A 272,270-nucleotide genomic window follows, 5' to 3' on the forward strand; every position below is an offset into this window, starting at 1 on the left:
GATTCATGATGCTGGACAGGTGGATGGAGGAGGATGCCCTCCTCCATCCTCCCCACCAAATCTGTAAAGCAAGGAGGTAGATTTGATAGCTCCCCAAGTCCACCGTAGCCCAAACACTCTCTAATTCAGCTGTCAGTTATGGGGGTGTTTAGAGCAGGAGAATCTTGAATCAGGTCTTCTGGACTTTGCCTCTCCTACCCCAATAACAAGGTGAAGCAAAGTCTGGATGTGGACGTGGATGGAGGGAGGGCCGGCACCACCAGTCCGTCCACTCTGCAGACACTATTTTATCTCCCAGTAACCCCCCAGGAGGTATTGTTTTGCAGATGAGAAAACACACTCAGAAACAGGAAGTCAGTGGTGCAGCCGGGATCTGAACCAAGTCTGACCCCCGACCTGGGAGAAAGAAAGGAAGGTGACTCAAGCCACAGGTCTGGGGCCACAGGGAGGTTTGTTCTGGCTGGGAAGATGGGTCTGGGCCACAGCTTTTCCTGTCACCTCTCTCTCCTGCCTGCCCAAGCCCCGCCCCTTAGGGGCCCTGCCCCTGAAACAGGCCAGAGGAGAGGGTCACAGTCCCCAAGTGAGGAACAGAGGTCACAGAGGCCCCGGAGATGAGCGCGCTCTGAATGGCATGTCTTTAGATGGTGAAAACACCCGAGTGGGTGTGGGTGGATTTGAGTTTAGAGGGTGTGGGGTCGTCTAGGGAAAGCATCTTGGAAGAAGTTAATTTTGACTTGATTCGGAAACAAGATGAGTCAATTTCACCTTCAAAGACACTGGGATGATGAGTGTGGATGGGGGTCTTATCCTCTGCTGCCTGCCCTGCAGACTGCCTGGGACCCAGATTCCACTCTCAACACTCAGGGCTCTCTGAGAGGGGGAATATGGACTCGTTCATTCAATGAGTACTTCGTGAGGACCTCCCACGAGGCAGGGCCCGTGCTAGGACATGAGGCCGAAAGAGACAAAGTTCCCGTCTTTATCCAGCTCACCTCCTAGAGGGGAGGGAGGCACCGCTGGGCCAGGTAGGAACGCTGGCTCAGGTGGAGGCTGAGACGATGCCTCTGGGGCTCCTGCTGCTTCTAAGGGTTGAAGCTACTCCTTGCTGTTTCCAGGCCCTCAGGTGAGGGGGCCACCTCCACCTGAACCCCAAACGGAGCTGGAAGCGGTAGCTTCCTGGGTGGACCCCTTGCGAAGCCCAGTCCTTCCTCACCTGCCCCCTCCCTGTCCCGGGTAGCTTTGGGCTTTCCGGCTGCCTGGTCTCTTCCAGCTGAGTCCCCGGTCAGCTAGTGGGATCCCCGGTGGCAGCCCAAGTCAGGAGCTGTAGCGCCTTCCCTGGGGGACCCCGCTGCCCCTCCCCCCCCACTAGCCTCCCTTCTCATTTTGTTTCCTGCCAGCCCTGCCTGGCTCGCCCGGCGCCGATGCCTCCCCGGCGCCTTTGCACATACGTTCCTCTGCGTGCGGCTCACTCAGGCTGTCTCGTAAGTCTGTCCCGAGTGCCAAACGGCTACGCGGCAGGCCAGTCCCCACGGACAAAACTGTGATGGATGGCCGGGTCCGCTCTCATTCACCCTCTGAGCGGTGGTCAGGGAGGGGTCAGAGAGGGGCGCGCAGGCCACCCATCTCAGCAGTGGGGGAAGGTGCCACAGGCAGAGGGAACCATGGTGTAAAGGCCATGAGCCTGGCACGTCCTCGGGGCCCACAGACCAGCGCGGCCTCGGTGTGGGGAGGAGAAGGTGCGCACAGGTGGACACAGGCGGGCAGGGTGCGCTGTCCTGCGCAGCTCTGGGTGAGGATGGCAATGTTCTGTGTCTGTGCTGATCGAACCAGTTACAGCTAAATGAGGTAAGAGGGGTGGGCAGGATAAACTAGGAGTGTGGGATTAGCAGATACAAACCACTATACATAAAAGAGATAAACAATGAGGACCTGCTGTCTAGCACAGGGAACTCTACTCAGTATCTTGTGATAACCTATAAGGAAAAAGAATCTGAAAAGAATATATATATGTAACTGAATCACTTTGCTGAACACCTGAAACACATTATAAATTAACTGTACTTCAATTTAAAATTTTTTTTAAATAAATTTTAAAATGTCAGCTCCTCAGACACACCAGCCACATTTCAGATACTTCCACGTGTGAATACAGTGGCCACCAGCACAGCGTCGTGCCAGACCCTCTAGACCTCTGTCCGGGGTTTGAATCTTATTCTAAGAGGATTGAGAGGCCTGAAATGAGGGGGACAAGACCCCCCAGCCCTGCCTCCTGCCACCCGTCAGCTCATCAACCCGGTTTATCCCTGCTGAGGAATTCCCCGACAGTGAATGAATTCAGTGCCCTCTCCTGGGACACTTTGTAGCAGGTGCTGTACCTGTGTTACAGTCCCCGTCACCTTCTTAGCCTGAGGCAGGGGCTGTGTGCTGCTCGTTTCTCCTTCCCCACCGTCCACACCGCTGGTACACACTGGGCGCTCAATAAATGCTTACTGGGTCCAACCGAGTCCACCCCCTTGCTCCAGAGCCAGGTCTCTGGGATAATGGACGCTGAGTGCAGCCTGGTCAAGCCTTTGCCTTTCTAAACACTGATTTCTCTCACGACCTTTGTCTCACCACCTGCTGTCAGGGATACCCCGGGGCTGCACCCGCGGCCCCAGCCCACCCTCCCACGCCTCCTCGCACTTCCTGAGGGAGACCCGCATCAGGAAGTCAGAATTCCCTCCCCGCCTGCCCTGGCCTGGTCATCCTGGGAGAAACCAATCTGGGAAGTCATCTTCCCAAGTATCTGAACGAATGGACTTTGTGCTGACCTCTCGCAGAATCCTGGACCCTCGCTGCCCTCAGGGGAACAGGGTAGGAATGGACAGACCCTGGATCTGACTCCTGGTGTTAACTCACGCCACCCTAGGTGTGGGTGCCCGCAGCCCTGTCGCCCAGGGTCATTTTCTCCGGAGGGTCCAGAGGGGCCGCAGAGAGGCTCCCGGCCCCCCCTGGGGATACGGAGAACGGAGGGGTGGGAACCGCAGGGGCCACGCCCCAAGCCCGTCGCAAGGACCTTGATTGGACGATGAGAGCACGTGACCGGGCCCCCCGTGCCCGAGGCTGGGACAAGAGGGGCGCCTGTGCCCGTTCATCCGCCCCTGCTGCGCTCAGCCCAGATGAGGGGGCAGGGCCGGCAGTGGAGGGAGAACAAGCAGAAGACTGGGTGCCGAGGCCTGGAGAGCAGGGGGAGCCTGGGTGAGTCCTAGGCGGCTGGGCCGGGGGGCCAAGGGGCAAGGCCAGGGTGTGCGCTCCATCTCCCAAAGCTCAGAACCTTTCAGAGCTGCAGTTCTGGTCTCCCTGGGTGCGGTGGGTGGGGCGGCGGCCCGGGAGGCTGGGAAGGTGATGAATAACCCAGCTGTGGTCCAGCCCGGCCCAACTGGCTGCTGTCAGCACTAGATCTGCTTGGGCCCCGCGCCTCTGCCAACCCAAAATTCCAGTTCTGTGCTCCCCACGCTGGCAAACGCAGCACCTGCCTTTCCAGCTGCCCTGCCCCCTGGCCAGCAGTGATGTTTTGCAAACCTGCGATAGGACTTGGGCTCGGGCGGAGCCCCAGCCTCAGGATTGGGGGGCGGGGGCGGGGAGGCACATGGCTATGCAGGACCGGAAGCCACTGGAGCGCAGACTCCAGGGCCTTCCCAGGAGGCAGCTGGGAAACAAGAGCAGGGGCTTTGGGGGCCACCGCTAGCTGTGTGACCTTGAACAAGCCACTTGACTTCTCTGTGCCTCAGTTTCCTCCTTTGTAACATGAGCTTAGTCACACCTACCTCACAGGCTTCTTGTGACCATAAATATGTATAATATATTTATCAAACGTCTAGCCTGGTGCCTGGTATACTGCAGGAACTTAATGATAATCAGAGCGTCCTTCCCTCCCCCGGCAGCACCTCCTGTCTACCTGCGCTCCCCTCCAGACCCTCCCTCCCCTGGTTCTGCTCCCCCCTCCACCCGCCCCGCCCCGCCCCGCCTCTCCTCTAGCAGTCGTGACTCCGACCTTGGGGACCTCAGAACATCAGAGGTCGAGGGGGTCTCAGAGACCATCTGGTCAACCCCTTGCTTCGTCGGAAGAGGCCCCTGAGAGCAGAGGGGCCTGGTGATCCCGCCTCACAAAGGCCTCCCACACCCCGGGGGCCAAGTCACTGCTCCCTTTGGCGGACAGTGGGGCTGGGTGACAAGCCTGGGGGGAGTCTGAGAGCGGGTTCCTGTGCTGGGAGAATCGTGGCATTTGTGAGGTGGAGCCGCAGCCCCAGACCTGCTGTGGGAGGTGCAGGGCTAGCAGGCCTGGCATGTGAGCAGCCCCCCGCGCCCCGTGGGCCCTGCACTGCGCTGGGTCTCACAGTCACCAACCCCAGCCGCAGCCCTCGCCGCCTCCTGATAATTGGATGCGTCATCCGCTGGCGCCCGCAGATAGGCAGCCACACCCAGGGCAGCTGGCACCCCGGCAGTGTTTCCCTTCTCACCTGCTGGGCTGCAGCCGGCCAGGCCACGGATGGGCGCTGTGGGAGCCGGGATGCTCGGGCCTGGGGCTGGACCGAGGTCCTGCCGGGAGGCAGAGCCCGGTCTGCGTCGCCCCTCGCCTCGGCCCAGACTGCCCGTCTGGGTGCCTTCTTATCAGGAGCCCCAGTAACAAGCAGGCCGGCGCCTTGGCGTCTGTGCTCAGCGGGGCCCTGGGCTACGGGCTGCTCCCAAAGGGTCTGTCATCTCCCACCGACCCGGCCTGAGCTAGGAGCCGCGGGGGTCATTGTGGCCCGTCTGCCTGGCGGGGCTGCTGCCCACCCTCCGCACGCAGCCCCATCATGGCCACGCCTCCCCCGGCCCAGCTCACACGCTGCCCCCTCCCCACAGGTGTCCTGAGCTGGACGTACCGCTGCCCCCGCACCTCGTGCCACTCAGCTCATCTTGCGTGCCCCAGCTCACTGGAAGGTCCCCGCGTCACCGGTAGGCCTGAGTATCACAATGGCTCGGCGAGCGTTCGCCCATCCAGCGGCATTCCATGTGTTCTCTTACGACGTCCTGCTGCCAGAGGCCTCTTTGGGCACTGTGTTGCCCCCCCACCCTCCTTCCAGGAGGTACGAAAGGCGCCTCTCCGCACACTTCGCATCTGCTGGTGTTGGCCCCCTCCTGCCCCAAGGAGACCCTGGGCGGCCTGGCTTCTGTCACGGAGGACTCTGTCCCCCAGCCCAGTGTCTCGGAACCTGGTGACGTCTGAACTCTGCTTAAGCCAGATAAAACCATTCCAATTGCCCTCAGCTCAGAGCTTGGGCTGGGGAGGGTGGGCAAAGTGACATAGAGACAAAACCTGAGGGCTTTTAGGACACAGGGAACGCTGGGGACCGCAGAACTGTGGAAGGCAAATGTGTGGTCCCGGATGAAGAGTTTTGCTGCTAGGTCTGCAGGGGGAAATCACAGGTGGCCCTCAGGAGTGAGTACTTTTTTTTTTTTTTTTTTTGGCGGTACGAGGGCCTCTCACTGTTGTGGCCTCTCCCGTTGAGGAGCACAGGCTCCGGACGCGCAGGCTCAGCGGCCATGGCTCACGGGCCCAGCCGCTCCGCGGCATGTGGGATCTTCCCGGACCGGGGCACGAACCCGTGTCCCCTGCATTGGCAGGTGGACTCTCAACCACTGCGCCACCAGGGAAGCCCAGGAGTGAGTACTTTTTGGATCACTGGCTGGCTTGGACAGTTTTTGCCTCTGCTCTTGTCTTTTTGCACATGGATTCATGACCCTGTTTCATATTTACCTAGTTCTTTAGTCTACAAAATGGTTTCCTGTCCTGATCTCTTGGGATCTGCCCATCAGTTTCCCGAGTGAAGTGTCCGCCCCCGTGAAGGCCCCCATTGTGAGGATGGGGCCCAGAGGGACTGCAGGACTCAGTGGCCGAGCTGAGTCTCAGAGGTCCTTCCTGCAAGGCTGAGCCGAGGGCTTTCCCTCCACGTCCACCCGCCACACAGCACGGGACAGTCTGGGGTGGACGGAGCTGCCGAAGCACACAGTCGTGGGGGGACACTGTGGCATCCCCCAAAAGAGATGTGCCCATGACCTGACCACAGAACCCACGAAGGGGACCTTATATGAGCAAAGAGTCCTTGCAGATGGAATTAAGGTAAGGATCTTGAGATGAGGTCACGCTGCGTTTTGGGTGGGCCCTGGAGCCCATGACGAGTGTCTTTCCAGGAACAGGCAGAGGGAGATGGAACCAGAGGAGATGGCAGAGGGTGGGGGGGGGGTGCAGCCCCAGCTCATGACGCCAGGACCCCCAGAGGCTGGAGCACGGATCAGATTCCTCCGCAGAGCCTCCAGGAGGAACCAACCCTGCCCAGACCTTGATCGTGGAGTTTTGACCTCCAGACTGTGAGAGAAGGCATTGCTGGTGTTAAGACACCAAGTTTGTGGTGATGTGCGCGTCCACCCTGGGAAACAGAGACACTAACTCCGAAACGCTCTCGGTCACCTGGCCTGAGCTGTCGGCCTCCCAGCAAGCCCACGGGGCACCTGGCTGGGGCGGGTGTGAGACCCAGGGCTGGCCCCTGGGGCCGGGGAGGGGCTCCGGGATGACACAGCCCCTCGCCAATGGCAGCACGCAGGGGCCAGCAGCTCCCGCCCAGCCCTGGATGGCCAACCTCTCACCCCTTGCCCTTTGCCACCGACTTCCTGTTTGGTTTCACTCGTACCCAGAAAAGAATGTGCTCCAAGGGCTCGGGGGTGGGGGTGGGGGGGGCGGGGGAGAAGTAGGCACGGTGACGTCACCTCCCTGGGAGGGATTTACAAAGCCAGTCCCACACCTCGGCCGGGAAGTCAGCCTCGTGTCGTGGCCCCCCCACCCCGCGGGGCGCCATGGCTTCGTACATCCCGCTTAGGCGGCTAACGCGGTGCAGCCACAATTAAACCTGACAAGCAAACGTAATGGGGCCCTGTCTGTCGACGGGCCTTTCACTCGGGCAGTTTTATGCATCCTGGGAGGCCCTGATGCCTCCTTTCAGGTGGGTAAACTGGGGAGCTTCTCTGGGAGGAAAGCCAGAGCAGGGCTCCAGTCCGGTTACTGATCTGTGATACTGGCCAAGAACTTGGTTCCCAAGGTCCATCCTCATGGTAAGATGGTCCAGCAGCCTTCAACAGGAAGCTTAGTTTAGTGTAGTTCTGTTTTTTTCAGAAATTTCCTCAGGATTTGCCGGACCTTCTTACCGACGGTCACACTGGGGCTCAGCTGGCTTCGCTTAATGAGCAGTGGGAGGTGGATAGGAGAGGGGAGGATGGGTGTCGAGGGGCAAAGAGCATTGCCCTGGGGGCTTTGTCCCCCACACTGCCTGGTACGAAGCAGAGGTCTGGGCCTGGCTTGGCCTCCAGCTCGCTGTGTGACTTTGGACAAGTCGTTGCCTCTCTGGGTTACAGTTTCCTCACTTGTGAAACGAGGGGTTTGGGGTAGATGCTCTACGTCGGTGCTTCTCAAATCTGCACGTGTGTTGGATCACCTGGGAATCTCCTTACGATACAGGCTCTGTTTCAGCAGGTCCGGGGCTCTGCACCTCTGACAGGCAGCTTGGCGACGCCTGTGCTCAGACCACGCTTAGAGTGACGGGGCTCAGGCCAGGTCGCCCGTGATGCCTCCAACGTGCTATGGTCTCTCAGCCACCACCTTCCCCAGGGCACTGTTTGAAGAACAGACAGGCTACTGGTGTGAGAGCACTTTGTAGGCTGCAAAGTCCTGAACAAATGTATGTGTTTAAGACCCACAACAGTGTGATTACGACTCGATGTTTGGAGACAAAGGCACCTCTCATCCGCTAACGACCTCTTGGGCAAACGCGTCATTTCTCGGAGCCTGTGAAACGGGGGTGACAGCACCCACCTGGCAGGCTTGTTATGAGAATTAAATAAAGCAAGATGGTTGAGAGCAGCACCCCACAGAAGGCGCCGGGCCACCAGCGCCCCTTGACTACTGTCCTCTTTATGGATGGGGACGGCCAGGGAGCTGCTGCGGCCACCCTCGCCCATGCTTTCCCCTCTCATCCTAGAGTCCAACCTGCCAGGTGATGGCATAACTGCCACCTGGTCCCCAGGGTCCCCCGAGTCCCACCCAGCTCCTCCCCTTTCCCTGCTGTCCTGGAGGCGGGGCCCCAGCTCCTCTCCAGGTCCCCTGGGTGTGTTGACTCCACGGGGAGCAGCTGGGGAGCCTGTGAGCTGGGCCTCAGCTGCCGAGGGGGTCGGGGCAGGAGGGAGGCGCAGGTCAGGGGGAGCCGAGGTTCATCTCCCTTGGGAAATGAACGCCCCGAGGTGCTTGGGCGGGCGTGGCCGTCAGTCTCCATGGCGATGCCGTTTGTGGGTGGAAGTGGGCAGGCAAGGCGGCGCCAGTGGACGCTGGGGGCAGGCTCAGAGCCCCCCACTGGCCAGCAGGGGCTTTTCCTTTCCCCACCCCGACCTCGCGTCCGCCCCGCTCTCCCTCCACGAGCCCTGGCGGGGTGGCCGCTGTGGCAGCCGGGACGCTGCCAGACGAAGACTCTCTCAACGCCTGCAGTGAAGTCCGGTTACGTCTAAACAGAACCATTGCCCTCATGGCTGTTGGTGCTGATTCTCCGGTCAGCGTGGGTCTGACGATGACAGACGCCTTACTCAGCCCACTGGCCACGGAGAGTCCCCTGCAGGCCAGAGCTGGGCCCCTGGGGAGGGGGCTCAGGGGACCTGGTGCCCAGCCCAGTCCTGTCTGAACTGAGCTCCACGCTCCAGGCCAGGGGTCTCTGACCAAGACTGGGGTAGCTCTCAGTTTCTAGGTATAAAGCTTTAGGTTTGTAGATGTGTAATGTTTACATAATATACTTAAATATACAGAAAAAAAAGTAAACTATCTTATTGTCTATACCAGATTCCGGGGACGCACTGGCCCACTTTCTCGTTCTGACCACGCTGCAGAACCAATAGTCGGAAACAAACCAACTTGCCCATTTAAGGTAACTGAGGTGCTGGTTTGTAACAATCTGTCGTGTGTTCTTTCACAGTCACTTGGGTGAGTGATGAATTCAACATTGAAACTGCACATGGGGCTGTTACTGCTTATCTCAAGGGTGCCCGAGGGCACCCTCCTGGTGTAGGAGAGTGGGGGTCTGCCCTCCGCCCTCTGTTTGCAGGTCCCCCTGCCCCGTCCCAGGTGAGGCCCTGGGGCTGCTCCTAGGGGGGCGGCACCATCTCCCCGGCTGGCCAGGCGGCCCCCACCTCAGCTCTCCTGGCCCCAAAGATGCCTGAGTCCTCGTCGTGACCAAAGCTCCTTCCCAGCCTGGCTGTGTGGCACCCTGCAGCCTTGTGGCTGCTTTGCCCACTCCAGCTCCTTGGCAAATCTGCCAGGCAGCACTGTCAGCCCCTTCTGAAGCTTCATGGGGGTGGGGCAGGACCTTGGAGAAGCCCCACATGCCTCAGCAAGGCCGTAGGGAGCCGGGGGACAAGAGCACAGGACCACCTCTCCAGACACCGAACCTGCTGCTCTGTCCCTTTTTGGATGTGGCCCCATGGGGACCACTGGGCTTTTCTAAGGGGCCTGCTGTTCGTGGGTCCATATACTAAGAAGCTAGGAGGGTGACTCCCGCATGGGGACCGCCACCAAACTCTCTGGGTGTTTCTACCCCTAACTTACACTTCTTCCCTCCCCTGAATGGAACCCGGTGGTGGGCAGGACCCTCACGCCTCTGCTGCCCGCCTGTGCCACCCCGGGTCTCAGGAGTGTCTTCCTTCTCCTTCTGTTGGGTGGGAGGCTCTCTACATCATCCCCTTTCTACGTGGACAAGAAGTCTCCCAGATTAGTCTAATCACAGAGGAACTACAGGGAAAAGAAGAAAGAAAGCCTGGACCACATTAGGGGAGATTTGAAAGCCAGCCACCGCTTTACACAGAAATCTCACAGCAGCCTGCGGGACAGAACTGGGCTATAGGACTTGGAGCCGGAAGGACTGGTTTGTGTTCTGGCCCTGCTCCTGCCCGGCTCTGCTTTTCTGGACAGAAGAGCTTCTGCAGAGACAGGGATGTGGGAGCCGTTTGGGAAGACGGGGTGGGTGGGGGAGAGCCTGGGAGCTCCTAGGTGTCAGCACAGGATCGCGTGCAGATCAGGACCCTTGGAGCGCCGCTCGTCTGGGAGTCACCCCCCTCCTCACATCAGTTCCTGGGATGTGGCGGCAGCGGGGGTCCCAGAGCCTGTTCACAGGTTTGGCCGTGGTGGACCGATCCAGGCAGAGTAACCCTGAAAGTGGGGCTGGGGTGCTCTGGGTGCTGGGGGCCCACTCGTCAACCACGCTGCCCAGCAGGCAGAGAACCCCGGTGCACAGACAGAAAGAGAGTGAGGCAGGGGCCCGGGGAGGAGGGGGAGGCGGGGAGGGGCCCCCAGCCCCTGGTTCCTGAGGCCTCCTGGCTGGGATCCCTGATAACTGAGAAGGGGCTGTTCTGGGCGGGGGATGGGCCTGGTCCACGGGGAGTAGAAGCAGTGGTGACAGCGCTCCCCTGCAGCCAGGTGAGTCCACTTGCTCTGGCTCACGTGAGCGCGGCCCTCAGGCTGCCACAGCCAGTGTCCGCCCGCTCCCAGATGCTTCCCGCGGACACTTCCCTGGGGATGGAACTCTGTGAACAGTGAATCACGCTGGGACCCAGACAGGGGAGGGTCACGGGTACGAGGGAATCTGGCAGTGATGGGAAGAGGAACCAGGTGACCTGCTGGACCCTCCCCGTCCCCAGACCCTCTCTTTCCAAGGGAACGGCCCTGCCGGTGGTGTCAGCGAGGCAGACGTGGGTTAGACCCCCGCCCCTGGGGCTCCCTGGAGCTGCTGCCCCCAGGCTTCTCCCAGAGATGGCCGGCTGCCCAGGAGGGGGTCCAGGACCAGCAGGAAGAGTGAATGTCCCGGGCACAGCCTCCCGGACTCGGGAAGACTTGTCACCTCCACTCGCTCCTCCAGCCCGGTTGTCTGTCACCAGTCAGGTCTCCATCCTGGGCAGTGGTCCTTAAACAAGAGAGCATGAGAACCATTTGAGTGCTTCTCTTAAAAGGCACACTTTAGGGGCTTCCCTGGTGGCGCAGTGGTTGAGGGTCCGCCTGCCGATGCAGGGGACACAGGTTCGTGCCCCGGTCCGGGAAGATCCCACATGCCGCGGAGCGGCTGGGCCCGTGAGCCATGGCCGCTGAGCCTGCGTGTCCGGAGCCTGTGCTCCGCAACGGGAGAGGCCACAGCAGTGAGAGGCCCGCGTACTGCAAAAAAATAAAAATAAAAAAAATTTAAAAAGGCATACTTTAGGAACCACCCAAGTCCAGGGTGAGGCCGAGGAACCTGAATTTTTAAAGAACATGACAGGTCCAGCTAATTTGTGGGGTTGCATTTTAAAAATCGAGATAAAATATACGTAACATAAAATTTACCATTTCAGCAATTTTTAAGTGCACAGTTCAATGGCATTAAGTGCATCACGTGTTCTACGACCATCACCACCGTCCATCCCCAGAACCATTTCATCTTCTCAAACAGAAATGCTGTACCTACTAAAAAAAAAAAAAGTCCCTACCCCCCACCCCCCAGCCCCTGGCACCCACTCTTCTACCTTCTGTCTCTGTGAGTTTGACTATTCTAGGTCACGTAAGTGGAATCACACAATATTTGTCCTTTTGCGACTGGTCTATTTCACTGAGCATAATGTCTTCCAGGTTCATCCATGTGTAGCAGGTGTCGGAATTTCCTTCCTTTTGAAGCTGAATGATATTCTGCTGTACGTGTAGATCCCATCGTGCTTATCCATTCGTCTGTCAATGGACACTTGGGTGGCTTCCGCCCCTTGGTTGATGTGAATAGTGATGCTGTGAACATGGGTGTGCAAGTATCTGCTCAAGTCCCTGCTTTCAGTTCTTTTGGGGACAGACCCAGACCCTCTCTCACTTCTGCCTCTGCCATTTCATCCTTTTTGCTTCCATCACCCAGAACTTCTTGATCTCTGTCTTCCAAGCCCCATTCTATCTCCCTTGCCCCTTCTAAAACTGCCCACACTTCTTGAAGGCCAACTTGGGAGGCGGCAGCGGGAGAAGCCAGGCTTTGGGGGGACCGGGTGGTCTGTGTACCTGTCTGGGAAGTTCACCTGTCTATGTCCTTGGACTAGTTACCTAACTTCTCTGTACTTCAGTATTCGCATCTGTGAAAAGAAACAGATGAAAACCAACTTGTAGGATAGCTTTGAGAGGATTAAGAGGGAAGATAAACACCAAGTGCCCAGCACGGAGTAGGTGTTTATTAAACGCTGGTGTTCAAGAAAACGTTCCCTAACAGGTTGGGTGCGAGGTGTGGAAGCTTCTCAAACTCTGCACCCAGAGGAGATGGGAAAAACAAACCCCCTCCCCAACTGAAATAAGCTGAAGCATTTTTGCTCCTGTAAATTTAGTGTCAGGTGAATTCTTGGAATTTAGCAAGTTATGTTTTCTGAGTAACCTCAATTTCTCTAACACATTTTCTCTTGCTTTGCCCTTCATAAGCTCCCAGAACAGCTGTGGAGAGTCCTCTGTAATTATAAAAATGTCTTTCAGGGCTTGAGAACTTGGTTCAGCCCCGACCTGTGGTCACTGGAGTTAGAACTCAGACAGCCCCTGCATGTGGCATGCCCAACGGGGAGCAGAGGAGGGTGAAGAGTGGCTCTTGTCCTCCGGACGCCGAAGGCATGAGGGCAAGACTTACATGCATGAGGCAATCCGGGGAACAATACAAGACAGATGTGACTCATTGGCTTTATATCACAGCTAATGGAGGGTGTGGATGGGGCCGTCGTGTCAGCATAAGCAGTATGGAAAAGGAATAGCACAGCAACTCTACAAATATGCTGTGGGTGCAGGGAGACGGGGTGTGTGGGGGTGTGTGCAGGGGGAGGAGCAAAGCGTGAAAGAGATGGGGGAAGAGTCCAGTCTGGAAGAAAACCTGAGCGGAAAACAGAAGCAGATTCCTCCCTAGCGTATCCTGTTTTAGAGAAGGTGTTACTACAATCTTCAAAGACTGGATGATAAAACTGAATGGGATAAAAAGAGATTGCAGGGTCAGGAAGACAAACTGAGAACTAGCGACCATTACTAACCCAATAAATGATTTAGAAGCAGCAACAAACAAGGCTAAAAATAGAATGGCACAAAGGAGAGGCTTGAAACTGTCCCAATCAATGCAGAGAAAAGCCATTACAGAGACAAAAATAAATAAAGATCAGCTAATGTAAGAATAATTAATATCCTCAAAGTAGAGAACCATACAAATGAAATAGAAAAGATATTTGGGGATATTGTACCAAAAAGGCTGCCCTTAAATGAAGGACGGACTGAATTTACCAATGGAAAGGACGCCAGGAATAATCCCAGAAAAAAATAGAGAGTTGGTCAACACAGAGACGTAACCTGTTTAAGTTACCGAACTTCAAAGCATGAAGAATTTTTCAGGCGTCCAGGCAGAGAAAAAACAAGTCATTACAAGAGGGAAACTCAGGATAGCCTCAGATTTCCCCACATCCAACACCAGGAGACCATGAAGAAATGTTCACAACACACGGAGGGAAGGAAAGCGTGGCCGAAGTCGAAAGTCAGCAGAGGGACCCGCAGACGTGAGAGCCTGTCTTGGAAATACCATCCAACAATAAAAGGCAGAAAACCGGAGTGACTCAAGCTGAGGAACCCAGAGAAGAAGGGCTGGTGGTGAGCGGTGCATCCGTTTACATGCAGAGCAGAAGAGGAGCACTTAAAACTCCCAACATGATGAAAATTCAATAAGAACAAAAATCAGGATGTGGAAGAAGGGGAGGGATGGAGTGCGGGGGTCAGCGCTCTGTCTACAATAAAAGCGTAACTCAAAACACCAACAACTACAGGCTTTTACTTCGATTTCAAAAATAATTTATTTCCTTGTCTATAGAGGGATCTTATAGGTACAGATGTCGCTTGTGGTTATGAATCATTTGTCCAAGGTCAAATAATGCCTTCAGCTTTCCTTTTCTTTTTCTATCATATGTAAGCACAGATAAACTTATCCTTTTCACATTTTCAAAGCATGTAATGTGATCCCATTCTTATACCATTATTTCTGTTTATCTATCATCTGTCTACCATTCTATCTGCCTTTATGTTTGGACATGTGCCAAGCCTGATGTACAGCAAATATTTATGTTGGTTATTTCTGGGTGGTGGGATCTGGGGTGTTTTATTACTTTCTCCTTTGTGGATTTCTGTGTTATTTGGATTTTTATGATAAGCATGTACCATGTTGACAAAACCCATCAAAATCACTACTTAGAAACATTAAAGGAAAAGTTAAAGTCAGAGGCCAGACAGCAGAAGCAAGAAGAACTACAATCCTGAGCCTGTGGAATGAAAACCACATTCACAGAAAGATAGACAAAATGAAAAGGCAGAGGACCATGTACCAGATGAAGGAACAATATAAAACCCCAGAAAAAGACGTAAATGAAGTGGAGATAGGCAACCTTCCAGAGAAAGAATTCAGAATAATGGCAGTGAAGATGATCCAGGACCTCGGAAAAAGAATGGAGGCAAAGATCGAGAAGATGCAAGAAATGCTTAACAAAGACCTGGAAGAATTAAAGAACAAACAAACAGAGATGAACAACACAATAACGAAAATGAAAAATACACTAGAAGGAATCAATAGCAGAATAACTGAGACAGAAGAACGGATAAGTGACCTGGAAGACAGAACAGTGGAATTCACTGCTGAGGAACAGAATAAAGAAAAAAGAATGAAAAGAAAAGAAGACAGCCTAAGAGACCTCTGGGACAACATTAAATGCAACAACATTCGCATTACAGGGGTCCCAGAAGGAGAAGAGAGAGAGAAGGGACCCGAGAAAATATCTGAAGAGATTATAGTCGAAAACTTCCCTAACATGGGAAAGGAAATGACCACCCAAGTCCAGGAAGCGCAGAGAGTCCCAGGCAGGATAAACCCAAGGAGAAACACGCCAAGACACATAATAATCAAACTGACAAAAATCAAAGACAAAGAAAAAGTATTAAAAGCAACAAGGGAAAAATGACAAATAACATACAAGGGAACTCCCATGAGGTTAAAAACTGATTTCTCAGCAGAAACTCTACAAGCCAGAAGGGAGTGGCACAATATATTTAAAGTGATGAAAGGGAAGAACCTACAACCAAGATGACTCTACCCAGCAAGGATCTCATTCAGATTCAATGGAGAAATCAAAAGCTTTACAGACAAGCGAAAGCTAAGAGAATTCAGCACCACCAAACCAGCTCTACGACAAATGCTGAAGGAATTTCTCTCAGTGGGAAACACAAGGGAAGAAAAGGACCTACAAAAGCAAACCCCAAACAATTGAGATAATGGTAATAGGAACATACATATTGATAATTACCTTAAATGTGAATGGATTAAATGCTCCAACCAAAAGACACAGGATCGCTGAACGCACACAAAAACTAGATCCATATATATGCTGTGCACAAGGGACCCACTTCAGACCGAGGGACACATAGAGGCCGAAAGTGAGGGGATGGAGAAAGATATTCCATGCAAATGGAAATCAAAAGAAAGCTGGGGTAGCAATACTCATATCAGATAAAATAGACTTTAAAATAAAGAATGTTACAAGAGAAAAGAAAGGTCACTACATAATGATCAAGGGATCAATCCAAGAAGGAGATATAACAATTATAAATATATATGCACCCAACACAGGAGCACCTCAATACATAAGGCAAATGCTAACAGCTATAAAAGGGGAAATCGACAGTAACACAATAATAGTGGGAGACTTTAACACCTCATTTACACCAATGGACAGATCATCAAGACAGAAAATTAATAAAAAATACACAAGCTTTAAATGACACAACAGACCAGATAGACTTAATTGATATTTATAGGACATTCCATCCAAAAAACGGCAGATTACACTTTCTTCTCAAGTGCGCATGGAACATTCTCCAGTATAGATCACATCTTGGGTCACAAATCAAGCCTCAGTAAATTTAAGAAAATTGAAATCATATCAAGCATCTTTTCCAGCCACAACGCTATGAGATTAGAAATAAATTACAGGGGAAACAAAACGTAAAAAACACAAACACATGGAGGCTAAACTACATGTTACTAAATAACCAAGAGATCCCTGAAAGAGGAAATCAAAAAATACCTAGAGACAAATGACAACAAAAACACAATTATCCAAAACCTATGTGATGCAGCAAAAGCAGTTCTAAGAGGGAAGTTTACAGCAGTACAATCCTACCTCAAGAAACAAGAAAAATCTCAAATAAACAATCTAACCTTACACCTAAAGAACTAGAGAAAGAAGAACAAACAAAACCCAAAGTTAGTAGAAGGAAAGAAATCATAAAGATCAGAACAGAAATAAATGAAATAGAAACAAAGAAAACAGTAGCGCAGATCAATAAAACTAAAAGCTGGTTCTTTGAGAAGATAAACAAAATTGATAAACCCTTAGTCAGATTCATCCAGAAAAAGAGGGAGAGGACTCAAATCAATAAAATTAGAAATGAAAAAGGAGCAGTTAAAACAGACACTGCAGAAATACAAAGCATCCTAAGAGACTACTACAAGCAACTCTATGCCAATAAAATGGACAACCTGGAAGAAATGGACAAATTCTTAGGAAGTCATAACCTTCCAAGACTGAACCAGGAAGAAATAAAATATGAACAGACCAATCACAAGTATGAAATTGAAACTGTGATTAAAAATCTTCCAACAAACAAAAGTCCAGGACCAGATGGCTTCACAGGTGAATTCTATCAAACATTTAGAGAAGAGCTAACACACTTGCTTCTCAAACTCTTCCAAAAAATTGCAGAGGAAGGAACACTCCCAAACTCATTCTACGAGGCCACCATCACCCCGATACCAAAACCAGACAAAGATACTACAAAAAAAGAAAATTACAGTCCAATATCACTGACGATTATAGATGCAAAAATCCTCCACAAAATACTAGCAAACAGAATCCAACAACACATTAAAAGGATCATACACCATGATCAAGTGGGATTTATCCCAGGGATGCAAGGATTCTTCAATATATGCAAATTAATCAATGTGATACACCATATTAACAAGCTGAAGAATAAAAACCATATGATCATTTCAATAGATGCAGGAAAAGCTTTTGACAAAATTCAACACCCATTTATGATAAAAACTCTCCAGAAAGTGGGCATAGAGGGAACCTACCTCAACATAATAAAGGCCATATACAACAAACCCACAGCAAACATCATTCTCAATGGTGAACAACTGAAAGCATTTCCTCTAAGATCAGGAACAAGACAAGGATGTCCACTCTCGCCACTATTATTCAACATAGTTTTGGAAGTCCTAGCCATGGCAATCAGAGAAGAAAAAGAAATAAAAGGAATCCAAATTGGAAAAGAGGAAGTAAAACTGTCACTGTTTGCAAATCACATGATACCATATGTAGAGAATCCTAAAGATGTCACCAGAAAACTACTAGAACTCATCAATGAATTTGGTAAAGTTGCAGGATACAAAATTAATGCACAGAAATCTCTTGCATTCCTATACAGTAACAATGAAAGATCAGAAAGAGAAATTAAGGAAACAAACCCATTCCCCATTGCAACAAAAAGAATAAAATACCTAGGAATAAACCTAAATAAGGAGATAAAAGACCCGCACTCAGAAAACTATAAGAGTGATGAAAGAAATCAAAGATGACACAAACAAATGGAGAGATATATCATGTACTCGGATTGGAATAATCAATATTGTGAAAATGACTATACTACCCAAAGCAATCTACAGATTCAATGCAATCCCTATCAAATTACCAATGGCATTTTTTACAGAACTGGAACAAAAGCTCTTAAGATTTGTATGGAAACACAAAAGACCCCGAATAGCCAAAGAAAGCTTGAGGGGAAAAAACGGAGCTGGAGGAATCAGACTCCCTGACTTCAAACTACACCACAAAGCTACAGTAATCAAGACAATATGGTACTGGCACAAAAACAGAAATAGATCAATGGAACAGCATAGAAAGCCCAGAGATAAACCCACGCACCCATGGTCAACTAATCGATGACAAAGAAGGAAAGGATATACAATGGAGAAAAGACAGTCTGTTCAACAGTTGTGCTGGGAAATTAGAACACTCCCTAACACCATACACAAAAATAAACTCAAAATGGATTAAAGACCTAAATGTAAGACCAGACACTATAAAACTCTTAGAGGAAAACATAGAAGAACACTCTTTGACATAAATCACAGCAAGATCCCTTTTGACCCACCTCCCAGAGTAATGGAAATAAAAACAAAAATAAACAAATGGGACCTAATGAAACTTAAAAGCTTTTGCACAGCAGAGGAAACCATAAACAAGATGAAAAGACAACCCTCAGAATGGGAGAAAATATTTGCAAACGAATCAACTGACAGAGGATTAATTTCCAAAAATATAAACAGCTCATGCAGCTCAATATTAAGAAAACAAACAACCCAATACAAAAATGGGCAGAAGACCTAAATAGACATTTCTCCAAAGAAGACATACAGATGGCCAAGAAGCACATGAAAAGCTGCTCAACATCACTAATTATTAGAGAAATGCACATCAAAACTACAATGAGGTATCACCTCACACCAGTTAGAATGGGCATCATCAGAAAATCTACAAACAACAAATGCTGGAGAGGGTGTGGAGAAAAGGGAACCCTCTTGCCCTGTTGGTGGGAATGTAAACTGATACAGCCACTATGGAGAACAGTATGGAGGTTCCTTAAAAAACTAAAAATAGAATTACCATATGACCCAGCAGTCCCACTACTGGGCATATACCCAGAGAAAACCATAATTCAAAAAGACACATGCACCCCAATGCTCATTGCCACTCTATTTACAATAGCCAGGACATGGAAGCAACCTAAATGCCCATGGACAGACGAATGCATAAAGAAGATGTGGTACATATATACGATGGAATATTACTCAGCCATAAAAAGGAACGAAATTGGGTCATTTGTAGAGACGTGGATGGACCTAGAGACTGTCATACAGAGTGAAGTAAGTCGGAAAGAGAAAAACAAATATCGTATATTAACGCATATACGTGACATCTAGAGAAATGGTACAGATGAAACCGGTTTGCAAGGGAGAAATAGAGACAGATGTGGAGAACAAACGTATGGACACCAAGGGGGGAAAGCGGGGGGCGGGGTGGTGGTGGTGGGATGAATTGGGAGATTGGGATTGACATGTATACACTAATATGTATAAAATAGATAACTAATAAGAACCTGCTGTATAATTAATTAATTAATTTAATTTAATTAAAAAAGAATAAGTGAGTGTAGCTGAAATCAGTCCTGGAGCAGAGGGGGCTCTGTGGTGGGCGTGGCCCCCTTCCTGGGCTCAGCCTGCCTCTGATGACAGGATGATCGGACACAGGAGAGGCTTCTTGGGGGAGACGGGTTGACTTGGACCTTGAAGACAGGCAGGTTTGGAGAGCATCTGTTTTGCCAGGCGTTCAACCTGGCAAAATGGATTTAATCCTCCCAGGTTAAGACAGATTTAACCTTCCCAGGTCCGTGGGGTGGGTGGTGTCACCCCATTTTATGGGTGAGGAAACTGAGGCCAGAGAGACACAGCAAGGGCAGAGCACGGCACAGCCCACCACGGGAGCCGGTGCGTCTAGGAAGCCGCCCGCCGTGCTCCGAGCGGGAGTCCCGCGCAGGAGTTGCGCAGGACTCTGAGGGCGTTTGTTCCAGGCTGAGGCAGGAAGTTCCCTCACGAAGGCTCTGAGGACGGACCTGTGAGCACAGCAGGGACGCCCTGGGCCTGGAGCGGGCGAGCGAGGCCTCACAGGGAGGGGGTGATGGACTGGGCCACCCCACGCCACGCAGAGCCTGGCTCCCACAGCAGACGGCAGTGGTGGGTCAGGCCCTGTGGAGACCCCCAGGCCCCGAGAGCAGGAATGCTGAAGCCACAGAGCAGCTTGGTCCCGGTGGTGCCCACGGCCGCCTGCCCTGCTGGGCGGGGACACGCAGCTCTCGGCCGGGCCACGCTCGCAGAGGTCAGAAACGGCTCCTTTGCCCCCACAAACTCATTAATTACACAGCGAGTGGCAGTAACATGGTCTCCGGCTTCCTTATCCTCCTCAGAGCCTGGGGCCTTGGGACCCGCAGCCCCAGGGCTCTGTTTTGGACCAGGTGCCTGGCTGTATCTGGGCTTCACCAGCCCAGTGGAAAGTGGTCACCGACTGGATAGCAGAACGGCCGCCGCACAAGAGTCTGGCCCCGAGTCCAGCCCTGAGACGTGCCGCTGGGCGGCCTTGGTGAAGCCGGTCAGCCTTCCCGCCGTCAAGGCCCAGACCCGCAGAGGGACCCAGGACACCTTCCGAGAACATCAGCCCTACCTACACCCTCACGTGGGCCTCAGAAGCTCCGCCCTCCCCTCCTCACGGATGGAGTTCCCGATCTGCACTCCACCCTCCAGGACTCAGACACCAGCCCATGGGACAAGCTGGGGGTTAAGAGTACAGGCTTTGAAGTCCCATAAATTTTATCTGAATCATGGCTCTGCCACTCAGCAGCCTTGTGACCCAGGCTGAGCTCACTAACCTCTCCGAGCCCCTCAGACATAAGACGGAGATAGTATTATCCACCTGTATGTCTGTCACGAGGATTAAATGGTGCAAACAGCACCTGCACACAGCCGAGGCCCTTCCTGCTGGTCCTGACCTCCGGGTCATGTCTGCTGGCTTCCTGATTGGGGCTCAGCTGGTGCCTTGGGCAGGCAGGTGCCTTCCCTGGGCCATCTCTTGAGCAGTGCCGACAGCCTAGTACAACGGTCGACCCCACCACAGGCCGCGGAAGAGGGCAGGGCAGGCTGCGGGCTGGATAGCCCTGGGCCTCCAGAGTGCGCCGGGCACCGAGAGACGCCTTGCGATCGCGGCTGTCCAACAAGCGTAATGAGATCCACACGCGCAATTTAAATCTTCCAGCAATTGCATTTAAAGAAGCAAAAAGAGGGACTTCCCTGGTGGCGCAGTCGTTAAGAATCCGCCTGCCAATGCGGGGAACACGGGTTCGAGCCCTGGTCCGGGAAGATCCCACATGCCGCGGAGCGACTAAGCCCGTGTGCCACAACTACTGAGCCTGCGCTCTAGAGCCCAAGAGCCACAACTACTGAGCCCGTGTGCCACAACTACTGAAGCCCGCGCACCTAGAGCCCGTGCTCCGCAACAAGAGAAGCCACCGCAGTGAGAAGCCCACGCACCGCAATGAAGAGTAGCCCCCGCTCGCTGCAACTAGAGAAAGCCCGCGTGCAGCAACGAAGGCCCAGCGCAGCCAAAAATAAATAAATTAATTTTAAAAAAAGAAGTAAAAAGAAACAGGTGAAATTAAATTTAATAACACATTTTATTTAACACAATATATCCAAAATATTATCATTCAACATGTAACCAGTATAAAAATTATCGTGATATTTTGACATTCCTTTTCTCCTACGCCTGTTTGACACCTGTGCTCTACAGGCAGGTGTGGTATTAACAGATTTTCAAGATACAGACACTGAGAGTATTTGGTGAGAAGAGTGAGGTGTGGGCCCAGGAAACAGTAAAATGTGCCTCCCCTCCCTCCTCCCCCCTCCCCTTCCTCCTCCCCCCTCCCCTTCCTCCTCCCTCCTCCCCCCTCCCCTCCCTCCTCCCTCCTCCCCTCCCCTCCCTCCTCCCTCCTCCCCCTCCCTCCTCCCCTCCCTCCTCTGCCCTCCTCCCCTCCTCCCTCCTCCCATTCCTCTTCCCTCCTCCCCTCCCTCTTCCCTCCTCCCCTCCCTCCTCCCTCTCTGCCCTCCTCCCACCCCTCCTCCCATCCCTCCTCCATCCTCCCCTCCCTCCTCTGCCCTCCTCCCCTCCCTCTCCTCCCTCCTCCCATCCCACTTCCCTCCTCCCTCCCTCCTCCCCTCCCTCCTCTCTCCCCCCTCCTCCCCTCCTCCCCTCCCTCCTCCCTCCTCCCTCCTCCCCGCCCTCCTCCACCCTCACCAGGCTCTGTGCAGGCATTCCTCTCCCCACCCCCAGCTCCCCACTCCCAGGGCAGCTCTAGGCTGAAAGGTGAGGAGTCCGGCCCAGCTGGACTATCTTGATTTGTGGACATTTATCAAAGCTCTTCATGACTGAGGTCTGTGCATTTGACTTCCTGCCAGCTCTGCTCCCAGCAGGGCCCCTACCTGGGGCAAGGGAGGGACAGAAATGGACAGAGAAAAGGCCCCCTGGACCTCAGGCCCCGGGGAACTCTGGGGACACAGGCGGCCCCAAATCCTCCCTCCACCACTTCACCCCACACGCATTAGTGACGGGCCCAGGAAGGGTGTGGCCCGGACTGGCCCCTGCCCTCCCAGCTCCCACCCCAAAGGGGAGCAGCCTTCCCCGGGGAGGCCTGAGAGCCCCTCGCCTCTGCCTCGTGCTGCCCGGTGGGCGGCTGGGCTCAGGAACCCGGCCCTGCGCTTCCCGCCTGCCCTCACGATGTCCGCGGCCACCCTCGGGCCAGCCTGGCACAGGAGGTCCCACAGAGGCTAATCGCCCGCCCCTGCTATCCTGAGGATGGGAGGGCACAGTCGTGCCTCGTGGTGACAGGACATGCTCCCCACCTCATGCCTGGCGCGTCTGCAGGTGGCTGTCGGGTGACCGGAACTCCCAGCTCAGGAGAGGCGCCCATTGAGGGGCACTCTCCCACCCTGCCCGCTCCTTACTTTGACCCGGGCCCCGGAGGGCAGCTGTGTGTCCTGACAGAGCCCCTCTTCCTCTGTAAAACGGGCAGGGACACCCCTCGTGAGACGGTCCTGAGATATACGTGAGGTTGCGGGATCAGGACCCAGGACACACAGAAGTGCTGACTCGGTGGCCAGTCACTTCCTCCTGTCTCTCTGGCTAGAGGACGGCCCTGCGCCCCTCACAGTAAGGGGGTGTCTCAGGATGACTTGAGCCATGCTCCTCTCTCTGGAGCAGGCCCAGCACCAGGTCCTCGAAGTGTGAGTCACGGAGCCCAGGGATCTCCCTGGGGCCCCTGGAGCTGGGGAAGGAGGGGGGCTGTTCCTGGAGGGTGGGGTCTGGCCCACCATGCCCACTCTGTCTGAGCGGCTCCACTTTTATCTGCTTCAGGTATTAGGGCTTCAAATGCTGTTATTTGAAAAGAAATTTTTGGTGCCCCAAAACGTTGAAGTCTTTTCTCTATAACCTCTCATGTGTTAGACTGGAAAACACAGGCCCCATCACACAGGACGAGATGCAGACAGGTGGGCCAGGTCAAGGCCTGGGGCAGGTGGCTACTAACACCAGGGGCTGAGCCCAACTGCCCCTCCCGAGGCAGGGGGTAGGGGTACTGGCCTCCCGGGCAGCGTTCAAACTCAGGGCTCGGCTGTCAACACCCGAGGGGCAGAGAATCAGTCCCCAGCTCCCACCTTCCTGGGTCCCGGGGGCCCTGGGTGGGCACCACGCCAGGACAAGGGGAGAGCTCAGAGCCCCAGCAAGTGGACTCAGCCTGGACCCTGTGAGCTCAGTGACGTCACCAAGCCCAGGGGCGTCCGGGCACAACCAGGGCACCCAGGGGCCCTTCCACTAGGGAGAGAGGGAGAGGCCCTGCGTCCAGGAGGTCAAGTCAGTCGAGCAAAGGCTTGGAACACACAAACTGGCACCTGGCACCAGGTGTGCCGAGGGACACGGGCCCTGCCGGCACGTTACTACCCAGGGAGCTGGGACGCGCTGTATCTTGATTTGTGGACATTTATCAAAGCTCGTCACGACTGAGGTCTGTGCATTTGACTGTATGTAAAACACACGTCAACGGCTCAAAGTCCTCGAGGGGGACAGACCCAGATGGAGGGAAAGGATGGACTGGGGCCCGCAGACAGCTCTGTGCCTTCTGACAAAGACAACCCAGGGAGACAGGACAGCACGGGGAGGTGGGTGGGGCCCCTTGTCGGAGCAGGGGCCCGGGAGCCACGATTCTCTGCCCAGAAGCCAGGGCCAGACGTGCCGATCTGCGCGCACACGATGACCAGAATCTGTCCCGCCCAGGCCACGCTCCAGCTCGGAGGCCTCCCCAGGACCTGCACGCCGGGCAGTCCAGGCGAGCACACTCCTGGCCCCTTTTGGTCTTCAGCCCCAGCTGCGGGGAGGGCCTGGCGGCAAGGCGGGCAGAATCGTCCCGTGTTACAGGAGCGTTTGTCCGCCTGCAGAGACATCTCCCTGCAGCCCACTGCCTGGCCTCCCTCCTCCGGTGCCCGGGCCCACCACCTGCCGGGCCCTCACGGAGGAGGGCTGGGGAGCACCCAGACGACAGGGTGTGAGCTGCCCGGCGGCGTGGGAAGGCTGGCTGGGAGCCACGACTCCTTGCTTGGGAAGCTGGGAGCAAGCACCGGCAGCTCCCCTGACGCAGGCGGGGGCTGAGTGCTGCCTCCGCCGGGCTCTAGCTGCGGCTGCCACGCCAGCCCCACCCCATGAGCCTCCTCAGGCCTGGGGGCGGGGAAAGGCCTTGCGCGTGCGCAGTGCAGTCTTCCCGGGAGTCCGGAGCCCGCACCCTGGGCCTGGCCTCCAGGTGAGGCCGGGCAGCCTCGCCTGGCTCTGGAAGAGGAGGCTCCCGGGGCGGGGCGGGGCGGGGCTGCAGCTCCCCGGGCGAGGCCAGGCCTGGGGGACAGGTGGGTCCGCTAGCTGCAGCATTCAGCAAACGACAAAGGCACACCTCTCTTACCTGGAACAGGTGAGACCTCCTCAGCCCACCTCCCTGGGCCAAGCCCACTTCCCGCCCTCCCTCGCCTCTCCGTAATATGGCCCGACTGGCCCCTGCCCTCTGGTAACAGGAACCAGCCGGCTTCTCCCACTGCAGGGGGCAGGCCAGCACCGTCCCACCGGCGAAGGAACAGAGGGGCCCAGGCAGGGCCCCGCCCCAGGGGCTGATGCGAGCTTGACAGTGCCTGTGATGCTGCAAGGACGTGCCAACACGGACCAACTCCCTAATCATTAAAAACAAAACCAAACCAACTTCTCAGGAAGGAGTTTGAAAACGGTAAGCTCAGCAGAACGGGGTCTCCCTCCCCAGCAAGCTCAGGAGCGGAGGGAGGGACCCGCCTGTCCTCCCGGCCCGCTGCTCCCCCCGCGGCAGCCCTGCCGCCGCCAGTTCTGCCAGCTCCCGCTCTGCCCAGCGCAGGCACACACGTTTATCCCAGCTCTGGGATGGACTGGGCTGTCCTGGCTGGGACTGCTGCAGAGCTGCGGCAGGACAGCGGGTGATGGTGGCACTCAGCTCCCCGAGTCCACTGCCCTGTGGACTGCAGAACTACTCCCAGCCGCCGTCTGAGCAGGGACACAGCTCCAGGGGGAGGGGCAGGGTGGGCTCCCGTCCAGCAGACACTCACGCATCCCTTCCACGGCCGGCCCTGAGCTGGCCGGTTGTCCACGGGCCCACAAGCCTGGAGGAGGGGGTGAGGGGCGGAGGGACAGGCTGGGGGGTCCACACAGAAAGGAGAGCCCCCCGGGGGTTGGCCAGAGGTGGGGTGCAGGCTGGCAGGGCTCCACACTGGCTGTAGGTCTGGGGCTGTGCGGGGCAGGGGAGGACACCCCCCAGGGGAGGCTGGAGTTGGCAGGCTGAAGCCCAAGGTGGACGAGAAGGTCGCTCTGTTGGAAGGCACCCTCCCCATGGCTTCCGGCCAGCGATTTGCAGAGAAGCACCTGTCCCTGCCAGGGCCACCCTCCCAGGGCCTGTGCCCGCACGCTGGCCACATCACAGGCACCTCACCCAAGACCCCCAAGAACCTGCCTCCCGACCTCCCCTCTGAAGCCCCTCTAAGTGATATCCAGGACCCGAGCCCTGACACCAGAGACCCCAGGCTGAGGACCATGGGGGGGGAGGGGGAGGGGGAGGGGGAGGAGGGCGCGGGGAGGGGAGGTGGCTGGGGAAGGAGACACCCCCTCCGCCAGGCCAGGGACAGGGCTCCTGGTCCAGCACGGAGTTCTCCCAGAAGGGCCCAGGGGAGATCCGAAGGGGAGGGAGAACCTGCTGGTGGTGGCTGGTGCCGCCCTCCATCCCCCTCCCCTGCCCCAACGCAGCCCCCTTTCCTGAAGGACGAGTTCTCACAGCCACGTGTCCGGCCCGGCTGCAAAGCCTGGGGCACCACCTGGTGGTCAGGTCTGGGATGGCAGGCCGCTGGGCCCCAGGACTCAGGAGGGGGCCAGGGCTTCCCCAGTGCCCCACCCACCCCACCCATGCACTCTGGGTTGGGCGGGGCTCCTGGCCCCCACACTGCTGGACTCCACTGCCTGCCTCTCCCACCTGCTCCAGCCATTCCTCACTGGTTTTGGCAAGCTGGCCTCCCTCTGGGTGCGAGCACGGATGGGGGGTCTGGGGGAGGGTCTGTGATCACCTCCATGGCACCAACGAAGGACTGGGCTGAGGGATACTGAGTGACTTTCTCAAGGACACACAACTGGTAAACGATGGTGCTGGGACAGGACGGCACCTGCGGGACACCCAGAGCTTCTCGGGGTGCGGAGCCCCAGGAGTCTGCAGCCTCAGTCCCAGGACAGGCCCTCCCTGGGAGGAGCGTGGAAAGATCATTAAACTGGGAGTTAGAATTTAAGCCCAGCTCTACCCTAACTCGCTGTGAGGCTCTGGGCAACGTGCTTTCCCTCTCTGGGCCTTGTCTGACCCCAGAGGACGTCACACCCGGACAATCTCCATGGGCTGGAGGCCGGGCCTCAGGTTCCTGGCTCCCACAGACAGGGGCTGGGCCTCAGGCTGCAGGTGAGTGACCATGACACCCTCCCTCCCTGCCTGCCTCCACAGGGGAGTAGGTGAGCCAGACGCCTGTCCTCTGTCCTGTGAGCCCCGCTGCTTCCGGGGCCTGCTGCCCTCAGCTGCCACCAGCAGGAGTGAAGGGGACCCATGGCAGCTGGTAATGACCTGACCCCGGATTAGCAGCGTTCAAACTGCATTCACACTCGTGACCCCGGAGGTAGGCAGGACCGCAGTATTGGCCATTTGAGGAAAGTCCAAGACCCAGGATGGTTAGGTGAGGTGCCTGAGGTCCCCCAGCGGGCAGGGGCAGCCTTCAAGTCAGTGCAGTTTGTTTTCACCAGGTATCTGCCACACTTTCGTCCCCCACCCCAGCTCCCTGGCTCCTGTCACTGCAGCTGCAGGGCCTGGGAGAGCCGCCCCTGTGGCCAGGGCCCCTCTGCCTCTGAGGTTCGCTGGAGCATGACGCCCAGTCCTCCCTCCAGCCGGCCTTCTGGGCCTCCCACTGTCCCCAGGGGCTGGAGCATCTCCCAGAGGCTGGTGGCCAGGGACCCGACAGGACACTCTAGGTGGGAGCCTGATGCCTGGGCCCGGTCCAGCCGTGGGCAGAGCAGCCTCAGGGGCCCCTCTCCAGGCCACCTGACCTCTCCCGCAGCACCACCCGCTGGCCCTACGGCCCCTCCCTGGCCCAGAGCAGCTGCGCCAGACTCTCTGCAGACACCACGGCCAGTACCCACTTGGTCAGCCCCATGGCTTCTCCGGCCAGTGCCACCCAAAGCTGGGTCAGCTCCTGCTCGAGGATGCCCAGGCCACGGCCCTCTAACCCAACAAGTAAGAGGGTCACTTTCCTATTTGAGAAAGTCCCCATCGCTGCTGCCCTCCTGGCTATATATCATTACAACAGCCATCCATCACATTATTATCAGTGGTGATATTACTGCTAAGCCCCCAGAGTAATTCTGACATGCACTGAAATTTGGGAACTAACCCTACCCTCACCCAGGACCGGTGACATACTTGCGGGTCCCGTGCAAAATGCAAACGGGAAGCCCCTTGTTTAAAAATTAAGAATTTCAGGGTGGCAAGGGCAGAGCCTTAAGCCAAGTGAGAACCCTTCCAAGCGGGGTCTCTGGCGGCCACAGCTCACGCTGCCCCCCACTCATTCTGAGCCCCTATGGGTCCCATCTTCCAGCCCTCCCCTCACCCCCACCATTCTCAGCAGGGGGTTCCGAAGACTCACGAAAGGTGGGGTGTCTCCAGTCACATGACGACAGCCTTGGTCGTTGCCATTGGTTGGCTGCGGCCGTGTTTTCACAGCCAATGAGGGGAAAGAGAGGGAGGCATGGGCGTGGCCTGGCGCGGAGGGGCGCTGGAGGGCAGGGCGGAGACCAGCGCACCTGGGCTGCTAGGACCTGTGCCCGCCCGGTATAAGTTACCGTTGTCTTGTCCTCTCTTTCATTTCCTCTCTCACCACAGTAGACTGTCCCCAACGATCCTATCTTATCTTTTATGACTCAGTGCAGACGTGAGAAGGCCTTTCCTGTGCTTTGGAAATTATGTACAAAAGGCAATATAATGTGGCTTAAGAGGTAGACACGGGAGACAGCTCACCCACCTTAAAATTGAGAACAGAAAACATACAACTCAGTTGAATAAATCTGCAATGTTTGTGACCTAAATTAACGCATTCAACAGCACTCTTTCGAGTACAATGTTTTACATATAAAGATCAGTAAAGGTGAGTCGGGGGAGGGGAGGGGAGAAATGAGAGGGGTGTGTGTGTGTGTCCGAGAGAGAGGAATTCTATTCAAATGCTTTGTGCAACAGTTTATTACTTTTACTTATTTTGTTAAATGTACATACCAGAGTGTACAAAAAAGTATTTCTTTTTCTGGTTTAAAGAATGATAAAACATAAACTCCATGTTACCTACCCAAGTTAAGAAATAGATCGCCGTGGTTTCCCTGAGGCCTCGCCTTAGCTGAGCTGCAATTTTTTCTTTCTCCTCTCGCCAGCTCTGCCTCCAGGACAGAGCTGTGTTGTGCCGCTGTGTGTGTCCATCCTTACAGGGCAGCATGCTGACTGCCTGGTGTTGACCCGGAGGTAAATGGATGGACACACACTGTGTGTAGCTTATGTCATTTGCTTCTTTCCATCAAACTCTTTTTGAGATACCTCCACGTTAATGACTAAAGCAGTTGTTACTCAGTTTTGAAACTTTATTTCTTTTTCTATCCATTCTACTGCTGGTGCATATTGCATTGTTTCCAGTTTGTGGCTATTGTAACAGTCACGATGCTGCTATGAAATCTTTCCCCCAAGGCACACGTACAAAAGTTTCTTGTCTAGACTATAGCCTAGGCGTGGAATTGCTGGGTCAAAGCGTATCATTCCTGGGATGGTCAGTTTTCTGTGTCAACTTGGCTGGGATAAGGGAGGCCCAGATGGCTGGTGAAACATGGCTTCTGGGTGTGTCTGTGAGGTTGTTTCCAGAAGAGGTTAGCACTGGAATCTGTAAAGGTGGTCCTCATCAGGGAGGGTGGGCGTCACCTAACCCCCTGAGGGTCTGAATGGAACGGAGAGGCGGAGGCAGGGCGAGTTTGCTTGAGTTGGGACCTCCATCTTCTGCCCTTAGAGAGGGATGACCCTGCTTCTTGGGCCTTCGGATCACACCAGGATGGACACTGTTGACTCCCCGGGTCCCAGTTCCTGGGCCTCAGGTCTGTACTGGAAGTACCTCTGGCTTCCCTGGGCCTCCAGCCTGCAGACTGCAGACTGTGGGATTGACCGGTCTCCACAGCCCCTCAGAGTAAATCTCTTTCTATTCATCCACATGTAACCTATTGGTTCTGTTTCTCCAGAGAACCCTCACTGATGTAATTCCCACACTCCACCTGCTCAGGTAATGGCTTTCTCCCATTCACACCCCTATTAGCCGTTGGCGAGAGTCCACAGTCTCACCAGAATTTGGGCGGACTGTTAATTTTCACTAGTCTGATAAAGTGACCCATTATACAATTATGGTTTAAATATTACAAATTGGGGTTTAGAGGTTAGGGTTACAAATGAGGCTGAACATTTGTCCATATATTTCTGAGCCAATATTTGTATTACCTGTTCTTGGAAAGGTCTGTTTGCGTCTTTTCCTCATTTTTCTCTTGAGATGTTTATTTTCTCATTGATTTGAAGGGGTCTCTAGAGACACGAATCACGGACAGTAACTGACCTGATCAGGCAGCAGATCCCTCGCCCATTCTGTGGCTTATACTGTCACGTTCTTTATTGACTTTTGGTAAAACATGTTGAATTTTAATACAGTCAAATTAATCTGTTTTCTTTTATGGCTTTGCTTTTGACATCTTAGGAAATCCTTCCCTACCTCAAAGTAATACAGATGTTTTCCTATTCTAGCATGTTCTAAGATTTATAGCTTTGCCACTTCTATATAAATTTTTAATACACCTGGAATTCATTTTCATGTATAGAATAAGGTAAGTATTCAATTTCACTTGCATAACCAATTGTCCCAGAACAACTTATGAAATAGTTCATCCCCTCCTGTTGGTTTATGGTGCCCACTGTGTCATAAGTCAAGTTTCCAAATAGGCCTAGGTTTATTCTTCCTGGTCCCGCGTGTGTTTCCTGATGCATCCAAAGTACGCTGTTTTAGTTATCAATACTGTAGTGATACTGAGCCTTGATATCTGATAGGGCAAATTTCCTCCTCTCTTTTTTATTCTTCTTCAGGAATTCCCTGACTTTTTTTTGGACTCTTTGTTCACCCACATACATTTTAGAGTCACTTTGTCAATTTATGTGAAAAGCCCTGTTGGAATTTTTTTTGAAAATGTATTGAATCTATAGATGAATTTGGAGCAAACTGATATCTTTGTAGTATTATCTTCCTATCCAGGGATGCAGTCTGTCCATTTACTTATGCCATTTAAAATTTCTTTCAAGGGACTTCCCTGGTGGTCCAGCGGTTAAGAATCCACGTGCCAGTGCAGGCGACATGGGTTCGAGCCCTGGTCCGGGAAGACCCCACATGCAGCAGAGCAACTAAGCCTGTGCACCATAACAACTGAGGCTGTGCCCTAGAGCCCGCGAGCCACAACTACTGAGCCCACGTGCTGCAACTACTGAAGCCCGGGCGCCTAGAGCCCCTGCTCCGCAACAAGAGAAGCCACCACAATGAGAAGCCCGCGCACCGCAACGAACAGCGGCCCCCGCTCACCGCAACCAGAGAAAGCCCGCGCGCAGCAACAAAGACCCAACGCAGCCAAAAATAAATAAATAAAAAATAAATTTATTAAAAAAAAATCCTATGGTTTAAAATTTTTTTTTCTTTAATAAGGTTTTATAATTTCTCCATTATCCATCTTTTATTAGCTCTATTCCTAGGTATTTTACTTGTTGCTATTCTAAATGATATCTTTTTAAAGTTACATTTTCCAGTTGAGTCGAGCTGTTTACGGAAATACAAATGTATTCGGTTATTTTATCCAGAACGCTTGTTGAATTCTTTTATTAATTTGTACATTTTGTAGATTATTCTGCATTTTGTATAGACAATCCTATCATCTGCAAGTAATGCTAGCTTTGTTTCTTTCTTTCCAATTCCTACATAGTTACTTGTTTTTCTTGCACTGGCGAGGAGCCCCAGTACACTATTAGCTATACATGATGACTGTAGGCATTTTGTCTTGCTTCTGATTTTAAAGAGAATGATTTCAACATTTCAACATCAATTACGATGTTTGCTGCAGGTCTTCGTAAATGGCCTTTATGGATGTCTACTTCTTTTCCTAGTTTGTAAGAGTTTTGTTTTTGTTTTTTTTAAATCACTAATGTAATAAAAAATGTATTAACACGTGCAAGGATTGTTCTAAATGCTTTACATAGAGACATTATTTTAATCCTCACAACACACCTATGAGGAAAGTGCTATTATTATTATTATTATCTTCATCTCTATAAATAAGGAAACTGAAACCCAGCGAGATTAAAGAAGCTCCTGGAGGCTACAGAGCTCCTTAAGCATTCAAGACCAGGCAGCCTGGCTCCAGAGTCTGTTTGTAACACTCTCAAACTTCTCATTGGATGTTGAATTTTATTAAATCCTTCACGTACATCTATTGAAATGATTGTGTGGTTTTCTCCTTTATTTTATCTATGTGGCGAATTACATGAATCATTTTCCTAATATGACCCCAATATTGCAGCTCTGGCACAAACCTACCTTGGTTGTGACGTACGAACATTACCCTCCTGCTGGATTCAGCTCTCCAACATTTGTTAACGATTCTGCGTCTACGTTAATAAGTTAGACTGGTCTATAATTTTCCACCTTTGTACTGTCCCTGTGGTTCTATCATCAGGTTAGACTAATCTTATTTAATAAGGTGGAGAGTCCCCCTTCTTTTTCGAGTCTCTGGGGAAGTTGGTTAAGATTATAAATGTTGGGCTTCCCTGCTGGCGCAGTGGTTGAGAGTCCGCCTGCCGATGCAGGGGACACGGGTTCGTGCCCCGGTCCGGGAAGATCCCACGTGCCGCGGAGCGGCTGGGCCCGTGAGGCATGGCCGCTGAGTCTGCGCGTCCGGAGCCTGTACTCCACAGCAGGAGAGGCCACGGTGGTGAGAGGCCCGCGTACCGCAAAAAAAAAAAAAAAAAAAAAAAAGAAAAGAAAATATTATAAATGTTCCTGATGCATTTGCAAGAACTTTTCACCTACCAGACTTTGGGCTGTTTTCTTTGTGGGAAAATGCTTAGCGACCAACTGAATGTCTTCAATGATATAGGACTATTCGGGTTTTCTGTCTCTTCTTGAGTCTGTTTCAGTAAATGATTTTTTTTTTTCTAGGAATTCACACATTCCGTTGAAATGTTCAAATGTCTTAACATCAAGTATTTAATAGTACCTTTTGTCTCTGCCGAATCTGTAATGTGTCCTGTTTTTCATTCTTAATGTTTATTTTTGCCATTTCTTTTTTTCCCTTGATTAATCATAACAGAAGTTTTTCAGTATTATTAGCCGTTTCAAAAAGACAACCTTTGAATTATATGACCCTTTCTACAAATGTGTAATAATTTACACACTACTATAATTTCTGCCTTTCATTGTTGTCTTCTAAGTTCTTTAAAGTTATTCTACTTTGTTTCATTTTAAAGAAGTTATTTGCTTTATTCTTTAAAAGTTATTTCATTTATTAAAAAGTTATTTGCTAAATGCCATGACAACCTCTAGATCTCAGTAGCTTAATATGGTTCAGGTTAATTTTCATATCACAGCCCAAGGCGGGCTGGTCTGGAGGACTTGTTCTCCCTGGAAGCATTCAGGAGTGAGGGGTCCTTTGGTCAGTGGCTCCACCGACCTCTAGAGCTACAGGGTCCTACAAGAATGCGTGGCATCAAGCTGGGCATTGAAGGAAGGGAGAGAAGGGATGCCTGCACAGCCAGTCCTAAGGGGGCAGCCCGTGAAGTAGTTCCCACCACTTGGCCCTTGTTCCCTGGGCCATAACTCAGTCTCATGACCTACCTAGTTGGGAGGCTGGGAAACTGTCTCTCACAGATCCTTCTCTTATTGGTTTAGAGCTTTTTTTTTCTTTTTCAGAGTGAGTGTATAAGCTATAAATTTTCTTCTGCATTTGCTTTTCACTGGATCCTACGGGTTTTGTGTGTAGTTTTCATTTTTTCATTTTATTTATCATTCAGTTCTAAATGTTTTCCTCTTTTCCATTTTTTTATTTGTTTGAATCATTAATTGTTTAAAGATACATTTTGTTAATTATTCTTGTATATCTGTCCATTTCTGCTTTAGATGTTTCGTGGCTATATTTTTATCTATATTTGGGGGCTCTATTTTTAGGTCCACGCCAGTTCAGAATTGTTATACTTTCCTGGTGATGTAAACATTTTAACCTTTTGCAGTGACTCCGTTTATGTCTAGTAATGGCATTCGCTTTAATGTTATTTATGTGCTACATATAATGTAGTTGTATCGGGGGTTTGTTTGTTTTTGTTTTACTTTTTGGCTAGTATTTACTTGAAATATCCTTTTCATTCTTCCTTTCCACCTTTCTGGGTCCTGTGTTTAAGTGTGTCTTAGCAAACAGGATACAGCTAGTTCTTTAAAATCTAGTCTGGTGATTTTTTTAACTGGAGAATCTAACTCGCATTTATTGTGATTACTGATATATTTTCTATTTATTTGTATTTGTCCCTGGAGTTCTGTTTCTCTTCCCCCCTCCTCTCCCCTCCCCCTCCTCTCCCCTCCCCCTCCTCTCCCCTCCCCCTCCCCTCCCCTCCCCTCCCCTCCCTCCTCTCCCCTCCCCTCCTCTCCCCTCCCTCCTCTCCCCTCCCCTCCTCTCCCCTCCCCTCCTCTCCCCTCCCCTCCTCTCCCCTCCCCCCTCCTTTGCCCCCCTCCTCCCCCTCCTCTTTTTCCCCTCCTCCTTACTTGCCCTCTTTTTGATTGATTGCAGTTATTTTTCTCATTCCATATTTTGTTTGGAAGCTATACACTCAGAACCTATTCGTTTAGGCTTAACTCCAGTTATTGTTAATGGGTGCAAAAGTTTAAGAATAATAATATTCTAGCATATTTCACCTCTGATCACTCTTCTCCTAAACTGCACCTAATGTTTGTCCAATGTTTTAGTCTATCCTAGTAGATATTATTACTATTATTTGCAGCCAGCATTTTTTTGTTTACCCAAATATTTTCAAATATCTTTGCTGACCATTTTTTCTTGCATCTCAGAACTTATCTCTAGAAATCATTTTTCTTCTGTCTGAGGTATAAAGTGGAAATTATGCAGAGTTTATTGGTGGTAAACTCCGTTTCTGTTTTGTGGAAAAAGTCCCTATTTTGCCCTCATAACAATACGTGCAGTGACATGAAATGACTGCGTCATCAAGAGAGTTATACATGTTAAAGCTTTTGATACATATCCCTTCCCGGGAGCCCAGGAGGCTCAGGGGCCAGGCCTGGAAGGTGAAGGAGGACCAGAGCTTCTGGTGGAGGTGGTGGGTCGCACAGCATCCCGTCCCGTCTGTGACACGGGGCCCATCGGTGACACGGGGCAGTGGGACTGTGGAGGGGCAAGCTGGGGCCCACAGAGCCTGCGCAGCAGTGTTATTTCCCAGCCCAGACTCCACCCAAGGAAGCCTCTGGCTTTGAGCAGGATTTGGCCAGACAGAGGCATGCAGGAGACACGAGCTCGGGCCGGGGCGGGGCGGGGCGGGGGTGGGGGAAGGGGGGCTGTCTCTCCACCACGCAGACCCTCTGAATGTTCCCAGCTTTCCCACCCTTGGAACTGACTGCACAGCCCCGGGATGCAGAATAGCCCGGTTCTGACCCAGCTCTTCCCTCCAGCCAGAAGCCCACCCCTGGCTGGAGCCTGGCACAGAGGCTCTGCACTGGGAATCTTCCCCCCAGCATGCAGACCCCAAATTCACTTGCAAATGGTTTGCCAGTGTTAGCCAATGCTTTAATAAAGAAACAACATACAGAGAGCAGCTGTCCCAGCACACACACACACACCTGGCTCCCGCCCAGGTCCTCAGGCCCCCGTGCTCTCCCCTCACTGTGGTCACTCAGGCACAGCCCGTCCTGACCTCCCCCCAAGGGATCTGGCCTCCATCCTGCAGACACATCCAGTTCCCTCTGCTCCCCCAGGCAGGAGGCTCGCTGCCATCCTGTTCAGTGACTCAGCTTGGGGCTGGGAGGCTGAATGCTCGCTTCTTCTTTGTCTTCCCCAAAGCCTCCGTGCCCTCCGGGAGGAGCTTCCCCAGGAGCCCACTCACTCCCCTCTCCCCGGGGCTCTGGGCACGGCCAGCATCCTGCATCCTCTGGGACTGCCTTCCCAGGCCAGTGCGGTGTGAGGAGTGAACCTTCGAGGATCTGCCTTCATTCCAAGGCTGTGGGGACGGGCTGGGGCACTCCAGGGTGTGTTGGGGCTCAGAGCTAGATTCTGCAAGACACAGAGGACCAGGATCCCGGCTTGTCGTCCTGAAGGTCAACGTGACACCGCAGGGGGTCAGGCCTCGGGGCTCTGCCACGGGCGTGTGGGTTCAGATCCCCAGCCACCACGTGCTCCCCCGCTTCGGGCAAAGTTCTTCCCTGGCCCCGTGGGGAACCGTAACCTCCCCCAAACGATAGGTGTGCACACGAGCTGGGCACTTCGCAACATTCCTTTCCCGGGTTGAAAGGGCCATTGCTGAACAAAGGTCAATCCCGATTAATTAAAAATGTTTAGGAGTTACTTTTTTTTTTTAACTATTCAAAATATAAGATACTATTGGGGACTAACACAATATTGTAAATCAACTATATTCCAATATAAAATAAAAATTAAAAACATAAAAGAAATGTAGGCTAACAATAAAAAAAAAAAGGCTAGTTTTCTTATTAACACCCATTATTTACTTTACTGGGGAATACCCATGAGAGAACCAGGGTGGCCTTGGGGCACTAGGTGTCCCTCTCTGGGCGTATTTATGAAGGTGCAACTGAGAAGAAGCCTCTTTCTCTCTCATTCAAAATGGGTCGCGAGGTCATTGTGGGAAGCTTAGGTGGGTGGCACGGAGCCCCTCAGGCCAAGAGCTGCTCACCAGTGATCTCATCCACTGCGATGGGCAAACCAAGGCCCCAGGAGGGCCGAAGGTGGAGGTTAAATAACAGAGCTCATGGAGAGCCAGGCGGAGAACCGCGCTGTCCTGACTCCAGCCCACCCCTCTAGAAGGGGACGGGCCCCTTGAGGACTCCCTGAAGGCAGACGGGAGCTGCGTCTCTCGTTCTCCCCCACTCCCCGACCCCGCACCCGGCCAGCTCGCCCCCCTGTCGGGTAGCGTCTCACCCATGACGATGAGGGTGGCGGTGCTGATGGCCTGGCCCAGTGTGTTCTCGGCCACCGCCTTGTACTTGCCACCGTCCTCGGCCGAGACGCTGGGGATGACCAGGGAGCACACGCCCAGCAGGTCGGTGCTGTACACGGCGGGGTCGCCTGCCAGGCTCTGGTCGTTCTTGAACCAGGTGACGCGGGGCCGCGGCCAGCCCCGCACGGCGCAGGTCATGCAGCACTCAGAACCCAGGGGCAGCAGGTGGGTCCGCAGGCCCACCAGGAAGCGGGGCTTCTGTCTCAGGTCGGGCTCCTGGTAGCTGGGAGCCTTCACCGTGACCCTGTCTGCGGTGGAAACTGGCAGGCGAGGAGGGTCAGAAAGAGAGAAGGGCTGCAGTGAGTCCCAAGCCCCTGGTGAACTCGGGCACTGCCTGGACCTTCCTGCCTTGTCTCACCTGCAAACTTGGCCCCAAGGCTGCTCTACTCATTTTTTATCCTTTTCTTAAGATAATTTTTGGACTTCTTTTTTCTGTACTACAAGCTAACACACGCTCCGTGTGGACAAATTGGAACATACAAGAAATCCAAAGGAGAAGGAATAAAAACCAAGCACAACCAATTACCTACCGATGACCGCAGCTAGCATTTTGGTGTGGAACCTTTCAGACATTTTTCTACTTTAGAAACTCGTGAAAGTGAGAGAACGAGCATCTGATTTCACGGTCTGCTTTTTCTGGCAACTGCTTTGAAGGTTCGCATCTATTTGACTGTAAAAGACTCTGTTTTCGGAGAACCACTGGCCTCTGTCTACCTTTTCGCCTGCCACTGACTCGAGAGGCCACCCAAGACCTGCAGACAGCTCCGCTCCTCGCGTTCTCCCCGCGGAAGAAGCGGGACCCACCCTGAATCGCAGACGCGGAGGACCCGGGTGCCGGTGGGCGGGGCGGGAGGTGGGAAGAGCGATGGACCGGCGGCTGTCCCCGCCCTCCCAGCCTCCGGTCCCCGCCGCTGTCCGCGCGGAGCTCACCTGGCGGCTGCCGCGGGACGACCCAGGGCTGGCGCGTGTCCGAGGGCTCGCTGGCGCCCAGCTCGTTCTTGGCCACCACGCGGAAGTGGTACTCGTGGCCCGGGAGGACGCCCACCAGGGTGAAGCGGCAGGTGTGCAGGCGCTCGGCCGCGGGGCGCCAGGGCGCGTGCGGGGAGGAGCGCGTCAGCACCGTGTAGTGCAGCGGGGCGGCCCTCCCGTCGGCCTCGTCCGGGGACGGCACCCACTCGACGATCACTGAGCCTAGCGTGCCCTCCCGCAGGAGGATGGGCCCCGGGGCCCGTGGGCGCGCTGCGGGGACAGAGGGGTCAGGTTGGAGCCGGAAGTGCCCACCTGGCCCTGCCCAGGGCCCTGAGTCTTTCCAGGTCCCCAGGACCTGCCCGTGGTCCCCACTTCTTCCAGGGCCCTGGAGACACGGTCTCGCCAGGCAGGGGGCTGGAGCCAGAGAGAACTGGGCCAGTTCTGCAGTTACTGCTAGAGGGTGGGAAACCTCCAAAAAGACTCATTTTAATTCACTTTGTCTTGTAAGTAAAATGACACAGGAACAGAATGGGGGCTTCCATAAGACCAAGTTACAGAGCTCTCGCTGTTAGTTGCCCATCATTTCTGTGTTTCAGAAACCCCTCCGGGGCTGGGGCTGGGGGAGACCATCTTTATCCCAGGGGAGGACCATAGACAATTCTTGCCACCGCTCTTTGGAGTGATGTGATGGTGGTGACTGTCTCCGCTCACTGACCCGAAATGAGGGACAACAGAGGTCCGGGGAGGGCTGTGCTCAACTGTCCCCAACCACCCCTCCCCCGCCCGGAGAGAAGGACAGTGATACCCCCCTCCCCGGCCCCTCCTCCTTTCTCCCTTGGGGCGCATAACAAGGGTCAGGGTGTGGTCACGGGCACACCCAGGCGGGTGGAATCCCGCAGACCTGTGACCAGGCCCTGGGGAGCGGCCCAGCCGTGTCCAGCCGCAGCCCCGGCCTGCCTCACCTGCCACCCTGAGGCGGAAGCTATAGGTGGCCTCCTCCCCCCGCGGACCCCTCAGCACCACAGTGTAGAGGCCGCTGTCAGCGAGGCTGGCCGCGGGGACCAGGAGCTGGGTGAGGCCATCCTTGACGGAGGTCACACTTCTTTTAGGCAAGGGCAAGCCATCCTTTAGCCAGGTCACGTCCGGCATGGAGGCGGCCTGGGACGCAGAGGAAGGAGAGGTGAGAGGGGAGTTTCGTGGAAGCGATGGCTTTGAGCTGGGCTGAAGTGTAAGTGTGAGAAGAGCATCCTGAGGGGAGCATCTGGCTAGAGCCATGGGGGGAGCAGGGGTGGGGGGAAAGGAGAGGAGGCTGCAAAGGGGGGTTTGCAAACACGTTAAGGGCCCCGCACATCACCCATACAGACACCTGCGTCTCATTCTGTGAGCCACGAACCGCTGCTGTAAGGTTTAACCGGGAATTAGATCTGGCTTCACGGGGCTGGGGGAGCGAGGGCGGGCGGAAGTGGGGAGGACTCGTGGGAGGGGAGTGCTGACCACCCTGGTGCCCAGGCTGGGGTGCCAAGGGGGGGTATGACTTGGGGGTCCCTGCAATAGTCCAGGAGGGAGAGTATGGTGGCCTGACCCTGACCAGGGTGGGGGGACCCGTCCAGCTGCCTGATGGCTGCACCACCAACTCCCATGAGACCCTCAGCTCTGGGCGTCAGAGGCACCTGGGGATGCTAACGGTGACCTACCTCACAGGCTTGTCTGGGGACCCAAGAAGATAATGATACGAACGGGGCCCAACATAGAGCAAACACTTGGTGTGTCTTAAATACTTTTGTCATCATTACCATCGTCATGATTATGGTCTAATAGTTAAGAACATGTAATTTAGAGTTAGGTCTGGGTTTGGGTCTGACTCCACCACCTATGAGTTTCCCAGGCAGATGATGATGATTTTAACAACAACAACAACAATAATAATACTGGGCACTTGCCATGTGCCCAGCACTATTTATGTCCTTTCAAGTATTAATTCCTTGAATCCTCAGAACAACCCTTTGAGATAAGTTACTATGAATACCCTCTCTTGACATGAGGACGTCGGAACACAGAGAGGTTAAGTTATGCGTCCAAAGTCAAACAGCTAGTGAGCCATGAGGTCAGAATTTGAATCCAGCCACCTGTGCTTCTAACCACACTGGCTGCTGTACTACACGTACAAACGCAGGCTACGTACTCTCACAACAGACATTCTGAAGTCAAGGGGCATCACCCCGCTGCAGGGAACCCTTCCCAGACTAAGGAGGTGGCGAAGTGGGTGGGGGGAGGGGACGGGGCGAGGGTTTAGAGGTGCAGTACCGAAAGTCACCACCAGAGAGCGTCGTGGACAGGAGCAGAGTGGCCACCCAGCTTCCAGGGGAGGGCTGTCCCTGCCAGGAGGACCCTCCCCTCCCCTCCCCTCCCCTCCCCTCCCCTCCCCTTCTCTTTGCGTCCTGATTTCCAGCACAAGCGCAGGTCCCTGACGAGGGGCCAGAAAGGAGCCGGGAAGAAAGGAGGCCCACAGGGCTGAGACTGCCTGCTGCAGCCCACTAGATGTGCTCACCTCAAAGTGGACAGGCACACGAACTGTGTCCCCAGCTCTGACCGTCAGCGAGTCCTTCGTGCTGGCGTCCATGAGGAACTTGGGACAGACTGGAACACACGGGATGGCCTGTCACCTCCCTCTGCATTTGGGCCTCAGCCCTGGTCACCAACCAGGCAGGGCTGCAGGGGGACTAGACGCTAGGCCAGCCCAGTGATGCTGAAACCCCCACTGGACATTGGACAGGGGGCCCTGCAGGAACTGGAGAGGGGGCCGGGGGGGAATCCTGGGGGGAGCCGCAGGGCTGGGGAAGGGGGGAGAGGGATGGGGGCTGAGAAAGGGAAGCCGTCAGGGGCAGCCTTAGGGTCAGGCTGGAACGGAGGGGGATGGTGAGAAACTAGCCCAGCTCTTGTGTTTTGCAGATGAAACAACTACCCATCTGAGGCAGGAAGTGGCCCCAGAGCCCGGGATTTGGGGCAGAGCCAGGACGGGCTCTGGGTTGTGGCCAGACCCAGGGTGATTTTCTTTGTGTGTCTCCCTTATCGTCACAAGGACAGCTGGGGTCTGTTGGGATGGCCCAGTGTCAGCTTGGGCCAAAGACAGGTCAGCTGCTCCAGCAGTTAACGCCCCCGGGGAAGACAGTCCACCTTCGGGTAACAGGGACGGGGGCATCTTCTGCCCTGACGTGAACTCGGGAGCTGAGAGGCAGCCGGCCTTCTCAGGCCACACTGGGGAGGCAGCAAAGAGTTCTGCAGCGAGCCTGGGCTTTGGGGTCAGTCACCTGGCTGGCACCCGGGCTCTGCCGCATACCAGTGGTACGGCCCAGGGCAGTGGACTGCTGACCTCGGTTTCCTTATCTGTAAATTGGGGATAGTATTGACCTTGTAGGATTTTCACGAGTTACAATGAAAATGCGTTTCTGAAAGGGCCTGCCTAGCCCAGTGCCCTGCTCTTACTAGGCGCCCAAGACGTGACACTTCACTAAGCGGGGGCGGGGGTGGGGGTCCCGGCTCAGCTAGCGCATGGGTGCAACTCAGAGGCCCTCCCCAGGAAGGGCTGGAGGAGGGAGATGGACTCACCACTGACGGGCATGGCTTGCACCACCGTGTCCAGGGCAGTGGGCGGGCCTCGGCCCCCGTCATTCACGGCTGTCACCCGCACGAAGTAGCCCTCCCGAGGCCGCAGCCCCTTGATCGTGTAGGTAGTGCCCGGCACGGTGCCTGCGTGGCACGGACTCCACTGCGGGCTGGCTGAGTCGCCCAGCTCTACCACGTAGCCCAGCGCTTCGTCCCCATCCTGGGGGTCCGGTTGGGCCCAGCTCAGGGTGATGCTGGCGTGCAACGTGTCCGTGACCTGGAGATCCCTCACGGGCCCGGGGGGTCCTGGCCAGGCACCACGGGGTGTCAGGAGCGGCAACACCTCTCCTGAGGGAGGCCCCTCGGTGGCCACTCACTGGTTTCCCACGGGCGGCTGGGGATTGCTTTCACTTAGGGGTCCGCCTCCAGGCTTTGCTAAAGCACCCGCCTGAACCCGAACCCTTACTCTACCCTGGACTCTTCCTCAGTCTGCACCACCCATCCCAGCTCGCCTCCTCCGGGAAGCCTCCCCCGACTCCTTCCACGCACGTGCCAACCTGCCAACCCCCTTCCCCTAACTGTCCTTCCATACTTCCCCCAATCTGCTGTTTTCAACGATGAGTCCTTAGGTTCCAACATCCCTGAAGACTAGAATTCTCTTTCTGTTGTGAGCATTAAGCTCCTAGTCAAGACTGCCTTGGGTACTTAGTCCATACTTTGTGCTCTTTACCTGTAAAATGGGAATGATAACAGCACAGGCCCACCCACCCACGAGGGTTTCAGAACAAAGGTGTGAGGTGTGTAAAGGGCTCTGTAGGCTGCACGGCGGTCCAGGGCTCTGGCCTTCAAACCTGGGGAGCCACCTGGGGGCAATCCCTGGGCACCCAGCCCCCCAGACTCCCTGTGTCTCTCCAGGCCCCACGGCCACTTCCCCAGGCCCCGGCTGACACGGAAGGACACCCCTGGCACATCCACAGGGCCAGGAACGCGCTGCTCCCCCAGGGCTTGTCACCAGCGGGCTCATGAGGGTAAGAGCTCAGGAGAGGCGCAAAGAGCAGCTGTAGGCCGCAGAGGGGTGCTTTGACAGGTGTTTCGTGGAACAGGTATTCTCTGCTTGAATTTGGGAAATTTGGATCAAACAAAGCAGGGCAGGTTTCTCTTCTGTAGGGCTTGGAAATGTCCTAGGCTGCCTGTCGTGGACACGTGGACCACAGGTCATGCTGCTCTAGACCAGAAGTGTCCCAAGGATGCAGCTGGTTCCTGACCCAATGGCAGCCCCCAGCCGGTGGCGATGAGCAGATGCTCGCTGGATGGAGAATTGATGGCGAGGCTCCCCATGACCACCCCCTCCCTGTAGGGACGCTGTCCCCTCACTGGGGGATGCTTACAGGATGGGACCAAGTGAGCGGGCTGACCCGGGGAAGCGCTCTTCCAGTCCCCATTTCTGGCTCCTGGGCCTGTCTGGTCTCAGTGTAGGGCCGTAAGACTCCAGGGGCCCCTAAGGTTTGCCTCGCCCGCAGGGCCTTTCGACCTTTATCCCCCAGCCATCCTGACGTCTCCTTCGGGACTGCCCCGGCCTGCTCATGCCACGGCCACCACCCTCTCCCGGGTTGGCACTCCGCTTACTCATGGGGTCCTGAGCAAAGACGGCATCCGATGGGGGCCCAGGCTCCCCGGGGCCAGAGGGGGCCACGGCTGTGACCCGGAACTCGTACTGACAGCCCTGCCTCAGGTCCAGTACGGTCCACTTCTTCTCTGTGGGAAGCCCACCCACATTAGTCCCGCCTGATGGGGCCGGGCGGTGCCTGGACGAGACCAGCCTGGCCCTACACCTCCCTGCCCCCCAGCCCCCAGCCGGCTCTGACTCGTCCTCTCCAAGGGGAGAAGCGTGCGCTCGGGGTCTCAGGGTCCGAATCCCTGTCTGGTTCTGCCGCTAACGTGCTGGGAAGTCTCGGGCAAATGCCTTCATGGCTCTGGTTCCCTCTGCCTTAGAGCTGCTGTCCTATTTCAGTAAAACGGAACCACTCAGCAGTGTAGGTACAGAAGGTGTCCTCAGTCCATGGCCCTCTTTCCAGAGACGGGAGGCCGAGGCTCCGGGGGGCACAGCCTGGCACCCAGCACACTGCCTGGAGCTCTGAACCCCTCTTTCTCCTACTAGCCTGGGCTTTTCTGAGTTTGTTCTGGGCTCAGAAAGCAGTTTCTTGGAAGCTACTCAGGGGGCCGGGACACTTCTCCCCGTCATCATACGGATGAGAAAGCTCACGTTAGAGAGAAACGCGGCGTGAGACTTCTGCTAAACCAGGCTTTGGGCCAGACCGTTCTTTGTTTGGGGAAGGGGCGGGGTGGCAGGGGGAGGGCACTGCCCTGTGTGTCGAAGGACATGCCGCAGCATCTCAGTCCCTTCACACGAGAGGCCACCCCCATCTTCCCCCTTCAGTGTGACGACCCCAAATTGCTGGATGTTGCCAAACGCCCCGGGAGGTAAACCACCGCCAGCGAGACCGTCATACTAAAGTGATCTGGCTAGATGCTGCTACAGCACCTCGGGCCGGGGGTCCAGGGAGGCTCTGGAGGCCAGGACGATGCAGACCACCGCCAGGCTGCTCACCAGGTACCGGCTGCTGGTTCACTGCCACCCAGGTGTTCCTTCCCTTCTTGCGCTTCTCGATCAGGTAGCCCAGGATGTGGGCACTGCCCGGGCCCCGAGGTGCCGTCCATGACAGAGTGATGCTTTGGCTGGAGGCCGACAGGATGGCTGGCGGGGGAGGGGGCCCGGGCAGAACTGGGGGCAGAGAGGGTGCTGGTCAGTCCGGGGCTGGGAGACGCGCCGGCTCCCGGGGGGTCCTTGTGGAGGAGCGGGCATCTGGGGCCAGCCACATGCTATCCCTTCTTTGGGGTGTCAGGGGTCTGAGCCAGCCCGAAGTTTGGGGGAAGAGTGGTGGAAACAGAGAAGCACTGTGGCCTGGGGGCTAGAGCCAGCCCTGAGGCCCTCAGCCCTGAGGCCCTGGGAGATGCTGCAGATGGAGGACGACGTCGGTCCATCCCAGGGGCCTGGGACAGCGGCTCTGCCGGTCCGCCCCCGTCCCGCAGAGCCACAGCTGGAGAAGACCCCGCACATCCTGCTTTGCTGATCTGGCCGCCAGGCCCCACAGGAGCTGGGGTGAGGCTCTCACAGAGCTCTCGAAGGGCCTCGAGACCCCCAGGATGTTGGCTGGTGGCCCCCGGTCTCTGGGCACAGTGGGGAGCCCGGCACGTCCCCTCCCTGGCCCCGGGCTGTCCTCTCACCCTCGGGAGCCACCAGCACCTCGTCGGACTCCAGGGCCTCCCCAGGCCCCTCCGCGGTCACGGCCCGCACGCGGAAGCTGTACTTCTTGCCCTGCTCCGCCTCGGCGTCTGTGAAGGTGGTGCTGTCCGCAGGGGGCTCGCCCACCTTCAGCCAAGTGCCGAGGCCAGCCTGCCGCCTCTCCACCACATAGTGCTGCAGGGCCTGGCCCCCGTCGTCCGTCGGGGGCCGCCAGCAGAGGCAGACGCCAGCCCCGTGGCCGTCCTGCACCTCCAGGGGGCCCTGTGGGGGCTGAGGCTTGTCTGGGGAGCCCCGAGAGGAGAAGGGGGGTCAGAGGGGCCGCAGGGGAGGGGCGCTGGGCTCCTCTATCAGCAGACGAGGCTGCCCGGGGCTGGAGGTCCTGGGTGGGCATCACCTCGAGGCGTCCCTGGTCTCCACCCCCGACATGCACGCCCCCGGAAGGTGACACAGAATGCACCAGCCCCGAGCCCAGATGGGCGCGGCCTTCTGCCCACAGGCAGTCCCACCTCACTGGCACGACTCAGCGACACCCCTAGGGCCTGGTGTGTCAGCTGCAGAGACACATGGCCCGGCTCCCCCCAGTCCGAGGAGGGGCGAGGACAGCTAGGGGTAGCTTTGGGTCTTAAATAGCATGCACGTGAGGGTTAATACCAGGGACACCCCCCCAGGGCCCGCCCCGCTGCCAGGGAGGGCTCTGCGGGGCCGGGGACAGGGCTGGGGCCAGGCTGGCACCTAGGACTTGCAGGGTGAGCTCGGCCCGCAGGGAGCCGCCCTTGCTGCTCAGAGCCACGCTGTACTGGCCGCAGTCCTTCCTGCTGGTGCTGGGGAGGTACAGCCGCGTGGAGCTGTCCCCCACTGCCACCTGGGCCCCTCCGCCGTCGCCGCCGGCCACCTTGACCCCGTCCTTGCTCCAGGTGGCCTGGACCGGGAGGCAGCTCTGGAAGGCGACCTTCATGGTCACTGGCTCCCCCGCCTTGACCACCAGCGGCTCCCTCAGCTTCGCCATCATGTCGGGAGCGATGACCGGGGGCTCTGGGGAGAGGACAGGGCACAAGGAGTCAAAGACGGTGGGCACCGGGCACCTGGGGGCGGGGAGGGAAGGGCCCAGACACACAGCCCCCTCCCCGCCTCGTGAGAACGGGCAGGAGGGACCCAGGGGCTTCATCTGCAGCAGGATGGACGGGGCCGGACCTCTCGGAGGACGTGCTGACAGGAATGGGGAGCGTGTGGTTGCTTTTTAAAACTATCCCCTCGACCGAGGGTGAGATCGCCGCGGGCTGCAGGCTGCCGACACGTCCAGACGTTCAGCAGTGGCGTGTGTCGCCGGCCAAGAGCCCGCCTGGCAGGAAAGGGCAGGGCCGGGCCTCACCGAGGACGGTCAGCGTGGCCTCGCTCTGCTGGTCGCCGGCTCCAAAGCTGTACCTCCCAGCCTGGGTCCCCTCTGCGCGGGCAATGAGGAGCCTGTGCTCCAGCCCGTCTTGCTCGAAGGTGACTCCGTCCTGGGCGCTGAGCTGGGAACGAGGCCACAGAGGACCGTCACCCACCCCGTCCAGCGCCTCCCACCGCGGGCCAGGGCCTTTTCTAAGGCAACTGCGGGAATGAACTGAACGCTCATCGTGTGCTCGGCTGGAGCCAGTCACCCCCTTCAGTGTCTCATCAACTGTCCACGACCTGTGAAGTGGGCACCGCTGTTAGCCCATTTTACAGGCGCGGAAGCCAGAGGCCACGGCCGCGGTGAGTGGCCACACTGGGGTCAGCCCGGTCCAGTGGACGCCAAGGCCCTGCTCCAGAGCCCTTGACTACCCCCTGCTGAGATGACAGCTAAAGGGTCGAGGGCTGTTCAGGGAGCCGAGAGCCCGTCCGGCTGGGCCAAGGAGGCGGCCTCCGTACCGGCCTTGAAGGACAGGCAGACTTCCAGAGGTGCCGGGGCAGGACAGCAGTTTGGATGTGGAGGGAGGGCCAGGGGCGTGTACAGGGAGTGGTGAGTGGGAGACACGCCCACTTAAAAAATCCGGTTTATTCCAAGCCGGCACGTTGGTATAAGGAAGAGTGAAAAATCTCTCTACGCCTCTCTGCTTCACTCATCCCTCCCCGCAAACCGGCCGGTAAGGAGGTGGTGGGGGGGGGGTACCTTGACTCCATCCTTAAACCAGGCTCCGGGTCCCAGGTCGCTGGTGAGGGTGCAGGAGAGCACAGCAGCCTCCCCGCGCTGCACCTCCAAGTCAGCCAGGCCCTGGGAGAAGTGGCCTGTAGGGCCTGGAGAGACACAGGGGAGTGTGGAGGACGGGCGCCCAGGGATCCCCCTGCTGCCCAGCCTCCCACCATACCCCGGGAGGCCACACGTCTTGCCAGCGAGGCCAGACCATCCGGTTTTCTCTGCAGAGCCCAGGCTGGTGCAGGGGATCTGGGGGGCCAGGGAGATGAGCAGCCCTTAAGTCACACAGGGCGACGTCTGGGGGACCCACAGCGAGTTAGTTCAACAAGTCCAGTGCTTTGGACACGGGGCGTCAAGACAGATACCAGGAGGGCTCCGAGCCCCGTGCAGCCCGCATCCCCCCACACAAGGAGGAAGAGGTGGCCTCCTGAATGGGGAAGAGATCCCTGGAAATGGGGGTCGCTGATAGCAACAAACGCCTGGGTCTGGGAACGGCCCAGGCACCCCAGTGTCCAGGGAGCCCCCCTTGGCTACCGCCTGGAGCCAGGGCGGCTGAGAGGCACTTACCCCGCGCCTCCTGGGAGAAACCGCCGGCGCCAGGCTTGTGTCTGGATCTGGGACTCCGGGTGGCGTCCGTCCTCTGGCCGCGGACATCTGACCCGCCCTCTTTGCCGGCTTTCCTGCTGCCGGGACGGCTGGGGGCCTTCCCTGGGCATCCCCCGTCCTCTCCCCCAGGCGGTTCCCCCGGGTCTCTGGCCTTATGTGCTCCCCACCTCTTTGCTGCTCCAACCTCAACCCTGGACCACGTCTGAGTCCTGCTCCTGAATGGACCGAGCCTCCTTTCTGACCTGCCTGACTCCTTGGCTGCCCGGCCCTCGTACTCCTTTAGGTCCCCTGGACGTCGGGCCTCCAGGGACCCCTGCTCCCTCAGGAAGCCCCTTCCTCCCCTCTGTCCTGTGCCCAGCTGAGAGCTGGGCCCCTGGGTCCCCTGTGACCCGTCTCCAGAGCCTTTTCTGCCGGAGCGACCATCTGGGCCCTCCCAGGCTCCCTGGCATCCCGAATCCCCAGGCCTCTGGGCGGAGCCATTCTCCCTCCCAGCAGAAGTCCCCTTACCCGGGACACCTGAGTCCCCTGGGCCGCTAGCCCTGCTTCTTCCAAGACCTGAAGTTTTGCCATCTGGGAACCGTGGGCTTTGCCCCCCACCAGCCTCCTCTCTGCCTGGAGCCCCCTCCCAGCCCCAGGAGGCTTGTGGCCCTTCACGGGTCCCCCCGAAAGTGGCATCTTCCTCCTGCAGGGAGCTTGAAGCCCTGGAGCCTGGGGGCCGGTCCCTGGCACCTGTGCTATCTTGGCCAGACCCCTGGTCTTCCCAGCCTGGGCCCCAAGCGTGGCTTTCTCCACGCCCACCGGCGGACACTGACACGGATCTGCCCCTTTCCCCGGGCATCTGGCTGCTGTCCAGACCCTGGCCTGTACCTGCTGAGCCCCCCAACCCTGCCCCCATCCTCCCGCCACCCAGCTGCGCAGCCCCGGAGCCCTGAGGTGCCAACGCCCCCTGCCCAGCCGCTGGACCCCTGTCTGCTGCCCCTGGACCTGCTTCCCAGAAGGCCTGGTCACGTCCGGATTCCCAATCAGCTGTCCCTGCTCGGGTCTCATCCTGCGCTGTCCCCCGACCGTCAGGAATCCCAGAAGCGCCCACACCCACTGCGTGGCCTGCAGACCCTCTCTCCCCACTGGGAGCCCCTCTGTGCCCAGGGGACGCTGGGAGCCCAGAGCTACCTTGCCACCCTCTGATGCCTGACTCTCCCTCCAAGCCAACAGCCCCCCATGCCTCAGGGGTGCCTGGGGGTCCAGAGACCCCCAAACCACTCTTGGAGCCCTGCCCATCTGAAAGCATCTGAGGGCCTCCATGCAGCCCCAGCAGCCCTGGGCCCCTGGGCCCGCTCCCGTGTGCTGTACCGTCTGCGGTGCCAGGCCTCGTGGCCATCCCGGAGCCCAGCCCAGCACCTGCCCCTCCCACGAGCCCCGTCCCTCTGCCCGTCTCCGGACCATCCTTGGGACCTGTGCCACCGTAAGACCCCTGTGGGGCTGCCCAGTATACTGCCCCGTGTGCCATGGCTTCCTGGCCTCTGGGTCCACCCTCACCTCCCGTTCCAGGTGGTGAGCCTGTTCCTCCAAACCTCCCTGAAGCATCTCTGCAGCGCGTCTCAGCCCCTGGCCCCATCTCCCCAGACCTTCCTGAGGCTCCCCTACACCCTACCTCACTCCCTGGCTCCATTCCCTTAGTACCCCTCAAACCGTCCCTGTAACCTGCCTCACCCCCTGAACCAGTTCCTCCAGAACCCCCTGAGTCACCCCTATAACCAGCCTTAGCGCCTGACCCCGCCTCCCCAGAACCCCCTGAGTCGCCCCTATAACCAGCCTCACCCCCTGACCCTGTCGCTCCAAGGCCTCCTGAACCGCCTCTAAAGCCTGCCGCACCCCTTGGCTCCATGGCCCCAGGCTCGAGACCCCGCGACGCCCCTCCGTTGGCTGACGTGCTTCCGGCGGGCAGAGGCCCTGCAGCTCGTGATCCCTGCCCAGGGCCCAGCGCCTCACCAGACTCATCAGCGCCCCGGCTCTCAGAGGCCGGCCCCGCGCGAGGAGCTCGTGCCGGGGGGCCCCGGGTAGCACCCCCAGAGCTGGCTCCGTCTCCAGAGTCCCCGGCACCAAGGCCCCTGGCTCCGTCCGCATCTCGCACTTTGCCCGCTGCCCTCAGAGGCCCTGAAGCCCCAGAGCCATCTTCATGGCCTCCTTCTCCAGAAGCCCCCAGAGCCCCCGGGGCTCTGAAGCCCCCGTAATCCCCAGTCTGACCCCAAGGCCCTATTCTCCCCGAGCCCCGTGGTCCTGCCCCTGTGGCAGAGGCCCCGAGGCCACCTCGCTCCACGCCATCCCCACGGCCCATCTCACCTCCGGGTCCTTTCTCCCTGGAGCCCCGTGGCCCATCCCAGAAATCCGACTCAGACCCCATGGCCCCTGCACCTCTGAACCCATCCTTGTCTCCCAGTGTCCCACCAGGGCCCGAAGGACCTCTAAGCCTGTGGCTTCTGGCCTCCACTCCCCAACCAGAACCCATCAGCCCAGCCACCTGGGTGCCCCCCTCACCCCCTTGCCCCCCACCAGACCCCAGCACTCCAGGCCCACAGTGGGCCCCGGATTTGCTGGGGCTGGACCGTGTGTCATCCCAAGGGCCTGGGCCCTCAGACCCTCTTCTGCCCGCCTCTCCTGTTCCCCTCTGCCCGGCTGTCCAGGCTCGGGAATCCTGGGGGCTGCTGGAGCCGTCCTCTGCCTCGCCGAAGGTCCCCGCCGTCTCCGGGCCCTCCCTTCCCCTGAGCCCCTGTGGGCCCCTTTCCCAGCCCCCGGGACCCCCTGGGCCTGCAGGGCTGGTTGTGTAGCCCCTTCCCCCATCCCCAGACCCCCGTGGGCCTCCATCACCTGCCTCCTGCAGTGAAGACCCAGCTTTGGCTTCAGGACCCCTGGGCCCCACGGGGATGCTCCCGCCACCAGATATCGGAGGCCCCTGGAAGTCCTTGCATTCAGAGGTCTGTCCTGGAGACTCCCCTGACCCCAAGGGGCACCCCCGGTCCCCACGGTCAGCTTCACTACCTTTCCGAGAGCCCCAGGACTCAGGGCCCCTGCCTGCCATGGAGCTAGAACCTCTTCCTCTGGAAGGCTCCAGGGCCCCAGGAGCTCCCACCCTGCGGCGGCCCCTGGTGTCCCCCAGGTCAGTCCCGCTGCCCTGCGCTGCCCCGGCCGCTCCTCTCCCCCTTTCCCCACTCAGGCCATCCTCTCCCCCCACCTCATCCGGGCTCTGCCCCTGCAAAATCTCCATCCCCTCCCCTTCTGACCGAGACCCCACATGACCAGCCTGGGATCCCTGCGGGGCCCGCTCTCTGGTCCCAGGTCCCAGCTGAGCGTCCCAGGGCTGTTCCTGACTGAGCCTGGGCAGCCAACTCCTGGGATCCTCGCCATGCCCCTTCCCTCCCCCACTGCACCCCAGCCCTCCAGCCTGAGGACGCCGGGACCCAGCCTTCCTGCCTCCTGCCGTCCCAGAGCATCTGTCCCCCTCGCTGTCGCTGCTACGACCTCGCGGTTGGTCCCCTGCGAGGCCCAGCCCTGATTCTAGGCCCTCCCCTGAGCCCCCTGGAAGGCTCCTGTCCCTGCGTCCCTCTCCATGGAGCTGATTTTCACCAAGAGGACTGGCTCTGCCCCCTTCTTCCAGAAAGCCCTTTCTTGCCAGTCCAGGGCCCCAGGCTGAGTCGGCTGCCTCCTTGTCCCCCATCAAAGTGTAGCTGCGCCCACCCAGGCCACCTCTGTCTGGGCCAGCTGTGAGCCCAGAAGCCAGCCCGGCCCCCTGGAGGGAGCTCCCTGTGGGGTCCTGCTCTCTGGGTCTCCCCCGCTCGCCACGGATGCTTCTGGAATCTTCTGGGCTCTGGGCTCCTTGTACCTGCTGCTGGTGGTCGGTGCTCGCGGTCAGAAGGCTTTTATCCTTCCCAGCTTTGGTGAGAGGTCACGCCCCCAGAGAAAGACAGGAGAAAAGACCTGTGAACTCAGGCCGAGCCACGTCTCGGACCCCAGCGGCTTTGCCTGACCCTCAGTTTCCCCAGCAGGGAAACAAGCCGACCGTCTCCAGAGGAAGCCAGAATGTGGCAGCTCGTTGGTGGATAAATCCCATCATCACTTCCCCCAGTCCTGTATCCGAGGCCACCCCAGTTTGCTAGGTGGTTCAGGAGGAGTTTTAGAGAAAATACAGAAGCCAAAAGCCATTTGCCGTGAGCGGGTGGCTGGTTTATAAAAACATCTACTTGCCCTACTGCCTGCCTCACAAATGTCCGATTTACAGTTTCCTAGGATGACCTTGAACCCAGAACCCTAGGGGAGTTTAAGGGTGTCCTTTGGCCCAACCCAGGGGCTCCTCATCCTTAGTGGACCTGGGCCACTGTCCCAAGCCCTGTCCAGGACCTTAGGGCCATCCTGGATCTGTGCCCAGTGGAGCAGATGCCACTGCAGAGCGCTGGGCTGGCCGTGAAGGGCCTGCACTTGCAGGTGTCAGGAATAGATCTAGGGGGCCTTCCTCATTCTCTGCGGGGAGGAGGAATCTCCAAAGCAGGGGACTGGCAACAGAAGCCCCGCCCCACCTTCCTCCCGCCCTCCTGGGCCCTGAGGTCTCGCCACCCTGGCAGAGGCGGGGAAAGACCAGGCGTGGCCCACTCACCTTCAGCCACCAGCCAGGCGCCGCAGGCGTGGAGCTTGGTGCCGAGGGAGTAGCGGCCCACGTCTGAGAAACAGGCCCTTCTTGCCAGAAGCCAGTGGGTCAGCCCATCACTGGACACGAACACCTCGTATCTGTCACTCAGCTGGAGCGGCCGGTGCCGGCGATGCCAGGTGGTGCCGGGGCAGGGGTCAGAGAGAGTGGCCTCGAGGACCGCATCGCCCTGCTCCCCGCAGTGGGCACAGGCCAGCGGGACCACCACCTGGGGCAGGACGGCTGCCGGGGAGCAGGACACAGTGTGACCCGACGCAGGGCGCTGGGAGCTCAGCTTAGCCGCAGCTCCCTGTCACCTTGGACAGGCCACTCCTTGCCCCAGGTATCAGTTTCCCCACATAAAGTGAGGAGTTATAATTAGGTTGTGAACAGTCAGACTCGGGCTCTGGAATTCTAAATCGGACCGTTCTATCTGGGGGCAGGTAGGTACAGAAAGGAAGCCAACAGGCTGAGCACAGTGCTTTACGCCTGCCGTCTGATTAATCCTTACAACCACCTCCAGGGCAGGTGTTATTATTTCCCTCTTACAGGTGAGAACATTGAGGCTCTACGAGTTATATGGCTTGCCCAGCTAAGACATGGTCCAGATGGAACTCACAGCCTGGTCTGGCTGCCCCCAGAGCCCTGCCCGCTTCCGCGTCCACCACGCCAGGCCAGCTGGAGGTCTACCCGCTCCTTCTTCAACCTTGACTTAGCCCGACTCTATGATCTACCTGCCGCCCCAAGCCTCTCCTCCCTCCAGCGTCCCTTGAGCTGTCAGGTGCTGGGCAGGGGTTGGGGGAGTGGCAGTGGGAAGGGACAGAGCTTGATGAGGGGGGAAGGGACAGTGCCGGTGGGGTGTGGGCATGGGAGGCAGGGAGGGGAGGGGTCTGCACAGGGCAGGAGCGGGCCGATCTGGTGGAGATTCTCGCTGGGGGGTCGTGGGAGGGGAGGACCCACATCCGAGAAGAGGCCGTAGAATTAGGCAGATCTGATCTGAGAGTGAGTGGAGGCTATGGACAGCCTGTGAGCCAGGCGAGAGCCAGGTACCCCATGTCTGAGACCCTCAGCGGAGCCCAGCCCAGCACCAGAAGAACACAGACCTCGGACCAAGAGTTTGAAAAGGCATCATCATAATTTAACCATTTGGGTACCCGTTCCTCTCCCCCGCTGCGAGGGGGGCCATGTCACGTTCACCTACCCCCCGCAAGGGAACTGAAATGGGCGCCCCCCACTCAGACTTCGGCAGGGCCGACCGCTCACCGCTGGCCTCCAGCTCCGTGCGGGAGACGCCGGCATCCGGCACCCTGACCCGGTAAAGGGCAGCGTCCCCCGGCCGCAGGTCTCGGGTCTGGAGCTGGTAGTGCTTCCCCAGATGCTGCAGGCAGTGCTTGGTCTGGTTGTCAAAGCCATAGGGGGCCATCTCGCCATCCTGAGGCCAGGAGAGGAAGAGGGGGCTCCAGGGCCTCAGTGGGTCCACAGCACCTCCTGCCCCCATCCTGCTTGCTGACGACCAGCCCGGGGAACCAAACAACACCAACACCGCTGGATGATAAAGGGGTGGGGCGGAGAGGGGCGGGGTGGAGCCCCAGAGCACGTGGTGGAGGGAAAGAAATGCTCTAGGAATATCCATGGCTCTTACCACGCTGTAAATGATCTGCTGAGTTTATGCAAGAGACGCCCGAGATTGCTGAGCCGGCACTGCGGCAGGTGGAGCAGAGCTCCTACCCGAGCAGGGGCGAGCAGCGGCCGGGAGAGAGCGGGTGTGGCCGGGCCCCCAGGCGTTCATTCCCGAGGAAGCAGAGTACTACCGGCGACTGATGCACACACCCACCTTAGCCACGCCCTGGAACGACTGGCTACTTGCTGAACAGCAGACGGTCCCTGCTCTACAAGGGCTCGGCTCGTGATTTTTTTTTGTCTCTACAATGGCGCGAAGGCGACGCACATTGAGTAGAAACCGTACCTGGAATTTTGCCTTTCGATCTTTCCAGGCTACTGCTGGGCAGCGCAGCCCCAGCTCCCGGGCAGCCCGCCATCACGAGGGTGAACCCCCGACACACCGAGAACCATTCCGCACCAGGCAGCCATCTGCTTTTCGCTCTCGGTACAGTATTCAGTCAATTACAGGAGCTACTCAACACTTAATGACAAAGTGGGCTTTCTGTTGGATAATTTTGCCCAACTCTAGGCTGATACGAGTCTTCTGAGCATGTTTAAGGAGGGCTGGGTTGACCTATGTATGGTGTTCAGTAGGTTAGGTGTATTCAATGTCTTCTTTTTTTAATTTTATTTATTTATTTATTTATTTTATTTATTTTATTTTTGGCTGCATTGGGTCTTCGTTGCTGCGCGCGGGCTTTCTCTAGTTGCGGCGAGCGGGGGCTACTCTTCATTGCGGTGCGCGGGCTTCTCATGGCGGTGGCTTCTCTTGTGGATCACAGGCTCTAGGTGCACAGGCTCAGTAGTTGTGGTGCACGGGCTTAGTTGCTCCACGGCACGTGGGATCTTCCCGGACCGGGGCACGAACCCATGTCCCCTGCATCGGCAGGTGGACTCTCAACCACTGCGCCACCAGGGAAGCCCAGCTTTTGCCTTCTTGATAAAAGGGCCAGATATACCCAGGGCCACTTCTTCCCCCTCTTCCTGCCTGAATGGGGGTTGAGTTTGGGTCTGCAGCAGACAGCCTACGAGGGTGGGTGGTAACCCTACCCCTAAGGGTGGCAGAGCCGTGGGACGGGAAGAGTCTGGCTCTCCAGCGACAGCCCCGAGCTGTGGTTGGAGCCCTGGACGCCACCCAGGACTTGTCATCGTGGACATAAGGAAGTGGCTTTGTTTCTTGGGCCGCTTGGAGGAGGGTTTTCTGTTATTTGTGGGCAAAAGCATAACCAATTCAGAGACGAGATCTGCTTTCCAACAGATTAATTAAAGTTTAAAGTTAATTAATTTAAAGTTTCAGAAACACTGAGCAAACCGAAACAGAGCATGTCTGAGGAAGGATTTGGCCTTTGTGTTACCTGTTTGTCCCCCCCATGCAGATTTCTACAAAACAGCCTGAGGCCAAGAGAAGAAAACAAAGCCCCCTGAGTGAGTTAGCAGAAGACCAGGACTCGAAACCCACTTTCAGGGCCTGACCTCGGTCCCCAGGGCCAAGAGAATATCACCCAGCCCAGCTGCAGGGGGCACCCGCGCGCGTGAGCCTCCCCAGCACCCGCAGAGGCAGCGCACGTGCAGCGGAAGAAGCCCAGGGCTCTGCACCCGGCGGGGCTGCGGCCTCCGTGGTCTCCCCACCCAGCATCGGGGCCTGATTCCCCTCAGGGCTCTCCCACGCCCTGAGCGTCAAGGGCTGGGCTGGGGGGTGGGGGGGAAGCCCGCCTTCCATGACCGTGAGCCTGCCGAGCACGCGGCCTCCCCGTTCGTGTTCACTACTGTGCAGCGGTGCAGGTCTGTGCCTGGCTGGTCAGCTTGTGATCTGCAGAGAGGCCGAGGGCAGGGGAACAGGGGAGGGGAGCTAGCCTTCCCCTCCCTGCGTTCACTGGACGTGATGACGCTATAAAGACGCACAAGACACACTCCAGGTTCTCACGAGCTCCAAGGGTTCATCAGGGAAGCGGACCCCAAGACAAAAACCTGGGTCAGGACAGCGGCGGATGGACCAACTCTGCCATCAGAGGCACGTGGTGTGGCAGAGAGAGCTGGCTTTCCTGAGTCCGACGGATCCAGGACTAAATGCCGTCTCTGGCGTGTGCTATGGGCAGGTTACCTAACCTCTCTGGACCTTAGTTTCTTTACTTATGAAATGAGGTTAATAATACCCCCAAAGCAGTGAATGGTCAGGATTAAAATATATAATCTAAGTCAAACGATGAGCCCAGGGCCAGCACATCGTAGGTGTTCTGTGATGGGGAGCTATAAATATTACCGATACTGCCCAATAGCGACTGAGGGCCCGCTGCAGGTCGGGCACTGGCTGGGCACTTTACGTAAACCTTTAATGCTCATAAAAACCCCATGAAGGGGGCTTCCCTGGTGGCGCAGTGGTTGGGAGTCCACCTGCCGATGCAGGGGACGCGGGTTCGTGCCCCGGTCCAGGAGGATCCCACGTGCCGTGGAGCGGCTGGGCCCGTGAGCCATGACCGCTGAGCCTGCGCGTCCGGAGCCTGTGCTCCGCAACGGGAGAGGCCACAGCAGTGAGAGGCCCGCGTACCGCAAAAAAAAAAAAAAAAAAAAAAAAAAACCATGAAGGAGGTACTATTATCACCCCAATTTACAGAGGAAGAAACAGAGATTTAGAGAAGTAACGGACTTCCTAAGGCCGAGATGCTGGGCCTGGGATTGTAACCCAGGCATCCTCCCTCCAGAGCTTGAGGTAAGCTCCAGGTAACCTATCAGCAGACATCCCTGTGAGCCTGCTGGGTCCACACCTGGTTCTGGGAATATCTCCTACTCGTCTGGGGACTGGAGACCTTCTAGGGGATGGGAAGAGAAGGGCAGACCCCTGTCAGGGGAAGAGCCGCGGTTCTTAACTGCAGCACGTACTCCTTGCTGCCTTGGCTGTCCGAGATCTGGTACTTGCCGGAATTACTGAGGTCACCTTTGGAGCAATGCCAGTGCACCTGGGGTCCAGGCTCCCCACAGACCACAGCCCGAAAGATGGCATGTTTCCCTGTGGCAGGAAGAGGCAGGCGGGTAGTTTGATGAGGTGGGAACGATGGACAGGATCCTTTACTGAGATTTTAACTTACGTTCTGTCCACCTCTCTGGGCACTTGAACTGCCCGTTCCAAGAAGCGTGTCTGGCCTTGGTCCCCGTGACCCGAGGACCCCCGCGGTGCTAGGCAGGAGCACAGCCTCAGGCACCAGAGGTACGGCCCTCGCCCCGCCGGAGGAGCAGCGAGTGGCCACGGGGAGGGAGGCCAGCAAGGCTGGGGCCGCGGGTGGGAGGCGGGGTGGGGACAGGTAGGGAGCCGGAAGGACTCTCCCTGGACTGGGAAGGGGATGAGTCTCTTGTGGGTCCCGGGTCCACTCTCTAGGGGAGATGGCGACCTCGGAAAGGCCTTGCTGTGATGCCCAGAGGGCCCGGTCCTGAGACACAGGGCTCCAGCCTCGGGAGGGAGCCACAGCTCCATCCTAACCTCGAAGCCTGGGGCCTCCCACCCCCAAGGACCCCCAGGCCCTTGCCAGGAGCATCTCAGTGGAGAACAGCTTGGAGTAAAGAGCGAAGGGCAACCGCCCCGCCATGATGAGAGACACAGCTGCCCGTGACCGTGCTGAGCGGACACATAGGGTTAGATTTCGAAAAATAAAGGGCCATTATTTTTCTGAGGCCAGAGTGCGGTAAACTGGAATCCGTTGCAGGGACCTGTGTTGAAGAAAGAGCACCAATTCGCAGCCCCCCCCACGTCCTGTTCCCACCGCTTCCCGGGCACCTCTCTTGGTGGCCTGTGAGCGCCAGGGCGGCCAGCGTTGGGAGCCCCATTTCACTCAGTTTTGAGGGTGTCTCCGCAGCAGTTGCTTGTGGGCAGGGAGAGGGAGGGGCCCAGAGCCACCCTACAGCCCCAGCTGCTCCCCAGTTCAGCACGCAGGAGGTTCGCGTGCAGGAACTGCAGGTTCCGGTTCGCAGACAGGAAGCACCTCACCAGCCACACACGACCTCGGGAGCGTTGGCTTGGGGTTTTCTTCCAAGCGCATCAGTCCAGCAGCACATGAGGGTGTCAGCCAACGATAAGGCTGGGGGCCTCCTCCCTTAGGGCAAAGGCTGTCTGCCCGGGTCATGAGGACTCATTCCAGCGGTCAGCGCCTTGGGGCCCCATTCCGGGATGCTTCCATGACAGCAGCCCCGACCCTGGTCAGTGCTCCCCAAGGGCCTCTGTCCACTCAGGATCTCTGCGGGGTGGGTGAGGCCAGTGCCCCAGCTGTGCAGGGTGTGCCCCAGCCAGAGTGCCCCACCGAGGCCACTCCCCTAAACTGCTGTCTATCACAGGGTTGGCAACTCTGGCCCCCAGGGCAAACCTGGGGCAGTCTGGTTTTTTAGTTTTTTAAAAATATTTTATTAACTCATTTGGCTGCGCCGGGTCTTAGTTGCCGCGTGCGGGATCTTTTAGTTGCAGCATGTGGGCTCTTAGTTGCGGCGTGCCGGATCTAGTTCCCTGACCAGGGATCGAACCTGGGTCCCCTGCACTGGGAGCGCGGAGTCTTACCCACTGGACCACCAGGGAAGTCCCTGATTTTGTAAATAAGGTTTTATCGGAAACAGTCTCGCCCTGTCACTTACATATCTTCTAAGGCTGTTTTTGTGTTACAACGGCAGAATCGCATGGTGGCAAGGGAACTTGTGTGGCCTGATATAACAGTCACTCTCTGGCCCTCTGCAGACCCCTGCGCTACATGAACGGGATACTTTAAATCTCTGTATGTATCCCCAGCAAATTCCTGGAAACCTCCCCCCTGAGGGAACGGGGCGGGGGAACAGAGAACCCCCTCGGATGGGTATTTTTAAGAAGAGCTTTCGGTGGGCAGGGAGGAGGGGGTGTCCTCCAGAGGAGAGGTGGGGGGCTTCTTAGCCCTCTGGCCCTCAGTGCGGGGTGACACTGGAGGACCGAGGGATAGCTCAGAGGCTCTGACCAGAAAGTGTGAAAACGGCAGCTGTGAGGGGAGGGTCGGATGGATGGAAACAAGATGGGCTGGGTCGCAGGAAGGCCAGGGCGGCTGCAGGAGCTGGGAGAGGGCTCCAGGCTCGGCCCTCGTGACAGTGAAATAGAGATGTCTGTCAAGTGATCCTGTGCCCTGGCGGCTGCAAGGCCTGTCGTCACCCCTAATCTCACAGGGGCTTGCATACTCTTTGCTGGGCCCACAGCTGATGGCCATCAGGAGGCTGGGACTAGCCTGGACGGTGCAGAAAGAAAAGCAGGTGAGGTCGGAGAGCCAGGAATCCTCCAGGGAGAGTGTGAGGACGGTCTATCCGAAGGGTCCCCCCCGAGAGGTCGCCCGCACCTCCCCTCTCCAGGGAGGGCTACCCATGCCCGGCTGGAGGGGGGAACCTCTGGGAGAGGTCAGAGTCTGACAACCACCTGCTGGAAGCTTCTCTCCAGGCCCATCCTCTCTGGGTGGTTGAAACATGGCCCCTGGAGCCGGACAGCCCAGGCGTGAATGCGAGCTCTGCCGCTTCCTGCTCTGGGACTTTGATCAGATAATTTAGCCCCTCTCCAGCTTCGTTTCTGCACTTGCAAAATGAGGATTAAATAACACCTGCTTTGCAGGGTTGTTGGGAATTGTGAGATGGTATTTGAATAATATGTAGCAGAGTGGCTGGCCTGGGCTAAGTCCATACACGTGGGGGCTGGGGAGTCAGTCCAGTTAGTCAATCCTTTCCCCTAATTTATGTTCATTTGCTCTTATTCTAGGCTTGAGCGTTAAAATAAATAGTTGGCCAAAAAATAGCAGATACTTCCCCTGATTTAGAACTTAAGGGGCCCTGATGGCTCAGTGTTTGGTGTAGGGCACAATGTAACTGGAGTAGAACATTCTGGAACAGGATGGCTGGCCTTCCTAGTCCCTCTGCACTGAACTATCCAGGACTCTGTCGGGAGGCCTGGAAGGCTGCTCCACCTGAGCCCTGGTCTTGACCCTTATATATCCAAGAGGCGTTACAGATGTCCAGGACCCAGAGCCACGCAGGCCCCCGGCGCCGTGGAAAGAGAAGCAGGCTCTGAACCGTGAAGCTCACATCTTGAGCCCACTGACCCGGCCGGGGCCCCCACCCCACTGTCCCCTTGCAGGGAAGGATCTGCCTTGCGCTAAGTGGACGCCTCTCCTGCCACGGGGAATCTGCCGTCTAGTCGGTGGCTGAAACCCCCAGAAGCTCTCCCTCCCTCTCCCATGACGTTTGGGGTCAAAGCCGCCCAAATACCAGACTCCTTTCTGAAGTATTCAGTAAGCGCCTAATGTGTGCCAGCCGCCGTGTCAGGCATTCTACTCAGGTCGGGGCATTTGGGGGAGCCCACCGCCAAGAGGGAGACCCCAGCTGTGTGTGCGTGTGTCATCACGTCGGGAGCACATGTTCCAGCTTCCTTCCTGGGATGGGTTTTCGGGCCCTGGGGTGACCGAAGGAGAAGGTGGCCTCTGTTCTAGGGCCCAGCCGGCAGGCCAGCTGCACTTGGCCGTGATTGATGGCCTCTATTAACAGCAGGCTGTAAACGGATCGGGTGCGCCGTGCCACGCGGCTCTCCCCCTGCCGAATCCCACACCAGGGAACGCTTTTCAGCTGCCCAACCTGCTGCCCCCGGCGTGAGGACAGTGTCAGAGAACGGCTCTGCCAGGCTCGAAACCTCTTTGGAAGCAGGAAGCCACTCCATTAGCCCTTGGGGAGAAAAGCCCAAATCCTGGAAGCCGACTTCTCCTGGGTTGTGGGGGGGAGGAAAGCCAGTTAGGGAGGACATTCCACAGCAACTCTGCGGTCAGGTGTGTCCCCTGGGCAGGTCCCACACCCTGCCTGGGCCTCAGTTTCCTGCCAGGAGCCTCCTCCTCCAGTTGGACTCGCCCAGGGCTCTGATCACAGGGACCTTTATGAAGTCACCCTCCTCCCCTTACTTCATTCCTGAGAGAATCCCTGCAAATAAGAAGCCTTTTCCCACCAAGTCGCGCCCCCAACACACACACACCTCCTACCCTCCTCTGACCAAGCAGGTAGGTTGGTCTCCTTCAAGTCAATTACAGGCTTTTTGAAAAACAAAATTAGCAAGCATGCCAGAGAGGGGCGTGAGATTCACAAGCAGCGGAACCTCTCCACTCCTGAGGGGCTCTAACTTTCCAACACTCGGTGGGGTCTCTCCTTTATCCCTAAAAGGCAGTGAGATGCCTCAGGTTTGGTTCCACCCATTGGACGGGTGAGAAAACTGAGTCCAGAGAGAGGCTGTGATCTGGAGCGGGGGCAGCTCCGAGGTTGGGGTCGGGGCCTCTGACCCCTCCCGGAGTCTCTGTCCCACGGGCCCCTGAGGACGTGAGCCGAAATCCTCTGAAGCCGCCGGTCCCTCCAGCTATGACAGCAATTGGAGGTGCTTAAGGAAGAGTAAGTACTACCCCGTGTAAAAACCGCTAATTAGTGTCTCCGTGCTGCCGTGTCCCCTGGCATCAGCGGGGCCTGCAGGAGCGGTGACCTCCGCGCTCAGTAAATCAGGCGGCACCAGAGCCCGCGGCCAGCGCCCCCCACTGCGCCCGGCTCGCTTCGCAACCCGAGTGTCTGCTTCCAGCCGCCGTCTGGATGGGCAGGGGCCAGGGCTGGAGCCCAGGACGCCCACGGGACCGTGCAAGCGTCCCCATGGCTCCAGGAAAAGGAGGAGACTCGCGCCCCGCAGCGTTCTCCCCCAGCCTGTGGGGCCCTGTCGGGAAGGCCTAGGGATGAGAGGCCACCGCAGCCCAGGCCCGGGGATTTGTCACATTTTTCCCCGGGTTAATGACCACCGCAGGGAATCCCAGCTGCGCCCGTCTGGGCACAACGAGCCTCTTTGCTGTTGCCGGGTGGGGAATCTCAGTCTTTCTCAGGTGACAGCTGCTGGCCCGGGACAGAACTGTCCTTATTCTGGGGGCGCAGCCTCCCCAGAGGACCCCAGCTGTCCAGTCATGGGCGGAGCCTCACTGGTGGGGGACGGGGATTGGACAGTCAGGGTGTGAGGAGACCCATGGGTAGGGCGGGGGCCACGCTGGGGGCGCAGGCGTCCTCCTGGGCCAACCCACCCCACTCACCCCCACGCTGCACTTGCCCTTGCATCTACAAGGGGCAAATAGGTAACCTTTCCATTTTGCACCGGCTTAAATAGTCCCGGTGTCGATCACAGCCCTGGACGCTCAGCGGGCGCCTGACACCCGCTGTGGATGGCGAGTCCACCGGCGCATCTGTCTCCTGGGGGAGTCGTGTTCCCAGCTCACTGGCACCTCCCGCTCGGTGAGGACACATCACATGTGCTGTCGGTGAAAACTCAGGCATCCAGATGGACGCCTTCTTCACTTCTGAAGAGAAGCTAGAACAGAATGAAGATTATTCCTGATGAAATCCATCACATATTTGCTCCCTTGAGCTCTGAGGTGCTACCCTGAGCCGGAGAGAAGAGGGAGGTATACGTGGGGGACCCTTGACTGTCCCTTCCTTGGTACAGGCCTCCGGTTTCAGTCTGGGGGCTGACCTTTCTTGTCAAGGGGCAGATGTGAGACCTGGCTAGTCCAGGGGACTGAGTCCCTCCCTGGACTTTGAGTACCGAGTTGTGGTCCAAGGGTGAGGGGAAACCCGTCTGCTGCCGGTTTGCCCCTGCGGCGTGCCACAGGGGTGCTGTGGCTTTGTCCTCTCCACACCTCGCCTTTCAGCCATTTCTTAGGTTATATGGATTTCCCACTTCTCTCCAACAAACTCCCTTTTCCCTTTGGTTAGCAATCGGTTTCTGTTGCTTACAGCCAAACACCCTGACCGCCCGAGTCGCAGCCGGTGATTGGGAGCACGCGTCACTCATCATCGGGGCTCCCTTGGGAAGCAGCTCGGTGAATTTGTCTGGTGTTGAAGAATTCTTAATCCAGCCTCAGTTTTGTAGACGCAGAGCTGAGGTTCCAAGAAGTCCAAGGTTACACAGTCAGACTCACAGACTCTCAGAGTTAAAAGGGAGCTTAGCGTCATTCTTCCAACTTTTCAACAGACTCCTAAATTCCCCCGAATTAGCTTCAGCAAGTGACTGTAGAAAGATGTGCGAACACCTCAGTGACAGCAACACCGTCTCTCCAGGCGGCTCCTTCCATCTCCAGATGCCCTCGTTAGACACTCCTGTGATGCTCCCCTGAGAGTTTTCTCTGTTGTGTCCACCATTGGGGTCCTGCACTACAAATTCCATTCCTCTCCCCCCGATAGCCCTCAGAGGGCCGCAGACAGCCACCCGCCCCAAGATGTCTCTGTTCCAGGACGGTGTCCCACGTCCTACAGCTCTTACTCGTGTGGCAGGCCTTCCCCACCTGGCCACTGTGCCCTCCGTGTATCCTGTCCTCACGGCAAGTCCATGAAGTGGAACAGAACCCCCAGCCGTGGGTCTGTGAGGCAGCATGGAGCCCGTCACCACCTCCCTTGGTCTGGACCAAATGACCTCTTGGGTCCTAACTCCTGCCGAATCAGCCTGTCTGTCCCGTTTCGTTGTGTTATTCACCAGCGTATCCTCAGTTCCTTACTCAGGTCTCTGAGCCTGTATTTGTATAAGTGCGAAGCTTAGATTCAGCCTTCATTTCAGTGGCACAAGGTCACGTGGATGCTGGCTCCATCCTCCAAAATAGCCCTTGTCCTGCACCCACCTCTCCCGCCCACCTCTGCCCTTGCACACAGCTTTGCGGTCTGCTGGGCATATGTTCTCCCTCCAAGTTCTTTAGCCAAATGTGTTCCCCCCCTAAAACTCTCCCTTAGAATTGTGTTTACCGGGACACTGAAAAGCGCCCTGTTAGTCAGAAAGTCCCTACAAGAATCTGAAAAAGGTTTTGATCGTCTCTCTTCCTCCCCTGGCAGATGCACGTCCATATTTTCATGCAAGGTTATGTGACAGCAGGGGGCAGGGGTGCGGGTCACCTGGAAGTCTCAGGTCCTGATGGAGCGGAAATCGGCACATCTGGTTTGGCAATCTGGTAGTCGTTACGGAAGATAAATGTGTGAGGACTCCGCGGCCCAGCAATTCCCCTCCCAGGGGTGTGCCCAGGACAGATGAGAGCACAGGTCCTCCAAAGACACCGCAGTCACCGTAGCTCTGGTCCCAGCAGCCTCAAACTGGAAACAACCCCGATGTCCACCTGCAGCAGAATGGACAACTGCGGTATAGTCATACGACGGAACGCTATTTGGCAATGCAGATGCGTGAACTACTGCTCTGTGCAACAACACAGGTAATTCTCCCAAACAGACGATGGGCGCAAACAGCCAGACGCAGATGAAGAGTAGATGCGCTATGGTTTCATTACAGGGTGTTCAAAGGCGGGCAGGAACAGGTGGTGTTGACAGAACTCAGAACACTGGGTTCCTTGGGAGGGAGGGGATGCCTGCTGACCGGGACGGGGACGGAGCTTTCTAGGGACCTGGAGATGGCTTATACCTGTAGTTACACAAGTATACACCTGCATCAACTAAGATGTGTACACTTTAGGGACTTCCCCGGCAGTCCAGTGGTTAAGACTCCACGCTTCCACTGCGGGGGGGCGAGGGTTTGATCCCTGGTGGGGGAACTAAGATCCCGCGTGCCACACAGCACAGCCTAAATAAATAAACCATTAAAAAAAAAAAAAAAGGTGTGTACACTTTATTGTATGTGAATTACAACTCATGCGAAAGTTTAAAAAATAAAAAACTACATATTTATCCAAGTAAAAAATGTTCTCCCATCCACATGCACGCAGAATCATCTCACTTCACACACACGCGCCACACTTGGTGACATAACAATCTAGTTTGGTGCTCTTGCCTTATGGTTGGGGAAAGTGAAATTCAGACGGGACACACGCCCTGCTCAAGGTCGTACAGAGACCTGAGTTTTACAAACGTAAAAATGCGTCGAGCTAGACACTTGGGGTTTATACACTTTAGTATAGATTCGTTATACCTCCATAAAAAAAAGTTAAATAAAAAACAGTGTGTGGCAGGACTGGGTTTCTTCTCTCCCTTTTGGCTGCTGGTGGAAAGAGGGTCCTTACTCAGACAGTAAGTCCGAGTCATTATGCAGACAATAACCTAAAAGTTATCATTCTTCCGACAACACAAATTGTACTTTTACAAGTCATGTTATTATCCTCCAGATGTCTAAACAGCCAAGTAAGCCCCTGGTATGCTGGTCGTAAGTAAGAAATCAATCACGCCTCGGGAGCAGACCTCTGTCGGACTATTTCACAGGACTTCCTTTACAGCAGCTCCGTTAGGGGTCACGGCAACGAACACCCCAAGGCGAAGCTCAGAAACGTAAAGTTAGCTGACTTGAATCCAGTCAGGAAAAATGCCGAGTATTAGGTGGACACAGGGAAACTCGTGAAGCTCAGACATGTGATTTGGGGGAGACTGGCCGAGAGCAACCCGCTACGACCACTGAACCCACCCTGGGCTGCCGTCCTAGCTGATCGAGCCCCCCCCCGCCCCCCCCAACACGAAGTGAAAAGAATTCCCTTTGGCAGAAATTGCAGACATAAAACGTTGTCTGAAGGCTTGCTCTCTTTCTGTGTCCACCCTGAGCATTACACACTTGGCCCCAGGCAGCAGGCCTACCCCTTCCTCCATCTCTAAGGTGCAAATTTAACTTTATGAAAGAGGCCTGCTGAATATTCTGAGAATTGCTGGGAGAGCTCAGCTCAACTAGGACTTTCTTGACTATCACCCTGGTAGTAATGAACATATATATATTTTCTCTCAAAAAAGTGATAAAACGTGACCCACGCTCATTAAAGAAAAATTTCTAAACAAGAAAATTTACTTTTCAAGTACAATCAGTTGTTCACTGTTCTTGCCTTACCCACCCCTATGAAAAACAAGCAATGAACAGAAACATTTGTACGAATGTGATTTCTTTTTCTATCTTAGATCTACCTACCCACCTATCATCTGTCTATCATCTACCATCCATCCATCCAACCCTCATTTAGATAGGAGAGCAGACATCTGTCATTTTGCCTGCTCTGTGTCCTATTGGTCCTGATAGGAGTTAATCACAGGGTCTCACCCTCCCCAGGGAGGTTGGCACACAAACCAGGCTGGCCAATCAGAGTTATTCACCATGCTGGCCACAGTGATTGGCTGATGGATCAACTTGTGACTCAAGCAAAGCCAGTTAGGGTCTTCCCTGAGATTTGCCACATCTGTGCTCTGATAGATCACTTTTTCTTTGGTGTCCACAAACCATGATGCTGTAGGCCTGAGGTTATTAGCAACATCTTTCCAACTGTGTGACATGATCCAGGTCACAGAGGAAAGCATGACCAGAGATAGACATAGGGACAGAGCCCTGAGGATACCAGTTGATCTACTGGACCCAACCATGCCTGAATCCTGATCTACATGTAAACGTCCCAGCTATGTGAGCTAATACAGTCCTCTTGTTTTAGGTTGAACCATATGAAACTGTCATTCATCAAATATATATAAACATTACTGCTAATATTCTTTCTATTTAATTTGCAGGAAAATGCAACATATCTAGAGGCCCAAATTTTAGGAATCCGAGGTTCTCTGAGTCCTAGAAATGACTACCAAAAAGTCTCTACATTTAAAGAACCAAAAAGTGTGCATGTAGAATTTAATTTACAGAAAAATGGATTCCAAATGGTAGGATCCGACCTGCTAATACTCAGGAAAAGTATTCGGGAGTTACTGGAGCAGCATTTCCCAAAGTATATCCCTCGGTACGTGAGTCTTTCAAGATGCTTCTCAAAAAAAGAGTTTATTGTCAAAATGATGGAGAAATATTACACGCAATTGTATTGTTTTCAGGGATTCACAATGTGTATTACCACACTGAAGCATCTAAAAAGTCCCGCAGTAAAATACATCAATGTAATTTGCTTTAAGCTAAGGCTTCCCAAACTAATTTATTCACAGAAACCACATTTCTCCCCAACACAGTAGCATCCCATGAATTATTCCCAGAAGCGTATTTTGAAAAACACTATCATAGAGTATTGTCAGCAAGTCCACAGAATGTTAGGAGACAGGGTTTTGTAAACCAGCAGTGCTCAAAGTGTGGCCTGAGGACCCAGTGGATTTGTACGGCTCTTTCGGGGAGATCAAGAGATGAAACTATTTTCCTAGCAATTCTAAGATGTGATTTGGCTTTTTCACTCTCATTCCACTGCAAGCATACAGTGGCGTTTCCCAGAGGGTAGGTGACATGTGATATCACAAGGGGCTGAGTGGAGAAGCAGATGTGAGAACCCAGCTGTCTCTTATTAAACTAGACGTTAAGGAGATTTACCAAAAAATGTAAAACGATGCCACTCTTCTCATTCAATGTTTTCTTTTTTTAAAAAAATGGTTCTAATGTAATAGAGGCTTGAAGGAAGACAGAATATTTATTTATTTTTATTTATTTATGGCTGTGTTGGGTCTTCGTTTCTGCGCGAGGGCTTTCTCTAGTTGCGGCAAGCGGGGGCCACTCTTCATCGTGGTGCGCGGGCCTCTCACTGTCGCGGCCTCTGTTGTTGCGGAGCACAGGCTCCAGACGCGCAGGCTCAGTAATTGTGGCTCACGGGCCCAGTTGCTCCACGGCATGTGGGATCTTCCCAAACCAGGGCTCGAGCCCGTGTCCCCTGCACTGGCAGGCGGACTCTCAACCACTGCGCCACCAGGGAAGCCCAGGAAAACACTCTTGTTTCCCTTACTGTACTCAGAAGTGTGCAGCAACACTTCTGACACCAGATGTCAGGGTTTCCACAAACCAAGCAATTCTTCGATGCCTGCTGACTGTCTGACACTAACTGCAATTAGCGCAGACTCATGGGTTCAGGACTTATTCCCATAAGGCTGACCCCTCTCCCCCCACTTCAGGTCCAGTGACAAGTCCTGTTTGTCACCTGTGCTTCTGACTGATGGGTGTAGATCAGGGTTCCTGCACCCTGTCCTTGGGCTCAATGATTTGCTAGTATTGATCACAGAGCTCAGGGAACTGCTTTCCTTACTAGATCACCAGCTCATTATGCAGGGATACAACTCGGGAACAGCCGTGGAAGAGACAGTAGGACAGTCCCCGGGGGAGGCGCCGGGGACTCCAAGCCCCTCCAGGCGCGTCATGCTCACAGCACCTCCACGTGTCAGGAACTCAGGAGCTCTCTGGACCCTGTGCTTCGGGGGTTTATACGGAGGCTTCATCACGTAGGCACGATCGATTATTAACTCTCCGGAGAACAGACGGTGGGGCTGAAAGTTCCAAGCTTCTAATCATGGCTTGGTGTTCTTAGGGAGCAGCCCGCACCCAGGAGGCCACCAGGAGTTGGCTCGTTAGAACAAAAGATGCTCCCATCACCCTGGAAATTCCACGGGTTTGGGAGCTCGATGTCAGACCATCCGATCATTCGGGAAATTAAAGATTTTAGGAGACCTGTGTCAGGAACTGGGGCAGAGACCTATATATATATAAATTTTTTTCTTATTATTTCATAGGACATGAGACCCCAAAGTTTTAAAACTGCTATTCTAAATAAATCCCTTCAGGGGAAAATGAAGCCCCAAGGGGCTGGGGCTTGGACAGGAGAGCATCATTCAAACTGAACCCAGATCTTATGATTTCTGGTCCCGAGTCTTACTATAACCCCACGCTGCCTAACACACCACTGAGCGTGGAACACCACCGAGCCAGACCCAAGATATTTGACGTGGAGAAGAAAATGGAAACCCAAGAGAGAACTGTTATCCTATGCTCCACAGCACCTCCTGCTTGAGCCCAGAAAGCATCGCAGGGGTGCGGGCTGAGCCCAGACAGGGCAACAGAGGGAGGGGGGTGCAGGGCAAGGTCACGCACATGACGAGCCTGGAGAGTAATCGCGGGTAGAACGTCCGGCAGCAAGTGGGTCCACAGTTTACATTTACGTATGTGTGAGCGTGTGTGTGTTATTACACACGTACATGTGTGTATGTATATATATTGGACTGGACAGAATCGATGTCCCGTATTAAACTTTAGATAGAATAACACTTTGATTCAAAGTTTTGCTCAATTGTCAATAAATATAGTTATTCTTTGAGCAGGCATTGCCTTAGTTAGTGTTGGGAGAGCCGCCCATCTGTGAGGAGGTGAGCTTGGAGGGCCGGGTCCAGGCCAGCGCCCAGCTGGGGACGTGTGTTTGTCAGCAGGGCCCCCTCTGCCCCTCTCGCCCTGATGCTGGGGAGTCCGGCCGTGGGCAGAGGGGAGACCTCTTCAGGGAATCTCACGCTGTCGCAGGACCTCTAGGGACCCTGACCTGCCATCTGCGAGGGGTGTGTCAGGGCTCCACACAGTGCCTGGGCTTTGTTCTCTGTTCCGGTCGGATGACCCCTTGGGGCGGCTGTCCCCTGGGAAGGCCGAGTCGTGGCTGCTAATGGAACAATCAGGAACTTAGTCATCTCATAGGAGCCTGAGGCCACGAGACACGGGACAGACAGGCCTTGCGGGGTTCTAGAGGGAGACAAGGGCCGTGCCATGGATGCCAGGAGGGTGGGCACAGTCTGGGGACGATGACTCCCAGTCCAGGAGTGCCCAGAACGGGTACAGAGAGTGGGGAGGAAACTAGACCCTCAGCTCTGGCTCAGATGCCTTTAAGGCCAAACTGACCCAGAGCTGTTCGGGTAAAAGCAGGTGCAGGAGAGGGAAACCAGGGCCTGCGTTCTGCCCCGAACCCTAGGGCTCCAAACGTGGGCAGGATGAAGAGTGACAGTCCCGCAAGGAAGCAGCAGGACTGGCCTCCTCTGCTGGACAGAGCCTGCACCTGAGGTTGCCTGGCCTCAATCCAGTCCCAGAACCCGAGCCGCAGCCCCGCTCACTCCCCAGCTCCCCCAGGCCCTGCTGGCATGAAGGTCTGGCCCCAGCTCATCTCTCTGCCCTCCCTTCCCATCACATGCCCTGGGCTTGAGCCAAATGGAACCCCATGCTCCTCCGCTACGTGCCTCCTCCCAGCCCATCTCTGCTCCGCTACCCCCGCTCCACTCGGGACACCATCCCCTCACCACCCTGCTCCTGTGTTCTGGGCCAAACCTGGCCCACCCTTCCTGGTTGGATTAACTTTCTAAATTTGTTAATTACCATGAATTTAGTGGCTTAAAACAGCACGTACTTGGGACTTCCCTGGTGGTCCAGTGGTTAAGACTCTGCGCTTCCACTGCAGGAGGCATGGGTTCGATCCCTCGTCGGGGAACTAAGATCCTGCATGCCATGCGGCACGGCCAAAAAAACCCGGAAAACACGCTTATGACGTCCCATTTCTGTAGGTCAGAAGTCCTACCCAGGTGTCACCGAACTCAAGTCAGGGTGTCAGCAGTGCCTCCAGAGGAGAGTCTGCTTCCCGGCCTTTTCCACCTTCTAGAGGACACCACATTCCTTGGCTCGTGGCCCCTTCCTCCACCTTCAGTGTCTTTGACCCCGCTGTTGTCCTCACACCTCACATCTTTCTCTGACCACAACCAGAAAAGCTTCTCCTCTTTTAAAGACTCACCTGATTAGACTGGGCGCACCTTGATAATCCAGGGTCCTCTCGCCATCCCAAGGGCTTTCACCTAATCACATCTACAAAGTCCTTTTTGCCACGTAAGGTGACATATTCACAGGATCCAGAATTAGGATATGAACATCTGGGGCGGGCATTATTCTGCCCCGCACTGGCCCAGCTCCGGTAGCCCCCGTGACCTTCAAAGCATCCTCTCCACCTTCCGGGCTGACTTGGCCCATGGGCCTCTGTAGATCTTCCTCTCCACAGCTTCCAGCACCCTGGATTGTAACGGCTTGTTGATTTGTCATTTTCCTGCAATAAATGTCAAGTACCATGACAGCAGGGACAGGGTCTCTCTTGTCCACTGATATATCCTAGCAACTAGCACAGAGCTGGGTGCGTAGTGTTCCAAAAACACTTTAGTGCAGAAACTCTTCTACAGAATTTAACTATATTAAATTACCTTCTGGTTCCATGCCTTCTCTACAAGACACATCTTGAAAGCAGGGTTCACATGTGGCTTGTCTGTTGTGTCCCCTGGGGCGTCTGGACAGTATTCGGCACACGCTTGTGGAATTGGATTGAAGAAAGAGGTTCAGCCTCCTCTCAATGGCCTAGCTCTTAAACGCAGGGCCCACGGAGGACGTGTGGGAACGAGGCGCACTGGGTCAGGTAGGGCTACCTGGGAAAAGGTTCTGGAAGAGAAGCGCTTGGGGCAGAGGTCTGAAAGAGATGCAGGCTGAGGGGGTGATGACATCCTGCCAAGAGGACTCATACGAGCAAAGCCAAGTGTGGGAGACAGCTGGTGCGGGTAACCAGAGCTGAGATGGGAGGGCCAGGGCTCGGACACCAGGTGGAGGGGTCTCGAGTTGATGCGATAGGGTGCTCGCAGGGATTACAGAGCAGTGAGCGAGGTGCTGAAAACAGGATTGGATGGAAGACAGGATGGAAGCAGGAGGACAGAGTGCAGTATGCCAGCAGGGCAATGATGGCTGTCCCTTAGGGTCACTGGCATAGACTCGAGGTGGAGCCAGGAGAGAACAGAGTCAAAGATCATTTGATGCACACATCCTTGCATTCCTGAGAAGTGCAGGATGATGGCGCACGGAGGAAGCTGGGAGGCCTCGCTTCCATTTTGTGGTGAAGGCGGTGAGACCAGGGCTTCCCTGGTGGCGTAGTGGTTGAGAGTCCGCCTGCCAATGCAGGGGACACGGGTCCGTGCCCCGGTCTGGGAGGATCCCACATGCCGCGGAGTGGCTGGGCCCGTGAGCCATGGCCGCTGAGCCTGCGCGTCCGGAGCCTGTGCTCCGCAACGGGAGAGGCCACAACAGTGAGAGACCCGCGTACCGCAAAAAAAAAAAAGATGGTGATACCAGCACTGGGTACCTTTAGTGTCAGGTGTCAGAGGACCATGAGCTGAAGGTGACCGACTCGGCCCTCTGCTTTTGTCCCCAAGAAGGTCTCCACTGCCACATAGGAGGTGTATGGGGGGGAGGGAGGGTGCCTTTCCAGTGCCTGACCTGTCCCTTCTGCCCCCACGGGACGGGCATCCTCTCTCTGTCCCAGCCTGTTCCCCAAAGCAGCTACTCTGACCTCCAGAATGAGCTACGGTCTCCATTGACAGAGCCCTCACTGTTCCAGGTGCTTTGCACATATAGATTCGTTATATCCTGAAAGTAGGTCATATTATCCTCATTTTATGGATGTGGAAACCGAGGCTCTCTAAAGGATAAGCCAACCACCCCAATTCTCACAACTAGTACGAGAGGAACCAGGATTGGTGCCCTGGTTGGCCTAGGGCCAAAGCCCACAAGCTCTGTGTGCCACTGTGGTACCTCCTGTGGGTCCTCCAGCTGGCGGATTTTAAATCTACCCAATTCAGCAAGCAGGGACTCTGCAGGCGGAGGGGGTACAGGGAGGGACACATATCAGTAGGAGGGACCCAACGATCCCCATAGGAAGTGCCCACCACAATCCACGGTACCCCCCCCCCCACAACGGAATCCCAAAATATCGACTGAAGGGTCTTTGCATCCAACCAACTCCCTTCACACAAGGAAGCAGAGGCGGGAGAGGGGAGATGTCTTCCAGGTAACACCACTGCTTAGTGGCAGAGCGGGACCAAAGCCCAGGTGTCTTCACCAGGGTCGGTGCCCTAGACTCGGACGACTCCTCTCTCTTTCCTTTGCAGCTGGACCGAGCTCACCCCTGCCCCTCAGCGGCCCGGACCTCCCCCGCCCCCCGCACATCCCGCCCCCATCTGCCGGGTCCAGAACCAGCACCAGGGGACCAGGCTGGGAGCTGCGGGGCGCACCCTTCACGGGCCCAGCCCGCCCCTCGCCGCCCCGGTTCCTCCTCCTGCCGGGGAGGGGGAGGAGAGGTGGGGCCGCCCTCTGCAGCAAAGATGCGACTCAGATAACATCTCCAAATTGTGGATCTGCTTTTAGCGTTATTGTTGTTACTAGCTTATTGTTTATCAAGTGCTTTCTCTATAAAACGGCAAGACTGAACAGCTTAGGCCCGCTCCGAAACCCTGGATTTTGAATACAGGGAGGAGGGAGCTCGGCGGTGGAATTCTGCGGCCGCAAGGAGGCCACATCTTCCCAGCTTCTCGTTCGCTTGCAGACGCTCCCTTTTCCTGTATGGTAGGGTTGAGAAATGCCTCCCTCTCCCTTGCGCGGAGCCTCGGCGCCCATGCGGAGGCGGGCCTTGTTGCCTTGGCGACATCCCCAGCAGCCAATAGAAGCTGGAGGGGCGGGTCCGGCCAGGTCCTGTGCTGCCAAGGCGGGGTTCGCAGGTTAGCAGGCGTGCGTTGGGGGGGGGCTGCGGGGGTCGCGGGGGTCGCGAGGGCCTTGGGGTACGGGGCCCGCGGCCTGGCTGTGGGGTTGGGGCTCCCAGACTTCGCGCCCCAGATTCTCCCTCGGCCGGAGCGGGAGGAGCTGCGGGCGGTGATGAGGGAGGGCGGAGGAACGCGAGATGGGGGTCGCTGGCCGGCCTTGTCCGGCGGACCCGAGGCCCGTGGCCCCGCCCAGGAGGCCCCGCGGCCCGGCGCGCCAGGTGGGCTGTGGAAGTCGAGGCCAGGGGGAGAGGGACGCCCCTTCGCGGACCAGGCTTGGAAGGCCCAGGACCCCGGGCCCAGCTCCCACCCGCTCACCATGCCCGAGCAGGGCGGTTTGCTCCGGGGCCGAGGGTGCTGCGTGGCCGCCCGCCCCTTCTCCGCCTCAGTATTTCTCTTCCAGGTGGGCGGTCTTGCCGGCCCCGGAAGTCTGAGAAGCATGAAGCTCCTGTGTTTGGTGGCCGTGGTCGCAAGTCTGCTGGTGCTCCCAGCCCAAGCCAACAAGGTGCAGCTCCCATGCGCGACCACCCTGCCTGCGCCCCGGCATCCCGGGGGGGCTGCTGCTCCAGCCCGGCCCCTCACTCCCCTTCGGGCCGTGCCGGTGCATGTTCTCTCGGCCCTAGGCTGCAGGCCTCCAGGAGAGGGGGCGTCTGCGGGGCACGCGTCTCGATCTGGCACGCCGGAGGTGGAATTCCGGTCAGGGTTCTGTGTTTGGGGAAGTTGTCTAAGTTCTCAGTACCTTCTTGCTTTGCTCTTGGGTGCCTACTGCCCTAGTCGGAGCTTCCAGTAGCCCAAGGAGTGGGCGTAATGTGAGGAGTGTGAAGTCTGCACAGATGGCAGGTTTCTGGGTGGAGGGGACCCACCCCCGAGCTGGGACTCGAGGTAACTTCCATTCCTTAGGGGTAATGGCCGGGAGCTGGGTTTGGGTAGGTCTCTGGAATTCGAGATTATGAAGGTCACTGAGGCTTTGAATCGGACTGAGTCTCGCTTTGTTTCCACTTCCTCCTGGGAATGCTAATTCGAATGCAAATTTTGTGTTGTTGTCTCTGACCCATTCCAGGGAGGGAGAACTTCCAGAGGGGTTGCTTGAGTGTTTCCATGGAAGCGTCCACTTTTTCTGGTTCACCCCAGCCTTCTCCTTCCCTGATCCTAACCTAGGAAGTTGGAGGTGGGGTTGGGGGAAGAGGCCAGCCGCCAAGACTTCTGGACCCGGGTACACACACAGGTGTGAGGCCCAGAGCAGAGGACTGCCACCTTGCTTGCTCCTCCCCCAAGCCCCCTACCTGGGAGCGGCAGCCCTGGGTGTGGCAGCCCTGGGTAGCCTGTGAGTATCATTCGCGCCCCCAGACAGTTTCTCGAGGACCCTGTGATGTAGCATCCTTCCTGCAGAAGTCGTTCCTGCTGAACTTGGGCATGGGGGCAGGTCAGGAGCGTTCATATGGTCACCTTGTGGAACAGGGAACTGAAAGTGCAGAGTCTTGCTAGAACTTGAACCCAGGGGCCCTGCCCACCTGATATGTGCTTTCTCTCGCAGAGTTCTGAAGATATCCGGTGCAAATGCATCTGTCCACCATATAGAAACATCAGTGGACACATTTACAACCAGAATGTGTCACAGAAGGACTGGTAAGGCATTGCCCAGGCTGGCCCTTGAGGTTGTGGGTGTTGAGTGGGGTTCACGGACCCCTGGAGGATAAGCTTGCTCTCCCATTTCTATGGAGAACCTTACAAAGGAATGTTTTGTCCCTGGTCACACAACCGATTAGAAATAGGGTCCGCGTGTCTTTAATTCCAGCTGAGGGGTTCCTGGTCAGAGGAGTGGATTTTGATTTGCCTTTTTTTTGGTACGCGGGACTCACTGTTGTGGCCTCTCCCGTTGCGGAGCACAGGCTCCGGACGCGCAGGCTCAGCGGCCATGGCTCACGGGCCCAGCCGCTCCGCGGCATGTGGGATCTTCCCACACCGGGGCACGAACCCGTGTCCCCTGCATCGGCAGGCAGACTCTCAACCACTGCGCCACCAGGGAAGCTCTTTGATTTGCTTTGATGTGGGTGTTTGTTCATATCTGCAAAATGGTAACAGAGAAGGCGGGAGAGGTAGACATTAGAGCCACATACCGGGGGATCTTTCGCCTACTTGCGTGCGCTTGGCGAAGCTCTGTTACATGCGTCATTTGATGCCAGTGTCTAACCACCTTGTAAGGCAGTGGGATGGGTTGTGTCCCCATTTTATAGCTGCAGAGATTGAGGCCCAAAGAGAATTTACATTATACTCCTGGAGTCTTGAATTCTGGATGCCTCACTTCAAGAAAGAGAGAAGTAATCAAAAAATCATTCAGAGAAAGGACATCAGCTTGTTGAAGGCACGTTTCAACATGCTCTCCTGGAAAGAACGGTTTAAGGAATAATAGTCTGAGAAGGAGAGGACTTGGGGACACACGCAGCTGAGAGGGCAGGAGAGGGGCTGGCGTGCTCTGAGGCGCACCGTGTGGTTTGGGTGTAGGACTGGGGCCAGCGAGGAGAGCTCCAGGGAACCAGATTGAAGTGAGTTGAGGGGGCATTTCCTGTGCAGGCCGTTTGAGGAGCAGGGGCGCCTCATCCCGGAGGGCTCTGAGCGCAGGTGCGGTGATACCTGCATCTGATCCCCGTGGAGCGGTTACGCCACACGGGGGAGCCCAGGTCAGCGTTGCCTCTACTTGGTCAGGTGTCAGGATCACCAGGTGGGCTTTGAGAAAATACAGAGTCCCAGCACCCCGTCCGCCATGATTTTTGGGTTCTTTTTTGTTGTTGTTTTTCCCAGCTTTATTGCGATGAATCAGACATGTGGCGTTGTATAAGGTTACGTGATTTGATACATGTATCTATTGTGGAACAAGGTTAGACAACACCTCCATCGCCTCACAGGGTAACCATGCAGGTGTGGGTGTGGTAGAACATTTAAGATCTACTCTCTTAGCAGCTTCAAGTGTACATAATTGTTAACATGTATTGTTAACGATAGTCACCATGCTGTATGTTAGATACCACCCCCCACCCCCTGCCCAAGATTTTGATTCAGTGAATATGGGGGTTGGGGCATGGCAGAAGCTTTTTCTTAAATAAGTGATTGTTAAATAAGTGATTGTGAAGCAGTTGGTCCAGAGCAGCATTTGGGGGTTTTGAACCTGTCCAGCTCCGAGTGTGTGATTTTTCTGAGAACCCGTCTGGTTAGATGCGGACTCTGGATCGACCCTGCCTGCCTTTCAATCTAGCTTTGCTCCTTGTTCATTGTGAAACAAGTTACTTAATCCCCAGTGTATTCAGCTTCTTCATCTGTAAAGCGGTGGCAGTATTTTGAGTATTAAATAAGAGTGTGTGAGTGTGTGTGTGTGTGTGTGTGTGTGTGTGTGTGTGGGCTCACGCACACTTGTGCAATGCATGTACAAGTAAGTATAGCACTTAGAACAGTTCCCAGCACATGGTGAGGCCGTATGAATGTCGGCTGATAGTATTAGTAATGTATATTGTTATGCCTTCCTAGAGGCCACGAAGAGGCCAACTTACGCCACAGCCCAAGAGGGAAGCCCCAGTTTCCTTCTGTCTTTGCCCGTCCTGATGGAGTTACAAAGCCCCAGGACCTGGAGCCCTGGGGAAGCCCCTGTGACCTCCTTGTATCTTGTGGTTACAGTTCAAATAGCGTCAGGAATAAACGACGAGATTGTCTCAGCCCGACACCAGCTACATCCCTCAGGCACCCCCACATTGTACCAGCACTGTCTCTGCACTGGGGCCAGAGTAAGGCCCCAAGCCAAGCGTGGATGCCACGGAGGATGGAGTCCTACCTGGACCTCTCAGGCTGTGGCTTATCTCCTTCCCCTGGGAAGGCAGCATTGGGGGGCTGCCTGAGGAACAGTTCCACGAAGGCTGGTGGGTGGAACCTGAGGCTGGGATATACACCCCAGGGTTCTGGGACCCAGTGACCCTGGCCTGTCAGGGAGGGGAGGCATCGCAGGCTGCCTGGAGCCCTGCAGGGGAGGGGTGGGGCCTGACCCTGTGATCCTAGACCTCAGGCCAGGGCCAGAGGAGACCAGGTGTGTCCTCAGGCCGCTTCCGCATGGTCCCTCCACTGCGAGGAGGACACCTGGGCCCTCCCCTGGTGGAGGGGTGTGAAGCCAGGGTGTCTGAGCGGCACATGCCACGTTCCCGTGTTGCAGGCGCTCTGCCGTCTCATGCTGGGGGTCCTCGTGCCTGTGAGGGGCAGAAACCCCGACACCTTCTCCCTGATGGTGGAGCTCCCGAGGAGTGCACTAGAGAGACAGTCCCAGAGCTGGCTGGTACAGTGTCTCTCACACTTTTAAAAATACAGGCTTCAAACAAATCTGTTTTGGAAACACATTGTGTAGAAGTCAGGACGGCCCCCGCTGAGCAGAGCGACTGGGGCCCCTCCCTCCCACCCTCCGCACAGAGGGCCCTGGGGTGCCCCAGGGAGCACATTTTGAAGGACGCTGATAAACACACACATGTCCTCACGTGTCCATGACGACACCGAGGCCCAGAGAAGTTACACGCATCACCTGCAGAAGGCGGAGACTTAACCAGCTTGCCCTCCAGTAACCCTCTCCGCTACGGCGCTATCACTGATCCCCAAAAAGGGACACGTCACGGTTTCACTGATTCTCTGGGGAGAGAACACATCCCTGTGGGGAACCCACACGTCCCACTGGTGCACCAGAGTGACCTTCCAGACCCAGGGAGAAATCTGGCCCTCAGAGGCTGGTAGAGGCCCCCGGAGAGGGGAGGCCCCAGGAGTGATGCCCCAGTGCTGGGTGTGGACCTGGCCCTGTCCGGCGGCCCCTCCCCGGGCAGGGCCTGAGTTCCAGCAGGGAGCCACGTGCCCAGCGCTGGAAGTGGGGTCATCAGAGGTTCAGGTCAAATCACACCCTCCACATACGGACTTTTAGGGGGAGCAGAGGCTTGTGGAGGACATGCCAGCCCACGCTGTTGGCGCCTCTGCCAGAAACCCCGCCTGAGCCTCAGGGCCCCTGGGACAGCCCGGGCCAGAGCTGGAAGGGCCTGGAGGGTCATCCGGCGCCACCCCTGCAGCTCCCAGAGGTGCAGCTCCCAGAGGTGCAGCTCCCAGAGGTGCAGCTCCCAGAGGTGCAGCTCCCAGAGGAGCTCGGGCCCAGGGCACCAGGCTCCTGGTGGGAGGGCCCGGCTGAGAGACAGCAGTGGGAGGGGATAGGGAAGTGGGTTTCAGAGATGTTGAAGACGGCAGTCACTGGCTTGTGGTGGATCCGTGGGTCAGAGGAGGCCTGGCGGAGACGCTGCCTGCCACGGGGACAGACCCTGGACCCGAGGGACTGGGGTGGGGTGGGGGTGGAGTCTGTGCCGCTGGGACACTCACCCGGTGAGTCGCGGAGGGCCAGGGCCTCGAGAGGCTGTGGGTTGGGAAAGGGGTTCCGCCAGCCTGACCCCTCAGAGACCCTCCCCTCCCTGGGGAGCCCCCCGGCTGCCCCCACAGCCCTCTGTCTGTTGCAGCAACTGCCTGCACGTGGTGGAGCCCATGCCGGTGCCCGGCCACGACGTGGAGGCCTACTGCCTGCTGTGCGAGTGCAAGTACGAGGAGCGCAGCACCACCACCATCAAGGTGCCCGGCGGCCGCCCCGCCCCTGCGCGGCCCCGCCCCTGCGCGGCCCCGCCCCACCCCCTCTTCCTGGGGGGCCTGCGGGGCCCCGCCCCGCCCTCCGTCCTGTCCTGTTTGCTTCTGCAGCGTTGCTCGGGGCTGGGGGGCTGGCTCGAGGCTGGCCTGGTCGCAACCCAGGGACCTCCTTCCCACCCCGCTTGGGGCCGCTCTCCCCTCTGACGCCATCACACTCGCGGGGGTACCTGGGAGGGGGGCTGAGACCCCTTCCCCCACGCTTCCCGTCTTCCTCTCCCTTCTCGCCTTTCGTTTGTTCAGTAGACATTTCCGGGGCTCCTGCTGTGTCCCGGGCACCGTAAGGGATGATGGAGCGGAGGTAGCCCGCCCTCCGGAGCCTGCAGTCTAGTTAAGCTTCCAGAGCTGCGGGCCTGGCAGGATGGCCATCAGACGCCCCCCTTGCTTCCCCTGAACCCCATTCTCATGGGCATCAGTGAATTCAGGGGAGGTGGTGGAGTGGCCACCAACACACAGTGAGGACATGGAGAGGCCTGATCCCTGGTCCCCTCCAGGCAGACGAGCCCCCAGCACCACCACACCCCAACCAGGGCGAGCCTGGCCGTGCTTGCGGATTTCCAACAGAAGCCTCTCCTGGTCCAGCTCTTAAGCTTATTTCTGCGTGTCTGGTGAAGGGTCTGGAAATAGCATCAGGAAAGAACCCGCAGGAATTTGGCAGCAGCCCTGAGCCTGCCCTCGGGCTTCCCTTTCGAGGTTCTTTTGAAGGGGAAGTGGTCCTCACCGCTGCCCTCCCTGCCTGGCCCATGGTGCCCATCCTGTCCCCTCTGACGTGGAGACGGTTGCCTGTCCACCCTCCCTATCATCACCCCTTCCCCTCTGAGCTTATCCACTGGCCCCACGCTTGGGGGACCAGGTCCCCAAGACCTTAGATTGGAAGGGACTTCCTGACGTGGGGACCTCATCAGATACATCTTAATCCCCCAGTTTCCCTGTAGTCCTTGCTAAGAGACCAGAGAGAACCCCCTCCAGCTTCAGCCCCCCCCCTTCCTGGGGTACAGGCAAGAGTTCTGATCCTTCACCCTGGCTGAAGATGCCCCAGTCAGGGAGGCGTGTGGTCCAGCTGGACTTGGCTGTGGACTAAGCTCGGCTCCCGTCACAGCGTAGACACGGGGCTAGGGTCGCCAGCGACAGATGGCAGTTGGGGAGCAGAAGAGGCTTAGGAGTTGCAGTCACGGCAAATCTGGGTTCCAGGCACATCCACCACTTGGTATTCTTGGGACTGAGGGTGATGGCGTGGCCTGGGGGGCTCTGCATCAGGTGAGTGTCAGCCCCTGGGGGACATTTGGAGATGGACTGTGGCCCCAGTAACTGTGGTGTGTTACTGACCGTGGAGGGCAGTGTCCTGGGGAGTCCTGCCTAAGGTGCCCGGAGTACCCACACTGGGAAACATCTCATTAGCTTCCTTGACTCTGTTTTTCCTGTAAAACAAAAATGACTGCAGCTTGGGAGGCTCTCCAGGCCTGTAATTCTGCCCCAGCCTCACCTCCTGCTGTGACTGACGGTGGGGGGTGTGTGTCTGTGGCCGCGGCCTGTCCCCTCTGCTCCCTGAAGGTGACTCGCCCTCTTGGGACTGAAGCTCCCACCCCGTCACCCTGTGCTGCCCTCAGCAGGGCTCGGTTCTCCCCGCTCTGACGGGCGCTCCCCCTGCCCCCGTCTGGCCAGGCAGATTCCCCTCCCCGCTCTCCACTCCTGGGGGCGCCTCATCTGTCATCTTTGTGCTGCCAGAGAACTGGTGGCTCTTGTGGGGTCCCGACCACCGAGGGCACAGTCAGCAAAGGTGGGGTGGGTCGTTCTCCGCGCCCGCGGTCTCCTGGCCTGTCTGCAGGCAGCACTCGGGGCCACACTGCCCGGTGAAGACAGACTGCAAGGGAGGGGAGCGGCATCCCGCAGGGCAAGCTGGGTCCCTTCCGCTCGCAGGTCATCATCGTCATCTACCTGTCGGTGGTGGGCGCCCTCCTGCTCTACATGGCCTTCCTGATGCTGGTGGACCCTCTGATTCGAAAGCCGGACGCCTACACTGAGCGGCTGCACAACGAGGAGGAGAACGAGGTAGCGGCCCTTCCGCCCAACGCGGCGTCCCTGGGGCCTCGGCGGGCGGTCTTCCCCTCCCCCAGCGCTCCAGTGGCTCCTCTCCCGTGTGGTGTCCTGTGCGTCACCCGGACCGCAGTGTCTCCTCAGCGGGGGCAGCCTTGAGTTTTCCCTGATTGGCATCAGCAGCTTCAGTGCACGGGTCGGGGAGCCTCCTTGTCGCCCTGCATTCCTAGCAGAGGGCCAGTGAGCCCGCCAGGCAGCCCCATGTGGGTGCTCAGAGCTTGGTGTCAGGTTGACGGTGGACTTGGAGAGTGTACCCGGAGAGTCAGGGGAGCCCGGGGTGGGACACAGGAGGCGCAGGCAGCTCTGTGGGAGTGAAAGGTGGTGTGTGTCGTGCAGAGCTGTGACGGTGTCAGGGGCTCCTGGCCTGTGCCCCTCGAGCTCGCCCCCTCGGGCCTACACAGCCGCCACGTGTGCCCGAGACAGCAGTGAGGGAGGAGGGGTGCCCCAGAGGGTGGCATCTGCGGGCAGGTGGGGCTCAGGACGCTTCCTGCCCTGGGGACCAGCTGCGCGCAGGTGCGGAGAGCTCGGCCTCACCCTGGTTTACGTAAAGCCGGGGTGGAAGGACCACAGCCGGGAGGTTAACACGTGTAAGAGGGACTCTTCCTGCAGGGACACAGGTGAGCGAGGTGAAGGGGTGAGTGGTCACTAGAGCACCAGGCTTAGGCGGCAGCGCCGGCCGGCTGTCGCCCTTGAGAGCATCTCACGTAGCGGGTGGAGCTGGGAAGGGCAGGTTCCCGCCAAGAAGAGGGGCTGGGGCTCAGACCTCAGCGTGAAGCTGCCCGGCCGGCCGCATGGGGCAGGCGTGCACACGGCCAGGGAGGGAGGGGGCCTGGCCCGTCCCTGGACCCCATGGCCCCTCGGGGGTGGGTGCCCCCAGCCTCCTGCTGACACGCGCCCAGCCAGTGGCGCTGGGGCTGGGAGGCGGGCATGGGGGGGCCGGCAGTTGGGTGGTCTCTCTGCCCAGGAGGAAATCTCGCACGCCTACCTGGTTATTAACGCGCGGTAACAGCGGCTCTGCTGGGGGCAGAGCGGCGCGGGTGAGTACCCCGTGATTAGGGGATGCGTGCGGTAATTGCAGCCCTGGCTGGGGAGCGGCTGAGAGATGGGCCATGATTACACGGCTCCGCGGCCTCCCCGGAATGCGTGCCACCTGGCTGCAGAGCCCGAAGGGAGGGCAAGCCGCACGGCTCTTTATGGGCCCCGCCCTGGGCACCCCGGCTCGCCCCGTCCCTGTTTCTCTTCCTCCTGACATACTCAGGTCCTGCAGGTGCCCGTGTAGACAGATGCACAGACCTCGGGCCCGCCCTCAGGGGCAGAGCCCCCGGTCAGGCATGCGGGATAGAAGGCTGTCAGGGGAGGGGCGGGGGAAGCTGGGGCTGACTTTTCCTGGGTGTTAGTGTGGGAAGGCTTCCTGGCAGCGGGGCTCTTCGTGGTGGGGCGGGGCCGCTTAAGTGCTGGGGCCCCTGGAGCTGAGTGGAGCGGAGACCGCGGTGGCGCCCGGGCCTGGGGCCGGCAAGGGGAGGAGGCCCTGCCTGGCTGAGCTGAATCTCTGGAAATGCTCTGAAGAGCATTTCCCTTCAGAGGGATGGGGCCCCCCCGGGGCGGGGGACTTAGCTTTCACCCCAAGCGGAAGAAAGTCAGGCTCTAGGCCTGTGCAACCCAGTGACCTTGAGAAGGCTCCCCTCCACACCCCAGGAGTCGGGGGGTCGATCGCATCCCAGCATGGGGGCCCTTTGGGTCGTCCCCCCATTCCTGTAGCCGGGAGCTCCTGCCCTGGGGCTCGAGGACAGAGAGGAAGGGGGCCTGGCCCACCGCGCTGAGGAGATGAAAGCCCCGCTCCCTCTGAAGGTGCCAGCCGGCCCGGTGGGCCCCCGGTGCGGGGCGCTGCCTTTCCTGATTCCAGCAGCATCAGGACTAATCCCCCGGCTCAGACGCCCTTTGAAAGGAGGAAGCCAGCCTTTTTGCTGGGGCAGAAACGGCAAACAGAGCTGTGCTAGATGTGTAGGTTTGGCCCCTTTTGAAGAGAGAGAAGGGAGGGTTCCTACAAGGCTGTGGGTGTCTGTGGGCCTCAGCTCTGCAGGGTCCCCTGAGACCACAGCCCACTGGGCAGGAGTGGGGGAGAGAGGGGTGTGCAGGAGTGATGGCAGCCGGGGACCCTCCCTTCCCAGGGCGGTGAGGAGCCCAAGAGGGACAGGGCCCTCGTCCCCCTGAGCCCAGAGCAGGAAGGGGGACGAGGAAGGGCAGGGCTGGCGGACGTCTCTAGAACGGCCGTCAGGACCTCGTGGCCCAGCCGTTAGCAGCGTGGTATTGGGATTGTGATCCTGGGCCGGAGTCCCAGCTCTGCACTCGCTGTCCTGGTGTTTAACCCTTTGGTTAGTTTTCCAAGTCTGAGCTCCTGTCTCAGCGTGGTTGCTGTGATGCCGTGGGGCCCTGACCTGAAGGGCCGCCCTCACTGCAGGCAGGAAGGCTGAGGGATGGTGGGGCCGGGGGCAGGGAGGCCAGCCCAGAGGGCTTGAATGTGGGGCTCGGGAGACACGGGTCCCAATCCTCTGTGACCTTGGGCGGCAGAGCCGCAGGTGAGAGTCACGTGGCCCATGAGCCAGTCTCGTGAGCCCGGGAATAATCCAGGTGCAGCACAGAGAGCGCCCGGCGCCCAGGGCCGCTCATCCTCAGGCCCGTCCAGCCCCCGTGGCAGGCACCTCCCTCCTGGTCGGCAGGGCTCCCCCTCCTGCCCTTGCTGCCCAGAGGCCAGCTCGGGGGGTAAGAGGGTTGGAAGTGGTAGCATCTCCCCTGTGGCAGAGCGGGTGAGGACCAGGCCCCGCTCTGAGCGTTTCTGGGACAGACGTGGCGTCTCTAACACCCGTTAATCAGACTATTAGCGGTGGAAGCGCAGAGCCTCTCAGCCGCAGCTTTCCCGGCTTAGGACCTGTTTGCCAAGACTTTACACGAAGGAAAAACAAGTGGTCCTGTGGAAATGCGGTGAATTCCAGCTGTTCCTTAACGCGCTGCTCTAGGCTCCCTCTGCTTTCCCTCCAGACACTCTCCCGATGGGACAGGAGAGCAGCCGGGGCCAGGAAGGGCGCTTTTCCGCCCCGCCAGGCCTGCCCCCAGGCTCCCAGGAGGACGAGAGTGTGGGCAGGCCGGCGGGGAGAGAAGCCTCTGTAGCCCCGGAGCCGGGATAGCTCGGTCCTGGGGGGCCGACAGCCTCCCACGGGGGTCTCCAGTGCCCCCTCACCTAGACGGCCACGCAGAGGCTGGTCCTGAACCGGGAAGGGACGATCTGAAAAGTAGCGACACCGGTGACCTTTCAAGGGCAGGTCCCCCCTCCTGCGCGGGGGCTCCGGGAGTGGGTCTCACACTGACAGTTGCTGTGAATTGAGCGCCTGTGATCTGCCAGGCACCGCTGAACGCTGTGCGCCCACCATCCCCGAGAAGACGCTCCTGCAGGCTCCATCCGTGGGTGGGAAGCAGGTTCAGAGGACAGGGCGTCAGCCAGGGTCGTGCTCCAGGTCAGAGCCCAGGTGCAGAGCCGGGTGAGATGCCACAGTCATCTTCCCACCGTGAACTGCTGGGGAGGAAGGAAACTGAGCACCCCGCGGGCTCCAGCTTGACAGCAGTGTGCTGAGGACGTTACACGTGTTACTGTATGTAACCTTGCCGTACCCCGCTCCTGGGCATAAACCGTGTGTCAGGGTGTGGGGCGCCACCCACGAGGTCCTGAGTCATGACCAGCACTGGAAACTGAGATGGAGCAGGGTAGAGGGCGTCAGGGGGCGTCATGCTGAGTGTTGTGTGTGTGCGTGTGTGTGTGTGTGTGTGTGTCTGTGTGTTTAGAAAAGCCTGAGAAGACCGGGTTTACTAAGTTGAAGCTTGGGGAAATCAAGTGGCTTGTCGGGGACACGCAGCCGCTAAGTGGCCGAGGCCGGGAGAAGGGGGCAGCTGTAGAGCCCAGGGTCCTGGCTTCGACTCTGCTGCTCCGGCACCTGCCCCTGAGGTGCTGCCGTGGTCCTCGTCCAGCCTGGCAGAGCGGGCTCCTCGGGGTCCCGGGCCGAGGGCTCCCTGGGGGCAGCGTCCGTCTCTAACTCACCCTGGGCAGAGCTCTGGGCGGCAGTGACGACCTGCCAGCCTCACCGCCCGCCGCCCCCATCCCCAGCCTGGCAGCTGCATGGCAACAGAAGCTGTGCCAGCTCGGGGCATTGGAAGCAGAGTTGCAGTTGCTGGGAGGCCCTGGGCTTAGAGAGGTGTGCTAATCCCTTAAGAGGTGTGTGGCACGAGATGAGAGGCAAGGGAGAGCTGGGGAGGAAATCCCCCGGGCTGTGGGCCTGGCCCTTGGCTCCAGTTCCCCCCAGAGATCAGGTTCAGGTCCTGCAGGAAATGCATGGGCTCTGGAGCTTCAGAGGCAGAGAAGTGGTAATTAGGGAGAGATGCTGCCTTTGACGACAGCGGCAGTTCTGAGGGTGGGGGGGGGGGGATGGGGCAGAGCGGGGAGGGCGGCCGGAGCGGCTCTGGATCTGGAATGGGCACGAAGGGCGAGCTCCCAGCTTCACCCTGCACACACTGTCCTTTGGGGAGTGAGCTGGGGTCCCAGGCCCGGCCCAGCAGGTCCTGGGGGTCTCCCCGCTGTCCTGGCCGTGGCCGGCAGGGCCGAGGGGTTCTGCAGTCCGCTACCAGCTGTGGGGGCACGTGGTGCCTCTCCTCGAACGACAGGGTCATCGCGTCCTCTCTGCTGACCCTCTGCGCTCCTCTCGAGGGTCAGGAGTGAGTCTGGGGCGCGGCCGGGCCTGACCAGATCTCCTGCTTCCCAGCCCCCGCCCATCCCGCAGCCGCGGGCGCCCTGTGCTGGATGGGCCCTCGGGGAGGCCTTTGGGGTTGCTCTCCTGGCACTGTTTTCCATGTCAGGCGTTTGAGACCCCCCGGCTCGCGGTGCCAAGCCTCTTCTTCTTCCCGCAACAGGACGCGCGCTCTGTGGCGGCTGCCACCTTCTCCGGGCCCCGGGCGAACACAGTCCTGGAGCGCGTGGAGGGAGCGCAGCAGCGGTGGAAGCTGCAGGTGCAGGAACAGCGGAAGACAGTCTTCGATCGGCACAAGATGCTCAGCTAGGCAGCAGTGCCGCCGGGCCACGGTCAGGGCAGGGCCGGAGGCCACACGGAGCTGGCCACTCAGTGCTGCCCTCCGGGTCTCCCCCTTAAAGCCCGGGGCGTTTTTCCTTCTCTCTCTGTTTTGACATGTGCTCAACTGCATAATCTAGGAAGAGCCCATGGTCTCAGTTTGCCTGCGCAGGTGGTCTTCGGTGGGGAGGGCTGGGGGCCTCGGGACTGGAGCGACCCCGTCACCTTGCTCCCTCCTCGCCACCCTCCCAGCTCCAGACCTTGGGAGCTCGGTCATCAGGAGCTGAGTGTGGGACGGGAAGGCACGGCCGGCTTCCTCCCGGCCCGACTCCTCGGCCCTGGCCCAGCCTCACTCCAGCCCTCGGGACGGCTCTGCGGGGAAGGCTGATGCCACAGCGCGGCTGTCGTCCTCAGGGCACACCTGGACGCTGTTCCGGCTTCTCTCCCCCTTCCTCTTCTCCCCTCAATGCAAGCAGAACCAAGGACCCTGCTCGCTCTGCCTCCTGGCCCCCGCTCCCACTTCGGAAGCCAGGCAGTGCCCCCCCCACCTCCCGCCCCGGTCTGCAATTGCTGAGCCGTTGGTGGGACCACAGGACCCCGAGGCCGAGCGGTGGCTCTGCGCACCTGGGCTCCTATCCGCAGATTGACACTTGCCCCTGAATTTCATTGTACCAGTGCATGGAGAGGAATGTCATCCTTCTGTTACCTGTAAATCAAGGAAGCCTCCTGAAATTGTCTTGTCTCACTTTGTGGATCTCAAGAGACTTCAAGGACTACGAGTGTTTCACAAGTGGACCCAGAGAGGGGACAGGAGCGTTGTCCTTGAGGGGTCCAGGCAGAGAGGCAGGGCCCGCACAGTCCAGGTGGCTGTGGCGGACGGAGCCCACGGGGGGCCTGGGCGGGGTCGCTGCTCCTTTCAGGCTCCATTCCCTGCAGGGGCAGTGGGTGAACTGGCCCTTAGGAACTACCCTGAGTTTGTGTTTCACCTTTGTGGGAGAGCCCCCTGAAACTCTGAACAGTGTCTGTTGGCAGTATCTTACAGGTACAGTACGTGGCGCTCACTGAAAAGCCCATATGTTTCCCCAAATGAAAACCAGCAGGTACTCAGGGGTGGGGGCAGCCAGGGAAAGGGTGCTGCCAGGAGAAGCTTCCAGGGGCCGCCAGGGCTGAGTCACATCCATCCGTCCGTCCCGGAAGTGTGGCAGGGGTGCATCTGGGACCCAGGCAGGAACGGGCTTGGCGGCCCAGCTGGATCTGATGGAATTTCTTCCCGCGGGGTTTGTCCAAGTCAACGTGTCGAGAAGGCTCCGTGTGGAGCCCTGAGCCAGGGTCTTGGTGGGGTGGGCATTTCAGTTTGCAAAGATGTGCCCAAGTTCAGAGCCATGTACAGGTACTGAAGGGCACGGGCGGGGCTCCGGAGGAGCAGAGACTTGGGGTTGGCATTGGAAGTGAGCGAGGGACGCAGTGGAGGGGCGGGGTTGACGGGTCCTGGGCCAGCGTGAGGCTTGCGGCGGGTTAGCGGGAGGTACGTGGGCCGCAGGTGGCCGCGCAGAGGACACGGTGCCGGCTGCGCCTCCGCCCTCGTTTGCCCGGCGTACGCTTGGTGCCGGGCAGGCCACCCGCTGCTTCAGAGGCCTCGGTGGGCCGCGAGTTCTTCCACGATAGGGATGCTTTCCAGCAGTGGGTAGATGGGTGTGTCGGCTTATCAATCGCCAGTCCAGGACTTGGTGTCTCAGATTGCCAGGTACTCCTCTAAGCCACACTGCCCAGGGGAGACCTCGAGTGCTGTTGTTTCTCTGCGTCTTGGTCGAGTCCTGCGGTGATCTGACCCGTCGGGTAGTCTTAAGGATCTGGTCTGTAGCAGGCCGCTGTTGTTATCTGTAAATAAGCCCAGTATGTGAAAATAAATTAATGTAAAAGGTCAGGAATGATTCTTCAGTGTCTTAAGGACTCAGCCAGGAACCCAGCCTCTCAATGTGCTTTGACTTCGCACACACGCTGGTTTCGGACAACTACTCCCAGGGGTGCCTCGGTGCCTTCCTGTGCGTGACCTTGGAGCAGGGTCCCTGCAGCCAGCGCAGCAGAGGCCAGAGGAGCTGTTCCCCGCCTCACCTGAGAAAGAAGTGCTTGTGTTGTGTTCAGAAGTCCTGTTTGTCTCCCATCCAACAGCCACACTGTTCTTCAAGGGTTTGTTCCCACCTGGGAAGAACTTGTTCGGTTTGGCCCTGGGGACCGAGCCTTGGAATTGGTCAAGCGACACGTGCGGGGAACGGGGAGCGAGGGGCTGTCCCGCTCCTGGGCTCCCCCCTCCACCCCTAACCCGGACCAGCTCCTTCATTCTCTGGCTTCCTTGCGTCATTCTTAACCCTGCGAATCCCCAACCACGGGTCTCCAGCCCAGCCTGTCCTGTTCCCAGCGCCCTCCCACTGCCCCCGCCCCTGCATTTGGCATTAACCCTAGGCAAGCTTCCTTCTCCCTAACGTGGGAAATCTTGCCTCACTGCTTGGGGAAAAGCAAGGCCGTCAGGGGTGATCTCACAATTTCCTCATCCCACCTGCAATTTTCCTTCCTATTAATCCGACTGCTTTGACCTTGGAGATTGCTTCCTGTTCCAGGCCAACCCACCCGTCCCTTCTCCCTGGGACCGCCATCACCTCCAAGCTCGTCCTGTTGCCCGGTGCCGTCCAGCCTATCAACACACTCAAGTCTCCCGTCCTGAAAGGCCCATCTGTGGGCTCCACGCTCAGCTCTGGCTATGGGGGTCCCTTCCCTGTCCCCACTCAGTCCCTCCCCCGAGCCCTCCACAGGTGGAGGTGCTGGTGAGTGTAACTGCTGGACCCAGAGCGCGTCCTCGGCTCGCGCCCTCCCAGCCCTTACGCTGCGCTGACACTGGATCCTGCTCCCCAGATATGCGGCTTCCCGGGCCTCCCTGCTCAGACCGCTCAGCTCAATGTACAATTTAACGTGGAGGTTTTCTCCGAGGCTTTTCTCTCGGGTGGTTTCCTGACGTTAATTCTAGAATCTCCGACTCTAGCCCAGACCTGACCCCCAGCTCCAGATCTACCTGGCTCTCAGCCGGACCCTCCCCGCTGGGGCCCACAGAGCCTGTCAAAATCAGCACGTCCAAAAATAAACGCATCCTTGCCTGGAAATCGGCTGCTTTTAGTTCCTTTATCTGCGTCGGTGGTGCCACCAGTCGCCAAGGTGCTCAAGCCGGAAACCAGGAGCTCGTTGGAGACTTGAGTCTCCCTGGGCTGCAGGTCCCGCTTCCGGTCACTCACGAAGTCCTGGCAGCTGGGGCACCCGTTTCCTCCCCTCTGCCCGACAACCACCGCCCAGTTCATTATCTCTCCTGGGGTTCTCGTGGGGAGCACCGGGGAGCTCGCATTACTCCGATCACGTCACTTCACTCCTTCAAGACTCTCCAGGGCTCCCCGTGGCCTATGGCCGGAGGGGTTATTTTGTTTTTGGCCACGCCTCGCGGCTTGCGGGATGTCAGTTCACCAACCAGGGATTGAACCCGGGCCACGGCAGCGAAAGCCCAGAATCCTAACCACTGGGCCACCAGGGAGCTCCCCTAGGGCCTGAGTGCTTTACTGAGGCCATCGTCCACCAGCCCCTCTGATCATCAACCCCAGACAAATTGGCGGGAGTTACTGGTGGGGACTCTGAGACCCTTGGAGGGGCGTTGACGGCCCCCCAGACACACACTCACCGGGGGTGGAGGGGGTGCCAGCCATAGGTGCCCAGGAGGCTCTGCGTCCCTCCGCTCCCAAGCTCTGCCCTGGGCATGCTGAAGCGGGGGCCGAGCTTGAAGAGGTGGCTGAGGGCCGGAAGAGGGATGCCCGGGCCCGGCTTCTCTGTCCATCCCTGGGCACCTGCATTCCGTGCCACGCAACTCCCACGGGCCAGGAGTGCCCGGGGGATGCCCGGGCCTGGAAGCGGGATGGACCTGGCTTCCTGAGCCCGCTCAGCCCTTCCAATCCCTCCTGTCCGAGGCAGTCTCCTTTTCCGTAATGATACTGCGGCCCGGGGCCTGGCCTGTAGTAAGTGCTCGTGAGACGAGGGGCAGGGACCAAAGCCCCAGAAGGCTGGTCCTCCATCCAGTAAAGCGGGTGGGGCGTTAAGAGCGTGAGCTCTGGGCCAGCAGCCGGGCGCAGACCCCAGCTCTGCCTCTCACTCCAGGGCCGCAGGCACCTCACGGGGGGTGTAAGGAAGACGTCGTTACTGTGTCTAAGGCGCTTAGAACAGCCCTGCGGGGTGCTGGGTCTTCTGACTCACGTCATCACTGTGACAGCATAACCCCCAGCCGCCAGCCAGGGTCTGTAGATGCCGGGGGGACTTCCTGCGCTGTGACATCAGAAACCCGGAGCCCTCAGGCAGATCCCACCTTGTAGAAGTTCTGCCCCGAACTTCCCAGGGGGCGATGAGTCCCGTGGCCCCCTGGCCCCGGGTGTGGGTCAAGCAGCCGGAGGCCGGCTGACCCGAGGCCCCTGGCCTCTTCGGCCTCCTGCATCAGGGCGGACACGCAGGGTAAGGCTCCACCGGGCGTCCGGAGCCTGGCCCTGCCCCAGCCCTGCTGTCCGTCGCCGTGCGACCGGGCGCAGACAATCTGTCCGAGCGTCAGCTTCTCCAGATGGAGAGGGAAGACCTGAAGCCAGCCCGTGGGCCCAAGGGCGGCCCACATGTGCAAGGCGACTTCGGGTGGTGCCCAGAAGAGCGCTTTTTCTTCTAGTAGTTATGTGATTATCTTACTGTGCATTGGATCAAAATGTAACCAGCACGTGAACTGCATGATTTTGTGAATGTTCATGTGAAGGGCAAGTGATTATCTTACTGTGCATTGGATCAAAATGTAACCAGCACGTGAACTGCATGATTTTGTGAATGTTCATGTGAAGGGCAAGTGAAAGGAGGGAAGTGGGTACACGTAAGGAAAACTATCAGGAAGACACCGAGTACAAGGGGTCCTCAGACATGGCAGAAACGGCAGAACTGGGGGAGAAATTTTGGAAGGAGCCGCGTGCCAATGGTGCTGGTTTGGTGAGGCCAGTTGGCTTCTGGGCCACCATCAGCTCTGACACCTGTGGACAACTTGAGATTCCAGTGCCCCCGTTGGCCTAACAGGGTGACAGAGTACTGAGAGGGGGTCTTGACAAGGTTCTGCTGGCCCGATGGTGCAGGGCGGCTCAGACCAGCCTCCAAACAGACCCCGGGCTGGAGACCCTGGACTTTACCAGAAAGGATTCATCGTGTAGCAGCCAAGCATGGCGACACTGGCCAGGCTGCCTGAGTCCAGGCCCAGCGCTGACCCTTCCAGCTGTGTGGCCTTGGGCAAGTTAATCTGTCTTTGTTTCCTCAGCTGAAAAGCGGGAATAGTAACTCACCTCACGGGGTGATGTGTAAGTGTCTGCTGGGTGTGGTTTGTGTCTGCGTGGCAGGGGCGTCTCCCCACTGCTGCTCAAGGGGTGCTGGGGGCCCCTCAGCCCACTCCCCACTCTCCTGCCCGCGAGGAAGCCGCACGGGACTCAACATGCGACAGGGTGACGAGGCAGCGGCCAGGACACAGCTGCCCCCTTCCTGCTGACTCCCCTAGGTCAGCAGGCTTTGCCAGACAGAGCTGGGCTGTCGCTCCACAGGCCACACCAGCCGGCTGTGTGTCCTGGGCCAGCCCTGCCCGCTCGGGGTGCCAGCTTCGTCCGCTGACCACCGAGGAGGGTGGCCTGGGTGAGCTCCAAGGGCCCCTCTGGCTCAGCTGCCAGGTGGTCCTGGAGCCGCGTCCCCGCAGAGGCTGGCGTCCTAGCTCCCGGTTCAGCCCCAGGGGTGTGCAGTGATCACCCAGCACCCAAAATGGTATCATCAAAGCCAGTCTGGAGACGGGGCAGTCTTCCCCCAACCGTTGGGATTTCTCACTGCGGACCCCGTGCACTGCCCGAGCGCCCTCCTGCTGCACAGACGCCTGTCTTAGAGGCTCTGGAGCTTCCCGCCCCCGGGCCGGGTGTGCCAGCCCTCCCTTGGCCCTGGGCCGGGCAGCCCTGGAGGACAGCATCTCCACCGGCCCTGGGCTCCGGCCCCGAGCTTTGTGAGTCTTGCTGGGGGACTCAGGAGCCAATCAGCGGAGCCTAGGGTGGCCCTCTCTCCTCCTCGGAGCTGATCCCAGATCACAGGTGCCCCCACCCCGCCCTTCCCCCTCCCCTTCTGGGTGTGTCACCGTTTGAAGCTTAATCAGGTAACGTGTACCTGGTTCCTGTGCCGGGGCGGGAAGCCGGCCAGAGGCGGCCGAGGACGCCGCGGGCGACGGCGGGACCCTGGCTGGTCCTCCGGGAGGCCCCGGTCACCGGCCCGGAGCGGAGCCACGCTGTGCGAGGAGCGGCCTCAGAGGTAACGGGCATCGTGATGGCTCCGCCGGCCTGGAGCACAGCTAGGCAGGGCTCGGTCACCTGCCTGGGAGAGAAAGCAGCCGGCCTGCTGGTGGGGGCCCGCACCCCCCTCCGCGGGGAGCAGGGGAGGTTAGCCGAGCTGCCCAGGGCATCGCCACCCGCGGGGCGTCTTTCTGGGTCGGGCTGGATGCCTGCCGCCTGCCAGTATCCAGAGACTAAAGTGTGGATTTTCTGGTCGGGGATCAGCTCGGGGGGGCGTCCTGGAGAGGAACTGAATGTGAGGGGTGAGGGCAGGGGAGAGCCTGTCCCGTGTCTGGCGTGGAAGCGGGCCTGGGTGTGCAGGGCAGCGGTTCGGGGCACTGCCTCTGGAGCGGGCCGCCAGGGTCAGATCCCAGCCCCGTCCCTTAGCAGCTGTGTGACCACAGGCCGCCGGCTTGGCTGGTCTCCCCCCCCCCACCTGTTACATGGTACCTGCCTCGTCACACCATTGTGAGGGTTGCATAGGCCAAGAGGTCACGCTAGTGCCCAGCACAGGGCGAGGGCTGGGGAAATATTTTTGTTGTTTTTTCTGTCCTGCCATTTATGGAAACATGAGCTCACTTAAACTCTCCAAGCCTTGGTTTCCCCATCTGCAAAATGGGGGATGAAAAGTCATCTCGAGGGGATTAAATAGCTGCGAGCACCTGGCAGGTGCCCAGGGAAGGGTGCCCTGCCTCCTTGTCAGGTCAGCCGAGGTCTGTTCCTGTTAAGACTCCATGTTGCCCCCATTTAGGGCCTGTGCTTTTTACCCCACTCCCAAAGGAAGCATCTAGATAGAAAAGTTACACATTTTCAGGCCCACAACCTCTGCAGAGAGGCTCCACGCAGACCTTAGATACCAGATGTCGCCCGTGAGAGCACCGGCTTCACGGTGACGCTCTCCGATCAGCTCGGGATACGCGCAGGTGACCACACGCGTGGGCACCCCCTGGGTGCCGGGAGCAGGGCCCACCCTGCCTCAGGCTGGGATGCAGGAGGCACGGGCCTGCCCTTCTTCTGAGGGAGCACGAGGCACACAGGTGGTGGTGGGGGAACAGCAGGCCGGGGGCCCCCGGTAGAGCATCCCCAAATGCACAGGCCTGAGCGTTTGGGGGAGAAAGAGGAAGAAAGAACAGGAGAGGCCGGGGAGTACTGTGGACAAGAAGAGACCCAGACTGTTCTGGAAGGAGGTGCAGGATGTGGATGGGCATTGGGAAGCGGGGCTGGCGCCCCAGGCGGGGAGCAGCCCCAGGCGGGGAGGGGAGGCGCCAGAGGAAAGGCGGGTGGTTCTGAGGACTGGGCTGGGGGCGCAGAGAGCTGAGGCCCCTCAGCGCCCAGCGAGGGCGTGCAGGTCCAGGGAGCGATGGACTGTCCCTGGGAGCCACGCGGTCAGAGCCATGCTTCGGGAGATGAGCGTGGCGATGTGCACGTCCAGAGCGGCTGTGAGGTCGGGGCCGCCGCCGGGAGCCAGGCAGGTGCTGGCGAGGATGCTTTCCGGTGGGCTCTCCCCCAGGACCGTGCTGATCGTCCCCCGCCCCGCCGAGGACGGATGGGATTGCTCAAGGTCCCGGCTGGGAAGTGGCCCCAGAGCCCCTGTCGTAAGCCACGTTTTCCACAAGATGCAGAGAGCTCCGATTCTCTCTAAAACGTGGGAACTGCACGAATGAGACAGCTGGGAGGGTCCTGGGCATCCCGCACGCACAGGAGAGGGACCTGGGGGCCCACCTGGCGCCTGCCCCGGCCCTGCCAGCCACTTCCTCCCTGTGACACGGGGCTGAAGACCCCTTCCTTGTAGGACGCGCTGACGACCCAATGAGACCTGTGTGTGAGCAGTGAGAGTTAGCTTCCCCCCTCCTGCAGACCGAGGTATCACTGCGTTCCGGGAGCTCCGGAGCCAGGGTCACTTCCCACCTATAAACGCCCCAAATCGATGGTCGGGAGGGGCCTCGGGAAACCTCAGACATTTATTCTGTGGACCCAGGGTTTTCCCCCCCCGCGAGTCACCTAGAAGGGAGGCTCCCTTTTGTGGCGAAGGGAGCCCCTTTCCTCCATCCCTGAGTCAGCGATGACCTGGGCCCCAAGCACGGTTCTCTGTCTGATGTCGGTGCTACAGCTGGCAGCAGGCCCGGGGGTGGTGGGGAGATGGCCACGCTGATGGCCCAGCGGGGTCGCGGCAGGGGGCGGAGGCTTCCGCACTGCCCCCTCCGCCCGTGAACCCCGCCCCAGGGGACCGGTCATCACCAAGGGAGCCTCAGGCACAGCCCCATTTCCCGTCAGAGCCGCTGTCCTCCGCAGAATCACCTGGTCTAGGCTGCTGGTGCCTTCTCGGCGCCCATGGGATGATTTCCCTTCCTCTTTTTCCCTTGAAGTTAGCACTGACTAATCCCAAGGGCTCAGAACTGCCCTGGAGGGCGTGCGTGTGCAGGCAGTGACCGGAAGGGCCTCACCGGAGGTGCACTTGACAGCAGTGTGCATCCTTCTGGCCAGGAGGCGGGCGGGATGCTGGGCTCCCGTGGACACTTTGGTCAGGGTCCCGCCTTTGCCTTCCCTTCCCCAGCCCCCGTCCTGCGCCCCCAGCGCCACTCCCATGAGGCTTTGGACCCCTTTGAGCTCTTCCTACACACACCCTCTCTGAAGTCCGGTGAGAGGCCGTTTTTCTGGGTAAGGCTTGTCCACCGAGTCGCATTAGCACTTATTGGTGGCTTTGGGCCAAGAGTTCAGATGTCCTGGCACCTAAGCTGTAGCCCCTTCCTCCCCCTTGAGGTGTAACTGACAGCAGGGGGCAGGGGTGGGGGGGTGAGGCTGTAGGAACGCCGTCTGGAGCAGACTTTCTTCCGAGTCTCAGGTTTACTCATTCTCTTGGGTTGTTAAGAAAGACTCGTTCCTGGACAGGATGAGGATGCCTGGCCAGTCCCAAGGTGTACACCAATTTGCCTCGAATGCCAAGTTCAAAATTCATCAGCTGTGTGACCCTGGGAAAGTTCCCTTACTTCTCTGTGCCTCAGCTTTCCTATCTGTAAAACAAGGGTGATGGTGGTCCCTACCTTGTAGTGAGGACTCAATGACTGTGCATGCGTGTGTGAGCGTGTGCACGCACAGGTGTCACTGAGACGAGCGCCTGACACGGAGAATATCACGCTGCTGTCTTCACTTTCTCCTCACCTCCTTTGGCTCCTACCTCTCACTTACTCAGGAGCCCCAGTGCCTGGGTATGAATCCCAGCTCTGCCCTGTACCAGCTGTGTGACCTTGGGCACGTTGCTTAACCTCTCTGTGCCCCCATCTCCTCGTCTGGAACATGGGGACGATGACCTCCCAGGGCTGTAGTGAGTGCACTCAGAGCGGAAGTGTGAGGTGCAGTCCTGCCTTGCCCACCCACCTGGGCACAGCAGTCTGGGTGGTCCTCTGCTGAACCCCGCCCTCCATGGGGTTCCGGAAGGGGTTCAGGAGAGGTTTGGCGGGTGAATCCGCAGGTAGGCGGTAGGACGCACAGTGAATACATTCACCTTATTTAGAGAATTGTGTTACCCTAGTCCTTCAAAGACTTGAGAAAAGGGTCAGGCCCTCATGTACAGAATTTTCCCTCCGGACGTCTACTAGGACAGACGTGGCTCTGGGGAGCCGCTGGACGCGGGCGTTGGTGCTGTGTCCAGTTGCAGTGTCGGGGGTGGCATCTGCGGACTCAGGCCTGTCAGAGCCACATCCCAGGATCTTAGAGCTTCAGGGGCTCTTTCCAGGGCCGCCCCAGCCGTGCTGGCAATGCCAGCTGCCAGTGATTCAGTTCCTATTAGGTGCCAGGTGACCCACGTAGGTTCCTCTTAACTTTACAATAACCTCTGAAGTGTCACTGCCCCCATTCTGCAGGTGAGGAAACTGAGGTCTGTAGAATTAGCGCCTCTGCCAGTGAAAGCAGAGCCGGGATCCGGTCTAGGAGAGTCTGGCCTAAAGCGTGCTTTCTGCTTGTGGGGCTGCCTCTCGGGGGGGCTCCTGGGCCCGTGAGGTGCTCCGGGGAGCCCGATATTCTTCCTGGGGACTGGGGGCAGCTACCTCCCCAAACACCTTCCTGTGACTCCCCAGCATCATAAATGCCGGGTACATTCAAGGGAATTAGGAAGAGGACGAGCCCCTCCCCCGACTCTGGCCCCCAAGAAATCCTATAAAGATCAGGACTCCTGCCAAAAAGTTGGGCACACCTGCCTGGCTAAGAAGGTCCTCGTGGATCACCTTAAACAGACCCTGGTGAGCTGCACCCCGGCTGTGTGACCCTGAGCAGCTGTCCCAGCCTCTCTGAGCCAGTTCCTCTTCTGTAAACAGGCTGAGGGTCACAGGAGACAGGAGAGCAGGGCACCCAGCAAGGCCAGGCATCGAAAGCCACCTAATCCATGGCAGCCTTCCTTCCCCATGCCTCTCCCCTCCTTCCAGAGTCCCAGCCGAGCGTCCCCGTGTTTGGGCACCTGGTTCCATCACCGCCTCAGAGCTCTGCACGGCTCCTCTCGGGAAGTGGCTGCAGGCAGTGGCCTGGGGCAAACCCCGTGGCAGGCAACACAGCGTGGAGGGCATGAGGGGGGCTAGGCGGGCTCTGGGCTGAGGTCCGTGCGTGAATAGCGCTGCCTCGTTCATCACGGGACCAGAGGGGCACAGAGGCCAAGAGCAGCCGGCCAGGCCCTTCAGCTGCCCAGAAGAGGAGGCGTTGGTTTCTAGCCCTCAAGGGCCCTCTGTGGGGTCCTGGTTGCCGGGCCTGGCTGCCCTTCTCCTTGGTCAGATCCAGCGTGGTACCGAGGAGATTCTGATTGTTTGGTTGGGTGTGTTGGATATATAAGGAGGGAGTGGTGAGGTTATCCTCCTAGAAGTAATTACAGGCTATAAGATAGACTCCTAAGGGAGATGGTGACATTTCTTATTTTAAAAAGAAAAAAACATTTGCTTATCCTGGAGATTTTAAGGTAGAATTCCCTGAAATGTATTCTACTGGAGGTTAGGAGGCGTGAGGAAAAGTAAACAACAAACCGTTCTGAGGCCCACTGGGGATTTCTGGGTTAAACGCAAGCAGCTTTCGTTCCTGCAGGGCTTTCTCTGGGATGCGCCCTGGGGATCTCCAGGGACTGAATAAAGGGGCTGCATTTCTCAACGTATTCGTGGAGCCCTTTGGGGAAAGGTTTCAGCGGCTATCTTGCCTGGAGGCAGGGGATGGGTGAAGCCCATGCGTGCTGTCATTCCGAGTCCTTGGTTTCCTTACAAATTCTCCCAGTTTGGGATGGCAGGGGTAGGAGAGGCTCTGGAAGATGTCTTCATGAAGGTGCCGATAAGCTCCACCACACACAAGCCGCTGTAGGAACCCCTGAGTGGAAGGAGAGGCAGAGGACAGTGAACTCATCTCTCCCAAAGCCACTTCCCGAGCCCTGTTCCGAGTTTGAAGGGACATTTTCAGCCAATTTCTGGCCTCAGTCCCCCACCTCTGGCTCCGGTCCCGGTGAAGACAGTAAGAAAACCTGGAAAGGGAGAATTATGTTACCTGCTCTGTAGATGGTCCAGCCCACTCAGAGGTCACAGCCCCCTTTGCTCCATCAAGATGGTTCAGCCCTACCCAGGGATACCCAGTGTCAATCAACAAACATTTATGCAACGGGGACTGTGTGTTTCAAAGATGAAGCCCGAGACAGGAGTTCTTGCACTTGGAATTTACAACTTGGGGCGGGAGATGGGGTCAGGAAGGGCTCCGGGGAGAGTGTCCTCTGTCTGCCCGCTGGCCACGAAGAGTGTAGGGCTGGGGAAAGGGGGAGGTGGGGTCGGGTGACGCCGGACTCCTAGGACAGGGATGGCCTGGGGTGGGCAGGCCGTGCTCATGAAGCCGTCAACAGGAAGTTGTAATGATGTACCATGGGGGGTGGTAGGGAGAGCCTCTGGCAGGATGTGACCACAAGTAGCTAATAGCTGTTGGGGGGCAAATGCCACCTGATGCAGAATTAGGAGCAGCAAGGACTGGGGAAGGAGGCCCAGGAGACCCCACTTGGGGCTTCCTGACTCTCTCTGCTGCAAGTTGGACTGGGTGTCACCACGTTCCTTGTACAATATATGACCGTGCCGGGCATGACTGTGAACACGTCCTGGTCATAAAAGGGCAGCCAGGACAGCTCCATCGGGCAGTGAGCTTCGTGGACGATCAGGCTCCTCCCACCGAGCACATCTGCCCCCAGGCCCGGGAAAGTACACCTGAGGCGCGGAGGGCGAGAGCCCCCGCCCGGGAGGAACCAGGGTCCTAGAAAGGTGGAGAGTCTTGCTTCAAGCCCTCCCTCCAGGACAGTAGTCTCCTCCGGCTCACGTGGGCGGGGCCAGCCCCCCACGCGCTATTTCAGAAGCAGGCTTTTAGCTAGTAAGTTGCTTCATACTGTTACAAATAAATTGCAGAAAACAAAATATGTTTAACGATGCGTCTTTTATGTATTTGTATATAGTGAACGTTTAAGTGACGTGAACTGATCCATCCACTCAGGGAGGAAAGTAGTCGATGTTAACGGGAGACCCCATGGCTCTTCTTGGGAGTCCTCCAGTACCACGAATTTTCCAAAAGACCTGGGGACTCAGTCCCCGGGGCGGGTAGTTATGACGGAGTCGGGACCTGGAATTGCAGCAACCTGCTATTGTCATTTCTCCTCACGGCCACACGGTGCCGCTGTCGACAACTGGTTCGGCCCAGTCTGGGCGCTGAGCCCACGGGCTGGTTCTCCGTTGCTGGTCAGATCCTGTCCAGGTACTGCAGGTTAAGGAAGATCCCAGTATTCGTGTTTTTAAGCTCAGGCGAGGGGGTTCCTCACCACGTTCCCAGGGGTACGGCTCCCGGTACTTGACTCTGGTTAAACTCGGTCCTCCCCTCCCAACGACAGAAGTCAGTGGCCATCCTCCTAAGAGCATCTGCAAGGGGCCATTACCTTCCCAAGGACCACCCGGGTGAGCTGTGGTACCACTCTTACCAGGGCAGGAGCTCAAACAGCGTGATCATCAGAATCTGCAGTGGAACATCCCCTTCAACAGGAGTCATGGTTTAGTAAGGTACTCGTGTTAGGTCAGCACAAGCCCCTCTGAACTTCTGGTTCAAACGTGAAGCTCTAGGAGAAATAGTGAGAGAATCGGGGGCAGGGGGAGAAGGGTAGGGCTGACTAGCATTTACTAGTTCATGAGATCACTAACTGTGGAACCTTGGGCAAGTAACTTAACCTTTACAATCCTCCGTTTTCTCACCTGTACAACCGGATGAAATTAGCACCTACCTCACAAGAATTACGTAGGAATTAAGTGCAATGTTTCACGTAAAGCACTTGGCACGAAGTCTTGCACAGCAAGAGTAATAAACGATCGCTATTATTATTATTATTTTATTATTATTATCTCACCATGGATTTTGTGCACCGCTCCATCCCAGAGCCGAGGGCAGTCCCACGCACAGATGCTCTCGGGAAGTACGTGCTCTCAGGCCGCTTGAGGATAGCCTGCTATACCCGGTGTCCTTCCGCTCCTCGCCAGGGTAGAGCATTCCGCGGAGGAAGATGCAGATCACACTTCGCCTGCAGCTGTGCCCTCACCTGAGCTCGCTGCCAGGTTATCGGTCCTTTTCTAACAGTAAAAAGAGAACTAGTTCAAGAAATACATGGTCAAGCTGCGAGGTTTCTTGCTTGAGTGACTTTTCTGAAGAGTCATAAAAAATGTAAACAGCATGTGAGGGAAATGAACAGGTATTGAATTGACACAAATAGCTATTAAGTCGTATTTATTAAAATTGTCATTAGATGTAAATGAGCTTCTGACCTCAATCAAATTATATTTAAATAATTAAGTCAAATATGAATAGACAGGGATCATGCAGGAGAGGAGAGTCTGGATCCCATATATATATATATATATATATTTTTTTTTTTTCGGTGCACGGGTCTCTCACTGTTGTGGCCTCTCCCGTTGCGGAGCACAGGCTCCGGATGCGCAGGCTCAGCGGCCATGGCTCACGGGCCCAGCCGCTCCGCGGCACGTGGGATCTTCCTGGACCGGGGCACGAACCCCTATCCCCTGCATCGGCAGGCGGACTCTCAACCACTGCGCCACCAGGGAAGCCCTGGACCCCGTAGTTTTATAAAACAAAAGCACTGATAGCAAATAATTTTGGTTACGTGCCCAGCACTGGGCGAGGGACTGAGGGGCACCACCTAAGAATGGGAGAAAGCCCTGCCTTCCGGCGGTTTACTATCTGGTTGCAGACTCAGAACGCACAGCCTGGAGAGTCTGTGTCGGGGGCTGGAGAACTCAGGCAATCAGCCTGGGGCAGGGCCGGGGGCAGCAGAGAGGCCCCCGTGACCCGCCTGGTCCGTGTCAGCCGAGGGTGAGGCCAGGAATGCGCAGAGCGTCCGGAGCCGAGGGGTGTTTGGAAGAGATTTTCTAGAACCGTCCCTTGAAGGACACTTCCCTTCCAAGGGGAGCCCTGGGAGGCTGCGGGGCGGGGGAGGGGCATGTGACTTTGCACTGCCTCACACAGTCTCTCGAGGGCAGTGCTTTGAACGCTGTTGAATCTTCCCGGTTTCCGTTCAGGAGGGCAGAGCTAGCTGGGAACAGACTGGGACCCGGATAAAGGACAAAGGCGAGAAGGTGCAGGGGACTCTCGGGAGCCCGAGTGTGGCAGCGACCTTCCCCTGTCAGGGACAGAGCTGGGCCTTCTGTCAGGTCGAAGCCTTGGCCCGCATCTGAGGCCCTGCTGCCCCATCACTGCTACGTGGGCTGCAGCACCCGCTCACTTGCTCATTCAGGGAACCCTGAGATCTCCCGTGGAGGGCAGTGTGACAAGTGCAGGATGGCATCGACTGGACACACGGGGAGGGGGCGGGTCAGAGAGAATGCCTAGAGGACATGACGAGGAAGTGGAATCTGATAACCGCGGGTGAGAGGAGTTGGTGACTTAAATGCAAACCGGGCCAATTATTTCTGAAGTAACAGCATCCTGGAGTCTGGGAAAGGGGCTGCGTGTGACTTAGGCCCACCCCCTACCAGCCCAGCTTCCTGTCTCACCCTCCCTCTCATTTATGCAACAAGCATTGCCCACACGGAGCTGAAATCACAGGCACTTGTGTTGAGTGGCAGAAAGGACAAACCCAGGAGGGCTGAGGGGGCACATCCCAGCCCCCCTCCCTGGGGACTGGGGCACAGAGCGCTCTGGTGGTGCCACTCCACACGGGAGGGCTTTGAAAGTCCCGACCACATGCGGGCTCCTCTGAACCAAAGATGCGTTGCCTTCAATAGAGTCCCACCCTTACTTGCCTTACGGCTGCCGCTGGGGTTTCCATTGCCAACTCCGTAAGCAGGCTCGGAGCCTCCAGATGTGAGGCCCTGGCAGGAGCGAGTGACCAGACGTGTTCCTCCAAGGAAATGACGTCGCTGGGCACCTTTTATAAGGCAGGCCCTGGAGGAGGCGTTTTTGGGTATATTTTTTTTCTCATTTGATCCTCATTCAGTATTCATCTCCTGGGAGGGATGTTTTAATTATCTCCATACTGGAAACTGGCTCAGAGAGGGCACCCAAGCATCAAGGGGTGAACCGGGATTTGAACCCGGCTCTGCGCGTATGTCTTCTGCAGCCCACTGCCTCCCCTCGTGATGCTTACCATCGCGTTGGAGGGCGGGGTGACACAAAGCGGCCCACGATGCAACAAGGCCTCTCCTAATTGATATGTTCACCCTCTTCTTTAGAGACGGCACCCGGGACCCTCTCCTGCCCGGCGCACAGCCCGGGGACCCCGAGGGCCGCGAGGACCAAGACCCTGGCGCGGGGCCCGCTGGAGCTGCAGGGCTGCGCCCTGGGAAGGCCCGCGCCCACCCCACATCCCTGCCGGCTGCTCTGAGACGTGCCCGCGGAGCCTCTGCAGAGGCCTCATGGTCCGCCGCGATGGCTCGCCTTAGGGGGACCTCGGAGCCTGCTCCCAGAGCGAAAAGAAGCCCTGACCAGTCCGGCCGCCCGGAGCCGCGGCTGGCGATGTGACTCGCTCCGAGGGCAGGGCGCGCAGACCCCGAGTCGGGGCGATTCGGGGCACGCTCCGGGTCCGGCTCCGCGCGGCACCATGAACGACGACTTCTGCCGGGCGCTGGCGGCCCGCCGGCCCGCGACGCCCCCCGGTTGCCTGCCTTTGGGCATCGGGCCCCCTCCCCGACCGGCGACCCCGGCCCGCGCCGAGCCTCTGGGCGCCGTGCCCTTCCTGCTGTACCCGGGCGCCGCCCGACCGCCCTACTGCGACGCCTACGCGGCCGCGTTCCCCGGCGCGCCCTTCCCGGGCGCCTGCCACTACCCCTTCGAGCCCGCCTTCCTCCAGAAGCGCAACGAGCGCGAGCGCCAGCGCGTCCGCTGCGTCAACGAGGGCTACGCGCGCCTCCGCGGCCACCTGCCTGGCTCCCTGGCCGAGAAGCGGCTCAGTAAGGTGGAGACCCTGCGCGCCGCCATCCGCTACATCAAGCACCTGCAGGAACTGCTGCGCGTCGCCCCCGACGGCCCTGGGCACCGCGAGCCCCGCGGCCGCGCCCCACTGGCGCCCGACTCGTCCGAGCCGTCGTGCTGCTCTTCCTCGCCCTTCTTCGAGTCAGAGGACTGCAGCCACTGACCGGGCTGGGGCCGCCCGGGCTCGGGGTGCTCAAGCGTCCGCGGCACCCTCCCTCCGCCAGCGCCACCACGGCCCCGTCCCTTCCAGTGGGGGCACGAGAGAGGCCAGAGCGGCTGTCGGGGGGCGGCGAGGGCGCGCGCCCCGTCCATGCCGGCCACCCCCGGGTCGGGCTCCGACTGGGCCTCAGCCCCGCGCAGGGAAGGTCGGAGGTGCCCCGGTCGTGGAGGTCCTGCTCCGCCCTCCGTGGCCACGGGCGCAGCCCAGGAGGCGAGTCTGCTCTGGTCCGCACGCCACGCCCCTGCTCTCCACGAGATGGCCTCAGACGCCAGCGTCCGCTTCGAGGACTTGCTTGTCACCTCCCCCACCCCCCGCCCCCCAGAGGAGCCCAGAGGGAGAGGCGCAGGCCAGATTCAGCGTGCACTCAGCCCAGGAGGCGGCGGAGTGTGTGCGTTGGTGGTGCCCTCCGGCTTCCTTAATGGAGGGCCTTACCCACCCCACGCCCCAGTGTGGGCCTTTCCTTCCCCCCTCCCCCCGCCCCTGGGGTGGGTGAGGACTGCGTGTTCCCCCCTCAGACTGTACTCTGTGGGCATGGGGACCGCATGGGTGTACCGGCGCTGTGTTTGCACGACGGGGCTAAATAAAGACGTTGGGTTTTGTGATTCCCGGGTGGTTGTCCGCCTTCCCTTCCCTGGCACCCCTGTCTCCTTCCCACTCAAGCACTTGTGTGGGGTGTTCTGTTAGCTCATGCATTCAACTAACATTTACAGAGAGCTTAGTACATGCCAGGGGCAGTGTGGAGAGGGCACAGAGTCCCAGAGATAGACACCGCCCCTTGCACAGCTAGGGGCAGGCTTGGGGGGGGGGCGGGGAGAAAGGTGGGCACAGCCAGGAGCCCCCCTCACGGGGCGTAGGCATGGGGTGAAGGTGGAGGATCTTGGCCTGACGGCTGCAGGTAGAGATGTGAGGGAGGGCTTGGACTCCTACTGAGCTGGACCACCCGGCACCCTTTCTGGACAGTGTCCTGGGCCTGCGGGGAGGGGTGGGTTGAACGTTGACACCAAGGGGCTAGTCTGAAGCCTGTGGCTTCATAGCACTTCGTGAGCTCTCGGTCGCCCCAGCCTCAAACCTTCCATCCTGTCTCCCTCTGCCCCAGCCCAGACCCATGTGTGAGCCCCCAGCCCCACCCCCAGCCTCCCTGGGGACATACTGGGCTGTCACTGGCTGGACTGGGGAGGAATGACAGCTGCCTGGCCGCGGGAGCTCAGCTGGGCAGCAGAGAGCCCGTGGAGGCTAATTTTACTCGCTGGGAGCAGGGAGAGTGATCCCCGGCCCGCCCCGGCTGGCTCAGCAGGGCAGGCTCGCCCAGGGGCTCAGCCGCCCAGTCCCCAAGGCAGGGGCACTGGGGACTCGGGGAAGAGAGGGCAGCGGGTGGAGAGCAGGAGAGAGGCTGAGGCTCCGGGAGCCATGGAGCCGTCCTCGCCCCAGGATGAGGGCCTGAGGAAGAAGCAGCCCAAGAAGCCGGTTCCCGAGGTCCTGCCCAGGCCGCCGCGGGCCTTGTTCTGCTTGACTCTCCAGAACCCCGTGAGGAGGGCCTGCATCAGCATCGTGGAATGGAAGTATCCTTCAGGGCCAAGGGGCTGCACGGGGTGTGTGTGTGTGTCAGGGGAGGCGAGGAGCGGGGCTCACAGATCACAGGCTTGGGGGGCCGGAGACCGGGGCCTGGCGATGGAGCAGGGAGCCTTTGCGAAGGAAGCCCTCAACCGAGGAGCAGGGGCCCCCGGGGCTGAGGCCCAGGTCCTGGAGGCAGCCTGAGTGCCTCTGTAGTGTCTCTGGAAGGTGCTGGAAGGTGTGCCCAAATCCCCAGTCCCCAGCGTCGAGGGCTCCTCTCAGTCTCCCTGGGTTATGGGACAGGACTGGGGTGGGGGGAGGCGACAGCGGGCAGGGCGGGGAGGAGAGATGGGCCTGCACCGAGCTCTGCTGTGACAGCAGGCCTGGGTGGGAGGCACCACGTGGGCACAGGGACATGAGCCCCCTTCTACGTTGGCATTAGCTCTGCGAGGAAGAATGATGAAAATTTCCAGCTTATTTGGGGCAGAGAGGAAGGAGATGCAGAGGGGGGAGGCCATCGTCAAGTGGGGGCTGAGTGAGCTGCTCGGGCATATTTGAAATACTTCTGAAGGGTTTTGGAAGACCAGGCTCCCACCAGCTGTTCCCTAGAAGAAAGGAGAGTAAGGGAGCCGCAGGGACAAGGAAAACCCAGGCGGAGCTGGAAGGTCTGGGTAGGAGTCAGCCCTGCCCCTACGTGGCACCCAGGAGCCTCGTGCCCTCCTGTCTGGGGGTCGGGGGCAGACTTCCCCACCCGTGTCTCTCGCCTGCATCCTGTCCCCTGTCCAGTCCTCTGCCCCGAGGCCGCCTCTCTTCAAACCGCAGAGGAAGGTGGCTGGGAAAGGCGTGGGGTCTCCCTCTAGCCATCTGTACAGGGCATCCCCCAACCACGCATGAAGAGCTCGGGCCTCCCCGCTTCTCCCCCTCAGTGCCCTCCACAGCCACCCTGTAACGGTCAGCCTCCCCGGAGGCTGTGCTACTCACCAGCAAATCCAGGGAGCCTGGTGGGAGTGCCCTCCGGAAAATGGCTGGCAGGGCCTGTGTGGGTGGGTGCATGGCCCTGGGGCCACGGATGCCGTCGGTTACCGTCGGTTACCGTCCCCTCCTCAGGCTGCAGAGTCGAGGTTTCATCCCTCCCGGCCCGCTTCCCGGGGGTGCTTAGCCCAGGCCGCAGCAGCCCCAGCCTCCCTTGCTGATTCTGCGAGGACGCCACGGCGTGTCTGGCCGTGGCTCTGCAGAGCGGGGAGAGCAGTGGTCGGTGGAGCTGGGGGGTTGGGGGGATGGGTACTGAGACGGGGGCTTAAGACTCCCCGGGCCTTGAGGCTGAGTAGCCCCCAGCCAGGAGCCAGAGCCTCGTGGTCCCAAAGCGTCTCAGTGGACGCTCCCTGTTGGAGGAGAGGGAGGCGGGTGCCCCACAGGAGCCTGGCCCCGTCTGTGCCCTGCAGGAGGGCAACGTGGGCCCATCAGCCTGGCCTTGTAGTCAGTCCAGACAGACCCCCAGTGCGCCCTTCCCCTTAATCCCACGAATCCCACGCCTCACTCGAGGGCTCTCCTTAACCCTGCACCAGACCCTTCGAGACCATCATCTTACTCACCATCTTCGCCAATTGTGTGGCCCTGGCCGCGTACCTGCCCATGCCGGAGGACGACAGCAGCGCTCTGAACCTCGGCCTGGTAAGAGCGGTCTTCCCTTCCTCCTGCCGGCCTGCTGCCCAGGCTGCGCGCTGCTAGATGATACTGGAGCTGCAGCCCCCAAGGATACAGACCCCACGTCCCCACCACCTGCAGGACTGGCTGAGGGGCTCAGAGCTTTGCAGGGAAACCTGGCCGGGCTGGGTTCCATGATATCAGTACTGTGCCAGGGGCGCTGTGCTGAGCTCCTTGCGCCAGTAAGCCACGTCCTCCTCCCCATGGCCCCTAAACTAGGCTCATTTGACAGATGTGGAAACTGAGGCTTTGTAGGGCCAGCGATGGGGGCTGAATGCCGAGTTCCCTCCCCTGCTTGTAACCCGGAGGGACCGTGCTTCCGTGGGGCTTGCCTTTCCGGGATGGCCTGACGGCGAGAGAGCACATGTGTTAGAGCCACACTCTCCTCACGCCGGCACCAGTGACAAGTCCACAGGCCAGAAATGTCCGCGGCTGGGAGGGGCTTTCCAGAACCAGGCTGTCCTGGCTCCTCCCCAGCTCACTCTGTTTACGGATGAGAAAACTGAGGCTTAGGGCAGGTAAAAGACGGACTTACCCAAGAGCTAGATCACAATAAAATGCTCGGTGTTTATTAAGTGCTTATCGGATGCCAGGTTCTGTGCTAATCACTTCCTGTACCTGCCCCCATGAAGTCAGTAACGTTATTAGACCCATTACAAGACAAGGAAACTGAGGCTCGGGGGTCACCCCCATGCACGCGTCTTCTCCCAGGGTCTCAGACGCGGGGCTCTGACTTTCAGACCTGGCCTGGATAGCTGTGCCACCAGTGTGGTGACGGTAGGAGGGTCCCTGGGGAAGCCCCTGGAGGTGTTGGGCATTTACCAGGCCCCTGAGGGGACAGGCCGACGGACACGCCCTTTCAGCGCGCTTTTCCTGCACTAACTCTGCAGGGTGGGCGGAAGGAGAACTGTCACGCATGCGTCCAGGGCCTGGAAGGATGGCATCTGTTTCTGCCTCTGCTTTGCGCTGGTTTCCATAGGAATCTATCTTGAGCTGGGAGAAGCTGGGATTCTAAGTGTGTGCTTGGCTATAAGCGGAAAAGCTCGGAGAGTGGGAGCCGGAGCAGGCAGGCCCTGCGGTGAGGCAGGCGGGGGCGGTGCTCCTCGGAGGCTGGGCCCCCTGAGGCCGGTCCCTTGTCTCTGCTCTGGAATCCAGGGGGACCCTGCATCCACTCCACCCTTTAGGACTTCATATCAGGGGGCCTCGGTTCCATTTCAACTCCTAAGGGAGTTGACTATTTTGGAAAGAAACTCCACCCTCCTTGAAGGTGCAGAATCAGACTTTAGCGGGTATGTCGCCTGCCATCTTGAAGCAAAACGGCTACCCTAAAACGTTCACACGGTGCTGTGTGCTTGCCTTTGGCCTCTGGGCTGAGTGGTGGAGTCTTGGGTAAGTTCTAGGGTTCGTAGAGACAGGGTGATGAGTTCCCTGGCAGAACGGGACCGGAAACCTTCCCAAAGTAACAACCATCACGTCAAAGGTCAGAGCTGGGTGGGTCGTTGCTCATCGGTGAGGGACCCTTTGTTGTGAAGCCCAGAGAGGGCAGGTGATACTCAAGGTCACACAGCCAGCTCCTAGCTGAGGCCTCCCTGCTTCTCCTTGTAGTTATATGCTGATCTCCACAAAAGCCAGCAAGAGGGAAGGGAGGGCAGTTAGAGCAGGAGGGAGGGAGATGGGGGCTTCCTCTCTTCGTCGCCCTATTGGCCACTTTGTAGGAATCTGAGGAAGGTCTGGGACCCCCCCAGTCATCCAACAGAACCATGGTTGGGAGAAGGGAGGCCCAAGGACCCACTCTGCACTAACTTTCTTATTTAACAGATATTTGTCGTGTGCCTGTTACATCCCTGGCACGTACAGGGGACCTACTTGTGAACCAAACAGACATAATTTCCATCTTGACAGAGATTAATTTATCCAATCAATCAAACAAGCAGTTAAAATGAAATGGGAAACATGCAAGGTCTGGGTGCACTTAGACGTTGTCCGGGAGGAGAACCTGAGCGAGACGGGGGCGTCAGGGTGGCCCCAGCGGATGGCATGTCTGACCTGAGCCTGGAGGGCAGGGCCGGCTTCACGGGGTGTGACCTGCACTCGGGAGGGCTCAGGGGGTGATGCTCTGGGGTCATGGCATCGAAACATCTGATAATTTCATCTTTGAGTCCATGTTTTGTAAGTGAAGTTCAACGGGGATGGGGCACAGGGCCGTGGCCCACTCGTGGTCCTGCCTCTGTCACTTCCCACCCCTCCCCTGTCTCTGAGAGCAGACGCTCAGCTCAGTCCCCTGGGAGGCCACCTGGAAGAGCCTGGGCGTGGTCCCGGGAGCGTCAGGGTTGGCACACATGCCCTTCGGTGTGTCAGGACAGCCATGGAGGTGGCTGTCCCCAGCCTGGGCTGACAGCACCATGGCCCATTCAGAGAGGGCCCTGCAGGGTCTGGCTTCTGGCCCTCCTCCCTCCCGCTGCTCTGAGTCTCCTTGGGGGAGGCCTGTCCACCTTGGGTGGAGGCACTGGGCCCGTGTGAAGGGCCAGGGCATGGCTGGGGGCGGCATGTGCGCTGGGTCACGGAGAGGAGGTGCCTGGGAGGGTCTGCACCCTCCTCAAAACACTAAATAGGCCATAACCCCACCACGATAGGCTGACAAAGGGAGCGTGGAAGGAAGGCATTTCCGCACCTTTAGCGGCACAGGTTGTGCACAAGCGCCGCGCACTTGCCTCTTGCGCTGGGCCGGCCAGTCCTGGAGCAGGTCCCACATGAGTGTGGGGCATGGAGGAGAGGCTGTCGCAGCCCCGCAGGAGGAGCGCTCTGGGTGAGGGGGCACGTGGGCAAAGGGCTGGAGGCACGAGGTGGAGAGACGGGCTGGGATTTGGAATATCTCTCAGGCCATCAGGTAGAACGGGGTTGGGGGGGCGGAAGCAGGGAGAGTGGTGTCCAGTGGAGCTGAGGCCCAGGTGGCGGTGAAGATGGAGAAGTGGGAGATTTAGGACGGGGGGATCTGTGGACTCGGGGCCTGATGGGCGTGGGGACAGAGCATGGGGGAGGGGAGGAAGAAGGCGAGGGTGACACTCGGGTTTCAGAGAGGGTGACGGAGCAGATGGCGGTGTCGCTTTCCGAGACAGGCGTTCCTGGGGGAGGAGCAGGCTGGACTGGGGGAGGGGGACGGCGAGGTCAACCCCCGACGGTGCAGGTGCAGAGGCCTGCGTCCACCCAGCACGGAGATTTGCAGGTCTGAGCACTGGGCGACAGAAGCTCCCTCACTTCTGGTGACTGCAGACTAGCTGGGGTGAAGGGGGAAAGGTCAGGGGGCAAGAAAGGCTTCCCACAGGGGCCTGGTGTGCGGACTCCAGGCAGCTGGCACCCTCGCTCATGGGAGGGAAGCCTCGACACCTGTCCTGGGAACAATCTCCCCCGGGAGGCAGGGGGCCCCTCCGGGAGCTTTTTCCTCCTTCTCCCCCCGCCCCCTGCCCCAGCTCTCACTGAGGCTGAAAACTGCACCAGCCGGGCTGGAGAAGCTGACGGTGGTTCAGACGATGGGCTCTGGAGCTGCAGCTGTGTGATCTTGGGCAAGTTACTTAACTTCTCTGTGCCCTCAGTTCCCTCACTTGTAAAATGGGGATAACACCGTAAAGTTCAGAGAAGGTTCTGGATGAGTCAAGCCCTTATAAATTATGCCACGTTGTCTAACGACACAAGGAATCTTTATTATGCGGGGGTCACAGTGCCTCAGCGTGGGCTCCCCAGCCACAAAGCCCCTGGTCACAGAGACCCCAGGTTGTTCCAGAGTCAAAGGGTATAATCCCTAGCAGCTATGACCAAAGGATTATTTCAGACAAAAAATTCTTCTTCACCCCCCCCACCTGTCCCCAATCTCTTTAACCCTTCTCCTCTCCTTCCAACATCCAAGTCCTCTGAACGGCTTTCCTGACCCCGCCCCCGGCCCCATCCTCTAGCCAATCATCACCATCGTCATCATCGCCATCATTATCTTCACCCTCGGCTGTCGAGCACCTGCCCCACGCCAGGTGCTGCTCTGACGGCTCTCAGTGCATTGTCCCCCTGAATGCCCACCACGGCCTCACAAGGCAGCACTATTTCTCACTTTTACAGATGAAAAAACTGAGGCACAGCGCATGCCCAGTGGACGCCGCGGGCAGACCCGTACCCTCGGTGGGGCATTGGGTGTGGCTCCCTGGACATCAGAAGGGGACACAGGAGGAGAGGGGTCTCTGCTTCCCTGGGGAGTGGCCTGCGGGGGCCGGGTCCCAGGACAGCAGGCCCCGGCCCCTCCCTGCGTGAGACCCCACTTTCTGCCGACTGTGGAGGTGCTGCCCGTCCAGGCCAGGACAGGTGCTGAGATCCGGCCCCACCCCTACTTGCCCCAGAGAGCAGGCTGCTTTAGGCCTGCAGGGCCAGTGGCTAACACAGCTGTCCCAGGGTTCTGCCAACCGAGTGGAGGCTGGGGACTCTGGTCACAAAGGGGCACCGTGGGTCAGGGGAGCAGGAGGATGGAATAGACCCTGAGCTACCCCAGGGCCAGCGAAGGGCAGGGAGGTGAAGGCTGAGACCAGCACCAGACCAGGACCCCGCAAGTCCAGCTCTGCCCCTCGAAGGGCTACCTGCTCCCTGAGGCCAGAAGGAGCCCTGCTCCTGGGGGACTCCCTGACTGAATCAATTAAAGGAAACCTTTGGGAGGGTCTCCATTCCAGCCTGGGCCAGCCTGAGGGGACCCACGTGGAAAAACAAGAGCCGTGATCAGAGTTACCAGTTCTGGGGACAGGCTAGAAATGATCTATCACTTCGCCCACAAACTAAAAGTAAAAACTGATTAAAATATAGAAGGAACGCATGTCAGAGGTTAATTCAACGGGTAACGGAACAAGGAGGAGGGTAGAGTTGGCTCAAAGAGAATTTGAGAAACAGGAATCCATGCTATCGAAGAAAAAGTGATAGGCTAGGATTGCCTGCCGGGTGGCACACTGAGCTAGCTACAGGGCAATGGAAGTGTGGCCGTGGGCGGACGGTTTCTATCAGGCAGAAACCATTTGTGCTTCTCGGGGGCAGAATCCTGAGACTCAAGCAAAGGTACAGCCCCCGGGTCAGTGGTTTTCAGGGAGGGGCGTTGGGCGGCGCCTGGAACTTGGGGAGGAGCCTGTGTCCTGAGCTCCGCTAATGTCTAGAGGGCAGAGGCCGGGATGCTGCTACACCTCCCCCCCTGCAACTCACAGGACAGCCCCGCACCTGCCAACAAAGAGCTGTCCACCCCAAATGCGGGGAGTGCTGAGGCTGAGAAACCCGCCCTAGACAACGAAAGACTCCTCGGCCGGATCTGTGAGCAAAGGTTCCAACAGGGACGCGGCGCCTGATTTCCGAGTTCTAAATGATTTTTGGTAGCACGGGTCAAGCTAGCCTTGGTGCTGCAGGCGCGGGGAGGCCGGCGGGACTGGATAGGCCTGTCTCTCCTCGGGGCCTCCCTCCCTCCCTCCCTCCCAAGCCCGCCTGCCCTCAGACCGCAGCCCCTGCACATTCCTGGGGCTCCGGTTGCTGCTGGCTAAGCCTCTGGCATCCAGGGCGCTGTCTTTTTTTAGGGTCTGGAATGTGCCTGCTGAGGCCACCGCCCACTCCACCTCCCCTCGGAAGGACCCCAGTTCTGGCCTGGCCCGTCAGAGACCCTGGACTTGCAGGGCACAGGCGTCCAAGCCGGGGCCACCGGACAAGCTTCTGGCAAAATGACAGGAGAGCCTGGCTTTTAGGCCCCGCTCGGAGCCTGCCCTCTCCCACCGAGGGGACTCAGAGTCCCCCCAGGACCGTCGTGGTGACGAGTGTCTGGCAGGCACATGGGGAAGGCGGAGTAGGTGGCCGTTCTGTCCCCTCTCTGCCCTCACAGTACTCCTAGCCCACAGCCAAGCCCCTCCGAGCCCAGGCCTGGGGGGCGAGGGACAGGCTCCGATGAGCCCCTCCAGGGGTCCCTGGGTGCCCTTTCTCCCCCTCCCAGCACGGCGTGGTTGAGGCCACGGACCCTGGATTCACATTATGGCCCTGCCACTCAGAAGTGATCCTGGAGAAATTACTTAACCTCTCTGTGGTTCAGTTTCCTCATCTGTTAAATGGGGGTAAGAGTGCTCCCCTTCAGGGTCCCTGTGAGGATGAACTGTGTGTGTGTGGCTAGAACAGGGCCTGGCACACAAGCTTAATGACCCAGAGCTGTTGTCACCACGATTACCCAAGACAGTACCACCTCCCACCCTCTCCCAGGTGGGCTCCTCGCTTTCCCTCCTCCGCCATCACCACCCCGCCCCAGGCGAAGAGGCTCCTCCTCTGTGACCCTCAGCTCCGCTGGCTCCCTTTCTGGACTGCCCCACACGCCTGACCCTCCCGGACCCATGGGAGCTGGTCTCCATGCGGGAAGACAGGGGGAAGGCAGGGTGGTGGAGAAGCCCGCTCAGACCGCACCCTTTTGGGTGAGAGTTCACTGGGATAAATATAGCCACTTCCCTCACTCCAGCAGGTCATTTTCCAGACCTGGAGGCTCAGGTGGTCATGCAGACAGATGCCAGGGCCCGGGACACCTGGGGCGGTGTGGTCACAGGACGCCAGGCCGGCTTCCCCGAGACGCTGTTGGCCGAGTCGGGGCAGGTGGGCTGGAGCCCCACTGCCCTCCAAGCCCCACCTCCCTCAGCTGCACGTAGGAAAAGCAGCAGAGCAGGGGTGAAGCTCAACCCACCACTGGGGTGCCCAAGAGGTACCATCTTTATTCCTAGGAACCAACTTTGTTTGGGTCCTAAGCCCACATCCCTCTTCAGTCAGGGCTGTTCTCTGGTCATCCTGCGGCCCCAGCCCCGGGTCTCAGGCAGCACCAAGAAGCAGGGGCTGTAGGGCCTCGCCCAGCCGGGCCGAGGCCGTGTTGTTCTGGCCATATGGTTCCCCAGGCCACCATCCGCTGTCTCCACGTTCAGGAAGCAGGAGGCCTTGGCAAGCCTGTACCCTGCTTTCTCAGGGGTCCTCAGGGCCCCTCTCCCAGATCCAGCCGCATCTTCAGAGTGCTGTGGGGAAGCAGGCCCAAGGTCGATCTACCCTTGAACCTCCAAACCCTGGGGTGAGTCTCTGTTTTGCTGGGGAGACGCCTCCACCATGCCTCCCACACCAGGGTCGGGCCTCAGCAAACCACCATCGGGACCTGCCTCCAAACCTCTCCCGAGGCACAAGGCCCAGCATCTGCCTAAGGGGCGAGACAGGGGATGACTCCAGGAGGGAAACAGTCCCTGACTGGCAAAAGCATCTCGTGGCAGCAGTGCCCGCCAGCCTGCCCCGAGCGCTGGCTCTGGGGACCGCCACGGGCCACCCCCCTACAGGCGCCAGCTCCCCGACCCTCAGACAAACCCACTTTGGCTCACTGAAGCAGACGTGCCTTAAAGAGTTAACAAATACAGTGGAATGCCACTCCCCTCGCCCCACAGTAAGATTTGTGTCCTAACAGGTCACAGTGCCTTGACCCTAAGGAAGGAGCCTCAGCCCTGGGATGGGCCGGCCGCCTTCCCAGGACCTGTGACCACAGCTGCCTGTGGCTTCTCTGCAGCCCTGCCCCGACCAGCCTGTTAGGGTCTTTCTGTGGACACTGCAGATCCCAGAGCCCCCCCCAGCTGCGGGGGGCTGGGAGGCTGGGGTCCAGGCCAGCTGTCGGGCAAGCCCCAGTGCCCGGGGCAGGAGTGCGGCCCTTCTGCAGTCAGACAGGGAGACTGAGGCCAGCCCACTGCCACCCCCTCCCCACAGAGCCCGGGGCCTGCCAGGGCGGGTGAGCCGTCGGGCCAGGGTGGCTGACCCTTGGAGAGAGAGGACTCAGCCCGAAAATAGAGGCAGTGAGCGGGGCGGATGCAGCCTGAGCCCTGCTGTTTCCAGCCCAGGACTTTGGGAGGGTCTCGCTCCAGCGCCCCCAGAAGCAGGTGCAAGGCCTGTGGGTCAGGGTCACGTTCCAGGTCCACCTCCGGCCAAGCGTGGCCCCAGGGGCCCAGTGAGAGGCCTGTTTGTGGAGGGACGTTTGGTAGTTAAGGTCCTTCCTTCTAGGCAGCTGGTATCGGAGTCCTCGCCTCAGAGACAGACAGGTTTATGGTCTTCCCTCGAGGTCGGGGGGGCGGGGGGGGGGCCGGTGCAGGCACGTCTTCCCTGCTCTGGAGCCAGAGCCCGGGGTCTAGCATCCCTTCTCGGGAATAGAGATCGTGAGGCCACACCTGCTTTGGAGGCATGTGGCGGCAGAGGTTAAATTTTCCGTTGTGTATTCATTCAACAAACACTTCCGGAGCACCTACTGTGCGCCAGGCAGTACTGTGTGCCCCAGAGCAGAGCTCCACAGCCAATCTGTGAGGAAAGCCCACTTTGTCGCTGTTAAATCTCATCCAGCCGTGGGCTGACCAGCTGTCCTCCCACGCGGGACCGTGTCACAGCCTGTGCCGTGTGGGACTCACAGCCCACGTTGGTCTGTGACCCACCCACGTGCTTGGAGGGTGTGGCACGTCGCTCTGATGGCTCCCAAATGCTGCTTCTCAGAGCCTCTACGTCACTCATCCCAGGGTGACGACAGTGGGTCGGCGCCAGGGACACTGACACATTAGACACCCACGTGGCCGCGTGGTTCTAGATGCCGGTGACACAGCAAAGGCTCTAGACTGTACATTCAGGTCGGGGGGGACAGTCAAAGGAAGGAGAGAAACAGAGCATGGCAAGCAGTGACAGCTGCTGACAAAGAGCCCAAGCAGGGGAAGAAGACAGCTGGGGGAGGGGAGGAGGGGTCCGGAGGGCCTCTGGCAACTTTGGGGTTGGGGTCCTAAAGAAAGAAGACAGCAGCCGTGGGGCTGTCTGGGAAGGACCTTCTAGGCAGAGGGAATGGCAAGGGCGAAAGCCCTGAGCCCCAGAGGTCTTTGGGGGTGGGAGGGGAGCCGTGCCCAGGGTGAGCATCATTGCCTGGTGGGCTGGGGGAGTCCCGCCACCAGCCCCGCCTTAGCCACCACCATCAGAGACTCAGGGAAGCTGCCCGCGGGTGCTCCTGGCCCCCACCCAGCTCCCATTGCCATTGAGGGAATGTCACCTCTTCCGTCCTGTGGCAGAGAAACCAGGGGCATCCCCGCTCTTGGGGCCCCCGCTCGTGGTCTCGGGGGGCTGCAGTTTGGCGGAGGGTGGTGGAGAGCAGCACAGTGGTACGGGGACTGCGGGCCACACAGGGGGAGCTCATCCTGGGGGCTCAGAGGGATCTGGACAGATGACAGGTTGGCTGGGTGATGGACCTGGGGACACAGGCAGAGGGGCCGCTGTGGACAGGGGCGCCGGGACCGGGGCAGTGGGAGAGCCGGGGCCTGGACATCACACGGGGGCTGTCAGGGGGTCGCGCAGGTGGGGAGGCGTGGGGACACAGGCTGTGCGAGTTTGGGGGACAGGCCGGCCGGTGCGGAGTGCAGGTGGATCCAGCAAATGTTGGGGTGCAGAAAGGCCTGGGCTGGGTGGGTGGAGGTACCCAGGGCAGAGCAACGGGAGGGGTCCGGAAAGACCCCGGGTGTCCCCACTGGGCAACTCAGGGCCACTGGACAAGACAGAGACCCCTCGGAGGAGCAGGCTCTGGGGCAGGGAGTGTCTGGTTGGGTTAGAGGTGGGCCGGACGGAGCCCAGGCCCGTGAGCCGCCCCCAGACAAGACCTCGGACCACAGCTCCGCGAGAACCAGAGCACGCGGTGCGGAAAGGCTGTCACCCCCCGAGCGTCAGGAGGGGCCCGGCGAGGCGGACGCTCCCACACGACGGTCTCCTGTCCTCCGCTGATTCAGGCAGGGAGCAATCGTCATCTCTGCTTTACAGACGAGGAAACTGAGGTTCACGGAGGCTTAGGAACTCACCCAGGGAAACAGAGCTGCTGAGAGAACCGCTATGCCCGAAACCCCCTGCTTCTCTCTGCCCGCTGGAGTGGGGCGCCTAAGGAAGCGGGGATGGGAGGTGGGGGGCTGGGAAGGCTGAGGACGTGGATCTCGGACAGACAGCCAGCGCCGCCCGCAGCAGCCAGGGAAAGAGCCCAGGCCGGAGGGGCTCGGGGGCCACCCAAGGTGACATCAGTGGCACAGTTTCTGTGACACAGGAAGGAACACGTCCCCCTGCCTCTCCTAGGGCGGGGGCGGGGCGTGTGCGTACGCAGGGCTCCCACGCAGTGTGCTCTAATTCCAGGAGCTCCAGGGTCGGGCCAGGGGAGCTCTCGGGCCGCGGAACCTGCGGGACCCCAGGGCCCTCGACAAGCCCCCTGGGAGCCAGGCGGCAGCCGGACAGGCAGGGGCAGGTGCAGGCGGCCCTCCGGGTACATGGCCGGCCGCCCGGCCTGTGAGCACAGCAGCTATTTTGGGCCCTGTTTTCCCTCCCCTCAAGCCCACTTCTGCCTTGCCCCTGGGGTGGCAGCCACTTGGGCATTTACACACTGACTCCACTTCACTCTGCGCCTCCTGCCTCTCTCCTGATGCTGCGTCTGCCTCCCGGGCAGCCTGCCCTGCGGGGGAATGGACCCCCGCCCCCTCAGCCCTGCCGTGGCCGTGCTGCACCCACCCCCTGGCAGGGGCCGCCCGGACGCCCCTGGCAGGGCCTCTCCGCGGAGCGATTGCCCCAATTCCCACTGGTGGCCCTACACAGGCCCTTGAATGGATCGGTGCTTTGCATTCTAACCCTACCTTACTGTTTTCTGGAGGAAGGAGAAAGCTTTGGAATTACAAATTGGTGGAAGGGATTAGGGTCCAGGTTAAGGAAAGCAGGCCTAGCCCATATATGCCTCAGTTTCCCCCTCAACATACAAAGGGAGACCTTGCTTTCAGGAAAATGCTCTGAATACCAAGTTGGGAGGGTTCTGGGACCAGACCCATAGTAACGAGCCATTGGCGCCCTCTCCCCTTGCTTTCCACATCTACCCACTCGGAAGTTAAAGTAAATTCTCTTCCAGGTCACTAGCGGGGTGGCCCCAATACAGTGATGGCTCTGTAGTGTGCTGGCCCAGTGGTGGCGGGCTTTCTGGGGTGGGTGTGGGTGACTGACGGTGACATGGGCTTGGGTTGTGAGGTCCAGAGGACAGTGGTCCAGTTCTCTCTATGTGCTCCTGCGGTCCTGCAGGGCTGCAGCCCGGTCCGGGGCGGGGCGGGCTTGGGGGACGGCTCGCTGGTGGGGGCGCGTGTGCAGAGCTCTCAGAAGCCACCAGCCTGGCTAGGATGGCTGCAAGGACGGTGGCGTCAGCCTGGAGCTCTGACAGAGTGACCTGCTTCTCCGGAAATAGCTCTCTCCTGGGCCCAGAGGACGGGGCAGGGTGACCGGGCCAGGATGGGAGGCTGAGAGAGCCGACCTACAGGGGAGGGTCTGGGGGAGCGGGCAAGGCCTTCTGCAGGGGGCACTAAGCCGAAGCCCTTGGCCTCCGAGCTGTGGGGCCTCGTCCAGGCACAGGGACCCCCGACACCCGCCTGGCGCGTCGGTGCTTGTGCCCTTTAAGTGGCTGCCTGCAGGCCGCAGCAGGTGTGGGCAGCTGGGGTGGGCCGGGGGTTACAGAAAAGTACATGAGAGGTGAGACCTTGACCAGCCGGGAGGCCCAGCTGGAGTCCCGAGGACTGTCCCCCACCTCCTACTGTGAGTCGTCGGGACGAGGGAGGAGAAAGCCGCCCAAACAAGAGCCATCTGGGGGCCTTCACTCTGGGGGCTGCCCTGACCGTTCATTCATTCATCCAGTTCTAGGCCTGAGAAGTGAAGTCATTAAAAAAAGTAACAAAAACCCCCACACCTCATGAAGTTTATACTGTAGTGCGTAAGATAGGAAATGAACCAGACGGAAATACATGTGGCATTTCCAGCTAGGGATCAGCTAAGAAGACAAAGTGGGAGGAGGAACACAGCATAGCAGAGGCCCCCTGGGGAGGGACCACCCGCGGGGGGAGGGGGGAGAGGGAGAGAGGGAGGGAGCTGGCGGCGCGGGACGCCGTGGACTGGGCCGCAGAGCGGCGGAACAGGGTGCAGAGGTAGGGGAGCCGTGGTGTGACTGCCTCGCCCTGCAGGAGAAGCTGGAGTACTTCTTCCTCATCGTCTTCTCCATTGAGGCCGCCATGAAGATCATTGCCTACGGCTTCCTGTTCCACCCGGACGCCTACCTGCGCAGCGGCTGGAACGTGCTGGACTTTATCATCGTCTTCCTGGGGTGAGTGAGGCCCAGGGGTGCGGTTGGGCTCAGCGGGCTGCCCGAGGGCCCGGAGGCAGGTGCAGCAGTGCAGGGGTGTGGGCCGGGGACGGGGGGGTGGGGGGGGCGCCCACGGCTCACACCCTCCCCAGCCAGGCACCGCCAGTCTCCTTATTTTCTCTCTCTCTCTTTTTTTAAAAAATAAGTTTATGTATTTATTTTTGGCTGCGTTGGGTCTCTGTTGCTGCGCGCGGGCTTTCTCTAGTTGCGGCGAGCAGGGGCTGCTCTTTGTTGAGGTGCAGAGGCTTCTCATCACGGTGGCTTCTCTTGTTGTGGAGCATGGACTCTAGGCGCACAGGCTTCAGTAGTGGTGGCTCGCGGGCTCTAGAGCACAGGCTCAGTAGTTGTGGCACATGGGCTTAGGTGCTCCGCGGCTGTGGGATCTTCCAGGACCAGGGCTCGAACCCGTGTCCCCTGCATTGGCAGGTGGATTCTTAACCACTGCGCCACCAGGGAAGCCCTCCTTATTCTCTTCACACAAAACTGGAAACGTGTGAGTGGCTCCAGTGCCCAGCAGTTTCTGGACGTTCATAAACTTCTCATGCTTTACTATCACCTATTCATTTATTCCATGGGCCTGTGTTGAGCACCTGTTATTTGGGTCCATGAGAACAGACGTTTAATAACCCGTATGAGCCTGCTTGGGCTGCTGTAACAAGATGCCACAGACTGGGGGCTGAGACCACAAAAATGTATCTTCTGACTGTTCTAGAGGCTGGAAGTCCAAGATCAAGGTGTGGCCAGGTCTGGATTCTCCTGAGGCCTCCCTCCTTGGCTTGCTGACGACCGCCTTCTCGCTGTGTCCCCACGTGGTCTTTCCTCCATCCACACGCACCCTTGGTGTGTGCCCAAGTTCCCTCTTCTTCCAAGGGCCAGGATGGGAGGCTGAATTAGGGCCCGCCTGAACAGCCTCGTTTTCACTGAATCACCGCTTTAAAGGTCCTATCTCCAAATACTGCCACATTCTGAGGCCCCAAAAGTTAGGACTTCAACGTATGAATTTGGAGTAGGGGGGAGCGTGGTTGAGCCCATAACATACGATTTGGTAGCCACGACCTAATTATAACAGCAGCGTTTGTCATACACTTACTCTGTGCTTTACATGGACCATCTCATTTGATTCTCCCAACAATCCTCTTATTTTCTCCATTTAAGGAAGGTAAGGCGCAGAGAAGTCAAGCAACCCACCCAAAGTCACACAGCAAGCCAGTGGCAGTGCCGGGATTTAAACCAAGGCACTCTTGCTCCAGAGCCTGCCCTTAACCACTAGGCTGCCCTTCCACTCACTAAAAATCATATTCCTTCTCTGCTAATTGCCGAGTGCTGCTTTAGGCACAACAGGACACAGAGAATTCTGTGAACCAGCTTCTGCCTTGACGGACTGCCTGGCTGGAGGCCACGAGTCTGTGCAGAACAAGGCCACGCAGCGCACCGTTGTTTCACACGCGGTGCCGCCCAGGGGGTTCAGATATCAACGGAAGGATTCCTAAAGAAGGACTTGAGATGGACCTCAAAGGATAGTGGCAATCGGAGTACACTGAGAGCAGGAAGGACCATAAAGGGGCTTTGTCAGAAATGCAGTGAAGGAGAGCTCGACGGAGAACCAGCTCCGGGCTCTCTCCTCCGCGTTCCCCCTTCCTCCGAGCGCGAGTGTGGGCTGCTGGAACCCTCCACCCACCACGGGCTGTGCTCAGCCCCCGGCCTGACCGTAGCTGCCCCCTCCAGGACCCAGAGTGCCCATCACACATGGACCCGACGCTCTTCTTACTGAGCCTGAACGTGGCCTCAGGATTTTTTCTAAAATCCCCCAGATGGGCGTCACCAAACCAGAGCTGCTAGCGGCTGATGAACCGTACCTTGCCGCCTGCCCCCAGTCTTTCCACCGGTACCCTGAGCGTGGACGGGACACGGGGCCCCTGAGCCCCGGGCCAGAGGCTTAGCGGACCGCTGGGCCACCTTCTCTCCCTCTCGTCCTCCCCAGGGTCTTCACCGTGATTCTGGAGCAGGTCAACGTCATCCAGACCAACACGGCCCCGATGAGCAGCAAAGGCGCCGGCTTGGACGTCAAGGCCCTGAGGGCCTTCCGCGTGCTCAGACCGCTCCGGCTGGTGTCCGGGGTGCCCAGTGGGTGGCAGAGCCCCTCCCCCTCGCCCCAGTCCTGGGTCCCCTCCTACCCTGGTGTGGAGGAGGCTCCGAGGGAGGGCCAGGAGACCAAGAGGGGGGCTAAGTCGTCCTTCTCCCCCTGCCCTCACGCCCCCAGGCCTGCAGGTGGTCCTCAACTCCGTCTTCAAGGCCATGCAGCCCCTGTTCCACATCGCCCTGCTTGTGCTCTTCATGGCCATCATCTATGCCATCATCGGGCTGGAGCTCTTCAAGGGCAAGATGCACAAGACCTGCTACTTCATCGGGACGGGTGAGCTTCCGGGCCGGCGTGTCGCGAAGGCCTGGGGATGCCTCGAGAGGGGCATTCACCCAGCCGTGGAGAAGCCCCAGGACCGGGTCGTTGCTTCCCCCATCCACTGACCTTGGGGATGGGTTTCTCCTGGACAAGGGAGACTGGGCGGGAAACAGCTCTGCTGGGGTCAGGGGGCAAGGGGGGTGAACGGTCAGGTTCTTCCTCTGAGCACCCCTGCCCCACATAAGGCTGGTGCCCTTGGGCTTTCTGGCCACTTGTGGACTGACATGTAGGCTCAGGATCAGCCCGAATTTCTGTCTGTACTTGCCTTGTAGCTCGAGTCTTAGCTTTTAGTCCAGGGCCCACAGGGTGGGGTCTGAATGGGACTCAGGAAGCACCCGACGGCCAAATGGCCCCTGGTCAGAGATGAGCTACCTTGGGGCTTGGATGAACTTCAGTTACACCTTCTAAACCAGCATCTCTCAAACTGCCTGCTGTCAGGACCCCTGTGGGGGATTTCCCTGGTGGTCCAGTGGTTAAGACCCCACATTTTTACCGCCGAGGGCGTGGGTTCAATCCCAGGTCAGGGAACTAAGATCCTGCGTGCCGTGTGGCCAAAAAAAAAATTTTTAATTAAAAAAAAAAGACCCCTTTGCACTCTTCAAAATTATCGAGGGTCCCAAAGAGTTTTTGTTTATATAGATTTTGTCTGTTGATGTGTACGGTGTTGGGAATGAAAACCAAGAAAAATGTTATAGTATTAATTTATTAACCCGTTTTAAAAAGAACAGTAATAGACCACTTACATACTAACATAAATAATATACTTTCTCAAAGTTGAAAAAAATTACTGAAAAATAACTTTATTTTCCCAAACCAAACCAAAAATGTTTGGCGACGAGAGTGGTACCATTTTACATGTTCTCTGGACCTCTTTACTGACCTGGCTTAGCGGATGTCGGCAGAGTTCTCCCATCGCTGCATTCGGTCTGTTGCGACATCACATGTCACACGGATCTGGAAAACTCCGCCCCTACATCTGTTCAAAGAATGAGAAATGAGGGGGCACATAGAGTCTGGGCATTTTTTTTTTTTGCGGTATGCGGGCCTCTCACTGTTGTGGCCTCTCCCGCTGTGGAGCACAGGCTCCGGACGCACAGGCTCAGTGGCCATGGCTCACGGCACGTGGGATCTTCCTGGACCGGGGCACGAACCCGCGTTCCCTGCATCGGCAGGCGGACTCTCAACCGCTGCGCCACCTGGGAAGCTCCTGGGCATTTTGACGAAAGGATGGACCGTATTCCCGGGTCCCCGCTCTCAGGTAGCGGCGGTTTGCTGGTCCTCAGCTTACCCGGGCCGAGTGCCGCTGACACTGGGGGTGCAGGAACAGGACCCAGCACAAGACAGAGGTGACCTCTGTTAGGATGAGCCCCTAACTCGGTGGCGGAGACCTGCAGAGTCTTGGGGGACCCTCCCCACTTCCTAAGGGGGATGGCAGCCCAGCTCCAACGACACCTCTCACGGCGTTTTCGCTGGGCTTGTTCCTAACCTGCTCCGTCTCAGCCTCCTCCTGTCCCCATGACGATCTCTGGCCTCTCATCGGCATTACCAGGGCAGAGAGGAGGGGGCTTTCTAGCACAACCTTCAAACGAAATTCGAGGGTCTCGCCTGGTGTTCACATGAGGTCTTGCCCAGTGCTGACCAGTAGCGCTCCCAAGCCCCTCTGGGATGGGGGTTACCCAGCTGCGAGGGGCTGGGGACCACACGCCAAGCTCAGGACCATCTGTGCCCCCCTGTCCCATTCCTGAGGATTGAGCCCCCTGGTAACAAGGTTAAGGAAGGCCACTCGATCTCTCACGGTCTGACCTCTCTGAACACAAGAGGAGACCAAACCTACCAGGGGAAAAGGGGACCCAGACGTCACCCAAATTTCAGGCTTTAGAGACAATAAGAGCACCATTCAGGGGCTCCCTGGATGCTAAGGCCTGCTGGGGACCCCCCTCTAAGAGCAGACCCACCCCCTAGTCCAGCGCACCCCAGCATCGGGGCGCATCCCCACTTCTGTATCCCAGACAGAGCTCTCAAGCCGGAGTGTGAGGCCCGGCCCACACCTCCGCCCCCGCTGGGCTGCTGCCTCCTTTTACAAAGCTCTGTGGGTACAAACGATACATCACATCTGCTTCATCGGTTGTAGTCCATGGAAGCCGCGCCTCCAGTGAGGCCCTGGGCCCGAGCTCCTGCCTGCAGACGCCTGTGTCCCTGTCCGTATCCGTGTATCCGTATCTGTATCCTTGCCCTCGGCCCAGCCCCCTATGGTCTGCACCACACTCTCCCAGCAAGGCCGCCTCCCCGACTTTAAACTGATGTTGAGATCCGCACCCTGCTGCCCCCTCTTACTGCCCCTCCGCCGGTGCTTACCACCCCCGCCCGCCCACAGACATCGTGGCCACGGTGGAGAATGAGAAGCCATCGCCCTGTGCCCGGACGGGGTCAGGGCGCCGCTGCACCATCAACGGCAGCGAGTGCCGGGGCGGCTGGCCAGGCCCCAACCACGGCATCACCCACTTCGACAACTTCGGCTTCTCCATGCTCACCGTGTACCAGTGCATCACCATGGAGGGCTGGACCGACGTCCTCTACTGGGTGGGTCTGGGCCCGAGCCCGCCGGCTGTCTCCCCAGCACAGGCTCGCCGGGAGCGGGTGGGGCCTGCCAGTCCCGGGCTGAGGGTCTTCCCGCTTCTCCTCGCCCCTCCCCGGGGAGCCCTTCTGGGCCTCAGGTGTGTGTCCTAGCATCCTTGGGGGAGGCCGAGGTACCACCTGTGTCCGCAGTCCCAAGAGCAGGTGAGGGACGGAAACCCGGAGCTCGGCGGGTTCCGGTCTCACGTCCTAACTTGTCCCTAATCCTGGCTGTGAGTGACTTGGTGCCGATGGCGTGGGATCTCAGATTTCCCGAGGAAGGAAGGGCCCTTTGAGTCTCTCTTCTTGCTGCTGGGCAAGATTGCTTTTCCATAAAAATATGATTGGATATCAGGTTCCTCGTCTATAAAATAAAAATACTACAACTCCATCTCAGGGTAGTCACGATGGTTAGTGGGGGCACTCACTGAATTACCGCAGTGCGGGCACCTAGTGCCGTAGACGTTCTCTTGCTGGAGGAGTTGACTTGTTTGGTGATACAAGAGTTAGACTGCATTTCTTTTTTGATCCTCCGACAGTGGGAGGCATTGATCCCATTTTCCGGATAAGGAAACCGAGGCTCAGGGACGTTCGGTAACTTGGCCGCTGTTGGACTAGTGAGTGACACGGCCAAGAATTGACCTCTAACCGTCTGGCTCCAGCCCCGGAGCTCAGCCGCGGGTTGACACTACCTGTGGGAGATGCCTGTAAACCCATCAAATGCTTTGCAAATATAAAGGATTAGTGGGAGTAGCTCTCGTAAACTCAGATTATGGGAGCCAATTATTAAACGTTTCGAAGGACGGTCACGTGTGTTGTTTCACCCGTGACCAGCCTGTGAGGCGCGAGCTCACATCATCAGCTCAGGAGGCAGTTGGAACGGTGCTCAGAGATGCCGGCGCCTCATCCAGGGTCACAGGCGTGCTTCCTGAAGGAGCCGGCCAAGCGCAGGCCAAGGCTTTTTAGTGCTTCTTCCACTATGAGGAATCTCGGTTGTAAAGGGGCCGACTGGAGGTGGCCGGCATGACAGGATCAGGCAGGGAGCCCGGGGACCGGAGGGAGGCAGGGCTCAGTCTCACCAGCCGGTAGCCATCAGCAAGGCCCAGTTCCAGGTCCTCAGGCTAGAAGAGGCTCCTCTCCAGACCCAGATGGCCTCTTTCCTTGCCCCCGCCGTCGGGTGCGGTGCGTAGGCCAGCTTGACAAGGGGGCCTAAGCCCTCACGTTGGGGATGGGGCTCACACCTGCGTCTGGACCAGGTCAACGATGCCATTGGGAACGAGTGGCCCTGGATCTACTTTGTCACCCTGATCCTGCTGGGCTCCTTCTTCATCCTCAACTTGGTGCTGGGCGTGCTGAGCGGGTAAGGGGCTCAAAGACAGCTGGGAGAAAGGGGAGGAAGAAGGGGGGGGCGGGGAAAGGAGGGGGAGGGGAAGGAGGGGAGGCAGTGGGCAGGGAAATGTGGCTTAGAACCCCCGCTCATCCCTGGCTCCCCTTTAGCCAGGAAGAGAACAGATGCAGGCAGGAGCCCCTCCAGTTTTCACCTTTCTCCCTTCTCCTCAAGCCTTCTCCCATCCTTGCTTCCTTCCGTCCACGTGAAGCCCCAAGACCCCAGCCTCCTGTCCCTGGAGGTGCTTGGGCTGAAGCTCGGCACTGAGCATGGCCTTCAGGCTAAGCACACAGACTCTGGAGCGAGAGGCCCAAGTTTAAACCCTTGCACTACTGTTTGGTGGCTGTGTGACCTTTGACTAATTACCTAACCTCTCTGTGCCTCATGAGCCACATCTGTCACATCGGAATAATTTCAGTGCCTGTTTCACAGGGCTGTTGGGAGGATTAAATGAGTTAATACCTGTGAAGTACTTAGAATGGAGGCCAGCACATCAGAAGTGCTAAGTACTCATGGTCATTATTTGTCCGTGACGGCTCCACCCAGCTACGGTGGGCAGCCTGGAAGTGGCCATTGGCCCCGTTGTGCCCACCGCAAGAGCTTCCCTCCAGGCACTCTGGACATAGAATTCAGGGGGTCCGTGGACTAGGGTAGGAAGAACTTGCCTTTATTTCTTTGAGTCCAACTGAAATGCAGCCCTTCCTTCCATGACGTGGTACCAGCTCTGCCCATGACTTGTCCCACCAGGAATCCCTTGTCATATCACAGGTGTTGCAAATATCACTACTTCAAAGTTATGACAGTTATCAGACCGCGCCTGACCTTGCTACTTAATGATTCAATGAAGAAGCATATATGTTACTTTATCACCACGTTATAGCTCAACAACTATGTTTTAACTCCTCGGTTCCTTTGCCAAGCTATGGTTTCATTTGGAGCATTTTACAACGCTGTTCAGAGGAGCAACCCATAGGTTCGCGGGACCCCCAAAGGGGCCGGGGCTCAAAATGGTCAAGAGCCCCTCCTGGACCCTGCGCTGGGCAGCGCTGCGGGTGCAGGCGGTGCGGGCCGACCCTGCTGCCCCCAGCCCGCCCCTCGGAGCCCAGGGAGGGCGGACCGGGCTGGACTCCCCTCCTCACCCTGCGTGGGGGCCCAGGGCTCCCCCTGCCGCTCTGAGCCCTCGCTGACCCTCGGGTCCTTTCCTTCCACTGCTGCTGTCTGGTTTCTTCCAGGCCCAGGAGCATGTCCCCCAGGGTCTTAAGTCTGTAAGCAGAGCTAAATTACTCAGGCAGCCTAAAGGGTCGGGGCAGTATGGAAAATCGGGGGGTTCATGGCGATTCTGTTAGGGCAATGCACGGTCATGTCATTAACCCCTATGTCCAAGGTCGCCCAAGACAAGGCGGGAGAAATGAGATGGGAGGAAAAGAAGGAACGGGGCCGGGGGGGGGGCCTGGAGGGCGGGGCTGGTGAGGGGGAGAGGGCCGCCCCTCAGCCTCCCTAAAGGACCCCGGACCCCAGGCAACACTGGGCCGGGGGGGCACGTCCAGCTGCAGAACGGGCTCCCTCGCCCCAGGAAGCTGCATTCCTCCTCCCCCTCCCCCGCCCCACTGCAGGGAATTCACCAAGGAGCGGGAGAAGGCCAAGTCCAGGGGAACCTTCCAGAAGCTGCGGGAGAAGCAGCAGCTGGATGAGGACCTCCGGGGCTATTTGAGCTGGATCACGCAGGGCGAGGTCATGGATGTGGACGACTTGAGAGAAGGTTGGAGCCACGGGCCGAGGTCGGCAGCCCCCCCAGAGCTGCCCTCGCGGTCAGCTCCCACAGGGGCACCTCCACACCCGCCCCCGCTGCAGCCCCAGGGGGCCCATCGGGCAGGAAGGCATCACCACTTTGCAGATAAGAAAACCCGGCCCCTAGAGGCCTAGCCTGACACCTTGCGGTGGAGGCGGCCTGGTGTGGCCTGGTGTGCCCTGGGCCCTCCCGGAGCACAAGGTCCCAAAGTGCTGCACCGCCCCTTGGGGACCCGCCCTCCCCTCCGATGCAGGCTCTCTAGGGCTCAGGAAAGCGCAGAGGGAGGGGTCCAGGCCCACCCAGGTTCGCTGTCACAGGTGTCTCCGGTCAGCGGGCCCTTTCCAGGTGTGTCCAGCCCAGAGGGGCCCGGAAGCCTGGCCAACTGGACCTGTCTGTCCCCAGGGAAGCTGGCTTTGGATGAAGGCGGCTCTGACACAGAGAGCCTGTATGAAATCGCAGGCTTGAACAAAGTCATCCAGTTTATGTGAGTATCTGCCCAGCTGCGGGTCCTCCCAGCCCGCAGCACCCTGAGACATGTAGTTAGACCCCGGTCACCTCCCTAGGTGGCTTTTGGGTCTCTTTCCCTTAGCGCAGCTGGAGGGCGCTGGGCAGATGACCTATTTACTCACCACGTAAGGAAGAAACTGGGAGCCGGTGGGATAATTAGTCCCGGAAACCTCTGCTCCAGACGGGGAGTTAGCCTGTGACCACCATGAGTGTCGCGGGCGGGGGGGCTGGAGGCAGGAAGCTGGAGAGGACCGTGTGTTCTGTTTGGCTGCTTCCTTTTCCAAATTCATACGTGACAGTGATTTTGAAAGATCCAACAATAGAGAAATACATCAAAGAAAAGATGGCCTTCTCTGCCCTTCAAAGAGGTAACCATGGTAACAGTTAGATTTGTATCTCTCTGAAGCCTCTTGCACGCTTTCATTTCTCTTACATGCACACGCGCACGCACACACACACCCCAGCTTTTTTCGGTTTTGTTTTCACTTTTTACACGATGAGGTTTCTCATATTAACCACTGTCACCTCAGAACCAAACACAGTGCCCAGCACGCGGGAGGGCTCGTTGGCTAAATGAATACGATCCCCACATAAACTGGCAACTGACATTTTAAATTTAGAATTTTCTATTGAGGGCAACTTTATACAGACACAACCCTTTTTTTTTTTTCTAAGACTTTCTTTTTTCGGAGCAGTTTCAGATTCACAGCAAAATTGAGCCGACGGTGCTGAGATTTCCCGCCTGCCCCTCCCCCAGCCACGCCCAGCGCCCCCCACCATCGACATCCCCAGCAGATGGTCCGTTTGTTACAACTGATGAACCTGCGTCATCCAAGTGCATAGTGTACATTGGGGCGCACTCTTGGTGTTGGACGTTCTGTGGGTTTGGGCAAACGTATAATTACGCGTACCCACCGTTATAGTATCACATAGAGTATTTTCGCTGCCCTAAAAATCCTCTGTTTCTGCCTGTTCACACCCCACCTCCCACCCCTGGCAACCAAGCACCGATCTTCCTGTCTCCATAGTGTTGCCTTTCTCAGGATGTCTTTAATTGGACTCACACAGCGTGTGGTCTTCTCAGATCAGCTTTTCTTACTTAGTGACATGCATTTCGGGTCCCTCCACATCTCTGCAAGGTGTGATAGCTCACACACCGTCTTTTGTTGTATCTTTGAACGTAAAATGTTCCACAGTGCGCATATGTTGTAGTCTGTTTACGTAAGCGGTCCAGTTTGGGGCAATACACACAGTGCCCCAGGGAACCGTTGTGCATAAGGGTGAACATTTCTGCCGCGCAGATGCCTAGAAACAGGCTTGCTGGGTCAAAGGGAGCACAGGTTCTAACCTTGGTAATTGCGGCACAGAGGTCGATCTGACAGTGGAGGTGCCTTTCTGCGCGCCCTCCCCGACACCAGATATGACCAATTTGTTAAAGAATTGCCTTTATGACGGGCAAAACGGGGCATGCCAGGGTTGCTTTGATTAAGTTGGAAACGCACGGAGCCCTGCTCTGCGCCGGACCTCGTCTCTCATTCCGTCTGAGGTCGGCATCATCACTATCCTCCTTTGAAAGGTGAAGACATTTGCTGTAAGAGGCAAGATTTGCGATCTGTCTCTGCAGTTCAGGTCCTTGGCCCTCTCATGTGGCTGGAGGAGGGAGTGGGTGGTGAGACTTAAGTGTGGCGGCCTCGGGGAGGAGCTGGAGGAGCTCAGCCTCGGCCCCGCCCCCCGCCTTCTCAGCCGACAGTGGAGGCGGTGGAACCGCGTCTTCCGCTGGAAATGCCACGACGCGGTGAAGTCCAGGGTCTTCTACTGGCTGGTCATCCTGATCGTCGCCCTCAACACCCTGTCGATCGCCTCGGAACACCACCACCAGCCTCTCTGGTTGACCCACCTGCAAGGTGAGACACGCGGCTGGCGGCCAGTGGTGGCCAATGGCCCCTCAGGTTTTGCAGAAGAAGTCGTTAGATGTCGACATTGTTTTCTAGAACTTCTAGGCAGTGGTACTCTTTTCCTCGTGGCATTACCAGGGGCCGTAACAGCAACAAGTTGGGGACACTCCAGGTGCTCGCCAGATGTCTGGGCAAATTATCACAGACACTGGACGTACAGATGACCAGTAATTGAGCGCTTCACGCATCCAAGTTCAAGTTCTACTCCAGAAACAGCAATCTTTCACCCAATGTGTATTACACACGTACTCTGGGTCAGGCCCAGGAAAGAATGCAGGGCACACGGAGGAGGAATGTACCTCTCTTGCCGCCAAGGAGCTTCCTGAGCCAGAGGAAAAGACAGATATTGATAAGTGACGTCAGGTCAGTATAGGGAGGGCAACAGTGGAGGTCAATACAAGGTAACAAGAGGCGGATTACAGAGGAGGGGAGGTTGGATGGTAGGAAGATACTATGTTTAAAATGATGCAAGAGGGAATTCCCTGGCGGTCCAGTGGTTAGGACTCAGCGCTTTCACTGCTGTAGCCTGGGTTCAGTCCCTGGTCGGGGAACTAGGATCCCGCAAGCCATGCAGTGTGGCCTAAAATAAAATAATGAAAGAGATAAAAGAAGGAAAATAGAAAAGAAGATTGTCTTCTTCTGTGGAAAGGAGATAGGAGACAATGCTACAGATCAGATGCATTCATGCGTGCACGCATCCATCCATCTATCCGTCCATCCATCTATCCATCCACCCATGCAGGCATGCATCCATCCATCTATCCGTCCATCCATCTATCCATCCATCCATCTACCCATCCAGGCATACATCTATCCATCCATCCATCCATCCATCTATCCGTCCAGCCATCCATCCATCTACCCATCCAGGCATACATCTATCCATCCATGCGTCCATTCCTTCCTTCATGCACGCATCCATCCACCCATTCATCTATCTATCCATCCATGCACCCATTCCTTCCTTCATGCACGCATCCATCCACCCATTCATCTATCTATCCATCCATGCGTCCATTCCTTCCTTCATGCACGCATCCATCCACCCATTCATCTATCTATCCATCCATGCACCCATTCCTGCATCCGTCCATCCGTCCACCCATTTATTCCTTGCAACCAGTCTTCCTGAGAGCCCCTTGAATGTGCCAGGCATTGTCAATGCACTGTCAATGACCAAACGTGGACAAGATGCGAACAGTGCCCGCCGAGAGGAGTCAGAGATGAATTTGAGGTTCCTGGCCCATGCAGATAGATGGCTGGTAGTGCCCCTTGCTGAGATGGGGAAGACAGTCAGTGACCAGGTATTTTGGGGGGGATGGGGGAGGATGGGCAGTACCTATCAGCTTAGACTTGAGCATGTTGAGTTTGAGGTGCCTCTGAGACATCCCAGTGAGGTGTCGAGGAGACAGATGGAAAGTAGGTCTGGGACTCAGTGGAGAGGTCTGGGTTGAAGAGTGTAAATCCGGAGTCATTGGCAGGCATGGCAATCGAAGCTGTGGTCTTAGAAGACATCACCAGATCCCCAGAGGACGGTGTGTACTCGTGCGCACAGCTCCAGTCCAGCACTCAGGGCTGAGGTAGGGGTGCGTCTGCAGAGAGGGTGCAGGAGAAGCAGGAGAAGTGCAGAAGGATGTGGCGTCCTGGAAGCCAAGGAAAGGGAACATTTGAAAAAGCAAGAAGGGACTTCCCTGGTGGTCCAGCGGTTAGGACTCTGCACTTCCAACTGCAGGGGGCACGGGTTCGATCCCTGGTCAGGGAACTGAGATCCCGCAACAGTGTCAGTGCTTCTGGGAGATCAGGGAAATGGGGTTAAAATGCTCACGGGTTGACCGGTGGAGTGAGGAGGGTGGACCTGCTGAACACAGTGTCGTTTAGTTTCCTAGAAATCTGGACTGCGTTCCTTCAATGGTGAAAATTCACCAGGTTTTCCTGGATCCGGAGGGCAGGGAAAGGAAGATGCCCTGAAAATGCAGGGAGGGTGTCCAAGGTGGAGGGCTTGGCCAAGGCAGGCAGGGCAGGGAGGAGAGTGACACCGAGCTGCGTGACCCACCCTGCAGACATCGCCAACCGGGTGCTGCTGGCCCTGTTCACCGTGGAGATGCTGATGAAGATGTACGGGCTGGGCCTGCGCCAGTACTTCATGTCCATCTTCAACCGCTTCGACTGCTTCGTGGTATGCAGCGGCCTCCTGGAGATCCTGCTGGTGGAGTCAGGGGCCATGACACCCCTCGGCATCTCCGTGCTGCGCTGCATCCGCCTCCTCAGGATTTTCAAGATCACCAAGTGAGCGCCCGCCTGCGCCTCTGCAGCAGAAAGCACCTTCCCCCTTCCACCTCGGCCTCTCCTGTCTTCCTACCTCTCACCATTGTCTGTGGTGTGGAAAAGACGGAAGAAAGGGGAAAAGAAGCGCCTGGGAGCGGGAGGGGGGAAAGGAAGATGGAAGGGGAGCAGAGAAGGGGGCAGTGGTGGGACGGCCGCCTGGGCCGGGGCTGCACAGGAAGGGGTGGTCCTCACCCCCGTGGGGTTCAGAGTCCAGTGGTGGCGCCAGCAGCTAAACGGCCGTCCTAACATGAAATGACAGACCAAGACCTGTGCTCTGGCGGAGGGAAGCTGGGTGTGCGGCCCGGATCCAGGCAGCCCTGCCCGACCCCCCCGCATCCCACCAGCCCCCAGCCTCCCCCAAGCCGCGCCGACTGCAGGGACGCCGGGGGTGGGGGCTGCCCGTCTCCTCCAGGTACTGGACGTCCCTGAGCAACCTGGTGGCCTCGCTGCTGAACTCCATCCACTGCATCGCGTCCCTGCTGCTGCTGCTGTCCCTGTTCGTCGTCATCTTCGCCCTCCTGGGCATGCAGCTCTTCGGGGGCAGGTACGACTTTGAGGACACGGAGGTGCGGCGCAGCAACTTCGACAACTTCCCGCAGGCCCTCATCACCGTCTTCCAGGTAGGCTAAAGCCCGCTGCCTGCCGCTGGAGATTGGGCATCACCTCCTCCAGGAAGCCTTCCGTGATCCGACGTTGCCCTCTGGGCCCCCCCATCCCCTCCAGGCCACAGTCGCCTGTCTGTCTCCTCCACGCTCTGGAGGCTGGGTGCTGTGTCCAGTGTGTCCTGTGTGTCTTCATCCCTTCGCCCAGCAGAGCCCCGGCCCACAGTAGGCCAGCGGTTAATCCGTGAAGGAGTTGGGTGGGCAGGGAGCTTTCTTTCCCACGTGCTACTAGAATCTCTGAGCACAAGGTCAGACAAGGTGGGCTGTCCCTCCCCAAGGCTGCAAAAGCCCCAGAGGAACACAAACCACTTCCCACTGCGGGGACATGGCTTAGCCACCACTCACTAAAGCCACGGCCGGCCTCCAGAACGAGCTGCGTGAGCGCAGAGCAGACACACGCTCCTCTCTGTCAGGCCAGTACTCAGGGGACGCCACCTCGGTGTTGCCAGTGGGAAGGGCAGTTGTGACAACCGGCCGGCCCTACACAGGGTGTCACCCTCGTTCTTCCATTCACCCCACCGGCTGATCGGGCATCCTGTCTTTCAAGGCACCTGACATTTCGCACACTTTCTGGGGGCTGGAAAGGCAGGGGGTCCAGTGTGGGCAGCACAGCTAAGCCTGGGCCTTAGGAACAGAGCTCGTGGAAGCCTTGACGCCACAATCAAGCTCCTTGGCCCTGAAGAGCCAACGATGAGGTCTTCGACCCCCGGGAGAGGTTCAGGAGGGCAGGGACTCCACCCGGGAGGAAGAGAGAGGACCAGTCTGGGGGCAGGGTTGGAAGGGGACTTTTGGACGGCGCAGTCCCCAGAGAAGACCCTCGAGTCCCTCTGCGTCCCCCACCCTCCCTCCCCTGCCAGGTGCTGACAGCTGAGGACTGGAACTCCGTGATGTACGACGGGATCATGGCCTACGGCGGCCCGACCTACCCCGGGGTGCTCGTCTGCATCTACTTCATCATCCTGTTCGTCTGCGGCAACTGTATCTGCCCAGACGCAGGGCACAGAAGAGGGCCTGGGGAGGAGGCCTGGGGGTAAAGCGGGGTCAAGGTGCTCAGGCCTGCTGCTGGGGAGCTCCTGGGGGTGGGGAGGTGGGACACAGCCGGTGGCAGTGCGGGTGTAGCTGTAGGACACTTCCTTCCGGCAGGACGTTAGAGAAACACAGGGTGACTGGTGACAGGTGGGAGGAATCAGTCATAGAAAGACGGGGAGACTGGAGCACGGGAGGAGGCAGGTCCCGCCCCCCGGGCGTCCCTCCCCGCCCCCCGAGCTCCTTAGCGGGTCGCCTCAGACATACTGCTCAACGTCTTCCTGGCCATCGCGGTAGACAACCTGGCAGAGGCGGAGAGCCTGACGTCGGCCCAGAAGGCCAAGGCCGAGGAGCGGAGGCGCAGGAAGATGTCCAGGTGAGCGGGGCGCGCCCAGAGGGAGGGACCTGCAGGGCTCCGGCCGCTCCGGGCAAGGGGCTCCCTGGGGAGCAGAGGCCAAACCACTGTGCCGCTGGCCGAGTCTCTGAGGCGTCCCCGGGGCAGGACTGCAGGCCAGTCGGCAGGCGGGATCCCGAGGGCAGAGCCAGGCAGGCTGGCCTCCGCCCTGTCACCACACTTCCTGGAGGGGGTCCCTTCCCTCTGCTGAGCCTCAGGCACCTGTGAGTTTGCCGTTTCACCCTCTGCAGCCTGGGACCCTCCCCTGGGACCGGCCAACGGCCCCTGGGTTTGCCCGGCCGCAGGCGGACGCCTGTCCTGTTCCCTCGTTGCAGAGGGAGGACGCGATGCGCCCGGCCCCTGGGCGCGGGGGCAGCCTGCAGTGTCCTCAGGCTGGGCGCGTCCCCCAGAATCTTCCAGTTGGTCCTCCACTTTGGGCTTTCTTGGTTTTCCAACCCAGGGGGCTCCCAGACAAGTCAGAGGAGGAGAAGTCGATGGTGGCCAAGAAGCTGGAGCAGAAACCCAAGGGGGAGGGCATCCCCACCACGGCCAAGGTGAGCCCGTCACGGGGGGCGCTCTCAGGGGCCGCACGGGGAGGGGCCTCTGAAAGTCCCCTGTTCGCCTGGTGCCTTAGGGTGCCGGGGGGCAGGGGGAGGCAGGAGAGGGGCTGTCTGCCTGGGTAACAGCCAGGTGAGGGCACCAGCCAGGTGAGGGCAGCTCTGTCTCGCGGAATCCTTTGTACTGAGGACACAGACGCCTCGATCCAGGAACCAGACTTCCTTTGAGTCCCAGCTTTCCACCCCAGTCAGGGTGTCCCCCTCTCCTCAGAGCTGCCCAGACCAGCCTCCCCCCGTTTCTAACCCTGCCCCGCCTGTCAGCCTGGCCCTGCTCAGCCTTCCTGGAGCTGAGGAAGCAGAGCTCAGAGGGGCAGGAACCGGCCCCCAGAGCAGGGGTCGTGGCCTGGGGCAGTCCACTCTCTTCTCGAGAACTAAGCAGGGGTGAGGGGCTCAGGCTCAGACAGGCTGGGGTCCTGGTAGCTTGGGCAGCCTGGCTGACCTTTCTGCTCCTGGCTTCTCCTTTGTAAGACGGGGATGACCATAATAGCACCCACTGCCTCACCCCGCCCCGAGCCACAGGGAGGCTTAGGTGAGCTGACGCCTACACGGCCCTCCAGTCAATGTTCCTTAGGTGGGGACCACAGCTCGGGTTTTCACCTTCATCGTGTTCCTTCCTCCAGCTGAAGGTCGATGAGTTTGAATCCAACGTCAATGAGGTGAAGGACCCCTACCCGTCAGCCGACTTCCCAGGTGAGAGTCCTGGGACCCGGGGCGGGTGTGCTGGGGTGACTTCTCCCCAGGGACGAAATCTCTCCTGTGTGTCCCCTACCTGGGCCCATCCACGAGGAGATCAGGACTCAGACATCCCTCGTGCACCTCGTTTTGCAAGTGAGCCGTCTGCCAGCCTGCCTCCCCCTACGATACACACAGTGGGAAAATGCACACGTTTTATTTTCAATTAATTCAGCCCGTATTTACTGAGTACTGGCTGTGCGCTTCAGGGCTAAGGATCCGGTCTTCAAGGAGCCCAGAGACTCGTGGGCACACACGGCTTCTGTTCCAGCCCCTCCAGCCACAAAGAATAGCTCACAGAGCGGGAGTGTAGCTGCCCGTGTGGTGCAGGAGATGGGCACACGCGGCTTCTGTTCCAGCCACACAGAATAGCTCACAGAGCGGGGTGTAGCCGTCCGTGTGGTGCAGGAGATGGGCACACGCGGCTTCTGTTCCAGCCCCTCCAGCCACACAGAATAACTCACAAGGGGAGTGTAGCCGCCCGTGTGGTGCAGGAGGGGAGGGGGATGCATAGCGCACAGCCACGAATGCGCTACACACGCCCCGTAGGTGCAAACAGCCTGTGGCTGCAGCAGAAGCCCTCGTCGTCGGTGCCAAGGAGGGAACACTTGGGGGGAGCTCCCAAGCCGGTGAAGGTTAAAAGGCCACCTGGGAGAGGTTGGTGCCCAAGAGCTGGCGATGTCTCTTAGCTCACTCCTGGGTCCTTCCAGCTCTGGGTCACTGGTGCAATTTCATGCCTATTTGTGGAATCAGCTGATTAGCATGTTTGCGCCAGCGACTCTAAGCTCCAGCGGGACCCTTTGTGCTCCAAATAGCAGTGTCTGGCACCAGATAGGCAATCAATAGATAGAATGAAGGGTTATCGTAGGACACTGACTACAGTTCCCTGTGCTATACGGTAGAACCTTGTTGTTTATCCATTCTGTATATAAAAGCTTACATCTGCTAACGTCAAATTCCCACTCCATCCCTCCCCCAGCCCCCTCCCCCTTGGCAACCACCCGTCTGTTTTCTATGTCTGTGAGTCTGTTTCTGTTTCGTAGATAGGTTCATTTGTGTCACATTTTAGATTCCACAGATTAGTGATACCATATGGCATTTGTCTTTCTCTTTCTGACTTACTTCACTTAGCATGATAATCTCTAATTGTATCCATGTTGCTGCAAATGGCATTATTGTGTTCTTTTCTATGGCTGAGTAATATTCCATTGTGTGTGTGTGTGTGTGTGTGTGTGTGTGTCTGTGTGTATCACATCTTCTTTATCCATTCATCAATATCCTGTGATAAACCATAATGAAGGAATATAAAAAAGAAAGAATGTCTATATGTGTATAACTGAATCACTTTGCTGTACAGCAGAAATTAACATAACATTGTAAATCAACTACACTTTAATAAAAAAAAATTAAAACTGAGAAAAAAAGCCTTATAGAAATCCAAAAAAAAAAAAAAAGAAAAAGAAAAAGAAAGGAAAAAATGCAAGGATTTTGCCAAGTAAAATGTAGGGAGGATGGAGCTGGTATAGATAAGACTAATGATAATTCTTCAGATACCTGCCTGAAGGGACATTTGGGTTTTAGAATAATTCGACTTCATCTGCTTCATCTAATAACCATCTCCTAGTAGATGGGAGTGGCCGCTGTGCAGGCGGGAGAGGCTGAGCCCGGAAACCTGAGGTGGGGGAGGGGCAGGGGCTGGGGAGAAGGGGGAGGTGGGGGAGGGGCCGCGGGGTGGGCTGCGGAGGAGCGTTCTTACCAAGGGGGCTGAATGTGTTTATCTTGCTTCTTTCCAAAAATAATCTGAAATGGCTGACAACGAAAGATATGCACAACGAAGTCAACACAGTGGGCGCGGGCGGAGAAAATCAGAATTAAGGCGGGAAAAGAAAGCAAATACGCGAGTTCTAAGAATTAAGAGTCTCTGCGATTAAGCATAAAATGTGTCTCTGGGGCCCTTGGTCCCAGGCGAGGCAGGAAATGTCCCGTGAGGATGCTCTTTGGCAGGAAGCAGTGGGGTCTCGGGAGGAGACCCTGCAGGGGCCGCCGTGGTGGAGAGAGCGGGAGAACCCTGCCAGGGGCTGGCAGGAGACAGCTGTGGGCGAGGGGACAAAGGAAAGGGCTCCCCAACTTCCCACAGTGCCCCCAGTCTGCGGCTGAGGACTTGGGGGGACAGCTCCCTCTCACAAGGCCCTGAGACTCAGCAAATGAGCCCGAGGGGCCCCCTCCCAGCCCCTCCCACCCCACACCTGCCCCAGAAGGAAAGAATCCTGGTTTCTTTTCATGCTGGCGGCTCCTCCCTGAATGACGGTTTTTGGGACCCGGCCCCAGGAGAGAAGCTCCGAGTCCATTTATCTCAACAGGCCTCCTGCCCCTTGTCAATGTCGTGAGCTGAGGGTCTCACACTCAGGAGGGACAGAAGCCCACCTGGCCTGAGAGTCAGGGGCGGAGCCGGGCCCAGCACTCTGGCCTCGTGCCAAGCAGGGCCCCTCCCCGGCACCCCCAGTTGGTGAGCATTCGAGGTGGTGTGTCCAGCCCCGAGACAGGAGGTGCAACGGCAAGGCTCCCAGACCTTTGCTCCCGGCTCGACGTCTGGGAGGTTCTGAGCCTGACCGTTGTCTGGACAGTTCAGCCCCGTGTGCCGCAAGGAAGGGAGGTGCCTGGCTGGACTCTGCTGGCGCCCTCGTGCCCCGTGTGGCTTGCTGGCTGCGGGGGGTTCACGGTTGGGGTCAGAGCACAGGAGCCAGGGGAGCAGTGAAACGTGGACAGACACCCCGACCTCTCTCTCCCCTCCCCCACAGGAGACGATGAGGAAGACGAGCCCGAGATCCCAATAAGCCCACGGCCGCGCCCGCTGGCCGAGCTGCAGCTGAAGGAGAAGGCGGTGCCCATTCCAGAAGCCAGCGCCTTCTTCATCTTCAGCCCCACCAATAAGTGGGTGGCCTCTCGGTGGCGGGGCAGGGAGGTTGGTGGGGCTCTCAGAGAGGGCTGCTTCCTGCTCTGAGAAGGCCCCCTTCTCCTGATTCCCTGGGCCTACAATTACACCGTGAGAAAGTCATTCCTTTAGCTTAAGACCTTGTGCCCGGTTGAAAGTGCCGGAATCTCTGGGAGAAGTAATGCTTTAAGCCTTATCAGTTACTTACTCCTAAGAGGGATCACATCTCTGGGTTCCTCTCCAAGAGCAGGACAAGGGGATAAGCTCTAGTTCTCACTGGCTTCACAATTTTACACCTTTAAAATACAGACTGTAGTCCCCATGGAGTTTCAGCTGTCAGCCTCAGGGATGGAGATGGGCCTGCCCCGTTGTTTTAGTGGGGATGCCGTGGGATGAGGTGGAGTGTTGGGGGAGGGCTTGTGCGGGATGGGACTGGGGCTGCAGGAACAGAAGGTGGGACAGGGCCCTGCGAGGCCAGCCAGAGACCACCCGGTTGCCGGCTGTCCTTCTCCACTGACCGGGAGGGCGGGGTCCAGCGACGGAGGCGGGTCACAGCCTCCCGCCCCCACCCTGCCCCCGCAGGATCCGCGTCCTGTGCCATCGCATCGTCAACGCCACCTGGTTCACCAACTTCATCCTGCTCTTCATCCTGCTGAGCAGCGCCGCACTGGCCGCTGAGGACCCCATCCGGACTGAGTCCGTGAGGAACCAGGTGACGGCAGCCAGCTCGGCACCATCCCCACCCAGCCTGCGTCACCGCACACCTCACCCTGATGCCCAGAGCTCACTGTCTCCTCTGTGTGGCTACAGGCATCAGAGTGGCTTAGAGTTTAAATCCCTGGAGGGCCAAGACTGCCTCACAGCGCTCGGCCTACACTGGCTCTTGTTGCTGGATGTTAGCAGTGATGGTGGCGGGGATGGTGGGGATGGTGGTGATGGTGGTGTTGGTGGTGGGGATTGTGGTGGTGATGGTGATGGTGGTGGTGGTGGTGGTGATGGTGGGGATGGTGGGGATGGTGGTGGTGGAGATATTGGTGATGGTGGTGGGGATGGTGGTGACGGTGGCGGGGATGGGGATGGTGGTGGTGGGGATTGTGGTGGTGGTGGGGATTGTGGTGGTGATGGTGATGGTGGTGATGGGGATGGTGGTGGGGATGGTGGTGGTGGGGATTGTGGTGGTGATGGGGATGGTGGTGGTGGGGATGGTGGTGGGGATGGGGATGGTGGGGATGGGGATGGTGGTGGGGATGGTGGTGGTGGGGATTGTGGTGGTGGTGGGGATGGTGGTGGTGGGGATGGTGGTGGGGATGGGGATGGTGGGGATGGGGATGGTGGTGGGGATGGTGGTGGTGGGGATTGTGGTGGTGATGGGGATGGTGGTGGTGGGGACTGTGGTGGTGATGGTGATGGTGGGGATGGGGATGGTGGTGGTGGAGATTGTGGTGGTGATGGGGATGGTGGTGGTGGGGATGGTGGTGGTGATGGTGATGGTGGGGATGGGGATGGTGGTGGTGATGGTGGTGGTGGTGATGATGGTGGGGATGGGGATGGTGGTGGTGGAGATTGTGGTGGTGATGGGGATGGTGGGGATGGGGATGGTGGTGGTGGAGATTGTGGTGGTGATGGGGATGGTGGTGGTGATGGTGATGGTGGGGATGGGGATGGTGGTGGTGATGGTGGTGGTGATGGTGATGGTGGGGATGGGGATGGTGGTGGGGATGGTGGTGGTGGTGGTGATGATGGTGGGGATGGGGATGGTGGTGGTGGGGATGGTGGTGGTGGTGATGGGGATGGTGGGGATGGGGATGGTGGTGGTGATGGTGGTGGTGATGGTGATGGTGATGGTGGCGATGGTGGTGGGGATTGTGGTGGTGATGGTGACGGTGGGGATGGGGATGGTGGTGGGGATGGTGGTGGTGGTGATGATGGTGGGGATGTTGGCCGTAGTGATGCTGGTGGTGATGACAGTGATGGTGGTGGCAATGGGGATGGTGGTGATGTCGAGGAAGATGATGATGCTATCACTGCTCTGCCCCTCGTCTCACTGACCTCTGCCCTGTCACCAGATCCTTGGGTATTTTGACATCGTGTTCACCTCTGTCTTCACTGTGGAGATTGTCCTCAAGGTGAGTGAAGGCTGTGAGATAGACAGCCTGGGCGAAGGGCATCTCCAGGCCAGGGACCAGACCTGCTGTGGCTCCTGCTTACACAGGCTGTACAGGGGCTGGGTTGCAGGGAGGAGGGAAAAGCAAGAAGGTGGTGGAGAGCAGCAGGGAAAGATTCCCAGGACCCAGGAGCCCGGATGGTCTCAGCTCACGAGTTGGTGCGAGCGGGCAAGCGGGAGGGGTGTGGAGGCATGAGGTACAGTCAACCCGCGGCCTGCGTGCCTCTGAAGCCTTGGGCACGTTCTTCCACAGTCAAGGCGCAACTAGCCTAAGCGTGGACCCGGGAGCAGTGATCTGTTCCCAGACCTTTGTTACCAGCGACTGAAAGGCCTCCCCTAGGATCCCAGAGAAGCGGCTGTCGCCCTGGGTGGGTTTCTGGCAGCTCCGCCCTCTCACGGCCCTCCCCCCCTTTGTCCGTAGCACACCACTGCCCTCCCGTTCTCAAGGTGGACACACTGGGTTCACACCATCATTGGTGGGGGATGGGGTCTGGGGGCAGAGACCTCCCATCTGTGGCTAGAACCCATAACCCCAGCCTTCACCTCCATTAACCAGGAGGGGAGAGGGGAGCTGTGAAGGGAGAGCAGGCCCAGAGCTGGCTGCAGTATGAAGTGAGGACAGTCCTTTCTTTCAGGGCCCCGATTATTAAAGAAATTGATCAGAGGGAGATGGTGGCTTCCCTGAGGTCCAGGAGGACTTCCTGGAGGTGGTGACTTTAGAGTTAGGCCTTGAAATTAGACAGGACTTCATTAGAGAGAGAGCAGGGGCAGTCAAGGAGGACAAAACAATGCAAACGCATTGTACAGCGATGTTTGGGATGTGCTCAGAGAGGAGAAAGGGGCCCCTCTGGGCTGAGATATAGCACGCGTGCAGGGGTGGGTGCCTGGGCAAGGTCTTCAGTCCTCGACGGGCTGTTCAGCCTGACCCAACCATGCCTAGGATGCTTTCGAGGGAGGAGGGAGAGGAAGAATTGTATCAATTTGCAGAGCAGAGGGCAGGGCATCCCCCTGTGGCTGGGTAAGGAAGGAGACCCAGGGCTCCCTTGGCCTCGCTGCCCATGAGAGGTGTCAGTGCTCCCAGAGGCGGGTGCAGAGAACAGGGCAATGCCCTAAGGACCCAGCAAGGAGTGTCCCCAGGGTCCTCCCCACCCAGGATGCCACCTCTCTCCCCAGATGACCACCTATGGGGCCTTCCTGCACAAGGGCTCCTTCTGCCGCAACTACTTCAACATCCTGGACCTGGTGGTGGTGGCCGTGTCCCTCATCTCCATGGGACTTGAGTGAGCGGGGCAGCCGGGGCCCAGAGCGGCAGCCCAGCCGCTGTTGGTTGGTGGGCGCTGAGCCACAAGGGCACAGTCTCTCGGGACCACTGGCCAGGGTGGGGGGGTCCCTTGGGTTGTCACCAACTGGACTGAGTGACAAGGCTAGGTGAGCAGAGCGTGTGCTGGAGACGAGGGGGGATGAGGACAGGAGCAGGGAGTCCCCTCCACAGCCCCACGGGGAGCATAGCCCCGGTGCCCAGGGCACTGCAGTCCGATGGGAGAGACAGGGTCTGTGGGCAGCCCTGGAGGAAACCAGCCCAGGGGCCGGGAGGCGCCTCTGTCCTGGGGCGGAGCTTAAGGGGAGTTGGGAGAGGCAGGCGTGGGTGCGGAGAGCTGGGGGCAGGCGGAGGGCTGAGCAGGCTGCCCCCCAGGTCTAGCGCCATCTCTGTGGTGAAAATCCTGAGGGTGCTGAGGGTACTCCGACCGCTCCGGGCCATCAACAGAGCCAAAGGGCTGAAGGTGAGAGGGGCCGGCGGGACCCTGGGGGGAGAACAGGGCTGCCAGGCCTCACTCAGTCAGCCTGGCCATTGCCGGGCCCGTCCCATCCCCTCTGCCCAATGGGGGTGTGGTGTGGCTGGGAAGCCGTGCCCCCATGGGCCCCTCTCTGCCCCCAACAAGCCGGGAGGCGACTAGGCTGGCGCCCTGGGGGTCCCCTGGCTGGCACGGGCCGGCGAGGGGAGGGGAGAGGTGCCGACCGGCCTCCCTCCCCAGCACGTGGTGCAGTGCGTGTTCGTGGCCATCCGCACCATCGGGAACATCGTCCTGGTCACCACCCTCCTGCAGTTCATGTTCGCCTGCATCGGCGTCCAGCTCTTCAAGGTGAGCCCCTCCTGCCCTCACTCCCCCAGCTCCGCTGCCAGCTCTCGGGCCGAGGCAAGAGCCGGTCTGTTTCCCTCTAAACGAGGGGAGCCCCAAACCGTGACGGCAGATGTCCTGAACGCATAGGGGTAAGGCTAAGCCGTCGAGAGCCTGAGTCTGGTTCCTAGGTGACACGCCACCTGGCCCCCGGGGCTCTGCGGGCCACCTGCTGTCTTACTGGCTCCCCCCCCCCCGCCCCCCGCCGGGCCTGCCAGCACCCAGCCCGCTGTCATGCTCTCCACCCCCTCCAGGACACGCCCGCCCCAGCCTCCGCACCCCCTGAGCCAGCAGGTGTGTCTCCCGCAAGCTTCCGCGGGTGGGGATCCGTCGTTTCACATGTGGAAGCCACGCCGCTTCCGTGCTCACTTTCCTGGGAGAACTCCGCTATTCGTTCCCACATGGCAATCAGCCCGACAGGCCATCTTCTGTGCGGCCAACCTCCGGATGCCTCTGGCTCTTAGATCACCTGCAGGACACAGACACGGACACCTGAGGGCGCCACCCACATTCACGACACTTCCTTCCATGACCCTCTGCTCCCACCCGCAAAGCACCATCCCGATTATGTAACCTCAGTCATTCTTAGACATACAATGGCATCATCTTACAATCACTCATTCATTCAAGAAACATTTATGGAGCATTTCCTCTGGGCCCGGGCCTCTGCTAGGGCTTGAGGGGGCTGTGGAGCGAACCCCACAAGGCCCTCTCCGTGGGCAGGGGCAGGCTTTGGGGAGGGCCATCAGGGTGGGGCTCCCAGAGGACCTATAGGGGACCGGGTCCTGTTGGTCTCTGTCCTGGAGGGGCGGGAGGGGTGTCTGGACGGAGACAGCTTAGCCGCCAAACCAGGTGCTTACGGTGGCCTGCACTCGGCCCTATCCCACAGCTCCAGCCAGGGCCGCCCCCCGCCCCATCCCCAGCCTCTGCCTCTGCAGCCTGGGGGCCCTGGGACCCCCTCAGGGCAGAGTCTCTGCAGGACTCATCCTCACCCTGGCACCTATCCGGGCCCCCAAGACGCGCTCCCCGAAAGAATGAGTGAGCAGCTGCTCCCCCACCCCCACCCCCTGTGTGTGTGAGTCTCTTATCGATAGACCCCCAGTGCCCGCCCAGATCATAGTCAAACGCCAGGTACAGGTGGCATTTTCATCATATTTGTAATGCACCGGTCACACGTATCCGTACTATATTTGCTTTCTGTACTAGATTGGGTGTTTGGTTTCAAGTGCCCAAAAGCCTGCCCAGTGGCAGCAGCGTCCTCTGCCGGCTCCTGCCCCAACGTCCCCTGCCTCATCTTCACCCTCTGCTCCGTGACATTAGGGGGAGGCGGTAGGGACGGCAAGAGCCTGCAGTGACAGGGTGGCCGTGTCTTCAGCTGCTCCTGTGTCCCTGGCCAAGGCATTTCCCTCTCCCGACCTTTGAGGGACCCAGACCAGCATCTGTGGATTCAAACAATTTAGCCACAGTCAGACCTAGCAATCAACTCCTTTTGTTGAAACAAAATCTTCCGTGAGCGCCCAATATGCGACGTAAATCAAAGGAGAAACCGCATGGGCTGCAGTCAGCAGAGGGGTCACAGAGCTCCCCTACTCAGCCTGGGGGGAGCGGGCGTGCCGGGACCCCTGCTCAATTTTGAGAGAAGATGTGTCATCCGGGCCCAGCTGGGCTCCACCCCTGCACCGCCCCAGGGCCTGAGAAGGAAGGGGTGGGTGGGGCAGCCCAGCAGTGCAGGCAGGGGCAGGGGCTCCTGAGCGGGAAGGGAAGCAGAGGCCAAGCTGGCTCCGTACTTCCCTTCTTCAGGCCCAGCCTGGGGCACTCAGCAAAGCTCATGGTCTGAGGAGCTGGCTCCCAGCCTCACAGCTGTCCTCCTGGCAGGGAGCCCGCGGGTGGCTGAGGGAACAGTGACCTGATGCAGACTACCCTGGGGCCCTGCCCCCGCGGTTAGGCTGCCCTCAGGCCCTGCCTTCCCTCCTCCCTTCCACCCCATCTTTCCATCCTGTCTCCATGACAACCTGTCTCCCTCCCTCCCTCCTGGATGCAGGGGAAATTCTTCAGCTGCAATGACTTGTCCAAGATGACAGAGGAGGAGTGCAGGTGTGCGGGGTGGAGGGGTGGCAGGGTGGCCCTTCCGCAGGGGCCACTGGGAAGCTGAGCCCCTCAGGCTCACAGAAGCCCCTTCCTCGAGTGACCTCGGGAGGGGTCCCCGGTCCAGACCTGCCCTCCTCCCTCACACTCGCCGCCCGGGGCCCAGAGGACGCGGAGGGGGACCCGCGAGCACAGTGCGGTGACCGCGTCTCCCCGCCTCAGGGGCTACTACTATGTGTACAAGGACGGGGACCCCACGCAGGTGGAGCTGCGCCCCCGCCAGTGGACGCACAGCAACTTCCACTTCGACAACGTGCTCTCGGCCATGATGTCACTCTTCACGGTGTCCACCTTCGAGGGGTGGCCTGAGTGAGTGAGGGCGGGGCCCAGCCACGCGGCCAGAGGCCACGTATACATGCAGCACGCCGGGCGCCGCCGGGGCTCGGCAGCCACCCTGGCTCTCGCGGGGCGCGCACGGGACTGGGGTGCCGACCGCTCACTCCAGAGACAGCCCGACCAGGGGTGGCACGGGGTGGGCCTCTCTGTCCCGGTGACTGGGGGAAGCCAGCGCACCCCGCCCCGCCCAGCACCCACCCCTGTGTCCTCTGCCCACCCCAGGCTGCTGTACAGAGCCATTGACTCGCACGAGGAGGACAAGGGCCCCGTGTACAACGAGCGCCCGGAGATGGCCGTCTTCTTCATCGTCTACATCATCCTCATCGCCTTCTTCATGATGAACATCTTCGTGGGCTTCGTCATCGTCACCTTCCAGGAGCAGGGGGAGACCGAGTACAAGAACTGCGAGCTGAACAAGAACCAGGTGCTGGGCCGCTGCTCCAGGCCTCCCGCCCACCGGGCCGAGGCTCAGGCCAGGGAAAAGGGCCCTTGGGCAGGGGGTGATCCCAGACCCTCCATTGGGTGCCCAGCCCCACCTCCGACCCATCTCCCACCTGAAGCAGCACACGGTGGTCGGGTGGGGTCTCCTGTGGACCCGCCGTGATGCCCAGAGCCCCTGGGCTGGGTGAGAGCCGTGCTAGAAATGGGCTGTGATGGTTCCAGGGGAATCCGGCCCAGCGGAACTCTTCCCCTCGACAGCCCAGCAGAGGCCCTTGGCCTGCTGAATTCAGGGCCCCTCCAGCCTGTGGGCGTGGACGTGGAAGGGGGGGAGGCGGCCCCGGGCACTGACCCGCCCATTGCGTCCCGTCTCAGCGCCAGTGCGTGCAGTACGCCCTGAAGGCCCGCCCCCTGAAGTGCTACATCCCCAAAAACCCGTGCCAGTACCAGGTGTGGTACATCGTCACCTCCTCCTACTTCGAGTACCTAATGTTCGCCCTCATCATGCTCAACACCATCTGCCTGGGCATGCAGGTAAGGCCCCCGGGGACCAGGTCCCCCGAGACCAGCGCCCAGCGGGCCAGGGCCTGGGCAGGGCAGGGGGAGCGGGGCTCCAGGCTGACTACCCCCAGGAGACTCTTCCTGGCACCTGCTCTGCGCCAGGCACCGTGCTGAGGTGCCACGTGGGCAGGGAGGTGGACTGGACGCCGGCCCGGGGGCCAGGCCCTCAGCGGTTCATCGGGGCCGTGATTCGAGCGCACACGGGGCTGTGGCTGCTCTGGGGCCGGAGGCGGCTGCGCAGGAGGGTGGGGCTGTGCGGGAAGCGCAGGGCGCCTCCTCTGTTCTCCTTCTGCTGTTGCCCTGATGGGGGAGAAGGCTGCAACGTCAGCTCCGGTCCCGAGAAGAGGGGATGTAATATTCACAGAACGGGCGCCTCCGAGGAGATGGGCACACTTTACAGACGCGTCACATCCGCAGCGTCCTTCTCAAGCCTTAACCAAGCACCTGATCCCTAGCGCCCCGCGTAAACAGGATCACACAGCAAGGCTCCCTGGCCCCGGAGCCCCAGCCACTGGCAACGACACGACCCCACGTTGCCGGTGGGCAGGGTCTGGGGAGCGAGTCACGGGGCCAGCGGGCCCAGCGCGGACAGGGGTCCACGAGCCGCGGCTCACGTGGGGGCCTGAGCTGGGCAGCAGAGTCAGGAAGTCTTGCCAAGACAGGGTGGGGCAGGGGAGACGCCAGATCCTTCTACTACCTGGGAAGGTTTTGTGGAGGAAGTGGGGTCGTGTCAACTCTATTCTAAGAAGGCTGAGCGATTCCTGAGAAATGTTACAGGGACGTCGATTTCAGGAGGGTCACAGGGGAGGCTCAAGGCGGCTGCGGGCGTTGCTCGGGGTGCCTCGGGGTCCCGGGGTAGCTTGCAGGCGTGGGAGCCTGGTGATCTCAGGTGCCACCTGCAGGTGGTGGCAGTCCCAGCCTCGCACCAGGGGTCTTCCCTGCTGGTCCTGTGCCCAAACGGCTCGGGGGAGCCGCTCACAGAGCCCTGCTGCGGGGCCTCCCTCCTGGCCTCCAGGAACAGACGTGTGTGGATAACCCTGCCCACAAGACCAGGGTCGGCCCCCTCCGCCTCCCCTCACGGTCCTTCGAGGGGAGAGGGCGTGGCCGCGGACCTCGTAGGGTTCTGCACGTTGCCAGAGCGGGCTCTAGTTTTCTGAGGTTAAAGGAAGGTGGGCAGGGGCCCCGAGGAAGAAAGCAGGGCTCTGGGGGTGTCTCCCCGAGGGGCAGAGCCGGCCCCCAGCCCCTCCCTGTGCCTCCGCAGCACTACAACCAGTCGGAGCAGATGGACCACATCTCAGACATCCTCAACGTGGCCTTCACCACCATCTTCACGGTGGAGATGGTCCTCAAGCTCATGGCCTTCAAGGCCAGGGTGAGTCCCGCGGCAGGATGAGGCCTTCCCATGGAGCCCTCTCACCCCGTCCTACAGGACGCCCTACCTCCAGCATTTCTGCTCCCAGCCTGCTCAGCCCGGGGCCGGCAGGCGGCTCAGGCTGCCAGAAGTGGCCGGCAGGACTAGATGCGGCTGCCCCTGCCCCGCCCTTCCTTGAGCCTGTCTCGTGGCCCTGTTTCCCCTTAAGCCTCTGAAGAGCAGCCCCCGGGCCAGGGAGCGTCCTGTTGTGTCCTGGGTTCCACGTCCACTCCCCACCCGCGACCCCCGTGTCAGGTCTGCCTGCAAGGCCAGACTGGACTGGGCTTCAAGCGGGTGACGAAGGACTTCCCCGTGCGGACCAGGACCCCAAATTCTGAGTTCCCAGGCACACCGCCCTCCCCTTGGACCACTTTATGCTCTGGAGGGAGGGGAGGCAAGGGAAGGGGAGCGGGAGTGGGTGGGGCCCTGGAACACCCGTGGGAAGTGGCATCTTGGCCCAGCCCTGCCTGGCCCTGCAGTTCTGCATCCCCCCGACAGGGACCACTGCACTCTGCTGGCCTCTGAGCCCCTCCCCTCCACAGCTCACCCCGGGCCCCTCCCCTAGGGCTATTTTGGGGACCCCAGCCCCTCCCGTCCACAGCTCACCCCGGACCCCTCCCCCAGGGCTATTTTGGGGACCCCTGGAATGTGTTTGACTTCCTGATTGTCATCGGCAGCATCATCGACGTCATCCTCAGTGAGATTGACGTGAGTACCGGGTGGACACAGCCATTGCTGGGGTGGGGCTGAGGCCACAGACCCTTGCGGGGTACCTGCTGCGTGTCACCCCAGGTTACAAATCCTGTACAGCAGACAGACACCTCAGATTCCAGGCACCGTGAGTGTGCCAGGCGGCCCACAGCAAGCGGCACGGTGGAAGAGAGAGGTCGTCCCTGGGTGGCGTGGTCAGGGAAGGCTCCGTGGGGGTGGCGTCATGTGAAGGGGTTCCTGAAGGAAAGGGAGGTGGGAGCACGCGGCACAGGCAGGGCTGCTGCCGCAAGGGCACCGGAGGGAGACGAATGAACGGAAGGTTCGGGGCGCGCGGAGAGGTCGCTTGGTAGAAGCACACGAGCGTGCAGACCTTGTGTAGCCGGCAGCGTGGGCGCCGCTGGAGGTCTCTGAACAGGGCCGTGGAAGGATGAAGCTACGCTTCTAAAGCGTTACCCTGGAGGCGAAGGGCGGGAGGTGAGAGCGGCTGCAAGCAGGGGGCACAGTGTGGGAGGCGGTGGTTCATCTTCTCATCAAATACTGAGCACCTCCCACGGGCTAGAGGGACAGCAAAGAACGAGAGCACCGGGGCGGGGTGCAAACGGATAGTGCAAGTGATCTGTCGCGTGGCCGGTGCGGCCAGCGCGTGTGATGAAGAGAAATCAAGCAGGTGGAGCCTTCGACAGAAGGGAATGGGAGGTAGCGTCGGTGGTACTGAGCACAGCCCTGCATGGAGCACAGGGTGGGCTGTGCGGGGGGTGGGGGGTGAGGTGGGGAGTGCGCAGGCCTGGGTAGGGAGCTAGGAGCACGTGGGCCGGCTGAGGACCAGCGGGAGGCCTGGCGGCTGGGTGAGGGGTGAGCGGCGAGGTGAGCTCAGAGAGAGGGCGGGGGCCGGATGGCGTCGGCCCTGGAGAGCCACGCTTCTGATCCTGGGTTCTGTTCTGTGGGGTGATGAGAGCCCCGGGGGCGTGTACACCTGATCTGACCTCAGTTCTCAGAGGATCCCTTGGGCTGCTGTGCTGACAGCAAGCTGTAGGGGACACTAAGGGCCACGCGGGGGGCGGTCAGGAGAGGAGAAGTAGCCAGCAACCGGAGCTGCTTGGAGCACTGAGCCGATAGTATTTGCTGATGAACTTGATTCAGGGTGAGAGGAAAACGAATCCACGATGAGTACAAGGATTTTGCCCAAGAAACGGAGCTTCCATTTGCTGTGACGTGCCAACTCCCAGAGGAGCAGGCGTGGGGCGGAAACCAAGAGTCCCGCTTGGGGCGTGACAACTCAGGACGCTCGCAGGGCATCCGAATTGAGACATGACCCTGGCGCGCAGAGGCTGCTCGGGCTGGAGATCTAAATCGGAGACTACTGGAGGAACTGGCATTTAGAGTCGTGGGAGGGGGTGAGACCAGCCACGGAGAGAAGAGGGTATTTAGAGAGCGAAGGTCCGGAGGCCGCGCCTGGTGGTGTCCCTCCCGGGAGCCCGGCCCGACAGTCTCACGGGACTCTCGGGGAAGAACGCCCGGCTGGAGTGGGCTGAAGAGAGGCAGGGCAGGCTGTGAGCCTGGACAGTTCTCTCTTTTTGCTACGAAGAGAAATGGCTTAGAAGGTGGAGGAGAGCGTGCAGCCTAGGAGAGTTTCCTTGAAAATGGGAGAAATTAGAGCACATCCTGGGCTCATGGGAGGATCAGGCAGTACAGGGGCAACTGCAGGAGCTAAGCCCTTGGGTGAGAGGGCAGGAGACCCTGTGTCCCGGGGAGGGCTGGCTCTGGGGACGGCAGTTTGCCCCCCGAGCACGAGGGGTTCCGTGAGAGTCGGGGTGGACGTAAGGACAAGCTCGCGGCTCTGGGAGGTGTAGCGGGGCGAGGTGAGTGCCGCCCAGGGCCCCGGGAAGGAAGGCGTCGAGGAGACTCAGTATCCCGAGGAGAAGAAGGATGGGGGGCCACCTCCACGATTCTGCTCTGGTGCTGGGGTTTGGGTGCTGGTGTGCGCGTGCGGATGAGCCGCGCGTCATTGGAAACGCAGGCCAGGAACCGAGGGTCACTGACTCCAGAACGTGGCAGCCGCCCCATCGAGGAAGGGAGCGGGTGGCCGAAGCCTGGGGGGTTGGGGCTCCACAGGGTTCCAGCTGGCAAGGCCACGGGGCTTGGGACCAGAGAGCCACCCGTGAGCTGCGGGGTGACAGACAGCAGACTGGGGGACTGCAGCCAGTTACAAGGATGGAGCAGGGGCTGCAGGGCCGGGAAATCACGGCGGCCAGTTCAGGAGTCTGGGGGGAGGCGGTTACTAGAGGGCAGCAGACACCCTTCAGTGGTTTTCTTTTTTAACATCTTTATTGGAGTATAATTGCTTCACAGTGGTGTGTTAGTTTCTGCTATATAACAAAGTGATTATACCAAAGTGAATCAGGTATATGTAAACATATATCCCCATATTCCCTCCCTCTTGTGTCTCCCTGCCACCCTCCCTATCCCACCCCTCTAGGTGGTCACAAAGTCCCTGTGCTGTGTGACTGCTTCCCACTAGCTATCTATTTTACCTTTGGCAGTGTATATATGTCCATGCCACTCTCTCACTTCGTCCCAGCTTACCCTTCCCCCTCTCCGTGTCCTCAAGTCCATTCTCTATGTCTGCATCTTTATTCCCGTCCTGCCCCTAGGTTCTTCAGAACCTTTTTTTTTTTTTAAGGTTCCATATATATGTGTTAGCATACGGTATTTCTTTCTCTCTTTCTGACTTACTTCACTCTGTATGACAGACTCGAGGTCCATCCACCTCACTACAAATAACTCAATTTTGTTTCTTTTTATGGCTGAGTAGTATTCCATTGTATATATGTGCCACATCTTCTTTATCCATCCATCTGTCGATGGACACTTAGGTAGCTTCCATGTCCTGGCTATTGTAAATAGAGCTGCAATGAACATTTTGGTACATGACTCTTTTTGAATTATGGTTTTCTCAGGGTATATGCCCAGTAGTGGGATTGCTGGGTCATACGGTAGTTCTATTTTTAGTTTTTAAGGAACCTCCATACTGTTCTCCATAGTGGCTGTATCAATTTACATTCCCACCAACAGTGCAAGAGGGTTCCCTTCTCTCCACACCCTCTCCAGCATTTACTGTTTGTAGACTTTTTGATGATGGCCATTCTGAGTGGTGTCAGGTAGATACCTCGTCGTAGCTTTGATTTGCATTTCTCTAATGATTAGTGACGTTGAGCATCCTTTCATGTGCTTCTTGGCCATCTGTGTATCTTCTTTGGAGAAATGTCTGTTTAGGTCTTCTGCCCCTTTTTGGATTGGGTTGTTTGTTTGTTATTGAGCTGCATGAGCTGCCTGTGTATTTTGGAGATTAATCCTCTGTCAGTCGCTTCGTTTGCAAATATTTTCTCCCGTTCATTTTGAGGAGGCGGAGGCTGTGGGTGGAGCCAGCACGGAGGAGGGAAGAGACCGCTGAGGAAACTGTTAGGGTCTCACAGGAGGTAGAAAGGATGCGATTCAGAGCCCTGGGAAAAGATGAGTGTAAGACAGAAGCATGTGAAAGGGGGCAGGGTGTGGGGGAGGCGGGCAGGCGGCGTCCATGCTGGGTGCCTCGAGGGCATCTGAGGAGCGGGCAGAGTCCTCGGGGAGGGAGGGCGGTGGGTGTGACAGTGTGACTTGCCTCTGAGGGACAGCTGCTGTCATGAACCCACGGCAGGAAGCCGATGGGGCTGCCACACTGCCAGGAGGCAGGGGTCTGAGTCTGGGCGGGGGGATGGGGGTGGTGGCGAGTGCCCAGTTTCTCCCTGGAGTCATGCTTGGCAGCCCTGAGGCCTGGAACAAGGGGTCAGATACCAGGATCGTTGCGGTCTTGAGGGCCAGCTCGTTGGGTCTCAGTACAAGTAGCCAGTATGTGAGCCCAGGAGCTGGCCCAGGAGAGACGGAGGGGATGAGGCCTGGGGGTGGGATGAAAAGCAGCAGGGCGTGGGCGGGGGGGTTCTGCCAGAGGGCAGGATCCCAGAGGTGGAGCCCTCCAGGTGGCCTCGCTGAGGATCTGAAGCTGAGGTGGCTGCTGGGTGAAGGAGGGGAGCAGGGGACAGGGAGGGGCAGATCCCGGAGCCAGAGGTTGAAGTCACAAGGCATTCCCCTCCCCCCTGCCCCCAGAGTGCCTGCCAGGGGCAGCCGGGAGGAGGGGCGTGGGAGGCCCAGAGGGGGTGGGGCCGAGGGGGGCAGGCTGCCTTCTGGGCAAACCGGGGCACCTGCTGGGAAATAGCCCCCCAAAGGCCCCAGGGTCTGAGAGCAGCACTTCTCACCAGCGCGGTCTCAGCTCAAATGACAAATTACTTCTTGGAGTTTTGAGGTCTGTGCCGGGGAGTCTGGGGTTAATCAGAGCAGTTTCTTTGGTGCAGGAGGGCCGAGGGCGTCGCTGGCCACCTTTTGGTTTTTAGGGACAGCAGATGCCCCTAACCAGGACTGTTTGCTTGAAGTCATGTTAAGACTTTGAATTAAAATACGGATTTATATTCCTGTCGTATAAACCAGGGAGCAGACTAGGGCGGCAGCGTCCGTTAGCTCTCTCTGCAGTCCCGGTTCTGCTCTCTCCAGTGCAGTAGCCACGAGCCGCAAGTGTCTACTGGTCGCTTGAAACGTGGCCAGTGCAACTGAGGAGATGAATTTCTAAGTCTGTGTAATTTTCACTGTAACCCAAAGAGCCACGTGTGGCTGGTGGTACCGTGTTGGCCGCACGGGCCTGGAACGTGGCTTGTCACCCCGGGCTGCACGTGAAATCACCTGGGGTGCATTCACACCCGGAAGCCAGGCCCAGGCCCCAGGAGCTGACTTACTCGGCCGGGGTGGGGACCCAGCATTCTGATGCCCACCCTGGGCTGAGAACCAGTGTCCCAGATGAAAGTTGCCCTGGAGAATGCTGCTTGGTGGGGAGATAGCAAACCGGGACACCTGCTGGGAAATAGCATTCTGATGACCTGGCATTCTGATGCCCACCCTGGGCTGAGAACCAGTGTCCCAGATGAAAGTTGCCCTGGAGAATGCTGCTTGGTGGGGAGATAGCATACTGGGAACCAGTCCCCCCACAAGTCATTAGGAGATAAAGCAATGATTCCCCATCCCAGGACTCCAGAAACAGGGCTGCTCCTGAGATGTGGCCCAAGGGAGGAGCTCAGAGTAAACAGGAACAAAGGCTGCTCCCCGCACCCCGTGCCCACCCTTTAAGAGCCTGGCCCTGAGATGGAAGCCTAGGTCCTGCTCCCAGGTGGGGGGCTGGGGGGGGTGGGCAGAGATGCATCTGCTGGGGGGTCTCAGACTCCCCCAGAGGGCCTTTGCCACAGAGGATGGGACCCCGGTAAGGGCCTCAGCAGCACAAGGGAGCTGGCCAGCACCCCTGGACTCAGGAGACAGGGGTGTGACTCCCCTCGTGACCATGAGCGCAGGTACTTTCCCACGTGCCACCCCCCTACGGCCCCAGCACCACAGACGCCAGACACACAGGTTGCATCTTGGGGGCGAGAAGGGACCTGCCCGTCTTCGGTCTCCCCTCCTCTCCTGGCTCCGTTGCCCCCAGCCTGCGGCCTCACTGTCCCCATAGCTCCGTCCTCAACACCCACCCGCCCGACCCTGGCCGGCAGCCACTAGGGGCCTCTCACCCCCTGCCTCTCTGCCTCGTTCTCTCTTTAACTCTTATGTGGGCTGTCCTCTCTGACACCTCTCCTCACCGCCCTCCCACCGTGTCCCTCCTCTCTCTCCTCCCCCCACCCCCTCCTCTCTCTCTCCACAGACTTTCCTGGCCTCCAGCGGGGGACTGTATTGCCTGGGTGGCAGCTGCGGGAACGTTGTAATTCCAGGCTGCATGAGCCTGCAGGGCTCGCCCGCCAGCTCTGCCCTGCAGCATGCATGCTCGGGCCTGGCCGCTGGACTGCATGGGGCAGACGCGCTCAGGGCCCCCTGCCCCAAGCAGGCCCCAGAGGCTCCGGGTGGGGACGGCGGGGGGAGCTCTGTGCTACTAGAATGTGCATGGATGCAGTGGCTTTCTCGGAGCCCTGGGAAACAGGGCCTCTGTGCTGATGGAGGGAACTGGCTGATACAGAACCTTAGCGACAGGTCACCAGCACCAAGCCTGTGGGGACACGGGACGCCGGGCAGGGGGCTCTCCCTGGCCGGAGTCATCCAGTGTCTAAGGCTGGCACGTGGGCAGAGGCCTCCCGGCTTGGGACAGCCCTGTGCGGGGCAGGGTGTGGCCACTGAATTGATGGCCGCAGAGCAGCTGAGCTTCTGGGAGACTTTGCACTGGGCGGACACTAGGGGAGGGGCGGGAGAGCTGCCAGGGTCCTCGGCTGAGCGGCAGCTCGGGGAGGAGGTGGGATGAGGCAGGAGCCCCAGGAGAGCCGGCGCGGGGCCTGGCCGCCCGCCTCCTCCGCTGCCCCGGGGGCAGAATCGCCGTCCACTCCGCGCACTGCTTGGCGCCCAGCCCCCGTCACCGCCAGCGTTGCAGGCCCCCGAGGGCCAGCACGAGTGCTCAGCAGGGGCCGCGGGGCGGGCTGGGAGTCCCCCCAGCACGACTCGTACCGCACCCTCTGCCCCGCCCCGCCTGCCCTCACCCCCTGCCCCGGCCCCAGACTGATCCTGGGGCTGCGCCCCGCAGGACCCCGACGAGAGCGCCCGCATCTCCAGCGCCTTCTTCCGCCTGTTCCGCGTCCTGAGGCTGATCAAGCTGCTGAGCCGCGCCGAGGGCGTGCGCACGCTGCTCTGGACCTTCATCAAGTCCTTCCAGGTGTGCGGCCCCGCCCACCCAGCCGCGGGGGGCGGGGCCCGGTGAACGTGAACGCCGGCAGGGCGGGGCTGCGGGGCAGGCGGCGGGGCCCTGCGCCCTGAGCCTCCGTTCGTCGCCCACAGGCCCTGCCCTACGTGGCTCTGCTCATCGTCATGCTCTTCTTTATCTACGCCGTCATCGGCATGCAGGTGAGGGGCGGGAGGGGAGCCTCTGGCCGGCGTGCAGGCTGGACCCTTCCCCCGTCCGGCCTCCCGGCAGCCCTGGGCTCAGCTGCAGGGCCAGAGGAGGAGGTGGTCCCCAGACGGCGCAGCGATAGTCAAGCAGAAGCAGCGCGGGGCATGGAGGCGGGGGAGGCTTTGTGGGCAGACGGACAAGGGCCAGATTGCTCTCTAGGGCCCCGTCAGAGGTTCGGGTGGTCTCGGCCTACGATCTCCTGGAGCACCCTGCTCCCCACATCGGGTCCCTGACTAGCTTTTGGTTAGGGCAACTGGCCCACCCCCCCAGATTTCTTTGGCTTGAGGAGAAGAACTTCACCCAACCTTGATAATACGGGTGACCCTTGAACAACACAGGTTTCAACTGTGCGTGTCCACGTATACGCGATTTTTTTGGTAAATACCTACCGTGGTACCACGGTACCACGCGGTTTGAATCCGTGGATACGGAGGGCCCAAGGGCTGACTGTAAAGTTATACCCCTGCGATGCTCGAGGGCCAACTGCAGCCCAGTTCGTCTGGCTTCAGGTCTGACGGGGCCTGAAGTGGAGGGGATTTGGAGGAAGTAGGGGGCAGTGGGAGATGGGCCGGGGGAGACCTATGCCGGTGCCGCCGTCGCGTGCTTTCTGGTCTGCAGATGCTCGGGAAGATTGCCCTGGTGGACGGGACCCAGATCAACCGGAACAACAACTTCCAGACCTTCCCCCAGGCCGTGCTTCTGCTCTTCAGGCAAGAGGCCCCAGCTGTCCCCACCCCTCCCCTAGTCCGCGGGCAGGCTGGCTTCATGTGTGTGGGCCCAGCGCGCCGGAGCGCCAAGGCTCTGCTGTCCTTTTCAGATGCTCACCCCGTACAGCCAGAGCCGCTGTTTAAATCGTTTTTGCGCGGGTGGCCCTCGTCTTCACTGTGCCCTGGGGGTCAAAAAGGAGGCAGCCGGTCCTGAGTGGGGTCCCGCAGATCGCCCCACCCTCATTGCACTGAGGCGGGTGATGGAGCTCGAATGTCCCTTGTGGGGAGGGGGAGGCCTCGCCGACCCCGGGTCAGCTCTCTTGCTCTCTTGCTGCCCCAGCGGTGACTTGAATCCTGGATTGATTTTGCCCCTCTGTCCGAGAAGCCCCCTTTCTTTGTTCAGTTCCTGCCTATGGTGCCCCACAAGGGGTAGAGTTGTGGGGGACCGCACGCAGCACAGGGGGCAGTGGGGCCTGGCTCACACTGGGCAGCACGTGAACCCGGGGTCCTCAGGGGCGCCCGGCCTGCTCCCCCGACGCCCTGCTCTCCGCCGCTGCCCAGAGTGAGAGGCGCACGGCGCCCTGCCTTCCAGGTGTGCCACGGGTGAGGCGTGGCAGGAGATCCTGCTGGCCTGCAGCTACGGCCAGCTGTGCGACCCCGAGTCGGACTACGCCCCGGGGGAGGAGCGCACCTGTGGCACCGACTTCGCCTACTACTACTTCATCAGTTTCTACATGCTCTGTGCCTTCCTGGTGAGGCCCGAGGGCGGGGCGGCCGGGCTGCGGGGACATGCGCTGAGGCAGGGTGACACCCCACCCCGCCGCCTCCCGTCGCCTCTGTCTCTCCAGGGACCTATAGCTCAGGGACTCAGGAGACGGGACTCTGGCTAGGATGTCCCTGTTCTGGTCATCCTGGGCGTGGCTGAGTTTTCCGAGTGCGTTTGCCTGCTCCAGAGGAGTTGCTAAGAGCTTGGCCCTTTTTTGCTGTTGTTGTTAGCGATTGGTAATCAAAAGAATTTAGTGAGGTTCTACCCTAAAACAGAGTAAAGCCGTTCGCCCCTCTCTCTTCCCTGGAAGAGGCGGTTGCCCCCCAGTGAGGAGGCTGAGACTCCTGAAACGAGGTCCCGAAGGAGGTAGCAGTGGGCTCGGAAACAGAGCACAGGTGGCTTTGAGGCTCCAGGGCTGCTGTCTGCACTCGCGGGACACAAAGAGGCCCCCAGCCCCAGGCCCTCGCTCTTCACTCTTTTTCTTTTCTATGTTCACTAAGGCGCTTGCTTGAGCGTCTAACGTTCCCTGGGCTCAGTGCAGGGGACAGAAAGGCAAACAGGACACAGCCTTAGCCCTGAAGGCGCTCACTGAGTGCCACCTTGCATTTCAAAGGGACACCCCACAATACAGGACAGACAAGCGCGGCACAGGGGGAGACCAGCGTCCCTCTGGGGGGCAGACAAGAGGCTGAGGTTGGGATTTTTAAGGATGAACCCCGGGAGCCCCGGCAGTGGACACCGCGTGGGCCGGAGCAGTGACACAGGCTGCTCGTGTGCGGGATGTAGTCACCAGAAGGGCTCGGAGGCAGGGCCCAGGCAGGAGAAGCTACGGACCCCAGACCCCGTGGATGCCCCCATTCCCCCCGCACCGCCCCCTGTGCCACCTGCCTTTCCGAGCAGGGAACCCACGGTTCTCCTCCTGCAGATCATCAACCTCTTTGTGGCTGTCATCATGGACAACTTTGACTACCTCACACGGGACTGGTCCATCCTGGGCCCTCATCACCTGGACGAATTCAAGGCCATCTGGGCAGAGTATGACCCAGAAGCTAAGTGAGTCCCTCCTGCAGGCTCTGTGCTGGGCCCTCCCTCAACCGTCCACTCCTCTGGTCTAGACCCCGTCCTGGAGTCCGACAGCAAGTCACTCTCCAGTCTAACGATGAGGAGGGGGCTGCCCCTCCCTTTATTATCCCAGGGCCTGAAACAGAGACTTGGAGTTCCTCAGGGTTGGGAGGGATCCTACAGCCTCCCAGGGCAGAAGCCCCCTCGCCTTTATTGGGAGATGGTCATCCAGCTTCGCTTGGATGCTTCTAGGAGCAGGGAACTCACTACCTCCCCAGGCAGTTTAGGCCCCGGCTACTCAGAGTGTGGTCCACTGACCAAGAAGCCGAGCTCTAGAAAGATGCAGAGCCCACCCCGCCCCCACCTCCCCGGCCTCACCCCAGAATGACGGAATCAGAATCTGCATTGCCGTTAACCTGGCCCTCGGGGCGTCCGGGTGCACTTTAACGCTGGGAAGCACAGCTGCCTTACCTTCTTCCTAAGAAGGTAATGAGCTCACATTCGATGACTGTTTCCCAGGTGTCAGGTGCTGTGCCAAGCACAACGTGCAGTATCTCACTTAATCTCCCAACCTATGACACGGTCTCCAGCTCCCTACCAGCCCCTGGAAGTGAGCTTCCACCTCCCTTGATCCATACCCTCTACTTCTGTTAATACATCCCAAGAGCCCCCAGGCAGCTTGACTAAAACCCAGCGAAGGCTCCACCATGGGAGAAATGAGGTCCAGATTCCAGCCCGGAGATCCCATATCTGAGGGGATTCTGGCCTCTTACCACCCCCCAAAAAAGAGAGCCCGTTCCTGGTGGTGGGCAACAGTGAATTCAAACATCGCTTCTTCTTTAAAATGGACACTCAGCTTCCACTCCCTAAGCACGGTTGGAAATCAGGAAGCGTCCCCCTGGCTCCTGGCTCCCCCGCCCTCGGCCGTTCTCTGAGCCGGAAGGGAGGTCTGGGTGGGGCTTCCAGGTGCACAGGTCTGGTGTCCTACCGCAGGGGCAGAATCAAACACCTGGACGTGGTGACCCTGCTGAGGAGGATCCAGCCCCCTCTGGGCTTTGGGAAGTTCTGCCCACACCGGGTAGCATGTAAGGTAACCAGAGCTGCCGGCGAGGGGTGTCCCCCACCTGGCCCTGGGGCAGGGACACTGGCGAGGGCCCGACTGGGTGAGTCATTTCAGAGCAGTCGTCTCCTGGTCCCCACACGCCTGGGACCTAAACTCTCAACAGTGTCTCCAATTCATCCTCCCCTCCGTCACGGAGGGCGTAGCGCCCGGTCCCCTCCCCTGCCGGCCCCCAGCCCGGGTGAGGATGACCGCCTGGCTCAGTGGTCCCAGCCTGGCAGTGAGCCCCCTCTCTGCACAGCGGCTGGTGGGCATGAACATGCCCCTGAACAGCGACGGCACAGTCACCTTCAACGCCACTCTCTTCGCCCTGGTCCGCACGGCGCTCAAGATCAAGACGGAAGGTGCGGGCAGTCCCCTCCTCTCAGGGGCTGAGTTTTCTAGCGGATTCTACCAGAATCTGAGCTAAAGGTCGGAATCAAGAGTCACGGGGAGAAGCAGAGGGAGGACCCAGGCCACGGCCACAACGTTCTCATGCCCCTCAGGGCACAGCGGGAGCCCCCAAATTCTGCAGGGCAAAGGTCACCAAGGCTCTGTTCCCACACAGCCGGGTCTGATGCGGGTGGGCCAGGGATTGGCGGGGTGAGCACGGGGGTGGGCCCCCCCGGGGTCCGCTGGACCACTGCTGGGTGCACACGGGGCCCCACTGAACCTGCAGGCCCCCCTGCCGGGAGGACAGACGGGATGGGAGTTGGGAGGAGATGGGGGTGTCCCTCACGCAGGGACCCAGCGGCATCAGAGCTACCGCCCAGGTGAGCAGGGCCTTCGCAGGCATGAAGCAGAGGAGCAGGACAGCTGCCTGGAGGAGGCGGGACAGACCACGGGGTGTGGGGGATGGAAGGCTGCTGCACGGGCGGAGGGGAGAATAGGGGGGCGACAGCCTCTCCAATCAGCCACTCCAGGTGCTGGAAGCCGAGGCCTGTGGGGAGTGCGTGTGTGACCCGAGGGTCGGGCGGCCCCGGGGGAACAGCGATGCCCTCCCCACAAAGCAGCCGCCACGAGGGAAAACCCAGACAACGTTTGCTGAGCGAGAGGTTCGGGGAGTGCTAGGTGGCTTTGTCAAGTGCGGTTGGCTTGGCCTGTCCCTTGCCCCCAGGTAACTTCGAACAGGCCAACGAGGAGCTGCGGGCCATCATCAAGAAGATCTGGAAGAGGACCAGCATGAAGCTGCTGGACCAGGTCATCCCGCCCATAGGAGGTGGGCGCCGCTTTGGGAGACCAGGGAGCAGAGGCGGCCGAGGGCAGGGGAGAAGGTCGCTTCCAGGGAGCCCCACGGGAGTCGGAGAGCAGCCTGGCCCTCCGTGAATGCCTTGGGTGGACCCCATGGCAGCCATCGGGGTCACATCGGCAAGCAGAGGAGGGGGGCGCGAGGGGCACCTGGACCCGGCTACGCTGACCCCAGCCTCAGATGCCCACCGGCCCCTGTTGCCCCCCCCTGCAGATGACGAGGTGACGGTGGGGAAGTTCTACGCCACGTTTCTCATCCAGGAGCACTTCCGGAAGTTCATGAGGCGCCAGGAGGAATATTATGGGTACCGGCCCAAGAAGGACACCGTGCAGATCCAGGTAAGCCCATCCCGAGCACCAGGGAGCTCCACTGCTGAGATGCTCTCGAGACTCCAGCTCCCTCTGTGTCCTTGGGGGCAGCGGTGGAGGCAGACAGGGCAGGACGGAGCCAGGATGAGTAGGGGGAGAGATGACAGCTCTGGATGGAAGATGCTTCGACCTCAAGGGAAGAACCAGGAGCCCTTCCAGCCCTGCAGGATACGACCCAAAACCATGGTCCTATCCGCTGAACACAAGGGAGAGATTTTGGGTTAGATGAGAGCAGTGGTCTCCAAAGAGAACAGGTTTCCCGGGGGAGGGGAGGTGCTTGAAATGACCCATTGGGTGCGCAAAGAAACCTAGAACTTTGGGCTATCTTGCCTGTTTTTAATTTCAATTTTTTATGTTAAGTATATCGCACGTAAAGGATACATTCAAAAAATATTCCCGTATTCGGGCTGTGCGTTCACAAACGTACCTCAATTTTTACTTTGAAACAATCTCGCAATTTTAAAAGTTGCACGTACGATACAAAACAAATTTTTCTTTCTGAACCGTTTGAGGCTCATTCCCATCAACCCAGAACAGGTCAGTGTGTATTTCCTGCCAACAAGGGCATTCTCCTCCATAACCCTCCTACATAACCACGATGTGGCCACCAAAATCAGGAAACTGATGCATGATTCCCACGGAATCCTCAGGCCCCGTGCAAGTTGCGCCAGTGGTCCCAATGATGTCCTTTATGGCAAAAGGATCGGATCCAGAATCGCACAGTGCGTTTAGCTGTCATATCTCTTTAGTCTGTAGTCCCTCAGCCTTTCCTTGAAATGACCTTGACACTTGGAAGATTCCCAGCCAGCGCGTCCCTCGGTCTGGGTTTGTGCAGTGTTGCCTCGTGACAGACTGAGGGCTTGCATCTTGGACAGCAATGTCCCAGAAGTGATGCTGCGTTGTCACTGCAAACTGTCAGGTGACACCAATCTTGCTTTGTCCCGTTGCTGGTGATACGAACTTTGATCAGCTCAAAAAATGGTATAACTGGCGCGTGCCCTCGGAAGAGATCGTTTGTCTAAAAGACTGCACTGAGGAGAGGACTTCCCGGCCTGGAGGCCTGGGCGGGGGATGAGACCCCTGTGAGGCCTGGAGAAGATGCCTTGGGAGCCATCAGGGTTAGGATTAGCCCAGCGGCAGAGCAGGAGCCCAGGGGGATCGAATGGGCGGGAGGGGATGGGGCGGAGCTGGGCCTTCAGGGAAGCCCTGGTTGCCGGGATTAGACACGGGGAGGCCGTGAGAAGCAGTGCATCCTCCCCTCCTGGCCTGGGGGTGCCGCTGAGTCCCTCTGTGTCCCCAGGCCGGACTGCGGACCCTTGAGGAAGAGGCAGCCCCTGAGATCCGCCGTACCATCTCGGGAGACCTGACGGCCGAGGAAGAGCTGGAGAGAGCCATGGTGGAGGCCGCGATGGAGGAAGGGATATTCCGGGTGAGTGAGGCCCCGGCCACGCCAGCACGTGCGCGTTCCAGGCCAGGGAGCGGAAAGGAGGCCAGGAGCCCCGCCGTGCAGAACGGGGGGAGCTGAGGATACCCGCCGCCCACACCTCCCAGGACTCTGAACCAATGACCCACCTACCTGAGGTGTCACGTCCTTCCCACCTTCCTCTGCCCAGCCTCCCCGGCCTCCCCTCCCCACAAGCCTGAGGCAACGTCCATCCATCGGAAGCCCCCGTTATCAGATGCCCCAGCTGCTTCCTGTCTCACTGTCCTCCCTCCTAGAGCTGGAGGGTCCCTCACGACCCGCCAGCTGAACCTTCTGGGTTATTCATGAGGAAATGGTGGCCCAGAGAGACCGTCTGAGTCCAGTACCGCTCAGCAAGTTACTTTCGGAGGTTGGACTAGAGCCCGTCCTCCAGACTGCCTGGTTCCGGGCTCCCCGACACCCTGCATTTCGCGTCCCGGTGTCTGGTCCCCGTACAGTTCTTAGGGGTGTCCCGCGTACCCCATCAAACCGAGAACGCCCCGAGGGCGATGGTCTCTTCTCCGGCCTCACAGCCCGCCCTGTTCTCCTCTGGCCTTGTTCCCGGCGCCGTCTGTCGTCCAGGGTGACAGCCCCCGCACATCCATCCCTGGTGCCTGGTCTCAGTCCCTCCCCTGTCCTCCTCGCCCCCAGAGGACCGGAGGCCTGTTTGGCCGGGTGGACAGCTTCCTGGAAAGGACCAACTCCCTGCCTCCACACATGGCCAACCAGAGACCCCTCCAGTTTACTGAAATAGAGATGCAGGAGCTGGAGTCGCCCGTCTTCTTGGAGGACTTCCCTCAACATCCAAGCACCAACCCTCTTGCCCGTGCCAACACCAACAATGCCAACGCCAACGTTGCCGGTGGCAACAGCAACCATGGCAACAGCCCGGCATTTTTCAGGTAGTGGCGGCAACCGTCAGCCCGGCACGTAGGGGCTGGGGTGAGACTGGGCAGACATGGTTAGTGGGCTCCGGGCCTTTGGGGGCACCCCGAAACGTGGAGGGTGTGCTTTGCTTGCCTTGCGCCCTTTGCGGTCCAGCCCACGCCTCGCTGCGCAGGAGCCCGGGCCTGGACGGCAGAGACGTGTGTAGCCAGCAGGGGGCAGCCTCGGGTCGGTGTCGGGCAGTGCCCAGCGGTGCTTTTCTTCCGTGGTCTTGGCGGGTCCGGGAAAGGCACACGTTAGGTTAGAAGAAGAGGGCGCATCCTACGAAACCTGAAGAATTAAGATTCAGCCCTTGGATTTGGGTTCCAGGTGGTTCCCATGTCGCCAACCCAGGGCTGAATATGATCTGTTATTACGTGAGTGTCAGGAAAAACAGCAGGATGAGCAGAGAGGGTCTCGGCCGTCGTGGCCTATGGGCTGGGCTCCAAGCAGAGCTTCTATTCTAGACAGCGGGCCCAGGGACTGGGCGTCTCCTTGGCCTGGAGAGGCTGGGCTCCCCTGCCTCAGGAATGGGCGGGACAGGGCAGAGGCCCGGGGAACCACTACTTCCCAGGCTGGGGCTGCCTGCACCCCCTTCTGGCCTGAGACCCCTCAAATTCAGCCCACAAGTCTTGGAGGGTGCCTGCACGTGGGGTCACCGCGGTGCTGGGTGCTGTGGATGTGCAGACCCGGCCCAGCCCCCAGAGGATTGCAGTCTTGTCGGGAGAACGTGCCATGTGATCCGACTGTGACCAAACGAGGTCAAAGAGTAGGTCCTGAGCAGGCCGAGGGCCCAGGACCTAACTGGTTACGGGCATGGAGGAAGCTTCCAGAACTGTGGGCTCTGGGCGGGACACCCCGCGACCAGATGTGAGGGCTCCCGGGTGATCCACGTGCACCCGAGGTTGAGACGCAGTGTCCTCAGGGGTGTGAGGCCCGAGCTGGGCAGGTGTGGGAGGGGCCAGAGAGCAAAGGGGTGCAGATGGGAGGAGAGGAGGCTGGCCTCTCCACAGCGATGGGCCTAGACCCAGAGGGAAAGGGTGTGGGGACCACAGAGGGCAGGAGCCTGTAGCCCCATCAGCCGTGCTTCCATTTCAGCGTCCACTCTGAAGGGGAGCTCCCAGGGGATACAGAGACGCCTGCCACCAGAGGAGGAGCCTCCGCCCGGCCCCAGGGGACCCTGGGTCAGTCTCTCCTGTGCTCCCGAGGGGCTGACCTTCTCCCAGGAAGGCCTGGGGAGCCGCTCTTCCGTCCAGTTGGGGAGCCTGTGGCCGGGAGGGCTGGGAGCCTGTGGCGATGGGAACCAGCTCCTCACCCAGGCAGAGGAAGGGGGCCACCCAGGTGACTGAGGGAGCCGGGGGCGGGTGGTGCACTGTGAAAGGGCCCTCCCTGGCACACCAGGAAGCTCGGACCCCTCCACCCCTGCTGAAGACGGCCCTGGACACACTGACACCTCAGCTCTGCCTTTCAGCAGATGACCGGGCAGCCTCTCAGTGGGTCCTGGACCGCTGTGTGTGACAGTAGGGGCCGGAGGAGGCTGGAGTTCACAGGAGACCAGGGTGCTTGCTGTGTTCCCCAACACAGACGCACGCGCACACACACACATGCACAGTCACACACACACAAACACAAGATCAGCTTGGCCAAAGCTCGTCAGGCTCTGGCCCTGATCCCCTCCCAAACCCACAGGGACAGGGACCAGGGCACGTAGAGTTGGGGGGATGGGCAGTGGGGAGTCCCGCCAGGCCTGGGGTGGGCTGGGCCTCGGCATGTGTCACCCTCTCGGACCCCGAGGATCTCAGGGTGGGGCTGACTGGCCAAGGGGAGCTCTGTCCACCCAGGGCTCCCAGCGGGAGTCAGCAGTCCCTCTGGCCCTCGGCCCACCGTGCCCACAGGACCCCACAGCAAGTCCCATGGGGAGAGGCTGCAGGGACAGCTGCCCCGGAGGGCGATTCGCGGCGCTCGGGCACCTGCCAACCCCTGCCAGGTAATGGGCCACAGGCCGGGGAGCTTGCAGTGCTAATTCAACAGCAGAAGGGACAGGACCCCTGGTCCCCCCTTCCTGGGGATCTTGGCTGGGGCTCCGTCTGAAAAGCCGGGGCTTCCTGATCCCAGTGGGCTCCAGCATTCCTGAGGGGTCTTTGCTTCTGTGCACCCGGAACAGCTTGTGGGGACACAGTCTCTGGTGCCCGAGGAAGCACCCCCCAAGGATGGTACCCCCGGGTGCCCGGCCCCAGCCATGGCCCTGCTGATCCGAGAGGTAGGGGGCTAGGAAGGCACTGGACTGCATCCCGGGGTGGCTCTGCAATGGCCCGGGGTGGAGAGGGGCTGAGGCTCCGCGGGAAGACCCACCCGGCCACCGCTCGCGTCTGCAGGCTCTGGTTCGAGGGGGCTTGGACACGTTGGCGGCTGACGCTAAGTTCGTCATGGCAACGGGCCACACCCTGGTGGAAGCCTGCCAGATGGAACTGCAGGAAGTGGAGGTGGCAGCCGCTGAGCTTCTGAAGGGACGAGAGACCCTGGAGGGTGTGGCCAGTGCCCGGGGGCGTTGGAGCCTCGGGTCCTCCCTGGGAAGCCTCGACCAGCATCAAGGCTCCCAGGAGACCCTCATTCCCCGCAGGCTGTGAAGGCCACGGCGTCAGCCTGGGCTTAGAGCCGGCATGGCCAAGGGTGGGGGGCTGGCGCGGGAGGGTTGGCCCAGCACGGCAGCCCCCCCGTCTCAGCAGCTAGACTTACAAACAGACAGGAACCACCCACAAGGTCAGGAGGTAGATGGACAGGCCCTTCTCCTCACCAGCAAGAGGCGTGATGGGATGGAGCTTCTGGGGTCATTCAAAGAGGCCTGGTCAGTGCCAGCAGGACATTAAAGCCTCCAGGCCTGCAACAGGGCACCTGTCTCTGCTCGTCTCCTTTGGGGGCCCTTCTACACCCTCCGCACACACACACCCCCGCCGTTCCACGGAGGCCCCTCTGCATCATCCTTCTGCAGGAGCAGAGGGGCCACCGTGGAGGAGGCGGTGCTCCTGGACGTCGCTGGGCAGCCCCCCGGGCAGGTCCCCTGCAGCCACCCTTCCCCACTGTCCTGGCCAGAGTCCACGGCCCGCCCGGCCCCAGAGCCTCGGGGGGGCCCTGCTGTCCGCCTGGGGGAGCAGGGCCCGCAGTGCCCCCCTCCCCTCCCGCACCCACCGAGGAGCAGTGTGTAACAGGACGAAGCACGGGCTGTGGCCCCCACTCCCTCCTGCGTGCCGGCTGCGGACACATCCTAGCCCCAGAGCACCGTCGCACGTGGTACCCGCTCGTTCTCCAGCAGCGGGAGAGGCCATGTTGAGGATGCCACACTGGAGGCCCAGAGAGGTGGCTCACGTGCCTGTGTCACACAGCCAGCCAGGGGCAGAGTTAGCACTGGGGTCCCACCAGCGCCCTCCCCTCTTCCCCGGGCAGACGCTTCCCCCGCCGTCAGCTCTCCCACTGGCCTCCCGTGCACCTCCTGGCAACCCCGCCGCCCAGACTGGGAGCCGCATGGGGCAGGGGGATGACGCCCCTGGTGCCCTGCAGACCCGGGGTCCCCGTCAGAGGAGCCATTTCCACTCGTCTCCTCCTCAAACCTCAGCACCAGGGACCCGCCCCCACTCCACCCTCAGCAAGGCTTTGTTCCCTCCTGCACAGAGATGCCCCCAGAAGATCCCTCCCACAGCTCCTGTCACCAGCCTGACGGACAGCCCGCTGTGCCCCTCGCTCCCCGCCCGGCCCCCCGACCCAGCAGGAGCCCGCTCTCCTGCAGCCGACCCTCGGCCAGCCCAGCCACCGTCCGCCCCTCCTCACTGCCCTCCTCCACCTGCACGTCCGTCCTGGCCGTCCCCCTGCCGTCCAGCTACCTGCCGTCTCTCACCTGTCTACCTGTCTCTCCCCTGCCACCTGGTTAGTTCATTCCTGAGGACCACGCCTCTCACCTGGGCCGGCTCCCCTCCCCTGTGCTCGCCTGGTGCCAGGCGGGCCGCCTTCGGCCCCACCCCTGCTCTGAGACCCTGGGAGTCCGAGCTCACCCAGTTTCTAGCCCTCGTGAGGTGCTGTCACCTCTCCCTCCTTCCTGCAAGGCCCGTGGCCTTGGCTCTCCCGAGTTACCTCCCCTTTCCCGTCTCCCTCCTGCAGCCTCCCTGTCACCTGTCCCCAGGCCAGCCACCTCTCTGGGGAGGGGCGTCCTCAGGCTTCTGTGTCCTGCATCCTTGTTTCCCGCTGGCTCAGTCCCCCAGACGCTCCCATCACTCTCCTGACGCGGTGCTGGCAGTCCGCACTGCGCGGCCGGCCCATCTCCTCTAGGCGTCGATCCTGTGCCGCTCCTTGTCAGCTCTGCGGATGTCCCACTCGTGCCCAAAGCACATCGTGTCCAAAGTCGACCTCCTCACCCGTCCCCGCAGCCTGCTGACCTCAGGGCCCTAGCCCCTGTTCAACCCGGGAGTCTGAGTGCTGTCCGGACTCCTACCCTCCCCCACTGTGCCCTGGGGACTCCCCCTCCAAGTAGTTCTCAAACCTGTCCCCTCCGCGTGTGACTTTCCTGACACTCAGTCCTCGTTTCATGCCTTGTCTATTGTGCCTCGGAACAGCCTCCCAGCACCACCCCCCTCCCTCCCAGCCTGACCCTGACCCTTCTAAACAGAGAAACCTGCTGTCTTATCCCCCAACGGAAAACCCTTAAAGGCCCCCAAAGCCTCAGAATATGGTGCAGAACCCTTGCCTGGGCTGCAGGCAGCTCCGACCCAGCCCTGGCCCTCATGCCGGGGTGCTTGCCCTCCCAGCCCCCTGCAGCCCAGCCGGGGGCAGCTGCCCGCCCCTCTGAGCGCCACATGCCGTTCTGGGGAGAAACTTCCCGAACCCTCAACCCCACGGACCCCTTGGCCATCATCTTCCACATCTCAGCTTCTCTAATACTTCCCGCAGAATGCATCCCCCGGGTGCCCCCAAACGCTCGAGGTGGCCCAGCGACGGGACACGTGTTTCCCCATCGCGGCCGGGGTCACCCCTGCTCTGTGACGTTTATTTTACACCGGACTGAGGCCAAGTTCCACGAAAGCAGGAGCAGGTCCACCAGGCTGGCCCTTAACCCCAGAGCTGAGCACTTTTCAACACAGACGAGCGGCTCAGTCACTGTCAGATCAATGCAGGGAAGTGCTGAGAAGTGTGGCCCTGCCCCGGCTGACAGCCCGCCCGCCCAGGGCCACCTGCTCAGGGCTGCAGCCTCGGGCCCTCACTGCCCAGTGCCCGGGGAGGCGGGGCAGGAATCGGCCTCCAGGGGTGCAGGCTGACTCCTCAGTTTCAGCCCCACCCAGCCAGCCGCTCCAACTGTCCCCTCCAATGCCTCCTCTTGGCGGGGAGCTGAAATAATCCCCCTCGCAGCGTGGCTGAAAAACTAAATAACCTGGGGCACACGTGAAAGGGCTTCGTACGCTGCAAAGGTCTATAGAAGGACGTTTCCATTTACAAGCGGGACCGGAGCATCTTATATCAATACCTAACCTGTACAGAATACCAACGGTACAGCAGGCCCTGCTCCAAGCCTTCTGCGTAGATTAAATATTTAATCCTCTTGATACCGAGGAAGTATCAGCCTCCTTTTCCAAGTATGAGCCGGAGAGGACAGGTAACGTGCCCAAGGCCCCGCAGCGGGTAGGAGGGCCAAGGCCCGATTCAGCCCCACAGCCCTGAGGCCTGCGCCATTTGGCACGTCTGTGCCGGGCCTCCCAGCCCACGCGACAGGTGTACACGTGCACACGGGCTCTGAGGAACCTTCCAGCTCTCACCCTTTCCGAAAGTTCAGGCAGTTTCCTCTGCAACGTGCAGGACGTTCTAATTTGTCAGAATGTACAAAATCTTGCCTCTCCCCGGCTCCCCTTCAAATAATCGCTGGGTTTCTCCATAGAGGGCCCCCAGGCCACTCAGGTAAAGTATAAAAGGAACACGGGTGTGGAAGGCTGAGGGCCGGGGGCCTTGCGGGGAGCAGGCAGGCCCCTCCTGTCAGCCGGGCCGTCCGACAGAGCCGGTGTCCAGAGGGGCTGGCGGGCCACCTTCTGTCGTCTGGGGGCACTGGCCAGGGCGCCGCCTGCCGCACGCCTAGCTTCTCTTGGCCAGTTCCCTGCAGACCTGGGATCCCGCTGCTGGGGGGCGGGGCAGGGGGAAATCTGCCAGAGGGGGCGGGGCGCAGCTTGGGGGAGTGGTGGGCGCTGAGCCTCATGCCGGGTGCTGAGACCCAGGGGAGCCATCCCTGCCTTCTGGGAGGTGCGGAGCTCAGCTGGAGTATCTCTGGACCGAGGAGGCTGGGCTCGGTTCCAGGCCCTCCTCAGAGCGGGGTGGCGCGGCTCCCGCCCCAGCTGTGGTCCCAGTGCGTTTCCAGGCCCAGCTCTGGATGGGGCCGAGAGGTCCCTGAAGCAGGGGCATGGCTGCCCTCTGCAGGGTGAAGGAGCACAGCCTTGGAGCTGGACCCACCCGTGCGGCCCCGAGTCCCTCCACCTGCCTCCATGCTCTGATGCGAGGCGCTCACAGACCCTTTCGAGCTTCTGCCCCTCGCCCTGTACAATGGGGATAAACTCCTACAGTGCAGGCTGCTGGAAGGTGTGAAAGTGACCTTGGAAGGGCCTGGCCCTCAGTGAGCAGCTGCTGTTTCGATTCTGTCAGACGCTGGCTGCAGAAAATCCAGAGGTTACGACGGCAGGAGGCTGAGTGTCTCACAGGATGCTGGGCAGCTCGGCTCTCAGCCCAGCATCTCAGCGTCGGGCCTGGTCCTCCCACAGGCCCTGCAATTCTTAGCCGTAGCCCTCGGGTGTGGAGGCCGGCTCCACAGGTCACTTAGAAAAGGCACTGACGACCCAGAGCTAACCTTGACCCATTTTCTGGCATCTGATCCCAGTAACACGTCACTCCTGCCTTGGGACTGACGGCTTATGATGGCGAGTGACACTCCCCACTGCACCAAGGTTCCTGCTGCCGGTTTACCGACGAGGTGACTGAGGGGCAGCGTCTCCCAGCTGGAAGGGGCAGGGCTGGATTTGTCCCCGAGCTTTCTAATCCCATTGCTTCTTTTTCCTGTGCCATACTGCTGTCTCCTAAATGGAACTTAAATCCAGTTTAGTAAGCCAGGGAACAGAAGCGTTTTAAAAGAAGCCTGCCATAAATACAGAGGGTAAAATAATAATTCTGGTGTCGAACACGAATTCAAAAACGCTAGGATGTCAGAGCAGCACGTTGAGGGTCACAGGCGGGGATGTGGAGGATTCAGAGGAGGGAGAGCTGAGGGCTGTTTGTTTAAATAAAACCATCAGCAGAGGAGATTCCACTGTGTTAAGAAAGGAAACCAAGACCCAGAGGAGGAAAGGGCCGTGGAGCCCAGCATCCGAGTCCGTGCGAGGAGCCTGGTTCCAGAAGGAGGCCAGTGAGACCTGCAGACCCAGCCCAGCCCACTTCCAGTCGTGGGCCCTTTAAAATATCTCCACCAGCGGTGTCGTCATGCAGAGAATGATAACATCTGACGTCATCAAGGCCGGTTCCGGTTCACGCAGTGCCTGATGGACACAATCTCACATGTAGCCTTTGCAACACCGCCCAGGAAGTGGGTATTGCTGTGGGGCCCATTCCGGGAAAAGCCAAGTCACTCACCCACCGAGAAGCAGTGAGGCCAGGTGTCCGACAGGGGCCTGGACGCTGCTCTTGAGCTGCCGGCACCCCGTATTATCAGGAGGATCGCAGGACAATCCCTGACCCAGTCCCACCTCGTCCTCTACTGATCTGGCCCAAGCCCCTTCCCACACCCCGCCAAGCGCCCGTCCAAGCCCACGCAGCCCCACGCGCTCAGCACCCCTCTGCACCCGGTAGCCCTCCGTCCTCCGTCTCAGCCGGGCCCCTCTGATGGCCCCAGGAAACTCTGCCAACTAGAGAAGGCCACTCACCACCCAGTTCCACAAGAATGAAGTCACTGACACTGTGTCGCGGACCTTCGACTCCCGCTGAAACGAGGTCAGAGCGACGAGGAATGGGGCTCTCTGTGCTTTGTGAGAAACTGGCAGAACAGGCCTTCAGAGAGTTCTATAGTTTCACACTTGATGAGCCCAATTTCGTGCGTCTTCTCACACCTAGAAAAGCACTAAAGTCATCATTGGAAGCATCCGCTCCTGGTGACGAGCAGCCCCTTACCGAGAGGTGTGCCTGAGTGCAGCCCCCCTTCTCCAAATCACAGGCATGCTGACTCCCCCCTTCAGAGCTACGCAGAGCCTGTCTCCCGGGCTGTCGTCCTCAGTAAGTCTCCGAACAAAACTGAACTCACAGCTCTCGCATCGTGCGCTTTTTTATTCAGTTGATGATTCTTAGCACTCACTTTTACTGTAGCACTTGTTACATTGTATCATACCTAGGAGGCTACAGCTTGTTTTTTGCAAGTATACAGTGTTTCCCAAAGGTAGTAGATTTCTTTATCAACTTTGTGTCCCCAGCAAGGAGAAAAGGAAGGGAGGAAGAAAGGAAGAGAGGGAGGTGGGAAGGGCAACCGCCAGAGACACGCTAAGTAAACCGCTAAACAACAGGCATTACATTGAATCGTTTGAAATTGCCAACATTCTACCCCTTTTGTCTACAAATAGGCAATCTGACAATATTTAACCTACTACAATGAGGGTGGGTTTCCCCACTGCCCAGCGCCACAAGCCCACCCCCGCCCCTCTGGGGAGCAGAGCCCCGCCTTTCGTCTGGGGGCTGTGTATGTGTGTCCTGATGTCCTGATCACACACATCGGCTGGGAGAGAGTCTCACAAGGTGGGCGCCAGGTCAGGGCTGTTCTCGGGCAGCGTGCGGGGGGGGGGGGCGCTCCCGGCACCTGTCACCACTTGAGGGGCCCCCACTGACAGGGGGCCATGAGGAGTGTCTGCAGGGGTGCCCAGCGGCTTCCGCACCAGGCACTGTGAGTTTAACTGTCTCTCCGGGAGCCCACCCCCTCCTCTGCCGGACCTAGGGGCACTCATCAGTCTGGCCTGGGGGTGGGAGGCAGACCTGGGCGCCCCTCCCCTCCGCATTCGTGCTAGTTCAGGTCCAGACTTAGACCCCCGAAGGCCCCCCAGGGCGGGCCTTCTCCTGGGATCCTCCAACCCAGTTTGGAAGTCAAAGAGGAAAGAAGTTCCTTCATGCTCTCCACACCCTCCCTCCTCCCTAATCCCCTCAAGGCAAAGAGTCCCCACTGTCAACTGGTACCGGAGTCAGGGATGGGGGCGCCCCCCCCCCCCGGGGACTCAAGAGATAATTTCACCTCAGGCCGATGCAGGCTGTCATGGTCAAAGGGCCTTTGAAATTCCCCTACAATTGTCCCGTGAGATTCAGCACACACACACACACACACACACACACACACACACACACACACACACACACACACACACACACACACACACACACACACACACACACACACACACACACACACACACACACACACACACACACACACACACACACACACACCCCGGGGTGCTGGCACTCAAGACTGTCCACAGAATCCTCAGTCTGGCTGCATGTTTGGCGAGCCGGCACTTTAGAGGTTAATCCTGCGTGATCGCCCTCCACCGCCTCCCTCTCCTCCTATTTTTAACGTGTTAAATGCTCCTTTGCTGGCCACTGGCTCTGCAGCTTTTGGGTGAAGCAAAAAGCTATTAAAACGCGAGGAAAGGATGCTCCCTCCGGGACAGAAATCAAGAGCTCCCGGGCAGGGTGGGGTTATCCATAATTTCACGAGAGGAAGCGGGAGGGGGATGGCTCCTCTGGGGCCCTGGCTAGGGCCTTCTCCCCCGCCTCACCAGGTGGGGGGGGGGGCTCCACCCCCACACCTCCTCTCTCGGGGTCCCCAGTCCTGTGGCGTCACCTCGTCTCTGGCTCCCCCAGCGCGGGTCCTGGCTGGCGTCCACCTTCCCTCTCTGTGCTCCTAATTCCCCACCACTGTCCTCCTGCTGGCGGAGGGGGACCCTCCGGGAGCCCGCAGGCCACATGGGGCCAGGCAGAGGGCTCAGCTAACCTTCAGGTGGCCAGGACTCCAGGTGACTGTCCTAGTGACCCGGGTAAGTCACCAGCCGCCCTGCACCTCTGTGTGAGCAATGAGGTTAGAGCAAATGACCTCTTTTAAAATCAGTTTGTTGAGCGATAATTAACTTATAATAAACTGGACATAAAGTACACAGCTGGATTGTTTCTGAAAAACGTCTACCCCCGTGGAGCTGCCAGCGCCACCAGGATAATAGCTATGTCCACCCCCCCATGATTTCTGGGTGCCTGTTGGTGACCCCTCCTCTGCTCCTCCCGACTCTGTTCGAGACCCTCCCCCAGTCAGGCACCCTCTGGGCCACTCGATGGCTCAGGTTGCATTTTCTAGATTTTCACCTCCGTGGACGTACAAGGCACGGGCTCTTCTGGGGCTGGCGTCCGCCACTCAGCACAGTTATTCTGCGGTTCATCCGCGCCCTATCGTGTACCGATGGTCCTGTCCCTTTCATTGCTGAGTAGCGTCCATTGTGCGATACTCCACATTTACCCTTTCATCCCAGTTCGGCGCCACAAAAAGCTGCTAGGACACCCACATCCGGGTCTTTGCAGCAGGTGGCAGCTCTGCAGCTGCCGGGGCCCCACCACCATTTTCCTCCACAGGGATCCGACTCAGGAGGAAGCAGGAAACCCTTGCTTGGGTTTGAACCCCGCTCTGCCACTTGTGGTGCGACCCTGGGCACCTCTCGGTGTCCTTCGTTCTACAGGGACGAGAGCTGCTCCCAGCTCCTCGGGGAGCCGGGAGCCGTACAGGACAGCCCAGACCTGAAGCGCTCTGCACGGCACCAAGCGCCACATTCAGAAATGGCAGCTGTTGGTACGTTGCCTCTGAGAAGTTGGATCTGTCTGGGGTCTCTGGGCAGTTACCCAACCCTTTGCGGCAGCCCTATTTCAGTGAGGGCTGAGGGAAAGGGTGACTTGAGCAGGGCCAGGCTTTGAGCTGGGGGTTAGCACAGGTGTGTCCCGACACCCACCTCCACGACCGTTCCTCGGCAGGCAATGGGCAGTGGCACTGAAAGGCCCTGGGGTTTTTCTAATTGCTTTTCTTAGTGGATCCCGAGGACCGCTGAGGGACGCTCAGCACAGCCGGCGGCCAGAGGTGGATGGGAAACCACGCTCCTTCGGTGAGTCCCCAGGAGCCAGCAATCTGCAAACATCACGGGGGGCGGAGACAGGTGGAGCAGAGAGGCTGCTACCCGCTTCTACCTGCCCACAAGGCTCCGTGCGGCACGGAGACCAGAAGCCCAAAGGGGCGTCTGTGAGTCCGAGGTGGGCAGCTAGAGTCCTGGGAGGCTCTGGGCCCTCAGGCATCTTTCCAGACCAGAATTCTGGCTCTGCGCCTCACTAAGGACGTCAGTTCGGGTAGGGTGGGCTTTGCCAAGGTAACACACAAGCTCGTGATTTCAGTGGCTGAACACAATGAAAGTTCATGCCTTGCGTACGCTCTGCACAACATCAACTTGTGTGCTGTGCCGGGGCGCAGAAAGCTTCCACCTGCAAGTAATACGTGTGAGCTCTGGTCACGTTTCATTGGTCAAAGGACGTCCCAGGGCCACGGCTAACACCAGAATGAGGGCATGCGGCCTGCCCTATGCCACAGGCAGAGGGCCGGAAATATTTGGTGGAGGCATTAATGACCAGGACACTAGCCAAGTGACCTGTGAGCCCATTTCCTCTTCTGCAAACTGAGAACAATGAAGGTATTTGCCTCACAGACTGTTGTGAGGATTATAAAAAACACACGTAACACCCTTGGCACAGGGTAGCCCTGGGGCGAGTAGAATGAAATTCAGATGCTCCTCCAGGTGGCCCCCAGGGAGGCTGAGCCCAGGGGCATCCATGCTCCGCAGGGGTCTCCCACCTCTGCAGACACGTACCCGGCTACCCCTCCACCCAGCAGCCTGCAGAGGCTGGAAACTCTCCTCCTCCCAGATCAACAAGGACCCCCTTGGGTGGGCAGACCTCAGCGCCACACCCCCTGCTCCCAGACTCACCCACACTCATCTCTGACTTCCTGTCAGTCTTTATGACAAATTCGCCGTCTGTCCAGTCAGAGGACGGGGGCGCATGAAAGAAGGGAGGGAGATTCTACGGGACATGAAGGAACTTCTTTTCTCTGCTGTGCAGGGCCTCGTGCTGGGTGGTCCACCCAGGTTACCCCTTTTTGACCTCATGATAGACCACGATGAGGGGCGTGTGAGCGTCCTCGTTTTGAGGTTAGGGAACTTGCCCAGGTCACCCCGCTTCAAGTGGCAGAGCTGGACCTGAACCCACATCTCTGTGACTCCGGCTTCCAGGCTGTCTTCTGCTATTTTGTGCAGACTTGACTTTTACACAGTCATGAGCTCACACACAGCCCAGGCTCGGGCGTTCGGCCTTCGGGTCCTATCACGCTGTGGTGGAAACCGCCCCCTCTGGGGCTTTTGGCGCCAGCTCAGAGGCTTACTGTGTGGCTCTGGACAAGTTTCTTCACCTCTCTGGGCCTCAGTTTCCTCACCTGAAGATGAGGAACTAGCTGTTGAACTAGATGACCTTAGGGACTCTAGGATTCTGGGACATTGAGGCTGCCCGTACCTGCTCCCGCCTTGGGCTCTAACACTGTATTAGAAAGCACTGCAGAGAGGAATGGACGAAGACCCGGTATTTGAGGTTACGCGGTGTATTAAACCCTTATCAACATCTGAAACCAAAAGTAGTGTGTTGTTGTTTTTTAAAGAGACTGTTGGGTATTTGTAATCCACAGCAGTTCTCTCTTTCTTGCTATTTATAACAAATTCTGGTTTCCTCTATGGCTAAGTCTGTCTCCTTCCATAACAGGGGAAGTCAGGCTGTGCCCTCGCTGAGCAGAGGTCCCCATGTCTGCACCCCAGTAGGCCCTCTCTGGGGTTTGGAGCTCCTGCTGGCGAGCAGGACTCTGGGCTCTGTCCCCGGCTGGGCCGCCTGCCAGCAGGGTGGGCTAAGGCCTGATCTCCCAGGAACCCAGCTGGGCAAGCCTGGGGGCTGCAGCTGGAGGCCGGGAGCTCTGTATCCTGCACGCCCAGAACTCCCGGTCGACGCTCAGATACTTCCTCCAAATGCCAGTGCCTGGTGCTAATGCTGAAGAAGAACCACAGAACGGGACTGAAGTAAAGGCCGCCATCTGGGAGCTTTCTAGGGCTTAAGGGTATCTCGTAGGTGTTCTGATTTGTTACTGTAGGGTTGAGAACCAGGCCGACCTGAGAGATCTGGGCCAGATGGCTGCCCCCAGGTGCTGCCGGAGTATTGTCTCTGCAGTAGCCCGGGAGCCTCCTGCCGTGGAGCTCCCCTCACAACTCCCCAGGGTCCCATCTGCCCAGACGCCCACCACTCCCGTCAGGAGAGATGACGGAGGTCCAAGACGCCTGGGGGAGGGCCTCAGCTCGGGACAAGAGCTGAGGCTCAAACTGCAGTCCAGTAGGGGGGAGGATGGGGCCAAACACAGGGTAGCGTGTGTGTGTGTGTGTGTGTGTGTGTGTGTGTGCGCGCGCGCGCGTGTAGGAGGGGGGGAGATAACGCATGCAGGCAGCTGATGCGGAGAAGCCTCAGGGTTTGGGAAGGAGGGGAGGAAAGAGGGGCAGCGGGAGGAGGGGGTGGGCTGAGAACACACCTGAGGAGGAAGCAGGGCTGTGCTGAGGCTGGACACCCACTAAGAGGGCGGGCGCCCTCCTGGGCTTCCCCTGGCCCTGTAACTAATCTGCCCAGTCTGTGGTTTAGGCCTCCTTACTACCCCTTGGATCCCCATCTGACCTTCTCGCCTCGGGACAGCAGCTCCAGGAGTCTGGACATCTAGCTGCCCTGCTGCTCCCTGGTGGCCCAGGAGGGAGCCTCCCTGAGGCCCTGACCTCTAGGAGGCCTGACTTTCCATCCCATGTGCCTCCCTGCTCCTCCTGGCTCGACACCCTGTGACCTGGAGGGATGGGGGGGTGGGGGGCTGGGGAGACAGCGGCTCTGGCGCCATTTCCCAGCAGTGAAACTGTGAGTCAGAAGGTCACCTACTCTCGGAAGTCAGAGAGGACCTCTGGAGGCAGGAAACCAGAGTCGGGCCCGGAGAAGCCCAGAGTCTGGTGGGCAGGAGAGCAGCTTTGCAAAATGCAACGTTGTCAAAAAAAAAAAAAAAAAAAATGCAACGTTGTCATCCGAGAGCACAAGCCTGGAACACAAGCTGGGGAGCTGTGCTCCCTGCGCAGCTGCTCGGAGGTGATCTGGGAGCCTGGAACCCGACACATGAGGTCAAATCCTGGGTCTGTTGCTTATACGCTGGGTGAGGCGCAGTGTCCCTGTCGGCAAAACTGCAAAAGAATAAAGCCTAGCTCACAAGGTGATGAGCGTGAAATGAGAACGCGCATGTAAAGTACCTCGTTTGTGTAGCTGGTCCCTAACTGTCAGTCTCCTCCCCACCTTATCTTGGTTGGAAGAGAATGTGCAGGATCTCACTCAGCACTCTGCTGGCCTCCTGCTCTGGCCGGAGAACCTACCTGCTGGCCCCAGAAAGACCTTCCTCTAGGTTCCAATGCTAGTGGAAGGGGCAGGATCCCCCCGGGCTCCCCCACTCCCCTGCCCCTCCTCCACCCTGGGGCACTGCTGGCGGGCGCTGCTCTCTTCCATCAGGACTGGGTAGGGAGTCGGGGGCGCTGATTTGCTCTTGAAATGTGCCCTAGAAATTATCTTTATTTTTTGGTTTGACCATAGTAGGTCAAACCAAACTGGGATCTGGGCTACTGACGGAGCAGTTATCTGTGGGTTGGGTGGGGGAGGGAAAGAAAGGGGGATGGCCCCAAAGCTGCATCCTCAGCCCCTAGGCCATACCTTCTCCAAAACCTCTGGCATGGTTTCATCATCTGTGGGTGATGCAAGAGGCTTGGAGTCAGACTCCCCTTCCTCCCCCGCCGCCCCCCCCGCCCCCCTAGAGCGCTCCTTCCACATCTGGAGCTGCAGCTGGGTCCTCCTCTTGGGCGCTTTCCAGGGAGGGAGCTGGTTGAAGTGGGCGGGGGGGGGGGCGGGGAGGGCAGCTGGTGAGGGGCCCCGTGAATGGCCCCAATGTTGGGAGCTGGGGGCAGGGAGATGGGGCCGGGCTCAGATGGAGGGCAGAGGGCCTGGAAAGGCCACTGTGACTTCCCACGGCACTGGCCACCGCCATCACTGCCCCGTGTTTAACTTCCCAGGGCTCCCCTTGTCCTTTATACCCAAGCGAAGGCAACTGCCCTCCACACCCCCTTCCCACTCACCTCCGCACAACCTCTACCCAGGTGCCCGGAGCTGAGTGCCCGCTTTGTTCCCTGTCTCCCTGGGGCAGCTCGGGCCTCCCACATTGACCCTCTGCCCCCACGGCCACAACAAGCAGAGTGTGAGCCAGGCGGGGAGAGGGGTCATCTGTGGGTCACAAAGGTCACTGGAGCCTCCGTGGTCTCACAGAAGGGAGGGGCCGTCTGGCCGGGGATCAACCCAAAGATGAACTTTAGGGTTCACCTAAAGTTGTAGGGAAGGGTGCAGGGTGGAGGTGGAGGGAATTTTAGTTAGACACTAGCAAGAATCCCCCTCAATAAAGGCTGGCAAATTCACTGGAATAAATGCAGAAGGGAGGCTTTCCGGGCGCTTTCAGAATACAAACCGCCAGGCGCTGTGGGACCCTTTGCAGAGAAGCGCTGGGCCCAGAGACCCGGGTTCTTACCCTGGCTTAGCCACTAACTCCTGTGTAACCTCGGTAGTTCCCCTCTCTGCGTACCGGTTTCCGCATTAATGGGCTGGGGTCCCACCGAGGCTGAGGGTCTGCGGCTCCGGGGTCCGAGGCTCCGGCGCGGTCAGCTCCTCGGCCCGCGTCCCTCCGCGCCCCCCAGACCACCCGGCCAGGCCCCCAGCAAACGCGTGGACATGAGGCGAGGGGTTCCTTTAAAGGCTTCCGCCCCGCCCCTGCTGCCGGCTCGGGCTTTCGATTGGTGCATCAGCCTCGGGGGCGGAGCTAGGGGCGGAGCCGGGACTGGTTCGGGGGCGGAGCCTCCGCCGGGCCGGCCCCCGCCCCCTTTGTTCGTGCGGCGGCGGGAGGCGCTGCGGGGCTGGAGGTGCGCGCGCGGGAGCCGCGTCGTGGGGAGCGGGTCGCGCCCGGGCTGTCAGCTGGCTCCGCGCCGCCGCCCGATGGCTCGAGGGGGCGCGCGGGCCCGGCCCCGGGGGTCCTCCGCCGGCCGCGTGTGAGCCCTCCGCCGGCCGCCCGCGAGCATGTCACCTCCAGCCGCCGCAGCCTCCGTCCGCAGCGCCCGCGCCCTCGCCTCTAGCAGCCGCAGCCGCAGCCGCAGCCGCAGCCTCCGCCCGGGGCATTGGCCCCCAAGCCCCCGCCCCTGATCGACTCGGGACCCGGCGCCGAAGCACCATGGCGGGCCAGGGGGACTGCTGCGTCAAGGTGGCCGTCAGGTAGGACGGGCGGCGGGGCGCGTGCGCGGAGGACTCGGCTTTGTCTCGCGTGGGCGCGGGGCGGGGGTCCGGGGGTCCCGGGGAGCCGCTCGACCCGCAGTCGGCGTCCGCGGAGGTCGGGCTGGCCAGGCTGGGGGGCGCCGCGTGCTGGCCCGGCCCCCGCAGGGATCGGCGGCCCCGCGGGCGGCTGGAGGTGGCTTTGTTTGGGTGGTAATTTCGGGCCCCTCTTGGGAGCCCTTAATGATCAGAAAATCGAATAAACAAGGAAATCCGGTATTTCACACCCAGCCCTGGCCCAGGCCGGAGCGTCTGTGTGTTTCCTCTTCGCCTCCCCACGGGCTGCTGTCTCATGCGGGCACAGTGGATGGGGGGAAATTTCCCTGCATCCACCCTAGCCGGCTAGTCCTGCGCTCATGGTCCAGCTGGGGAGGCAGCACGTCGCCCCCGGGCCGGTTCCGCAGACAAAGATCGAGTGCTGCACGAATGGAAGGGCTGGGATGGGGCCTTGGCCCTCCTTGGGGAGTCCGCCGCTTTGGAGAGAACCCTGCCGGCCCTGTCCCAAGAGGGGCTGGGGCTGGGAAGGGAGGATGGGGTGTCTCCGAGGTTCTGAGAGGGCAGGATGCTGTGACGCTGATGCCCATCTTCAGGCTTTCAGACAGAACTGAGCGGGGCAGGGCCGCATGGACTTACCTGGGACTTGAAGGGACATAGAGGCAGAAGTGAGGTGGGCAGAGGACAGGGCACCTGGAGGTGCGGGGCTTTGTGTTGGGTGGGGACACTTCACGCCATGTCACCCCTCCGTTTTTGATTTGGGCTTTTCTGTTTGAGGGGGTCTGATGGTGGGAGAGTGCCAGTCTGGGACTGATCGCCAATGAAGGGATGGTGGAGGACATCATTCAGCCCTGTGTGATGGGGGTGGGAGTCTGAGACCGGGTCTAGGGTGGGTCTGAGCAGGTCTCTGGTTTCCCTGGGTTGTAGATGACCCAGATTCCAGGATTCCAGGGCAGTCACTCGGAGATGACTATGGAAAACACCCCAGGGCAGGTGCCACCACCCCCTCCACACACACACCAGCCACCTGGCCAGCCCTCCGCAGCCCGGAGAGGGTCCGGGGACTGCTGACCACAGCTCTGGGGTTGAGGGAGGGAGACCGAGGTGCCCTCCCCCCACGTCCCCCGCTGCACTCAGAGCATCATTGGGCACAGACTTGTTGACTCCGGACAGCCTGAGACAAAGAGGAGCCCCAAAGGTGCCCGGTGGGCTGGCTGGGCGGGGCCGGGCTGCTGCGTGGCTGACTTTGCGGCAGGATCCCCTGGAGGGGCGAGGGCGAGGGCACGGTGTGGGTGGGAGTGTGGGAGTGGGAAACGTAAATAAGACAGCTGCAGCAGAGTGGGAGAGTCTGGGCGCATCATAAAAGGAAACTGAACCGGGCCTGCGAAGGAGGGCACTGGGGGTGCCCCTCCCAGGGGGCTTTCCTTTAGATTCCATCTTACCCGAGAGAGCCGAACAAAGCCCCCCCCCCCAGCAGGGCCCCCAGGCTAGACTGGGGCAGCGTAAGACGTGGGAAAGCCCATGGCCTTGGCACCTTGTGCAGAGTGAGGAAGAGCTGGTGTTCCTTTCCCACCACCGCCAGAAGTTCCCGGGACCCTTTCCGCCCAGAGGGCACTGTGCCTGCCCACTGCTCCAGCTTCTGCCAGTGACAGGCGTCATCTCTGCTTCCATGGAGATGGCCTTTGGGGGAGCCGGATGCCCCCACTCCTTGCCTCTGTTGCTGATCTGGTTGGAGGGGTGGGGAGATTTGAGCATCAGAAGAGCCGGGCTTGCAGGCCCTCCTGGAAGGTGAAGGCCCCACCCACTCCTCCCCTCCCACCCCAGCCCAAGCGCCCAGCCAGGCACACGCCAGACCTCCGTGCGCAGCTGGCCGTGGAGGGCAGACAATGCCTGGACAGAGCCCAGTTTCTAATCACAAAGCTGAGGACAGGACCTGGCTTGGGCTGGGGCTGGGATGGGGAGCAGATGGTGCCACTGGGGGGCTGTAGGGGAGAATTCTCCGGGCTTTGGGGTCCCCTTCAACCCCCCATCCCCACCCTCGGCAATCGCTTGTCCCACTTAAAGGACTGGGTGGTGGGCTGGAGTAGCGCAGAGCATTGCTGGGAAGCCCCAGGGATTTGGAATTGCCAAGAGCCTAGCCCAGCACGCGCTGAGCTGTCTTTTTGGAAACCCTTTCTTATATCTAACTGAGAATAACTAATGGCAAGCCCTGGGTCCAACTCTTGAGACAGGGAGGCCGGGAAAGAGACAGACTTGGTCTGGGCGGTGGTGGGGTGGGGGGCGGGTGTTGTGTGTATGTGTAAGGGTGGAGGTCCGGGAGCTGCTAGACTAGGTAAGAAGTGCTAGGCCCAGGGCTCTTGGCCCTATAATCTCTCCGGATGAGGATCAAAGCTGGCTTGTCTGCGGAGCCACGGGGAAGGCCAAGGGGGTGCAGAGCCAGAGGAGGCGACTTTCAGGACCTGGGGCTGTGGGATAAGGGGAGAAGGTGTGCGTGTGAGCAGACCCCAAAGCCCCACCCCAGGCCACCCTGGAGTCTGGCCCATCTGCCCCTGAGCTCTGCACCGAGACTCCCAGGCCAGCCCCTCCAGCCTGCCCCGTGATACGTTTATCCATAAATCCCCTCGTACGATAAGGACTCTCTCAGCTCTGAGGCTGGCCTAGAGGCCTGCTTCTACCTGGGGCCGGGGTTTGGGGGGGACCCTGGGGAGAGCTGACCTGCCCCAGGCTGCAGAAATATAGGCCTGACCAGTGGGGGGAGAAGGGGAAGGGGTGGCTGTTAAGAAATGCCAGTTGGCAAAGTTGAGATTGGGGAAGGAAGCCAAGTCACGTGGTGCATTTATTTAAGACCCTTTCAAGCCCCCAGCTCTGAGCCCCCAGCCCTCGGGGAGCCCTCAGGGTGGCCTAACCCCCTTCCCCCTTATCTTTGCCTGGTTTCCTTAAGCTTCCTTCCTTAGTCTGCTAGGGTGGGGATGGGGGCTCTGCCGGTTCCACATCCATCCCTGGACACTGCAGGGTCAGGCAGGGGCTGGAAAGGGCATGGGGCGCACCAGCCAGGGGCCCCGGGACAGTCAGATGGCACCCCTGCTCTCTCGCTCGGGTTCTGTAGCTGCATGTATTCCCCTGGATCCAGGCTCCTCTGAAGTCTCAGTGTCCGTTTAAATTTTGAATCAAGAGAATCGGTGGTTTGGGACAAAGACACTGAAGACAGAAAAAACTGAGTGAGGGTGGGGATGCCGTGCCTCAGAAACCCCCTTCCCCGCCCCCTGCCCCCACTCTGGTGGAGTCCAAGGCCAGTCAGGGCCAACCAGTGCCGCCTGTGGCCCCTCCTGTCCAGTTCGCAGACCTGGGAAACTGAGGCCCAGGCAGGGCCTCCTGTGGCCAGTGGAGACCTGAGAGTCCTGGTGGCGGGCTTCTGCTGCAGAAATAGGGCTTATGTCATCACCAGGAAGTGCAGTGTAGTAACCGCAGGCCCCGGAAGCGTGCCCCCCACCCCGCCCCAGCCAGCCTGCCTGATTGGCTCTCAGCCTTTGAAGACCTCATAGAGGGGGGTGGGGGCAGGGGCTGAGGAAGTGGCAGAGGTGACATGTTCCTGGCACCCTTATTCCTACAGCTGTGCAGGCAGAGGGCAGGGCTGGGGCCCACGAAGTCGGTTACTGGCTGGGTCGTGGGGCCCCATTTCTGTTTCTCCTTCTGGGCCTCAGTTTTACCCACTGTAGAATGGGATCAGCGCTTTGTGCTGGTTTGGCCATTTGTGAAGAGGAGCGGTTTGGATGCAGTAGAAGGTGGCCGGTCCTTAAAGGGTGACTCTTGAGAAGCGAAGTGCGAATGAAATGTTTTAAAAATAAGCCTTTGGGCTTCCCTGGTGGCGCAGTGGTTGAGAGTCCGCCTGCCGATGCCGGGGACAGGGGTTCGTGCCCCGGTCCGGGAGGATCCCACATGCCGCAGAGCGGCTGGGCCCGTGAGCCATGGCCGCTGAGCCTGCGCGTCCGGAGCCTGTGCTCCGCAACGGGAGAGGCCACAACAGTGAGAGGCCCGCGTACCGCAAAAAAAAAAAAAAAAAAAAAAAAAAAAAGCCCTTAAAGCGTATCTAAGCGGTGTCTCTCTAGGTTAAGCCACAGTGACTGTTAGGTAGAAAGAGGAATTCACCTCCAGCCCTTGGATTGATTGATTGATGATTGATTGCAGGAAGCTCGCTGTGATGGAAGGACTGAGCAGGGAGGGCGGGGCTGGGCGCTGTCATTTCCTGCACGCTCACTGAGCGCCACGTGTCACGCCTGCGTTGTCCCACGGAAGCCCGCGAGGTGGAGATGGGCACAGGCTCACAGCCGTAAATGGAGGCGTCTGGATTTGGACCCGGGGCACCCTTGCTTCCAAGCACGTGCTCCTCACCCTGCTCCACGTGGCCTCGTCATCCGGCTGCTGATTCGCTCTTTCTGGGCACCTCTGTGCCTCCGTTTCCTCCAGCCCTTTCCGCACGTCATGGCCGTGACCGCGAACGCGGGAAGGTACTCGGGGAGGCACACAGGGCTGCGCAGATGTGGCGGGTGAGGCCGGCTGGGCCTTCTTTGTGGGCTGCCTGTCCCCACGTGCTCCTAGTTTGGGGGAGTTCCTCCCCCCACCACTGGGTGGGAGCCACCCTTCTCCCCTTTCCTGAGATTCACACAGCTGCCCCTGGAATTTGTTTTCCTGCCTGAGTGCCACCTCGCCACCCTCTAGGGAAGTTCCAGGACAGCCAAGTCTACACCCACCCCCACCCCAAGTGTCCGTGGGCTCCTGTCTCTCTCCTTTAACCTCTAGCCCAGCAGCTCCTTAGGGGGAGGCGGGGCCCTGAGAGGCTGCCGGGCTTCCTGCTGGGGCAGGGATGCTCGGCCTTGACCCCGGGGGCTAATTCTCTGTCCCAGGGGGATGGGGCAGTGGAGCTCAGTGGCAGGGGCCACGGAGCCCACAGCCCGTGGCAGCACTGTTGGCTGCAGCGTCCTGTCCTCTGGAGCACTCCCTCTCTCCCCTTGGCTGCTCTGCGGGTGGAAGGGATGGAGGGCCACGGTTCCCCATCCCCAGACCCCTGGATGCCTGAGCCCCTACCCCTCTGCCATCCTCGGTGGAAGCCCGCCATCAGAGTGGTGGCAGAGGCCACCAGTCCTTCCTCTAGGCCGGACTGGTCCTTCCTGAGGCTGGAGTTAAGGTGCCCCGAGGAGAGCCTGGCAGGGCGGCTGGGGACCAGGGCTAGCGGGGTGGGGAGAGGCTCAGGCCAGGCGCCTGTTGCTGTGCATTCCTCAGCAGGGGAGTGTCCCCAGGGCCCAGTCCCCACTGAGCTGTCCCCCACCAGATGCAGATGCCGGCACAGCTCTGGGCTCTGCCGCGTCTCCTGGGAGGTCATGGGAAACCCCTGCCAGATGCCCCGGGATGCCGGAGCACAGCTGAGCGGGCTTCCCTGAGCTGGGAACGCCCTCTGGCCAGGCCCTGAGCTGCCGCTCATAGGCTCACAGGCCTGCAGGCTCGCGTGGCCAACAGCAGGCAGGGGCCTGTGAAGCTCCGGATCGGGTCTGGCCGCCCTCGGCCCCTCCTCGCTCCAGCTCCTGCCCTCCCAGCCCCTCCGCCCGCCTGCTTCCTCCCCCGGGCCGGCTTCGGCTGTTCTAGGGGTGCCTGGGCCCAGCTGAGATCCCGATGCCCTGGGGGGGTATGGATAAGACTCCCCGCGCCCTCCCCCATTGGACGGCCTGTCTGGGCATTCCTCAGAAGGCAGTGGCCAGAACCCTGGATGAACAGAGAGAGAGAGAGAGAGAGAGAGGTTAAGGGCATCCTCAGGAGGGAGTAGGGTCGGTGTGCGGAACCCCAGGTTTCCTGTAGGTTCCCTCTGAGTGTCTGCACCACTCCCTGTGCTCCCGGGAAGATGTGTGAGGGCAGAAGTAGGCAGAGGGGGCTGACAGACCCCTTTCACCAGGCTGAGCTCTGTAAACCCATGCCCTTTGACCCCGCCGCACAAAGCCTTCTTGTTTGGGGGTTCAGAGCCAGTCTTTTCCCTGCAGCAGCCTCAGGAAGGCTGGGCTGGGGAGGGTCTAGGAGGCCAGGAGAAGGGCCGGCGGGGGGACACCAGGGCCCTCTGGCTGTCCCGGGGCTCCCCACACTGCACCCCTGCAGCTGAAAGGGCCAGCACCCCAGGCTGGACCTGCCACCCTGCTTCAGAGAGGACTGGCCCCCACGGGAAGACGCTTTGCGCTAAGTCGGCTAAAGCCCCCGGGTGTCTGGGAGGCAGACTCCCCAGAGAGAGCAGGGATTTTGCTTCCAGCCGCCTTCCCGGAGCTGGCAGGCTGCCACGGTGGGAGGAGGAGGGAGAGGAGAGGACGCCTGGTAAAGTGGGTGCGGGTGTCCTCTTTCTGCCGCGGAGGGAGGTGGGCGCCGTGCTCACGCAGGGAAGCAGCCTTCTGCGTCCTCGGCCCCCTGCCTGCCCTGCCCAGGCCTTGGCTTTCTTCACTACGGAATGGGAAAATGCTTCCCCAGCAGACAGCTCTCAGCCCTGCTGGCAGCTGGCAGCAGGATCATCTTTCTCCAGCCCACCTCTCTCCGCGCCAGGGCTGCTTAGAGGGTGAGGCCAGACTGGGCACAGTCAGGCTCGGTTTGAATTTCACCTCCACCGTTAGGAGTGTGTGACTTCGGGCTTGTTCAGATTCTCCTTTCTGGGCCTCAGTAAAGATGGGTCTTTACACATGACATATGTTCATGCATGTAAAGGAGCTCCACGCATAGGTTCTCAAAAGATATTAGGCACTGTCCTTATCAGATGAGGCTCGGGTGGTGTCAGTGACCATGATTCCAGAGGAGGAAGGTTGCACATTCTTCCAGGCTCCCCTTCCCAGGGCTCCACAGCCTTTGCAGGCGGGAAGTTCCTTCTGCCAGCTTATCTGAATCCCTCCCGCTGTAGCTGATTTCCCCTTTGGTCTGGCTGTGTCACTGATGGGGACGAGGTGATCCCCGGCAGGTCATGGCATGGCTGAGTGATCTGGTGGGCCAGGCAGACAGGAGGTCCTGGGGCTCCTCTCAGTGTCCCCTGCCACACACACACACACACACACACACACACACACGACGGAGGCCACGACAGCCCAGCTCCAGATGAAGCCATGCACGCCGACTGTGGGCTGGCCTGAGGAGGGGAGGCCGTGAAATCTGGGCCACCTTGGGAGCAGCACACCCCAAGACGGGGAGCTGGGTGTCCTTACTTCTCTGGGCCTCCCTGGGCTGACCCACTTGCCCAGGGGCTCCTATTCAGGGTTCCAGAAAGGTGTTAGGGGGTCCTGAAGGAGAAAAGAGCAGATAGGCTTATATCCCTGGGGCTTTTTCCAAAGGGACTAACTAGTCACATGGGTGACCGTGGCCATCTGAGGGGAGATTCTCTTCCGGGTCTGTGGTTCTCAGAGACTTCAAGGTGAGGCCTGAGAGGGTGTCTCCCAGCCTGGAAGCCCCCAGAGTGACATTACTCACGGGTGGGCAGCTGCATGCGGGCTGGTTCTCCCTCCTTCTGCACTGAATCTTCAGGCCCACAGCCAGGAAAGGTGGTCTTCCTAGAAGACGTTGTTACTAATTAGCTGTGTGACCTTGAGCTGCGTTAATTTCTCTCTCAGCCCTCATTTGTAAATTGGGGCGGGCGGGGGGGATACCCCCGTTAGAACGTGTGCAAAGTGTGGCAGGTACAGCGACCAGCAAAGAGGCATCTTACTCCCTAAGTGTGGGGTTATTACCTACTGGGGAATTGAGTCAGCAGAGATGTAATGGGGTTCCAGGTCCCAGCAAAAAAGGGTGTCAGGAATCAGACCATACACCACAGCTGGAAGAATCTTCTAGGATTCTGGAACAGTTCTTGGTTAGTTATTTTAATATCACGGCCTATTACCTCTTAGAGAAAAGTAAGACTTCTTCGAGGGGAAAGAGCCTGGGGGCCGCATCCCTAGGAATTCTGGGCAAAGATTTGGGGGCAGGTCAATGAGGGATCAGAGGAGGGACCGGAGGCAGCTGATCAGGCAGGACGGATTTTACCTGAGAAGCTGAGCTACACCCACTGCCCCTCCCCCAGCCCAAGGTTACTGGGCGGAGCCCTGGCCGATGATTGGCCGGCTTTGTGTGATGTCGCCGAGGACTGGGTGGAGTGTGGGGCTCCGGCCGGCTACCCTTTGAGGGAGGGACTTTTCCTCCTGGGCGGTATCAGCATCTCCCGGGCCTGCCTGTCTCCCCTGTCCGCCCCTTCCGCCCTGTGCCGGCTCTCCGAAGAGCCCGGGGACCGCTGAGCTCAGCGGCTGCCGCAGGCCTGGGCTCGGCCTGGCGGCCTCTGTCCCCCGCCTGGAGCATCAGCCTGTGAGGGGGCGGCCACGAGCGCCCGCAGTCCCTCTGCGCCAGCGTGTGTGGACAGGTACTAAAATCACCAGCCACAGCCCCCCAGCCCCGCCCCGCTGCGCACCGAGGACCCTGGGCCAGATCCCGCCTCCGAAGAGCTAGCGCCGCCCCTTTCTCCGCGCCCCCGTCCCCGCCCCCGCCCCCGTCCCCGCCCCCCGCCCCCGCCCCCGCCCCCTCCCACCGCCCTCTCTGCGGGTTGCCGAGTGGCGAATAGACCGGGCTCTGTTCTGGGAGATTCCGGGCCTTTCTTAGTGGGGCCGTCCGCCCGCCCTCCCCCTGCAGGACCTGGAGAAGGGATGGGGAGGTTTGGGGGGGATGGGGCTTGGGGTGAGGTGCCCATGGGTGACATTCAGGGGGGTCTCTGGACAGAAATGATACTGGACGTTGGGTCCACAAAACTTTGACAAAAACAGGCAGCACGGTTTGCCAACTTGAGTTTCCAAACATTGCATTAAATCATGATCTCTATTGATTACTGAGTTTTTTTCATGTTCCCTTAAATTTTGCACTTGAGGCGAATACCTCACTCACCTCACCCCGGCCCTGCATCTGGTCCACAGCACGCAGCGTCCATGGTTTACTGGCAAGACCCTGGAACCTGGTTCCCACCCCTGACCTCCCGCCCGCGCCCCAAGGGAGGAACAGGGCTGGGAGTGGTGTCATCCTGCCATCCTGCCACCCTACATAGACGGAAGCAGCCTCCTTCCCCTCATCTGGGGCGGTGATGCTGGCGGAGGGCCACTAGCTCTCAGGGCAGCCCACAGTAGTGACCTCACCCCAGGCGGGGCCGGGACAGGAGCTGCCGGAGGGGAGGGCGATGGAGTTCTTAGAAAGTTAAAGCTGGGAAGAGGTCGTCCAGATGACACAGGAGGAAGCGGGGGCTCCTGGACCACAGGAGGATGGGGCAGGGGCTTGTCCAGGGACCGTCTTTATCTCCTGCCTGCAGGGCCTGGGTTCAGATTCTCCACTGGGCAGGGTGTGGTGGGCAGGCGCCCCAGGATGCCCGCCCCCGCTGGACTGTGCCTTGAAGCTGGGTGCCGGAGCCCAGCCTGGCGCATGTGTGAGGCTGTGGTAGGACTCCCCCCGGCTGCCTCCTGCCCCTAATGGTGATGCGTGGAGGGAGTTTATATATCCACCTAGACATTGAGTTTCCCGGGCAGGAGGCAGCTGGACAAGTGGAGAAGCCGCAGGCTTCAGACTCCCAGCTTCCCTGTATTTACTGTGTGTGACTCAACTGCTTCAAGCCTCGACGTTCCTCTCTGGACAATGGACGTTGAAATCCCTAGCTCATCACCTCCCTTAAGTGAGGTGGTCCGTGGCCGGTGCCTGGCCCAGCACCTGCACGTGGAAAGCATCCATGCAATCTTCATTCTCTCTGCCGCCATCTCCGCTTACTCATTCAAGGCCCATTCCTGGGACTAACACACTCCCGTCCTCATCCAGGTCAGTGGCTTTGGTAACTAGTGACTCATCCTGGGCCCGTGTCCTCTGTCCCCCAGCTGGTACCCCATTCTCTGCGTAGCAGTACTCACCCGTCATACCTGCCAAGCACACGGGTGCGTAGAATGGGGCTGGCTCTCTGACTGCAGAGCACCCCACACCAGGATGTGCCAGGCTCTGGAGGGTCCCAGGGTGAATGCCTGGCTGACCCCGCGACACCTGGGGTCCCTCCTCTACGCCCTGTCCCCTAGGCTGCTCTTCCGGCCGCCCTCTTGGTCTGGGGGCTGGTGGCTGGGGCAGAAGCTGGCCCCTTGTCAACGAACTCTGCCCGGCAGGGCTGCTGCTCCCCTCCCCTGCTCCCACTGGCTCCTGGGACCCTGATTCAATTTCCTCCAATCACCAGCATTGCCATCTGCCTGTGGTAATTAAATGGTGTTTGAACCGGATCCAGAAATCCCATCGCAAGCAGCCCACGTGGCAGGGAGGGTGTCTGTGGGAGCTGGAGGGGCCTCAGAGGCTGCCCCCCGCCAGGCCCCTCGTCCCCCTGGGAGCCCTGGACACCCTGGGCCCCCCGGGCCCGAGCTCCTGGTTTCCCGCCTGAGGCCCGGTCCCCTCTGAGGTCACTGCCTGGCACGCTGGGCCCTGCCCCTCAGCCACATGAAGCACGGGAGCATCGAAGCAGCAGAGCACGCGCCGCCCGGGCTCAGACCCTGCTGCCCCTGCTGCCTGCGACTGGCCGGGCGCTATCTATTTCCTCGTCCACGGTGGGGACCACAGCGTCCCCCTCGGTGTGGTCGTGTGTGTCAGCCGCCTCCACCGGCGGTGTAGGTGGGAGCGCTGCAGCCTGGGCGTCTTACTGGCAGGTCAGGTTTCTGGTCTGCAGGTGCAGAAAGGATGGGTGGAATCCACAGCTCCCTTCCCAGCCGGAAAACAGTCTGGGAGAGACGGAGAAGCTAGACTCTCACTTCAGCGTGGCCCGGAACAGCTGGATGAGGGGAGCGGGTGGTAGACTCCTCGGATGTCCGGACCTGGCAGCCTCCATGGTGTGAGGACCTGTCCACACCTCAGGGGAAAGGCTGCTGAAGGAAGGCCACCAACCATGGGTGTGAACTGGACCTGGGGTTCTAACCACCTGCTCCCCCGGCCTCTTTAACCCCCTCGCAGCAAAGTGCAGGTAGCAGGCCCAGGTGAGCACCTCACCTGGCCTGCAGTTCTGAGGGGCCTCGGGGGCTGGACAGCCGGGGACAGGGACAGGATGGCGGCTTGGAGGGCCCGCCTCTGCAGCGAGGCGCCCCGAGGTCCTGGACGCCTTCCGGCCTGGCCGTCGCACTCTTTTCTTCTCTTGGTAAATGTTGGCTTAGGGAGAGGGATGCTGACAAGTAGCTCATTGTGAGAGGCCGGCAGAGGGGCTGGCTTTGTGAGCCCATGAGCGCGGAGCCTACCCCCCGCCTTACTTTAGGCATCAGGAGGCGCTCCCCGCCAATCCCGACACACGCATGCTCACTGACTCACACTTGGTTGCCATGGGGACCTCCTCCGGCAGTGGCTGCTTGGAAGAGGGGAAGGGGCGGTGCATGGAGACGGCCCTGTCCAAGGCTGCGCCCCCCCCCTTAGCCCTGATGCCGCTTGCCTTCCTCTTTAGCGGGGAGCCCCCAGGGTCCGGGATGCAGCCCCTTCTGTGGCTGGTGCCCCTGCTGGAGGTCCCTGCCTTTCTCCAACTTTTGCCTGGACCTGCTCCGCAGGGCTGTGCCTGGTCTGGCGCCCTTGGCTCCCTGAGAGGAAAGAGCTTGTGCCTGTGACTGTTCCTCCAGCATCTGGTAGAGAGGGGCGGGTCCTGAGCTGCGGGATCCCTGCAGCCCCCGCAGGCCTGGGCAGAGATGCAGGTCTCCTGTGGAACGTAGCCCCCGGCGGAGCAGCCAGGCCTCGCCCTTCCTTCCCCTGCCTGGTCTTGGGCTTTGCCTCCCCAGAGGGGGCCAGCTGCCTTCTCTCCCCCGCTCCGTGGGACAGACTCACGCGCTCCAGTCGGGAGCGTGTGCTTTCATGTCAGTCAGACCTGTCACGGTCCGTTACACAACCTTGGGCAAGTCATTTAAACTCTCCCAGCCTCTGTTTTCTCCTCTGTAGAATCAGGCAAATCATACATCCCTCGCCGGTTTATGGTAACGAATACATGAATTCATTTAGGTAAAATGCCTTTAACGTAGACTGGATACACAGAGTGCTCACAAAATGTTAGCAGCTGCTGCTTCGGGGGGCGTTGATGTTACTATTGCCGTTATCGTTAGCGAAGTATTACAAAGCTGCCCTCATCCTAGGTTTCCTTCCTTCTCCTCCCGCTTGTGGGGCAGGAGGGGCCTGGGGGGGTGGAGGCTTGGTGGCAGGACAGGGAGGACGGTGGCTGCAGTCCCCCCGCAGCTGGGTCTGACCCAGGACTCCCCCCACCCCGGGCAGGATCCGGCCCCAGCTGTCAAAAGAGAAGATTGAGGGCTGCCACATCTGCACGTCAGTCACCCCGGGGGAGCCGCAGGTCCTCCTGGGGAAGGACAAGGCCTTCACCTATGACTTTGTGTTCGACCTGGACACCTGGCAGGAGCAGATTTACTCTACCTGCGTGAGCAGGCTCGTGGAGGGCTGCTTCGAGGGCTACAATGCCACGGTGCTGGCCTACGGGCAGGTAAGCTGCCTCCTCCCACCCACAGCCACTGCTGCCTCGGGCTCCCTGTCTGATGGGAGACAGAGCCGCGCTCAGAGCAGCTGAGATGCAGCTGCGGTTTTGTGGTCCGAGGGTGCTGCTGCGTTGCTGGCTGCGGCTTTGGGACCAGGCCGGGCAGGGACCCAGGCTGGGAGGTAAATGAGGGGGATGCAGCCGGGGTCCGGGGCTCGCTGGCGCCCCCAGGGTGCTGGGTGCCACCCTCCTTCCATCTTTGCCCACGCAGACGGGGGCCGGGAAGACGTACACTATGGGCACCGGTTTCGACGTGGCGATGGCGGAGGAGGAGCAGGGCATCATCCCGAGGGCCATCGCGCACCTCTTCGGGGGCATCGCTGAGCGCAAGCGGCGGGCACAGGAGCAGGGGGTGGCCGGGCCCGAGTTCAAAGTCAGCGCCCAGTTCCTGGAGGTACCGTGGCCTCGTGGGTGGGCTGGAGGGAGACGGGGGCAGCAAGGCCTGGAAGCTGGGCTCCCCGCCAGGGCCGCAGGAAGAGCCTGGGGAGCCAGGGAGGCATCTGCATGTGACGGAGGTTCCTGCTGTGGAAGTATCCCCGCCAGAGCCAGGGGGCCACCTGGTGGGACACTGAAGGGGCTTCCTGCCTCAGACGGAGCTTGAGTCAGTGAGAACCTGTAGGATCTCTTCAAAGCCTGACTGATTACAGCTCCGACACGTACCAGATGTGTGCCCTTGGGCAAGTCGTTTCACCACTCTGCAAAATGGGGGTGATGACACCTACTTCGTAGGGGTTTCAGGGAATGATGAGGAAGCACCTGCCCAGCACACGGTGAGACTCTAGTTCTCGCCCCTTCTGGCCTCTGCTGGGCCCTCCCCAGCCTCAGAGCGGCCTGCCCTGTCCCTTTCTGGTTGAGGTCCTTCCTGACCCTCTGAGCCTTTTCTAACCCCAGAGCAGGAAGGTCCTCCTGAGGGGCCTTTCTGGCATCTGGCCCTGCCTCTCCCTGGGAGGATGTCCGGGTGCCGAGCCCAGGGACCGTGGCAGCTGGGGGCTTTGGGGGTGGGGAGGGGACCTCTGGCCTGCCAAGGGGCCTCTCAGAAGCGTCTCCAGGAAGGCCGCTGGGCCTGGGTACTTCCCGTGAGGCCGGGTGTCCCCAGGCTCCTGCTCTAGCGCACCTGGACCGGGCAGCGCCAGCCCACGGAGCCCCGGCCCTGGGACGTCTGCTGGGTGTGGGGCCACCCTGGGCTCAGACTGCAGCCAGGCTGTCCTCGGGGGGAGAGATGTGGCCCCAGCCGTCCCCAGGTCTCGTGTTCCCCCCCGCCACGCCCCCCGACCCCGGCCCCAGCGTGGCTACTTTCCCCTAGGGGACCTGTACTGTAGACCTGAGAGTTTCTCTTTACTCTTCTGGGCTTTTGCTTCTGATAAAGAGTCTGCCTCTGTGTGTGTACATGTGCATATATGTGTCTGCGTGTGTGTGTGTCTGTGTGTTCGTGTGTATACGTATGTGGAGATGTGTGTAGGTGCATGTTTGTGTTTGTGTGAGGCATGTGTATATGTGTGTGTCTGTGTATGTGTGTAGGTATATGTGTGCGTATGTGTGTGTGTGTCTGTGTGTGTCTGTATATGTTTGTGTGTATGCGTGTCCTATGCTGTGTATTTCTATAAGCTTCCTCATCTCTTTGTTTTTTCTTTTCTCCATCCTTTTGCCATAGAAAGCCCCAAAGAGCAGTTCAGTACCTAGAAAACCCATGCCAAAGGGTGACCCACAAGGGGTTAAATGATGCCATGCGTCTGTCCCAGCAGACAGACAGACACCAAGGCCCCCACGTCTGCACCGGTCCCTGCCGTTTCCTCTTCCCCTTCCTGTGGGGTATTTCTGTCCCTTTAAGGCCATCAAAGCCTCGGATGTCCGAGGGCTGTGGCCTGCCCCTTCCCCCCTCGGGATTCTGTTGGCCACTGACCAGCTGCCCCATCCCTCCTGCTCTCCAGCTCCAGCCCCCTGCATGGTGCAAACGCCAGCAGGTGAAACTTTCCCTGCCAGCAACTCCAAACACAAGAGTGTGCAAGCCTGAGACCCTCTGAAATGGGGTGCTGCTCCTGGCCAGGCCACCTCCCGTGGTGGCGTTCCCAGACTGCTCTCCATCCCACATTCCTCAGCCCCCAGGGACCATAGGGATAGGACAGGGCGCTGCTCAGCTCTCCACTGAGTTCCACCCCCCTCCCTCCTGAAGCCACACCCCCACCCCCCTTTCCTGCCCTGTAACATCCCAGGCTCTGCCCCAACCACGGTCACATGCTGTTCGTCCACGTGAGGACTCGAGTCCCCTTGTCCCCACCAGGTCCTTAGCCCCCCACCAGGGCTGAGCACTGGGTGCCACTTCCTTGGGGAGTGGAAGGGCTCTCAGGATAGCTCTCCCCGGGGCCCAGCTGCCCTACACTGTCCAGGGGAAAGATCCCGGAGCCAGAGCCCAGAGAGGACTGGGGGTGGCCAGGTCGCCTCCCAGAGCCTGGTTTCCACACCTGCAAAGCAGAGCTGGCCTGTGACACGAGAGAGAACCCCCGGGGCCCCTCTGCACCCACCTGCGCCCAGCGGCTGTCTTCCGCCCGCACAGCTCTACAACGAGGAGATCCTCGACCTCTTCGACAGCGCCCGCGACCCTGACGCCCGCCACCGCAGGTCCAACATCAAGATCCACGAGGACGCCAACGGCGGCATCTACACCACGGGCGTCACCGCCCGCCTCGTCAGCTCCCAGGAGGAGGTGAGCATCTGAGGAGCCGCCCGGGTGCTGGGGGCTGGGGGCTGGGGGCCGGGGGCCGGGCTTTGCAGCCAGCTGGTCCTCACATCCGCACTCCCCAGCTGATCCAGTGCCTGAAGCAGGGCGCCCTGTCGCGCACCACGGCCAGCACCCAGATGAACGTGCAGAGCTCCCGCTCCCACGCCATCTTCACCATCCACGTGTGCCAGATGCGCCTGTGCACCCGGCCTGACCTGGTGAGGAGCCCGCGGCGGCGTGTCGGAGGGCGGGGTGGGGACGGAGCCTGCCGGCTTGCGGACCTTTCTTTTTCTCAGGCGGGGAGAACCGGCACGTGCACGCAGTCAGATGCGCTGTGTGTGTGAGCCCCCCAGCCACGCTGCACCCCGAATCCCGAGGGCAGGGGCTGAGAGCAGAGGAGCCCAAGGTGGGCGGGGGCCGGGAGTCACACGCCCGCTTCCCTGCAGGTGAACGAGGCCGTGACCGGGCTTCCCGACGGCACCGCTCCCTCGGGCGAGTATGAGACGCTCACCGCCAAGTTTCACTTTGTGGACCTGGCGGGCTCAGAGCGGCTGAAGCGGACGGGGGCCACAGGCGAGCGGGCCAAGGAGGGCATCTCGATCAACTGTGGCCTGGTAGGCACGCGGCGGTCAGCCCAGCTCAGCCTCAGACCCTCCCCAGGCCCCCCTCGGGCCGGCTACTGGCCGGAGCCCCGTATGTCACTGCTGTTGGGCCTCTGGACCTTCCCCCTCTCCCTGTCCCCGACTGCCTGACGTCACCAACCATCACACATCTGCCTTTAAACCCTCAGGGAGCCTGAGGGCTGCTGGGGTCAGCGAGCCGCTGGTCCCACCCCCTCCCTCCCTGGGTGCTCTCGAGCCAGCGCCGCCTGTGGTCTCCCGCAGCTGGCCTTGGGCAACGTGATCAGCGCCTTGGGGGACCAGAGCAAGAAAGTGGTGCACGTGCCCTACAGGGACTCCAAGCTCACCCGGCTCCTCCAGGACTCGCTGGGCGGGAACAGGTACCTGCCCACCACCCCAGGGAGGGGCAGGGGTGAAGGCGCAGGGGCACACTGGTGGGAGGGTTGGAGGCAGAAGGCCCAGTGGACAGGGGGCCCTCCCGCCCCTGTGGGCCTCAGGCCTCGAGGTGCCCGTCGGCCACTACGGTCGGACCCAGCTTTCTCATCTGCACAGCAGGGAGGGATAGTCCTAAAGGAGGTGCTAGAGCCCAAAGGGGAAAATAGACGGGGGCGCTAAGGACACACACAGGGCCATGATTTCGGCGATGACACATCACGGCCTCCCTCGCTGTGGTCACCACTGTTGGAGTGGAAACCTGGGCTAGGTAGTCCGGATCCCCACGTCCCAGGTTCTGCCCAGGCCCTTAGGGCTTCCAGGCGGGAGCGGGATCTGCTCTGAAGTGATGCTCCTGGGCCGGCCATGCCCTCGTCCCTCACTCCCCACCCCACTCCCCCATGCTCCCCAGCCAGACCATCATGATCGCCTGCGTGAGCCCCTCTGACCGGGACTTCATGGAGACGCTCAACACGCTCAAATACGCCAACCGAGCCCGCAACATCAAGAACAAGGTGGTGGTGAACCAGGACAAGACCAGCCAGCAGATCAGCGCGCTGCGGGCCGAGATTGCGCGCCTGCAGATGGAGCTGATGGAGTACAAGGCGGTGAGCGGGCCCCCCCCCAACCCGGCCTCCCCGCGCCCTGGGCATCGCCATGTGCCAGCCGCGGCGCCCAGTGCCAGGCTCACCTGGTGGGTGACCTGCGCATACGAAGTCGGAGCCCTCAGGGCTTAGAATATAAGAGAAGGGAGAGCACACCCCTGCTTGCATAGATCTCATGTGTAGGGCAGACGCTCTGCTGGGGTTTCCCGTCTGCTGAATATGCCGTGTTGGACCAGGTAAGACTCTAGGCTGCGGCACAGAGTGAGGAGAGTTGATGGGGACCACGTGAGTGGTCCAGCGTGCCTGGGGGATGCTGCAGGAGAGGGTTGGCCCTCCTTGCTCAGGTGGTCAGGGAGGGCCTCATGGAAGAGGGGACCTTTTATGTGGATCTTGAGGAATGAATGAGACACCAGCAAAAGGAAGTGGAGCGGGTGTCCTAGGATGCCAGCAAGCCACGTACAAAGGAACAGAGACAGGAAAAACGAGTGCCTTCGGGGGTGCGTCCCATTCTGTGCGACTAAGGCAAAAGTCGCCAGCTGTGGCCCCTGGCCCGAACCTAGCACACAAGTGGGTTTTGGTTTGACTTGCCGTTTGCTTTAAAAGAATGCAACGTAGTTGTCATGCTTTCTGAAAATCAGGGAGTTTCCGTTTTCCTTTAAAAATCTGAAGATGTGATGATCTGGCGCTGAGCTGGCTGGAGTGGCCCAAGTGGCTGTGCCTTGTAGACTGAGGGCGACTCTGTGCTCCAATCTCCACCCCTCCCTGTAGTCTCACACCCAGACTGCCGTCCTCCTTCGTGCCACCCACCGGGGCCCTTCGGGTTCCCACCCTCGGGTTCGTGTCTGGGGAGGCGGGAAGGTGAGCAGTAGAGAGGGAGGTGGAGTGAGAACACAGTGGCCTGCAGTGGCTGGTCACAAAATGTGGACTTTTTGTTGTCACTGGGGCCACGGCAGGTTTCTGAGCGCTGGGAGGTTGGCAGGGCCGCCTCGCCGAGGGAGGGGCCGGGGCGGGGGTGGCGGGGAAGAGTATCATCACCCCCCCCCCCCGCCCCTGACCCCTCGCCCCGCCCCTCCTCCCAGGGCAAGAGGGTGATCGGGGAGGATGGCGCCGAGGGCTACAGTGACCTGTTCCGGGAGAACGCGATGCTGCAGAAGGAGAACGGGGCCCTGCGCCTGCGGGTCAAGGCCATGCAGGAGGCCATCGACGCCATCAACAGCCGTGTCACACAGCTCATGAGCCAGGAGGCCAACCTGCTCCTGGCCAAGGCCGGTGAGTCAGGAGCACCAGGCTGGCTCCGGCGCGGGCAGGCTGGGCCCTCCGCCCCCCACCCAGCCTGGGACGTGGGGCGTGCAGGGTGGCGTTTTCTTTCTCTGAAAATGTGATCGTATGTACTGTCCTGTGACTCCCTTTCCACTTAGCATTATGCCGTAGGGATCTTTCTGTATATTTTTAAAAATTATTATTATTTTTGGCGGCGTTGGGTCTTCGTTGCTGCGCGCGGGCTTTCTCTAGTTGCGGCGAGCGGGGGCTAGGCTTCGTTGCAGTGCGTGGGCTTCTCATCGCGGTGGCTTCTTTTGTTGTGGAGCATGGGCTCTAGGCGCACGGGCTTCAGTAGTTGTGGCACGCGGGCTCAGCAGTTGTGGCTCGTGGGCTCTAGAGCGCAGGCTCCGTAGTTGTGGTGCACGGGCTTCATTGCTCTGTGGCATGTGGGATCTCCTCGGACCAGGGATCGAACCCCTGTCCCCTGCATTGGCAGGCGGATTCTTAACCACTGCGCCACCAGGGAAGTCCTGGGATCTTTCTGTATTAAAAACATACAAGCCTACTTAATGCTCTTCAGCTGCACAGTGTTCCATATGTGATGGCGACGAATAATTTATCATAACAGCCTCTATTGATGGATATTTGCCTGTTTCCAGTCTCGCCGTTAGCATCTGCGCCTGTGTGTCTCTGCGCCCACAGACAAGTCCCTCTTTGATAGATTCCTCCTTGAAAAAGGCCCTGTTGGAGGAGACAGTGATATAAGACCACCAGCTTGGAGCTAAGGTCCTTGCTGTACTTATTATCTTCACTGTTCTTCCTCCCTGCCACCCTCTCAGGAGACGGCAGCGAGGCCATCGGTGCTCTGATCCAGAACTACATCCGGGAGATTGAGGACCTGCGGTGAGTGAGCCCCTGCGCACCTGGGCGCCCTGGGGCCGAGGCAGGGCCGCTCACCCGCCCCCCACCCTCCCTTCCGCAGGACCAAGCTCCTGGAGAGCGAGGCCATGAACGAGTCCCTGCGTCGCAGCCTCTCTCGGGCCTCGACCCGGGGTCCCTACTCCCTGGGCGCGTCCCCGGTCGTCCCGACCGGCTCCATGGAGGATGCCGCTGAGGTCATCCGCCGAGCCAAGCAGGACCTGGAGAGGCTCAAGAAGAAGGAGGTCAGGCAGCGGAGAAAGAGGTGAGGGGAGGCTCCCCCCAGGACCCTGTGTCCAGCAGGGGCTGTGCGTACCCCGGGTGGCCTGGGGACTCAGTGGGCCGGTCTCATTTGTGGGCAGAAGCCTCCCGCCTTCCTCTGACGCTGGACTTTCCCCGAGGAGAGGGAGGGTGGAGTCCCCCCAGGGTTCATTCTGAGCTGGGGGCCAGGGAAGAGCAGTGGATCCCTGCAGAACCGGAGCCCAGCCCCATACAAGGCCCTAGAGACGAGGCACTCTTGCCCCCCCATACCCCCGCCCCACCCACACACTGAAGGCAGGTCAGTACCCTAACCGGTCCACCCTTCACTCCTGGGCAGCCCAGAGAAGGAAGCCTTCAAAAAGAGGGCAAAACTCCAACAGGAGAACAGCGAGGAGACCGATGACAATGAGGCCGAGGAGGTGAGGGTCCCCCGCCCACCTCGGGCCGCCCCCATGTCCCTGCCGGGGTGCGGGTCGCCATGACGTCCTTGCGCCGGGGAGGGGCTCCTTATGCCTCGCGGTATCTGACTGGTCACCATGTGACGTCCATCCTTCAGCCCCTCTTCCCAGCTGGGGGATGGGGGCGGGAGGCTTCCACAGAGGGGCTCTGCCCAGGCTGTTGGGAGGCGTGGGTGGGAGGCCCCGCCAGCACCGCGCACCCCGCACTGCCCACCCTTCTGACGGCGCCTGGTGCCCAGGAGGACGAGGAGCCGGAGGAGAGCGGCCGTGAGGACGAGGACTCGGGCAGCGAGGAGAGCCTGGTGGACTCGGACTCCGACCCCGAGGACAAGGGTGCGTGCGTGCGTGCGTGCTCCTGGGTGGGGCTGCCCGGGGCGGGGCTGCCTGCCACGCAGGCGCAGAGAAACTGCTGCGGCAGCGGGTGTCCCGGCCGAACTGAGACGTGAAACCAGTAGTAGCAGAAACAACAGGGACACGATGGCAGCAGCCCGGGTGCCGGGCACTGAGGTGAGCTGTACCCTTCACGGGCCTGGCCTCTGCATCCTCACAACCACCCTGGATGGAGGTGTTAGGTCTCCTCCCTTTGTCACCACTGAAGAGCAAGCTCACGAGGGTTGGTGGCCTCCCCGTGTGGGAGATGCAGAGCTGGGCCTTGGACCTAGGTCTGGCTGGTCTGCAGCCCACTCCTCTAAACGGGACGTGTGTCCCTCAGCTCTGCTCCGACCCAGAGTCCTGCTGGCTGCTCTGGGTCCTCTCCCTCTAGCCCTGCTGGCTCCCAGGTCGTCCACGGCGAGCGGGCATCAGCCTCTGGGGCACAGCAGAGGTGGGTGGGACGCCTGGTCCCCCCACCCCCCAGCTCCCTGGCCCAGGGAGGGCCACTTCCCGCACTTCCCGGGCAGCTCTTTAAGGGTGTTGCCACCTGGCAGCACCTTCCCACCATGGGATGTGTCACTTCCTCTCGCCACTGGTCACTGAGTGGTCACGGCTGGCCAGGGGAAGGCCCGTCCCCTCCACCACGCCCCTGGCCCCCGGCCCCCGGTCCAGCCTGTCTCTGCCCCCACAGAGGTGAACTACCAGGCTGACCTGGCCGACCTGACCTGCGAGATCGAAATCAAGCAGAAGCTGATTGACGAGCTGGAGAACAGCCAGCGGCGGCTCCAGACGCTCAAGCACCAGTACGAGGAGAAGCTGATCCTGTTGCAGAACAAGATCCGGGACACGCAGCTGGAGCGGGACCGCGTGCTGCAGAACCTCAGTGAGGCCCCGCCCCACGAAGCCCCGCCCCCGCGAAGCCCCGCCCCGTACCCGCCACACACCCCCTCCCCGGGCCCCTCCCCGTCAGAAGGGCACCACCGGGTTACCTTGGCCTCTGGGCGGGGCATTCTGACCTTGGACTGTGTGCACTTAGACCCACAGTCAGAAAGTCCTTGTGTCCAACTCTGGTCCCTTTGTTGCGTTCTCAGTTTATCATTTCTATTATTTTTACCATCGCCTTAAGTATTAGAATCCTGTCTCCAGGCCCATGAAGGTGAACTCCCTCAGCCTTTCTTCCTGAATTTGCTCCTTGGGTGTCTCCTTTGATCGCATTTACAAGTCTGCTTCTCACAATGTTATCTTCCTTACATGGCTCTCAGCCCCTTCATCCCATGACTCACGCACTCATCCACTCGTTCGTTCACTTACTCAGCAAACATGCCTTGAGCGCGTCTTGCAGAGGGTCCTTGTTCTAGATGCTAGAGATTTTGGAACGCACGTTCTAGTGGGGAGAGACGGACGTAAATAAGATAAGTGGCAGATCCTATAGCATGTCAGGGGGTGATAAGTGTCATGCAAGAATGCAGCAGGGAAGGGGGCAAGGTGTGCTAGGGAGGGGGTGGGCGTATTGAGAAGGATGATCGTGGGAGACTTTGCTGAGAAGCTGGCATCTGAGCAAAGACTTGAAGGAGGTGAGACAGTGCTGGAGAGAATGAGTGAGGAGAAGAGCATTGCAGGCAGAGGGAACAGAAGATACCAAGGTCCCGAGGCAGGCGTGTACCGGGCGTGTTGGTGGCATGACGAGGGCCCCGATGGCTGGAGCACGGTGAGAGGGGACACTAGAGTCAAGGAGATCAAAGGAGAAATGTCGGACTAGGTGTGTCAGTCATTTTAAGGATTTTTGTCTTATTCTCTGAGGGACATGGGAAGTGTGGGGTTTTAAGGGGTGTGATGTAATTTTTTTTTTTTTTTTTTTTTTTTTGCGGTACGCGGGCCTCTCACTGTTGTGGCCTCTCCCGTTGCGGAGCACAGGCTCCGGATGTGCAGGCTCAGCGGCCATGGCTCACGGGCGCAGCCGCTCCGCGGCATGTGGGATCTTCCCGGACCGGGGCACGAACCCGCGTCCCCTGCATCGGCAGGCGGACTCTCAACCACTGCGCCACCAGGGAAGCCCTGTGATGTAAATTTTGAAAGCATTCTGGCAAGGTCGCTTTGGCTGCTGTGCAGGGAAGCAAAAGTGGAAGCTTGAGACCAGTTAGGAAACTCTTATAAAGGTCCTGGTGAGAGATGGTTTGGACAGAAGGAAGCGAGAAGTGGTCGTATTCCGGATCCATTTTGAAGGTGGAAATGAAAGCCTTTGTTGATTGGTTGGTGGGGGATTAAGAGAAGGGAGCCAAAGATGCCTCCAGGGAGGGAGCTTCTGGAAGGACGTGATGAGATACTGAGATGGGGAGGACTGCTGGGTGAGGGGGTGGAGGTCGAGGAGGTGGGTTTGCACCTGCTAGTTTGCCATGTCCCTTAGACGTTGGCAGTTCAGGTAGGAAAGGTCAAGGGTGGAGAACCAGGTCGCTTCTTCTCCCCGAGCCCACTCACTCTGTCTTCTCTTGCTAACTCTTCCCCGTCCCACTGGTCCCGGCCCTTTCCTCCAATCACGGGTCAGAACCGAGCCAGCGGGAGTGGTCCTCAGGCCCCTCGTGGCAAGCTGACGGGCAGGGGCTCAGAGATCTCAGGATGAAATCACCCCTTCGAGGTCCCTAGAATGCCCTTGGGTGTCTAGTCCGAGCCCCTCCTTGTTCACACGAAGGAACGGGCGGAGGAGGGTGTGACTCGCCCACGTCACGCGCCGACACGGGAGCCCAGGCTGCCCGGGTACTGGGGCCCAGGGACCTGCGCAGACCCTGCCCCGCTGCACGCAGGTACCATGGAGTGCTACACGGAGGAGAAGGCCAACAAGATCAAGGCGGACTATGAGAAGAGGCTGCGGGAGATGAACCGGGACCTGCAGAAGCTGCAGGCTGCGCAGAAGGAGCACGCGCGGCTGCTCAAGAACCAGTCTCGCTACGAGAGGGAGCTCAAGAAGCTGCAGGCCGAGGTGGCCGAGATGAAGAAGGCCAAGGTGGGGTCCGGGGCGGGGGCTGGGGCGGGCGGGGCGTGGCCAAGGTGGAGCGGGGGCGGGCCACAGTGGAAGTGGGGGCGGGGCCAAGGTGGGGCGGGGGCGGGGCCGAGATGAAGAAAGCCTAGGTAGAGGCGGGGCTGGGTGAGTGGGGGCGGGGCGGAGATGAAGGCGTCAAAAGGGGGCTGGGGGGCAGGGGTGTAGTTTCAGACCCACTTACCATGTTAAAAATAATCATTGCTGTCAGCGTGGCTGCTTGCCTTGACACACGATATTGCCTCTTTCAGCCCCATCCTGGTCCTGGACCCGGTCCTCTTAGTGCGTTGTCCAGGGTGAAAGCACCTTTACCCCCGGAGGGGCAGGAGAGGGTCCCCAGGGACCCCGCCCCTCACGCAGTGCACGTGAGGCCTCCCACCTGTGCCACATTTGCCTATACTCATAATAATAATAATTATGTAGTGATGATTGGATGTGGCTCTCCGCCCGTCCCCCAGCACCACGACCGCATTGGGTCCCGAGGTGGAGCTGGAGAAAGCAGCTCAGGTGTCACTGCCACTTCCTCGGAGAGTGACTCCCGCCTCCTGGGGCAGCGCTGGGATGCAGACTCAGTTCTCTGCCGCCACCCTTTTCCAGTTGCCGTCGTCCGGGGCGCTCAAGTCTGGCTCCTGCCCCCCCCCGTCCGGCTGGGTCCTCATTCCCTCCCGGGCCCGAAGATCCGTGCTGCCTTTACGTCCTCTGTCCCCTTGGCTGCCTGGTCTGCGTTCCTGCCCTGGCCCCAGCCCCGCATGTGCCCCAGCTCCCCGCAGCCTTGTGCCAGGCCCTGGGACGGGACCCCAGTGAGCTGCAGACAGCTGGCCTTGGGAACAGGTCCCACAGAGGGGACCACCCGGTGCCGTAGTAACTGCGTCCTCACCGCCCGACTGGGCTGGCGTTGACCGGTGTGCGGCGGAGAGAGATGATGCTGTGATGATGCAGATTCTGACAGGTGGACCCTCAGCCATCAGGCTAGCCACCTCCCCTAGGCAGGCTCTGTCCCCAGCCCCGCCTGGGTCACACATCCAGGGCCCATCAGCCTGTCCAGGTTGGAGAAGGGGCAGTCTCGCTCTGCTCAGACTGTCCGTCCTGCGCTGGCCCCAGGGAGCTGGTTTGCCCCTGGGACCTCCACCAGCAGATGCTGATCCGGGCTGCAGGAGGAAGAGGGGGACTTGGGTCGGCGGGCGCCCTCTGGTGGTAGGAGGGAGGGACCAGGGCCTTGGTTGTCCCCGTTTGGAGGCTGCACTGCACACTCTGCAGCTCCTGGAGCGTTCTGGGGGCTCTGCCTGCGTCCTAACTCTGTCTCCCTGGGGGCTCCCTGGCTAACACCTCTCGAGGCGGTCCTGGCTGGTGCCGGCTGGCCGTCATCTTAGCGGGAGGTGACTCTGCTGTAGGTCCGTATGAGGGAGGAGCTTTCTACGGCTCTGAAGCCTGAAAAAATAATACAATAATGCCCAGGATCTGTGTGAAGGACAGAGGGTCCCTGCGTGTTCCCGGGTTTCAATCTCAGCTTGCTCAGCCCTTCAGCCGGGGGCCCCGCTCTGCCCGGCTAACTGTGCTCTTGTGGGCCTAGGAAAGAGGCTGAAAAGAGCACCCCTGGGCTGTCCCAGGGTGCCCAGCAGGGGCCCAGGGCTCCTGTCAGAAGCACCAAGGGCAGGCGTCAAGGATTCTAACCAGATGCCGCGAGAGCCAGTGCCCAAGGCCCTGCCACCACAGTTCAGGGGCAGGCCCTGCGGTTTACAGAGGTGTCCTGAGGAGAGGAGACACCCGGAGCAGTGCTGGCCTCAGGTGCTGTGCTGTGCTGCCTGGAACGTTCCCACCCGTTCTGAGACCACCACCCCTGTGGTGACCTCCCTGGGACTTGGCCACACAGGCAGAGTTGGACAGATGGACCTTTGTCCAGAAAGACACGTTCCTCCCCGGGAAGGCTCTGGCCCCGGCTCCATATGAGGGCCGCCGTCCCAGTGTGCATGCGGCTCCCTGTGGGTGGGGCTTGGGTCCGCTGTAGCTTCCCCCCGACACAGCCTGCCTTCTAGGCAGAAGCCAGCGCAGTCCTTCCAGCCTCCTTCCCGGGCCATTTCCTCTCTTAACTGTCCTCAGGGCAGGCTGGTGACATTCGTGGTGTGTCTGAGGCCTCGGTGGCAGAGGAGGGACAGCCCGCACCTGGTTCTCATGGCGCCGTCACATGGAAGGAGTCTGACCCCTGTGCACTTCACACTCTGTGCTCTGGGGCCAGGGGGGTGGGTGCTCCAAGGACCCAGCGCACGGCTCCCCATTGTGCCGGGTCCCCTCTGGCCTCCCAGATGATGCTCTCTGAGCCTTTGGCTGGCCCTCCGAGAGCTCGGCTCCAGGCTCTGTGCTTGGTCGCCGGCTCTGCTCTGACCTTGCCTGGTACCATCCCCACGGCCATGGTAAGAGCTGGATTTTGAAGCAAAGCGACCTGGGCCAGGAGTCCGGCCATCCCTTACTGCTTTTCTGACTTTAAGTCATTTTGTCTCTCTGAGGCTCCTTTCTTATTTATAAAATAGGAGTGATAATGCCTGTCGTGTTTGATCATCATGAGACGGGGCTGGGCATGTAGTGTGGGCTCAGTAAATGATGCTGGTTTTTATCGCCGTCACCGTGAGAACCTGGCCTGGGAACGCACCCCGTCGGCAGCTCAGCTGCGGGTGGGAGAGAGGACGCTGCTCCGTCCAGGCAGGACCACTTGCCTCTAGCAACTTAGGCTGGTCCCAGAATGTCTGGGCACTGGCAGCGGCTCTGCGTGAGGGCCACCAGGGGCTGTGAGCAGAGCACTGGGGGCCGTGGCTGGACCCTGCAGAGTGGTCGCATCTGCACGGCTGGGCCGGCAGTAAGGCCGCTCCCTTCGGTAGGTTGCCCAGGTGGTGGGACACCTTCGACTCCTGTGGACAACGTGGGGCCAGACCCCCTGAGGCACTGCCACCTGGTGGCTTCCACCCCGGCCTGGCATCCTCCGAGCCAGCCCCTCCACGCAGGCCTCGGGCCTCCCCTCAACCCCCCCCACCCCCCGCCCCATCCCAGGTGGCCCTGATGAAGCAGATGCGGGAAGAGCAACACCGTCGGCGGCTGGCGGAGACCAAGAGGAACCGGGAGATCGCACAGCTCAAGAAGGAGCAGCGGCGGCAGGAGGTGAGGGCACCTCGAGGTTCCCCGGGCCCCCGGTCCCCCGCATGCCTGGCCACCCCTCCTGGCCACGCGGGCCTAAGCGGTGACGGTGGTGCTTCGAGGAGAGGCGCAGCCCTATGCGGGAGGGCAGGACGGCCACAGGAGCCCAGCCCGGTCCTTGTGGGCTTCCGAGCCAGGCCTCGAGCCCACCGCTGGGTAGGACCCTGCCCAGATCACCAACAGCTTCCAGCCCTCTGCTCCAGCCTCCTCACCCGTGGTGGGGAGAAGAGGCCGAGAGACGTGTCCTCGTGGAGAAAGAGACCCAAATGCTGGGTCCCCTTTACCGGCGAGTTTTAGCTGCACAAGGCGCTCACCTCCAGGGCCAGCCCGGGTGGAACGGGCTTAGGGCCCGGGTGTAGACCCCACCCTGTCCTCTCACCCACAGTTTCAGATCCGAGCTCTGGAGTCCCAGAAGCGGCAGCAGGAAATGGTCCTGAGGAGGAAAACCCAGGAGGTGAGCATGGCCCCTCCCCCACAGCCCCTGCCCTGCCCCCCTGTCCTGAGAGCACCCCCCTGTGGCCCCGGCTCCCTCTGGCCACGTGCTGACTTGGGGTGGCCCCCGTGGGAGGGCCTTTCTCACCTAGAGTGCTGAGGCTGGGGGTGGGCTGCAGGCTCTGGTCCAGATGCCTGCCTCAGTGGCTAACTTTTCAAAAGGACAGGGAGCCTCTTTTGTGTCCGTTTCACGTTGGAGACCCTTTGGACCTTTCTCAGTCCCAAACCCAGGCCAGGACGGAGCGGCCCTGTATTCTCTTTGCCCCGCGCCCCAACCTGGGCCTTTCCGCAGGCTGGGGGCACCCTGTCCACTGGGTCCTGCTCCTCTGGGCCCCCAGGTTTCTGCACTGAGGCGTCTGGCCAAGCCCATGTCGGAGCGGGTGGCGGGCCGAGTGGGACCGAAGTCGCCCGTGCTGGACTCGGGCGCCGAGGTGTCGGCCAGCACCACCTCGTCCGAGGCCGAGTCGGGGGCGCGCTCCGTCTCCACCATCGTGCGCCAGTGGGACCACAAGATCAGCCACTTCTTGGAGAACCACCCCATGCCCCCCGTGTCTGGCGCCCGCCCTGCCAGGTGAGGCGACCGGGAGCCCCTGGGGGAGGCAAGCGCCAGGGTCCCCTCGACCGTCGGCTGCAGGGGCTGAGGGTGGTCCTGCCCCCGCCCCTTTGCCTCTGCCCCCCCAGAAAGAAGTTCCAGAAGAAGGGGGCCGGCCAGAGCTTCAGCAAGGCCGCCAGGCTCAAGTGGCAGTCGCTGGAGCGGAGGATCGTCGACATCGTCATGCAGAGGATGGCCATCGCCAACCTGGAGGCTGACATGGAGCGGCTCATCAAGGTGCCCCCCAGCTCCCCCCACCCCCCGTCCCTCCTCCCTGCGGGCAGGGCCGCCAGCCTGGGCAGCAGCCTGAGGCCTCCTCCCTCCCCCCAGAAAAGGGAGGAGCTGTCCCTCCTGCAGGAGGCCTTGAGGAGGAAGCGGGAGCGGCTGCAGGCCGAGAGCCCGGAGGAGGAGAAGGGTCTGCAGGAGCTGGCAGAGGAGATCGAGGTGCTGGCGGCCAACATCGACTACATCAACGACAGCATCGGCGACTGCCAGGCCACCATTGTGCAGCTGGAGGAGACCAAGGTGCCTGTGGGCGGGGCAGCGGGAGGGCGCCGGGGCCCGGGGGCGGCAGCCCTGGTGACGTGGGCCCTCCACCTCCCGGTCCAGGAGGAGCTGGACTCCACAGACACGTCGGTGGTCATCAGCTCCTGCTCCCTGGCCGAAGCCCGCCTCCTGCTAGACAACTTCCTCAAGGCGTCCATCGACAAGGTAGGCCGGCGGCGGGCAGCCCCGGGACCCGCCCTTGAGGCAAAGCGTACAGCGCCCGGCAGCGTCCCTCACAGGCGCCGGCGAGCACCGAGGCTGCAAAGCGGGCTGACGGCTTGCTGCGTGCGCGGCTTTCACGAGATGACGGGGCCAGAGTCTTGGCGTGGCACCTGGCACACAGCAGGGCCTCCAGCGGGGGCGACGCTGGCATCTGGTGCGAGCCCGTCCAGAGTAGGGCCGGGCCTGAGCCCGCGGAGGTGGAGGGGGCAGCGTGTGTGTGTGTGTGTGTGTGTGTGTGTGTGTGCGCGCGCGCGCGCGCGTGTGCGCTTCCGGTGGGGCAACAGGAACAGACATGCTCCGCCCAGGAGTGGGGTCAGTGGTATCGTGCAGGAACAGAAGGCATCCCTTGGCCTGTGTCGGTCCCCGGTCCCCTCTGCCCGACAGAGCGCTGGCCGTGGGGACTTCCTTCCCCTGGGGTCTGTGCCTGCGGGGCAGCTCGGGGAAGGGGCAGAGGGGCCTGGCCTCCTCGACCCCTCGCCCGCCCAGGGAGCTCTCGCAGCTCTGCTTCGCCACTTGGGAGCATGTTCCTCCGCCGGGGCTGCGGCGGCCAGCACCGCGGACGGGGGGTGTAAACAGCAGACGCCTACTGCCCCCGGTCCTGGAGGCTGGGGTCAGAGATCGAGGTGTAGGCGGGGCGGGTCCCTCTGAGCCTCGCTCCTGGGCCTGTAGACTCAGCTTCGCCCTTCCTGAGGTCCTCCCTCTGTGTGTGTCTGTGTCCTGATTTCCTCCTCTTATAAGGACACCGGTCACAGGGGTTAGGGCCCCCTCTCGAGACTTCATTTTAACGTCATGCTCTCCTGAAGAGCCCGTCTCCAAACACAGTCACGTTCTGAGGTCCTGGAGATTACAGCACCTACACATGCGTTCTGGGGATACGATTCTGCCCATGACGGGGAGTGTGCCCCCCAGCGTGGATGCGGGGGAAACGAGGGGGGCTGGGGTGCATCACAGGTCTGCGATGGGCACAGGCTGGGGCCTGGGAGCCAGCGGGGAGGCGTCTGGTTGGGAGCAGATCCTGGGAGGGCAGTGACGGGGGCCCCCCCAGCCCCAGGCCGGGAGGGGTAACCCCAGGCCTCCTCGCTCCCTGCCCTCAGGGGCTGCAGGTGGCCCAGAAGGAGGCCCAGATCCGGCTGCTGGAGGGACGGCTGAGGCAGACAGACATCGCGGGCCCCTCCCAGAACCACCTGCTGCTTGATGCCCTGCGCGAGAAGGCCGAGGCCCATCCCGAGCTGCAGGCCCTCATCCACAACGTGCAGCAGGGTACAGGGCGGGGGGCAGGCCTCGGGGCCCCCAGGGACCCCCGGGGCTCCCTGCCTCCCGCCTCAGAGACCCTCCCTCCCCCAGGCTCCCCGGAGGCCGCAGTCCGATCCCAGAGGGTGAGGGGTGGGAGGGAGGGGGAGGGCTCGGTGGGGCCTCACCCCTCGGTTCCCTCCTCCCTGGCAGAGAACGGCTACGCCAGCACAGATGAGGAGGTGTCTGAGTTCTCGGAGGGGAGGTGAGTTTCCAGGTTGGGAGCGAGCATGTGCCTGGGGCTGGGTTGGGGGGTTGCCGGGGGGTCAAGGGCTGAGCCTGGGCTTGGGGGCTCTTTGGGACCCATGAACCTAAGTCCCAGGGAGCCGGGACATCAGCTGTCGGCATCCTGGCCCTCCTCTGCTTTTTCCTTAGCTTCTCCCAGTCATTCACCATGAAAGGCTCCACCAGCCATGACGACTTCAAGTTCAAGGTGAGCCCCACCAGAAGGCGGCCGGGGGCGGGGGGCTTCCCGCAGCCTGATCCCCACCTTCCTGGGGCTCTACCCCTACCCTCAGCCCCAACCCAGTACTGCCTCCATCTGGGATGCGGTGGCCAAGAAGGGTCTGACCTGGAAAGGGTCGGGGTGCCCAGATGTGTGACCCATTACAGCCCATTCCTTTTGAAGTGGGTGGAATGACATCATCATAGCCCGAGGCCTCGCTGTCAGAACTCACCCACTTCCCCACCAAGACTCTGCCTCCTGATGTGAGTCAGAGACCCACCCTGGATGTCTAGTTACTGTGCGTGCGGATTGCTGACTCAGCAGGGGGGGAGTCTGTCTGACACTGAGGGAGCAGCTGCTAGACTAGACGGAACCACGAAACAGGACTGAGTAAAGAGAGAAGGGAGAGCCCTGCAGACTGGGAGCGGCGCCCTGTGCACAGCCTCTGAGTAACTGATTAGCTGGTGAGCAGCAGAGGTCAGCCTGCCATTCTGTCTGCGAAGTCTAAAGAAGGGCAGCAGAGGCATTTCCTGTCGGTCTGGCTTCTCCAGAAGCCTCGGGAGACGTGCCTGGGTCGTGTCTGCCGGGGCCCTTCCATCACTTCCTCTGCCTCGGGCCGGCGGCGCATCTCCCCGCTGGAGTTCCCCCAGCTCCCCGTTCTGTGCCATCGTGTTTGGGCAGTGTGTCCACCCAGCCCTTCCTGTCTCAGGGTGAGCCCAAGCTGTCCGCCCAGATGAAGGCCGTGTCTGCCGAGTGCCTGGGACCCCCGCTGGAGGTGTCCACCAAGAACATCACTAAGTCCCTGGCCTCCCTCGTGGAGATCAAAGAGGACGGAGTGGGCTTCTCCATCCGAGATCCCTACTACCGGGACAAGGTCTCTCGGACCATCAGCCTGCCCAGCAGAGGGAGCACTTTGTAAGGAGGGAGCGGAGTGGTGGGGGCGTGGGTGGGCCCGGGAGGTGGGCCCGGGCCTCACCGGGCCCTGCATTCCAGCCCCCGGCAGTCTCGAGGAGCGGAGACGTCCCCTCTGACCCGAAGGAAGTCATATGACCGAGGGCAGCCCATCAGGTGAGGACATGTTCTAGACCCTGGGGGCAGGAATCGCTGGGAGGCCCACTGTACACCGTCCTGCACACTTTCATCCGGCCCCGCTCGCCCCCCCCCCCCACGGCCCCTTCCTCACTTCGTCAGCTGCGGCTCAGGAAACAGTCTCTCCATAAGCACCTGAGCTGGTGGCCAAGGCCGCTGCTAAAAACTGCCGGCTGCCGTGAGCTCAGCGTGGGCGGATTTGCAGTGGCCTGGCCTGGTCACGGGGCCAGTGGGCTCAGCCCCGTTCACGGCCAGGGGTCCTTGGAAGGCCTCAGCCCCTTTCAAGGTCTTGTCCTGTGGGCGGAGCGTAGGTGAGTAAGGACAGTCCTGGGAGGGGATGCAGGACCGAGGACAGTCCCCAGCCGGCCAGCCACTCACTTACGGGGCCCCACGGGCTTCTTCGGGTATCCCGATGCCTCTCAGGGTCGCCTTAATTTTCAGAGATGTTCGGTGGCCTCCCCAGGTCACACAGCGAAGTAGCAGAAGGGCAGGGGCTCAGGATGACCTCATGCACCTGCCTTGTCGGGAGGGGGACATGCGCCTGTCCCTCCCTCCGGTCCAGCCGCCCATGCCCGTGGCTGCAGATGGGCCTTTGGTGGGAGGAGTTGCAAGGGCATCTGTGCACCCGGGGCCCCACAGACCGTCCCGCCCCCCGTGACAGAGAGAACACACTGAGTTGCAATTGGGGGGAATGTAGGCTGGTCTCGTGATGACCCTCCAAAGGGAGGGAGGATGGGCTGAGCCTGAGGACCACCTCCAAAGAGCAGGGCCGTGGGTGCTGGCGTCACGAGGCCTTGGACTCTTCCCTGGAGATCAGGTCGCGCTGTTTGTGGCAGTTGTGTTGTCAAGTCACCGTGAACACGACTTAGCGAATCCTGAGCCGTTGTTCCCGGGAAATACAGGCCTGGGCTCCTGGGAGCCTCTGGTCCCAGCGTTTTCATCAACCCGTCATGTGAGTTTCTGTTTAAAGACACCTAATCCAATACGTACCATTGACTCATTAATATTGAACTCAGGGCCAACAGCCCTAGAGCTCACGCCTGAACGTAGCTCATCTAACACGTATCTTCTCTGTAAATCACGTCCCAGCTTCCTTGAGCTCCGGACACCAGGTGGCCCTGCAGCACCATCTTCGGGGCCATTTTAAACACTGAACTCACCAACCAAAAGCACAAACGTTTGAAAATCATGGCACTAAATAGACTGGAAAGGGCGCTGTGTACACTGTGAGGGAGGTAGGGCCACCTCTTTTGACCTCAGCTGGGAAGATGTGCACTTGGGTCCTCATGCCTGCAGATGACCAGGAACCCTGCGGGTGTTGTTTGGGGCTGACAGATAGGCTTTGGCGAGCAGGTGAATTAATTCCCAAATGCGGAACCCACGGATCACGAGGACCAACCCCTGGGGGCCGAGCAGGAGCTGGGCCGTAGGACCCCCTGCCCTGCCGGCCGCACAACCAGACGGAAGGTGGTGCAGCGACGCCGCGTGCGCATGCCCGTGGGCAGAGGCGCGGTGACTGACGGCTGCCGCTCTGTCCTGCTCACCTGCCAGGTCCACAGACGTGGGGTTCACGCCCCCCTCATCCCCTCCCACTCGGCCCCGGAACGACCGAAACGTCTTCTCTCGTCTCACCAGTAACCAGAGCCAGGGGTCGGCGCTGGACAAGTAAGAGCCGGGCGCCGGGGGGCGGGGGGCACAGAGGGGACAGGGAGGCTGCGGGCGGGTCCTGGCCGCAGGCAGGCGGGCAGCGGGGAGACGCTAGGTGTGCTGCGCTGGCCCTTCTCCCGGCACCTCTGCCCTTTCTGTGCTGCCCGTGGACCCCTCCCGTCCCCTGAGCGTGTGGGGACCGCAGGAGAGGGCACGAAGGAAGCCACGGGGCCAGGCCCGGGCAGTCGGGCACGCCGAGGGCCTACCCAGAGCTGCCCCTGCCTTCTCTGCTGATGCTGATTCTTCTCTGAAGCCCCTCCCTTCGCTTCAGTCACGCACACACACCCCCCACCCCCGCTAATGTTCAGGCCACGCCCCAGCGCCCTTGTGGAGGGTCCCTGCAGAAGGAGACCCCGTTTCTGTCACATGGTGGGGTCAGCTCACCCCTACTGAGCGCTCTCGCTGGACACTCACCTCCCAGTGCGGTGGGCACCGCCCCCCGGCGCCGCCCCAGGCTGGCACACACGTGATTCCGCCCGGAGTATATAAACCAGCCGCGAGGACAAAGAGGAGATGAGGCTCAGAGGCCCCGGGACACCTAGAAAGCAGCCGAGTTGGGCCCACACCTGGGGTCTCTGACTTGTGGGCCTCTGCGGTGGCGAAGAGAGAGGCCCCGCCCTCCTTGCTCCCCTCCGGGCCCCCCACACTGCTGGGCACCCCCGACACCCAACCTTCTGCAGCCCCCGGAGGGCTCCTCTCGGCTCCAACAGCTCCTCTGTCCTTTGGCGGAGCCCAGGCTACAAAGTGCTACTCCTTTGCCTGCATCGCCTCTCCTCACAGAGGCAAAACATCGCTCCTGCCCCAAACCTGCCGTGCCCCCCCTTGCGGGAAGACAGCACCGAGCCCGGCCCACGCCAGCCAGGGGACCCCCATGCCAGCCAGGGTGCCCCCATGCCAGCCAGGGGCCCTTCACGCCAGCCAGGGGACCCCCATGCCGGCCAGGGGCCCTTCACACCTTGACAGGTCCCTCTCAGCAGCTCTGGGTGGGACCCTGGCATCCCAGCCCCGGGGGCTTCCAGACCCCGGTCCTGCCCGGTGGCCCGGGTGTTGGGCCCATGTGTGTGCAGAGGCAGCTGCCGGGCACCGTCCAGCGGCCCGTGGGGCCCGTGCTTGGGGATCAGCAGGTCTCTGAAGCTCTGCTGGGAGAGGCCTGCTCCTGGGAGGGGTGGGAGGAGGCGCAGCGTCGCTCAGGGGGCAGGGGGCCCCCAGCTTGTGCAGTGAGGCAGCCGAGATCCTGGGACCAGCAAGGCCCGTGTCCCCTCTGCCCCTCCGCACACCCATCCCCGCCCCAAGCTCCCCGGCCTGCCCCACCTCCTCTCCACTGCCCTCAGGCCCTCCTTCCTCTCCTCTCTCCGCTCCCCCTGCAGAGAATAACCACCCTCTGACCTCCCCACGCTGCTGCCGCCTCTGCTCCCTCGTGTGTGTCCCTCTCTCCCCCTAATCCAGCTAATTTTCTGCCCCCAGGTCTGATGACAGCGACTCCTCTTTGTCGGAGGTCCTGAGGTACACAGAATGGCTCGCTGCTCCCTTTCTGTCCCCCTTCCCCGCACCCTGGCCTCAGCATGCGGCCCCTCCTCTCCGTGGCTGCCCCAGACCCCCTCCCACCCTTCTCACTCCTGGTTCCTCTCTCGTGGGTGCTTCGTGGCCTCTGACTGCGCCAGGCTGGAGCTGGGGGCTCTGGAGGGCATGGCTTCTGGTGGCTTGTCACCGGGTGGGAGGGGCGGGCACGGGAGCCTGGGGGGCCAGAGCCCTGGAGGAAGGCTGCTGGAGGTCGCGCAGGCTCAGCGTCCCAGCTTTTACTCAGCTGTGTCGGGGGCTCCCTCACCGACCTTGGCTCTGAAAGAGAAGTGGCCCTGCCCACGACTCCTGGCCCGAAGGCCAGGAGTACCAGGAGACCTTTCTCCCTCAGCCCGCCCCGCGCACATGCACACACGCGCGCACACGCACGCGCGCGCAGCCCTCCTGCTGCATAACAAGGGGCAAGTCCCAGGACCTGGTGGGCCTGAGCCCCGGCTGGGAAAGGGCCACCCTGGGCTGAGGGCTCCCTCTGCTCTTCTGGGGCAACCGCCACTCACTGTTCCTGCCCCCGGGGGTGACGCCCCTGGCTGCAAGGCTGCCACCCACCCCCTCACCCCCGGCCCCTCCCATGGGCGGAGGGTTATCCTTGTAACTTGGGGTCTTCCCACTGCTGTCTTGGGCTCCTTCCCCGGCTCCTTCCCCTGGGCCCAAGCCAGCGTCAGAAGCGGGGAGCTGGGGGCAGGGCTGTTCGCGTGCCTGCGACACCGGGGACAGCTGGGCCTGTCCAGCCGCCGTCCGTAGGGGCGCCGGTGGAGTCCGGCGGCTCTTGAGCAGCTGCGGGCAGGGTGGGGCATTGGTCACGTCGGACGCTCTCGGCCACAGGGGCGGCGCTGTCTTTGGAAAGAATAGGCCATGTTTCAGACGTGCACGTGGCTTGGCCAGGGGCTCGTTCCTAGAGACCCTCAGAGGAAAAAAATCCTCCTCCTCAGGCCCTCCAGGAGGCTGGTGTGTAGCAAAGTCCTCAGGTCCGCTCAGGACAGGCGTCCTTCACCTCTGAGTGTTTGTGGGGAGGAGGGGGCCATGCCAGCTCCGCTCCCCACAGGGGCCTGCACTTTCTTCCCACAGAGCTGAGCAGGGCTCCCCAGAGGGACTTAGCCCTTTGCAGATGACAGTCACGGATCTGACCATACTGGTCCAAAGGGGCCCAGGTGGAGGTGACGTGCACGCCTGCATGAGCGCGTCTCTGCCCCGGCGTGGCGGCCTGGGCGCCCTCCCTCTCCGCACTCCTCCACCCTCCCTGTGGACACCGAGGTGCCGGAGGAGCCCATCCAGCTCTGGGGCCTCTGCCCCGCCCGGCTGGGGCCTGGGGGCGTGTGTGTCTTGGGTTCTGGGTCAGGCAGGCGACGGAGGAGACTCCCGCGTGTCCTGGCCCCTGGCCGTGCCCGTCCGGGCTTGCTCCCCAGAAGTGCTCAGGATGGCAACTGAGAGGCTGCACCACAGGCCCCCGTCTGCGCGGCTCTCGGACTTGGGGGGCTGTGGCTGGAGCCCCTGCCACAGCCCGAGTGCCCCTGCGCCTGTCCCTCACCCGGGAGCCTCGCTCAGCCTGGCCGCGGTCCCGGGCTGACGGGCGCCTCTCTCCCTCTCTCCCGGGAAGGGGCATCATCACCCCGGTCGGAGGAGCCAGGGGCGCGCGGACGGCCCCGCTGCAGTGCGTCTCCATGGCCGAGGGCCACACCAAGCCCATCCTCTGCCTGGACGCCACGGATGAGCTGCTCTTCACAGGGTCCAAAGGTGGGCGGAACCTGGACCAGCCAGGTGGGGTCAGGGCCTCCCGCCCTCCCGCTCCCTTTGCCAGAGCGGGCTGCGCAGGAGACGGGATCACAGCCGCCAGGTTGAGGAGGTGGGGTCTCCTGCCGGGGCTCAGGGCTCCCCACCCCGGGCCTCCCCTCCTAGCTGGCTCTGGGGTCTCCATCCAGTACCTCCTTCCAGACCTGCCTCGGGAACTCCAGGAAGCGTGTCAGGTGCCCCGCCTTTGCTCATCTCAGCCCCTCCCCGAGCCCAGCACTTAGGGCTGCGCACTTCCTACGATTCCTTAATCCCAGCGACAGTCAGAAAACGTTACCTTCCGGCAGGAAGATCAGCTGTGCAGGAGGTAGCTAATAGAACAGTGGGAAGTGTGTATACACCCACCTGCGTGGCAGGAAGGAGAGGGTTGTGAATCGAGGTGAGGTTCATTGCTTCCAAGTTTTCCCCCTGAGACTTGCTTGCCATCGTTCGTTAATTTGGTCGGCGATTGGCAGGCACGGGAGCTTTACTCCAGCCCCGGCGATGCCCCATGAACCTGGCGTTGGTGGGCGTTTGCCCGAGAAGCCCTGGTGGGAAGTGCCGGGCTCGTCCGTGCGCCACGGGAGCAGGCGGGAGCACGTTTGCACCCCCGGACCCGGAGCCCATCCGCTGGGCAACCCTGGACCACCTCCCCTGGCCTTGGCGGCCCCGGTGGCTGTGGGGACGGGAGTTCCCCGGGCCCCGGCCGTGATGGCTGTCCCCCGCTCACGCCCGCTCTCTCGCAGACCGCAGCTGTAAGATGTGGAACTTGGTGACGGGGCAGGAGATCGCAGCTCTGAAGGGTCACCCCAGCAACGTGGTCTCCATCAAGTACTGCAGCCTCTCTGGGCTCGTGTTCTCCGTGTCCACCTCCTACATCAAGGTGTGGGACATCCGAGACTCGGCCAAGTGCGTCCGGACCCTCACGTAAGTCGTCTCGCCCGGCTCGCACTGGTGGCGGGGCAGGAGCCAGGACCCAGCCCAGGAGACCCGCGAGGGACAGTCCAGCCCTTACCTCTGACCCTGCCTCTCTTCCTCACGGGCAGGTCCTCAGGCCAGGTGGTCTCAGGGGACGCCTGTGCGGCCGCGTCCACCCGCACCATCACCAGCGCTCAGGGAGAGCACCAGATCAACCAGATTGCCCTCAGCCCCTCGGGCAGCATGCTGTATGCCGCTTCGGGCAACGCCGTCCGCATCTGGGAGCTCAACAGGTCGGGGAGGGGCCCGGGCAGGGGCGGGGACCCCCGGGGCGGCCCCGGGCTGCAGGCGGCTCGTGCCTGGGTCTCCATCTTGCTCTGAGGGGGGATAGTCCCCTGGCCGGCATATCACCCCAGGGTAGACCCCCAACCCCACCCCAGGGTCCCCCCGATCCAACCCCCGCACCCCCGGCTGGGCCTCTCCTCCCCTACAGGTTCCAGCCCGTCGGCAAGTTGACTGGCCACATCGGCCCTGTGATGTGCCTGACGGTCGCCCAGACCGCCAGCCAGCACGACCTGGTGGTGACCGGCTCCAAGGACCACTACGTTAAGGTACGGAGAAGTCCTTGACCTTGACCTTGAGGCCGGGCTCGGTGGCGGCTCTGTTCTCCTCCTACTCTCCTTACCTTGGCCCTCTCCCTCCACTGCCTTGGGACTCATGGGAAATAATGAGAGCCCTGGGGATTTATGCTGAAAAATCACCCCCAAGGAGCAAGGTCTGTGCAGGAGGCCAAGACTGACGCGTGATCTTGTACATGTGCTGAAAAGTCAGAAAGAACCTAAGTGTCCACAGGTAGAACAACAGGCAAGAAAATTAGGGCAAACCCACAGGACGGGATGCGGCACAACTGAGTACACGATAAATACGAAAAAAACCCACAAAGAGCACAAGTCAGCCCTGGTGCTGTTTGCTCCCTGGTTGTGTCATTGCAAACGTAGGTACAGGGCTGGAGACTGGGAAGCAGTGGATAAAAAGGGAAAGAGGGCGGTGGGGTTGTGATGAATGGTTTTATTTAAAGTACAAGTACTGTTATATTTATTTATTAAAAAATTGAGTAGGAGGCTCACGCCCGAAACCCACCTTGAGTCAGCCTCCCTGCCCCCAGTTCCTGTCCCCCGGGAAGCCCCCACCACAGCCTCCCTCCCGCCCCTCCTCCGCAGATGTTCCAGCTGGGTGAGTGTGTGACGGGCACCGTCGGCCCCACCCACAACTTCGAGCCCCCGCACTACGATGGCATTGAGTGTCTGGCCATCCAGGGGGACGTCCTGTTCAGCGGCTCCCGGGATAACGGCGTCAAGAAGTGGGACCTGGCGCAGCAGGAGCTCATGCAGGTGCAGTGGGCTGCGGAGAGGCGGTCCCCGGGCAGGGCTTGGGGGCCCTGTGTCCTGGCCCAGAGCCCCCCAAGCCTGCCACTTCTGCAGCCTCTTCCCCACCTGTGTTTACCCCCCTGGCCAGCACCCTCTTCCCCCAGTGCCCCCCCGGTCTACACCCTCTTCTTCCCCCCAGTGCCCCCCCGGCCGACACCCTCTCCCTCCTGTGCCCCCCCACTGGCCGTCACCCTCTTCCCCCCAGTGCCCCCCTGGTCTACACCCTCTTCCCCCCAGTGACCCCCCCGGCCGTCACCCTCTTCCCCCCAGTGACCCCCCCGGCCGTCACCCTCTTCCCCCCAGTGCCCCCCCCGGTCTACACCCTCTTCTTCCCCCCAGTGCCCCTCCCCCGGCCGGCACCCTCTCCCTCCTGTGCCCCCCCACCGGCCGTCACCCTCTTCCCCCCAGTGACCCCCTGGCCGGCACCCTCTCCTGCCTCCACCATCTGCCTTCAGGCAGCAGCTCTCAGGAAGGGTCTGCTCTCAGCCCCCGGTCTGACCAGTCTCCCCCTTCCTTCTCTTCCGACCCCTCTGAGGGCTAAAGGTCTCTGTACCAGTGCAGGGTCTCAGGGTGGAGCATGGGAGCAGGAGTGAGGGACTCACCTCTAGAGCCTGGGGCAGGGCTCCCCGCTTCTCGCCCTCACGGCTCGCTCCTCCCGCAGCAAATCCCCACGGCGCACAAGGACTGGGTGTGCGCCCTGGCCTTCGTCCCGGGCCGCCCCATGCTGCTGAGCGCCTGCCGCGCAGGCGTCATCAAGGTCTGGAACGTCGACAACTTCACGCCCATTGGCGAGATCAAGGGCCACGACAGCCCCATCAATGCCATGTGCACCAACGCCAGGCACATCTTCAGCGCCTCCAGGTGGGTGCCGGGCAGAGAGCTCTGCTCCTGTTCTCCACCCTGTCCCGGGCGCTGTCCCCGAGGCCAGGGCATGGAGCAGACCCCGCGGCGCCCCTGGCCTGAGCCCGCCTTCACAGAGCGCCCAGGGGGGTGCTGGGCCCCAGGCTGGGACCACCCCCCGTGTCCCAGCCCTTCCTGCCCCTGACACAGCAGCCTGGACCCCTGTGCAGGTATCTCAGACCACAGAGCAGCCCGCCTCCCTCAGCCCCAGCTCTGGTCCCATCCAGGGACGCCCAGGCCCTCTGTCCCAGGGGCAGCTGCTCAGACGGCCTCTTCTTTTTCCTTCTTGTTCCGACCACGTTCCCTGTCTCCGCCTCCCCCTTCCCGCCTCCCCCTGCCTCTCCCCCCACAGTGACTGCCGGGTAAAGTTGTGGAATTACGTCCCTGGACTCACCCCCTGCCTTCCGCGCCGAGTCCTGGCCATAAAGGGCCGAGCCACCACCCTGCCCTGACCTCCGCGCCCCTCCGCTCTCCTCTCTCCACCCCCATCCTCCCCCTCTTGCCTTTCCCCTCTTTCTCCACTTCGATCTGAGCTGCTTCTTGACGGTACGAGATTGTTTTACTCCTCTCCCTTCTCTCCCCCCGTATCCTGCCTGCCCCGAGATTGCCCCGCCTGCCCCTCTTCTTTCCGAGCATGGACGGGGGGCAGACCCCCAGGAGAGGGGTGCCAGGGGGCAGAGAGCAGAGGGGGAGCATTCAGGCCTGGACAAGAAAACAAAATAGCAACAACGGAGAGCAGCCGTGCTCAGAAGCCTGTGGGGCCTTGGTGACCGCAGGCCCCTCCCTCTGCCCAGCTCCCCTCCACCCTTGCAGCCACCCTCGGCCCAAGTAACGCTTGCCCCTGGGTCCCAGCCCCGCCTGGCAAGTTGGGGGATGTGGCCCGTGCTTTGTTCGAGGGTGGCCCGCCGTGGCCTCTTCAGGAATTGACCAGCCCTCTCTTGCTCCGCCCAGTGACCTGACAGTGAAGTTCTGGAGTGCCCGGCGCCTGGTACCCAGCGGCCCCCACTAGAAGTGAGCTCAGAGGACAGCCTGACCCTCGGCCCAGCGGGGCGGCGCCCGGGGGACAGAGGCTGTGGGCCTCCTGCCCACCTTCCTCTCCCCGACCTTCCTACGGGACACTGCCCCCTCCCGGCCCCTCCTCTTGGGGACAGGGAGGTCGGGGAGCTAATTAAGCTGTGAAGCCAAATTCCCCTCATTTCTCTCCCTGCAGCCTGCCCCCACCCCCCCACCTGTCCCGGGTTCTCTTGCCGCGCTGGCCACGCCCTTCCTCCAGCCTTGGCCCGGGGGGCCTGTCCGGGAGGTGGGGCAGCCCTCTCCGTGCCCCTCCGGCCAGCAGGCCTCCCCTACATTCTCTGGCCCAGCCACTGCACCTGCCTCTGAGCCCAGAAAGATAGCCCTCAGGTAACCATGGAAACCAGGTGCAGGCAGCTGGCCCTGCAGCTGACCTTAGCCCCTCGGCCACCAGTGGCCACTCCCCGTGGACCCCAGCAATTCTTTGGGTCCCTTTCTGCTGGGGCCACGGTGGAGCTGCTAGAAAGATTCCTTTGGGGAGACGGTCAGCGTCCTTCAGTTATTTAATTTATTTTTTAGTTTTATTTTTTGCTGTTGCCTCCTGGAAACTGACTTGAAGTTTCTTCCCACAAGCTTGTTCCTTCAGCTCTTAGGGGCCAGCAGTCCCAGAGGGGATCCGCCCCCCGCCCTCCATTTGCTTTGCAGAGGAGGGCGGCTCCCCTTTGACTCTGCAGCCTGGGCCCGTCCCCGACCTCACCCGGGGGCCGCTCTAGTGCCCCCGCCTCCGGCCGCTTGGCGCGTCAGTGCCTTCCTACGCCGGGGCCTGGCACCCGCCCCGGGCAGCCTTACACCAGCCATGCCCGCAGAGCCACATGTGTCTTCTCACCCGCGGGGTCTCCTGCCCGCTGTCCCCACTCCCAGAACCCCGGGTGGGCCACGTAGGAAGCAGCTCGGAAGACCGTCCACCATGAAGGGGCTTGGACGGCACGCCCGGCCTGGCCCCTCCCCAGCCCCCCTGCATCTCACCCCGGCCAGGCAGAGCCCCTGGCGTCTTTCCCTGGTTATTCAGGAGACTTGCATTCAAGCCTTAACTGGCACGGGCCAGGGTCTCTCCCTGTAGGGCCAGCGGTGAGGATGGACTCCACTGAGTTTCTCCTTTCCTGGGGGCCGTGGACTCCCCGCTCCCGGGATGTTGTTCAATCCGCATTCTTTTTCTTTTTACACACTTTCTCTGACGCTTAACTGGTCTTGCGCTTCCTGGCCTCACTCAGTCTGAGCGCCGGGAGCCCCAGCTCTGTTCAGAAGACGCAGTGACTTTTGGATCTTCCGGAGGTGGCCCTGTGCTCTCCCCTCGGTGCCCCTCCCCAGTGGCCAGGGCAGAACTCGCCCTGTCCCCACTGCTCCGAGCTGCCCCCCAGCTCAGAAAGCCGTCCTGCTGTGAGGGCCCCCTGCTGGACTTGGGGTCGACGATGGGGGAGCAGACGTGCAGCAGGGACACGCCCAGAGCCGGGACAGTGTCTTCAGGACTGGAAATCCCTCCTGCTGGGCCATCGCGGGGGTGCCGGGAGCCCCCTCGGCCGCTCAGAAGTGGGTGCAATTCTCCTCTCGGGCCCCGGCCCTCCCCCCACCTCAACAGAAAGCTTCACCCTTGCCTCCTGTAAGGAAGAATCTGCGTGACTGTTTACAAGCTGTAGAAACACAAGGCTGGAGGCCTCGGCCTGGGGCCAGCGGGCAGCGGCCGCAGGCCTGTCCTTGCACAGACGGGCCCTTGGGCCCGCGAGAGGTGCTCAGAGGCCCTGCCCGTTTCCTGCTGCTTCTCGTGGGTCAGCTACCTCATGGCAGGCTGGCTCTGCTGTCCTGGCGGGAAGCACTGACTCTGAACTTGAGGTCTCGGGAGCCTCTCCCAGCTGTGCTCCAGAGCACTGAAGTCTGCCCGCTCCTTCGGGGATGGGCTGGGTACATGGTTGGGGGGCCCCCAGCGCCCCTCGATGCACAAGCATCCTCAATGTGGAAGCACAAAATGGTTGTGATTTGAGCACAAGCCAGGGCTGGTGGCAGGCGGCCTGGGCAAACCCGGCCGGGAGGCTCCTCCCAGGAGGCTCTGCCCAGCGGGAGACCGAGGACGCCCGCTTCAGGGGCTGCCCTCGCTCCGACAGGGCTCGGCCCGCAGCCTGTCCTGATTCCGGGACGCATCCTACTACTTCCGCCCTGCTGTGCCCACCCAAAGGCTTGCAGGGCTGGGGGCCCCGGAGTGGCGCCCTTTTTCCCCGACATCCCGAATTGTTGAATGCTCGATCCCAGGTCCATCCCAGCCCCACTGACCCGTATCCTGTCCCGGGGCTGAGCCCCGGGAAAGCTCTCAAAGCTGGCTGGCAAGCGCCCCTGACGGGACCGTCTTCCAGCCACTGCCCACGGCCTTCTCGGCGCGGTCCTGGGCCAGGCCTCTGCTCAACGTTAACCAGGCCAGCGTTCGCTTCCATCTGCAGGGCTGGCTCCTCCGAGGCACCTGGAGTTGACTCGAGCTTGCCAAGGAGAGGGGAAGGCTGAGAGAGGCCAGCACGCCCGAGCCTTTGAGGCGGTCCGGGTGCCGCCTTCCACCCCTTGGGAGGCCATCTGTGGGTCCAGGCATGGTCCGGCCCTGCTGCCCGCCAGGGGCCGGGTGGCTCGGGCAGAGGGAGTTTAAAGCACAAACCACCGGAGGGAGGACTGTCGCCAGGACCTGCTCACGCCACCCGGGGTGGCGGAGACGCGGGCAGGGCTGCTGTACGGTCAGGGAGTCCTGGCCTCTCCCACCGTTGCGGGGCGTGGCTCCCGGGCGTCCTCTGAAGCGGTCTGGGCTGGGTGCCGGCACACCCCCTGGTCGTTCATCCCCACGTCGCCCGGTGTGCTCACCACCGTGTGGGCCTGCCCTGCCAGAGTGCTGAGCTCCTTCCCGCCAAGTGGCCCAAACCCAGCGCCTCTGTCCCTTTGCACCCCAAGCAGCCAGGGCTTGGCTGCCACCCCCCACAATCCCTCCTCTTTTGGCTCCCAAACCCTTCCCAACCCTCTGATGTGCAAAGATAGAGTTGACAGGGAAAGTTCTGATTCTTCTAAGGCATCTTTGTTCTACTCCCCCTCCCCCAGTGATCAGAGGAGCTCCCAGCTGCACCACACCCCAGTTCAGCCCTTTGAACTCCTGTCCCGAGGGCCTTGCAGGGAAGCAGGGGCAGTTCCGGGAAGAGCCGAGGGTCAGAGAAGACCCCTGCCGTGAAGCCCTGCCCTGCCCACCAGCTCTTGTCTAGCTATCCCCTGCCCGGGCGCAGGGTTGCGTTTGGTTCAGCTCCTCCGCTGGGTGGTAGCACAGGTGTATATATGTTTTGTGCGTCTGCCGATGACTGTACATAGTGTATGAAAGTTATTTAAACCTCATGCTGTACATTTCTGTTCCCGGACCAGATGTGAGTGTTCTAAGAAGCTGTCATAAATAAAACGCGAATGACCCTTGTCTGTGGTGTGTGGTGTGACCCTGAGGGCTACGGATGTTGGGCTGGTGGTCCTCCCTGGGGCAGGGGTTGGGGGAAGGGGCTGGTGGCGGGCGGGGCCAGGCATCTGGGCCAGGCCCTGTGTCCCCTCCTGGGACAGGTGCGCAGCTGGAGGCAAGGGCACCGGTGTTTCCTGAGCGCCTGCTCCATTCCAGACACTGTTCCAGGCATCATCCATCGGGTTTTCACTACCTGTGTGACAGGCGGCGTTTGCATTTTCTGAAATGAGAAACATCTCGGAGGAAGCGGCTTGCCGGGCATCCTAGCTGCTAAGGGCAGAGTCATGGTTGACACCCGTTCCTCTCGCTCCATCGGGCGGGAGACGCCATGCGGGTTGCCCCCCAGACGGTTCTGTTCCTCGTGGCTTAGGAGGAGGGGACAGAAACACAAACGGTCACACGTGCCAATGGCTCCACCGAAGGCGTGACGTTTGCTTCCAGGTCACGGCTTCTCAGTCTTAAAAACTCGTATTCCCTTTTCTCTTTCCCACTGCCTTAAAAATCCTCTGTGCTCTGCCTAGACGTCCCATTATTTTGAACATAAAAGCCCCATTTTTAACATAAAAACGTCTATGAGACGCCGAGCAACCCTGTAATGTGGTCTTCACCCCGGAAGACACAGAGTTGTTGCTGTAAAACGAAGCTGCTCTCAGGCTTGTAACTCACTAGATCCTGTTCGTTACTACGGTTTTCCAGGCATCGGTGATGCTCATATAACTTAGGAGTGTACGCACTTCAGGGTCCATAGTCCCGATGCTCTGCACTAGCTGTGTGTGCAAATCTCTGCTTCGTCAGGTTTAGCTCTATCAAAACTTTTTCATAACAGTTTTATTGAGATGTAATCCCCATACCATAAAATGTACCCTCTTTTGGGGGAGGTCAGTCCTGACTTCATCTTGTTTCTTTCTGTATTCCCTCAGCGCCTTGTGGCCACAGAGGCTGAGCAAACATTTAAAGAGGGAGAGTGGGAGTGAATGAAGAAAGAACAGCCATCCTGGCGGGTGGAGTGATGAGCTGTCAGCAACTATCTAAACCTGCCTTTTCCTTTTGAAAACCACACATCCCCCCCTTCCCCGCCCCCCCCACCCCTGCACCACCACCTCGGGGCCAGTCTGCACCTTCTTCCCTCCCCCACAACTCGGAAGCTTTCCTTTCTGAGGTCTGTATTAAGAAGACAATGGGGTCTCTCTTTGCTTTGTTTTCCAAATACCAAAGCAAGCTGCTTCCTCAGCCCGCACGGGCCCTGCTGCTGATCCGGACCCACGGCTGGTGACAGGTGATGGTGCCGAGGGGGTCGCCGTGGGCGGAGGAAGGTTCCTCCCCAGAGGGTCCTGGTCCTCACGAGGAAGGGGCTTGGTTAGTTGGGGGACCCTGAGCCAGTGACGGAGATGCATCCCCCCGGCCCCGCGGCGGGCACGGAGCCTCCCAGCCCCGGGGAGAAGCGGTGGCTCCGGAGTCCGGTTGTTTTTGGCTGGTTGACCGAGCTCCACCCATGCCACCTCCCACCCGGTCTCACCCCACCCTTGCTCCCCACAGGCCATCTTTCACATAGGATTCTGCCCTTCGGGACAGAGCCTACTGTCGACTGCGGGAAGTGACAACGGGGCATCGCCAGCTGCATACCAGCGGGGAGGGGTGAAACCAGAAGACGGAGGACCCGGAGCTGACTGCACCCAGCGGACTCCCCCTCAGCCCCCAGACTTTGGCCACAAAAGGTGGTTTTTCCAAATTCAAGTCTTGAAGAAGCCAAGGCACTTAGGGGTGGGGAAGCAGGAATAGTGAGTTAAGGGACATTGCTTTTTATTCTTTTAACGTGGGATTTTTCTCTCCAGATTATGAGTAATAACTGCTTATTATGGCCTCTTTTATAAAATTTTTGGCCACACCCCACGGCATGTGGGACCTTAGGTCCCCGACCAGGGATCGAACCCATGCCCCCTGCCCTGGAAGGCAGAGTCTTAACCACCGGACCGCGGAAGTCCAATAACTGTTTATTATAGAAAACTTGGAAAACAAACGAGGATGAAGAAGAGAAATTCTGTTTAGGATATAAGTTCCCAGGCGGCTTTCCCAGGCAAGAAATTTGCACTTCTCGGAATCTGACACGAGCCATTCATTGCCAGGGCTGGGTGGCATCTTAAAAGATAGTTTTTTCCAAACCTCTCAGTTTACAGGTGAAAGGAACTGAGGCCCAGAAGCCGACAGATGTGGCCAAGATCATCCCAGGACAAGAAGGCCCTAGAATCCATTTCCTGGGCTGGTCTCTGCCCATTGAGTCCCTTAACTTGGCTTGACCAAGGCAAGGAGCATGATTGTCTCTGAAGCAGGTCCTATACCAATGCACTTGACCTGCTGATAGGTTATAATACAATCCATCCTTTGTCATTGCTTGTAGCAAAGCAGGATCGCGCTCTGGAGGGCGAGGCAGGGACCGTGAGTGTATACTGAGTCTTGTGACTTTCCCCGAGCACCGCCACCTATAACAGGTGCGGCCGGAAAGGCCCCTAGTGCCAGCTGGTGACAAAGGCGGTGGGTGGAAGAGGCTTCTGGCCATTGCCGGGTTAGCACGAGCTTCAACGCTGCCTCTGAGGTCTGTTTGCAAGCGTGGTAGTGACTCCCGCCGCTCCCCGGGCCCAGATAACCCGGGGAGCGTGGCCACTGCTGAGAGGGAGGCGTGGAAGGTGGAGATGCGGCCACCGAGCGGGAGGTCCACACGTCCCCGGGGTCTGGGGCGCGGGTGACAGAGGCCAGACGCTGCAGGGCCAGAGACAGAGCCAGGCTGGGCGTCCGCCTCGCTGTGGCCAGAGTTTGGGCCGTGGGGCCCCTGCTCTGTAGGACATGGGGTCACTGTCCGTGTACCCAGAGCTCTGCCCAGGGCCCGGCTGACTGAGGTTGGGGGTAACAGGTGACACCCCAGCTCCAAGGCGGGGCGGGGTGGTGGCGATGGGAACAGCCGGTGGCCCTGCGTGGACGGAGAGCCGCCCCGGGATGGTGGGACGGCCCCCGGCAGGGCCAGTTCCAGCAAGGGCAGTGGGATATGGTAGGCGCTCACCCCGCTGACCCGTCGGCGTGGCAGGAGGGACAGCGGCCAAGTTTTCCATGCCCAGGCCTGAGCGCTGTCACCTGGGCCGGGGTGTGCTGAGCCACGGGACCGCCACAGTGGTGCTCCGTGGTGCTGCGCGGAGCCGCCTGGTGCCTGGAGCGCAGTATCCGAACGCTGACCCCCCGGGAGCTGACTGATGCCCTTCAATAAGCGGCGTAAACCAGCCAGCGTGCACTGCCTACGGCCAGGAGCCCTGCCCACAGCCCCCGCATCCCAGCACCGCTATCCTCCCAGTTCGCAGTTCAAGCTGAGGTTCCGCACTCTGGCCTCAGGGCCCTGGCTGAGTGGGGGCGGGGCTGGGAGGGGCCTGGACCCAGAGGTTCGCTGCCGCCGAGAAGGCAACTCTACCCCGGGCGGGAATGGGCTCCAGGGGAAAGACGAGGAAACACCTCCTGCTCGGACGTTCCCTCTTTCTCCTTTTATTTTTAATTTAAAAAAAATTTTTGGTTTTTGACCGTGCTGCACGGCTTATGGGATCTCAGTTCCCCAACCAGGGATTGAACCCCGGCCATGGCAGGGAGAGCCCGGAATCCTAGCCACTAGGTCAGCAGTGGTCCCTCTCCCTTTATCATAGAGGCTTTGCAGGGACGCACCCGCACGTCTAGAGCAGGGCTCAGAAGCCCAGCCGCAGTCACCGCGGCCACCGTCTTGTCGGCCCTGGACGCAGGCTCAGAAACGGGCCTTTCTCGGCCTCCTGCAACAGAAGCAGGAGCTGGGCGCTGGGGATCTTCATCTTCTCCTTGGCTTCCAGGACGTAGGAGGTCTGCGCGGCCAGGCAGCTGACCGCGGGGTCGGGGTCTTCCTGCATGTGCTTCAGGGCTGCAACACAGACACAGCGGTGCTGGGCAGGAGGGCCTGGGCCTGGGGGACGGGGGCTCGTGGGCAGGGGGACGGTGCTGTGCAGCAAGGGGCAGGACAACTTGTAGAGTGTAAGCAAGAGCTCCTCCTGGGGGTGCACACACCCAGTCACAAGCAGGACGTCCCTGGGCCCCTCCCTCCACCACGCCCCCCACTGACCCTGCGCCTGCAAAGGTCACAGCAGCCCCTGTGGTCCAAATCCAACGGGCCGCCCCAGCGTCTCTCTTCCTACACTCATGCTATGGTCACCATCATTTCCCGAAGCTTCTCCTCTTGGGTGACCGTGACGCTCCTCTCTTCTCGTCCCTCTTCCACTCCTCTGCCGGATTCTCTTTCCTAGACTCTCGCTGGGTCCCGGAATCCCGATGCTGACTGCGTGCCTGTCCCGCTGTGCGAGTCCAGGCAGGGCTGCAGCTTCCACCTGCCGTTCCAGTGCACGTCCCTGCCCACGGCCCAGCCCGCTCTCCCTGCGTCAGTGACCCGCGTCTGACGTCCAGTGGGACGGACCCCACAAGGCTTACTGACTCCACGTGTACGAGTCGAGCCACTGGCGTCCCCTCCACACCTGGTCCTACCTCTGGATTCTCCCCTCAGCCTCCGACGCCAGCACTCACCTGTTAGGAGCCCAGGAATCCACCCTTACCTGCACGCTCCACGTCAAATCAGCCTCCAAGACTGGCTAACCCCCTATGTCTTCGTCTCCATGACCCCATCACCTCTCCCTGGCCCCCGGCCCAGACCCAGTCCTGTCCCGGGAACTTATCCTCCGACCTGCCGCCAGGCGGTCTGTCAAAACTGCGCGGCCATTCGACCACGTGACCCCCTTGCTTAGTGCTTCGATGGCTCCCCGTTTCCTACAGCGTCAAGTCCTGCTCTTGTGTCCCAACCTCCACCAAACCATACGACCCAGCCTCCTGCTTCCTGCCCTGTGGTCCTGTGCCAGGACGGCACCCCGGCAGCCAGGAGCCAAGCCAGCCCGCAGATGTTTCCTTCTGCTCCGCACACTGTTTCAAACCTTCTAAATTAGTTGCCAATATAAACGCGGGAAATTGCACCTAAAATCAGGATTTCCACTTCCTATAGCGAAGTGGAAGATGTAGCGACCCTGAGCCCACGTTTTCTCATAGATGCAATCAGGGGGTCTCAGCCTTCTCAGGTGGGGACTGTGCCATCCGCAGAGGGATGGATGGAACTGTTGAGAGGATGAGGGGAAGGACACAGTTCCTCATGTCCTACTGATACCTGTGCAATCAAAACCTTATTTCTAATCGTCTGTGCCCAGAACTTGACTCTGGCTTTTATAGAAACACAGAGTACTTTTTATGGTTCAGATATACACTGGATTTTCTAGGGACGCAGCTACAATATAGATCAAAGCAAGACCGTACTTCACATTTTCAGAACTTCGCCAAAAATCGTCCATCACTTTGGAAGTCACATCACCAGCGGCAACACTTGTTGGGTCACTATTTGCGCCCCCAACACACGACCTGCGTTTGTAGCCGGTCCATCCGCGGGCAGGAGACCCCATGTCACATCTCCTAGAGGCGCTGGGCCGGGCGCGGCCACGCTTATATCACGGTCACATCCTGCCATGTTATCACGTCATGTTATGTTACATTCTATGAAAAAGTACTTTCATTTCTCCTCTGGAGCTAGGGTTTCATATCTCTTTACTTTGGGAGTCTGTAGAGGCGGTGATATTACCCACACATTTCACTTCAGGATAGTAAGGGGCTGTTGTCGAACGCGTGCTCTGTCGAGGCCGAGAAGCAGGGCCGGAGCTGCACCACGACCCTCAGCCCTCCAGACCCACCTGGCCTGCTTCTCTGCTTGACGTTACCTGTGTGGCCCGGAGGCATTTGAGTTTTCTGCTCCTGCTTTAATGGTTCCAAGCCACTTGTAGCTCCCCACATGCTGGGCTCTCCCGCCCTCATTTCCCATTATCAAGTCCTATCAGATGAGGTGGCCCAGGCCCCGGGGACAGAGTGAGAGCCCTGCTCCACGCCCCCTGTAGGGCAGCACCTCACCTGCACCCCTGAGCCCAGCCCTTTGCCGCAGTGTTACCTCGCCCTCCACTCCCCACTGCCCCCAGAGGACAGCTCTGCAGGAAGCCTTCCTTCAACCCCCAGACTGGGCTGAACGCGCCCCCACCTTGCATTACGAAGTGCATTTCTCTCTTTCAGTCTTTACTTGACTATTCCAGAATGATCCACCTGTGTGCCTAGTTCCCCAACTCAGACAGGAAGCAATGGGAGCAGGGTGGGGCAGGAGCCACATGTAGGTGCTGGGCGCAGAGTGGACGGCCAGTGGGCATCTCATCACCGCACCACTGCAAACCCGGAAGCCGCAGGAAAAAGACCCACACGGCTGGGTGCCCCGGCCTCCCTGCCCAGGAGCAGGCGCCGCGGGAGCCGCGACTTACCAGGGCTCTGAGGATGGTCCAGACGTCTTTCTCGGCAAATATCGCTTTGGGCTTTGACCAGCCCATCAAGGTGGCCGTAAGGCAGAGGGCGGACCGGGCAATCTGGAGAGCTGGGGAGGTTCAGTGCAAGATGTTACAGGGCAGGACAAGGAGGAGACCCCGAGGGGCATGGAGAGAGGAGACGGACGGCGGTGAGGTCAGCCCTGCGGGCACGGGACTCAGTGAACTCCGAGGGACCCCGGGTGGGAGGAAAGCCGGGCCGTCCTTTGGCTGTACCTGCACCCTTTCTCCTACCAATGAGAAGTTGAAAAATCAGGGTGGTAATGATTTTCCCAGTCGCTATGTTACTGTACGGAGACCCACCCAGCGCCCAAAACAGTTTCTCAGAGAAGAGATTTCCCCATCAGGGTCGGCTCTGCCAGAAATCTCCAAGCTGAGTTCCCTGGGAGGGACCCCCCCAACACCCTCCTCCACAAAGATAACGTCCCAGCTCAGCTGCTGGTTCAGCGCATCCTCACGCGCCCGTCAGAGCCTTGCCGGGCAAAGGAGCCGGGTGTGTGCAAGCCCATGTCAGCACTTCTCAGCTGCAGTTCACGCGCCCAGGCTCCCGGGCTCAGAGCCAGGCCATCCACTGCAGAACACGGACCGGTTCTGGGCCCTCTCTGTTCTGGACGCCGTGCTGCCTCCAATGGGGGCCTCCTCGCCCTGGGAGCCCATCTCTGGTCAGTGGCAAAGGGCAGAGAGCGGCTTGGAGAGAAGGCCAGTGATGCCTGGGGCCGGGAACCATGGGGGCACTCCTGGGAAAGGAAGTGTCACACCCACAGCTTTCCACTGTGCGCTGGTGGCCGGCCGGGGAGCCGGGGCTGCAGAAAAGCCCGGTGCAGGCGTCGGGTCACCCCGAGCCTCTAAGTGCTGCCCTCCAAGGTCAGAGACGGGAGCCTCCTTCAGCCCCGCCCCCGGTGCGTTCCCCTCCAGCATTCCGTGAACTTTGGGGACCCGTCCCCGCACTGGGGATTACCCCTCTGCGCCCCAGGCCTCTTCCTCCCCTGCCAAGGCTCCCCATCTGGGCATCCCACACTCGGTGGAGGCCGAGGGTTACCATTGTGAGATCCTGTATGTTGGCAAACCATTTCGCTCGGAAATGCTTCTGCAGATCCTTCAGGATGTCCTCTGTCTCGTGTTTCATACCTCCGACCCAAAACCAACAGTTCGGGGCAGGGCCTTAACAGGGAAAAAGGAACACGCCCTGCCCTCTCCCCTGCAAACGTCAGAGATCAAGAGGGTTTATAGGTGGGATGACGTTTGCCCAACAGAACAAGGAGGGTTCCCTGGTCCCTAGTGCCAGGCCAGTGGGTGGAGGGGGAGTGTGGCGGTGAGGTGCCTGGTCCTCTAGCAGCTGCTGCTCCTGTACCACGTTCCCCCCTCTACCCGCTGCGAAGCAACCAGGAAATACACCCTATTCACTCACAAAACGCCAAGTTCCTGAAACTCCCTTTGGGGGAGACTTGCCAATTCCTCTGGCACCTCTGTAAGTGTGTGTGGTGGTCTGTATCTTTGGTTTTCCTGGGGCAGAGAAAGCCTAGATCAGGGACGCCCTCAGTTTGTTCCGTGAGAAAGGAGCCTCCTTTTCCCAGCTTCACACCTCACGGCGGCAGTGGGACAGCTGGGAAACACTGAGGATTCAAGTTGGTCTCATAGGTGGCTGCAAGCCTAGCTCGCTGTTCTCCCAAGACTCTCCTGGAACCTCTGAAAAGAGGGCATTGCATCAGCACTGCACTTGGGGTTCATCTAGATAAAGCACATTTACAGCATTGCAGCTGTGAGAGAGGCAGGCCCTTTGATGCCCCCAGCACCACATGGGGTCTCCACGGTCGTCCTTGTCACTCCTACAAACCAGAGGGTCCCACGGCCACGGCCACGAGGCAATCCAGGCTCATAACACTTACCTCTATGAAGCACGAGGATTTTGAACAGGTCGTGCAGGGCCTCTAAGGCCCCCATGCTGATCTCCTGGTTGGGGTTCATGCAGAAGAGGCCTAGGGTGCCCATGAGCTGCCCGCTCATCGAGAACTCTGCCATGTGCTGCAGGAAGAGGACACTGGGTGCGCCCAGCCGTCCACAGGGGGCTCCTACCCCCACCCCCAGGGGCCACCATCCCCTCCCCGCCCATATCGCTCAACATCTGCTGTGGGTGCCCGCCCACCAGCTCCGCACTGTACTGGCAAAGGAGACCTTCCAAGTCAGCACGCAGGGGAGTGGAGCGGCCAGACCGCTGGGACACGGTAGCCAACGGGAGCTGTGGACCCAGCCCGGCTCTCTAGGCCAAGGTCCGCCACCAGGGCTGAGATGTGTGTGCCCGATTGGAGCTCACAGGCGCGGGGCGGGGGGGAGAAAAAGGCGCTCTGACCACCCTCCAGGGCCCCCTGCAGAGCCCCAGTTGGGCGTCCCATGTGCACAGAGGCAGGGGTCAGCCTTCCGCCGCCCCAGGCGCTCACCGACAGCTCAGGGAAATTGCAGGTAAGCCTCAGCAGCCAGGAGTCCCGGGTCCCCAAGGCCCGGGACTGTTCGTGCACTTTCTCCGACCATACCAAGCAAGGCAGGATGATCTGGAAGGAGAGCGAGGAGACCCCATCCACACACGTGGGAGCACCGCCCCCTCCCTTCTTAGTCTTTTTAGTGAGCGGGGACCACTCTTCGTTGCGGTGCGCGGGCTTATTGCGGTGGCTTCTCTTGTTGCGGAGCACGGGCTCTAGGCGCGCGGGCTCAGTAGTTGTGGCGCGTGGGCTCAGTAGTTGTGGCTCACGGGCTCTAGAGCGCAGGCTCAGTAGTTGTGGTGCACGGGCTTCATTGCTCCGCGGCATGTGGGATCTTCCCGTACCAGGGCTCGAACCCGTGTCCCCTGCCTTTGCAGGCGGATTCTTAACCACTGCGCCACCGAGGAAGTCCCTCCCTTCTCAGTCCTGAGTCCACATCCCCGACCCCCTTAACGACAAGCACGAGCCTCCTGCTGCAGCATGTAGGCCAAAGAAACGACAGGAGGGAGGCCTCAGCTGGCAGCAGACTTCACGTATTTCTAGTTTTCTGCAATGAACATGCTTTGCTTGTAAAATTAGAAAGAAAACAATAAACATCATTAAAAATGAAAAAAAATACAAGAAATGATACATTCCAAAAGAACGATGTCCCAACGTGGACACAGTTCCTCTCTAGATACGGCCCTCATCAAAGTTCTTTAGTAAGATATATGGGCAGGGACTTCCCTGGTGGTCCAGTGGGTAAGACTCCGCACTTCCAATGCAGGGGGCCCAGGTTCGATCCCTGGTCGAGAAACTAGATCCCACGTGCCGCCACAAAACCTGTGCACCGCAACTGCTGAGCCCACGTGCCACAACTAGAGAAGCTCGGGTGCTGCAACAAAGACCCAGTGCAGCCAAAATTAATTAATTAATTTTAAAAATTAGATATCTGGGCAATCTTGTCTCCTCATCTTTAGTCACACCTAATATTATATCCAAAATTATATTATCCTAATTAATTCCCGTCTTGCTCATGAAAGTTGGTTTCAGGTGACTCTGGGCTATTTCTCAAATTCACACTCACCCCTACGGGTGACAATTTATCATAACTGAGAATATTTGGGAGACTCTATGAAGACAGAGGGAGACACAGGAAACTGTCTCCGGGTGACAGTCACACCTGCGGAGGTTTGAGGACCGATGGCCTTTGGCTGGAGCGGCCCCCAACACACCAGATTTAACCCAGGACTTCAATTTCCCTGACTGCTGTGGACACTCACCTCCAGGAGGCTCTGCAGGGTGACCATGCTGGGCTCCAGACGCTCCAGCACAAGAGCCTGTAACATATCATCTAAGGCCTGGACGGTCTGGCAAGTGGGGGACGTGGGGTGTCAGAGGATGGACAGCTCCCTGGGGCACTCCATCCCCCTCAGACCCCTCCCACGGGGAAGGGAAGCCAGGCCAGCTCTGCCGCCACACTCCCAGCTTCCCAAGTGCTGGTCTTTCTTGACCTCACTGAAGCCCGGACCTGCTCCCCTGGCAGGCCAGAGAGCAGCAGTGGGCACTGGGCAGTTCTTGCCAACAAATACAGCCCCACGGGGCCCTCACCGTCAGCAATTCGTTCTCTAACGTTTTCGATCAAGGAAACTTCCAGCTTTAAAACTGAAAATTCTCGGGAAGATTTGGCCAAGTCTATTGGTCAGTAATTCCATAGAATCTGTGGGTTTATCGCCAGACCGTCTCCTCCTGAAACTGGGGCTGTCATGGAACTAGAGAAACGTAGTCCTCATGAGAGGAGGACGTGGGCTGCGTGCGAGCAGGAACCAACCCCGGGGAGATGGGGAGGGAGGCCTGGAGAAAAGAGGACGGTGGGTGGGTGGGCTCCTCGGGGGCAGACCAGCCCCGGCAGATAGGCCAAGGTGGGTACCTGGATGTAGAGACAAGCACTGTCCTTGCGGTCCAGACTGGGCGTGATGGGCGGCAGGGGGATGATGCTGGAGAGGCCGGCCTTGGCCAGGTCCAGCTTCTGGGACAGGTGGAGCAGCGGGTTCACCTGGCTGGAGGGGAGGGGAGGGGAGGAGCCACGGGAGGGCTTTGGAGGACAGGTTAGTGTCGAGGGCCCCGGGGGAGACTCTGCTCTGCCCTCTTTCTGCGGCACGGGAAACAGTGGGACCTGAGCCCCACACGCTTCCCTGCCAGGGAAGGGGGCCCCGGCTTCTTGGGGAGCCTTCCCCACACGGATGTCCTAACAGCTTTCTAACAGTGAAAGCTGGGGGCATCCCACCCCAGGAGGCTGGGAGGCCAGGTGGTGGTCATGGGCCCTGCCACCCACAGCCCAGAGCTCAGGTCCCCAAGCCTTGCCCTCCTCACAGCCCCAGTGCTCCCGCAGCAGAGACCCTGCGGCTCGGGGGAGGGAATGGCCTGGGGAACCTCAGGACCGCCATGCAGAGCATGGCTTGCGGACGCACGGTGCTGACCAAGGCCTCCGTGGATTCTTCAAGGATTAATGTCTGGAAGGGCCAGGAGGAAAGGAGAATTCCTCTCAGAGAGGGACGCCAGCCCCGGCTCAGGAACTTCAGCGTGTCGACGTCGAACTAGGATGGAGGGACACTCAAACCTCTGCCCGCGGCCCCCCTGCCGCCCGCCCCCAGACCCTGCCCCACGCCGGGCGCAGGCCCTGCCCTGGCGTTCACCGTGGCCCGGCCCCTCCGTAGGCGTCCGGGGACGGGGGCCCACGAGGCAGATACTTTTGCCCGGCACCTGTCCGGTGGCCTGGCCGCCTAAGAGGCCAAGTCAGGCAGCTTCCAAGCCAGGGCTAATATCCAAAACCCAAGGAAGCGTGAGCCCTCGTTTTTTCCTACTTTCCTCCGCAGCTCTCAGAAAGCTCCAGAGAATTTCCTTACCACCTGTTCTTGTCCCAGAGATTCCAGAATACGCTCACAGGCTTCCCTTTCCGACTGGCGCAGTCCCGCAGCTGGGAGGAGGCCCGGCTGATTCCCCCGGTGCAACAGGAAAGCAGAAACCCCCTCCCCCCACCCTCGGCCAAGAGGGCTCCGCAGCCGTCGGGGGCCAGCGTGGGTGCCCCAGCTCCAAGGACTAGCTTCTCCAGGCCTGTGGCCGAGAGTGGACCTCAGGAGCCTCTGTGGAAAGGCAACCACGTGGGGACTTGGTTAAGAGATTTTCTGCATCAGGTACGGCCGGGATAGGACAGCAGTGGAAAGAGAGAGTCCTTTAAGTCACCCCCAGGAGCCGCAGATAGAAATCCCTGAACGGGAGGGGACTGGAAACGTCAAATCAGCCTCAGCATCTCCCCTGACGACTGGGCTGGTGTAACCCTCGGGCGAGCCTCTCTGAGCAGGTACCCAGGTGTGGACACAGAGACCGGGGGAGGGGGTGAGGCTAAGAATAGGCCTGCCCACCCACGGCCGTCGGGAGCGGGTGAAGCAAGACGACGGAGGCGGTGGCAGCCCTGGGACCCGAAGCAACACCGGCCACTAAGCCTGAGGTCAGGCCATTTCTCACCGCCCTGCCACAGAGCACCCTGGGTGTGCAGGTGGGGTTCAAGGCACGGCACAGCCGCTACGTTTCAAGGGCCGGAATTCAGGGCCCTGTGCTTTACGCGCCCTGCGACCTTCCCGAGTTAAAGTCCCTCAGCTCGCTTCCCCGTCTGTACAGTGGAGAGGATGACCGCCCCTGTCACTGCTGTGAGGATTAAATGAACGACAGCATGATAATGATAAATAATAAATGAAAATAATAAATAATGGACACAGGATAATGATAAATAAAGGAGAAATCTTGAGCAAATTAAATTCTCCTTTAACTCGGGGATGATAATCACAGTGTCTATCACTGTTATGATGGTTAAATGAATTCATTCACGTAAAAAATTTAGAACGGCCTCTGGCCCGCGGTAGGAAATCAGTAAGTGCTTTCTCCTTCACACATGTCACTGAGCACCCTTCACGTGAAATGTGCTCTTTCAGGCAGAGCTTACAGACGTAGCGTGGACATATCAACAGGTCCCTTCACGGGACATTGTTTCGTGTCCTTGTGAAGGAATCACTTCTGCGTCTGCTCGCACGCTTTTGTGTGTATGCATACAAACGTATGTATGTGTACGTACACGCAGGAGGTCAGAGAAAATCTCACTGACTGAACCTGAGTGGCCCTGGAGGCCGTGAGAAGCCAGCCCTACAGATACCTGGGGAAAGAACTTTCTAGGCCAGAAGAGCAGCCCTCGCAAAGGCCCTGGGGCAGGACCACGCCTGATACGTTCCTGCAACAGCCCGGAGGCCTGGAGCCTGGAGTTGGGGGAGCGGGGACAGCGGCCAGCCACGAACGCAGAGCGGTCAGGGCACAGGTCAGGAGGGCCTCGTGAGGCCACGGTAAGGATGGCTGTAGGGACTCTGGCTTTTGCTCTGTAAGGGATGGAGCCCTGGGTAGGTTCCCGGTAAAACAGTGGCAGGGGGTCTGTTTTGTTCAACAGAATCACCCTGGCCGTTGAGTTGAGACTAGTTGAGACTAGAGGGACGGTGTGGAGTGTGGCAGGGGGTGCACGGTAATAATCTAAGGGAGGGGTGATGGGGGCTGGGACCAGGGCAGGTAGGAGAAAGCGCTCAGACTCTGTATCTATGCGGAAGGCAGGACCAAGAAGGGAGAGCAGTGAGCTGGGTGTGAGAGAACACAGAAGCGCAGATGTGGAGCCTGAGGGACTGCACGAGTGGGTGGGGCGGGTCTGGGGCTAGCAGCAGAGTCCGGAGGGAGCGCAGCTGGGACGCCTACGAGGCATCAAAGTGGAAATGTCACCGGGCAGCTGGATTTAAGAGTTGGGAAGTCAGGGGTGGGATCCGGGACTTGCTGACACACCGGTGGGCCTAGAGGTCTGCCGTGGCTCTCCTGAACGGTCAAGAGCCCCAGACAATGTCCTGGCCCCCATCCAGCTCCAGGCCCCTCAGGGAGGCAGGTCTCAAAAGGGACAGGCACGCAGAGACCAGAGCTGCGACTGGGCGGCCAGGAGTGGGCAGACTCGTGCCGATCAGTGAGTCGCCAGCGAGGGCTGGGCAACCAAGCACCATCACCTCTGAGCCGCTGGGAGCTGAGACAGAGCCCCTTCCTGGGCTGACTCACCTGCTAAGTTAGGGTTCCAAGAGACACGGTCAGCCAATGGTGAAAAGGTGACCTTGTTGGGAGGTGAGTCCATCTGCACACTCGGGGCGGCAGCCAGGGCGGGCTGCAGAAAAGGAAAGGCAACTGGCTGAGCGGTGCCCCCTCCGGTCCCACTGCCGGCTCCCCACTCCCTCCCCCTGGGAAGTGGGGACCCTCTGAAGGGCTCTGCTTCCTCCCCACCTCTCTGCATGTGGATGCTTCAGACTCAGAGGTGGCCTCCCATCCCTCTGCCTTGGGAGGCTCGCTGCTGAAATCCTGAAGCCCCCGACCCCTTGCCCAATTCATAATCCCATTCTGCCCTGCGGTTGGGGGGCTAACAGCCCCCAGATGTCTGCCCAGGTCCTGCCTGGGAGCAGGAGGGAAGTGCTGCCTGGCCGCGTCTCCCACGCTGGACACTGGGTCCCCAGCCGGGGTGCCCACTGCCCCTGCCCCCAGAGGACCCTCCAGGGGCCCGTCTCCTCCTGCCGCCCCGTCCTGCTCGCTGGACTTGGTTGCTCCCTTTGCTGGGGAGCTTCCCCCTCGGCATGCACCCTGGGGACACTGGTCATGGTTTCCCTGGGCCTCACTCCTTATAATGGTCTAAAACACAGAATCCACAAAATCTGGGCCGTGATTCACGACTCAGTTTGGTGGAAGAGGTTCAGGTCTGAGATTGGGATGCTCACACTTTTCCAGAGACCCTGGGCTGTGTCCCCTCGGAGCCCACCCCAGAATGGAGCGCCCCGGCCCCCAAAGCCGCAGTCCCTGGAGCCCAGGGAGGGCAGAGGGCACAGTGAGGCCAGCCCACCAACGGGCATCTGCCCAGCCTCACGCCCTGCCCCGGGGCCGCCGCGAGGGCCAGCGGAAGGGACGCCTCACCTGACACTTGGTGCCTCAGCTCTGGGGCCCATGCCCATCCTGGGCATCGAGGCTCCAGGGGCCGCTGCGCTGGGTTCCAGAGCGGCCCCTGCAGGGCAGGCATGGAGGTAGCCCATGCGAGCTGCCCTCCCCGCCCCGTTGTGACCTGGGCAGTCCGCCCCCCCCCCCCGCCCCCGACCTCAACCAGCTTTGGAGAAGAGGGGCCGTTTCTCCCCCCAGAACGGCTCTGAGGAGGCTCAGCCCCTCCCATCGCTGAGCACAGTCTCGGAACCCCCAGGGGCTGCCGTGGCCCCGGGTCCTTCTCGGGGAGGGACCCCCAGAGCCCAGCTCCTTGGGCCCCGGGCGTAGGGGGACCAAGGAGCTTCAACTCCTGCTTCCATCCTGCCCGGGGACGCAGAGAGCTTCCCCCCCACCCCACCCCCCGCCCCCCAGGGACCTGGCCAGATCCTCTGCTCACGAAATTCAGCACAAAAGAACCTTCCTCACCAGCTCCGCCTCACAAAGACAGACTTTATTGGAGTAACTGGCACGGAAACCCCACCGCCGAGAACACAGCCACTTCTCAGGCGCACCAGGCATCACACAGGACCAGTAAGTCAACGCGAAGGACTCGCGGGCGTGGAGGGCGCACTCCGCGAGGACCCGGGGCGGCAGGGGGCAGAGGCTGCGCTCAAGGGCAACGCGCTCAGACACCCACCGCCACGGAACAGCGCCCAAAGTCAACACGACGGGGCAGGTGCTCCCAGAGCCAGGATGCTGCGGGCCGGGAGCACGGGGATGCAGGCTTCCCCTCAGGCCCCTCCCTCCTCCCGACCCCTGGGCCAGGCCGCCCTGCCCCAGGCAGCGGGAGAACTGTGCCTCGTCCGGGCCAGGCCTCAAAGTTCTTAGAGCCTCGAGCTGTCTGTGTAGCCCCCGTCCTACAGACAGAGGACGCCATGTGGGCAAGGTCAGTGCCTGGTGCGCCCAAACCTCCCAGCCTCAGCTCAGCGGCTCTCTCCTGGGAGCAGGACCCCTATCTGGGGATCCGACCCGGCAGCAAAGGCCCAAGGATGAGAGCCCGGGACCACGGACGGTCTTAGCACAGCCAGCTTCCGGGCCTCAAGTCTCAGCACTAGGATGACTCATTAACACCCTGCAAGGCGGGTGTCCCCATGTCTGTAAAAACAAGGACTTGCCCTCCTTCAAGGAAATCCAGTCTCGGGGCAGCACAGCCGAGTGCGGGAAGGAGCAATGACACCTCCGGCCCTGGGAACGCGCCACAGGGGGCGCCCTTCCAGAAGCACATGTAAAGCGCTGGTTTTTAGGATGACGACGATGAAAAGACATCAGAGGAAGTGGGGCGGTTGCAGGGGGAGCGGGCGGTGGCCTGCAAGCCCTCAAGAGGCCCAGAGAAGGTGGTCAGCTCCCGGCCAGGGCCTACGGATGCTCCAATCTGGAGAGGCCTCCAGCCCAAGGCTCCTGGGTCCGGGTCGATGCTGGGAGCCTCAGGACAAGAGCGCACACAGTGACAGGGGCCCCTACAAGGAAGTCACGGGGTCAGGAAAAGAGCAGAGCCCAGGGAGACAAGACTCCGCCAGGACACACTGACCTTTAACCTAGCTCGGTGTGTGCATCACAGAGCACATCACAGAGGGGACGACTCGCCCCCAGCCCGGGCACCCTACAGCCTGAGAGCTGGGAAATGGGGGAGGGACGTGCAGCCCCCAGCGGCAGTGGGGCAGGAGGGCCAGGGGCTGTTCTCTGGGGATGCGTCCCCTACCACACGTCTTGCACGGAGACAGATGCTGTTAGCCAGAGGCAAGGCCTCGAGTCCAGTAGGCCTGTCCCTGGGCAATAAAGCATTGTCATATTACAGGGATCAAATATAAATCCATAGGCCAGAGCTTCTGAACAAAAACTGGTAAAAAAAAAAAAAAAAAAAGTCTCAGCTCCAGGTCATCGACCTGCGATGGGGGAGGAGAGCCGAAGAGGGCTTCAAGGGTGGGCGGTCGCAGCCCCAGCCCCGCTGGGAAGCAGTCTCTTCGGCCTGCCGGCCACGGTGTCCGGAGCCCAGGGTCACACCTGGCTGATGATCTCTCCATTCTCAGGTACAAACACTTGCACGGGGGCCCCCTCAGGCGATCTCCGGAGCACACACACGGTGGGCACCTGCCCGGGCCAGGGGGAAAGGAGAGGTGGGTGAGCAAAGCAGGTAGAGACAGCAGGACAGCAAGCCCGGCCACACCATCCTTGTCCCCTAAGGACGCTGACCGGTGGCAGCACCGGCCCAGCCACTCAGCCCTCGCCTCCGCGGCAGGCTCTCTGTGCCCTCATCCCTTTCCACTCCAGCTTTCTTTGGGGTGTGACGGGCACCCTGACCTTTGCTCCACCCCCACCCCATCCCGCCCAGCTCACTTCTCATCACCCTCCCCGTCTGGCAGGTTGGGATGGGCTGGGCCCGGGCCAAGGACAGGTCCAAGCTCGCAGGCATGGAAAGGCACGTCAGCTGGAGGGTGCGGCCTGGGACTGCGGCCAGGGTGCTGCCAGGCCCAGGAAGCCAGCTGCAGCCCAGAGGACTGGGGGCGGGGGAGGGAGGTGCAGCTGGGCCCGGCCAGAATCTTGGGTCTCAAAGCAGCAGCCTGTCGGGGGCTTCTGGAGCACACCCCCTGCAGAGCCCTCCTTCCCAGGGAGCAATAAAGAAAGGCTCACTCAGCACTTCCCTGGCGGTCCAGTGGTTAAGACTCAGCGCTCCCAGTGCAGGGGGCACGGGTCCGATCCCTGGTCGGGGAACTAAGATCCCACATGCCACGCGGCCAGAAAAAAAGCTCATGCACGGTCCCCCTCTTCCAGAAAGAAAAAACTGGGCACAGAAATCAAGAGTGGCCATGCTACCTCATGTCGGGGTGCTCCACCTATATGCTGCCCACCAACTCGGTCCCTGACCTCAGGGGGCCCCAGGTGATAATAACACCACATATTAGTACTTTCTATGCATTGCTCTAATCATTTCACACATATTAACTCATTTCAAGTTCTTACTGCCCCTCTGTGATGGGTCCTTTAAGACTCCCATTTCATAGAGAGCGTGACAGAGGATCAGGGGAGTTAATAAACCTGCCCAGTGCTGGCAGAGCTGAGACTTGAACCGGGGCCTGCGCCCTTAGCCATCAGTCACCCTGCTTCTCAGCTGGGCGGCGGGAGCGGAGTGGGGCGCAGTAGCTGGCTGACAGGCAGTCACAGGTTATGGCCCCTGCATACACACTGCCAGACTCTCCCTCCGTCCTGGGCACTCAAGTCGGGAGACTGGGGGGTGATGGGGATTGGCCTTATGGTTATAAATAGAGGCCTATCTGTTTTGTAGATCATCGGTGGAGCCATTAGGAAAAAAGGTCTTAGGTGTCTGGGAGGGTCACCTCCACTGGCGCACGTGGACACGCGCTCTAGAGCTAAACGCGCAGGCGAACTCAGGAGGCTGCCAGGGGAGTCTTCCTGCGGGCCTTCCAGAGCCGCGAGGAAATGCTCTGGGGCCTATTCCTCCGAGCTGAAAGCTGCCCGGCCACCGGACTGCAGGCCTTGCGCCTGCGCCCCAGCGCCAGATCGCGGGACCTGGGAGGGCCGGACCCGTGCGCGTACCTGTGTGCGCGCGAAGCTTTCGGCGCCAGGCGGCAGGCTGCGCACGCGGAAAGCCCCCTGGCGGTCCAGCGAGTGGGGGCGTGAGCTCCGGAGCCGGGCCCGCTCGTGCCACGACTTGAGCTCCTCGGACACGGCCGCCTTGCTGAGCCCGCGGCCCGCGGGGCTGTCGCGCAAAGAGGGCGTCCGGACCACGCGGCCGTGGGCGGGCGGTGGGCGCTGCCAGCGCGGGGCGGCCGCGTCCTCGCCGCGGCCCGGGCCCCACTCGACCCACTGGCCGGGCGGCGGGCGGCCCTCAGCCAGCACCAGGTAGCGCGCGGCCCTCAGGCAGGCGGGGGGAGGCCGGAGTCGGGGGCCGCGGGGCACGCGCGGGCGGGGCGGCGCGGGCGGGGACGGTGGCCGCAGGAAGGAGATGTCGGGGCTGCTGCTGCCGGGGGGCGTCGGGTGCGACAGGCTGGAGGCGTCGGAACCGCTGTCCTCGGAGCACGAGTGGCAGGCGGGGCACGGCACGGGAGCGGGTGCAGTCACCGTGTAGTAAGTGGGGCGGCGGCGCGGGAGGGCGCTGCGACCCCTGCCGTCGGGGCCCGCGCGGAAGGGGTCGGTCCTATGGAGAGAAGAGGGGGCTCTGAGCCAGCCCTGCCTGGGCGGCGGGGAAGGCATCGCGCGTGCGCGGCCTCGGCCACGCCTCCCCACGTGCCCACAGCCTCCTGGCCCGGCTCGCCCTACACGCCCCTCCTGCACCCCACACCACTGCTCCACTGCACGCTGGGGTTTGGGTCACGGAGGCCACCCACGGCTGCCTCCTGTTCTCAGCCATCTCAGGTGCGAGGCGTCCAGTGGCATTTCATCCACACAATCTGAACGGGCGGACGCCGTCAAGCGTCCGAGGTGAAGGCGTGAAGCTGGTGTGTGGCCCACCCCGAGGGGCTACCAGTGAAGAGAGGAGAGGGCGGGCCCCTCTACAGCCAAGGGCAGAGGCCTCAGGAGAAACCGCCCTGGGGCATCTGCATCCTGGACTTGCCGCCTCCCAGTCTGGAGGCGGTGGTTTGTGTCCAGCTGCGCTGTTCTATATGGCAGCCCCAGCCGGCTAGGACAGGGTGGCCGCATGCAGGTGGCCCTCCCCAGGGCACTAGCTCCGGACAGCCAGCGGGGCTGGAATCCAGCCTCCCTCTGCCAGCACCCCGGGAGCAGGCCTGTCCGTCCAGCGGGGGCGCCTTTCACTAATCTGCACAAAGGCCCTGTGTGTAAAAAGGCCCCCCAGTATGTAAACTATAAGATGCATTTCTGGACTCCAGCCCAGTGCTGCCCAGAAGCAAAGTTAACCTGATGGAAGAACCCATCAATGTCCTGAGGGTGCCCTGGGCTGTAGGACGGTGTGGCCGACACTGCCTGTCGTAACTCGGTCACCGAAACGAGCACCAAACAGCAGGGAACTTGGAAAGGAGCATTGAGTGGATTGTCATTATTCATGGGTTCTGTATTTGCAAATTCACCGACTGCTCAAATTGATTTATAGCCTCAAAATCAACGCTCCCGGCGCTTTCGTGGTCACGTGTGGACACACGCAGGGCCCAGCAGGCTTTCCCAGCCGAGGCGCTGAGTTCTGGGTTCAGCTCTCATACGATTCCCACAGTCTATTTAGTATCATGCTTTTCGTATTTTTGTGCATTTTGTTGGTGATTTCAGTGTTTAAAATGGCCCCAAAGTTGATGCTGCAGGACCGTCTGGTGTCCTGAGCTCAAGGAAGCTGGGACGTGATTTACGGAGAAAATAACATGTTAGATGAGCTTCGTTCAGGCGTGAGATCTAGGGCTGTTGGCCCTGAGTTCAATGTTAATGAGTTGATGGTACGTATTAGATAAGGTGTCTTTAAACAGAAACCCCATAAAACAAGGTTACGTATGGATCAGTTGACAGACACGTTGTGACCAGAAGCTGTAACCCTGTGTGTCCCCGGGAGCAGCGGTTCAGCATTTGCACTTCACAGGACATAACTACCCAAGTAATGAGAATCAACTGTACGTCCGTTGAAAACGTGACCCGTCCATCGTCAAGAGACTAATAATAAAACAATCACAGACAACTGCAAAAGTATCTTCTAAGGTACACCCCTGCTCTCGCAGGAGAGTGTGCAGAGACGGGGAGAAAAGTGGAATCTGGTTGTGCAAAGAGACAAAACCGGAGTCTTTGGAAGAAAACACCTTGCTTCACAAGGGACTCGCCCTTGGCTTTGCTGGTTGGGGTGCAGCCTCTGTTGAGAGGTGCTTAAGAAAAGATCCCAAGGAGAAGCCACTGCACAAGCCATGTGTCACCCACGGGTGTCCCACATAATCCTGGAAGCCACCACCCTCCGAAGGTAAATTCTCAATGGTGGGTCTCGCCCCCTGCATCACTGGGGTGGCCTGTCTCTTACCTCAGGGGCTGTGACTGGCCCCTCCTGCCCTGCATCTCAGGGGTGGCCGGGGCACTGATGCGGCCCTGCCGCTGCCCAGCAACGTTGCGGACGGGGACCACGTAGCAGGAGGCAGGACTAGACTCGCTGGGCCCATCCTGCGGGGTGCTGGCCGGGCTGCTGGAGATTGGAGGGATTGGAGACAGGTCAGCAGCAGGAATGCCTCCATCCAGGGGCTCCGGTGTGCGGAGGGACGGACTCATGCCTCCCACCATCACACGCAGGATGGGGGTCTCCTGCACAGTGCCCCCCCCGCCCAGATCCCACCTGCTCCTTGCCCTCCCTTCCCCCCGCCTGACCTGGACTCGCTTCCGGGCTCGGAAGACTTCCTGGGCTTCTCGTACGGGTGGTCCAGGCTCGTCTCCTTCCAGGGGCTGTTCTGGATGGGGGCCCGCTCCAGGCCCCCCGTGTCAAGGCCTGCTGGCTGCAGCCCCTCGAGGGTTTGGGGCGGGAGAGGCCGGGAAGGCGCATCTGGGGACTCTGGGGGAGGTTTTGGCACTTGAGATGCCTCTGCAGGTAAAGGAAGCCCGGGAGGGCAGTGGTGGGGGAACCAGCCCAACCAGAACCTCCGTGGCCTGTGCCTGGCCCGCCCTCCCGTGGCTGCCGGTCTGGCAGTGCCAGGCCATGGCTCTGGGCCTAGATGCTTCTAAACACTTTATTCTCCTTTCAGACTTACTCCTTACAGCTCCATTTTATACCTGCCTCCTACAGGAAGCCTCCCCAGATTGACTCTCTTGGCTCACATGACTCCCCTCTCTAACCTTTATTCCTGATGCCATATCTGCAGCTAACCTCCTGTTTCCCTCTTCTTCCTCTCACGCTGTGCCCACGTGTGCTGTTTCCTTACTGGCCTGGGCCCTCCCCTGGGCAGGACCTCACCACCCTCTTGGCCCACCTTGACCCCTCAGCATCGTTAGGGTTTGTCACCAGGGTTCTCAATCTACGGACTTGTGTTTCCTCCCTCAGTGCTACCCTGTTTTCACAAAGCGCAATGACCGTGGCCCGATGGCTGAGGCTCTGACGGGTGCGTATGGACGTAAAGGCTAAGTCCCAGGCAAAGGCAGGGAGGCCCGGGGCCCAAGGCTCTGCTGGATTCCCCTTCCCCTCCCGGTCACGATGACCGAGCACCTGGACCGGCAAAGCGTCAGCACATCCCCCCCTCACCCACGCACAGGGCGCACAGGTGGAGCGGACGCTGAGCCCAGCCCGGCTCCCGCCTCCTTTAGCTCACTGAGAACTCACAGCCAACGCCACCCAAGCCCCGAGTTCTCGCGGAGGAGCCCAGCGCTCACAACAGCCCCTAAACCGCCCTCTCACCTTCCTCACGGAGCAGCCCGTCCAACAGGGAGCTGTCATCTGAGGCGCCGTGCTCTGGGGAGGCCAAAGGAGAGAGGAGGAGGTGAAGAAATCCCCCCGCAGAGCTGGGGCATCAGCAGTGCTGAGCAGCTGCCCCGCCCCCTTCCTGATAGCATCCCTTATCGGGAGATACCAACCACGTGTTCAGTTCTGTGCTAGGTGTGAATTTATCACTTGGAAGGAGAAAATAAAAGTCAGCAAATAGGAGTGAGGAGACAGGAAACTCCATTTTAATCCTGGCTCTGCCTTTAGTTTTGTAACCTCGAATAAGCCACTTCAACGCTCTGGGCCTCCGTTTCCCCATCTATTAAAAAAAAAAAAAAAGCCAGGCCTTCCTCTGGCGGGGTTTCCAGGCAGTGGAGGGGAAGGCAGAGAGTCATTTTGGAAGGCCCCCGGGGTAAAGAGATTTTTGCTAACTGTTGTATAGTTTTCTGATACCATAAATACAGCTCAACTCAAGCACCCGCGAATCTGAGAACCCCTGCATTACCAGCGAGAGTGGGAATTGCAGCTATGGGGTCATGGGCTCTCACAGTTCAAGTGAGAGTGGCCGTCCGGGTCAGGAAGGTCCTTCCCTGGTGACAGGACAGCCGCCTAAGGACATGGAGGACGGTCCTTCTGCATGGGCAGCAGCAGTCTGGACCCAGGAAGACAGAGGACTCAAATTTACCATTGTCCCTAAAACACTGAAACTTCAGATACTCGGTCTACACCTAACATGACCCGGCGGGAACTCACAAAGCATTTTCAACTACATTTGAGAACGCGGGTGAGGGCAAACTGACAATAGCTAATTATTTCTCTTGGGCTTTTCTAAGCGCCTTATATACGTGAATTCACGGGATCCTCATAACAACCATGTACGGTGAGATGACCATCTCCCCGTAGCAGCTCAGGACACAGAGGCTTGGAGGAGCTGATAACATAGCTTAGGTCAAACTGCCGGAAGGTGGTTGAGTCAGATTCACACCCAGACCGTCTGACCAGAGTCTGGCCCTTCACCACCACCATTTATGGGCTCTCCTGTTAGCTGGCCTTTCATGCAGAGGTCATTAACCAGAAAATTCTAAGAAAAGTAGATTCCGTTTCCAGCCATCTGAAAATCCTCTATAACAGGGATTGGCTGGTGGCAGGCCTGTGGGACAAATCCAGTTAACTGGATTTTTTTTTTTTTTTTTTTTGGCCACACCGCGAGGCATGCGGGATCTTAGTTCCCTGACCCGTGCCCCCTGCAGTGGAAGCACAGAGTCTTAACCGCTGGACCACCAGCGAAGTCCCTTAAAAAATTTTTTTTTCTGGCTGGTTTTATAAATAAAGTTGTATTGAAACACAACTGTGGGTTTGTTTACGTAACGTCTGGCTGCTTTCATGCTACGATGGCCAAGCTGAGTAGTAATGACGGAGGCCACATGGCCCACGAGCCTAAAACATTTACTCCCTGGACCTTTACAGAAGTTTGTCAACGTTTGCTCCTCAATTTAAATGAGACAGAACCTTTACACAGAGCAGTCTGTAAACATGCAGGGTCGGCTGCCCACGGAGCAGCCCGTGCTTTAAAGTTCAACTGGGGAGACGTGCTCTTAGCTAATGCTGGTTCCCAGCCTCTGATCTTTAACAAAAACCTGGGGAACCGAGATGTTTATGTTTCACAAATGTCAACTGGAAGAAATTGTGGGACTGTTACTGTCACGGTCCCGGGATGCCGGGGTCGGGGGCTGGGTATAGTCATGTGTTTGGGGTTTGAATATATGGTCTGGGAAGACAGCCATCAGCCCCGGCGGCTTAATCAGGTGGTTCATGGGGGCTGCTTGCTGTCTTGGCCACGCTGCCCCACAGCCCTGCCCACAGCCCTGCAGCGGCAGGCGGACACCCCAGGCAGAGGCCATGCAAACGCTGGGCATCCTCAAAGCTGCACCGTCCCGTGCAGCAGCCACTGGCTGCATGGGCTATTTTAAATTAAATTAAAATTTTAGTTTCTCAGCCGCACGGGTCACAGTCCAAGTGTTCAACAGTCCCATGCAGTGAGTGCTGCCGTATTGGACAGCACAGATCTGGAACGTTTCATCATGGAAGAGCTCCTACCAGCGTTGCCAGCACAGGCGCCGCTAATCAACAAGTGCGTCCTGAGCACCTGTTACGTCAGCTCGGTGCTGGGGGGCCTTTCTCATCAGGCTCCCTGTGGTCGATTCGCCCCGCAGCTGACCGCTCCCGCCACCTGCAGAGGACAAGCTAATGGCTGCCACCTGGTAGAATTAGGTTCCAAATTGAGTAACCTTCCTGCGGAGACCAAGAGGGTGGGTGGATTTTTCTAACTTTTTTTGGGTTAGTTTGTTTGCTTTTTTTTTTCTCTTTAATTCAAAACACCTTTCAGCTACTAATTATTTTTTCATACATCTTTATTGCTAGTTAACTATTAATCCCTCTCTACTTCCTGCTTTCAGGGCGAGCCCAGCTGGGCAGATGGCCAAGAGCAGGAACTACCTGTCTAGAACCACCTCCTCCTGGGCTCCCAGGAGAAGACATTGCAACAAGGACCTCAGGCCTCGTCAACACAGGACACTAGATCCAGGACCTCAGGCCTCATCGACACAGGACACTAGACCCAGGACCTCGGGCCTCGTCGACACAGGACACTAGATCCAGGACCTCGGGCCTCATCACCACAGCACACTAGACCCAGGACCTCGGGCCTCATCGACACAGGACACTAGACCCAGGACCTCGGGCCTCATCGACACAGGACGTTAGACCCAGGACCTCAGGCCTCATCAACACAGGACACTAGACCCAGGACCTCAGGCCTCGTCGACACAGGACGTTAGACCCAGGACCTCAGGCCTCGTCGACACAGGACGTTAGACCCAGGACCTCAGGCCTCGTCGACACAGGACACTAGATCCAGGACCTCAGGCCTCATCGACACAGGACGTTAGACCCAGGACCTCAGGCCTCATCAACACAGGACACTAGACCCAGGACCTCAGGCCTCGTCGACACAGGACGTTAGACCCAGGACCTCAGGCCTGATCGACACAGGACGTAAGACCCAGGACCTCGGGCCTCATCACCGCAGCACACTAGACCCAGGACCTCAGGCCTCATCGACACAGGACACTAGACCCAGGACCTCAGGCCTCGTCAACACAGGACACTAGATCCAGGACCTCGGGCCTCATCACCACAGCACACTAGACCCAGGACCTCGGGCCTCATCGACACAGGACACTAGACCCAGGACCTCGGCCTGGTCAGGCCAGGGCTGCAGGTGGAGAGCAGAGCTGCCCCTCTGATCAGGAGGGTGGAAGCAGTCGCATGGCCAAGCCCCTTCCCCACAGCTCTGTTTCCCCTGGACTAAGTGCCCCCTCCCGCGGGTGGTTGGCCAAGCCCCAGGCGTGTCCTGGCCTGCTCCCCACTCCCAACAAGCAGCCTCATCGTGCAATGATAGGAGCAGAGCCACAGCCCTACACCGTCCACCACCCCACACCGCAGGCCTGTGGTCAGAGGAGCCCACAGGGCGGTGTGAGGCCAGACGGGACACAGGAGGGGCTGGGACACACAGACGGGGCACAGCCCCCCGGGCCCCTGCCACCAGGACAGCGACGAGCCCTCAGGGGCTTCCGTGCCCAAGTCAGCAGCTGCCTTTCAAGGGGAGCTCGCATCCTGGGCCCTGTCAGGAAGAGGGAGGACGGAGGCCCCTCTCCACCAGAGCCGGTCGGCCGTCCTGCCTGGGTCGCCCCGTCGCCCGGGGTTACTGGGTCAGCTGTCGCGTGGAGGCATCTCCTCCCTCGTCCTCCACCCCTGGCTGCTGGGGGGGACCTGGGAGGCGTCTGGACTCACCCTAAATTAGAGGCCACGTGCCCAACCGGGGCAGGAGGCAGCCTTGGCACAAAGCTGACCTGAGGGGCAGGGGTGGGAGCTGGGGAGCCCAGGTGGAGGCCCCAGATCCGGTTCAGCCCAGGGCCCAACTCCCTGTGCCAGCTCCCTCACACGCACAGGAGGCCTGGGAGCCAGGAGAGGCCTGGGGCAGGGCGAGCCCAATGCCCTGGCGCCGGAACGGAAGGGAGGCCTCCAAGGACTGACCCGACAGGTTGGGCTCGGGTCAGGAGAAAGAAAAAGCCACACGCGAGGGCCCAGAACCACTTGCTGGAAGAGGAACCGGCCTGGACGCACGATGTCCACTGACGCCTGGGCCTGGACGACTCACTAGGTGCCGCACAGTCAGCGGGCGCTGGACCCCGGGCTCAGGGACTAGACTAAGAGGCAAAGTAACTAGAGAACAGAGCGCGGGGCCCCAGTCCTGACTGGGCGGTTCTAGGTACTTCAGGGACGGTGGGTGTGCACTTCCACCAGAGCATCCGCCGGGGCCCTGCAGCAGTGCAGCGAGCAGATATGCACAGAATGTGGGCCCTCGGCCGTGCTCACGGGACCACCTGCCCTGTGGGCCTGGGATCGGAGGGCTGGACAAGCCCTCGAGATAAGCTGAGGTCAGCCTGGGGGTGCCTCCTGTCCGGGAGGCCTCCTGCAGGGCGTGGATTCCGAGGGAGGAGTGGGTTGTTTTCTAAGGGAATGGGGAGGGTCTCAGGGGAGGGTGATGACTGGGCTGAGGCTTGTGGGGTTGCCACGGGTCAGGATGGGGTGGGGCGGACCGGGGAAGCAGGTTTCCCTCGACGGGACGGATGGGTCTGGGACCGGCCGCTGCTCACCTGGGCCTGGGGCCGGGGTGGGAGGGGCCCCGTTGCCTCGCTGCCACTCCCCCAGGCAGCGCTGCAGGTCCCGCAGCTTCTTCTCTTCCTGCTGCACCGCGTGCTTCCGCTGCCGGCGCGCCTGGCGGCCCAGGTTCCCCTCCCGGCACAGGCGCCGCGCGGCCTCGGCGATCTGCAGCTGCAGGGCCAGCTCCCTCTCCAGGCTGCTCAGTGGGTCCTGGGGGAGGACGCAGTGAGCGACACCGGAACGGCCCAGACCCCCAGCAGACGGCGGTGTCCAGGGCCCAGGCCTCCGAGCAGCTGGCCCAGGACCCACCCAGCAGCCTGACCCCGAGCCAGGCGGGGAGGGACTGAGGTGGACGCTTCCCTCCCACCCCAAAGGGCCAGGCAGACGAGCCACCCGTCACACCACGGGGAGGGACCCGAGGGTCCAAGCCACCCCACGGCCCTCCTCCCGTGCTGAGAAAGGGGAGGATGGCCCCAGGAGCCAGAGCGACCCGTCCACACAGGCCACTGCCTCTCCGGGCCGGCTGCGCTCTTGGCTGGCCTTCTGCCCTCAGGGGACTGAACCCCACGTCCTCCCTTGAGGTCCCAGCCCTCCCGGCACTGGCACGGCTTCCCTGAGGCCACGTGGGCTACACGTTGGCGGGTGCCCCTCGTCCACGCAGAGCCAAGCGGCCTGAGCTGTGTGATGCTAGAGCAGAGACCCCTGCGGAGGGGAAGCAAGGCCTGGGGACCACAGCCGCCAGCCTCGGGGAGCAGGGACGGCGCCCTGCAGCACCTCACCTCTCTGTGCAAGGCCCACTCGTCCAGTTTGTAAGCGGCTCCGATCCTGCGGCGGACCTTGGGGGCCTTCTCCCCCGGTCTGAAGGGGTACTCTGCAGGCAGGATGCCCGTCAGCTCCTGCGGGGGGAGCAAGTTTGTGCCAAGCCGCTCTCCACGCACCCAGCCCTTGGCCGAGCAGGAACAGCCCGTCCGGCGGGCCCTGGGTGACCTGTGCCGCCCTTCCCCAGAGGCCTCTGCCCATCTCCGCGCGTCCCAGCGTCCAGGGCTGTCCCTCGTCCGGGGATCTGCCCTGGCCTGGCTATGGTCCCCTGCAGCCCCTCCTCTGCCCGGCCATATGCCTGGGCGCTGCGGGGAGAGCTGTCCCCTCGCTGTGCCATCCGGTGCCCCGTCGGACCCCCAGAACTTTCTCAGGACCGGGCCTCCCACTCCTCGGCACCGACAGCCCAGCACGCGGCTCCAGCCCCCGGGGTTAAGCCCGCGCTTGTGTGCGGCGGGGGCCCAGCCTCACCGCTTCCCGCAGGCAGATCCTCCTCAGCTCCTCCAGGCAGGCCTCCAGCCGCGCCTCCAGGGCCCTCTGCTGCTTGCGCACCGCGTGGGTCAGCTCCTTCGCGGGGGCCACCGGGCTGTCGGGGCCTGTGGCGGGGCAGGGGCGCGCGCTCAGGGGAGCCTGTCCCGGGCGCCGTGGGACGCCCCCGGGGCTGACGGCGCACACGCGCGCTCAGGCGGCCTCACGCCTGCCCAGGCTGCGGGCCGGCCGCCACAGCAGGCCGTGTCACACCCAAAAGGCGGCGTGTACCCCGGCGGCCCGACGGCACCGTTACGGCTCGGAGGGACGGGCGGCCCCTCGGCCGTGTGCGGTGAGGGCCAGGCTGTGGTCAGAGCCCGTTCCTTCCCGCCCTTCCCTTCCCAGCCGCCACCCGTGGCAGGTGCCTTCTTCCTTGTCTGCTCCCCCACCCCTCTCACACACACACACACACACACACACACACACACATACACATACACATATACACATACATACACACACATACACACTCACACACATATACACACACATACACACATATAGACACACATACACGCACACACATACACACACTCTCACACATATACACACCTACATACATACACACACTCTCTCACACACATACACACACCTACACACACACACACACACACACACACACTGCACGCGCATCTTCTCTCTCTGTCCAAACCAGACCCGACTGGGCCCATCGGCTGTGGCCAGCCTGAGCCACGGCCCCTTCCCGCGAACCAGATAAGAGTTTTCAGCTTCTTAGGAATCATGGGGCCAGAGCTGAACACGGCAGGTAGCTGTTCAGATAGGATTGGCACTCCAGGCCAGAGCCCCCACTCCCACCCAGGGAGGAAAACTCTCAGCCCTTCCAGGGTCTGCACCCCCCTTCCCCGCACAGTGGCCTCCCCGCCGCCCCCGCCTTGGGCCCCTCAGCCTGGCCGGGCCTGGAGCCTGGGACTCGAGGAGTTGGTGGGGTCGGGGGCGCCCAAAGCCCTCACCAGACTGCAGGATGATGCCGCTGTCGGTGTCGCTGACCTCATCCTTGCTCTCCATGGTGGACTTCTGGGAGGAGGGGGCACAGAGGAGGAGGGGCCGACACCCTTCCCAGCCTGGGCCAGGATGTGCAGGTGGCCTGGAGTTTCCCCAGCTTTTAAAAGAACAAAAAATGATACACGTAAACCCCCTTGCCTCCAAACAGAGCTGTTGAGTCAGGTGGGTGAGGGTGGGAGATGTGGCGTGAGGCCCATGCTTCCGGGGGAGTGAGTCTGGGATGGGGGTGTCAGTGCTAGGGGCGCTGCGGACAGAAGGCTCTGTGGGCCTCTCCAGCGCACCTGCCCTGGGCCCAGCCTGGGCCCCTGCCGCCTCCTTCCCAGAGAGGCCTCCGAGCCCAAGGGGTGACAGCAGTGGTGGCCACAGGGACCACGACACTGGGGAGAAAGCCCATGAGGACAGGAGCAAAGAGAGAGGATGGAAAGGAGGGAACAAGAAAAAGGTGGGAGGACAAGTCAAGGAGGAAGGGAAGGAGAGGAGGGAGGGGAAACGTCGGTGCCAGGAGGGAGGCACGGCTGACGGTCCTCAGCCCGAGACCCATCCCGCTGCCCCCGTGGGTGAGGGCACCGGGCACTCAGCCAGGCCCTGTCCCGAGGCCCACAGCCCAGGCTGCCTGCTGTCTGTCTACACCAGGCGGTCCACCCGAGGGCAGGTGCCCAAAGCCGTGAGCCAACTCCCGGGCCACCAGCTATGCCTGGGAGGCCCCTCGAAGGGGAGGGGGCCCGGACCTCACACCCCACAGCCGGGAGCGAGGCAGCGCGCACGTGCATGTGTGTTGGGCGCGTGCTGCCGGGGCTGGAGGGGTGACCAGAGCCAAAGCTGCCCCAAGATGGGAAGGAGACCACGGCCACTCTGCTTGCCCGGGCCGGGCGCACGTATGCAGCTCAGGTAGAGTTCCAGGTGTGCGTCTGCCGGCAGCAGTCACCCCGGCCGCACCCGCTGGCGCCCCCTCTCTCCTCGCCAAGTCTGCACCCCTGCTCAGGGTCCCAGCTGGCCGGGGCCTGGCGGCGGCTGGCTGGAGCCAGGGTGGGGAGCGCGGGCGGGGCCCGGGCAGGCGGCCTGGAAGCCCAGCCACCTGCTCCCTGAGTCAGCCATTGAGCAACCGTGCAGAAGTCCTCCGGAGTCTCTGTCTGGAGCTTCTCCTGCTTCTCCTCAGGGCATCACTGCTGGGCAGGGGGGCTCCTCAGCCAGTGGGAGACAAGCTGAGCCCGCAGCCAGGCCCCGGGAGGAGGGACCGCTGACGGCCAGGCCCCAGGAGCACCTCTCTGCCCATGGACAGCTTTACAGACCTACAGAAACAGCACAGCCTATCAGAGCACCTTGGGCCTGTTAAAAACCTCGCCCTGAAAACAATAGGTACCTGCACTTTGGAGTTTCAGTTCTCCAAGGAAGTCTAGAGAGTGGAGGGGAGGATTTTTTTTTTTTTTAAAGTTTATATGGGGCCTTTGCGAAGATGCCAAGGAGAGAGCCTGGCCACACGTTCTGGGAACCGAGACCAGGGTACTGGGCGTGAGTTAGCTCTGGCCGGTTCACCCTCCCAAACCCTCATCCCTCCTGGAGATGGAGCGGGACAGACGGCAGGCAGCTCCCCCGCCGCCCGCTGCAGAGCCCTGGGCAGCCTGTGGGCCTCCCCAGCAGCCAGGGGCAGGGCCCTGTCAGAGCAAGGAAGCAAGGCCGTCCTAGCACGTCTGCTTGGACGAGGGAGGGGGTGATGTGGGAGGGAAGCCATCCATTACTCACACTTACTAATTAATTATTAACCATTAAGGAGTCGCCTTGGGAAGCTCTGACAACTCAGCCCTGCTTCTCATGCTGTTGCCTGTTGCAGAGTGAGCAGGAATTGCCGGGACCGAGGGGTGGCCCGGCAGAACGGCCCCCTCGGCCCCTTCCTCCCTCTGGCCAGGGTCGGGGGCAGGCCTGCTCCAAGTAGGGCAGAGAGCACGGACCGGAGGTTGGAAGCCCCAGATTCCAGCCTGGATCCTGCCATCACCTATGTGATCTTAGGGGAGCTCACCTCACCTCACCTGGCTGGGCCTCCCGTCCTCACAGGCACGGTGACAACTGGACGGTACCCGGGGCCCTGGCCAGTCCCCACACTGAATCTGGATAGCGCCAGGTTGAGCAGGAAGGACCCACACCTGTGCGGCCCGCTCATCTGCCTCCCCGGGGGCGGCCCTCCGGCTTCGGGGACCCTGTCCCAGGGCCCGCAGGCTCCCGTGGGTGTTGAAGGCATGCCTTTCAGATATAGGCAGTTCTGGGAATATCCCCGCCTCTCCGCATGGGAACCCTCCCTGCCCTCCAGACCCGCAGCCCCAGGTGGCAAGCCCTATCCGTCCACCCCGAACAGAGAAAAAGAATGGAGAACAAGCAAACGAACGCAAACCCCCAGGAAAAGGCAGAGGAGGACAACAGGGGAGGAAGGGGAGCGCCGTGCACTTGCCCTCGGGCTGAGCCACTGGGACCCTCTCCCGTCACAAATGTGGCCCCAAAGGGAGGCCCTGGGACTCTCTCGTCCCAGCCTTCCCCGCTCCCGTGGAAACTGAGGCCTGGGAACTACAGTGCCGGGTCCCCATCCGAGCCCACCAGCACCCCCATCACCCCTGTGCCCTGTGGCTGACGGCCACCGCTGGGCCCCCCCCACCCCTGGGCCGGCTTGCCCTCGCCCCAAAGACCGGCTCCAGCTGCCCCACCCTCACCTGCTTCCAGCTCAGTCCAGGAGTCCGGGAAATGCCCCTGGTCCCAAGTCAGGGGACCGAGGGGCCTGGCATGTCTCCTCAGGGTGTCCCAGGCCGCCCCGTGCTCTCTGGCCCACTTCCGCTCCCCACGCCGATGGCCGGTGGCTGTCCCTCCCCTGGTCCCGCCTGTGTCCCTCCCAGGCTGCCCGGCCAGGGGAGCCAGGTTACTTGTTCCAACCTGAGTCAGAGGGAGGAGCGGTGAGCAAGCCCTTCCCAGAGCAAAGCCTGCCCCACAGGCAGCCCGGGCCTCTGCACTTCCGGGGGCCGCACAGGCGGGAGAAAGGGGCTCCCCACGGAGGAACCCCAGAAGAAGGCAGCAGGGATCAGGCCTTCGCGGCCTCAAGGGCCCCCCTGCCCTGTGCTGAGCCGCCCGCCCCCCCAGATTCCGGCTCCGCGCAGCGCCCAGAGCAGGCGAAGACCCCAGCGCATGGGGACCACCGGCGAGAAACCTACATGCTGACAAGGAGGGTCCCTGCTCCCCAGACCCTGAAGCGGGGCCAAGGCCAGATGAGATTAGAAACTCCGGGCCGGGCCGTGACCCCGGAACTCCACGCGGGGCGGCTCTGGGGTCCCACAGCAGGCCAGGCTATTCTGATCACAGACATTTCCCTCCAGAATCATCATGGCCGCCACCTCCCTGTTTATCTTTACAACCATCCCTCCACAGGGCCCATGGCGCATTGACATGGACCCCAGTCCTCTCCCTAGTCCACAGGAGGGCCACTGGGATCCCGGGGTCTAAGCTCAGTCCCCCAACCACCGGGGGCCAGAGACCAAAATGGAACTTGTTCCCTACAAGGAATGAGCCTCTGGGTCTCCACGCCACTGACCTTCAAGGAAAACCAACAGTTTGGAATTCACTCTATTTCATTGGTGGAAGCAAGGGCCAAAGACACTGTGACCCATCACAGGAGGCAAGAAGACAGACAGCGCTGCACACGAAGGAGACCCCTCAAGGCTTAACGCCACCTGCTTTTCTCACCACGCCCCTCACCTTGGGATCCCAGCACTCACGAGTCTCCAGTAGCTCCACTCCCCCAACACCAAGATGAGCTCCCCAGCCCCAAGACCACCTCTCGAGCCCGTAGACAACCTCCCCATCCCCTAGACCAATCCCAGCTCCAAGACCACCTCCCGAACCCCTAGACCACCTCCCCATCCCCAAGACCAAATACCTAGCGCCAAAGACTACCTTCCCAGCCCCTAGACCACCTCCCCAGCCCCTAGACCACCTCTCCAGTCCCTATAGCACCACTCCAGCCCCAAAGACCACCACCCCAGCCACAAGACCACCTCTCCAGGCCCTAGACCACCTCCCCAGCCACAAGAGCATCTCCCCAGGCCCTAGACCATGTCCCTAGCCCCGCGACCACCTCCCCAGCCCTATATACTACCTCCCCAGCCCCTAGACCACCTCTCCAGCCCCAAAGACCACCTCCCCAGCCCCTAAACCACCTCCCCAGACCCAAAGACCACCTCCCCAGACCCAACGACCACCTCCCCAGCCCCAAAGACCACAACCCCAGCCCCAAAGGTCACCTCCCCAGCCCCAACAACTACCTCCCCACCCCCTAGACCACCTCCCAAGCCCCAAGACCACATACTCAGCCCTTAGTCCACCTCCCCTGCCCCAAAGACCACCTCCCCAGCCCCAACGACCACCTCCCCAGCCCCAAAGACCACCTCCTCAGTCCCTAGTCGACCTCCCCATCGCCAAAGACCACCTCCCCAGCTTCAAGACCACCTCCTCAGTGCCTAGACCACCTCCCCAGCCCCAAAGACCACCTCCCCAGCCCCAAGACCACCTCCCCAGCCCCAAAGACCTCATCCACAGCCCCTAGACCACCTCCCCAGCCACTGGGCCACCTCACCAGCCCCTAGCCCACCTTCCCAGCCCCAAAGACCACGTCCCCAACCCCTACACCACCTCCCCAGCCACAAAGACCTCCTCCCCAGCCCAAAAAACCACCTCCCCAGCCCCTAGAACACCTCCCAAGCTCCTAGAACACCTCCCCAGCCCTTAGACCCACCCCTAAAGACCACCTCCCCTGCCCCTACACCACCTACCCAGCACCAAAGACCACCTCCACAGCCCCAAAGACCACCCCTCAGCCCCAGGACCACTTCCCCAGCCCCAAAGACCAACTCCCCAGCCCCAAAGAAAACGTCCACAGCCCCAAGACCACAGCCCCAAGCGGAAGACAACCTTCCCAGCCCCAAAGACCAACTCCCCAGCCCCTAGACCACCTCCCGAGCCCCTAGACCACCTCCCCAGCGGCAAAGACCACCTCCCCAGCCCCTAGTCCACCTCTCCAGCCCCTAGACCACATCCCGAGCCTCAAAAACCACCTAGCCAGCCCCAAGACCCCGTCCCCAGCCCCTAGACCACCACCCCAGCCCCAAAGACCAACTCCCCAGCCCCTAGACCACCTCCCCAGCCCCTAGCCCACCTCCCCTGCCCCTAGCCCACCTCCCCAGCCCCTAGACCACCTCCCCAGCCCCTAGACCACCTCCCCAGCCCCTAGACCACCTCCCCTGCCCCTAGCCCACCTCCACAGCCCCTAGCCCACCTCCACAGCCCCTAGACCACCTCTCCAACCAAAAGACCACCTCCCAGCCAGAATACCACCTCACCAGTCCCAAAGATCACCTCCCCAGCCCCAGGACCACTGCCCCAGCCCCTAGACAATTTCCCCAGCCACAAGTCTACCTCCCAGCCCGCAGACCACCTCCCCAGCCCCTAGACAAATCCCCAGCTCGAAGACAACCTCCCGAGCCCCTACACCAACTCCCCACACCTAGACCACCTCCCCATCCCCAAGACCACCTCCCGAGCCCCAAAGACCACCTCCCCAGACTCTAGGCCACCTCCCCAGCCCCTAGACCCCCCCCCAAAGTCCACCTAGCCAGCCCCAAGACCATGTCCCCAGCCAGAAGACCACACCCCAGCTCCAAAGACCAACTCCCCAGCCCCTAGACCACATCCCGAGCCCCAAGACCACCTCTCCAGCCCCAAAGAACATGTCCCAGCCCCAAAGAACACCTCCCCAGCCCCAAGACCACCTCCCCAGCCCCAGAGACCACCTCCACAGCCCCAAAGACCACCTCCCCAGCCCCTAGACCCACTCCCAGCCCCAAGACCACCTCCTCAGCCCCTTGACCACCTCCCCAGCCCACAGACCACCTCCACAGCCCCAAGACCACCACTCCAGCCTCAAGACCACTTCCCCAGCCCCTACACCACCTCCCCAGCCCCTAGTTCACCTCCCCTGCCCCTAGACAACCTCCCCAGCTGCAAAGATCACCTTCCCAACACCAAAGACCACCTCCCCATTCAAAAGACCACCTCCCCAGCCCCAAAGACCAACCCCCAGTCCCAAAAACCAACCCCCGAGCCCCGAGACCATCTCCCCAGCCCCAAGACCATCTCCCCAGCCCCAAAGACCAAACCCCCAGCGCCACTACCACCTCCCCAGCCCCAAAGACCAACTCCCCAGTCACAAAGACCAACCCCCCAACCCCAAGACCACCTCCCCAGCCCCAAATACCACCTCCGCAGCCCCAAAGACCACCTAGCCAGCCCCAAGACCACGTCCCCAGCTGGAAAACCACCACCCCAGCCCCAAAGACCTAATCCCCAGCCCCTAGACCACATCCCGAGCTTCAAGACCACCTCTCCAGCCCCAAAGAACACCTCCCCAGCCCCTGTCCCAGCCCCCAGGGCAGGGATGACAGAGGAAGTCACCCCCCCAACCACCTTCTGTGGAGCTGTGTCACCAACACAGGCAGTCTCCCCACTCCCCCTGCACACACACCCATCTCCCCTCACATTCCTGTGCACACCCTCTGTCCAAACAATGTGAGCCCTGAGCCCTCCAGGCTGACCACCGCCTTCTTTACCTAGGCTGAGGGGCCCCAACAGGGGACAGCCCCCCTGGGCTGGGGGGCCTCCTCTGGGTCTCCCAAAGAGCCCGCAGCCCTTCCCTTCCCCCCCACAGGTTTGTCACAGTCTTCCCACAACAAACAGAGGAGTTGACTCTGAAGCTGCCTCCACCCAGCCTCCACCTTGCCCATCCCCCAGCTCCGGGGGGGAGGGAGTGATGGAAGTTTCTAGAATCAACTCATAGCATATTTTTTAATGCATAAACTAAGATGAAGAGAATCACTAAGATAATGGATTATATTAAATACAGTTCTAAAAACAGTGAAACATAGTAATCTATATATGTTTCTTTATTAACATCAAACAGGATCTAGTAGTGGGCAGTTCCGTAGCAATGACGATGGTAAACGATGTTTCATGACCGACGGTAAACCAGGTTTCAAGACAGCGATCACAACTGCACCGTGATATGAAACCCTCTGTGGTGTCTATTAATGGCAAATCACAGGTACTACCAAGGGTTACAAGGCAATGCTAAATTTCAGTAAAGGTTAGTGAAAAATAAACCCTTCCCATCCGAGTACACGACCCTCTGAATGCTATCCACAGATGCTTCGGTGCCCACGGACCCAGTTAAGAATCCCGCCCTCAGGTAACCACCCCCATCTCTGAGCTCAGGGAGAGAAGGACAGAGGACCGACCAGTCTCCGCGTTGATCCTCTGGAATCCTCCAAGGCCCCTTGCTCCCTCAAATTCACACGCAGCATTTCCCAGCCCAGCAGGATCTGAGGCTTGGAGTGGGACCAGCCAACCAACTCTCCCAAGATCCCCAAGGCCATGGATCTCCCTGGCTGCCATGCCCTTCAATTCAAAGTATCCAGAGTGGGCATTCCAGAGGCCTGCTGAGAACGTGGGGTTCAGCGCCCTGCTCCCAGCCAGTGCCCTGAACCCCAACCCCACAGCATCATTGGTGAGGAAGTGGGGTTTCCCCACACACTTGGAATCTGATCTTTGAAAGAAGGGAAAAAATTGCATCTCTTTAGGGTTTTCATCTCCTAAGGAAAAGTCCTGAATCAGAAAACTCTTGCACCTCCTGCATCCATCCACTCTCCATTATTTTTTTTAAGTTCCTCCTTTAAGTTTCCTGTGATACATGAGATCGGAAGTCAGAGCAAGGGCCCGACCTGACGCCCCAACCAGCACCCAGCAAAGAAGAGTCTCAGGCGCTCCTACAATTTCACTTAAACAATTAAGGAGCCAATGGTCGGCGGCTCGAGCCAAAACAGTGAAAAGAGAAAGGAGGGAAATATCCCGGGACCCTCCAGGCGAGGGGGGCGGGAGATGGTTCCTCAAACTGTTTTCTTTCCCCTCTCCTCCCTTCCCAGTGGGAAAGGTGCTCGCCTCCAGCGAGCGATGGTGGAGCGGGCTGGGACAGGGGACTCCACGACGGCCTGGAATGCGCCCTGGAATCAGACCTCTAGGCTCTCCTCAAAAAGCCCCTTTGTCCGGTCCACCCTGCTCCCCTCCCCCACCGCGCCCTCCGCGTCCAGGCGGCCCGAGACTCGGCTCCTTTTGTCTGCCTTCCCGGAACCTGCCAGGGGATCCACAGGCGTGGGGAAGGTCGGAGGAGAAAGGTCGAGGAGACGGAAACATGCATTTTCGGTAGGAACTCGGAATTCCCACCCCCCGGCAAATTCCCCCCATTCCCCGCAGGGCCCCCTCCTCTAAGGCGGAAGACTGTGGGTTAGGGGCTCGATCTCCCCGGCTCCCGCGTCGCGCCCCGGCGCTCCCCCTTACCTGTCCCATGGAGATCCCTCGCCGCCCGCCTGCCCCCGCGCCCCCCGCGCGCGCCTCGCAGCCTCGGGACCTGCTCGTCCAGGCCAGCTCTCCTCCCCCCGCGACTCCTCCCGGCCTCCCCTCCCCGGAGGTATTTCATTTAACTTCGGCATTTGCAGCATCCCAAATGTTAAAGATCCCAAGACATCTGTCCCCTGGGGCGTACCAAGGCCCAGAGGAAAGAGGGGAAAGACGCAGGAAGGGACCCGGGAGTCCGATCCGGGAGCCGGGGCGGGGCCGCGCGTCGGGGCGGGGAGGTGCCCGCGGGGGTGGGCGTCCCGCGGGGACCCGGGCGCGGGGCGAGGCCGGCCCCCTCTTCCCGCTTCCGGACGCGCGCGCGGCGGGACCCCCCCGCGCAGCCAGTTCCCGCGGCCCGGCGGGGGAGGCTCCTCCCGGACCCGGGCCGCCTTGCCTCCGCGCGCTCCGGCCGGCCCGGCGGCTCCCGCGCCTGGAGACCCGGGCTGAGCCGAGGGGGTGCCGCGTCCACCCCCAAGGGCGCTCCCCGCCCCCCGGCCCCCCATTGCCGCGGCCCTGCCGCCCCCCGGCCCCCCTGCGGCCCCGGCCGGGCCCCCTCCCGCCGCTGGCGGCCCCGCCGGGAGAGGGAGGCGCGCGCTCCGAGGGGGCGCCTCCTGCAGCGTACCGCGAGCCGGCGCCCCGCCCGTCATTCATTCACTCACCCACTGGTTCAGGGAACACGCTGAGCACCTACTGGTGCCCGTCCCGGCGGATCAAAGTTAAAGGGCTTCGGGGATCCCCAAGCTAGCCGAGCAATCCCTTGGCAAGAGGGTCAGAGAAAGAAGGCCGACAGCACCTAGGCGGGGGGGCAGCGGGGCTGACCGAGCGGAGGACCGCACAGCCTGCCCGAGGAGGCCATGCCAGGGAAACGGGGGGTCGGGGCGCGAGGAGGAGCCCACGGCAGCAGCGATGGGATGCGCAGAAGCAAAATGGCAACGGAGCTCAGGAGGGTCTAGGCGCTGAGGGCACTTGGGGTGTGGGGCCAGGAGGGGCAAGGGACTAGAAGACTGGAGCCGCAGGCAGTGGGCCGGCAGGAAGCAAGGCCGCCCCGTGCGGTTGTCCAGGTTGTGCACCAAACTAAGAGGGAACGCTCACCCAGGCTCCACCCACCAAGCCGTGGGCCTTGGCCAGAGCCACATCTCCCCAGAGGCGGTGGCTTTTTCCAATTTGTACTGAGGCGCTAGGTGAGCTAAGTTGGCTGAAGAGTCATGTGGGCTGACTAAGGATTTCAGATTTTTATCTTGAAATTGAGGAAGAGCTCCCAGGAAACAGAACCAATATGGGATCCCCCGTGTGTGTGTGTGTGTGTGTGTGTGTGTGTGTGTGTGTACACACAAAGAGAGAGGAATTGGTCCACGCCATTCCTATTCCAAAGGCTGACAGGTCCACAACCTGCAGGGTGGGGCTGGCAGTCTGGAGACTGGAGGGGGTTGCAGTCCGAGCCCAGAGGCCGTCTGCTTGCCAAACTCCCTCTTTATTAAAGTCCGTCTTTTTGCTATTCAGGCCTTCACCTGAGTGGATGCGGCCCACCGACATTATGGCAGGTCATCTGCTTCACTCAGAGTCTACTGTTTATTTCAATGGTAATCTCATCTAAAAAAAAAATACTTTCGCAGAAACATCTGGAATAATGTTTGACCAAACAGCTGGGTACCGTGGCCTAGCCAAGTTGACACATAAACTTAACCATCACTCTACTGAAGACAGTCCGCCCGAGGACAAGCTGGGCAGACTCACGTTCCCGTCACTTTGGTGTGTGAGTAATTGGCGCGGGGAGAGTTGCAAAACAGGGGAACCGTGGAGAGATGGCATTCAGACAAGGGGTGAATTCACGCTGTGGAACTGGGGGGACGGGGGGAGTCAAGAGCTATTTGGGACTTAGTCTGACTCTGTAAGTGACTGACTAAAGCCTTGGCAGAGAGGAAAGGGACGAGCCGGGGGTTCCCGTGTCTGCTTGAGTTCAGGGTAACGTGTGTTCATTTTAGGACACGGGTGATAATGTCCTGAGAGCAGCCAGGCTGCAGGGAGGGCTTGGGAGCCGCAGCAGAGCTGCAGCTCCGGGACCGGGTGAGATCACCCGGGAAGGGTGTACAGGACGAGAAAGGATGGGGGCGGGGGGAGGAAATTCTGGGAGCACTTAAGGGGTGGACAGGTCGTAAAGCACCTCCAAAGGTAAGCATTATTATTATTACTCATGCGATGGAATAATTTGTTGAAATGTTGATTTGTAGCCCCTCCCCCTCCCAGTCACCCCTGCCTTTTCTCTTGCTGGGAGGCAGTGGCTTCCTGAAGGCCTCAGCTCTGGGCCCACTGAGACAATGCCAGGGGGCCCGAGGTGCAAGGGTAGGGATGTGGCTTTGAGGGCCCGGACACAGAGGGGAGATAGACTGGGAACGGGAAAGAAGACGCCCTGTGCAGCGAGGACCCTGAGGTGCCTCAGGAGGTGATGAGACCTCAGTAGAGATGGGGGTCGGGATGCGGGGCCCCAGATTTCTGGCCTCGGCAGATTCTTTCACTGCACGCGTCCAGGGGGCAGGAGCCCTGGTGACAAGAGACCCCCCGGGGGCCAGAGCAACTAGGATGGCTGCCTTTCCCCTGCCTTCTGGCCTCCTTTAAGCCTTAAAGGATACTGCATGAGAAAATGCAATTTTTTGCCATCCCAGCAGGCCCAGGACAGAATCAAACTGATTTAAAATAAATTAAGTAACATATGTGTCTTGCAAGCCTGCGCTTGTAGGTTGAGATTTGCAGCTACGCTGTTACCTTCATTTACAGGTAAGGAAACTGAGGCCCCGAGGAGCTCAAGCTGTGTTAAAAGCACACAGCCAGTAAGGGACTGACGTGCTTTTGCGAGGTAGACCTTTCTGATTCCATAGCCCTAACCTGTGGCCGAAAAACTGCAGACACGCAAAGGGACCAGGCAGACACGGTGAAGGAAGGAAGCGTGTCAGGGCCGAGTGCTGGTCACCACAGCTCTTACCCGGCCTTGGTGTGTGTGGCAGGGGTGGGGCAACTGTGGAGGGCTTCCTGGAGGCAAAGTTCAAACACTCAGGCTCTGTCTCAAGGGGCCATCGCTGCAAATGCGGTCATAAGAAAAAGGCGTCTGTTTCAAAGACAAAGCTGGAAATCCACATTTTCTATGTGAAATCAGATGGGTACACCTTCGATTTTCTTGTTAAAAATTCAGAAGCGTCTGGGCTTCCCTGGTGGCGCAGTGGTTAAGAATCCGCCTGCCAATACAGGGGACACGGGTTCGATCCCTGGTCTGGGAAGATCCCACATGCCGCGGAGCAACTAAGCCTGTGCCACAACTACTGAGCCTGCACTCTAGAGCCCGCAAGCCACAACTACTGAGCCCACGTGCCACAACTACTGAAGCCGTCACGCCTAGAGCCCGTGCTCGCGACAAGAGAAGCCACCGCAATAAGAAGCCCGCGTACCACAACGAAAAGTAGCCCCTGCTCACCGCAACTAGAGATAGCCTGCGCGCAGCAACGAAGACCCAACATAGCCAAAAATAAATGAATTTAAAATAAATTTTTAAAAAAAGTATAGGTAAAAAAAAATTTCACAGGGGTCAAGCAAACCGTGTCTACGTGCATTGGGCTGTGGGGCAAGGTGCTGCTCCGGGACCCGCCACCTCTAGGAGCCCGAGTCGGAAACTGGTTTGGACAGGAGGCCCGGAACACTGGAAGATGCTGGGCTTGGAAACAGAAGCCGGGCCCTCACTGGGGACTGACCGGCCCAGACCGTGGAGGGAGGGGTGGGTGCAGTTTGGGAGAGCCCACCAAGCCCGGATCAGCCTTCCCTCCTGTGCACTTTGGCTGAAGGGGGCAAGGGCACGCCTCCATCAGCCATCAGAGGGGCTTTTGGTGGCTGGGCGGCGGCCCGTCTGCACCCTGAACCCACCCACTGACACCCCTGCCCCAGTGGAGGGGGCTCACCCATACCTCTCCCTGCCCAGTGGGAGCTGCCCTGGTCCTGCTGACTCGTCCCCTGGGGCCTCAGGCCCAGCAGAGAGGATGCGGCTCCCCTTGCCCACCCCTCCCCCTGCTCTGTGGCCCAGACGGTGCCCTGTCGGTGCCCTCGGCCAGAAGCTCTCTGGAGACTCCAGGATGACTCGGAGCCGAGGCCCTGCTTCCTCTCCTGACCGCATCCTGCAGCTCGCGGCGGGGGCAGGTGCAGGGAAGGCACTGCTCCAGGCCTCTGTCTCGGTTGCCAGAAGCTAGAACTTGTCCGGACGGCCGCAGGCTGGTGAGTAGCTCTGCGAAACTCAGACAACTGACTTTGGGGCCAAGCCAGGGGACTTCATCCCACTTCTTCTCAAGGGAAGGGAACCCCGACACTGGGGCCAGACAGGAGTCAGAGCTGCTTGCAGTGCAGGGCAGCTCTGCTGCCTGGGGCTCAGGCTCAGGGCGGGACAGGACCCACCGCCCAAGAGGCCAGCATCCTCCAGGCTGGCGGCTCTCGCTGGTTTCTCTCCAGAGTTTAGGGTCCCGCCCCGCACCCTCCCCGCCTGCCCTCTCTCTCCTCTTTCATTTTTCCTGTGCCTTCTCTCTTCCTTCTCTGCGTCACCTCCAGCGCCTCCATCCCGGCCTGCGCACTGCCTGGACCAGGATCCCTGAGGCGCCACCGTCTCCCCGGCCCTGCTCCCCCCGCCGCGACCACCAGGGGGCGACAGTTCCCGGCGGAGCCTCCGGTCTCCGTGCGACGGCGGGGGGACAGGGATGGAGAGCCAGCCGGGGCCTGGGGCTCTAATCTAGCAGGGTCTCTACCTCGCTTCCCGCCCGCGAGCCCCCTGGCCCCGCTTCCCCTGCGTCCGCCGTGGGGCCACGTGTCCAGCCTGCCCCACCGCCCTGGCCTCTCTGGCCGGACCCCCTTTCCTTTCTGGAGACGCAAAGAGAACTGGGAACTTAAGAAAAGGCAGTGAATGGTGTTGAACATAATACAACTGCAGAGATAAGGCTAGATACCAGAACAAGGGGAGACAGGCATTTTGGGAGCTTTTTCCACCGTGGCAGAGACCAGCATCTAGACCAGAAGACACCCGGGTCCTGAGGGCGGGTCCAGAGGGCGGCTCCGCCCCAAGCTCCCCAGCGGGAAAGCGTGTCTGCTTGTCAGGTGGCAAGTCACTGCCCTCCTGGCCCCCACCCATGTGGCCCCTGGGTGGGTGGGTGTGCTGGAGAATCCCAGGCCCCGGGAGCAGCCCCGCCGCGGGACCCCATGGTGCTGCCCCCGGAAAAGGCTGAGAACCGTGCAGCTGGGGGTGTGTGTGCCCTGCCCAGGGCTGGATTATCGCCAATACTCCAGTAACCCCTGCCCTTTTCAAAGGCCCGGGCTGGAGGTGCCTCTGAAATAGCGCCGGAACCCCCCCACCCCCCGGACCCTTGCATCACTTTACCTGGCAGGTGCGAGCGTGCAGAGTGGCTCAGGGTCATCATTTAGGAGAGATGTTAAAACACGTGGGGTTTGGAGTCAAACAGCCTGGGTTTCTTCCTCTGTAAAATGGTGGGGATGGGATCACGCGTGTGGCCGTGATGAGGATAGTGAAACTGCGCGGATAGAATGTCCTCTGCACAGAGTAAGCTCTCAGAAAGGCAGTGACTTGTTGAAAGATGTTTTTTCGACATTCCTCATCTTAAAAAAAAAAAAGTTTTTCATCTTTCTCGCACTCAATTCTCAGGAAAAAATAATAATATTTCTGCACGATAATTGCATCTTTCATGTTCCAAACCTGTTACCGGTGACCAAGTTCCACTTCCTGTGGTTTAGCTGCTTCAGGCTGCAGAAGGCGCACCTCCTCCTGTGACCAGGCCGCCGGGCCTGCGGCCTTGGCACCAGTTAACTGAAAACAAGCTAGTGCCTCACACCTTTGGCGTCTCTTAAACTCCTCAGTGATGAGAATGGAAGGGAAGGCAGTGTGTTGAAGGGAAGTTGGTTTAAACTGAGGTCAGATGCTGTTGAAATGGTCCATGAACGCCGCTGCGTGGGACCTTTCGGCACCTCCCTCAGAGCTCTGGTTCCAGTCACTCCTGCCCTCACCCTCTGTGACCTGGTGACTTAGGTCAATGCATTTCTATTGATTTGTTCATAAATGCACTCACCAAAGTGTTCTAGGTGCTCTGATTACTCTGTAGGGGGTGGGTCCGTTCCATGGAGTGGCCGAGAGGCCCCAAGAGGAGCTCAGGCCGGCTGGGCACTTGTGACGGGACGGGCAGAAGGTCCCAGGCTGGAATCGGGGGGAGATGCCACCTGGTTTGTTCAAGGAATGTCAAAACTTCACTGTTGTCTTGGAGGCTGGAAAGTGGGTGATTTCCATCTTCTTACGCACTGTTGAGAGCTGGGATTTCCAGCAGGAATAGGTAAGAAATTGAGAAGCGATTAATATGCACCCACAGGGTAACAGGGCGGTGGGGGGAGGTGAGAGGACAGAGGGACATAAGCTTTAACATTTCTGCGTGAGCTTTTTGTTGTGAAAATGCATTCTCTGTGTATGTGCAATTTCTGTAATGAAAATAGTGTAAAACTTGATATGAAGACTTTCCAACATTAGTAGAAGCAGAGCCTAGTATAGTGAGTTCCCATTTATCATCACCTAAACTTAGTAATTATCAACATTTCCCTGTATTTCCATAGTTTATTTTTTCTTTAGTGAAATATTTTAAAGAAAAATCCCAGGCCTGGTAACCTATCACTTCTAAATGTTTCAGAACGCATCTCAGGAAAAAAAAAAAAAAAACCGCACCTTTTTCTTGTATAAACATGTGGCCATTTTCACAATAACTCCTTAGTAGTACACCTAACACCAAATCCATTCAGAGTCCTTCAGTTGTCCCAACACTGTCTTCTAAAGTCAGTCTTTCTATCTGGATCCAGTAAGGCCTACACGTTGCATTCTGCTCTTGTAATCTTGTGTGGGTCCCCTCCCCACCCTGATTGTTTTTTAATCATGTCAGTGACTTTTTGAAATCGAGTTAGTCGCCTCGTGAAATGGCCTACATTCTGTGTTTCGTCTGCTGCGTTCAACTTGCTCCTAACCCCACATTTCCTGCAACCTGGAAGTTATCGGCAAAGCCTTAGACTGGGATTCTGGCTTGTGTGTTGGGTGAGAACACCTCACAGACGGTGTCCGATGCTCCGTCCCCCTCCTCTCCCAGAGGCAGGTAGCCTCTGTTCGCCTCTCTTACAGCAATGATGTGGAGCTGACATGGGGGTTCCGGGTGACAGCGATCCTCCCCCATCAGACTGTGTTTTCCCCTTGTCACTAGGAGATAATCTGTGAGGTGACACGTCCAGCCCCCATCAGCTCCCACCGAGTGGCTTTAGTATCTTTTTCTCTAACAAACACCCATCACTGTGGCCTGAGTCAGTTATTGTACTGAGACTGCCAAAGGAGATTTTCTATGTCTAATTAAAATATTTTTTTCTCTTAAAAAGCAATAAATTCCATATGATGTGAGCAATTTCCTTCTTCGTGATCCATTTTCCCAACTCAGATTGTGACACAAGAAAACCCCCAGAAGACGTCCACGCTGGTTTATTAGATTTTACAATAACCTCCCTATTTATACCACGTGCTGGGGAGCCCCAGTGCTGGGGTCTTGCCCGCAGCTGCCCGACTGTCCAGCACTGGATACAGCACCTCAGCAGAGTGGTGACTGTGGGTGAGGCTCTCAGCCCCTCTCACTGCAGGGAACGCTCTGGCCTCTGCAGGACATTCCCCGGCCAGAGGGACCAAATGTCCTCGGTCAACTTGAAGGCTTTCACTGAAGGGTCCCTGGGATTAACTGATACCCTGGAAATCAGTGATGTACAAAAAGTGGCTCAGTCACAAGACGGAATGCTGTGTGTGATTTTCAGTTTCAAGAAAAGAGAACTGGGAAAAGAGAAATAAAGCTTTACCCAAATTAAAAGTCCACATGGCTTTATTTCCTTCTTTGATGCCAGTGAGGCTACCATCCGCATCTTTTTTGTGTCGCGGCTGGAGACTCAATTTACCGGGGCTGTCCTGGAGGCGAGCCGAGACTCTTTTTAATTTCTGTAGTCCTGTGGTCTTGCACACTGACTGGCACATAGTAAACTCAAAATGAAAATGAGTTGAATCAGTGATTTTGAGAAGAGAAATCCAAAACGATGCTATGACTCAATTCTATTTAACGAATGTCTTTCTCGGGTTTTTTACTCCCAATAATTATAGCAAACATACGATGCTTTTTTAATATGTGTCAGATAGTCCCGAGCACTTTTCCCATATTAACACATCTAACTTTTTCACATTCCCTTTGTGGTAAGAAGCATGATTCCCATTTTAGGATGAGAATTTTGAGGTGAATAACAGGACAAAGACGGGGAGGAAGAAGCTGAGAGCTGCTGGCGTGGTTCACAGTCAGCGCCTAGCGTCTAAAATAATCATGGTAATTCTGACAAAAACCTGGTTACATAGTTGTCGTGCTACTTTTCAAGGTGCTTTGTTCCCGAAGCTGCTGCTCCTGGGGAAGGTGAGGCGGTCTCCAGAGGCGATGGGTCACATGGGGCCCGAGGGCCGGGAGCCCCGAGGAGGGCCGGGTGGCAGGGGGTTTGGGACCCACGTACAAACCAGCCCTGTACCAGGAGGAGGAGGTGATCACCGCACACACTGACCAGAGCAGGGGTGCTGGCGCCTTAACTGTCTGACAGCGGAGGCCCCGCTAGTTACACGCAGCCTGGCCCCGGATGGAGCCTTCAAAGGGACCACTGTGACATCTACGTGGCGGCCAAGAAAAATGCTTCTAATACCTTCCGGGGAAAAAAAGCAGAGCACCTTGTGATTGCAGTAACGTGACCTGGGGCCATGACAGGAGAAGGGCTGGGGAGAGAAGGTCAGAAAATGAAAATGAGTACAGTTAGGCTGCCGGATCCTGAGCTAGTCTACTCTGAATGGGGCCTTGTCTCTCTTTATAGTGATCACAGTTTTAGAAAATGAGACCTGAGAAGGTTTGAGGCAGTAGCTTATATAAAAACCGAAACTTTGGGCGAACCTGAGACCCTCCCCGGCGCTGTGACTTTGCGGGCACGGGATCTGGGGTAGGGACAGCCCGGGCGTGAGCTGCTTGTTTTAGGGTATCTGTGTGGCAGGGGAAACGGGGAGTGTGCACACCCGAAGATGGTCGTTTTCAGAGCAGGACGAGCTAGATGAATCACCCCTCGTCTGGCGCCTCTTCCTGGGCAAACCACAGCCTCCCAGACGCTGCACTTTCAGCTGCTTCGCGGGCCGGTGCCTGAGGCTTCTCCCCGGCAAAGCCCAGCACCTTCCACCCGCCTGTGGGGTTACCCAGGCAGCCCTGGGTGGGGGGGGGGGGGCTTTAGCACTGCTTCTCCCAATCCCGACCCCGAGCCCAGCACGCCTGGGAAGAGCCCCCTTCCCCCTCTTAATCGGATGCCCAAACTCCATCTCCCGAGGGGACCCTGGTTGTATTAGATTGGGTTCTTCAGAGAAACAGAATATATATAAAGACGTTTATTATAAGAAATTGGCCCAGCCTTCCCTGGCAGGCCGGTGGTTAAGATCCGTGCTCCCAATGCAGGGGGCACAGGTTTGACCCCTGGTCAAGCAACTAAGATCCCGCATGCTCATCACGGCCACTAAGATCCCGTATGCTCATCACGGCCACCGCCCCCCCCCCAAAAAAAACACAACAAAACAAAGAAACTGGCCCCCGTGGTTACGGAGGTTGAGAGGTCCCAGATCTGCACTAGGCAAGCTGGAGGCCCCGGAGAGCCGATGTGAGGGGTCCCAGTGCCAGTCCGGGTCCGAAGGGAGGAGAAGCCTGATGTCCCAGCTCAGCTGGTCGGGGGAGGGTGGGTTCTCTCTGACTCTGCCCTTGTGCCCTAGTCAGGCCTTGAGCGGAGGCATGAGGCCGCCCCTGTGATGAGGGCCATCCGCTCCACTCAGTGTCTGATTCAAATGTTAATCTCATCCCAAAACACCCAGAATAATATCCGACCGAGCACCCAGGCGCCCGGTGGCCCAGTCAAGCTGACATGAGGTTAAGCGTCACACCCGGATCTTCTGAGAGCAGAAGCAGGGCCAGTGCCGGTGGCCTTCACCCCAGGTCACCCTTTGGTTTAGGGCTAATCGGTGAGAAACAGGGTAAGCCGGGCACCAGCAAACTACAAGAAGTGGAGGATGGCTTGAGCTGGGCAGCAGGATATGGGCTTAAGTCCTGCCCTGGGCGTGACCTCGGCAAGTCAACACACCTTGGTGTTTGAGTTCCCATCTATACGGTGGGGGCAATAACACAAGTCTTTAAGGCAAGTTACATGAACTCTCCAAGGCTCGATTTTTTCATCTGGTGAACAGGGAGAATAATATACATGCCATAAAGTTGCTGTGAGGATTAATAAGATAGTAGATATAAAACCCTTAGGTCAGGGATTCCCTGGTGGCGCAGTGGTTGAGAGTCTGCATGCCGATGCAGGGGACGCAGGTTCGTGCCCCAGTCCGGGAAGATCCCACATGCCGCGGAGCGGCTGGGCCCGTGAGCCGTGGCCGCTGAGCCTGCGCGTCCGGACACTGTGCTCCGCAATGGGAGAGGCCACAACAGTGAGAGGCCCGCGTACCGCAAAAAAAAAAAAAAAACAACACCCTTAGGTCAGCACCTCTCATATAGTATGTGCTCAATAAATATTAGCCATTATTTTAACACCTACTTCAGAGTGATATTGTAATAATATGTTGTATAAAAAAGGTATTTGAAATAACATAATAAGATGGTAATATTGTATTCTTTTAAACTTGGGCAGATACCAAATTGGCAAATTTTTTTTACGATAATAACGCCTGGTGTTTGTTCAGGGTGTGGTGAACGGGCACCCGCATACCTCCAGAGAGAATGTAAATTTTTCAACATTTTTGGCACAGTGTACCGAAGTCTTAAAATGTTCATAATCTCTGATGAATAATTTCACTTCTAGGAATTTGTCCTGAACAAAGAATCAGAAGTGAATATAAAGATTTTTGTCCAAGGATGTTCATCACAGAACTACGTATAAGAATGAAAACTTGAAAAAAAGTTTAGGGGCTTAGTTAAATAAATGCGGTTACATTTCATATAATGGTGTAATGTAACCTTAAAAAGATGTTTAGAATAATATATATATATATATATATATATATATATTTTTTTTTTTTTTTTTGCGGTACATGGGCCTCTCACTGCTGTGGCCTCTCCCGTTGCGGAGCACAGGCTCCGGACGCGCAGGCTCAGCGGCCGTGGCTCATGGGGCCCAGCTGCTCAGCGGCATGTGGGATCTTCCCGGACCGGGGCACGAACCCGTGTCCCCTGCATCGGCAGGCAGCAGGCGGACTCTCAACCACTGTGCCACAAGGGAAGCCCTAGAATAATATTTAACGACCTGATAAAATACGGCATTTTGCAAGTGAAGGAAGCACGCCACAAAATAAAGTATATAACATAT

General features: G+C 59.7%; 6 protein-coding genes and 3 long non-coding RNA genes across 14 annotated transcripts; 5 read left to right on the plus strand and 4 right to left on the minus strand.

Moving 5' to 3' along the window:
- Window positions 1–24,531: 24,531 nt before the first annotated feature.
- Window positions 24,532–31,695, plus strand: LOC115845956 (uncharacterized). 3 transcript variants are annotated; one of them, XR_009559796.2, is made up of 4 exons: window positions 24,532–24,787; window positions 24,888–25,093; window positions 26,870–27,095; window positions 30,779–31,695. It is a non-coding gene; the product is annotated as an uncharacterized lncRNA (long non-coding RNA). The 3 variants fall into 3 exon arrangements; XR_009559701.2 differs by having other exon boundaries at window positions 24,543–24,787; window positions 26,870–27,038; XR_009559758.2 differs by having other exon boundaries at window positions 24,545–24,787; window positions 24,914–25,093; window positions 26,870–27,038.
- A 4,712-nt stretch (window positions 31,696–36,407) lies between these two features.
- Window positions 36,408–57,303, minus strand: IGFN1 (immunoglobulin like and fibronectin type III domain containing 1). The gene is made up of 17 exons (XM_060289875.1): window positions 57,244–57,303; window positions 56,809–56,896; window positions 56,560–56,729; window positions 53,327–53,495; window positions 52,034–52,306; window positions 46,759–46,883; window positions 45,997–46,138; window positions 45,360–45,659; window positions 44,609–44,908; window positions 43,932–44,105; window positions 42,950–43,078; window positions 41,327–41,629; window positions 40,269–40,357; window positions 38,683–38,878; window positions 37,682–37,990; window positions 36,673–37,011; window positions 36,408–36,442 (listed from the first exon to the last, which is right to left on the minus strand). The coding sequence occupies exons 1-17, from the start codon at window positions 57,301–57,303 to the stop codon at window positions 36,408–36,410; spliced, it is 3,201 nt and encodes a 1,066-aa protein (XP_060145858.1).
- A 15,304-nt stretch (window positions 57,304–72,607) lies between these two features.
- On the plus strand, window positions 72,608–89,108 carry TMEM9 (transmembrane protein 9). Of its 3 annotated transcripts, none has more exons than XM_060289386.1 (6): window positions 72,608–73,021; window positions 73,464–73,565; window positions 74,595–74,686; window positions 78,577–78,685; window positions 80,672–80,803; window positions 85,802–89,108. In XM_060289386.1, the coding sequence occupies exons 2-6, from the start codon at window positions 73,500–73,502 to the stop codon at window positions 85,946–85,948; spliced, it is 546 nt and encodes a 181-aa protein (XP_060145369.1). In that variant the 5' UTR covers window positions 72,608–73,021; window positions 73,464–73,499; the 3' UTR covers window positions 85,949–89,108. The 3 variants fall into 3 exon arrangements, with proteins under 3 accessions (XP_060145369.1, XP_030700153.2, XP_060144936.1); XM_060288953.1 differs by lacking the exon at window positions 72,608–73,021 and adding an exon at window positions 73,068–73,281; XM_030844293.2 differs by lacking the exon at window positions 72,608–73,021 and having other exon boundaries at window positions 73,060–73,565.
- Window positions 89,109–98,968: 9,860 nt separating this feature from the next.
- Window positions 98,969–99,890, minus strand: LOC132594053 (uncharacterized). The gene is made up of 3 exons (XR_009560159.1): window positions 99,742–99,890; window positions 99,322–99,456; window positions 98,969–99,104 (listed from the first exon to the last, which is right to left on the minus strand). It is a non-coding gene; the product is annotated as an uncharacterized lncRNA (long non-coding RNA).
- A 2,554-nt stretch (window positions 99,891–102,444) lies between these two features.
- On the plus strand, window positions 102,445–102,982 carry ASCL5 (achaete-scute family bHLH transcription factor 5). The gene has a single exon (XM_030844388.2). The coding sequence runs from the start codon at window positions 102,445–102,447 to the stop codon at window positions 102,976–102,978; it is 534 nt and encodes a 177-aa protein (XP_030700248.1). The 3' UTR covers window positions 102,979–102,982.
- Window positions 102,983–104,442: 1,460 nt separating this feature from the next.
- Window positions 104,443–165,364, plus strand: CACNA1S (calcium voltage-gated channel subunit alpha1 S). Its single transcript, XM_030844326.2, has 44 exons — window positions 104,443–104,594; window positions 106,152–106,257; window positions 118,332–118,471; window positions 120,492–120,634; window positions 120,771–120,923; window positions 123,343–123,548; window positions 124,838–124,941; window positions 126,582–126,727; window positions 127,160–127,241; window positions 129,008–129,168; window positions 131,280–131,505; window positions 131,957–132,164; window positions 133,064–133,184; window positions 133,494–133,608; window positions 134,087–134,180; window positions 134,864–134,933; window positions 137,774–137,906; window positions 138,490–138,619; window positions 139,974–140,033; window positions 141,245–141,351; window positions 141,765–141,852; window positions 142,105–142,212; window positions 144,290–144,342; window positions 144,556–144,702; window positions 144,952–145,153; window positions 145,543–145,701; window positions 146,990–147,100; window positions 147,764–147,847; window positions 153,618–153,674; window positions 154,482–154,610; window positions 154,733–154,798; window positions 155,463–155,554; window positions 156,144–156,303; window positions 157,243–157,370; window positions 158,373–158,469; window positions 158,741–158,843; window positions 159,596–159,697; window positions 159,941–160,065; window positions 161,396–161,524; window positions 162,209–162,459; window positions 163,580–163,665; window positions 164,377–164,468; window positions 164,646–164,741; window positions 164,857–165,364. Exons 1-44 carry the CDS (start codon window positions 104,443–104,445, stop codon window positions 165,106–165,108), a joined length of 5,574 nt encoding a protein of 1,857 aa, XP_030700186.1. The 3' UTR covers window positions 165,109–165,364.
- Window positions 165,365–169,748: 4,384 nt separating this feature from the next.
- LOC132594228 (uncharacterized) lies at window positions 169,749–178,408 on the minus strand. The gene is made up of 3 exons (XR_009560478.1): window positions 178,284–178,408; window positions 170,416–170,598; window positions 169,749–170,031 (listed from the first exon to the last, which is right to left on the minus strand). It is a non-coding gene; the product is annotated as an uncharacterized lncRNA (long non-coding RNA).
- KIF21B (kinesin family member 21B) lies at window positions 178,298–222,885 on the plus strand. The gene is given in 36 exon segments (XM_030844290.2): window positions 178,298–178,609; window positions 178,611–178,963; window positions 191,291–191,513; window positions 191,776–191,958; window positions 194,116–194,265; window positions 194,364–194,498; window positions 194,727–194,894; window positions 195,165–195,280; window positions 195,745–195,940; window positions 197,017–197,206; window positions 198,037–198,100; window positions 198,180–198,380; window positions 198,714–198,795; window positions 199,074–199,167; window positions 199,898–200,089; window positions 202,005–202,204; window positions 205,277–205,384; window positions 205,806–205,874; window positions 206,251–206,483; window positions 206,594–206,741; window positions 206,835–207,029; window positions 207,114–207,215; window positions 208,367–208,532; window positions 208,716–208,767; window positions 208,938–208,995; window positions 209,717–209,922; window positions 210,001–210,075; window positions 211,648–211,761; window positions 213,268–213,306; window positions 214,976–215,112; window positions 215,892–216,072; window positions 216,192–216,356; window positions 216,557–216,674; window positions 217,284–217,454; window positions 218,152–218,351; window positions 219,342–222,885. Coding segments are annotated over 36 exon segments (5,454 nt in total). The 3' UTR covers window positions 219,400–222,885.
- A 17,020-nt stretch (window positions 222,886–239,905) lies between these two features.
- Window positions 239,906–260,920, minus strand: INAVA (innate immunity activator). Of its 2 annotated transcripts, XM_060285013.1 has the most exons (10): window positions 260,760–260,920; window positions 252,293–252,441; window positions 251,265–251,389; window positions 250,757–250,873; window positions 249,971–250,187; window positions 245,229–245,282; window positions 244,211–244,421; window positions 243,873–244,031; window positions 241,451–242,063; window positions 239,906–239,998 (listed from the first exon to the last, which is right to left on the minus strand). In XM_060285013.1, the coding sequence occupies exons 1-10, from the start codon at window positions 260,918–260,920 to the stop codon at window positions 239,906–239,908; spliced, it is 1,899 nt and encodes a 632-aa protein (XP_060140996.1). The 2 variants fall into 2 exon arrangements, with proteins under 2 accessions (XP_060140996.1, XP_060141000.1); XM_060285017.1 differs by lacking the exon at window positions 260,760–260,920 and having other exon boundaries at window positions 241,508–242,063; window positions 252,293–252,347.
- Window positions 260,921–272,270: the final 11,350 nt, after the last annotated feature.

This window comes from Globicephala melas, chromosome 1 (assembly GCF_963455315.2).
Source record: "Globicephala melas chromosome 1, mGloMel1.2, whole genome shotgun sequence".
NCBI classification, from domain to species: domain Eukaryota; kingdom Metazoa; phylum Chordata; class Mammalia; order Artiodactyla; family Delphinidae; genus Globicephala; species Globicephala melas.

What these genes read in the sequence shown, in the direction of transcription:
- IGFN1 (XM_060289875.1), bottom strand. Translation starts at nt 57,303, where the DNA reads ATGGCGGGGCGGTTGCCCTTCGCTCTTTACTCCAAGCTGTTCTCCACT. An exon ending in CCCAGAGAGGTGGACAGAAC is followed by an intron (nt 56,730 to 56,808) that starts GTAAGTTAAAAT and finishes TTCCTGCCACAG; the next exon opens with GGAAACATGCCATCTTTCGG. An exon ending in CGGCTCTTCCCCTGACAGGG is followed by an intron (nt 53,496 to 56,559) that starts GTCTGCCCTTCT and finishes TCCTGGCCTCAG; the next exon opens with GATGGCGAGATGGCCCCCTA.
- TMEM9 (XM_030844293.2), top strand. Translation starts at nt 73,176, where the DNA reads ATGAGGGAGGGCGGAGGAACGCGAGATGGGGGTCGCTGGCCGGCCTTG. An exon ending in AATGTGTCACAGAAGGACTG is followed by an intron (nt 74,687 to 78,576) that starts GTAAGGCATTGC and finishes TGTCTGTTGCAG; the next exon opens with CAACTGCCTGCACGTGGTGG. An exon ending in GCAGCACCACCACCATCAAG is followed by an intron (nt 78,686 to 80,671) that starts GTGCCCGGCGGC and finishes TTCCGCTCGCAG; the next exon opens with GTCATCATCGTCATCTACCT.
- ASCL5 (XM_030844388.2), top strand. Translation starts at nt 102,445, where the DNA reads ATGAACGACGACTTCTGCCGGGCGCTGGCGGCCCGCCGGCCCGCGACG.
- CACNA1S (XM_030844326.2), top strand. Translation starts at nt 104,443, where the DNA reads ATGGAGCCGTCCTCGCCCCAGGATGAGGGCCTGAGGAAGAAGCAGCCC. An exon ending in GCTGGTGTCCGGGGTGCCCA is followed by an intron (nt 120,635 to 120,770) that starts GTGGGTGGCAGA and finishes TCACGCCCCCAG; the next exon opens with GCCTGCAGGTGGTCCTCAAC. An exon ending in AGGATTTTCAAGATCACCAA is followed by an intron (nt 131,506 to 131,956) that starts GTGAGCGCCCGC and finishes CGTCTCCTCCAG; the next exon opens with GTACTGGACGTCCCTGAGCA.
- INAVA (XM_060285013.1), bottom strand. Translation starts at nt 260,920, where the DNA reads ATGCTGCAAATGCCGAAGTTAAATGAAATACCTCCGGGGAGGGGAGGC. An exon ending in GAGGGATCTCCATGGGACAG is followed by an intron (nt 252,442 to 260,759) that starts GTAAGGGGGAGC and finishes TTCTTTTAAAAG; the next exon opens with CTGGGGAAACTCCAGGCCAC. An exon ending in GAGCCCGGAAGCGAGTCCAG is followed by an intron (nt 244,032 to 244,210) that starts GTCAGGCGGGGG and finishes TCCAATCTCCAG; the next exon opens with CAGCCCGGCCAGCACCCCGC.